Below are 287262 nucleotides of genomic sequence, written 5' to 3'. Positions count from 1 at the left end.
CAGTGTTTTTCACTTGCTTTAGTGAGTTTCTGATCAGATTACTAAACCTTCCACCATTCATCTTTCAGCCTGTTCATAGTTCCCTAGCCTTTAAAATGAAAAACAAAAACCTCTTTCCTTGCCTCTCTGATGACCTTGCCATTCCACAGATGTCGGAGATAGTAAATTCCACAAGAAATGAATGAAAGCAAATCATTTTCACCCTCTTTTCTAGGAACACTTTTCTTAAATGTACTCTTTACTGCACAGTAAATCACTGCAGAAGGAGCATCTTTCTAAGGCAGTGTCTACTAACATGTTTTGGAAGGTCATCAAAACAAACCAAAGGACACAACATTCAGTGAAATGATATAGTGACACTTTTAACGTTTAGTGTTTATAATGTAATGACTGTCTCTACAGAGACTTTGCATCAGTAAAGAGTTGATGGTGACTACATTGTACGTGCTTCATTTTCTGGGAAAAATATTTGTGACATGAAGCTTTTTAAACTTTGAACTTCTATGCTCTGGTAGTGTCATCTTTGCAGGTGATACAGAAAAATTGAAAACTGAGAGTTTCTTTAATAGACTTTGACCAAAATTGGCATATGAAATCAGGGATTTTTGTAAAATGTCATGAGTAGATTACACCAGTTGCATTTTAATTAATGTCTGAGAAACAGCATCAAAAACCAGTGTTATTAGCAAGCAGTTTTTATTTAGGGTTCTGAGACATTCTGTGTCATGTTTTAAAACTTCACTTTCCTTATTTTAGTAAATCAGAGAGCAAAATTTAGACTTTTTGATTAATTCTTCATTATATCATCAGTCACAAATGAATTCTGACAACTTTTTATTGCCTAGGCCTCCAAAAGCATTTAGAAACTTAAAGATCAATGAGTTAGATTCCTTAATTAATTTAAAAATAGGAGTGGTATATATTATGCATGTCAGTGTAAAGGTTATTTGATAGAATTTCACTATATAATTCTCACTTATCTAGGAATGGTAAATGCAGTAATATTTCATTACCGTCAAAGGCATGTGGAGACATATAGCTGTGGAACCCTAGAAATCTATTAATGCTTCAGAATCAATGTGTTTCAGGGAAACTCTGTTACTCAGTGGAATTCCTGTTGCAGAAGGAATTTTCCTATAGGAAAAAAATTGTGGACTGAAAAGATGAGTCAGCTGAAAAATGTTGTCTTCACATATTAATTCTGTTTTCTCGACTATATTCCAGATTCTGTGTAACACATCCATTTCTAGAATTCTCTGGTAATGTTATGAAAATAGCCCTTCTTTCTGTTTTCTGATTAATGCAACTATTAGCAAAAGTTTCATAGAATCACTTTTAGGAAACTTCGTTATATTCATTTAGTCCATCTTTCTGTATATCACAGGCTTTAAATTTCATACAGTTATCTTCCTACTGAGCCCAAAGTGTTATATTTGGCCACAGCTGAAGCTATGGCGGTTCTGTTTTCCAGAACAGTTATCCTCACTTGATCAATGTCACTAAGAGATGGACAGTCAACTGCTGGCTTGATGAAGCTCACATACGGAGTTTTGTTTCAAAACCAAATAAAATTAGACAGTATCACTTTTTTTTTTTCCCCTGAACAGAGGCTGTAGGGCATCTTTTGAGCAAAAGAGCTTTTAGGTCAAAAATACTTGATAATTAATAGTGAATGTTCTAGAAGGCAAATCCTATCCCTTCCCCATATTCCAGGATGGCATCTTGTCAAGGAAGCCTGTACTGTTGATTGCAGAATCAGCAACTTTCCTCACCATCCTTGATGACGTGCTCTGAGGGCAAAGTAAGGAACGTTAGTCTCAAGAGACTCAAAGGAATGAATTATTGTTATAAGAACAGAACACTACAGGGCCTCCTGAGAAGAGAAGGAAAGCCCAAACTAAAAAACTTTCCTTCACTAGAGTATATATAGAACCAGAGGGGAACAGCCCCTTGACAATGAATTTCAGAAATGTATGACAGAAGCTACAGGATCTGTTTTATTTCTTGGAGATTTTAGAAAAGAGACGTTAAGTTTACTGGGGGTCTGGAACAGACTACTTTCAAACCAGTTGTACTAGATGTCAATAAAATTAACCATTTGGTCCAGTTCCTGTTCTCCTCCTTCCTTTCAAATACTTAAGGGGTCCCTCTCTCGTGATGATGTTAAGAAGGGAAAGAGATACCTTTTTGCCATGAGATATCCTTTTGCCAATACCATGTCTGCCAAAGAATAGTGATGGACATGTTTTCTTTGAGAAGAGGAATTCACTTGGACTTTGAGCTTGAGATTCTGTTTTAGCAAAGGTGCTGAGGGAGTTTGTGGTCACCAGTCCCTTTTTTAAAGAGAGAGACGTATTCCAGACTGCAGCAGATTCTTTAATAAAAACGTCTGAACTAGCACATGGACAGAAGAACTGAGATGCAAGTGGGAGGCACATCATAAACCAGTTAGTTAGTTATGGAGAAAATCAGTAATGTGCATTATTAACATAGTACTAAACTATACAGCATATATTTAAATACAAATATATGCATCTATTTAATTACTTACATATATATACATATACTCAGATATATATTTTAATATAATACCATTCAGATCATTTGGTTAAAATTGCCTTATACATTGTTTCATGCTGAGTGACGAGTGTTAAAATCTAACAGAAAGAGTAAATATCACAAGAGAAAATTTATTCAGACCCTCTTAATTTCTCTATTTTTGAGAGATTATTTAAATGCTTGCAAGCATAAATATCAATTAATATGAGACTTATTTTTCGGTCTATTTTTATTTTAGGCTAAAGAAATAATCCTGGCTAAGCAAAAAGTATCAACTTCAGTTAAACGTTCCAACTGCAATACACCGCAAAAAAATGCAAGAAGGTAATTCCTTTTTTTCTTTTGCATTAGTTTTATTTTTTGTCTGTGTGTTATTCACATGCCAGGATATACACTTCTTATTATGTTATTGTTGAAAGTATGAAAATATTGATTTGAATAGAATAAAAATATGGCCAAAAGCTTTAAACTAATGGCCTGTCTGGTGCTGTTTATAAAGTGATCAGCTCCAACAGCAGAGCCAAAAAAGCACTTATTTCTTCTGATCAGTTTTTTTTTCCATCAGCTCATTCAGATTATTAAACTGATATATATACTAAACCTAAATCACCTACCAAGAATTGCCTCTGCAAAGCTCCTTGTTGCGTAACTCAAGTCTGAAAACCATTTAGAAAGCAATGATTTTAAATCCCTCTCATGAATGTATTTGCTCACTGGTATACAGGTTGAGCTACTGCAATAATAACTGGGTTCAAAAAGCAATTCTGCAATGTTTTCTAACACAGATCCATCCTATTAAATGTCATGTAAACTCCAGCTCTTGAAATCTTGCAGGTAATGACTGCCAGAAGCAAGCAAATATCAGTGATGCGCAATTTTTTGTTTTAACTCTTAGCAAGTGTTAATAGCCATTGCTGTAGATAGACACTAGGGTTGATGGGCACTTAGCCTAAGTAGAAATACTATCATATATCTTTTAATCTTTCCTTTTCCTCTTGCTATAGGCAATGACATTCATACCAGAATAAGATATAGTAACAACAAAGTCTGTTAAGCCATTTATCTGTTTATATTTGAAGTGTTGCATTTGTTTCCTTGTTTGATTTCATTCTGGTGCCTGTTGATAGAAAGCCTAAACAGTTATTGAAAAATAGCATTATGGGTCATGGGTATTCTTCTTGGTCGCAATATTTAGGAGACTGGCAAAATGGCTCTGCAAGAGTCGGTTGTCATTAATTCTGCTTTTTACTTCTTATTTTTAATAAGGATGAGTCATGACTTCTTTTCTTGAATGACCTGCATGATGACAAAATGATAGGGGGACTGCAAGTATTTTTTGAGATTCCTAATGAGCCAGAAACACTGCACCCTTTCCTTAGGCACCAGTGATTACAAGTGCACCATCTTCATTACTGAGTACTTAAAATATTTTTAAAAGCTCCAAGCCAAATGGTGGATACTTAATCTCCATGATATTTGGAAAGTCATGGCAGTCAGGTGAAGTCCCTGGTCACTGCAAAAAGGGAAACATTGCACACATTTTTAAATAGGATACAAAGAAGGACCCTGGGATGTGTCAGCCTCACCTCTGTGCCCAGGAAGATCATGGAACAGATCCTCCTAGAAGAGCCACCTAGAAGCCTCCTAGAAGATACACCTAGAAGCCTCCTAGAAGATACACCTAGAACCCTCCTAGAAGCACATGGAGAACAGGAAGGCGACTCAAGACAGCCAGCATAGCTTCACCAAGGGCTAGTCCTGCCTGACCAACCTCGGGGCCTTCTATGATGGAGTGACTACATCAGTGGACCAAGGAAGAGCAATGGATATCATCTACCAGGACTTCTGTAAGGCCTTTGACACAATCCCCCACAACATCCTTCTCTCTACATTGGAGAGAGATGGATTTGATGGGTGGACTGTTTGGTGGATGAGGAATTGGTTGGATGGTCGCATCCAGAGGGTAGTGGTCAACGGCTCGATGTCCAGATGGAGATCAGTGGCAAGTGATGTCCCTCAGGGGTCCATATTGAGACCATTACTGTTCAATATCTTTATCAATGACATGGTCAGTGGGATCAAGTGCACCCTCAGCAAGTTTGGGGATGACACCAAGCTGAGTGGTGTGTTTGACACACCTGAGGGATGGGATGCCATCCAGAGGGACCTGGACAGGCTCAAGAAGTGGGCCCATGTGAACCTCATGATGTTCAAGAAGGCCACGTGCAAGGTTCTGCGCAGCGGGACACAAGCTGGCAATATGCGCTTGCAGCGCAGAAGGCCAACCATATCCTAGGCTGCATCACAAGAAGCGTGGCCAGCAGGTCGAGAGAGGTGGTTCTGCCCCTCTGCTCCGCTCTGGTGAGATCCCCACCTGGAGTCCTGTGTCCAGCTCTGGAGCCCTCAGCACAGGAAAGACATGGACCTGTTGGAGCAGGTTCAGAGCAGGCCACAAAAATGCTGAGAGGGCTGGAGCACCTCTGCTATGAGGACAGGCTGAGAGTTGGGGTTCTTCAGCCTGGAGAAGAGTAGGCTTCAGGGAGACCTTATTGTGGCTTTCCAATGCTTAAAGGGGACTCATAAGAAACATGGATACAGACTTTTAGCAGGTCCTGTTGCAATAGGGCCAGGGGTAATGGTTTTTAACTAAAAGAGGGGAGATTTAGACTAGATACAAGGAAGAAATTTTTTCAGTAATGGTGGTGAAACACTGGCCCAGGTTGCCCAGAGAGGTGATAGACCACCATGCCTGGAAACATTCGAGGTCGTGTTGGTCAGGGCTCTGATCTGGCCAACAGATCTGAACAGATCAGTTCTCTCTGATCTGAAGATGTCCCTGCTTATTGCAGGAGGGGCGGACTAGGTGACCTTTAAATGTCCCTTCCAATCCAATGTGTTCTATGATTCTGTTCTATAATTCTACTTTACAAAAGGAATGGCACTTTCCCACAGAAAAACAGTTAAAACTTTATACACAGTAAAAGAAATCAGTTTAAAGAAATATCTTAGCTTTTTTTCTAGGAGAAAAATAGATCTTCCTTCGTTAGATAACTGACGTTATCTCTCTTCCAAGTGGATTCTGACAAACAGAAAAGAGTTGGCAGCTTGTCAGTTAGGAATTTACATTTCCTTAGAACCCTCTGTGTGCCTTTACTTTTGGCTACACAATAAATGTTTAAATAGAAATAATAATGGGAACATGGAAGTAATGGAAGTAATAATGTGAAATTGTCCCCTTTCCTGCTAGCTGATGAACTAAAGATACTCCATGGCATAGTGAAACTCCAGGAATTTGTGTTTGATTTCAATGCAGTTTTAAGTAATTATGAATATGCTTACTGTAGATTTTGAAGAAAAAATAAGAATTTTACTGTTAAAATATTACAGGAATAAGTATCACAAAATTAGAAGTAGGAAAAAAGTCTTTTGAATTACAATTCTTACTAAGAATAGTAAGTTTTGACCTCTTTAGTTGAAAAGTCGCTGACTAGCCAGATGTTAAAAATCTGCTGAATAGTTGTCTCTTAGATTACAGAAGAACATTCATTACAGTGATTACACTTGACAGCTACAGATGTCTTAGCTAAATGCTGTCAGACATATAATCTGCTAAGCTATAATGTAGTGCTTTAAATTTCTTTAACTCTTGTTAGCTAGATTACATGATGATACTGTCATTACTTCTGCCACGTAGAAGAACAAAACTGTATTTCAGACCTTCAAAGAGACAAGTTTCTACGGGAGGAATTTGACTGATTTATTATCCTTGTAAAGCCTCTATTAATATAGCTGCTGAGTATGCCAGTCGTTACTGTAACTGGCCTCGCAATTCATCTGAGAGGTACAGAAGTTGAGTTCCCCACAGCTGCAGAAGTGAAATTCAAGTGTGGGTAGGAACTTAATTTTCTGAAGCCATAGTGGAAATTTTAAGTGTAACAGTTACATGAAGTCAATAATCTTGTCTCACACCCTCAGCTTTAGACTATTCTTCCTTTAACATGTTGTAAAAAACCCCAAAATGAAATAAAACTCAAAATGTCTCTAAATGTAAATATGCACACAGTTGAATTCCTCCAGTTAAGAAAGATACATAGGAATACATGAGAGAGATCTTTTTGGATGAGTTTTTTTGTTTTGGTTTTGTTTGTTTGTTTGTTTGTTTTGTTTTATTTTTTTTTTTTAGTATGGATCTTTATAGAGAGAGTCTGAGAAATAAAGACAGCGAATGGATAAATTTAAATAGGCAAAGGAAGAGAGCAGCAATTTCTAGGGTACTTCACAAGGCAGACTTAAAAATAAATCAGCTAGTTGTAGTCTATACACAGGTTTTTTAATGAAATAAGGAGTGTAAGGTAGAGTTGGTTTCTATCTAAGTAGTTCAAGCATTGCAAATCCGACTGCTGCAAGTGCCATTCTCCTCTTGGCTAAGTAACGTTGCACTGGTTGACTAAGCCAGCAGGTGCTATAGAAAATACTGTGTAATGCATTAGAGTAGAAATCTGACTTACATTCTATTGGAATCAGTTCTTACTGGCAGTATGTAATTTCTGGCTTTTTGGAAGTTGGTGGGGTTTTGGGGTTTTTTTTTATTGTTGTTTTTTTTTTCATACAGTTTTTTAAGGGGAAAACAAAAGAAAAACATATGCTGCTGGAATGTCCACCGCTGTCTGCTGGTACACCCATAAAAGCTTTTGAACTGGTTATCCAGTTTCAGACAGATTTCACTAGTTGGGAGAGAAATATACAAAAATGCCTGTAAGTTACATTGAACTTGAGGCCAAGAAAACTTGGATGTTTTTAATACTGTGTTGGATTTTAATTCCAACCTTTTTCTAGCAAACATGTCATCATAGGACTCATTAACAGAACTCCTTTTATGGTTTACAATTTCACAGTAACGAACAAGCATTAATTTACTTTCCTTGGAGAACTTTTTATTTTCAGTTGCGCTTTTTTCCATTTATTAACAAGCAAAGAAAAAAAGACAGATTATTTAAAAAACTCTACAGTTGTCTCACTTGAGATTTAACAATGTTGCTGAAGATGAGATCAGAAAGAAGCTCTGATTTACTGGATGACCCTAATTTAGCTTGGTTCATTTTGGTGGAGAAGTGCAAAGAACAAATTTGTGGGAGAAATTTGTAGATGTAAGGGTAAGAATCTTTCTTTGGGAGTGAGAAGTCCTAATTAGGATCCTTGAAACAATCCTTGTGAAGTGTGGGAATACTCCCTCCCTTTCCACAGACTTAATGGCTGAAGATCTCTCCCAGTCTTACATTTCTACAATTCACAGAGAGGGACAGAGGTGTGACAAATTGGAAATACGAGAATTTCATGTTGCAAAGAGAAATACAGTAGAATAAGATGAATAATTTCCTCAAGACTAGGAATGTGAGGTAAGATGAGGTCAGAAATTGAATGGAAAAACTAACGTGAAAGAACTGCAAGAGGATTTATGTGACCTTTCAAAACCTGAATTCACCTTCACTTCTATGCCTAAACCAAGCACAAATATTTTAACTTGAAGAAAGCTTAGCACATCTGAAGCGTGCCTGCATGAAAGATAAATAAATGTGTGGAAAGATCACAAATGGCAAATCAGTTATCAATTCTACTGAGATGTCATGTTTGCCTTCTATAAATACCTGGGAGTAGATCATAAACCTTGAGAGTTGAATAGATTTGCAGAAATAATATTTGCAGGCTACATAGTTTGTTAGCTGTTATGAAGACACTGAGAATTTTTACAATGCAAGTTACATTTTCTGGGAAAGGAGGAGCCATAGGAGTTTTAATTCAGTTGACTTCTTAAAAAGAAAGTGGAGTAAGTTATGACTAAGCAACATATTGAAAAGCCTTTTTACTCAAGTCAATCTTAAAGTATAGATTCATTTGCATTCTCATGGAGGCCTGAGGCTAATCAGAGTAGAGGGTATACATCTCTATCATTTCACTAATGAGGCGAACAAAAGGTGGGTTGCCTAAGAAGTGATTTGAAAATTAATTTGCACACACAGGCGTCTGGTAATCCATAACTGTAATAAGGGTGAGGAGACTTCAGAAACTTGCCCTCCTGGAGAACAGCAATCTCAAGAATAGTGTTCAGTAAACTCTTGATCACTACAATCTAAATTCATCTCCAGCTGTCCATATGCGACAAGGACAAAAGACTGAGGGCAGAGACGTACTTTAAAGTGCCTTTGTAACACTCCATAACTTTGTAAACAGAAAGTCTTAACACCTTGTTAGTGTTTTCAGTGTAAGCTTCCCTAATGGTTAAACATTAGGGACTCCACATTAACTGACAAATTTAACAGTGATTTTTGCTTTTCTGGGTTAATCGAGGAGTGAAAATAAGGTGGTATTAGAGCCAAACCTAGAAATTGAGGATCATTTTGCGTACTGCAGGTGTTGGAACATATTTCTTGCTAACAGACAAGGTCAGTTTGAAATTGGGTATCTTGAGATGATTGTGCAAAAGAGGGTAAGGGGTGGAGCAGTGAAGTTGAAAATGTCATAGTGACTATGATTTTCTGTCTAACTTTTAGAAACTTGGATGCTAGTGTTATATACGTTCTTAAACTGATGAATCCTATCTGTGAGGTGTATTTATCTTTTAGAGCAGAATGACCTAGATATCATCAGCATTTATTTATCAGAACTTTTAACCAGTGATTTATTAGTTCTTCTTGATTGTAGTTTAATCCTTGAAAAATAAATTTGATTCTGCCAGCCGTTGTTTATTCATATCTTCCCAATGATCCACTGATTCTGAAGACTTCAGTAATAGCTTCTGTTCAGATTACACCTATATAGAGAGATTTGAAAGACCTCTCATGAAAGAGACCTTCTTATGAAAGAAGTATTAATATTCCAAGTATTTATAAAACCATGACTATTTGCTTAGATGACCTAGTAGATTTTTCTAAGCCTGTATTTCCAAAAGCTGAGACCAGAGTATGGCATGTGTTAGACATTCACCATCAGTTTTTAAAACACATACATAAAGATTTGTCTTTCTCAAAGCTTTCAAATAAGATATAATTCCACATACTGAAATCACTTTATTTTCTTATTCAAGAAAAGGATTTATTAATACTTTTTCTTAGATGATAATAACTTTTGTGCTGTTTCATTCACAGTGTTAAAAGACTGGAAAAAGTGCTTCTCCAAAGCTGTTGGTTGTGACTTGTAAATATCTTTGGAAATCCTGGTGCCAAAATGAAACTTTCAAACAAATGTCAAAACCCATGTATTCCGGATGAAACATATGATAAATCTTTAGCAATCTAAATTTTATTCAAATTCAGAAGTTGAAACAAGGGAATGTAACTGTCAAATCATTAAAATATCAAATATGGGGATTAAGGACTGTGTGAACAAAAGTGTAAATTATCAAAAAATATCAAATTATCAGATATGTGCTCTGTCACACACCAGATTGTTCAGCAGCCTGCTATAGTTATGCAAAATGGAAGGACTTTGTGAAGTCTTTTAATTTTCTTTTTTAAAAGCATTGTTGATCTATGCTCGGATGGAAAGAGCCTTTCTAAGGGAAAAAAAAAATACCAGGAAAAAAGAAAGGATTTAATTCAGTATTATTTAGTTTGTATGGTGCTCTAATCTTTAGACCATCATTTTGCCTTGAGTAGAGAACACTCATCAGCAGGTACCAGTGCCAAAAACTGTGAACTACTTTTTTTTTTTTTTAACTGAAATTGAAATAATTTGCAAACATTGAGATTTCCAGACACGTGCTATAGCTGGTCCTGCATGAAGTATTATTGTTTTCATCACTCTTGTCTTACTGTTGCTCATGGAAGAGCTTCATCAACAAGATTACTTTTACTCTGCTAGGTAGAATCACATGGCAAAAATGTTTAGACGACCTAAAACTCATTCTTTCTTCCAAAAATTTTCAGGTGTTTAGTCTTGACATCATCAATACCCAGCCACTTTTTGCATAGATTACATGATGAGAGGAGCAGATTCTCAGTAGATGTGTGTGTCGTAGCTGCACTGCCTTCCACATAACCGAGTCTTGTCGTCAGACAAATCCTTGTGTCATGGTAGTTGAGATAGCACTATGAAGTTTTACTAAACAAGTGTAGAATATTTGATCATGTGACTATAAGGACATAAAAATCCACTTCCTTTCTGGAAGAAAAAAAATAATAATCACCTGTGCTTGATTCTGCCTTTCCTATTGTCTGTTGCTAATAGATACTTTTAGATAGCGTGTGCTAAATTTTGGGAATGACTGATGCGTATAATCCTTTCCCAGCTTGTTGGTGTGGACTGTTACTTATAATGCTCACCATTAATTAATTTCTGGTGTACTGAAGTTTACTCTGCTACTAAGCAATAAGCTATTCAAACTCCATAGAGTTTACTGTATTTTCATGATAACAAATTTGTGTAATTTTAGAACAGTTGAACAAATGTAAAATACCACTACTAATTAAAACACTACAAATCAAGGAAAATCTTTTCTACTATGTGAGGGTAGCACAGGCTGAGGCTAATTAATTTTCATGTTTGTGCTTTTTCAGCTTTTTCTAAAGTGCTTCAGATTAGGGATTAGATTAAGATTCTGGTGTGCTCTTTTTCGAATCTCCCCAACAGCTACTGATAAAGTGATTCCAGGCCACAGCGTGTTTCATAAATTACACAGAAAACAAAAATGTCTTTTACCTCGAGGATGAGTATTTTCTAGACTGCTGCCACAAAGTGAATCCACTTCTATTTCAATTAACTGTGTAGTATAAGAAAAAAATCTAACATTATAAAGTGAAGAATATTTAGGGTAAAGAAATAAGAGTTTTCTTGTACCTGTCTTCATTACCCATAAAATTGTCCTCTAGTTTTTGTTTGTTTGTGTCACTTTTTGGAAAAGGCTGTCTAGACTATTAAAGCAGGGTGCTTCTCTGGTCATTTTCCGCTCAGCAAAATGAGCAAATAATTCCCATAGCCCAAGAAAAATCTAGTGACATAAGGCTGAAAGAGGTGGCTAGGCCGATTACTACCCCTTCTGTTAGTGATGCTTTCCTCAGCATAGCTTAGGAAGAGAGGAGGAAAACTCCCACGAATCCCTCTGTATCTCTCCTCCATTGGAACAGAGATCCTGCACACAGACGTGGGCTGGGACTTCTGTTCAGATCTCACAGAGCCTTGATGGAGAAGCACTGGTAGAATTTGGAAGCTCCTTGGCAAAGCTCTCTCTTTGTTGTAACAACTAAAGATGGCGTGTTTTCAGTCAAAAATCTTTTAATATACTTTATTTACATATTTTCATTACCTGTATTGTCATCAAAGAAATGCGCTCTTTCATCCAGTGACTTTGCTACTTTTTTGTTTGCTCTGGTGCTAATGAGGCTTTCTGATCTCCTGGGTAAACGTAGTTTTCTCACATCTTTGAAGAGTGACGCGCTGTCTTTTGTAATACTGAGCTTGGAACTTTGACCCAAAGTAGCACTCGGTATAAAACGAAAATTAGTATGAAGAAGTACAAATTGTGTTGGAATTTGCAGAAATTAGAACATCATTCTACAATTAAATTTCCATTTTGCCATTTTCCCTGTGAACAGTTATAAATTACTTGAAAACAGGCTAGATTTTTCCATTTAATTGTTGAGCTCCTCTATTAGAAAAGAATAGTGGCTTTAGAGCTGCAAGACAGAAAGTATAAGAATATTTCAAATCTTTGATCATTATGTGATGTGGATAGGTTCCCTTAATGAGTAGACGGTAGACATTTCTAAGTGTGATCTGAAACAATATCCTTAATAGCAATAGACTGGAAAATCTGTTATAACTCTGACCTTTCTTATACTTTCACTTAATTTTTTTTTCATAACGCAAATGTGGTGAGGATCTATAATGCCAAAATATAAGAATTAACTGATAAAAGTAGATAAATTAGTATAGTTACATTTTCTCTCTAAATAAAAGTCTTTCTGCTTTCCAAAGATGAATCTGTCACATAGAAATTAGTAGACAGCTACAGTGAAGGAATTGTGCTAAAAATGAACAGAAAGAAAAAAGAATGAAAAAACCAATTATGCTAAAAAACCCCTGTCTTACATCAAAAGCCAACCATTTGCAATGTGATACCAGCAATCACCGTGTTCTGATACAAAGCAAATTATAGATGTCAAAAATGTAACTTTTGAGGTTTGTAGGCTAAGGATTCTTTCGTACAAAATCTTAGAGATTTTGTAGTACTTTTCTGTGTTTACAGTGTGTTTTTTATAACAATCAAATTTCGAGTAATGAGAACTCTTGATCGTGATTTAATTGGACTCCGTAACATCTCTCACACTTAACTCAACAGGTTTATAATCAGGTTCCCAAAATAGTTCTGTTACCTTTGTCACTGAATTTAAGTTTTTTCCATCTGTTTTCCTCTTGTTTCAGGAGCACACAGGTTGAGAAATTAGAAGTGGATCCCAGTAAATATTCATTCCCTGATGTAACAAAGATAATCCAAGAAAAAGAACGAATCGGACAGGGACCTATTAGGCTACAACCAGAGAAGATTGCAGAGACTAAGAAGAGTTATGTTGATTTTGAAAATAACGAGGATGTTCCTCCCTTAATTTGAAAGTTTCTTAAATAGTCCCTCTATGTGTGGCATTTATGCTTGAGTTGTTTTTATGACCCCGTGTGTAAAGCAAGTATAATATAGCTGAAGTTGGAAATATTATTACAGTTCTTATCATAAACTTTGTTATGCCTGAGTTTTCTGTTGCATTTCCTGTTAGTATATTGCTATATACATTCTTTTTTCTAGATTGTTTACTTAGTAAGCCTCAAATCAGAATGGGAGTAATATAAGTCAGACATTGTCATTTCTTCAAAGAATTTACTGTCTAACTTGAAAGATGGAGTATTACTGTAGAAAAAGAGAAGGAAGGAAGAAAGCACTTGTAACAGGATTTATTATTATTCTAACTAAACTGAAGATAGCAAAAAACTCTATGTATTCTTTCAGTGTTTTTCACGAAGGACAACAGTAAAAGAAAACAATGTATTCTGGGAGTGAGAGACATTGCTGCAGTGAATAATAATAATAATAATAATAATAATAATAATAATAATAATAATAAAAAATTCTGGGAGAGAGTAATGCTGAACACAGTATCTCAGGTGTGGCTGCATGGGGAAGCTGGAAAAATCAGCCAGACTGTTCTTGTTCCTCTTCATGCAGCTACCCTGATGTGTTCCATCTTTTTCAGGATACCCTAAAAATATCAAGGCTAATTTTAAGCTGTTGGATGAAATAAAGTTGAGCAGCTGTAATGGAATGAGCTTCTTCTTCCCTACCCTCCGGGCCTTTTTTAGCAACCAGAGACTCCATTATCATATTTTTTCTCCACAGCTTCTAGGTTGCCCCATGAGTGAAACAGGACAGCATGAAAGAAAAAATGTACACTGGGTTACATTACAAAATTACTACATTATTGCAATTTAGCAAGACCAAATCTGTTCTGTTTTTATTTTTCTTTTTTTTTTTCCCTGGTTTCCTGAGAAATTAAGGCTCATGTCACTCTTAGCTCTACTTTTGAATGCCGTTTCTATTACTTTCACCCCATTTGACAGAACAGAAAGGTCAAAGAAATACTCAGCTCCTCTAAATTTAATGAAAAACATCACTGAGTAGTGAAAAGGGATTCTCTTGATGCAGCTGCTGTTTGAAAGAGAGAATTCAGCTGTTACCTATTCTAGCAGTAGTCACTCAGCTCATCGACATGTTGGTAACAGAACTCTTTGTGCGTGTTAGCATTCTTACCTAGGTGGTAGTTAAACAAAGTAGGAGTCATGATGGTAGAGCTCTGGGAACCTGGTAGAAAGCTGAGGAGAGTGGGGGAAGTATTGAGGAAATATGGTTAGACCTTGAGTTACTGCAGAAACAAAAGGTGGATATTGAGAAGACAGTGGAATTTTGCAGAGGGAGGGTCACAAAAAATGTTTCTGGTTTGGGTGGCTGTTGAAATGAGGAATATGTAGGGGACATACAACATAAAACCATAGGAAATCATGCCTCGTTAGCTCTGTTGTCTACAAAACAGCTGATGTAAGGATATAGATGTGCTGAACATCTCTTTTGGCCTTTCAGTTGGGCAATTAGCATTCAATTCTATAGTAAAAAAAGATACCTTTGGGTTTTTTTATCAATTTTAAGGCCACCTTTATTTCAAAAAACAAAGAGAAACTCCAAGAAAAAACAAGTTGAGTGATCTACCTTACCGTGCTAATGAATTTGAAACTGTTTCTCTGTAAAGCAGGACTTCATATGGTCCTCCAGAAAGCAAATGCTTCTGATTCAAACCAGCTTTTGCTTTTAGCCAAACAGGATAGAGCAAGCAAATTCAGTTCAGGAAGAATCAAAGAGCATTTTGTGGTTACATCTTGTTTTCATCCTGAAGATAGAAAATTAATAAGCTGCACTTATAACTGAACCACTAAAACTCCACTTAAAATATGTTAAGTAGCAATCTGTGTTCAGATAGTGCCCATAATATGCCTCAGCACATAGCAAGTTCATGGTAGATTCTTCGGAAGTGCTGTTTCCCTAATTGTGAAAAACATCATGCAAAAAACTCAGCAGTTAGCTAGAAAGAAAACATCGCTATTGAATTCTGGGATATTTTTAGCCACTCTAAAGTGTTTTATGATTCTCCACAGATGTTTAATATGAGATAAAGATAAATAGTCTACCTTAAAATGCACTGAAGAGAAGCAAAATATATCCATCCATGTAGGCTGATGGGTTGAACTGATGCATTTTCTTTGGCTGCAATTTGAAATGGATATAGGATAGAAAAATGAAGTCTCATACTAATGCTGTATATATTGAGAGCTGAAAAGAAAGTGTATATATCACAAAGACTTAAACTAAAGATGAATGTGGGCATAATCTGATCTATTGTAGTATCAACTTGGATTTTTCCTTTCCCATTTTGTGCATTGACTTGATTTTTCCAATTCTGGAATAAATTATTCCATGATATAAGCCTCTCAGCCCTGAAATCTACTTAATCAGCTCTACTCTGGTAAATGGAGTATAAAAACATCAACTTCTTCTGCAATATATCCCCGTTCACTATAAATTCCTAATCATGCTGGCTAACTATGAAAAAGACTGTATTATGTTTTAGCTCTTGATGTCACCAAATAGTTATAGGCCCATAAGGATGACTATGGATTGTTTTCTGGATTGCACACCAGAACATCTACATCTGAGATTGTACAGGGAGTCCATGTCCATATCTGAAAACGCCCAGGTCCAGGTCCATGTCCATGGAGCTGCCGGGCGGCCTGTGTGTGGCGCGGCCGGGGCTGCCCCGCGCCGGACACAGCCGGTCCCAGCCGGTCCCAGCCGGCTCCAAGGGCCCCAGCGCAGGACACAGCTGAGCCCCTCAGCCAAGCTGGGGGCGCCGGGGGGAAAAGAGGTTTGCGAAAGGGCCGAAGGCGGCCCAGGCAGAGGAGGAGGAAGGCAAGGAGGGAGCAGCAGCAGAGGGAGCCCCAGGGCGGAGGAGGAGGAGGGCAGGAGGTGCTGCAGGCCCGGAGCAGGGATCCCCTGCAGCCCTGCAGAGACCCCGCTGGAGCAGAGACCCCCCCTGCAGGCCGGGGAGGGCCCAGGGTCCTAAAGGTTGGTGCTCTTTTATGTAACTGTGTAGCCCTAGTAGGAAAATAGGCAACAGATACTGTAACTTTTAGCAGTCAGATGGGCAATTTATGTTTAGATTCTTTTCAAGTCTGCTTCCTTTTTTGTGTGTGGAAGTATGAATTTTTCTGACCTTGGGATAGGTGACTATGAAATGCTCCAAAAAATTGTTTCCTGCAGTTTTACTGGTTGCTGCAGGGATTTTCTGATGTTTCAGAGAGGTGAACACATTGAAAGCTTTCCTCTTTTTCTTCACTGCTTATTTCTGAAAACCTTGTAGGCACAATCCACCTTTCAGACCTTCAGCCAATTTGGATGAACCTGTGAAGAGTTTCAGAAGGTTGTGGAAAACAGGCTTCCATAAAGCCTGGTCATATAAGATTATTTCATTTTTTCCTAAGCAGAGAGCTATAAAATTTGACTTCTGCTATCAAACCAAAGGATAATACAATTAGATCTTTCCCTGCTCCAAGTCATTTCTCTTTTTCATCTGGTTTGTAGTGAATAGATAATGCTCTGGTTTGGGAAGAGAAAACTTCATTGAGCTAGTTAACTTCTCATGGCAAAATGAATAGAAGGTACCAAAACACACTTGAAGAAAGAGTTGTTTCACATGGTGCCATAATCTTGGGATCCAGTCTGAAAAAGGGGTATATTCTGAGAGTCAGCTTCAATAAAATTCTCAATGTGTGTATGGGCCATGGAGATTACAAGAAGAGGTTGACTGTAGAGGAACGAAGCCTACAAGATGACGCCAGTGGCCCACAAGAGCATAAACACATATCGCAAAGTATCAATTATTGATCACTAAGGTAATCCAACCTTGAGGGAAGAAGACGTAAGAAGGACAAAGAATATAAAGCCAACATAGATAAAATATCTCCTGTATAGTGAAAATGCAAAGATAACAAAAGGAATTAAAAGAGCCACAGCCACCACAAGAAAAAGGAAGAATAAGGAAGGAATAACATCACCAGCATTTTGTCCGCCAGTTAAGGACATCACAGCTGATCAAAGCCATGGTACATCTGCAGGAGGCTGCTCCAACCTACAGCAGAAAAAAAAAGTGCTGCTTTTTGATTTGCCACTTGCCTCATTCTGCCACCGCAGACTCAGCAACTGTATGTACAGCATTATCTCTTACTACGTAATTGTGTTGCAGATTAAAATTTCAGAGAGCATTGTGCGTGCGTGTGTATGTGCGTATTACAATATTTCACCTCTAACTATATGACTGGGTGAATTTAAGCAGTATGCAGTGGATGGATCTATTCATTGTCCCTTAGGGAGGAGATGGATGGGGCTAATGAAAAATTCTAGCAATACTGAGAGGAAAGAGTATGTACAATTGTTCAGAAAGGCCCTTGGATTTGCCACAAAATCATCCCCTTGCTCTAAAAACCAGGTAATGGGATGTAAATTTTGGATTTGCACAGTCAGAAGAAGAGAATTTTGTTGTTGATGCACAAGACAGAAGGAGTCCAGTTCCTTCCAGAGCTAAGTTGATTCAGCTGGGTCAAAAAAACGCCAAAAGCAGAAGAGAATCTGTTATACTGTTACAGCGTAAAGCTATACTGCATTTACAATTACAGCTGTATTGCAGAACAACGTGCACTAAAACAGCAAAGCTTGATTCAAAACTGCCTTTTGTCTTACAGTCTCAGATGCTCAGTGTGGATATCTGAATATACCCACAATGGGTAACAGTATCGGACATGCAAAATGTGCTTTCCTACTGCATGTTTCAAATGATAATTCCCATTACGGCAAGCTAGCGAGTAGCAAATACATTTCTTAGTGGTTAATGAATAGTGAAAGAAAGCTTGAGGATTATTCTTTTTCTGAACAGTTGCTAAAGACCAGGTGTTAGCTGTCAAAGCTAGACTGTGTTAGTAATTGTAGCTTCACCCAAACAAAATCACAGACTCACAGAATTGTTGAGGTTGGAAAAGACCTGTGGAGGTCATCTGGTCCAACCGCCCTACTCAAGCTGGGCCACCTACAGCTGGTTGCCTAGGACAATGTCCAGGTGGCTTTTGAATATCTCCGGGGATTGGAGACTCTGCAACATCTCTGGGCAAACTGTGCCAGTGTTTCCCCACTCTAACTGTAAAAAATTTCTTCCTTATATCTACTCTAAATCTTCCCTCTTTCAGTTTAAGAGGATAACCTCTTGTCCTATCGCAACAGGCCCTGATAAAAAGTTTGTCCCTGTCTTTCCTGTGGACCCCCTTTAAGTACTGAATCACAGAATCACAGAATGGTTCGGGTTGGAAGGGACCTTAAAAATCATCTAGTTCCAACCCCCTGCCATGGGCAGGGACACCTCCCACTAGACCAGGCTGCTCAAAGCCTCACCCACCCTGGCCTTGAACACTTCCAGGGATGGGGCATTGTCAACTTCTCTGGGCAACCTGTTCTAGTGCCTCACAACACTTACTGTAAAGAATTTCTTCCTGATACCCAATCTAAATCTACCCTTCTTCAGTTTGAGGCCATTACCCCGTGTCCTATCACTCCACTCCCTGATAAAGAGTCCCTCCCCATCCTTCCTGTAGGCCCCCTTTAGGTACTGGAAGGTACTGAAATGATGCAGAGCCTTCTCTTCTCCAGGCTGAACAACCCCAACTCTCTCAGCCTATCCTCATAGCAGAGATGCTCCAGCCCTCTGACCTTTTTTGTAGCCCTCCTCTGGACCTGCTCCAACAGGTCTATGTCTTTCCTGTGCTGAGGGCTCCAGAGCTGGACACAGGACTCCAGGTGGGGGTCTAACCAGAGCGGAGCGGAGGGGCAGAACCACCCCTCTCGACCTGCTGGCCACGCTTCTTGTGATGCAGCCCAGGGTATGGTTGGCCTTCTGTGCTGCAAGAGCATATTGCCAGTTTGTGTCCTGCTTTTCATGCACCAGTTACCCCCAAGTCCTTCTCGGCAGGGCTGCTCTCAATCCTTTTATGCCACAGCCTGTATTGATACCAGGGGTTGCCCCAGCCCAGATGCAGAACCTTGCACTTCGCCTTCTTGAACCTCTTAAAGTTCACATGGGCCCACTTCTTGAGCCTGTCCAGGTCCCTCTGGATGGCATCCCATCCCTCAGGTGTGTCAAACACACCACTCAGCTTGGTGTCATCCCCAAACTTGCTGAGGGTGCACTTGATCCCACTGTCCATGTCATTGATAAAGATATTGAACAGTAATGGTCTCAATATGGACCCCTGAGGGACATCACTTGCCACTGATCTCCATCTGGACATCGAGCCGTTGACCACTACCCTCTGGATGCGACCATCCAACCAATTCCTCATCCACCAAACAGTCCACCCATCAAATCCATCTCTCTCCAATGTAGAGAGAAGGATGTTGTGGGGGACTGTGTCAAAGGCCTTACAGAAGTCCTGGTAGATGATATCCATTGCTCTTCCTTGGTCCACTGATGTAGTCACTCCATCATAGAAGGCCCCGAGGTTGGTCAGGCAGGATTTGCTGGCTGTCTTGAATCACCTTCCTGTTTTCCATGTGCCTTAGTATAGCTTCTAGGAGGATCTGTTCCATGATCTTCCCAGGCACAGAGGTGAGGCTGACAGGTTGGTATTTCTCCTATTTGATAACAGCTTTTCTGGCATGAATCATAGAAAAAGCATAATAACCAACTGCACTAATTGGAGTTATACTGGAAATACAACTTTCAGTGTAGTTCAGCCTTAGAGGCCGGGGAAAAAAAATCTCTGAACAGTTATAGCATGCATTAAATGAACAGAAGCACTCAAAAGCTCCATGGCTCCAAACCGTAAGAAACTTTCTTTTCAGAAACTTCACAGAAAACATGTGCGTAGAAGAGGAGACTGGTGAACATTTGGTTAGAAAGATGTGAGCTGTGGCTATGCTTTGACCCTTGTTTTTGTGCTCTCAAAGCTAACCATCTGCAAGTCTACCGGCAGCATAATTATGCCTGTTTTACAGTGTACATAAATTAGTGTTGGCTCTTCTGGTTTTGCAACCAGTCAGGCAGCCATCTGACTTTTTAATTAAGGATTTCACTGTGATTGATAATAAAGTTCCAATATGCTTCCATATTTAAATGAAAGTGCATCAGCGGTATAAAATTTTCAAAGGGAAAACATCCACAGAAATTTATCAGTCACCTATGAAGTATAGATGAAGTGAAGCATGACATCAGCTATGGAAGAAATCCAAGCTGTCTGATTTTCCTGCACAGAGCTCCATTCTGCAGTTGAAATCCTCTACGGGAATCAAGTCCATTTTTTTCACCCATTTTATTTTAATTTCCATGAACCTGAGACTTTGTATTGGACTTGTGAACATATAAAGATGCTGATATCCTGCATCATTTTCAGAACTTCCTGTGTTCTTATCCTCAGCATCCAGTTACATCTTCGATAAACGCTTTAAAAAAAAAAATCACTCTCCCTTATGTCTATAGGAAAAGCTATATTAATCTCACTAAAATGATTTTTCATTTTTCTAGATAAAAATATATGTCTATTTAAAGTTATGCTTACAGTTTAGCTCAATTTGGCAATTCTTGCAGGAAATTCAGTCACTGTCAAGCATTCTTAAAACTTTTCCAAGTGTGTCTCCAGTACAAGTCTATAGATCTTTTAGATCAATCAATTAAACTTCTTCAGTTTCCTTCCCATGAATCTTGAGATTCGGTCTGAACATTCTCAAAGTGGTAGTGAGGTATCAGAGGCTCCTGAGACATGTTAACGTGTACCTTATAGATGTGAAGCTCTGTGGCACAGTCGACGTGCTGGAGGGAAGGGATGCCTGTGGCGGAGAGAAAAAGACCTCACTGAGAGGTTTAAATTAACAATTTATTTGGACTCCACTCACAGGTCTGATATGCCACTATTGCAAGTTTTTATGGATACAATGGAAGAATGCACTATTGCAATTTAAGGAAAAAACCAAAAACAATTAACAGAATACACTATTACCACCTAACAAGTGATCCCTAAAAGTAACAACACAAACCACCATCACGCTAGACATGAATACCTTAAACGAGTGCACAAAACACGATCTTAGAGCATGCTAGACATCATACGTATGTGATCAAATCACTTACCCTCTCTCTCAGGTAAGGCCACTCAATCCCAGGAAGTGACCTTGCACAGCGTCCTGGGCAAGGGGGGAAGAATCTCCTACAGGCCAGCTGTATCTTTGGAAGACTCCTCATTTTGTTCCCCAAAACTTTGGACTTAAATATCCAGTTTCAATGACTGGGCAGGATTGTGCCTGAATGGATTGCACTAGCTGGGATGGTTATCTCTGGTGGTTTGATGGCCCCTTAGGTAGCAATGTTTATTTTGTGATGTCTGGTCTCACACTCACTGAATAGTGGTGGGATGTGACTCAGGGCATTTTGTTTGTTAAAGGCACCGTTCGGTTTCGATTCTTATTGTAATGCTGTGTTGAGATCACCCCGGGCTGAGCCATTTCCACAGCTCCCCCCAAGTTATCTCTGCATAGATAGGGATCAATAAGCATCTGCCTAGGTGAGACGGAGCTGAGTTGAATGACAACTCCCTGCATCTCACCTTTTGTGTTCTGAAACCTATTTGGCCGGGTAATCCCATTCAATGCCATCCAGAGGGACCTCAACAGGTTTGAGAGGTGGGCCCGTGTGAAGCTAATGAAGTTCAACCAGGCCAATTGCAAGGTCCTGCACCTGGGTCATGGCAATCCCAAAGCGGAGATTTAGGTTAGATATTAGGAATAAATTCTTTACTCTGAGGGTGGTGAGAACCTGGAAGATGTTGCCCTGGGAAGCTGTGGATGCCCCATCCCTGGAAGTGTTCAAGGCCAGGCTGGATGGGGCTTTGAGCAACCTGGTCTAGGGGGAGGTGTCCCTGCCCGTGGCAGGGGCATTGAAACTACATGATCATTAAGGTCCCTTCCAACCTGAACCATTCTATGATTCTATGTAGTCAGATTACTTTGTGCTAACCGTGCTGGGGTGATTTCTATGGGGCTGAGGTAATTTCTCACACTTTATCAGCTGTGATGAGACACATAATTACATGCCTGCGATCTGTAAAGCAAATTCTCCGTCTTTATCAGTGTTTGACAGTGGATGCTTAACAACCTGGTTAATCAAAACCAGATTATACTGCTAGAATTAATGAGGCATTGAAAGGGTTTAATGACTAACGGAAGCTTTTTAAAGCTTGTTCCAAAGGGATTACTTTAACATTTGCTCCTAAGTAGTAGAGAAATCTTTGGCATGGAAGTCACAGTTATTCAGTCATGTGAATTTCCCTGGGTCAATTCAAGCCTGATATCTCATCACTGAAAATCTTAGATCTAGTTCATGTTCTTTCGATAGACAAAATCCCTCTTTTTTCTTTCCCATTGTATTACTTCAGGATTCAGTGTAGGACACTACAAGGACAGCTGGCAAATATGACTATTTAAATCAGCTTGGGTCTGAAGTAGAAGAGACTTCATTATTGAGAATAAACTGGATGTAATAATCATCTGAATCACAAGATTAAAGCAAATTATTACATGTAGCTAGACACAGAGAAGTCTGCCTAGTATAAGAGGTACTGAATTAGTTTCAGCACCTGCTAGATCTTGAGATATCAGACCTTAAATTTATCACTAGGCCCTTGAATCAGGTAAAAAATGTGTATTTTGGTCAGACAGACTGAGATTATAAATTTCCCTCCTTGGCTGTAAAGACTTTGCATGGCATTCTTAGACCTGGAGCCTTCCTCCAATAGGGAAAGAGGTTCTAAAATATTGTTCAGGCTATCCAAGGAACGAACACCTGTGTGTGAAGACAAGTATAAATGTCCCCACTGCCTGCGCTGCAAAATGGTCTCACTGCTTCTAAACTTCCTTGGGTAAATTGAGGCATGACAATGGGACTTTTCAGGTGGTTCTGGGAATCTATTGCCTGACATTGCAAACAAGAGCACAGCAAATGGAGACAAGCAGGAAACCCACGTCAAAATTATCATCCAGTTCTGAACTAAAACAGAACTCCACCAGTGCATTTCCAGCCTACTGCTGCTTATGAATGTGGTGCTGTTTTGTATCTTCCATGCTGATTTTACCGTTCTTGTTTTATGTCCATAGGAACTTGCCATTTGCTTTTGCCAAAGGAATTTGAGTAAACAGCCCAATGTGCAAAGTAAACTCTTAAATTCTGCATATAGCATGGCTTATAGTCAAGATCAGAGTCACTTAGTAAAATGCCTTTGCAATAAGAAACCCCCCCAGTCAGATCCACAGATCCTTTGCTCCAGGACCTCATACGTCAGAGCCTGCTGATTCCCCAAAAGGTCTGAGCTTTACTGTTTTATCTAGTCTCTGTCAGCTTCCTGAGGAGGCCTGGAAGCTTCCCACACATAGCTCAGCTTCATTGACATTGAAATTATTAATGAACCAAGAGTGAAAAGTGGGAAAGATATCCTCATCTTATGGGTGAGAACACAAAGAATATTTCATAAAGTAATATACCTCAGACACTTGATCCAACAGTGACAGAGCTGAGGATATAATTCAGAAGCCTGTCACTTGAGGACAAGAGGCATGAATACACTGATAAATTTATTATGCTGTTGCCCACAGCAGTAGGTGTAAGGAAGGCCAGATGAAGCCAAATCAGAGTCCATTTAGCCGAAGATGTGGCTCAACACCAAGCATGACATTTTTAGGCTGGCAAAATGTGTTGAGTGGCAACATGCCAACTGCTCCGGAGGGCTGTGTGTGACTGCCCCTCTGTGCCTGCTAACCTTCTAGGGGAGGCAGGACTGAGAGTGAGATTCTCTTGCACACTCCAGCCTAGCCCAGTCCCTTCCCCCTCAGTCTGGGGGAGGCAAAATTCAGTTTTTACATAGCCTGCTGGGACGTATTGACCCTGTTTCTGTATAAGAAATCTTGAAAACAGTGATCCTCCCCTGATACAATCTCAGACAGTCAGCAGCTGTAGGATATCCTGACCTAGTGGCTAACATGTAATTATCTTTGATGGCAAAGGCAGGGACTGGGAGAATGAAGAACTGCCCGCTGTAGGACAATATCAGGCTCGAGACCATCTGAGGAACCTGAAGCTGCACAAGTCCATGGGACCTGATAAGATGCATCTGTGGTCCTGAGGGAACTGGTGGATGAAGTTGCTACGCCACTATCCAGCATATTTGAGAAGTCGTGGCAGTCTGGTGAAGTTCCCACTAACTGGAAATGGTGAAACATAACCCCCATTTTTAAAAAGGGAAAAAAGGAAGAGACGGGGAACTACAGGCCAGTCACTCTCACTGCTGTGCCCAGCAAGATCATGGAGCAGATGCTAAGGCACATGGAAAATAAGGAGGTGATTGGTGACAGCCAACATGGCTTCACTAAGGGCAAATCATGCCTGACAAATTTGGTGGCCTTCTGCGATGGGGTTACAGCATTGGTGGATAAGGGGAGAGCAACTGACATCATCTACCTGGACTTGTGCGAAGCATTTGATGCTGTCCTTGTCTCTAAGTTGAAGAGACATAGATTTGACAGATGGGCCACTTGGTGGATAAAGAATTGGCTGGATGGCTGCACTCAAAGAGTTGCGGTCAACAGCTCAATGTCCAAGTGGCGACCAGTGGCAAGTAGCGTTCCTCAGGGGTTGGTATTGCGACTGGTGCTGTTAAAAATCTTTGTCAGTGACATGGACAGTGGGATTGAATGCACCCTCAGCAAGTTTGCTGATGACATCAAGCTGTGTGGTGTGGTTGACATGCTGGAGGGAAGGGATGCCATCCAGAGGGAGTTGGACAGGCTTAAGAGGTGCGTTCGTGTGAAACTCATGAAGTTCAATAAAGCCAAGTGCAAGGTCCTGCACATGGGTCGGGGCAATACCAAGCACAAACACAGGCTGGGCAGAGAACGGATTGAGAGTAGCCCTGAGGAGAAGGACTTGGAGGTGTTGATGGATGAGAAGCTCAACATGAGCCGTCAATGTGTGTTCGCAGCCCAGAAAGCCAACCCCATCCTGGGCTGCATCAAAAGAAGCATGGCCAGCAAGTTGAGGGAAGTGATTCTGCCCCTCTGTTCTGCTCTGGTGAGACCCCACCTGGAGTCTTGAGTCCAGCTCTGGGGCCCCCAACATAAGAAGGACAGAAGTTGGGGAGGGACCTTTATCAGGGAGTGTAGTGACAGGATGAGGGGTAATGGTTAAACTGAAAGAGGGGAGATTTAGGTTAGATATTAGGAATAAATTCTTTACTCTGAGGGTGGTGAGAAACTGGAAGAGTTTCCCCAGAGTTGTGGATGCCCCATCCCTGGAAGTGTTCAAGGCCAGGCTGGATGGGGCTTTAAGCAACCTGGTCTAGTGGGAGGTGTCTGCCCACGGCAGGGGGGTACTAGGTGATCTTTAAGGTCCCTTCCAACCTAAACCATTCTATGATTCTATGAACACTCCTTTGTGAATCTGTGTAGTCATTGTTTCACACTAACTACGCTTATAAACCTCCGTTCTGTATCCTGTAGCTACAAGCTTCATGCTTTAATTATGCATCTTGTAAATATTTGCCTTTGTTTGTTTTAAGCCTATCAACATTTCCTTGTGGATTCCTAGTTCCTTTGATTCTTCCTGTCACCTTTCTCAGAATCTTTTCTACTTCTATGACACCCAGGAATGAACAGGACAATATATAAGTGAGTGCTCTATGGCTTTACGTAGCAACATGTTATCTCTCACTTTCCTGCAGATTCTTAATGGTCTCTTATCTTTTGAATACTGTCAAGCACTGAGCCCATGTATTTGTAAAACTATCTACATGGTGCAAACATTTTATTTCCTGAGTTTCAATAGCTATACAAAAACCTACCGCTATGTACTGACAGATGAAGCTGGTTTAGGTAGAGTTATTTTCCCCTTTGTATTTAGAGACTTTGAACTATTTTTTCATTCAATCATCTGACCACTTGGGATTTTCAGAATTTTTTTCACTCGGGCAGTTTGTGATATGATTACTGCAAGTCATTTTATCACCCCAAAATTTATTTCAGTGAATGCTACCATCTCATTATTCATCTTTTTTTCTGGACTGTTTGAGAAGATGTTGAGCAGCTCCACTTTGAGCACAGGTCTCTCTGGGGATCCACAGATAATCCTCTTCCATTGTGAAAACTGACCATTTATTCTTACTGTTCCCCGTCTTTAAGAAATTCTTAATCTTTGAGGTGACCTTCCTTCTTACGCTGCGACAGCTTAGTTCCCTTCCTAGTCTCTCAACCTTGTCAAAAGCTTTTTGAAAAACTGGGTACATTGTATCAACTAGAACATCCTTTTCCACAAGCTCACTAAAAATATTTCTATTTGAGTTGAAATATTGACAGTAAGACTTTCAAGCGACTAGTGATTTCAGTTGCTTCCATTTTTAGTATCTAATCTGAGATGCCTTCAGAGTGCAGTGATTTTTCACTTTTTCAATAAGTGCTGAGACCCTACCTTTTGTCATTCCCTTGGAGGAGTTTAAACTTGAACATACGAGATCATCAGCTCCTACCTAAAAGCTTGGTTTGCCTGTGTGGAAATACACAAACAGCAAGTAGAATATAGTGGCATTTCTGATTATGCTGAGGAAAGAAGCTGGTAAGGAATTTCAAAGGCACAAAATGGACACTTCTTATTTCCCATCCAGCTTTGGTCAACTTAGATAAGTTAAGCGTGCAAGAGTTTTTTCCCATGCAGGCAGATAGGACGAAAAAAGATGCTGCCACTTGCGGAGAAAGCAGATGAAAGAGCTAGAGTCCTCCCTGCTTCTGGACTGGAGTTGAGGAGGAGGCAGAACATGTTGAGACGCCAAAGCGCAAAAACCCTTCAAGCACTTTTGCCCATGTCGCTTCCTGACAGTAAATAGCTGAGACCTTTGCAGGCAGGTGCCAGACAAGACACCTGCCATCTTCAATTCCTTGGCAATCTATGTAAAATGTTTTTCAAAAATGTCATTTTCAATTGGAAGGTCATTCCAGCAGAAAAGATCTCCAACAGCTAGCAGGGCAAATTTTTACTTTTACCTTTAGAAACTCATCTCCAAATTGCTTTTAAAATTTTTTTCAAAGGTAATGAACTCTTATTCTACACTGGAGCTGGAAAGAGCTGAATGTTCTCTTATTCTCTTTAGACTTGAAAGAACATATCATTTGCATGTCAATAGCCTTTAGTAGAACTACTTTGTACATCATTTGCATGCCTTTGACCATATGACAATTAACAAATTAATATCTGCATATGATGTATCTTTTTGGGAAATGGTAAGAGGCCGATGAGAAGCTTTACCATATTCATCATATTCATTGGCATTTTGGGGAGAAGCAATTACAGTGGCTCCACTAAATTTATTACTGCGCTCTGTCAGGGGATTCGGACCTTGACAGTTTACCCTTGGATATTCTGATAGTGTAATATAGAAATACGGAGGACCATAAAAAATGCCAGTTTAGACCTTACTCAAGAAACTCATTGTGAATTCCATTGTAAAGAATTTTGGAGTGAAGCATGACTTGTGGGTCTAAATATAGCCTTTCACATGGCAGCAGCAAATACATCAATGAACTTGAGAAAATCAATCAGGAGAAAGAGTTGTGGTCTGAAAACAGGATTTGCAAACAGGTGCTAATCCTTCTTCCACTAAATCCTTATGAACTTGTGTAGTTTTTATTGGTCTCCTTCATTTTGGCATTTCAAGACAGGAAAGGCTATGTAGTCAAGAATCCAACTGCATCTCCATGCATAGGTGTTGAAATCGTTGAAACAAGGTCTAATATGAATTCTTGCAGCACCTACACTGCATATAAATCCACTCATGTGCCACTAACTGGTGCTAAGTGTGTGTGTTTCGAACCCCACATATGTGGGACAAGAATAGACTAGACTAGACTAGAATAGAATAGATCCATTGGAAGGGACCTGCGATGATCATCTAGTCCAACTGCCTGACCACTTCAAGTCTGACCAAAATATAAAGCATGTTATTAAGGGCATTGTCTAAATGCCCCTTAAACACTGACAGGCCTGGGGCATTGACCGCCTCTCTAAGAAGCCTGTTCCAGTGTTCGACCACTCTCTCGGTAAATAAATATTTCCTAATATCAAGTCTGAACCTCCCGTGACACAGCTTTAAACCTGTCCCACCTGTCCTATCACTGGAGACCAGGGAGCAGAGCTCAGCACCTCCCTCTCCACTTCCCCTCCTCAGGAAACTGCAGAGAGCAATGAGGTTGCCCCTCAGCCTCCTTTCTCCAAACTAGACATACCCAGAGTCCTTGACCACTCCTCATAGGACGTTCCTTCCAGCCCTTTCAGCAGCTTTATTGCCCTCCTCTGGATGAAAAAGAAGAGAATCTTCATTCTCTTTCCCAGATTTACTTAGAGTTTAATTGAGGACAGCAGCTTTACTCTGTCCAGTTTAGAGAAACAGAGTCCAGCCTGAGGAAGAGAATTCAACTCTTCTACTAGGTTGATGGGGCTCTGCCTTCTTGGCCCGTGTTTGCTGTCATATCTCAAAAGTTGCACAATCCAACAGAGGTAACGCCAGCTAGTCTCCCTCCTCTGGTCTTCACATGTAGTCCTTCCCATCCATGACTTGGTGACAAATCCATTTTTCTCCGCCATGCTTCAAACAAACAACTCCCTAATGATAGGTATCACTGTGACTATCTGGTGTGTCAGTTCTAGTTCCTCAGTCCCCGCATTGCCCATCAAGTGATTAATTTAAGCCTTAATATGGCCTAGGAAGAAGAGGATTGATGACTTTTCTTTCTCCTATAGGACACTCTCTCCTTCTCCTGCCCTGTCTGCCCAATCAGTAGTGCTGCTGGAGGCCCTGCTTCTGCCACCATCATTCTGTAGGGACCTTTCAGGTCTGTGCAAGGTGGTGCTGTTTGCAGAGCTCCAGGCATTGCTCAGGAAGGTACTCATGCAGAGCTGACAGCAGGATGGGGACTCAGCCCTTTGCCTTACAGCTGCTCCAGCCTGATTCTGGTGTTGTTTTCACACTCAGACAACGTGGCCTTGCTCTAATCCTCACAGGATGGATAGATTTACTTGGTCATGGTCCTCACTCCCTCTGCTTCCTGTTTCAAAGTGGGAAGTTGTGGGCTGTCAGGCAGCAAAATTCCTGCCTGCAGTGGTGATAGTAGAGAGCACTGTGGTACCCATAACATGGCTGTCTGACAAATATGTGGTTCCCACTGGAAAGTTTTCCCAGTTTACTTTTGGTCAAAATTTAGTCCCGGAAACTGCATTTGCAAAATTACTGAGAAGCAGAAGGGTTTGCATGGAATGAAAATTGTGTCAACAGTTTAACAGACTGCTTCTGAAAACGTGGCTTTGCATTTATTTGCCCTCTAAGTCCATATTTCTGGTATAAATACAACTGTCTTCTGATTATGAGCTTGCTCTGCTTTTTCCTAGTTGTAGTATTTTATGTTTCATTGGCAGAAAGACCTTGTTTTGTTCATTTATTTTCTTTGGTATTTTTTTGCTGTTTCTGGGATGAAACTCATGCTCTTTAGAGGCAGTGGTGAGTCTGGGATCAAGACAAGGTGTTGTATGTGCTGAGATAGATTTGATACCAAATGTGTCAGTAGAGTGCCAAAGCACATAAAAGTAATGGTCCAGGAAGTGCTGGCTCCAACCCTGGGGATCTTAAACCTGAAGACTGGGTTACTTGGGAAAAGTGACTGTAATCTGTGACATGTAATCTGTGAATTGATGTCATCCTTGTTAGTCCAAGCAAAATGTCATCCAGAGAGCTGAATACAGGCTATGTCTGAGACACATTGCTTGGAGAGCAGAGAGTAGTTACTGAACTCACTTCATAAATTACTGGGAATTAACTTTTTTTATAAGGAAGGCAGAGAAAAAGGTATCTAAAAAATAAAATGTAGTCACAATGTCACTTTCTTAAAAGGGTCAGCATCAGTCAGCATCAATGCCTGTCCCATGTCCAGCTTCAGAGCAAATCATGGGTCTTTCTAAAGCAAACAAGTGCCATTTATCTCACCTAAATTTAAGTGATGAGACTAGGTTCCCTCATAGTAAATGGAAAGACAATGGAATTTCCAGAAATTTTCTCTGTAGGACGAGTAGACTCCTAGCCTAGACACTTTGATGGGAATATATGCCTAACTTCTGCCTAACTTCTCATGCAGACAAACCCAAATGTTGTGTAATTGATTTTTTTCTGATATCTGCACACCATCTTTCCCAACATACAAAGTTTGCTATGAAAAATATCTGGAGATCTCCATGCTGCACCCTGTGGCCAAAGATAAAAGAATTTCAAAGGAAACAAATCTTCCAAAATCTTGTTACAACTACAAAATGAACAGAAACGCATCAACTTTCTGCATTTCCTTCTGACATTTCCATGTTTAGCAAGGTGAGTTCTAATGCAGAAAAATGCTGATTATTATTCTTCCCCATCCATGATCTCATAACCTTGCACCAGGAGGAAAGATGAGCCAATACTGGAACATGACTTAGAAAATATTTACTTGTATTTATTGGTCCAGCAAAGGGAAGTTTTATATAAAGCACAAAGGTGTTTCTCTGCATCCAGCCATTTTCCCTCTACACTAAAAAATACATTTCCAGGCTAACCTTTACTACAAGAACTTTGCTGTTTGAAATGTAGCCGAGCGGTTTAAGGGTCTGAAACATAAAAAGAGAGACCTCCATGCCCTGTTTGGTTATGATACTGGCTTTGTTTTGGGATTATGAGTTTGGAGAACAGACTATACCTCATTGGAAGGACTGGATTTGGTCATCCTTAGGGGAAAAAAAAATCTTCTACAAGAGTGCAGAGAAGAAAATTAAGGGAGAATGGAAGATCTTGCTAGAGATGATCCTGAGAGCCTGGAGGACAGCTGGAGCAATCGTACAAAACACCCCTTTAGACATGCAGAGGATGAGGATGCACAGAAAGGTTGAAGGTAAGTAGGAGAAGTGGACTTGTGGGGAGTTGGGTGTGTGAAGAGCCTCCAATTGGCTTATGCTGGGATAAGTAGGATACAATTTTGATCAAACATTCATGGTTTCTCCCAAGCCTCCCACTGCAGCATCTAGAGCATCTCACTCCAATGATGACAGCTGCCCTTCTGGTTTGGGGCTTGAATGAGTGTTCATACAGGAAAGGTGAAGAAAGTCTGCAGCATCCTGGACACCTGTTGGAAGATTTTTGGCTGGTAGCAATGGAGGGAGCCTGACAGCAAGTGCCTCGTCCTGAGCTCTTTAGGCAGTGGGAGTCAGCTGGCGAGTGACACCGGAAGGCTGAAGGCAAGTGATCCACAGCACGCAGTACTCAGGCATACTTAGCAACTCTTGCTCTTTGATAAGAAGGGAGGATTTGCAGGACTTTGGTGAAATTAGCTCATCGGAAACAAGCATTTGCTTGTTAAATGCATGACACATTGGTTGTTTGTACATGCATCTAATTAGCACGGGATTTGAAGACATCTCTGGAGGGAGCCAGAGGGTAGAGGAGGCATCACATTCTGCTTGTTTGTCACTTTTTCTTTGTCAAAACCATGTCATTTATGTTAAATGCCGTATTAGCCAGAGCCTGACTTTCTGACATGCAAAAATATATCCCTTTGAAACTAAGCTGTCCGGATTATGTAATACCCAAGACACATTTCTTCCAGCCTTGCAATGGATTAGTCTCTGTTACCAGCTCAGTGAACACTGACATCTTTTTTGTTTGATAGCTCTGCATATTTAGTTGCTGAACAAACTGAGATCCCATATTTTTTGCCCTCTGGGTGCAGTGCCAGGGTGCAGTGCCAACGTGCAGTCAAGCAACAAAACATTTCAGTCAGGTATTTTATGGAAGAATTTGAATTTGGTTATGTCTTCCATGTATTCAGCCCTATTCACCCTTGTTAGTTTAAAATCCTAAGCAGTCTTTAAATAGGACGTGTGCAAGCACTCTGTTTTGATTGAGGACCTATATTTTTGAAGTGTCTCTTCCTACCTCAGCCAAATTTTACTCACATGAAAAGTACTCTCTACAATCAGCTCTTTGCATAGGCTGCAGCGCATCCTAAGAGCTCTCTTGAAGCATTGCCATGCACAATGCAGTCTCATGTCATGCCTATGCATGACCTACACAAGGTCGCTTCACCAGTTTGCCCATCCTGTGTCCCCATGTCTCAGTATTTTCAAACGATGAGCTGTCTGATATGTGCATTCCGATAACTAACAGTCTTACAGAAGTAAAAAGTTTTGCAATCTCTTTTCTGCTGGGAAACTGGAAAGGGAGTTCACTGCCATTGAGAACAGGCATTGCAAGTCCCACTAATAGCTGTATTTGCACAGGAGCCAGGGAAGGACTCTACAGAGGAGCTAGATCGGGAGTGTGGAAAAGGGCACTTCAAAATGTCAGTCATCTTTGAGAACACAGGCCCACAGAGATGAAGGTCATCCAGGAAACTGAGAGGTGAATATGTACTGTGAAAAAACCTCATCAAATAGACCCAGACATGCTGTCCTGGTTTCACCTAGGAGAGAGTTAATTTTCTTTCTTGTAGCTGCTGTGTATTGGATTTGGTATGAGAAGAATGTTGAGGAATGTTGATAACACATATTGTTTTAGTTGTTGCTAGGTAATGTTTATATTAGTCAAGGACTTTTTCAGCTTCCCATAGAAGTAGAGAGGGAACATAGACAGGACAAGCTGACAAGGGGGATATTTCATACTATAGAGGTCATGCACAGTACATAGTTGGCCAGGGGGCAGGGATCCATGATCATTGCTTGGGATGGGCTGGGAAATGGATCATTGGGTGGTGAGAATGACTTCTATTGTATCCTTTTTATTGTCTATATCCTTTTACCGCTATTATTATTTTCCTCTTCTGTTACTGTTCTATTTAACTGCCTTTATCTCAACCTAGGAGTTTTCTTTCTTTCCCCTTTTTTTCTCCTTCTTCCTCCTACCCTAGTGGAGGAGGGGGGAGTGAGGGAGTGGCTGCGTGGTCCTAGTTGCTGCCTGGGGTTAAACCACGACGCGTGCTTGCAGAAGTTCTTTGTAGAGCTGTTGTAGTCAGAGAGGCCATTACATATACAGGATGGGCACTTTGCAAACAGGACATACGAAGAGATCCCACAATCAGCATATCACTGGTAACATACTTGCCAGCAGCCTCCATCCATGGATCTGCAGGTGCCGTCAAATACCTTTAATTTAACCTCAGACTCTCTAGAAGTAAGGCTGATTTACTTCACTCCTGTCCACATACCTATTCTGGTGCAAAGTGGGGCAGAATATCTCCATGACTGTGAGGCTTTACTTCCTTTGGATCAGGGTCAGAAGATGGTGGGAAGTAAACCAGCAAAAACCAGCAAGCCTAAAGAAGCTCAGGAGGAGCATAGTTATGGTTGATACCATGTAGAGTGGGTACAGTTTTTGGGTGATGTGAAAGGCAGAGGTGGCATTTCACCTACTGATATCAGTAAAAATTTTCAATTACTCCAATGATCCTCCAGCTCACTGCAAATATTGTGCTGGCTCCAGATGTCTGGTTAGCACCAAATTGATGAGCAAACAAAAAGCCACAAAATACAAAGAGAAATGAATGGAATATTGAGACTCCAGGGACAAGGAATACCAAAAGACATGGTCTCTTCAGAAAATCAGCTCTTCTCCGGTGTACACACCTGTCAGTCTTTATTCAGTCTTTCTTGTCTTTATATAGAAAGAGAGAATGAATATATGTATAATTAAAAGATAGGGCTGAATTTGCACTGAAATGAACCATCATAACAGTAAGAATCCCTGATTTTTTTATGTGCCTAAAATATCTTCTTTGAATAATACTTGTGTTAATCTTATTTTTATTTTCAATTTATTTAATTCCGAAAAATTATTTAAGCTCCAGAGATGCCTTGAAAGAAGTCACAGACAATTATATGCTCCAGTTTAATATTCAGAAGAAAGAGAAAAGAAGCTGTTAAAACTATCCATGGTCTGTGCCAGAGCTCCAAATGTCTTCTCTGAAAACTAATTACATCTTGGCATATGGAGTCCTGGCAAAAGTGTTGCAATAAAAATAGAGGACAAGAAAAGAACTAATTCTCTCAATTTAAAAAATAATTCATAGAGCAAAACTCCTTGGTCTCCTGCTGCTTGCAAGCTGTTAATATAGAGCAGAGAGGAACGTTTCCTAATTTAGTATGGACTTTCTTCTAAGAACTGCCAATTCTTCAGATGCTGGGGGAGGACTAGAGTAGCAGAGCTGTCCAGAATATCAGATTTATAGTTGTTTTTTTCAGTCTCTGCTGCCTATCAGCAGAGATACTGGCAAGTAGTCCAATTAAAACAGGCATCTCTTATTTGTAGACTTGAACCCTAATACAGAAATCCAGGTTCAATGAAGAAAATGAGAGTTTGTAATCAACTTCATCAAAACTAGGGTTAAAAGAATTGGTCTTGGTCTTAGAAATCATGGATGGGAAAGGAAGATATTTGAACTAAAACTAAACTATTGACTAAGTCCCATTGACTTTAAATTGGGACATCATGTTGGAAGTGTAACTGTCAGATGCTCCAAGGAGATTCATCTCATCTACCTTTAGATTTCTACCATGTAGATGTCTGTCTCCTAGTCACTCTTCACACTTCCATAGTCATGGAGAGAAATAAGCAGCCTAAAGATGTGAGTAATCCACTTTGGTGTTTATGACAAAGTGCCTATTTCTCCAGAATAGCTAGGAAAGGACTCTTGGGCTACATCTGTGCTGTTAAGAGTGTTGATTCTCCACACAGGTTGTGAAAACTGTTCCTGGTTCATTTTCTGCCTGCAGCCAACTAACAGGTTCCCAAGTAGTTCCCAAACACAGCTGAGGAGCTACCACAAGCCAGGGTCATTCCCCACGGGTGCTATGGATGCAGCTGTTCTATTCCACAGGCAAAAGAACTTGTTCAGATAGCAGAGATGTAGACATAACCTAAGACACTTTGTCCAGTTTACAGGTTAGCTTTTTAGATGCCTGTATTCAGCCACATGAATGCCACTTTTACGTCTGAGAGTAGCTTAAATTTTTTTTTTTCTTCCTCATAAAAAATATTTTACAGCACAAAATTAAGTTCTAACATGGCAAGGGCAAACATGGCAATCAAACAAGTAGCATCGTGTTGTAACTCAAGATTAAAAAGAAAGTACTATCAGCAGCGACAGAACTGAATTTCCTGGCAGTTTTGATGCAGCCGTCATCCCCTCTGAGCCTGGCCCAGCAGACAGGAACCTAGAAAGTCTAGAAAACAAGTTGAACATGGTGCAGTTACTGTGCAACCCTTGGTCTGCATTGCTTAGAGCAAATGGGAACCCAACTGTGTGCTCGATGCATGTCTGTATGAGAACTTTCAGTGTTTATCTTACTACGTCTGGCTTTTATACTATAGCAATATAATTAGTATTCTGACATTCACATAGAAGGAAGGAGAGTTAAAGCTAAACAGATACTGAGCTGTCACATGGTGACAGCACATTCCTGAACATTCCTCATATTTCATACACTTTGTGCCTTTGAATGCTAGAGTATTTTTCTTCCAAGATTTATTTAGACGAAAGCTAATCTTGAAACACTTGTGACTTTGGGTATGCGTTTGTGAAATTCAATTTGACATAGAATAGAGATATATTAATGTACCTAAGGCCATGGAGAAGGTCAGCTTCAGCCATGTCATCCCCAGATCAGTTTAGAAAAGTGTGATCTTTCTAGAGTCTGAGTAGATATGCTATATAAAGGACAACGAGAACATTTTGACCATTCAATTTTATGTGAGATATTTTCAGAATCAGCCAAGAGATTGTAAGCCCAGTGCCAATTAAATAAAAAATGACAGGACTTCAAATCACCAGGAATATTTGATAATTTGAATTAGATTGCATATTAATACTTTTTACCTGTGTCACTTTTCACCAGGAGTCAGTTGGGAAAGATAATGCTACGTCTTTAAACTATTTTCATGATGAATAATGGAAGTATATAATGCAAGTATGTTACTTTTCATTTTAACGCAAAACAAAACATACATTTCAGTAGGCTCTTATTGACTGCGCTCTTGGTCATCAGACAAAGGTCTGTTAATTCTTGTTACATTTGCTAGTTTAGCTTTTGATCTACCACAGAGAATTATTGCATAAGGTTCTGTATTCATTTAGACTAAATGAAGAGGTAGAGTCATACCTGTTATCCTTGAAATTAAGGAGGTGTGTACTTTATTTAGCTTAATGTCTTCTGCATTAATGAGAATGGCATGATATGTAGGAACACTGCCCCGGGGAAAACACCAAGAAACTAGTCCCTTGTATTGATTACACACACACACACACATAAAATTATTCAAATTTACTACAATTTTATCAAGATCATATTATTTCTACAGCTTCACCTTGTATTTCATTACCAAGGACAATTGTAGCAAACAATCAAAACATTCTCATTTATGCTAATGCTTTCTTTTTATTTTGTTTTTCATTCAGCAAACAGGGTTGTACTAATCTTCCTCAGCAACAGGAACACTTCAGGCTATTAATAGAACTAGATGTTCAGTGTTCAGCTATCAAATCATGTTAAGCATAATTCTTATTCCAGAATTAAACAGTAATAAAAAGGAATAGGGGGTAAAACTTAATAAAAAAAATTCAATTTGCACTAACACAATGACTGAAAATGATAAGATTTGTGAACATTTCATAAATACCTAGTGGTTTCTCCCACGTTTGCAAATAGTTAGATAATAGGGCACCAATCACAGTCAGAGAATGAAAAGCATGCATTAGATTCACAAGTCAATGAATTGGGTTTTAATGAGAGCTGCATATGGTCATTCAGGGAATGGAAGGGTGGCCGGCGATGCTACTGTAAGAGCCAGCAGCACAGCCTGAGCGCGGTTTGAGCTCTGAAAATCACATGCTGCAATGAGAGCCCTAGACCCAACCTACACGTGGGGAGCCCACAGGCTTTGCTGAAACACTCCCTGACAGCCTGTAAGCTGCTCCTTAAAGAGGTGACAGACAACCACAGGGTCTCTGACCCAGTGGTAAAAAGTGCGTGGAAACCCAGTGACTATAAATTGAAACTGCCAGGAATGGAAAAATCAAGCTAATGTTTAACTAACCATCACAACTTCCTGATAAATCAGATAAAGTCTTCATCATTTCAGACCTTAAAACCATGGCTAAATGCCTTCCACTATAAAAATTGTAGGTCAACCCTAAGTTAAGTTATGGTACGTGCTGTATCTTGATATTAAAAACAGAATTATTGTCCATTTCCCTAGGTACACATTGAGGTACTTGCTTCATTTTTTGAGGGAGATGATTTAAGGTTCACTATAATCTGAATTTTATCCTTTGCCCTGTGTCCTGGTTTCAGCTAGGAGAGAGTTAATTTTCTTTCTTGTAGCTGCTGTGTGTTAGATTTGGTATGAGAAGAATGTTAAAAAATTTTGATAACACATATTTTTTTAGTTGTTGCTGCTTGCTAATGTCTATAGTAGTCAAGGACTTTTTCAGCTTCCCATAAAAGCTGAGATGGAGCATAGACAGGACAAGCTGACAGGAGGATATTCCAGACCATCGACATCATGCTCAGTATATAAATGGGCGTTGGCCAGGGGGCAGTGATTTGCGATCACTGCTTGGGATGGGCTGGGCAGCTGATCATCGCATGGTGAGAGTGGCTGGTCTTGTATCCTTTTTATTTTGTATATCTTTTTACTATTTTTATTTATTTTTATTTTTATTTTCCTCTTTTGTTACTGTTCTATTAAACTGTCTTTATGTCTATCCAGAAGCAAGTTTTTTTTCTTTCCTCTCCTTTTCTCCTTCTTCTCCCTACCCTACTTGAGGGGCAGGAGGGGACTGAAAGAGCAGCTGCATGGTCCTAGTTACTGCCTGGCGTTAAACCACGACACCCTGCTACCCTGCTTCCTTACCAATGATTCCTCTTGAGGACCACCATGAACTTTACTGTCAGGTGGTGCAGACAAGCCCCACTGCTCTTCTGCATCTGTTGCAGATGTCCCCTCCATAGGCAGACCCAGAGAGGAAATCACTTCCATTCAAACCAGGACAACTGGGTCTGTGGATGGAGGTCAGGTCAGTCATGTTTTGGTTCTCTGAGAGCCATCGAGTCTTCTTGCCATGGTTATCTTGGATTATTTAATCTAAAGACCAAGAGAGAGATGTGGCGTGCAAAACAAACGGGATCAGTACTGAGTGGTGTGATCACAGGCCAGGGCTTTGTGTCACTTGTGAGTTAAAACTTAGATTGTCAGTAAATCTCAAAGGCATCTCATCTCATTGAGAGCAAAATTAGGGTTGTTGTGCAGGGTGTTCAGAAATAGCACAGTATGTAAATGCAATTAAAACAGCATCATTGATGACTCTGAGAGACTACGCCAGCAGAATAAGTCCCAGCAAAGCTGTGGCTGGCTCTGAGGCCCTCCTTCTACTTCCCTTGTGCAGCTGCTACTCCCAAGGGAACAAGACATGAACAGCCATAAAGACTACGGTCTTTGCCCTTCATTACCAACGTGGCTTTTGGGCTGCATCCTAGTGTGGCCCCTCTGCCAACTCCTTTCTGTACTCACCCACACAACATCAGATCAGCCCCGCGTCTGGTTCCCAGCACCACTGAGGGATCCCCCAGGGCCATGGGAGCACGTAGAGACTTTTTCAGTTCCTCAAGGTCAGACCAGTCATACACAAATTTTTCTCAGATATTTGCCTAATGTGCCTTCAAAAGCAGTGTCTACTGTCATATTTTTTTCTTGCTGTGGGTTGAGGTATGTGTTTTGCCCCCAGTGACAGATAATACTGCTTATCCCTTCCCTCCTAAAAGGCTCAGCCACACTTTCCCACTGCTTCACAGTTGATGCTTTGTCCGAAACACTGCCCTTCTTTGGACATCTTGGTCTAGCTACTCTTTCTCTTTCCAAAAGTTGGAACTAAACCTGTATGAATTTGAATATGAGATATTATTTTTCCTAAGGGCTGTGCAAATGTTTGTGGAAGGTAATGTCACCTCAGCAGCTGAACTCAGCTATGAGAACCCACCTGCGATTTTCTTCTGCTTAGCACTAAGCCTTCTTTTGAAACGGTACCATGAAGATAAATAAAGACAAAAACCAAAGAGTAGGGTAGTTTTTTATTATTGTGTTGTGGTTTAACTCCAGCCAGCAACTAGGACTACGCAACCGCTCACTCCCCCACAGCGGGATGGGGAAGAGAATCAGAAGAGTAAAAGTGAGAAAACTCATGGGTTGAGATAGAGTTTAATAAGTAAAGCAAAAGCCGTGCATATGAGCAAAGCAAAACAAGGAATTCATTCACTGCTTCCCATTGGCAGGCAGGTGTTCAGCCATCTCCAGGAAAGCGGGGCTCCATCACGCCTAACAGTTACTTGGGAAGACAAACGTCATAACTCTGAATATTCCCTCCCTTCCTTCTTCTCCTCCCAGTTTTATCTACTGAGCAGACACAATATGGTATGGAATAGACCTTTGGTCAGTTGGGGTCAGCTGTCTCAGCTGTGTCTCCTCCCAACTTCTTGTGAACTCCCAGCCCTCACTGGTGGGGTGGTGTGAGGAGCAGAAAAGGCCTTGAGAACCTAGCAACAACCAAAACCACCAGTGTGCTATCAACACCATTTCTCATCCCAAATCCAAAACATAGAAATATTCAGCTGTTAGTAAAAAAGTTAACTCCATCCCAGCCGAAACCATGACACCACTATTCAATCACTGTGTGGGAAACAGGGATTTCCAAACCCACAGGATTAAAGAGGATTCTATAGACATCCCAACTACCTGACAGCCAGTACAAGGGCATCATGTGAAGGCAGTGATATTTTAATAGTCAACCTTACTAAAGATAAAGATTGAGACTGAAAAGAACTGTCCTACTTTGGAAATGTCTTTTTAGTACACAGGAAGAATATAACAAAAAGGGTTTCAATTAGGATACTCTACTTTTGTTGCATTCAGTTTGGGAAATGCACTGATATAGCAACTGCAAGTACTGATGAGATAACAGGGAAAACTGGAGAATACGGAGGCATTTAGGGCCTTGAGCCCAGTAATGACAGCGGATGAGCGTACAATAGGCACAAAGGACAGACCCTTTGCTGGTTAAAGTGCTCTTAAAAGATAACAATAAGAGCAGGAAATAACAAAATGGGACCCGTTGATAATGTAAGTGCATATATGTGGGAAGAAAGAAATCAGCTGAAACACTGAATAGGACAAAGACAGCGAGAAAGCAATAATGATGGAGGAGGTATAAGGGAACCACAAGAAGTGAACTAGACATGAGCCTGCAAAGCAGTGGGAATAAAACTTACAGTTCTTTAAAGAAGCCAGTAAAATTTTGGACTGGAGTCCCAGGTTTCTCCTACTGCAGATTGCGCGGGAAGTAGTTGCAAAGTAGCGGCTCCTGACTTCCAGTATTTGCAAACTTTGCTCTCTGTAATGTGCTCCTCCTTCCATTTACCCATCTCAGGACTCATGAGCCTATTTGCATCATCAAATATAAGTTTGCATCCCCCTGGTATCTATCATATAGCTAATGGTATATTGATTTCACTTTAGTTTCAGGTTTCTTTAAGCATTTTTATTCAAATCTCTTCAAAGATAAGGACAAAGGGCCTTTTTGAATGTTCTGCTAGCATGCAAGCCAAATTCTTACGAAGCCTATTTAATCTAGTTCATATTTAGAACCTTTAGCTGAAGTCTGAAGGACTTCGGTGTTCACAAACCATTTTCAAAACACTCAGAAAGTTTCTTGTCTTTGGTGCCAGCCCTAATGGAGTTCTCGTGGGTGTACTGGCAGGGAATGAGTGTAATTGTGGACTGAGCTTGATCTAGTTTGACTTTCGCAGTGTGCAACACACTGAGGATGGATAACATTACATTGTCTTCCTCAGTGTTTGTGCTCTTGTATTGCTTTAATTCTCAAACTGAACTGCATCCAGTTAAACTTCAGAAATTTTAGGCAAGTTGGAAACAAGTAATAACATAATGCTAGAAAGCTTTTGGCAGAGAGAAGTGCATTTTGGAGGAGAAAGCAATCACAGTGGGAATAGATTGAAGTTGGTGACTTAAAGGCAAAAAATATGAAGTAATCAGGCAAAGCCTAAATTACTCTAGTCAGTCCTTACCCCTGCAGAAATACCTCCAGTGATCTCACAGGCAGCTGTTTTAATGATGGACACTTAGAAGCATTTAGAAAATTAGTTTGCTTTGATTTCAGTAGCATCAGACACCTAAATTTCTTTTAGGAAGCTGGTTTTAAGAAAACATGTCAGCTTCTAGTTCCACATTAGTGTATGTGGGAGATGATTCTCTACAAAAAGCCTTTAGCTTGAGGAGTGCTGTCCCAGATGGATGTAAAGGGATGCAGTCCAGAAGCATCACCTTATTGTAGTCTGTTTTGAAGGGATGAAAAGAATGTGACATAACTATTTTCATCCAAGGTTGAGTGGTAAAAACAAAATAATAAACCCAAGTGATGTGACAAATCAAAACCTAAGGCTGGCAACAGGATTTGTCCAGATCGAGGTGTTCTCTCTGGATGTTTAACAGTTATTCTGCATCATATGAACAATCAAGTAAATATAAGCTCATATACATATATATAAGCATATAAATGTATACATACATATGGACTTCCAGTGGGCAGACTTTAGCCTGTTCAGAACCCTGGTTGGGAGAGTCCCGTGGGAGGTAGTCCTGAGAGACAAAGGAGCCCAGGAAGGCTGGACGCTCTTCAAGAGGGAAATCCTAAAGGCCCAGGAGCAGGCTGTCCCCATGAGGCGCACAATTAAAGGGCGGGGAAAATGGCCGGCCTGGATGAACAAAGAGCTCTTGATGGGACTTAAGGAAAAAAGGAAGGTTTACCACCTTTGGAAGAGGGGACAGGCAACTCAGGAGGAGTACAGAGATTGTGTTAGGTCATACAGAGAAAAAATCAGGAAGGCAAAAGCCCAGCTGGAACTCAACCTGGCAATTAATATAAGGGACAACAAAAAAAGTTTCTATAAGTACATCAACAAAAAGAGAGTGACAGAGAATGTCCATCCCTTACTGGATGCGGGGGGAAACCTTGCAACCAAGGACGAGGAGAAGGCTGAGATACTTAATGCCTTCTTTGCCTCTGTCTTTAATAGTCAGACCAGCCACCCCCAGGGTGTTCAGCTTCTTGGGCTGGAAGATAAGAATGGAGAACGGAACAACTCCCCTGTAATCCAGGAGGAAGTAGTTAATGATTTGCTTATGCACCTGGCCATGCATAAGTCTATGGGGCCGGATGGGATTCACCCAAAGGTTCTCAGGGAGCTGGCAGGAGAGCTCACCAAGCCTCTCTCCATTATCTATCAACAATCCTGGTCAACAGGAGAGGTGCCGGATGACTGGAGGGTGGCCAATGTGACACCTATCTACAGGAAGGGCAGGAAGGAGGATCCCGGAAACTACAGGCCTGTCAGCCTGACCTCTGTACCGGGAAAGATCATGGAGAGGATCATCTTGAGTGAGCTCTCACGGCAAGTGCAGGGCAGCCAAGGGATCAGGGCCAGCCAGCATGTGTTTATGAAAGGGAGGTCCTGCCTGACCAACTTGATCTCTTTCTATGACCATGTGACCCGCTTTCTCGATGAGGGGAAGGCTGTGGATGTTGTCTACCTGGACTTTGGTAAGGCCTTCGACACCGTCCCCCACGGCATTCTCCTGGAGAAACTGGAGAATCATGGCATAGACAAGTGTACCCTCCGCTGGATAAAAAACTGGCTGGATGGCTGTGCCCAGCGAGTTGTGATTAATGGAGCAAAATCTGGTTGGCGGCCAGTCATCAGTGGTGTCCCTCAGGGCTCAGTTTTGGGGCCAGTTTTGTTTAATATCTTTATTGATGATCTAGACAAGGGGACTGAGTGCACCCTCAGTAAGTTTGCAGACGACACCAAACTAGGTGGGAGTGTTGATCTGCTTGAGGGTAGGAAGGCTCTACAGAGGGACCTGGACAGGCTGGATCGATGGGCCAAGGCCAATGGGATGAGGTTTAATAAGGCCAAGTGCCGAGTCCTGCATTTTGGTCACAACAACCCCGGGCAGCGCTACAGGCTTGGGGCTGAGTGGCTGGAAAGCTGCCCGGCAGAAAAGGACCTGGGAGTGTTAGTGGACAGCCGGCTTAACATGAGCCAGCAGTGTGCCCAGGTGGCCAAGAAGGCCAATAGCATTCTGGCTTGTATCAGGAATAGCGTGGCCAGCAGGAGTAGGGAAGTGATCGTGCCTCTGTACTTGGTACTGGTGAGGCCTCACCTCGAGTGCTGTGTTCAGTTTTGGGCCCCTCACTACAGGAAAGACATTGAAGTGCTGGAGCGTGTCCAGAGGAGAGCCACCAAGCTGGTGAGGGGTCTGGAGAACAAGTCATATGAGGAGAGGCTGAGGGAACTGGGCATGTTTAGTTTTGAGAAGAGGAGGCTGAGGGGAGACCTCATTGCCCTCTACAACTACCTGAAAGGAAACTGTAGAGAGGCAGGGGTTGGCCTCTTCTCCCAAGGGAATAATGACAGGACCAGAGGAAATGGTATGAAGCTGTGGCAAGGGAGATTTAGATTAGATATTAGGAAGAATTACTTTACTGAATGAGTGGTCAGGCACTGGAACAGCCTGCCCAGGGAGGTGGTGGAGTCACCATCCCTGGAGGTATTCAAGAAACGTGTAGACATGGCTCTTCAGGGCATGCTCTAGTGCCCAAGATTATTGGTTTGTGGTGGGGTGTTGTGGGTGGGGTTGTGGGTGTGGAGTTTAGTAGGTGGGTGCTTTTTTTTTGTTTTTGTGTGTGTGTGTTTTTTGTTGTTGTTGTTGTTTTTTTTTATGTGGTTGGACTCGATGATCTCAGAGGTCCCTTCCAACCGCTAAGATTCTGTGACATAAATGTGTTCTAAATCACCAACATGTCTGCCAATATAACTTACCAAATATAAGCGGCATTATGTATTTCTTCCGCAGGCAGCCCAAAACACCTCCTCTCAATGATGTCTGCACCTGCCACTCATTATTATCCTTGTTGATAGCAGCCGCACTATTTTTCTCCATTAGGGTATCTATGATACGACCTGCTGTCATTCACTGTGCCTTCAGACACGGGGCAAAAACGTGGTCCCTGAGCTAAAGAGCATTGAAGGAGTTTATGTGTAATCATAGACACGTGCTTCCTGTTTGAGGCCTGGAGCTGACTAATAATAGTAAAGCATAATGTCAGCTCTAGAAGATTATATTCCAACTGTAACCATTCTATGATATTAATGAAAGAAATCTCAGCTACCGATTGCACTGCCAAGTGGTGCAGACAGGGAGACTGTCTCTGCAAAGTGGGGCAAAAAAAAGAAAGAGGCAAGGGAACCCAAGTCAGATTGCAAAGGAGGAAACAGTAGGATGATGTGCTGCAGAGGATATTCTCCATCGCAGCGAGTGGAATATGTTAGAAATCACAAAGATATTTTCAGAGTTTACTCACTACAGGAATGTTTTATTCTGTCCTTTATCTCTGTGCAGATTTCTACTTGACGTCAGTGGGAGATCTTCTTGCTGTCTTTTTCAGCAACAGGACCACCAAAGTGGCTTTGCCAGTCACTGCCCTGTGTCAGTCACTATCCAAATCAGCATCACTGTGTTTAGAAATTGTACCCTTTCCATCTGTCCACTTTTTCCCCCTTATTGATATATCACATTGATGATAGCAAACGTTGCCAGACCAGCCTTGAAGGCTCCAGCTCTTCTCTTTTAGATCAGAGAGACCATGGGTGACAGTGTTGCAGCTTGTCTCTGGTCTTCTGCTACTATACCTCATTCCCCAGTGCAAGGGACCTGCAGGGAGCAGAAGGAATTGAATTTCTGCCTTTCCTGTATTTATGTTGCTAATGAAAGAGGCTCATGGACACATTCATTCTGTGACACGGACACCTATTTTTTGAGAAATGGGACTGAAAACGCAGCTCACTTCGTCAGGGTAACTCATCAGCGAGGACATCCACACCTATGATCGAACGTCCTGGCTGCTTGCAGCCTTCAACTGGGGGTTTACTGGGAGGGAGGGTAAGCTATGTGACAACATTAACTAATGCAAAAGCCTGTGCATAACTCCCAGTCTAGGAAGGGGACCAGGTCTAACCGGTAGGTGCTGAGGCCGATGAGCATGCACTGCAGAGTTAACCAGCTTATGTACACTGTACCAGTACATACCATACAGCTAGTGGCCTTTCGTTGGGGTCTTTTGGTAATAAAGTGGCCAAGTTAGATGGTTTCCATTCCCACACCAGTGTGCTGCATCAGCCGTGCTAATGGGAGGGCACAGGGAGACAGGCTAAACCCTCTGAAACCCACTTCTCCTCCATGCTAGGTAAATGCTTGCTTGGGTCCTTCTTTGGGCCCATGAGCTTTACTTTTGCCTCCCTTCATCACCGTGGTCCTGATGTAAGTCTCCGTCTCAGCTGCATATTGGGAAAGCCAAAATCTACAATGCTCACCAAGGGCTTTGTGTTTATGTCGTGGTGGGTGCTTATAAAGACTCTTCTTAACAGCATAGGGAAATCCGTGACTGTGAACAAAACATGCAATTAATTCTATTTTCTATGAAGAATATAAAGAAGAAAATTTCCATGGAGACATTCCTCAAACCTTTTTCCTTCCATCTCCTACAAATCATGAGAAATTCTGCTAAGAAATGCATGTGTCAAAAATGTATATGGAAAATAAATCACTACTTAGTATGCGCATGACTGGAGTGGAGGAGTGCTGTCCTTTGCTGGAAATCTGAAGATGATATTGTCCCCAACATGGCAAAGCAGGCTTCTGTGAGCAGCCTCTTCCAACAGCATCTAAGAGCAGTCCCTTTGGAAAACTGCTGGAAACACATACCTGTGATAACCTAACCAGCCACTGAGTGTCATCTTTGCTCCACAAACCCATCTGAAATAGTACTTATGACAGAAAGGCGAGAGGATGCTTGACCCTTAAGAAGAGCTCAGGTGTAACAACTGTTAGGAGATAGACACAAACCTTGTTCTAAACTGGAGAGCTTTAATTCACTCACTTGCTTTAATAGCACAGCTCTCATCCTCTCTGATCCGCAGTTTCTCTCTGATGTAAAGTATGTATTTGGACTTAAAGATCACAGCATGTTTCTAGAGAAGGGAAAGACTAAATTTCTTTCTGCTGTTGACTCCACTGATACCAGCCATGTCAAACCAGGGATGGATTGGACCCAGTGACTCATAGGGCTTTGCTAATGGGAACGAAAGCAATGCTTTTGTATCTTCCTTTTCATAGTTAGTGGCTGGATCTCACAATGCAGCGGCTGTTCTGTTTCCTTCCTCATTAGTTAATTGCAGCATATTGTTCTCCTGATTTGGTTTGCAACTCTTTTGTATTGCAATAGATAGCCGGACACTTATATTTTCCACTGAACATTGGTCAAGGTTTTCTGTCCAGGGACCAAGCGCTACATCATTTGAACCAAGACTCTCTACTCAATGAACATAAATCTCATAATGGACTCAGCCTCCTCCTCAGCTCTTGCTGGATGAGCTTCTGTGGGTCTCCAGGACTGTTCCCTGTGAGGCCAGAGAATGCTGCCGAGACCTCAGGGATCTACAACACATTTCATGGCTTGCCAGGAGACAAGCTGTGCCAGTTCAAGTTACTCCCAGATGACCCGCGACTCTGGGCAACATCTAGCATGTCTCTCAGACTCTGTAGTTACGGTTCTACATGGGCAAGGCCATGCTCAAAGCCATTTCCAACTGCTCTGAGATGTTCAAAGTAATTTTCATCTACCATTAGTCTGCTGACACACCTTTGCCTCTGCTTAGCCACAGGACTCTTAGCACCTTGGTTGTCACTTCCTAATCCCTCTCCTTTACCATCTCAAGATGATCCCAGGCAGCACCTACTCTTTGTTGCTGTATCAAGAGGTACAGCTGAGCACCACTGCAGTAATCAAAATGTATTTATTGGTTTCTTGTTACTATATATAAGCTGTGAGGAAGTTTGAATCCCTGCTGGGGCCTATCAGGAAATCATTAGGCTGAAGTAGAAGAAAATTAAATTCTAGAGGATACTGTTCTTAAACTGTACCATAAGGACAGAAAAATATGGAGATTCATGCAAGAGGAAATTCTCCCCCAAGAATTTCTGATGGAAGGAGAAACAGAAGCATAGCAGTTTCCGTGGGTATATTTGCCATTTCAGTTTGGTCTGTGTATCTTCTGTGCTGACATATAGTTACTGTGTTGAGACAGCAAATGAACAGTATCTGGTTTCCCCAGCAATTTATCTTGGCAAATTAAAACTGTAAACTCAGAACATCCAATGGGACTGCTGTTCTGCAAGAGGACAAATCTTGCTCAAACCTGAACAATGGCACCCGAAGATACCTGAGTTATGAGGCTTTTATTTAATCCCACTGGACAATAGGCTAATCACAAGAACATATACCAGTGTTAGATATATTGGTCCAATCTCATAGGTGGAGCTCTGACCTTAAACTTGAAGGCCGACTTTAATTTCTAGGTCAGCTATTGACCCATTGTCTCTCTTGTCTTGCCCACCATTCCAGTAAAACTGATGAAAAGTCACATGTTTAAGAATTAAGTAATGTTATTATGTGCACTAAAGATTTGAGCATTGCAGATCTGTAGTACGAGTCCTCAGGCCTTAGCTGGGATGAAGGCAGTGACCTTGAAGTGTGACTAAAGATAATATTTTATTATTGAAGCCCTGAGAAAAACCCTCCTGTCACCCCTTCTTTTATATGTCTTCAGAAGGTAAGTTATACAGTGGCTGACTTTCAACCAAAGAATATGTGAATGCCTTTTTGCATCCAGTCACCAGGCAGGTTGGGCTGTCTGTATTTCACAAAATCACAAGGATTGCTCCAGTATGTCCATGTCTCTCTTGTACTGGGGAGCTCAGCACCGGACACAGCACACAAATGTGTCTCACCAGTGCTGAGTAGAGCTGCAAGGACACATTTCTATGTCATGGTCAACTTGGTATCCATTAGAACCCCCCAGGTCCCTTTCTGCAAAGCTGTTTTCCAGCTAGTGGGCGCCCCGCATATACTGGTGAATGGGGCTGATCCTTGTAGGATTTTCCATTATTCGAATTTCATGAGGTTCCTGTCAGTCCATTTCTCCAGCCTGTTGAGGTCCCTCTGAATGGCAGCATGATCCTCTGGCATATCAATCATTCCTTCTAGTTTTGTATCACCTGAACACCTTTTGAGGGTACACAGTCCAATCATCTAGGTCAGTAATGTAGATGTTAAACAATATTTGCCCCAAGATCAACCCTGAGGTACGCCACTTGTGACTGGCCTCTGGCTACACTGCTGATGATAACAGACCTTTGAGCCTGGCAGTGGATTGTTTGTGACCTGCTGTGTTGCCCCTCCAGAAGACACCAGGATGATTCATGTCCCCCATGTGGACCAGAATCTGTGAACATGAGACTTCTTCCAGTTTGAAGAAGACATCATCTACTGCTTCTTCTACCCATGACATATGGCGCAACTTGCTTGCCTTTCCAACCTGTCTTTCCTGAAGAGCCATCATCCATCCACTGTAGCACTTGAGTCATCGGAGCTATCCCACCACAGCTCTGTGATCCCAATGAGACTGTTTGAAAAGCTTTCTACTAAAAATAGAGTATTTTTGTTGCATTGAAGTTAAATGGTCAGGGTTAGAAGCCTTCAAATGCATATCTCCATGTTCATATCAAAGCTTTATGAATAACCCCAACAAAAAAAATCAAGCAACATGGGAAAGATGAAGAGATAGTAGCTCAAAAAACTAATATTCTTCAATAAAACATTAATAGAGTGGGAAAGACTGTGGTCTAGTGAAATCTAGGCCTCATTTAAGCCAGTGGGATCTCAAATGCCCTTTCAGGGCAGAATAAAGGGTGTATCGGGAAATAGAGGCAGAGGAAGACCGTTGGCACCTGAGGAGACAGTCCACATGTCAGGGAAATAGGAAATGTTTGTCTGCTGTGGTGTTCACCAGCAGATGGGGGGGTTTTGTCTTGCTAGGAGAGCTACTTCTGCACCAGAGATTGGCTTGTAAAAACTACACCAAATAGAGCTACGTGGATATTATTATTTTTTCGTGTTCTTGGTCAGTGTAGCCAACTGGTGAAACTTCTGCCTAGATAAAGTTGTTTCCTTGGTACGGTGCTCATCTGTAGACCTTGCCACAATTATTTCTTTTGCCAGTACTGAGGCAGTAGAAAGAAGCTCACATGCCATGATGTTTTGCAGTTGTCTCATGTTGTTTGTCTTTCTGCTTTATAGCCATGCATCTGTTCTTCTATAAATTGTAATGCACCTCCTTCTCCTTTATCCTTCTCTCCATATTTTCACATTTTCCCTATGCAGCTTGATGAACATTCTTTTGGTTTGAAACAGTGGTAATTAGTGTAGGTTTATATTAATCATGTTTGTGTCAGTTTGTACCCAGGAACCAAAGAAGAATGAGTCCTTTTTCTATGCATCCAAAGCAGTTCCTCTGCTAAAAATCTTCAACAGAAGAGATCCCTCAGGTAGAGAGAGTATATGACATATTAGACAATGCGATGACCACACATGGTATGTTGACCTTCCCTCTGCTTTCCATTTCCCTGCAAAAATCATGTCCCAAGTCCAGGAACGCAGTTCAGAGAAGATCAGCTAATACAAGATGAGACCTTGAAGAAAAGGAGTGAAGGAAAGAGACAAAGTGCTAAAACTGCCACAGCAGCAAGTAAAGAGTGAAGCTGAGGTGAAGGGAAGAAGGTTGAAGCGAGTCATAGTGAGAAGAAAGCAGTGTCAAACCAGAGCTTTACAAGGAGCCAGACATCTCCACTTTGGATGCTCTGGGATGGGAAGTGCTCCTATCCGGTGGGCCTCCTCAGGCCTGTACAGCAAGGATTTAAGGTATAAGTATTATTTTATCTGGGATGAGGGAGGACGTGATGTTCCCTTGAGTTGGAGCTGAAGAAATATCCTGTTAATAAACCTGTAGTTATCTTGTCCATCTGCTTGGAGATGAGAATCCAGTGTGCAGCCATGACCTCTGGTTTTATCCAAGGTCTCTGGATATTTGTCACTTGTGATTTTTGCATTCCTCCTAAACCTGGACACAGCGCTCAGTGCTATAGGAGGAGAGAGAGCCAACAGGATGCAACATGCAGGCCTGCTTCCACTTTGCACTTATAGTTTCCTCTCACATCAAGCAATTCTTGGAAATATTCATCGTCTATATGAATCCTTCTTTCATAAAGGTTTGGGGCCTGATGAAGCATAATTAGATCATTTTTTAAGGCAAGACCCAGAGTCATGTCACTGATTCCACAGCTACAAGACAGAACAGTCTCGTGTGGACTTAAACACCACTTGCCTCTACACCCAAGCTGTTTCCTCTGGAGCATTTTTTCATTATCTCTGATTACTTAGTCATGAAGATTTAAGGATTAAGGACAAAAATCCTGTCTTCTTGGTTTGCCTTAAAATTGGTACAGAGCTTGCAATGCCGATATTAATAAAGGGTTGCAACAGTTCAGCTATTAATAAATTTTCTCTGGCAGAGCTTAGCAGAATATGATGAATTCTGGGTAGAGTATGTTATGCTAATTAGCATAAATATAGGAAAGACCTTTTCCCATCTATAGATGAATAATATAAGAATATTCGAAATGAATACTGCAGCTAACATATGCACACAGGAACATAAGATTATCTGTATCACTGGCAACATCATCTTATTAGCTACAAACATATGTTTTGTACAAAGAGAGGCTCTGCTTGTTAAAGGAAGGGCAGAATACTGTCAGATGAGGTGAGGAGAAAGAAGTAAGAGATGGAGCTCTGAGGATACAGTTCACAGAGACAACCTTGGAGACTTCTTAGACCAAAACCTGCCCGTTTCTATACAGTATATAGCACAGTGTCTTCAGGGCCACTTGCCCTCTCCTCCCCATCACATTCATATCAGTTAATTAATGAGGACTACCTTTTTCCCCCTTGTAATGAGAGCTATCCTGGAAAGAAAAAGGGGAAAGACCAAACCACCAAAAGATATCTTTCCTCCCAATATTCCAAGTATTCACTTCTGTGGAAATGAACTGCCTCGTCTGAAATGTCTCCCTGTATCATTCCCAAGGATGTAATAACAACTCCATAGGAATAAATAGTTGTGGGTTGTGTTTTATTTTTTCTTTTCCTTTAAATACTGTCTGGACATAAGAAATGCAGAAACTTCCAAAGCTTTTGTAATCAATTGACAGAATTGGATATTGTGTATGAAATATTTCTTTTGGAGAGATAACCAGAACTGTGTCACAGCAGGAGCTACAGTAGGATAATGAAGCACAATCCTAATTACAAGACCAAAGCAAAACAAAATGCTAATGTTTCTCAAATCGCATGTAGTGCACAGACATAGTAGATGTTGTTAAAGTGGAGGTCTTTATATCTTCCCCCTTGCCTTCAGCGTGCCTTTAAGCCAACAAGAAGTTCTCTGCTATTGTGGTTGGTCACATAAAGCAGAGTTTGGCTCATGTTTATTGACAGCGCTGATACAAAGTGATTTAACCACTTGAACCAAAAGTAGGGATTTAATGAGCAGTGAGAGTTTTGGATTTGAAGGCATGGGTGGCATAAAGTTGGGCATAAGGGTATCTTACAAAAGTCTGAGGGTCTCTGCCACGCACTGCTAAAATATGCTCCTGTTGACACCGCACTGAGTTTACTGTAGGTTTCAGTGAAACTTTTGTCAGGCATCTGATGGAAAAGTCCACTAGGAATGGTGGATTTATTAGGTGGCCTTTGGATCAGGCCTGACGAAGAGATCTTTCTAGTTACTTGAGATTGAATTCTAATTGTAGTTTCCCTGAACGCTAATGAGCACTTTTATATATGAGAGTAACAAGAGGAAGTAGAAACAAATGGACAGCAGAAGTTCCTTTCATTTTTCATTCAGAAATTGCCAGAAAAATCTGCTTTCTTCATCTCAAGACTAGAAAATGGCATCAGATGCCATATTTGAAGGACTCTGAGCACATAAGGATATAAGTAGCCTGACCTAGCAAAGTTCCCCACTGACTTCCTAGAGATTTACATGTTGTTTTTTTAAGACTGAATGTTTCTATTTGACCCGTATTGTGGTGCTGCATCATAAAAAATTAAGGTGATACACAATATCTTCTATTATTCAGTATTACTCTGAAGATGCATAAAACAGAGCATGTTTTCCAAACACAGGATGGTCCGTCTGCCGTTACTTATGTTGCAGTAAAGTCTCTGAGGGATACATTATATGACTCAGAATCAGTTTGAAATAACACAGTCCCTCTTGGTTCCTGGTAATCACATTGGAGGTGCACTTTGCACCATGCTATGCACAGAACGTGTTGTCTTATTCAGATCCATCTTTTTAGCCTCTGCTTTCTTTCAAGTACAAAAAACACAGGGATAGGACAACAAAAGTTCAGTTTTCAGTGAGATGATAGCATTTGTGATTATGGTTCTAGCCTGTGTGTTTGTTTATAGTAAAAGGAATATATGTGTATATATAGCCACACTATAAGCTTGACTGCTCCTCATCCTTTCTTTTCCAGGGTGAAGGTGGAAGGAAAGGGAAGGCAGAACAGAACCCAGCCATTCAGCTACAAAATGCTAGAATTTTTTTTTTTTGCATTAAATCTTAGATATCTTTATTTACAAAACTCCTCTATCATCTATTCTTGATCCAATCAGTACAGACTTTTACATTTGATACGATATAAGTGTGATAAGGGCAAAAATAATCTTCAAATCATTGTGTGGATTAAATATCTGCTTGTTAACAGAAATGCAATAGCAACAATTTGCAAAAGGCTTTGGCTATTAAGACAGATACCGCAGAGAACAAGTATTTCTCATTCTGTCCCAGCAACAATTTATTGAAGGTCTCTACTTAGAAACAAAGATAGTGAATGTCTTGAAGAGGACCACACAACTACAGCGGCTCCAATAATTTTCTGTATAATTTTGATTATCAGGATCCAAGCATAGGACCTGCAGTGCATGGATGCAGTTTTTTGAGCTTCAGGGTGGACTCCTGCAGTCCTAAAATTAAGTGGTCTAAGCTGCCTAACCATTCTTTAAATTTAATTGCTCAGAAGGACGTGAATTTTTTTTACATGTTATAGAGATATTCTGAATATTGTGCTTATTTTTCCTTCACTCATGTTCTCTATTAACCAGATAGAGTTAAGATTTCCTCTATCTCACTGGTGCACTGTAAATATTGGTTAAGTGAAGAGCTGGAAGTATTTAATTATTGTGATAATATGAGGCCATTATATCCCATTGATTGTAGGTAGCTGGCTCTAGGGAATGCACTGTACAAGCATCTGAAGTGCTTTCCAGATCCTAATTATTGCTACAAGACTGTTGTTCCCATTTGAAGGTAGGGAAATTAAGGCATGGATCAGTAAGCACTGGGGCTTTCAAACACGACAAATCCCAGTCTAGACACTGAAATCCATACTGAAAATTTCCAACTAACTGCAGGGTTTTATTCTTTCCAAGGCTGATGGAAACCTGTCAGGGAATTAGAGAGGTATTCAAAAGATCTGAATGAGGCCTTTTGGTTTGGCTAAGTCATCCTTCCCCTTAGCTTTTGATCAATTCTGTTAATGCAGAACTTACGGTGGTTAATACAGCTTGTGTCTAGGTGATTTAAGGGCAGACGTTGGAAACAGCGGGCCAAGCAGCTTGCTCCCTGCCGTGCTGTGAGCTGCTGGGGTGAGACCTGGGAATTCCAGATTCAGCCTCCCAGACTTCCTTCCCTTCCAGCTTTCCATCTTCAGTAGCAGCAAGTCACACTTCTGGTCTATGCCACAGACGGAAATGCCAAAAGGCAGCTGAGGTAGTGAGGAGGAACGTGGGCTCCTCTCCAACGTGCGCAAATATGTAATGTCTCGCTAATGCATTTAAATTAATGCTCTAGTAGTTTCCTGGTAAGAACAAAAATATCTTGTGGCGCAGGCACTTTCCCTTTTAGTGAAGAGTGATGCCTCCAAAGAATGAGGTCTTAACAGTCTGAAAGAATTAAGTCTCTTTTCAAGCAGAAAGGTCAGCTACAGGCGAAGGAGCTGCAATGAGAATACCTTCAAACTGCTCTGTCACTTACCTCCACGATGAATTGCTGGGAGCTCTCTCTTCAAGGCTAGATATATTTAGACTTTCGTTGATAGGTCATTCTTTTAAGGGCAGATTGATTGGGCCAAGGTATGAGCGGACCAGCTGGAATTTAGCCAAAAAGTAGGTAGCGATCTGGCAAAATGGATCCTCATCTGCAACTCTACCCCTTAGATCGTTTTCCTGTAGTAAATCTGCCTTTGTTCACTAACTGCCCTCTGTGCTGAATTTGGCTACGTTCAGAAGTGCCAGCAGGAACAAGGAACAAGGAAATGCCCAGGAAGACATTTAAATACATCTAAATCTCTTAAAGTGGTGGCATTCAAACATCAGCTGCAAGATTCTGCTGAACGGGAGGGTGCAGCATGCTCCTCTGCAAGCAACAGCAAAGTCTTGAGATGGGCGCTGGTCCTTGTATTGTCCAATGCCTCTGTCCTGCAAGGCACTGTGGTTTTCAAGACCTCACTTTGCAGCATTAAGAGAAAGTGGTCCTTTCCAAAGCAACCTGGAAGTAAATGGATCAAACCTATTTTTTTTTTAACCTGCTTCTTTTTTTTTTTTTCTTCCCCATGAGATTGGAAAAGTGTGTTTGAAGTGCTCTTCTGAAACTGCAGAGAGGTGTCTGGCCCCTGCTCCAGGGAAGTGTCCCCACTGGGATCACACATCTGGAGTGGTAAATCCCCATCACAGAAAAGAAAGGCAATCGGATCCCCCATGCTCTCGTCTTGCGTGTTTTGCAACCAAAAAAGGACATCTTTCCACCTTGGTAGAGCAATGACTAGCTTTGGTAGCCAAAAGCTATGGCTACAGCAGAGCCAGATGTCATTTCCCTGTCGGTAGAATTTAGCTTGTTTGTGCACTAAGGAGGAAACCACGGCACCCTGAACTCCAGCTGCTCGAGCAATGCCCCTCCATTATCAGCAGTCTTTGGGGGGACGGTGTGGTTTTGGGTACCTGAGGCTGTTAAGATGATACAACTACACTGATGGATTGTGTTACAAACACAGGGAGAAAGAGATGCCACATTGGAAAGGAAGAAAAACTGGGCCCCAGGTGCTGCCGGGTTGCTGAATGCAGAGCAACGCTGTGAAAAACCAAATGCAAATTCAACTCCATTAAAAAAACTCATGCAACTTCAACAGTACTGCACGCAGCCTCAAGGCTGGGAAAGGACAGTGGGAGCAATTTCTTTCTGTCTGTTCAAAACGCCGCGTTCTGTCTGGCCAGATTTCTAATTTTATTACTACTTGTTTGAACCTCTAAAATAGAACTGTGAAATGGTAAAGCAAACACTTCAAACAAACCTTAAAATGAGAAACACTGACTCTGTCTGAACTCCTGCAAAATAGGCAAAACACCCCTCCACACAAGTTCATCCTTATAACTGTTTTCCTGTTAATTTGTTTTGAGTTTTACCAAAAAAAAAAATGTTTCCTCCCAGCTCAGCTTGAAGCCTCATCATCATCTCAAGAGACAGAAGCTTTTGTTCTTATAGCTTTCTAGAAACATCTATCAAAAACTTCAGTGTGAGGGTTCGTAGTGAACCTGGATATCACAAATGATCTTCTGCCTAACACAGAAGATCAAGATGGGATTAAGTTTGAGTGGTCTTCAGTTTGGCTTCTCCTGCTGTGAAAATGAGATGGGACAGCTAGAAGAACAGACAAGCATGCAAGGAAGAAAGATTTTGTTTTTCATCAAAAGGCCAGAGAATAAAACTGATGTCTTGCTTGGGAGCTCCGGAGGTTATGACAGCCTCTTTAAAGGTGAAACTTTACAACACTGAGTGCGATTTCAGGCTGGCTGAAGATTCAGACAGACATGGAGATGGATATGTGGCCTTGCTACTGAACCTTAGTTAAAAATGCATCAAATCTTCCCAGTTTACAGGGTCCACAGATCAGCAAACAGACATTTGACTGACCGGGAACAGCCCGTTCGGTCCCCGCTGCTCAGTGATGCTGCCCTGGCCAGCCATGGATGTCCTCAGTGTCCACCCCAAGGAGAAAAGCAGTGCCTTGCTTTAAACCTCCCTGAAGCTCAGAGCGGGAGGAGCTGCTCAGACATTGAAACTTTGAATTATTGTTTGCTCAGCTTTTTAACAACTTCTTACCAAACCTATCCATCTTGTTTTTATTTTTTAAACTGAAGAGGAATCAACTTTCAGTCTATTTTTAGTGAACAAAAAGTGATTTCCCTTCTTCTCCCAAAACTTGTTTACAAGAATGAATAGTAATTAAAAAAAGAGATTAATTTATCACATGATAAAAAAGAAAAATCTTTTTTAATCAGTTCATACCAATTCAAAAGAAACTCTGAGAGAGTCTTTAACTTACTGCTGAAGAATTTCCGCGGATTTATGTTCCTAGCAAAGTTTTCAGGTGTCAGACCACTACTCTCCTACCTGGGAAGTGTCCACTCCTCAGCAAGCCCTGAACTAAATTACCGATGAAATAAATTACAGTAACTTCAGGCACTGAAAGAAACCATCTGGTGGAGATGAGACGAACAGATGTGCTTTCACTGCCGGTACCTCAATCCACATACTTAAGAACAGCACTGCTATATACCCCCTCGTTCACCTGCTTATTAGTAATGTAGCATTTCTGTTCTTGCGGCACTGAGGGATCCCATTCATCATGCCAGGCCCTGCGTAGTGCCAGAGCTTGTAGTCTCCAAGCACTAAAGCCCTAATGCTCCAGTGAACTCGGTGCACTGGCCTTGGAAGAAAATGAAGCACGGGACAAAGTCTTAAAGAACCAAGACAAACAACTGCTTAAAGAACCAAGACAAACAACTGCTCCCTGAACGGGACATGGAGTGACATTGATCACAGCCACACAGGGAATAAGTAACAGTAGGAAGAGAAAGCAAGATCCTGTAAGTGCTACACCTACGTATTAATTGCCAAATCAACTCTCCTCCTGAGCAGATGACAGCAAATCTTATTCCTTCCTGCTGTGTCTTCTAGACATATTGTCTCTGATCACAGTTTCTTTCGATATGCCATTCTGAAATCAAGCTAAGCAATAATATGATTTTAGAAGCACATCCATATCGTGGCTGGACAGGTACCCTGGACTCAACCAGACCCACATTTGCAATGTTCCAGCAAGTGCAACCTGCTGGGTAAGGCAGAGGGTTGTTCCAAAGCAAAGCCTTGCGACCTTGTTCCTACAGCTACTTCCTAAGCAACTCTTCCTAAGAACAGCAAAGATATCGGTAGTAGAAACAGGGCGCTCTGACAGTGCAGGGTCCCACATCACTCAATGTGGGCGGTGTGGACATTTGCTGTCCGGAAAAGTGGAATAAATTGTAGGAATGTGTCTGAGAGAAAATGGTCACGTGAGCCAGCCTCCCTACTATGAGAGATTAGATTAAGAGCAAAACAGGTGGTAGAAGATGGAATTAGTACATGGGAAAAATGGGAACTGAGAAGGTAGAAAACATGTTGTGCTAATGACTAAGTAATTTACTATGTGAATTCTTGTAACCAACCTGATCTGTGAATGAACTGCATGGACAGCGCGTGAACAGAGACTGTAAGCCAATCCTATAGCTGCCGCTAGCGCGTGCTCTTATTGCCTGTCTATATATACTCTGTGAAAACTTGAATAAGGGGAGAACGATCATACTCATATTGAGACTCCATTGTTACTCCGGGTCCGTCTCCCACTCCAACAATAAATATTCAATTTAGCAGATTCCTAGTGCATTCCTTGCTCTCTAAGCTACAAGCATGATGCTATAGCTGGGAGCTGCCCGAGACTATAGCCACGCCATAGCTTTGTGCCTGAAGGTGACTTCGGTCCTGTGCAGGATGATCAATATTTACCTCTGTGCATTGAAGCACAGTTGTCTATAGTCGATGATAATCCACTTCTTCTGAAAAATAGCACACAGAAGGTGCAAATTATGAAACAGAAAGCCAACATTTGTCAACAACAGAAACTGTAGATTTGGGAGCATCATTCAAAGGGGATGTGTGTATTAGGGTGGGTCTTTTCAGCTGCAAACCAGGTAGAAAAAAGTTTCTCAGCTCCTAGCATTGTGTAGCTCGCTGTTGTTTTCAGCATGAAGAGACGGCATGGGCAGGAGATCTGTGTCTGCATGTGCAGAACAATGTCTGCACTGAGAGAAGCCTTCTGAAAACGGAGGTATGTATGCGGTGTTCACTTGAAGGCTTTTGCTGATCCTTCAGAGCTGTAGTGTTCAGAGAGCCCTTAAGGAGGTGCTTATCAGAGATTGCTTCTGATGAGAGGGGAAAGTTGGCGATGGTTTTTGTGTCATCTCAGAGACACAAGGAAAGAGAGGCTGGAAATAGATTTTCACTTTTACAGTTGCGAAGACAGAAGCTAACACAGGGCAATTTCTTCCTGTACTTGGGGAAGGTGATAAGTGGCATCCTTGGAAGACTGGAGTGAAATCTTGCTGCTACCAAAGACAATGGACAGAAACTTTGCCCTTAGAATCATTGCCAGCCCACAGGCTCCTTAAAAGATGTTCTCCTCTCAAGGACTGAATGTGAAATAGAGATGGCTTTGCAAACCAGAGTTGGGTTCCATATTCGAAGGGCTGATAGCTGTGAATCATAGTGCAGTTCTTGGTTAAATTCATTGAAAGTAAAGCATATGTCAGGTACTTCAATTGATCCTTTGTGTTGCTGGGTGTTCGGAAGTCAGAAATGAGGTAATACTTAATTGTGGAGTCTCCAGCCTTGGATACATTCAAAGGAGACCTGGGCAACCGGCTCTAGGTGGTCCTGCTAGAGCAGGGTGATTGTACCAGGTGACCTCCAGAGGTCCTTTCCAGCCTCAAATCATTCTGTGATTCTGTGAATATCTGAAAACTGCTTCCTATCCATCAGAGAGAGCTCCAACCAAAGTTATTAAGACTGTACTGGAATAGGACTATTGAGTGTTGTAAAGCAGACGGTACCATGATGGCTTGACAGCCAACATCACCATTTCGGTTTGTGTGATTCTTTGTATAACCAGTTATGGTCCTACCCAGAACCGGTGGTGATGTTGTACTAGTATTTAATCATCCTCATATTTTACCAACAGTGATGGAGCCCATGTCATGGAGAAACATAATTCCGACACCCAAGACATTCAAAGCAAAGGCCTCTCTTTTATCTATCTCCACTAGAAGGGACTTGACTGAGGAATTTGCAATGGGTCAGTTTATAGCAAATATAAACTGATATGCAAAGGTTTCTCTCACGTGTGACCACCCTTCCCCCCTCTTCTACCTCAAATCATGCCTTGTGGCCACTCCTGTTCAGCATAAATTTAGAAGTATTGGATAAATATCCCCAGAAAATACCCGAAAGAGATACTGGTTTGCTAAGCCAGGCTGCTTCCTTGTTTAAAAGTAGACAGCGTAAAGGAAACCAGTGGGTAGGTTCCCTGAACACATGCTTGCAAACATGACTTCAAGTCTGAAGGGAAAGAAGGAATTTCCTGGGAGCCCTTTGTAAAAGCAGTCACAGGCTGCACCTCCAAGTAACCCTAGAGTGACCTCATTTGTTGTTGAATCCATAGCACGATCAAATTTCCAGTACTGACATTTCAATGCATTATTCTAATGTTAGGGAAAATATCAGATTGATAGACTCACTTTAACATGGAGAGACTATATTATATTAGGCACAATCTGTAAACGTAAAAATTATCTGAAAAGAAATGGAAAAATAATTTCATTCAGTAGTGATTCCCCTACATATTCCTGAGAGTTGCCAGCTGTAGTGATGGGAGTTCAAAGGTCAGGATTTCGGGCTGATCCCGTGATGTCCCAGCACCTGGATGTGCGACTCTCACCTTACTTTCATTCTCTTACAGTCAGGAGGGGAAGTGAGAAATATCAAGTGGCTCAGAAAAAGTTGTAAAACATGAGATTAGATGAGGGAAGGTGAAAGACCCATGAAGACCCATCTTTTTTTTTTTGTTTTCCTTCCCTGAAGAACCACGCTATTTTCTGAGGCATCCCTTTGACATTTAATGTTTTTCCTCAAACCAGGACAATGCTACAGTGCTGCCATGCCTCGTGTGCTAAAGGGGGATGCCTGGAAAAGAATCATAGTAAGGCAGATCCAAAAGCCTGAAAAGGTTAAGCGTGCTCTGCTTGGTGAATTGAGGAACAAAAAAGTTTAGGACGAGTATTTTTTTCAAGAAAGTAAAGGACTAGGATGGTCAGGGCTCAGGAGAGCAAGGAAGGATCCAGGAGTCCAAGGTTTGGAGCTGCTGCTGGACAAGGGCCAGCAAAGCCTGTAAACCTTGCTGGCTGAAATCCCTCCTCCCGTCTCAAAGACAAGGACTGTGCAAAATGATGGGACAAGATTATGGATGCACACCTGCTTTCTGTGCTACGCCGTGGATTCGGTAAGGTGAGCATGAGTGAATTATGGATGCTCTTTTGATTGGTTTGCAACGATCTTTTAATGGCATTGAGACAGTGTGAAGTTACAGTGTATTGATTTTCTTTTGTCCATGCAGTAATTTGTAGTGGTGGAGATTTATTCTCTTCTTTATGTTTTCCGTGAAGGTAGTAGGCAGCGAGGCCAATGACAGCTGGCAGTTGATCTCCCATTTCTATGGATGGCACAGGCAGCCACCTCTTGTGCTCAGGGCATCGTTGTGTGCCAGGGGACTAGCTTAGGGAGAACAGAGTTGGCACAGGTGATTTCTGTGGACTCATTTCCACTGCTGACAGGCAGTAATATTGTCTGCTAGGTTGAAGCTGCTGCAGTAGCAATCCAGGGAACATTTACCTGCCAGCTCTCAGACCAGGGGACCTGTCCTGATAAGCCTTTCCCTCAAGTAAGCACTGTTTCTATGAAGGTATTTTACAGTTGGTGTTTTATTTTGGTGCTTTTTGTGTTGTGTTTTTTTTTTTTTTTCTTCTAATGAGTTTTGCACAGTTGGGGACCAGCAGCACCAGCCCCATGGTTATTCCGACTCTGAATGGGAGCTAATGTAGACTCTGGTTTCCAGCTGCACCTTGTCGCTGCAGAGAAAAGGAAAACAGCTTGAGGCAGCAGCCACTTTTCATCAGGCTCATCTGCAGTCTGGGGAGGGAAGAGCTGGCTGGCATAGCTATCTTCTATATTTCTGCACAGCTTTGAGATTTCATGGACGTCTTCAGCCCTCTTCAATCAGCAGATTCAAGGAGCAGACACTGATTTCAGTCTCCTCAACAAGACTTTGGTCTGCTTTGCGGCCTGGCCCGGTTTTGTGGAGTTCATGCAAAGATCTGGAAGCCAGAAAGCGACATTTCGATCGCTTTGACCATCTGCAAATCACAGGCGGTAACTTCAAGTTAAACTAGGCTGCAACTTTTACAAATAAAGATCAAACCTACAACTCTGACTTAAGAGTGAGTCTGGGAGTGCTTCATGCTTGGCTAGGCTGTTCCACTGCTTGACTGACAGGTTCATTTTGTGTGAGTTCAGCAGGCAGGAGCAGCAGCCACAGCTTAGATTCCCTCAATGCTAAACCCTAAGAAACAAGCCCTAAAAAAAAGTGCTTGATGTGTAACTCTAAGGAAGAAGGAGGATATGGATGGAAAAAGAGGAGAGAGGAAACACTTGAGCTGCTGAACACTGAAGTCAGAGTAGACAAGGCAGGTTGGGCCTTTGAACAACATAGCTGTGTCAGCAAAGTGCTGTGTCTGCAAGAGCAATCCCCGAAATCAGCACCCACGGGGCTTCAGGTCTCTTTTATGGCTAGACTGCTCCTATCAACTGGGTTATCAGTGCTGCACTTTGTACTTACACTGCCTCATTTGGCATTCACCAGTAGGCGCTTCCAGCTGGGCGTAGGCTCGTTGGTAGATTTTCTGGGCATCCCAGTAGTGAGTTTTAACAGAATGGTTGAAAAGGATCGTGAAGTAGGTTTGTGCATGGGTGGAGTCCTCCTCAAAACCTTTGGAGGACAGTGCATGAGGGTGCTTGATGGAGCTTCTAAGAAAGGTTGAGTGGAGGTTGGTGTTAGAGAGCAGCTAAAAATGGGATGAGATCTTCTCACCCTAAATGAGAAACAAGAAGCCTTGAAGGACTGCAAAATTTTCACTTGATAAGATAGAGGAGCCAGCAGAAGGAAAGAAAGAGAAAGGCAAAAAAATCCACCACCACTTGTGTGCTTACAGTGAAACCGAGATCCCACTTACCCTATGGTTACATAGCTTCACCCTCCATGTGCTGGGTCTTGTTATTGCCAAGACTGGTAGGTCAAGAGGTCCTTGAGCTTCAAATCTTTCATCCCAGAAACCGATCCCTGTGGTTCTGCTCTTCAGCACCTTTCTCAAAGCGTGTCCTACTGAAATAGTACGTGACATTTTAACGACAGTTTCTCTCATGCTATAGACAGCGTTGCTTTCTGCTCCCAGTTCCTATATATCCCCCTGCCCATTTTTTCAAGTGCCAGGTCTTTGCGCCTGTGTCACTGAAGCTCATGATCAGCTGTTGCCCCTTTGCCCCTGAAGTCTTTCGCAGAGTAACTGGTTTTCTGTTTGAAGCTTTCCTTCTTGTAAACACGATCCAGATCTTCCAGCTGAATGTGCATGTGGCTCAACTAAAACACACTCTGTGTGTTTGTGTGTGGTTTACCAAGCAGTCCTGTGCTTTGTCATTCACAAGAACCCAGCTGATCTGATATCTTATGAATAAGCCAAGATAACGCCACATTATCTTGACCCACAGATATAATCCCTTCCTGTTTTTCTCCGATTTTAGGCTACAATCTCTACGATGAACCAGTTTTCTGTTTGACAAGGGCCAGCACAACCTACTGGGAGATGCTTATTGCAGGTCCCTCTGCACACTCCCAACAGAGCCTCTTGCGGCCTCCTGGCTGCAAACTCCAGCTCGGCAGAAGCACTTGCTTTTGATTACAGACATCTCCAGTGTCAGCCAAGGAGGTGGATATCAAACCTGTGCACACCGGGTGCTGCCAGCAACACATCATAAATAATAGTAATGGAGCGTAATTGCTCATCAAGCCAAATCATAGCCTGGAGTGCTCCATCTGGCCAAACTCCCTTTGATGTCAGCGGGAGCTTTGCCAGCAGGTGGGCAATAGCACTGAGGTCCCAAACAGCAGTTCCGCCAAAGAGGTACCGCAGCACCAGTACCAGGGTCTGATCCAGATCCCCTTGATGGTGCTGGGTGTCTTTGCTCTGATTTAGAAGGCTTTAGCTAACTCCCCTTGCGTTAACACTGCTCCCCGGCCAGTACGACTATGTCTGCGCAATAGTTATCCCAGATGGAGGAGTATGGAGGAGGAGAATTCCCGACACTAAGTAATGGGATTTTAAATTTGGAGAGGAGATGGAAACTCTTTCCTGTTGGGTCTCAAAAGGTGGTTTGTATGGGGGTGATTTGGAACTTGAAAACGTCTGAGCGGCTGTCTTTCGGAGGATGCAACTGAAAAAACCCCAAATGTAGGTGGTACTGAAAAGTGTTTTGTCCCTGATGTAATGGTTGTAAAAGCCAAACAAGCTGATGTGCCTGCCTATCAATCGCCTATTGCTATTTGACATTGGTACAACCCTTTGCAGGTGAAAATAATTTACTGCCCCCCACGCCCCCCCCCCGTGAAAATTATTTACCATCCCCTTTTCAGTTTGAACATTTACTGTTGCGGTTCAAAACTGTGATGAACTGGTTAGCTATAAATTTTCTTTCGTTCCCCCTTCTCCTCCCACCTCTTCCTATGTAATGCTGGGATGAAGTCAAGGCATGGGGTGTTCTCTGAAGTAAGTGCTCTATTCTCAGTGCCCCATACATCCTCACTAATGCTTATAGCTCCCCTGTGGTATTGGGAAGTATCATCGCTATTGTACTGAGGTAGAACAGGAGCTGGAGAGAGATAAATGGCCCAGTTATCAAAACTTCCTAGCCTCCCACAGCCCTCCTTGGGAATACAGCTATAAATGACATTCAAATGATGCTGATAGATGTCAGCCGAGCGGGGAGCGGAATGCGTGCCTTCCCGGTGCCGCGCTCGGGCCAGCCACTTCTTGCTGATAGTGTCATGGAGATCTCAGCAAACCCGACGCTGGCTGCTGACGCGGTGGCCGTGGGGGTGAGACACCGTGCTGTCTGCTCGCATCTGCTTGTGGACAAATCCCTTGAGGTTGCAAAGGTTCAAAATCAGATGGAGCCTGAGACATATTAATGCTGGAGCTTGCAGAGCTGAAAGCAGATGTGTTAGCTATGAACTGGGAGGGGAACAGTAGCAGGGGGAGCTCCAGGCTGTGAGAGCCATTTTTTCTTCTTTGGCACTGAATCTGCTCAGTCTGGACCCTCAGAAGGTCCAAATATCAGAGGGGAAACAGTCCTTCTTCCACCCAGCAATGGGATGGCAGAAGTGTAATTTTGGTGTGACCTGGGACATCTCCAGTAGTGGCCTATAGTCTGGTCCAAGGTAATATGGCCCCTGCAGCACTGTGGTAGGTCCAAAAATCACTTCCAGGAGCTCCCTGTCCATCTACTGTCCTTCCTGGTGTGTGAAACAGGAGGGCTGCTCAGCTCACAAATCCCCTGGGGAATGGAGCAGGAGCAGTTAGAGTAGGTGGCAAATCTGCTTCTCTTATAAGTCTGGAAGGGCTCTTGGGTGTCTTGGCATCTCTTCAGGAGATACCAGGAAAACTCCCCCATCTGGAGGAGGAGGAGGACCTCTCATGAAAATAACCAGCAATCTGTAAGGCTTTGTCTTTTTGTCTTTTTAAAAATTATTTATTTATTTTTTATTATTATTCTTATCAGGCGAGAAAGAAAGGCTGTGTTAGACCCTTTTGTATCCTCCCAAGGTGTAGCTATGCGAATGCTCAGCCCTGCAGTCAGGTTTTTACTCAAGAGCAGCTCTGCCAGGAGAGGGCTACGATGTTCCTGGTGTGTTCTGGCAGAAATCCCAGGGCACCAAAGGTGCAGGGCACACAAAAGCTGTCTCTTCCCACCTTCTTCACGGCCAAAATCACATCCCTTCAAGGATTTAGGGCCGAGACTGGACCGGGATGCTAAAGCGGGGGGGTGGGGGGTAGCTATTAGTCCGACGGTCAGGGCGGACCCCCCCGGGGCTGCAGCCGGGCTTGGCCCCCCGCCGCTGCTCCCTCGGGGAGCGCCCCGGGCTGGGGACCGCAGCCCGGGCTGGGGCAGGAGCAGCATCTCCCACAAGAGACCCGTGCAAAAAGCAGCTCCGCGATGGGGCCGGGGGCTGCCCGGCCGTGCTGTCCCCCACCCCCAATCCCCGCTCCGCGGGCGGAGGCTCCGGCTGGGCTCGGAACGAGCCGCATCGTCAGGCAGCGCCTCCAGCCGCCCACCCGCCGCCTCTCCCGGCATCCTTCATCCCCATCCTCCGCTCCTTCCTGCTCCGGCGGTGAAAGCAACCCCCCGCCGGGGGCCGGGGATGCCCTCCCCCTCCCCTCCCCTCCTCTCCCTCCCCTCCAGCCGCAGCGGGGGAGGGGGGCTGTGATGCTGCAGGGGGATCCCCGGGTGTCGAGCGGGGTCTCCCCTTCCGCCGGCTGCCGGGATCTCCCCGCTCGGCTCCGGCGGCCCCAGCGGCGGCTGTCGGGGGCTGGCAAGCGGGGCCGGGGGGGGGGGGGGGGGGGCGGCCCCGTGGCGGAGAGCCGGCGCCGGTGCCCCACGCAGCGTGGATGACTAGACACCCGGGGCTGGGGGAGCGGGGGGCGGGCGCCCGGCTATTTGCTGGCTGCATACAATGGGCCACTCCCTAACGTGAGGGCTTGGGGGGGGGGGGGGGGGGGCGGGGGGGGGAAGGCAGGAGCTGGGAGGAGGAGGAAGAGGAGGCGGGAGGGGGGGAGGGTGGGGGGGGAGGAAGGGGCTCGGGCATCGGGCTGGTAAATAAACTCCGCGATGATTTCCCTCCCTTGCGCCGGCCCAGGTGCCCGCCGCGCTCCTGCCGGCGAGGATGACCTGACGGGGATGTGAGCGGGGATGTGACTGCCTCCCCCATCCCACCTTTATTTTTTTACCCCCTTCCCTCCCTATATACATATATATATATATGCATCCATGTATATATATATACATCGATAAAGAAATCATTTTTTGGGGGGGAGGGGCGGGGAGCTCGGATCATGGCCTTGGGGCTCCCGGGGCTGCCGCCGCCGATCTGCAGCTCGCCTCCGGGGCCCGGCGGCGACCATGGGGCTGAAGGCTCGGCGCGGCGCGGCGGGCGGTAGCCCGGCCGGCGGGGCGGCGGCGGCGGCGGCGGCGGCGGGGCGGCGAGCGGCGGCGGGCGGCGTTGGCGACCCCGAGCAGGGCTCGCTAGCCCTGGGCACCGGCGCCGACCGCGACGGGACGCTGCTGCTGGAGGGCGGCGGGAAGGAGGAGGGCGGCAAGCGGAGCCCGCCGGGGCTGGGGCTGCTGGCGAAGACCCCCCTGAGCCGCCCGGTGAAGCGGAACCACGCCAAGTACCGCCGCATCCAAACTTTGATCTACGACGCCCTGGAGCGACCCCGCGGCTGGGCGCTGCTCTATCACGCCTTCGTGTGAGTAACGCGGGCGCGCTGCCCTCCGCGGAGAGCGGAGCGGGGCGGGGGCGGGGGGGGATGCCCCGGGGGTTGCCCCCGGGAGATGCGCCCCGGGGGCCACCGTTTTGCTTTATCATTCTGGGCGTCAGGCGCTCCGGGGGGGCTCTCTCCAGCACCGAGGTGGGGGTACAGCAAGGGTCTTATTACGGGGTGTGCTGGTTGGTTGGTTTATTTATTTATTTATTATCTGTCGTCGGGTTTTCCAAAATGAGCAAGCCGCTTTTAAGTCTGTGTCTCTCCCCTGCGCGTACACCCGCCTGGCCTTGGAGCGGCATGTCCCAGCCCCTGTGGCTTAGACCCTGGAAAAGGGGCGCCAGAAAGACCCGAGTGCTGAGCAGTTTGAAGGCTCAAAAGTGCGTAAGGGGGAACGCTGCCGGCTCCAGTTCAGCCTAGAGCATCGCGTGCGGTTAAACTGGCTGGTATAAACCCCGAGTGAGACGACTTTCAGTAGTTGAAAGTGTCAAATGAAAACCGTTGGCTTTTGGTCGAGTCACCGTCACCCCGCAGTGCATGAGAACCGAGCCTTGCAGTGCTGTCAGCCAGAAACTTAAACTGGCCACAAGCGAACTGAGACGAAACAAACTCGTTTTGTGGCCCAAAGGTGACAAGCCAAATAAATGACCACTGTTTTGCATTCCTAAAAATTCTGTTCCTTTAAGTTTTCATAGGGAATGTAGAAAAAATAAATCTGTTTACATCCCAGAATGGAGTTGTCAGGGTTCTATTAAAATAAATGTGGGCTTTAGTGTTGTGAATGTGTTTGAAAACGCAAGGGATTATCAGTGATCATGGTGTTACTGTTTTTCTTTAATGCTATAGCGTCTACGGAGCTCTCTGTGATCGAGGATTTAAGCAATGATTTCTGAAATTGGTTTATTTGCCAAAGTCAAACAAAGTGCTCTCGGCTGCATGGGCTGTGAGCCTGGAGCTGGATCTTGGGAAGTCCTGACCATCCGTGTAGTCTTTGCACTTGCCAATAAACACCTTGAGTGCAGGGCTGTGATTTTACCTTCAGGCAAATTTCTCATTGATGTTTGCAGGGATTTAGCCCTGGGTGAGGAGTAAACGGCAGCGTTCGCTACTGAAGTGCTGCTTGTGCCACTCACTCATTTCTGCTCCCCTCTTGTCAGTGTTTTCGTAAAGTCCATCATGGGACACAGGTTCCTGCTTTCCAGCTTCATTTCTGTGAAAATGCGGACGCTGGATGCCGTGACACTTTTTCAGTTCTTTCGCCCCTTTTTTTGCTGTAGGAAACCCTGCGCTAGCAGGCAGGCGGTGACAGCATTTGGGGTGGGTTGTGCTGGGAAGAGTCTTTGGTCCGGAGCTTGCTGTTCGATCGTGCTCAGTGTTGTGTAACGCTGTTTCTTGTTGGGGAGAGCCACGTCTAGACAGAGGGGCTCCCTGTTTATCCTGCCTTAATTAACACCCCCCCCCCCCCAATTGCATAAGTGGGGCTTTATGAGCAGTTTGGCATCTCTCTGTGGCCCAGCTGTGGCATCTGGGTTAAATCCATGCCCAGGCTCATGTCTGGCTATACGTAACAGGACGGTGGATGAGTCTAGAAAGGCTGAGACGAGGTGAGAGATTCACGTTTATTTGCAATGGTCTAAGAATTTCCAAGTCTCAACATTCATTTTAGATAGCTCTCCAGATGTGTGGTAAACCTTAAGATCCTTATGCAACATGGATCATAGAACGGGAAAAAAATCAGCATGTTTGTAAGGTTTGATCCTTCTTGGTTGTGGACCTGATGCACTATGTGGCCAGCTTGTCTTTGGTGGCTGCTCAAAACTGAGATGTGGGTCTGACCTGCTCTCATAGAAGTCAATAGCAGTCTTGTTAAGACAATCAGTGCCAAATTCAACTTTAATTAAAAAAACCCCACTTTTTGGAGTCCTTATCCTTATAGGAAGTAAAATACACAAGTCCCGCTCCCCAGCACAGACATCCCATCCTTTCCCAGGACACCCTGGGGGGCTCAGTAGTCCAAGGCTACCCTTAGCCACACTGTGTTTCTGTTCAGTCTCAGCTCCTCCTGAACTCAGTGAAAGTTGTGGGCTCTTTACCTCACTGTAGGATCGAACTCTACAAAAGAAATCTGCCGAAAGCGATGGAAGAGTGTGCTGAGATCTCGCTGACAGGCTTCAGAGCTTGTTCCTGCGACTGGAGAACGATGACTTGCTGGAGAGCAGGAGCAGTGCCGTGGGGAAGCAGCACCTAAGCTGATGGATCCAGACTCTTTGTTCTTGCTTTCAAATGAATTGTCTTTTAACATTTTTTTTTCTTTCTGAAAAGGAGTCTCTCTCATGTTGGAGGTGCTGCTGTGACCCTGCGTAGTGCCATCCCAGCAGTCCCCCAGTGCTTCTTTTCACACTAGAACTGTTCACACTTTCCCTTGGGTAGGTGAGAGATTGCCAGCCTTTCCATAAAAAAAAATACAAATTTGATGCTGTTTTAATTTTCAGGAAGAGTCCCATTTATCTTAATGACACGTTACACTTTGTCTCAATCTTCTGAGTAACTTTGCGATAAATAACATGCAGCCAAAATTAAGAGTAAGAAGGTTGCTTTCGGATACGAAAAAGCCGAGAGAATACGCAGCCGAGGGCCAAAAGGGTTTGCAGCATGGGTGGATGTGATGAGCTCCTTACAGACCCAAGCATTCAGAGGCGTTTAATGAAGAGATGATGCAAAGGACTCCTGTGCTCTGTATATCCCAGGGTTTAGGAGGTGGGAAGCTCCTGATGGAAAAAGGTTGTGACTTCCAGGACACGCCGAGGGTGTTGGGTGGGGACAGGAAGGGGCTTTGCGAGGCCTTTGCAAAAGCTTTGGGTGCCAGAACTTTTACAAGGGTGGTACAGATGGGATCTCGTTAAGTCGTACAGTGATACCCATATGGCTGCAAAGGGGTCATGATCCTGTGTGTATCTCACTGCTATAATGTGCACATAAATATGGTTTGACGCAGTGCCTGTTGTAAACACTCACTTTGGTTTAGGTGGGGTTAGATCTACTGAAATGATTCAATGTATTGAGATAATTCAATGAGAATGCATAAACGTGATCGGGGACTACCAAGCCCTGGAGACAAAGATGCAGGGGAGAAAGGGGTAAATTCCTGATGGCAATTTTAGTGTTCTGCTTTCACTGGCAGTGATTTATGGAAAGCGACATGAGATATTTTCCTTGCGATTCTTCCTCCTTCTTTGTTCTGCACAAGTGAGTTTGTCCAAGCCTATCCTTATAGCGAAGAGAAAGGTGATTTGGTCCCAAAGACGCTGATTCTGTTTCCTTCACCATCTGAAAACGTTTATTCTCTGGCAGCTCTGCTAGGCATGAGATTTACCTCACACCCATGAAGTTCCCCTCTGCTAGGACACCAGGGTTCACAGACTTCTTGGCAATATGGCAATATCTTAATGGCATAGTTGGGAAGAGAAAATTGATTTTCCCATGAAAAAAATTTCGCCTCTGTAAAGCTAAACTCCTGCAGAACATTTTCAGTAAAAAATTAAAATAAATAAAATCTGGTTTAAGCTTTGAGGTTTTTAATTTGGAAACGTCTCTTGGGGGTTGTGGGTCGGGCTACAATCTATCGCTGCTCTTTTCTGAGCTGGTGCCCCTGTAGGGATAACTGCTGTTCCTGCGGGGTGTTTCCCTTTGTGTTGTGCAGCACAATATATTGCAGGAAACCCCTGCGGTTGTGCCTCGTGGGATGCGTGCTTTGGCCAGGGAGACCAACTGGAGACCTGTTGGCCTCCACGAGCCATCCAAACACTTTATGCACAGAAGCATAAAGGAATCAAATGGAAAATTGAAAACAGGTAAGATTTTTATTTTCCAGTTTCTTTTTAATTGTAAGCACTAAATCTTTGGTGGATAATGGACAGAGTCCAGAAAGGTAACAAAATTCAGATCAATTTGTGGAAAATTTTCAACCTGACTTAAAGAAAAGAGAGGCTGAAGGAGAAGTAGCTAGGAGATACTCTTATTTTCATACCATCCTCTTAGACAGCTACAGACTTTACTTTCATGGGAAAATAAGACTAGGAAAAGGCTTGGGATCAGGTTTTCTTTTTTGTGAAAGCGTGCAATAGTGGCTGCCCTCTGCTGATGTGGTTCACCACGGCATACCTGCCGATGGGAGAGGGAAGCCATGGGGAACACTTGAAAACCCTTCCCTATTTGCCATGCCATCTTATTTCAATACCTTTTAATGCCTGGAATAAAAAGACGAGGCAGAGTCACGCGATCCATCAAACCGTCAGTGTTTCTGGGAAGCACCAGCGAGCACCTCTTGCATGACTGATTGTGGGTGGGTTGTTTGCGGAAAAGAGTGTTGAGGGACTCGGAGAACAGGTTGAAGGTCTGGGGACTTTCCATTATACTCCTCTTTGCCCTTCGGGAGGTGCTCCGTAAGATGTGTTGATCCGTCAGCCTGTGTCAGCCATCTGGGCTGAGATGGGAACATGGTCGGGGTAAGAAGGACAAATATGAATCCTTCCTTGTCCTGTTTGGCACAGACTTGTGTGTCTAAGTGGGTCCCCAGAGCAGCAGAGCAAGCCTGGTCCATTAGCAATTGCCCTTTGCTCATGTGCTCGCCAATACGAGTTCTGTTTTAATTATTTATGCTAATCCATTGTAATGCATGGATAAATATTCTGCAGTATACTTTGTAAAAAATAATGAAGTCTTAGTCATTGGAGACCTCACCGCACACCTCTGCTATCGCATCTCCATCGAGGCTTACGGAGTGTGCCCTGGGTCTGTGTGCGGTTTAGTGAGATGCGACCGTATCATCTCAGCTGCTGGGACCAGCTGGCATGGCAGGCTGTGCTCACCAGCTGCTGACACCTGGGGTTTGCTGGTGGGAGCGAGAAGGGTCAGCAGAACCTGGGGGAGCCACAGAATGTATAATCTGAGCAGTTTGCCAGCCACAACCATAGCTTCAGAATTGATTCAGCAGCTCGTAGATGCCCAACGCTTGTTTCAGCTCCAGAGCTGAAATGATAGACCTGACACTTTGGTGGGAATAGGTGTGTTTTCACCTACAGTCTCATAACTCTTTGCTAGGGTGTTGGTGCTGACAGCGAGACCCACTCCCATAGTGGGTACCCATGGGTCGGGTCGGTCAGCTTGTGCCCTTGGTGTTGCCATGGCTACGCTGCTAACTTGCTGAGTTTTGGTGCTGCTTCATGCCTGTTTGATGGGCTCGCCGGAGCTGCAGGCTCAAGGCTGCCTGGAGCACAGGCATGCAGCTCAGTGTCCCCCCGAAATCCCTGGGGATGCAGGTCCCTGAGTGCCCTTCTGCAAGTGCAATCCGCTGTGCACACCACATGGTGCAGCCTCATCTGGATGGGTGTTGAGATCCACCGTGGCCGGTGATGCATGAGGGAAGGTGTGATGTGTGGGCGAGCATCGGTGATGACAGCGACAGCAAACACTCAGCAGCCAGTCTTTCGATGCCGCCAGCTCAGCCGAGGAATGAGACCCTCAGAAAATAGTCATAGCCCCTGGTGTAATTTCTGTGAAACTGAGCAGTCCCAAATTTCATCATTTTGACCAGAGGTGATACAGCAAAACCATTCCAACAGCCAGCAAATGGTGTTTTTCTTCTCTTTTGAGAAACTTGGTAGTGAAGAGTAGCATCATCTCAGTGCTGCCCCAGCAGTCCTGGAATCAAGTCATAGAATCAAGTCATAGAATCATAGAATCTGTTGGGTTGGAAGGGACCTTCAAAGATCGTCTAGTCCGATAGTCCTTTAATGATAAAGCCCAGGACTAGAGTTATTGCAATATCTGCAGCGCAGCAGCTAGGGGTGGTAGGTAGTCTGGTTGGAGGTACCACTCGGCTTGTAAAAGCCATCTCAGTTTCTTCTCGTGCCTCTCTTTGCTCCTCACAGCAAACATCATCAGATCATCACCGGGCACAGCAGGGTCTGGGCACCTCTGGGTCGGCTGCCAGGGGGAGAGGTCACATGAGTTTTACTTCTTGTTTTAAGCTGAGGTGGAGATTGGGGAAACGTTTCAAAAATGAGCAGGGAGAGACCTTCCACACCCATTTCTCTCGTTTTGGTGCAGAATGTAGAAACATTCAAAACAAACCTAATGGAAATAATAGTAACTAAGGACTATGCATATTAACAGCTGGCTTAAAAAATCCTCACATACATATAATGCCAGTTATATACCACTGTGTGCTTGAGTGAACATGAAGGTGCCCCAGCAGTTCCTACTTCTCCCAAACATGACCCCAAAGGCATTTACTCACCGGGCATCTTTCTGTTCTTTCTTTGGGGCTCCTTGTCTTCAAACTTTTCTTGATTAAATAATCTTTATTGATAGCTTTGCCAACATACAAACCTGTGCATGTATGTAGAGCACAGTTCTGTACTTCTTGGTCCTTTCCAGCATTGAGATATATGTGCAAGGTCAGGTGATGGCTTGTATATTCAAGGACAAGGTCTGAATTTGAATACTTTGGATCTAATTTAACAACCGTAAGAAACTTTCTAAACAAAATCAGTCAAGTGAGTGTGAAGATCAGTTATATCTTATTTAGAAACATAATAGATTGGTGACCTTTGATATAGCCAGGCAGCTGGGTGGTTGGGTACTACTATGATCAGCCTTGCATGGTATAAATAAATGATAATGTTTATTCTTGTATTTAATAACGTTACATTCCCTTCTTGTGCATGGAATTTTACAGAAGGAATGAAGGCACGGAGACATTGCATCTGCTATTGCTTCTGGCAGATACTCTGTTAAATGGGATAACTTAAATATTAATAGCTTTACAAGGAATATGGTCCACAGGAGCCGTTAAGTATATGCTGCCTTCTGTCTTAAGATGATAGTTGGGAAATTTAGCATTTTCTGTGGAGAGAGGGACATGCCCAGGGATATTTAGGTTCCTGGTAACCTACTTTGGAAAAGGGCACTGTGGGAGAACTTTCAGGCTGGAAATCTATAAATTACCTTCTCCAGCCTTAAGTGAGCAAACTACTTAAGAGCATGTTTAACTTGGAGCAAGTGAAAGGTCCCACTGACGTCAGGAGGAACCTATCCAAGGTGACGCAGCCAAAGCAGAAGGGCGTGACTGAGATTTGGTGGAAAGTAGCACTAGGTATCATCATCTTCCTCTGCACAACCAACCTGCTGCTCTACTTGGGCTGTGTGTGATCCTCCTAAGCTACTGTTCTCCACAGGACCCATCACAGGTCTTCATCCCTCCCCTACCTTAATAGCCACCTCTGGTTATAGTCACCAGGATAACACCTTGCCCTCCTTACAGGTGCTGCCTTTTGCTCGTTTGTGTGGCTTTTAAAAACCATGCTGAAGTGGGGTTGACTATCTCCATCACTGCTAAATCTCAGTTTGGAGAGATGCTGAGACCCTGACATCCGAAGCGTCCAGTGTCTCTCTTGAGGTGGCATACGCTCTCACTCCCTTCTCCTAAATGCATTAATCTTGCTATAGTTTTTCCTGCTTTTTCTAGGTTGCTGGTACGTGGTGGTGGAGCATTACAGGTCCATTGTATGGCAGTGACGGGAGGAATCATAATCCTGCCTGGGTTGGCTGTTGTCTGTCTTCCTTTGACTTTACAGGCTTTATTTCATGCTATGAATGCTTGCACCTTGCTTGTCCTCCCTGTGTTCAGAATTCTTTCTGAGAGCTGTATGGATGCGTTTTGCATTCCTTCGCTGAGCTGTATTAGTTTGTGATTGTCATGTTGACTTTCCAGCGGTGTTGTCTAATCCCAGATGCTTTTCATATTTACTTTCTTCTGTCCTCACTGGTGTTTTGATCACCTTCCAGATTAGTACCTCGTAATTTTGTTAACATTTAATTTCATTCTTTTTGTAGATCATTAAGGAAGCACTTAATAAGACCAGAACTAAGAAAATCCATTCAGCATTTCACTAAATAACAACTTCCCCCTTCCTGCTTAGTACGGTGTCATTTGTTATGGGTTTATTTATAGCTCTGAAGCCAGTTTTTCATTTCATGTAGTTTCTCCCGGTCATGTGAATTAATACCAGAACTAAGATTTTATGAGACATTGCACGTATGTCAAAACAGCAAATATTTCCTCATTTCTTTTTGGTAAAACCTGAATGCTGGGATATGTTTATCCATTTAGTTCAGTGATATGCATTTAATTGTTATCTTCCCATCTCAGATTTTCCATGCTTTTGACATGGTAAGTGTTTATCTCCTGTAACAAAATAATTCAATGTTCGTAGTGCCGTCCGCCGCTAGAGTAGATCTAAAGCAACGCTGAAGGCTTAAATGCCCCGATCCACCCAAGTCCTAGTTCTTGTATATTTTATGGGAGCCATTAGATTTGGGTTATACCTAATTTCAGGTGAAGGACAGAGATGTTAATCCTTAACCAGAAGATTTTTTACAGGGCATTCCCCCCTGACTGTAAATAGAGAGTCTAAAATTTTCTGTTTTCAGTAGGGATGGAGGAGAAGCAAGTACAGCTGTTGAGGGACTGATAGTGAAATCCCTGAAGCGCACGGTGGGGAGCTGCCCACCAGGCTCTCAGCAGTGCAGCATCAGCTCTGCTTATCTTTGTTCCCCTCATGCCTCTCCATGCACTGCTCAGAGTGTTTATGAGGAGGGATTACACCCTGAGGAGGGAATGTCAAGAGCAGCTGATTGAAATTGCAGGGGAATTAATTTAGGAAGGTAATTACAAGAACTGGAATTTGCTCTTCTACCTTTGCTAACACTGCTGCTCTTGTGAGACATGCTGGAAGAATTTCAATGCACGCAACTGGTTGAAGCTCCCTGATCAGACCACACACATCATCTGTGCAGTGACACCAGATGGACAGGGTCACTGCTCAGGACCATCCTCGCACTGCAGATATGGCAGCAGTTTTTCTCATGCCTAGAGTAGTCATTAACTGTCTCTAGACTAATTGGCAGAGCCATGCTGGGGATGTTCCCGAGTAGCGGCACGCACTGGCCAGTAACACAACATTGCTGGATGACCTCTGCCATGGTTTTAGTCTCAGACAGCTGAGTGACTGGGCACAGACCAGGTGTTGCCACAGACCTGGGACCACTCCCCGTAGGAGTCTGCATGTGGCTCCCTGCTTTGGAGGCAAGTGAGGTCAGTGGTATGGGCACTGGTCACACCAGCTGCCCTCGCGGACAGAGAGCAGGACCGAGCATCTTTGGATGACATAGACATAATTGTTATACGTGAGATCTTGCCACTTTGAGGATATCCTCCTGCGTCTATGCAAAAAAGGCACTTTGCTTTGGGATAAGGCCTTTGACTTAGATAAAACCCCAAGAAATTTTGTCCCATTGAAATAATATGTTTCACCCTATGTGTGCATCCAATAACACACTTTATTTTCTATACCCTTTCCTTTTCTGTTCATGGGACTTTACCAAGGCTTCTGCCTTCTCTGTTCCAACATTCCTTGTGCGGATCAAACTCCTGTGGAAGTTCAAATACTTCACCCCCACATCTTGACATATTAACAAAAAAATGGTTTTTGTGGTACTAAGCCAGGAGGAAGAGCCCACTGATCCTTCATTACCAAATTTCTTATAATTTTTGTAATACACACAAGAAGATATTGCTAGTTGCGTTGTTGCTGATATTTGGACATTTCTCCTGATTTTGTCTCACTTGTTACTGTAGATGTTGCTCCATTACCATGTCAGGTCCTGGGTGCAATGACACTGCACAGAGGTGGGGTCTAGCAGATGCATACTCGTAGCAGTTTCAGAATATGGCATTATTGCATAGTACATTCTAAAATACGCTATTCTCTTCAGTGCTAAATTACTTAAAGCAACTGTATTTGTTTCCCTGCTTTTCATCAGGGCTTGAGAGGCTGTCTCTCAACCTTCACAATGAGATCCATCCATCTAGCGCCTTATCTGAGGTAGCTGTCTGGACTCCTTTTATAGCTGCTGAAAAAAACCAGGAAGTAGAAATTTCTGGAGTGCAATTAATCTCATCCTAAAGGTGATTCTAAAATAGGTGAGATTAATCACCTTTTGCAGTGCCTGAAAATTTCCACTGACTACAAAGGAGAACTCGGGTGACTAACTTGGATTTGGATATTTACACTGAAAACTCTTGAGGGATGGGAAACTTTTTGCCTGAGAGGCAGGACTCAAAGCCACATTAAGGTAACGAAATTTAGATGTATTAATGTATGGGTCTATGCATGCAATAGGTATTTAAGTTCTCTTTATAGTCAGTAGAGATCTAGTCAATACAGTCAATAGATTTTACGGTGCAATTCATCCAACCAGATGTAGGGGTCTGATTTACATGGAAATAAATCACAGCTTCAGCTCCACTGAGCAACCCTCCGTTGTCTGTAGCAGGACCGAGGTGACCTGATCTCTGGTAAATGACTGCAGTACAAGCCATTTTCAGAGAGTCGAGTATTTCCTCTAAAGGCGAGAGGAATACGAGTCTTACTGTTACATCGGCTCTTATTGATATTAGGCTCAACATAAAATTTTACTTCCCTTTCCTCAAGAGCTGTACATATGTGGCTGCCTATTAGCACAGGCTGTGACAGGCCTACAGTCATCCCTGACATTAGGCCAAAGAAAAATATGGTGGTGTAGTTGATGTCCTCAGTTTTGTCATCCTATTTATGCTGCTGATCTCAGTAGCTTTAAGAGTTTTCCCTCGTTGGGAGTCTTGAGCTTACCTTTCCACCTTTCCTTGGTTCTCAGGTCTGTCTCCCTGAGCCCACCCATAAATGTCCTCTTGATTTATAATCATAGTTGAAGTTGATCTTGAGGTCATACTCAAACTCAGACATAACTACATCTTGTACTGAGCTTCACATCTAAAAACTGTGATTGACTCGGTTCTCCCTGCGTCTTCTTGTGGCCATTCGTGATTTCCCTGGGCACAGGAGTTACTGTAGTGGGAGTTTGCCGGCAGCAGTCGTGCTTCTTCCTATTCCTGAATTTCTGTCCATTTACATTGCTCCCCTTGTCTCCACCACTCAAAATTATCTCCCCAAATCAACAAACAGACAGCACAGCTTTCTACAAGGTGTCTTTTAAAGACCAGAAACCACTTTGTGAGTGGCTTGGACATTGTCCTTTTGAAGCCTGTAACAAATGTAGAAGGTCAATTTGAATGGCCTGGGTTGAATGAAGGTGATTGTGGGGGACATTCAGCTTAGGCTGTTTTCATGTACTATAGTTTTCTCTGTAAAGCTGGAGACTTTGTAGATATGTATGCACCGTTCAGTATTTTAGAGGACATATTCACTTCCGCGCACCAGCTGAATCAGGAAACTAGCATAATTGAACCTAATACTGAAATCATCAGAGAGCTGTACAAAATTTGAACGCGTGAAAATGCCCTGTCATAAGGAAGTGGTTTTGGGTGGTGGCTTATTCCTTTAACAGCTGCTAGTTTGTGTTTTGCTTGTTTTTGCAGAAATACTGAGCCAGCAACCTCTTTTAGCCATGTCAGTGCAAATGTAAAGTAAATCTATTAAAGTTAGAACAATTGGATTTGGCTTCTGCACCACAAGCTCGCTCTGGACCCACTACAAAATCTTTTAGTTTTTCTACTGATATTCTGCTACTGCCAGAGGCCAAAGTCAAGGTCCTGCACCTCTGGTGAGATACTTCCCTGCCACCACAAACATGCCCTCCCAGTAAGGTAAGACACCTTGAGGAATGGGGGAAATAGGAGAGATGGAGATCCCCTGGCAAGACAGCAAGTGAGCACCAGCCCGTCCCAGAGGTGCCAGTGCTCACACCATGGTGCTTGTGGATTGTTTCCTTCACTTTGGGAGCTGGCTTGTACAGGCACGGGGTCTTTCCTCCTCTCCTTGCTCTCCAAAGTGGAGAGCGGTTTTTTTCCTCCCTCATAAATGCAGTTATTTAGTTAACAAATACAGTGCAGATCAGCTGGGGAAGTTGCGCAAGCAAAGCATGGTCTGCCCACTTCTTGGTGTGGGTCCTCTCTGCTGTTGGGGCTGCAGGAGGGAGTTGACAATTGCAATCATAAAACTGTTTAGTTTGGAAGGGTTTAGAGGTCTCCAGTCCAATCTGCAGAGCAGGGCTAACTTCAAAGTCAAATCAGGTTGTTCAGGGCTGTGTCCAGTTCAGTTTTGTGCATCTCCAAGGTTTGAACTACTTTATATTGTGAGGCGTGATAGATTTTGTTGCACTTCACGGAATATGTTGTTTATACATTTTTCATAATGGGCAGACTTCTGGGCCTGGAGTCATGGAGACTCTTCTTCCTCCCCACTCCGTTCAATCCTGGATATACATGGACAGAAACGAGATGTAACATCTGGACAGAGATGTTGGGCAGGTGAGCCCACAGTGGAGGAAACAAGGCTCATATTAACCACAAAGCAAGCTGCTTGACAAAAGGCTAACTAGCACCAGTGTTGCCTGTGTTTGGAGTACGGACACTGGGAAATGCTAGGGATAATCTTTAGTGTAGTCAGTAGAGTTCATTGAAAATAGGAAACCTTTCCCAATGACTTCTCAATTTTTTACTGATGTTGTAATTTGACATTTCCACCAATTTTTCAACATTCAGAAGAACCATTCAGTGTCCAGTAATTTATCCCTGCTCTGCAACTCCTCCTGACTTTCCCATCTCTGGATCCCAGCACTGGATCATCCAGCTCTGCTTTGTGGGCGACCCCTCAGCCTTTCATACTTCATGTCACTATGACAGTCATTCAGCGCGATTTAAATTCAGTTGGCCTAAGCACTGATAGCAGGTTGATGGAGCAAACATGACAATTTGTTTCTTACCCAGATATAGCTGTATTTACTTTTTGGTCTTTTTTATCCTTTTTTTTTAAACTTCCTGGACTTTGGCATTGAGTTCACACCTCTGTCAGGATTAAAATTGTGCCTCTAATTCTCTCAGAGTAGGGATTCAATAGGAATCACTTTGTCCATATGGTGTTAGGTAGTTTAGGTGCAGGAATTATCTCTGACTCACCTTGTGTTTCATCACCATTAGTGTTTCTTTTTTGGTTGCACAGCTCCTGATGTTGAATTTGGCATCCGGTGGTAAGGTGCTCCCGCTGGACCAGCCTGTGGCTTTGGGCACGGTCCGAAGTTAGAGTCCCTGCGCAAACAGTGTCGCTGTAGGAGAAGCTCTTAGAGTTGTTGTGATTCAGACCCACGCACTTCTGAGTCACTGCTCCCGATCACTCTTTGCTCTAGGGGTGATGGTGGTGTTAGGGAAAGAGTGATTTATTGATGACCTGCGTAGGTGACAGTTTTCTTGCGGTGACTCAGCTGTTCTCTCCAGAAAGAAGGAACATGAAGTGGAGGTGGACACCCATCTCTCTTCCCAGAAAGGGTAGAAACTAAGCCCCTTAAGTTTATCCAAATTCCTGGGTTTAGTGGTAGGAGGAAGATGTTTGGGAGCACCACAGACAGGCAACTCCAAGATCTGCATGCTGCTTCATACACAGCCTGAACCATACCTGCAGCTGTTGCTGCTGGAGTCGAGATGATAATACGAGGTCCTGGTTTGCAGCTCCATTTGCTGCCAGTGATGTTAACCAAGAAAAATAAAGGATGTGAGCTCCTGGTGCAACAACAAATGGACAGCAGCTTTCTCTAGTGAGCGAGCAGGTGGGCAGGACTGAACGCTGTGTCTTACTGCCTGAATCACCACCTTCCCCAGGAAATGCGGTGAGAACACAACATTGCTGTCGGAGACCAAAGCAGGACATTATCACCTCCAAAGCAACATTTTGCTGGAGGCCATCGAAAAACTCTTCTGTTGTAGAGCAATGTCTTACAGTTTTCTGGAAACAGTAACTCTAAAGAAAACATTATTAGGATGAGTGAAGAAAAGAGATTTTGGGCAGATGGAAATGTGTCAGTGCTCGTCTTCATTGGCAGTGCTTGTTTTCACTTATTCTACCATGAGTTAATTTCCAAGCAACTTGAAGTAGATAATGTGTTTATAAGCGTTAATCTCAGTGCTCCATCAGTGTTTGTTCCAGGCTATGAAGACTCGGAGTTTCTGTTATAGTAGAGGGCTTTTTAATTGCATAAATGATGATATAGCAATGGTTGGAAGACACTGCAAGATAAATTCAGGCTATAGATAAGGTATTCCAGATATCTGCTGGAAGAATTTGCACAAGAAATTATCAATTTTCCGCTTGTCATTTTTAAACCAAACTTGGAGAATTTTGCAAAAGGCAGCCGCAGGCTGTAGCTTAGCTGCAAAATATGGGCTTAAATCAATAATTCTGTGTATTCTTGGCTGGTGATTAAGCAGGACTTCAACTTATAACCAGGAATATGTTGGGTTTGTGGTTTGTTTTTTATTTAAATTTAGCAACAGATAAGCAAACAAGAGATGAAGTAACTCAGGAAAAAGAGATTCAATTGTTTCTTAACTGGATTGTTAATGTCATAATGTTATATGCATTATTATTATAATAATAACATAAGTATTAGCAGTAACAGTAATTGGGCTGGGATTCTTAGGACTAAATGTAGGTGCTTTCCCTGTAAATGTCGAAATATGGCCAAGTCATTTCAATCTCCTCAGTAGCCAGTATAGACAACTGCTATAGGAGTATTGGTAACTGTTCAACTCATCCTGAAGTTAAGTGGTGACACTAATAAATCACATCCTGATTACCGGAGATGATACCAAAAAAAAAAAAGATATCCCTTGACTATAATGGGATCTTCAATACATGGCTTAGATGTAGACACCTACATTACAAACACTAACTTTAAGTGAGATGAATCTTATCCTAATTGCATTGTTGAAGGCCTTGCGGGGATAATAACTTTACAAAGTACTCTGGACAGGAGGTTAAAACAGAGCCATCCTTTTTGGCCTTGAGATAACTGCCCCGAATATTAAAATCTCATGCTGTCTTAAGTCTGGAGCACCTTTCACAGAGCAGGTAAATACATGAATGAAGATCACCAAATTTTTGCAGTGTTGGATTCTGATTCAGTCTTGTTGCTAAATCTTGTTGTGGTGCCTCTTAGGTTCACCTTGTGCTCCTGTGGGACTCTGCTGATGTCCCCCAGGCTCCCTGTGGATGCAGAAACAAAAGCTCATGTAGCATAGCTTTGCAGGACTGGGGTCAGAAATTGTTGCTGGTTCCTCTGGACAACATAGTCCCTACATTGGTAGCCAAATGATAAGTGCCAAAATTTAGGTTTTGGGGTTTGTTTTGTTTTGTTTTGTTTTTTGTCTGGAAAGCTCCCCAAGTCAATGTTATCCTCTCCAGAGCACAAATATCTAGCTGTATCTCTGAGTTATTTAAAAACGTAATTACAATATGGTCATTTCTTCAGAGCTGTCAGCTCTGTTGAAGAGTGGGATGTAATTTTTGGGTGTCCATGCAGTCTCTTTGTCACTGATCCTGCAAGGAGAACAGATGGACCTGTCTGGTTTCTGCCTTGTCCAGAGGGAAAAAAGAATGGTTTTCAGCCCACTTAGTTAAAAAAAAAAAAGAAAGGGAGGTGGGAAATAAGCCATAAAGCCAATTTTTTTTTAGAGTAAGGTAAGAGTAGCAATGGTGCACGGAAGAAGCCAGCAGCTGTGAATGCAGTGCCAGTGCCAGTGATAAACCAGCAGCCAAGCTGGAGAAGGAGGCAAGGGAGATGTTGGAAATAAAGCTGCGAAAGGGAGAAGGAAGAGGAGTAACTGTGCTGTGAAAGGTAAAACAGAAGGAAGAGAGGAATTATGGCTACTCTTGTAGGTGAACATATTAGGAGCTACTTGATGAAGGTGCTGCTTGTATGAAGAAAACAACTTAATTGCCCTCCTGGCGCTTTGGCGCCTGTTTCAGGCAAGTTGCCTGTTTTCCTCTAATTGCAAAGTGTCTTCAGTGTAAAACCTGTTGTTGCTGTTGGCCTACATGAGAGACCCTGTGTGCTCTGGGTGGACTGAGGACAAGCCCAAGACCTGGTCAGTGGTGAGGCATCTTAGCCAGGTAGTAGTGGAAAATAGCTGTTTGATGCTTGAGCTGTTCCTGCTCTGAAGGCAGCCAGGGGACCGTGATTTCTGAGGTGTATCCATCTTCTTCGTACATGTCACCGTTGTCATCTGCACGTGGCAGCACAGAGCTATGAGTTACATGTTGGCACCTGAACAGCAGGAGAGGAAGTTAAACTTCATTATTTTAGTGCAGGGCTCAGCCCTTAGAGCTGAAATCCATCGACAATGTGCTTTGTGGCAATTTGGGGCTGATCCTGGGGCAGTGAACATCCTGCTGTCTCCTACACCCTCATGTCTTAGCTGCAAAACCTGAAGAGGGTCTAAAGAATAAAGAGGGAGACTAAAGGAGCAACATATTCAAGGCATGTTAAATGTAACTTAAGTGGAAAAAAAGAGGAATAGCTTTGTCTGCTCTTGAGCTATAGAATCATAGAATTGTCTAGGTTGGAAAGGACCTTTCAGATCATCAAGTCCAACCATCAACCTAACTCTGACAAAACCACCAGTGAACCACGTCCCTCAGCACCACGTCTACCCATCTTTGAAATACCTCCAGGGATGGGGACTCAACCACTTCCCTGGGCAGCCTGTTCCAATGCTTGATATCTCTTTCTGTGAAGAAATTTTTCCTAATATCCATCCTAAACCTTCCCTGACACAACTTGAGGCTGTTTCCTCTCATCGTATCTCTTGTTACGTGGGAGAAGAGACCAACCCCCACCTCTGCACCCTCCTTTCAGGTAGTTGTAGAGAGCGAGAAGGTCTCCCCTCAGCCTCCTTTTCTCCAGGCTGAACAACCCCAGCTCCCTCAGCTGCTCCTCATAAGACTTGTTCTCTAGATCCCTCACCAGCTTTGTTGCCCTTCTCTGGACCCACTCCAGCACCTCAGTGTCTTTCTTGTAGTGAGTGGCCCAAAACTGGACACAGGACTTGAGGTGGTGCCTCACTGGTGCAAAGTACAGGGGGACGATCACTTCCCTAGTCCTGCTGGTCACCCTATTACTGATACAGGCCAGGATGCTGTTGGCCTTCTTGGCCACCTGGGCACACTGCTGGCTCATACTCATCCGGCAGTCAACCAACGCCCCCAGGTCCAGTGAGACTTGAGGCAGTTTAAACTGCTTAAACACTCTTAGAGGCAGTCTCTCTGTTACCTCAGATAACAACCACGCAGGAGTAGCTATAAAGAGAAAGGAAGTTTGGAGCTTTAACCCCCTTCTCCCTGATGCTGGAGCCCTGGGCTTCAGTGGTGCAGCCCTGGAGAGACAGTGTCTGCTGCCGTTCCTGCGTGGGAAAGAAGCCCCATGCCGAACCAGGGCTGAACACGTGTCTGCTGTAGACATTGCTGGTTGAAATGCCTACCTTTGAGGGGGTTTCCTTTGCCAGCTGGATTGTGGTTCTTCAGGCTGGTACTTTGTGGTCAGGTTTTCCAGATTTTCTTTGTAACAATGAAGCAAAAATTCTACTGTTTTCTTTCTTTTTGTTTGTTTGTTTGTTTGCTTGTTTGTTTGTTTAATAAATGGAAGCTGTGTCTGCCATGATGCCTCCTGGCTCCACAAGCTGGGGATTAAGAGAAACGACAATAAACCTAAGAGTTTGCAGCCCTGTGAATAGCACGTAAGTGAGGTGATGATTTTAGCCGTTCTCTCTGTTCTCGTGGCCTGACAGCACCTCTCTTCAATAAGTTCCTTCGCTTCGGTGACTCATGTAATGCCTTACCCTGCAACATGGTATCAAGGTGCAAGACCTTTTGTAATTCTCTGTTTATGGTTTTATATCATCTACAGGACGTTCTCTGCGGGTTGGTGGTTTGTTTCTTTTTGTTTTGTTTTTTTTTGTTCTTTTTTTTTTTTTTTTTTTTTTAGGATTAGGCAAAGGATAGTCACTGGCCCGATTCTTAGTCAGAAAATCTAGCATAAAATCAGTTGGAGATTCTTTTAGTTGCAAGATTAATCTTCCTGTCATGGCACCCTTTTTAAGCCCCCAAATCATTTTTAGTGGAGATGAGATAAGGTAATTATTAGCAGTGTGCAGTCATGTGATAAGCTGAAATGAGGTGAATGTGAGGGCAAAGGCCATGGCTGACACACGTATGAACGTGTGTTTGAAATGACATAGGGCCACACAGTCACTGCAGCTCATATTCTTATTTGGATGCAGTAAGTGCCTTTGTACTAACTCAGTAATTATTTATAATGTATTTATACATTCTATAGAAGCACCTTCAGGGAGAAGCAGAGATGAAAGCTCTTTGGGCTATGCATCCTTCTACCTCCCAGAGTACCCCGGGTTCCTTCCAGCACTTTTAGGTCCCATCACATTCCATCCATAAAACCTCCAACCTTTTCCTGAGAAGCTGATGAGATGCGGACACACCGGAGCTCCTCAGCGAGATGCAGCCTACCCTGCCCAGCTGTGACTTTTGTGCTGCGCACTGCCCGTACATAGCAAAGAGGATCCTTGCCCCAAGATGTGTCCAAGTTTGTACACAGGACAAAGAAAATGAATCATAGAATCACAGAATGTTTAGAGTTAGAAGGGATCTTAAAGACCATCCAGTTCCACCCCCCCTGCCATGGGCAGGGACACCTCCCACTAGACCAGGTTGCTCAAAGCCCCATCCAGCCTGGCCTTGAACACTTCCAGGGATGGGACATCCACAACTTGTCTGGGGAAACTGTTCCAGTGTCTCACCACCCTCACAGTAAAGAATTTCTTCCTAATATCTATTCTAAATCTACCCTCTTCCAGTTTAAAACCTTTACCCCTTGTTGTACCACTACACTCCCTGACAAAGAGTCCCTCCCCATCTTTCCTGTAGGTCTCCTTTAAGTACTGAAAGGCTGCCATAAGGACTACCCAGAGCCTTCTCTTCTCCAGCCTGTCCTCATAGCAGAGGTGTTCCAGCCCTCTGATCATCTTCATGGCCTCCTCTGGACCCATTCCAACATGTCCTTGTCCTTCTTATGTTGGGGGCCCCAGAGCTGGACACGGTACTCCAGGTGGGGTCTCACCAGAGCAGAGCAGAGGGGCAGAATCACCTCCCTTGACCTGCTGGCCACGCTTCTTTTGATACAGCCCACAATACGGTTGGCTTTCTGGGTCATGAATGCACATTGCCAGCTCATGTTGAGCTTCTCTTCAACCAATACCCCCAAGTCCTTCTCCTCAGGGCTGCTCTCAATCCATTCTCCACCCAGCCTGTATTTGTGCTTGGAATTGCCCTGACCCACGTGCAGGAGCTTGCATTTGGCCTTGTTAAGGCTTGTTATGACTACAGTTACCAGCTGGGGCAGGTATAACTTAAGAAGAAAACAGTTATGATTACTGTAATAATCAGTAGTCTCAGTGCTCCAGAATTATTAGTGTTTTGCATGCGTGGCACAGAGACAAGCCTCTTGCAAGGGAAGACTGGAAGGAGCGTAGTGCTGGATTTGCTGATTCTCACAGACTGCTCCTTGCTTGCGCAGGGGCCAGAGAGTGAAAAGGAGAGCGTGAAAAAAGTAGGCTAGTAAGTAGGAGAAGTCGGTGTCGCTGGTGGAGAAGAGTGTTGTCACTCCAGGAATAGCAATGGTTCAACAGTAGTAAATGTTCTCTGAAAACTGGTGTTTCAGCCCTTCATGGTGTGTTCTGGGAAGACATTGGGAATTAAAGGACCACAGGAGAGACTGTTTCCTCTAACTGACCTTGAAATGATATGCAAAAGCCATCCCCAAAGCTGACATCCTCACTGGCGGCGTCTTTGGTTATGCCACAGATTAAATTGCTTGCTTAGGCTACCTCTGCTTTGTCCCAGGTCCTGAGAGGGTGGACTCCAAGCCCAGGTGGGGCTCATGGTAGCAAAAGGTGTAGAAAGATAAACTGTTGCTGATCGTGCTATTTTCACTCCCAGGCAGAGAAGACAAACCAACTAAAGGCTGTCATGTTTCAGGGTTGCTAGTTCAGCTTCTTTTATTATCAATTCAGCTCACCAGCGATGAAGGAGCTACTGGCTTCCGGACTTGGAGATTATTTTTCTCATAATGCTGGAGAGAGTGAAGTTAAAGGGATGGTACATATTCAAAAACATATATTGGTTTATGGCTGGTGTCTTATATGTGGTCATGGCACTGGCTTCTCCTACACAGCTGCTGATACACAGCACGTGATGGGATGGAGTATTTGCACCTAATACACCTGTTTGCCAGGGACAGTTGGGTTTGTGTTTCTGACTGGTCTGGAGGTCCCATCCATCTGCATTCTCCAGCCATGCTTTTCAGCCACATCTCGCTCACATTCATATGCAAGTTCCAGGTGGATTAATCAGATTTGTTTAATTCACTTAACTGAAGTCTGCTGTTCCCTTGTGTTTCCCTGGGTGTACTGACATGAGGAGACTGGAGAATTTAAGAAATGCAGCCGATGTGCATCCACTGCCCCTGCCTGTGCTCTGTTTCATCTCTGCCCTTCCTGAATTGCAGTGGCTCATCTTTGATGGAAGTGCAGAGGATTTAGGAAGTAGAGAATCATGTAACATGATTCTTCCTTTTCTGGGCCACCGTGAGCTGATGAGCATTTCATGGCAGCTGCTGCCGCATGTTGGGAGATGTATGGGCTAAATCCTATGCACAAATCTCAAGATGGGCTGTGATCCTTCTGATGGCAAGTCCTCAGCTCATGTACGTTGTTTGTGTTGTTGATTCATGCAGTTGAGGCTGCGGTTGGCTTTGTTTCTGGCAACTCTGGAAAGCAAAGCCTGTTTTTGTATGTCTGGGTCCCGTATGTGGTGGTGCTGCATGCAGGCGGTGTGGGCAGTATGTGCACAGGTGCTGGATCGCACCTGCCTGTCTCGCTCCCGCAGGCAGCAGTCCTCATCTTCGCAGCAAGCGGGTCTTGTTGGGAGGTGTCTGCTGTAACTGGGGAGGAAGCCTACAGTGAGGAGGGGTGGGCCAGAAGGGCTGGCAAGGGAAGGCAGTGGATTGGTTTTGTAATTTCAATGGCCAAAACTTGTTACAGTGGAATGACACTGATAATTGGGGTATGGAAGGTCAATGGCTGAACTTTGCTAATTTATCAGTAATTAGGGGAGTGGGAGCAAGCAAGGAAAATGAAAATCCAGTTCATCAGAAGTGGGACTTTAATTAAAAATGTTTGTGTTGCAGCAGCAGCAAGAACCTAGTTACAGTCTGTGATCTCACTGGGCTTAAAGCTGTTCAAACTCCGAGTAACAAACAGGTCTTTGCTCAAAAGACCTTTCAATTTCAGTGTAATAGAGGAATTAAAGGCGCATCCAGAGGAAGAGGGGTGAAACAAGAACCGCTGGCAGTACTCCCGGTTTGCCCTCAGTATAAGCTGTTAATAATGTTCTATATGCCACAGGAATGGATAATTTGAAGAAAGGCTATTAGAAAAGTCAGCAAGGTGGCTTCATGCATCTTTGCATCTTCCAGCTTGTGCCAGAGCAACTAATGCACTTGGGGTGTGTGCAATAAAAATCCGACACGTGATCAGTAAAAGCTGGCACAGATCTGGGAGAAATTGCTATTCCCAGAAAAAGGCAAGAGAACGCGCAGGAGGAGTCATGACTCAGAGGTACGTTTCTCAGTCAAGGTGGTCTCCTACCATTTGGGCCGTGCTCCAGCATCAGCGTTGAAGCCCAGCCCTTAATGGCAGAGCTTTCCTAAGGGCAGCGTGCTCTGCTTTGCAAAACATAGTGGGGCACCTCTGCTCAGCGTCTGCTCCTCAGTCTTAGCCGTGAAATACAGGGAGATCCTGGATGACCCTTGCTTGCTTCAATAGCGTACAAATTAGTGCTTTCTGCTGTAAGATGTTTGTTGTGTCTCGGGGCGGGGGGGGGGGGGAAGAAAAAAAAAGTCCCAGTACCTCTCTCGATTCAGCTGCAGATGGTTTTTCCAGAAGGATCCTTGTCTAGTCTGTTAACGCATTGGAGGTTATCATTGACACCATGAATGGAAGGAAAAATGAGTTAGCAGCTCTAAATAGCATGTTGAAGGGGTCTCAGAAGAAACAGTGGTGTTTCTATGTATCATAAGCTGAGCTGGGAGTTGGCTGGATCTTCTGGTGAAGATGAAGTGAGCTAAGAAATGAAGTTGCTGTGGAGGCCTGTACTGCATAGGTGCCAAAACCATGTTTCTGGCAAAGCCATAAGACATTCTGCCTGTCAGCATCTGTCAGTGCTGTGTCCTTTGGCTTTGCAGTCTGACTGCCACAGGGAGGAGCAGAGGCTGGAGATCAGAATTATCAGTGTGCAACTGATTTTAGAAATGCCAATATGGCACATCACTGCTTACAAGTTTATTTAAATCTCTGGCTAGAAGCTTGCTGGTTGTGGAGGAATGAATAAAGAGAACTTGTTCTGGAGACAACAGTTGAAAAACATTAAAAGTGAGCTGGATAAAATGTCTTTTGGATTTCCATCATTTCTTGTAGTAGTTAGCTATTAAAAAACCCCAAACAACTCGCTCCAAAAAAACCCCAAAAGGCTTCCAAGGTACAGAAAGCTTTTATGCCACACTTCTGACTTGGCAAACTGAAAAGGTACCAGGAGAACCTGCTCAGTGTATCTACATATGGCTTTAGTTTGGAAGTGTAACCATTTTAAATCACAGAATCATAGAATTGCTTAGGTTGGAAGGGACCTTTCAGATCGAGTCCAACCACCAACCTAACTCTGACAAAACCATCACTAAACCATATCTCTGAGCACTATGTCTAGCCGTCTTTTAAATGTCACCATTGATTTCACAAATCACGCTGTTGGCGCTGAACAATGTGGCTGAATAACACACATATTATAAAAAAGAAAAATATGGTTGGTTTTTTTTTGGTTTTGTTTCATTTTGGTGTGTTAAGGCAATGCCATTAAAGCAGCCATTATCCTCCACTACTAAACACAATGTAGGTAAAAGTTTCCAGGACTATAGTACAATGCTAATATCACAAAATCACAGAATGGTAGCCGTGGAAGGGACCTCTGGAGATCATCTAGTCCAACCCCCCTGCCAGAGCAGGGTCACCCAGAGCAGGTTGCACAGGAACGCGTCCAGGTGGGTTTTGAATGTCTCCATAGACGGAGACTCCACCACCCCTCTGGGCAGCCTGTTCCAGTGCTCTGCCACCCTCAAAGGAAAGAAGTTCCTCCTCATGTTGAGGTGGAACTTCCTAGGCTCAAGTTTGTGCCCGTTACCTCTTGTCCTGTTGCCGGGAACCACTGGAAAGAGCCTGGCCCCATCCTCCTGACGCCCACTCTTTAAGTATTTATAAGTGCTGATGAGATCCCCCCTCAGCCATCTTCTTTCCAGACTGAAGAGACCCAAATCCCTCAGTCTTTCTTCATAAGAGAGGTGTTCCAGTCCCCTAATCATCTTGGTAGCCCTGCATCACCATGGTTCGTAACTCAAACTTATTCCCTGGTGTGCAATGAAGTTGTACCGGCACTGCCAGTGACAGAAACAGGGGCACCCCTGTAAACTCACAGACCTGCAAGGCACAGACTCAGCCCTGTCCATCTCAGACGGGAGAAGTGTTTGCAGGTTGTCATCTCCCCTTAGACGCGTCTTTTAATCACCTCCAGCTGTTCATATGACCTTATTCCGGTCACCTCTCGGGCCCCTATCTGACTGTGGTGTGGGTGCAGGAGATACGATGGCTGAGCCAAAGCAGGGGCATGGTCGCCCTGGGCAGTGCTACAGCCATGGACCACCTGGCTGTGGCTCCTGTGCCCGCAACCCCACCTGCCCACCGCGGGCCTCTGCTGCAACCCCAGGTACTGCTTCCTCACAAGCTTCTTCTGTTTGACAGGATGGTTAATTTAATGACATTGTTGCCATGGCACGAAGAGCTGAATGAGTGGTTAAGAGAACAGTGAGGATTTGCTAGCTGTTGCCACTGTAGGTGATGTAAGCCTCCAATGCAAAGAATATTTTACCCAGAATTTTTATTTTCTGCTTAAAGCTGTCAGTGCTTTTTCAAACATATTGTTTTCTATCTATCGTTTTTTTCTGGATATAAAGTGTTCTTGGGCATGAGGTATTTCCTTTGGGGGGGGATCTTTCCTTGTTGTTGTAGACGGCATAAATCCTTTGATAGATGAGCACCTAAATTCAGTGTAAGGTAGAATATCGTTAGCAAAAGAGGTTGATAATCCAAATTTGCTAAACTACCTGGGGAACAGCAGTGAGTAAAAAATGTGGTTACCAGAAAGAGGGAGAGGAGAGCACGTAATGGAGCACATATCCTTCACTGTTGTGAACTGAGTGATTACAAGGCAGGTAGAGGCTGGAAACAATTGACTGTAATTGGCCTGTTGGGATTTTAATAAAACCTTCAAAGCAATTAAAATGCTTTTATTGAAAACAGGTTTGGGCATCTTTTCTAAGGAGGTCTTGACTGTAACTGCTATTTTAAATGCTAATTATGGTTTTGTGAAAAGTCTCTTCGCAGCAAGCGATATCGGTGTGGTGTCTCTGCAGCCCGGGCTGGATCCGCGGCAGAGGGGCGATCTGGTGGAGTCGGCCCCGTGCCTGTGAGATGGCTGCCCTTTGCAGCACATGGTTCCTCTGGGGTTTCTTCTTGTCCATGCCCGTGTCCACGTCCATGTTCTTCTTGAAATTCGGACAGCCCAGGAACGATTTGTAAGCCCCTCCTGCAGACTCCTTGGGGTACCCACAGCGTGCGGAGATGCAAGGGATCCGTGGGTATGCCGTGTCATGTGAGGGAGGACTATTTATAGCCAGGAAAGCTGAAAAGGTAGGTATTGAAAATAAGCAGATTATATAAAGATCAGTCAAATATTCCAGTTTTCCTCCGTGTTATAAAACAGCCTTCGTTAAAATAGAAAAACACGGTCTTGAAAATATATCCATATTGTGCTGGTGGTGTCTGTATTTTAGTATTTGGAGAAAGCACAGGGATTAGTTTCATAACACAACAAATTAGTTTCATAGCTGTTGTTGCTAGCGCCGATTTAGGAGTTAGAAGTTGCAAAGCCATTTCCAAACAAATTTTTCTTTTGTATGTGCTCCTGATTAGAAAAAAAAAAAAATCCCTTTAGACCTATAGTGTCTCTATTTTATCACCATTAGGCATACGCACTTTAAAAGGAATTTCAACACGTTTACTGAATTTTGAATTACAGTTGACCTGTCTGTCTTTTAAAAAATGTCTCTTAGTGGTGCTGACTCCCAGTTTTAGTACAGATCCCAGGGTACTTGCAGTGTTTCTTGCAGTCCGAACCACAAGGGCCCTTTTGTGATAATTATAGCAGCTTTTTACATATATGCTAATCTTCTTTATTTATTCTTTTTGCCTTTGAAAGGTTTACATTTCCAAGCAGTCACAGAGATGTATGTATAAGCTTTCTAAGACACAAACCTGGGAAACGAATACGTCCAGCTCTCTCAAATATGTATTTTTTTTAAAAAAAGAAACTTTGATAAAAAAGAAATCATAATCTTCTCATTCCTCCTGGGGACTCAATTCTGATTTTGCCTGTGAAGGGCTGCTGCTATTGTATCTTTCCAGAAGAGCAAAAGTGCAGGAGTTTTCTGAAACAGAACAGGTTCATAGTCTAAAAAAAATGGTGTGGGTGAGATGATGAGGGCAGAAGGAGAAATAGCTGATGGAGTTAAGTGGAAAAAGTGACAAGTCTGTTCAGCAGATACTGTGTAAGACAGTATCCCGTTTACTTGTGTGATATTACAGGAGCACCTGGCAGGCGTCCTGGCGAGTGAGGGCTGCAGTGGGCTGCGCCTTGCACAGCCACGGGGTAAAACTGGATCCTTCCCTCACGCCCTCAGAAAGCTCTGCCTTCATGTGGACATCAGGAGAGACTTTGTAGCTCTCAGACTCCCTTGGCAAGCTAATGACAAAGATATTGGGATGCAGGAGATTTTAATTTGTTTCTCTGAAAAGAAGCAGCCAGCAACGTAAGAATCCAGGACAGGAAGGAAATCTTTGCCGGGCTTGAGTTCTGTCCTCTGCTATCTGAGGCAGGAACATAATGTGATCTTTTCCTTAAATGAATAAAGTCTTTGTGAAAGCTAATTAGAGGCTGTCCGTACCGGACTCGGAACAGGACTGCAGTGCAGTACTGGACTGGCACTAGTTTTGAATGATGAGCTCAGGTGTCAGTAGCAGCTGAGAATGGAGCTCTACAGGGGCTGCAAAGGAGGCTGAGACGGAAGCAAAAAGGCTGAAATACTCAGCAAATTAACCTGAACTGAGGTCCGTGCTTCTGTAGCCAGGCAGTTCCCAAGAGCGAACAGTGTACAGAGAGCCTGGGCACATCTGCACATCACTGCCGGGTACACGGATCCCGCTGGTTTGCTCCCACGGCTGCTATTTGAAGGCTGTTCAAGGCTTTTGCTATTTTAGTGGCTCAAAACCTTTCAATTCCATATCTATATTTATGCACAGTCTGTGTATATTCATTTCTGTCTTTTGCCAATGCTGGTTTTCAGTTCAAACAGCTCTTCTGCTTCCCCCATTCCTCACTTTCCCAGCGTAATTAAAGGGAGCAGTCATCTTCTATCTTAACAGCTTACTGAAAAGATAACATTTGTGGATCTAAGAGGAAAAGACCCCAAATCCAACCTTGTGACTTTCTTTGGACCTCTCTGCAATTTTTGCCACCTTGTTCTATAATATATGAACCAAAAGTTAACTCAGACAGACTCTTACTGTCTTTTGATTTATTGACATCAGTGTTTTTAAGTCCTCGATGAGGACCAAGCTTCTAATTTTCCCAGGCACTGCATAGGCACACAGCATAAGAACTCTCCTCCCACCTGCCCAGTCTATGATTCTAACAAATGAGAGAGAAAACAGAAATATGGGGCATGAAAGACCTTGTTAATGGATGTACTCGCTCCTCATAAAGGTTTCTTGAAAACGGTTAGTTAAATTTAAACTTGGGTTCTTTTTTTTTTTCCCCATATGATTTATTATAGGAAAAGTAATATAGGCAGGAAGAGTGCCTAAAAATATACAGATTGCTTTTTTTCCTTACTTTATACCTTAGGATATTGGAAATGTCAGAGCTAATCTTTGCTCCTCTGGAGGAGGCTCTGCCATGTGTTGGAGCCCAACTGCCGGAAACTCCATCCAGCTCTGTTAACCGAGTTCTGGGAAGCAGAGCCAGTGGCAATAAAGTGACACCTCACCTGCATCTCCAGTAAAGCCTACAGGTCTTGGTTCACCTGCTTTACAAAAGCAGACTACAACGCTCATGACCTCCCTCTCCCTTGAGGTGGTGGCAGTGAGTGCCTCTCTGATTAGCAGTTCCCTATGAACTCCTTATGAATTCCCATAATTTCTCCTATGAATTCCCATAATTGCCATTATGAACACCTTCAAACTGTTTGAAGATGCTCCAGGTATAATTCTGGTGATGTTTTGCACTTTGCTTAATGAATTTCTTCTAACGTCTCCTCTTTAGATACTTCTATCCTTGATTCATAGAATCATAGAATGTGTTGGGTTGGAAGGGGCCATTAAAGGTCATCTAGTCCAACCCCCCTGCAGTAAGCAGGGACATCTTTAACTAGATCAGGTTGCTCAGAGCCTCATCAAGCCTGGCCTTGAATGTCTCCAGGGATGGGGCCTCCACCACTTCTCTGGGCGACTTGTTCCAGTGTCTCACCACCCTCATTCCATCTTTTCCATTTTACTTAGAACAGATTATTATTTCCTTTAAGTGATAACCTTAATGGAACAAGTTCACTTTTTAAAAAATTTAACTTCCCATCTGAAGGATTCAATGGATGGTGTTGTTCAGTGAAGCTAAACCCCAGCTTTAGGAAGGGATCAGTCAAACAGATTATCTTTGTACAGATGTCAGATTTATAGTCTGCCTTTACCGTAAACTGCGGAATTAATCCCAGACATGGGGTAAGGTGTGACTGAGATTCACTGATGATTCATGGCCAGAGCAATCCATGTTTGTAACTGTGCTGCTCTGTCAGCAGAAGCAAAGTTGTTGTATGTTTGTGACAAGGCCGGGCACTGATTTTACAGCATTAATTTTAGACAGTGGAAATGCATTAATTCCTCTTGTTATCACAAGGCAGTTGCAGAGGTGGGGAAGATGCATAAATCATTTTGCAGGAGTGCTGAAGACTCCCATCAAAGATTTAACAAGAGAAGCGCGACAGGTGATGAGCGCAATGCACAAAGGGGAAGCATCTGACGCTGCCACGTACAGCTTTTGTTTTTAAAGCTGTGCAGATAAATGATGACAAAGAGATCAGATAAAAATGACTGTGATTGACTAGCCCCTTTGTGTTAAGTTTGGGGCCAATGATTTGATGGAGAAAGAGGAGGAAGAAACCCCAAGTAACTAATAGGCATCCAGGATATTTTAATCCTTTTTTTTTTTTTTTTTTAATAGCTTCTAAAATTTCATTAGAATCCAGTGGATGATTATCCTGTGTTATTAACTAGCTTCACTAGACATCATGTGGAGTTTAGGAACATCAAAAAGCCACTGTAGTGAGGTAGGGCTGAGAAAAACATGTGAAAAATAACCTTTTCTCTCCTCTGGAGTCGAGTTTTATTAAACCAGCTAGGAGGGTAATTTTTCCACTTTGGAAGGAAATGGGCTTTGGGAGGAAAGCTGTGTGAAACCCCTGATTATTTTACCTTTTTATAGCACTTTCTTGAACTCCTCCTAATCTTTTAATATTCTGAACACCAGGAGAAGATGTATTCTAGAGAATACAGACAGTCTTCCCTATACTCAGTATGACCTCAAAATGTAAGATTGGGTGGGAGCTTAGCTGGGCGTCTACTCCACCCCTAAACCAGAAACCAATGCACACCAACATATCTGTGTCATTTCTGAAAGGTATTTGTCCAACCTCATCTTAAAAATCTGAAATCACGTTGAGTGAATAATGCCTGAGACCATCTACCTCCATTTCATTACCTTTCCTGTTGGAAAGTTTTCCTCCGTGCCTATTTGAAACCCATTTCTTCTTAACTGGTCTCTATATGTTCTTACTTCTGTTTGCTATCCTTCTTCTTATAAATCACACATCCTTTGCTCCTTTTTATTACTGCAGCAAGAGCTCGTGTTGTGACGATAATCCATGAAGAATTTCCATTGGAATCACCTTATCTGGGTTCATGGTTGGTTTTGTAGCTGTGGCAGTTATGTGTTTTGTAGTAGTGACTTGTTCTCCTTACTTTCTACCTACTGATCTGTGTATCACTGCAGACTTTACTGCTAAAGGCAATCTATCAGTGACTGATAAAAATAAACACAGTGCTAGACCAAGAACCAGATATTGGGAACTTCTAAAAAAATATCTCCCATTAACATCTATCTTTTGAGATCTGCCAGTAAGCCAATTGTAACCCATTTATTGTATGTTACTGCAAGTTTTTAAAGTCAAAATGCTGTATGGTACTAAGTCACATGCTTTTAAATACAAGCACTGTAATTAGTTGATCAATTGTTCTTTAATCCAAAAAAGGGATAGTTTGAAAACTGCACTTGCCATGAGATCATGCTGAAAGGTTTAATTACATTTTTGCTTCATTTTTTTTGTTGATACAGTCCAGAAATCAGCATTATATAAATAACCCAGGATCAGCATCAACATGGTTGGTTTGCAATTCCCTAATTCATGCCTTTTATACTTTTCAATATTCAGATGATGTTGGTAGTCCTGCAGTCATTTGAAATTTTCTTTGTTTCCCAAGATTTTTGGAATTAACTTTACTGAGAGTTCCTCATCCCTTAAAGGCTCTTGGTGCAAGATGTGTGTCTGTTGTTTTTAAAAAATGTTTAATTTTAGCAAATGCTACCTCACATTCCCTTTTCATCACAGATGGCAATCTTTCTGTTCCACCCTCGGTATAAAATTCCTGCTCAGTTTGAAATACAGGCAAAAATATCCATCCTTTGAAAATTTCTGCTTTTTCTACTTGCCTGAGAACAGTTCTGCTGTGTGCCTCTAGCAATAACTCACATTGAAAAATATGCTATAATTATTTCTAGCTGTATTGGTCATTTCATTGTTCCCTTCATTTCCCCATTACCAGTCATGTGTTTTGTAATTTATATTAATTGCCATTTCCTTTCCATTTTCCACCTGACTCTACAAATTCGAAAGAAATTAATGCCTTACTGTCACTTCCAGATCCCCGTTCAATATTTAAGAATATTTTTTTTTTTTCCAGCAGAGCACTGCCATGACTGGGGGACTCTGGCTTTTGGAGCCTCCAGTAGGAAATTTGAGAACAATTCATACTACAGTCTTCTCTTAGGATTTCTTGCTTTAAATTTGTGTTCCTGCCAGTGATGCTGACAATCTCACTAGGTTCGCAAAAATTAGCCCTTTCAAAAATTCTTATACTCCTGGTCACTGGTGTGTTCTGTTTTCACACAATAAATGTAATCAGATCACCATTATAATCATCAGTATCTAAGCAACCGCTCATTTTTAGGTCATCAATTGATTTTCCTTTGTCCATCAAAATGAGGTCTAGTATTAAGTTCTACTACACTAGGTGGAAGATTTCCTCTTTCAAGAATTTTTTTTTTTTTTAGAGTATCTGAGGAAGTTTTATTACTGATTGCACTCACCCAAAAAAGGGATCTCAAGTGAGGTCACCTATAACAAATATGATGCCTATGGATCAGGTCATTTAATTCTCCAGCGAGATTTAGAAATTGATAACAGGTAGTACCTAGTTCTCCTTCTTCATGTGGAAGTATGAGCCAAAGGGGTGAAGTGTCTTGTTTGTTATCACTCAGTGAGCTGGTGGCAGATTTAGGAGAGCTTATTCCTGCCCTGTTACTGTGCTACAGCTGGGAAATACCAGAGCACTAAAGCCAGAGGTTGTGGGTGCCTCTGGCTTCAGTGGGTAACCCTCACACATGTTCCTGGTTGGGGCTCATCAGGCTGGAAGACTTTACCCCAGGTTACAAAGGATTTCAGGTGCCCATTTCTCATTCCAGCACTTAGCTCTTCAGCTCTTTCTCCATGCCTGGAAGGAAGAGGAAATCCTGAGAAAGTGAACCCCATAAGCTTCCAATCTGAAAGTCTTTTCGTCCTCCTGAACACCAAATACCTCTTTTCAGGCAGCACAGAAGTATTGTGGCAGTGCTTGTTTTCTTTGCAGAGTGCTTCTGCAGCAGCAAATTAGAGCTACTGCAGGCTCTTGAAGGTCTGCTGAGCTATTTCACTCTCAGTAGCTTGGGTGACTCTTCACATTTGATGCAATTTCTCATATGTTAGGTAAATATTCACCTAGGATGTGATTTAGAAGAAGACACTCTTCCTTGTAAGGCAACAACAAGCCACAAAAGTATTGTACACCATGAGCTTTGGAGGCCTGAAGTCCAAATATAAGAGACTATATCCATAGTAAAAGCTGGCACATGACATGAGATAAAGCTCCAGAGCTGTCTTCTGATACATCTTGAGACTGTGTTTGAGGAAAACAGAAAAGATGGAGCCCCAGACTTTGTTTCAGGTTGATGGCATCAGGAGCACCTCCAGGGAGTGACATTGGCACCTGAAAGGAGCAACTCATCATGTGCATGAAATGCTGGGTTGGATTCTGCTGCTGAAGCATCAGCCTCTCTGTTGACAACCAAGGCACCCTGGCTGGTTTACTCGTGCAACCCTTTTGCTTTTGGGGGCTGCAGCTTAGTGTTGTCTGATGCGTCCCAACCTATAGGTTGTGAGATGTCCAAGGTCACCCAGAAATTCACCGCAGAGCTGCTAGTTAAACCTGTGTCTCTTGGTCCAGATTAACACGATATAAGCCTGGAGTCTCTCTTCTCTTGTCTGCCTTTTTCTTTGCCCCGTCTGTGGTACCTGGCTCACACAATTGTACTTGTGCGTGTACTTGGATATGCCACTCTATCTTATCCTTGGCACGCTGGGGATGGAAAAACAGGTCTGCTCCTGAAACTCCAAATGAATATTTAAACACACAGTTTTTTATTAGATGCTAATTAATATTATGGATAAGGGATTCTAGGGGATTTTGGGAGGGGAATGGTTTTAAATAGGCAAATTATTTCATTTAGAAGTACATTTACTATACATAATAATGGATAGCATTCTTATGGTGCTTTGCAACTTCAAAGTGCTTTGCAACTATTAATTAATTAACATGCATGCTCTTTTGGAGGTAGGAAACTAATTATTAACAGCCCTGTCTTGCACACAGGGAACTGAATGATAAACATTCATGTTATTTAAACAATTTAGCCATTGTATTGCATGCTTAATTTGTCTCTGCGAGTACCACTTCTTCATACATAATGTGGATTAATGCATATGCAAATGAATAAATTAAATAGCTGCATTCATACAGTGCATGGTGATCGGCATGCATAATTATGTGCCCAGTGCCTTATATCTCGGGACTCCCTTAAAATGACAATCACTCATCCTTCCTTGTGTTCCATGAAAGCCATTTGAGATTGATATTTGTCCCCAAATGGGAGATGAAAGATGACATGAGCCAAGAGGTGTCCGGGGAGGTGGTCCCTGATGCGGTAGGTTCTGGAGCGAATCCCGTAACACAGTGGGGAAACAAGCTTAGACTGTCTGAAGCTAGTGCTGCATATAGTTATATACACTCTTGTGCCAAAAAATCCCAACACAGTCCCAACTAAGACAAAGAGAGAAAGATCAGTGAAAAATTCAGCCTCATTTTGTTGGTGGCAGACCAGAGACACAGTGGCTCGGTCAATGTGCTGTACCTGAGCTCCTATCACCCGCACCTTGTGCCCCTATTTCTGTAGGCAGCCTAAGCCAACCTTTATGTTAGCCTGTGTCCAAATCCAGGCAACCTTGTGGCAGACAAATCTCAGGGTAATTTCAGGGAGTCCTTGTCTCTGCCAAATATCAGTCAGGGGATGATGCTATAAAGCTGGATGGGACAGATGATTCTGCTGGAACAGGAGCTGGGCACCAGGTTTGTGTCCCAGCCAGGAAACCGTGCTCCTGTGGATCACTTGAGGAGGGTGCACTTATATTCCATCCTCCAGGAATACCAGGTGATCACCCAGGAGCATGTGCAAAGTGTGGACAGGCAGCAAACTCAAAGAGTTCCTCAAGGGTCAGCTGGTGACATGGACAGTGGGATTGAATGCACCCTCAGGAAGTTTGCCAATGACACCAAGCTGTGTGGCACGCTTGACATGCTGGAGGGAAGGGATGCCATCCAGAGGGACCTGGACAGGCTGGAGAGGTGCGCCTGTGCGAACCTCATGAAGTTCAACAAGGCCAAGTACAAGGTCCAGGCTGGATGGGGCTTTGAGCAACCTGGTCTAGTGGGAGGTGCCCCTGCCCATGGCAGGGGGCTTGGAACTAGGTGATCTTTAAGGTCCCTTCCAACTCTAACCATTCTATGGTTCAGGTTGCCATTGCAGAGAAGCACGGGCAAAGCTGGAGAAATGAAGTGACCTGCTCAGGGTCCAGCACGTACACACTTTCACATATTATTTAAGGTGGATACCTAATTTTCCCTCCAAACAGCTGTCCACTGGGGGTTTGAGATGCTGGTGATGGGAGGCAATTTGCATCACAGGAGCAGAAGGCAACGTGTATAACTTGTGATGAACTTCCCACCTCTCCGTGACGAGAAGAGAAGCTGCGCTGTGAGATTTAGGTCTCACTGAACAGAACAGAAAGGACATAAGGAAAGCTGAGGAAAGCACCCTTGGGAGGGCACGAAAGGAGCGTGACAGCTGAGGGAGGAAAAGCAACTGCTAAGTAAGCAGAAGTGTTACCAGGCGCAGAGGCTTGGAGAGCTTAAAAAAGGCAACAGGAATGAAGCACCTGGGAGTGTGCGAGAGCCTGTGGGATCTTAACAGAAGCGAATCTGTGCAGGCCCTCCACAGGCTCCCAGGACATCCAGTCTGTGGGCTGGTGAGAAATCACCAACACGTTCTTCTGATCTCTGCATGGCTGTGTGTGTTCCCGTAAGGCTTTCTGTGCTGTGAGGTGAACTGTCCTTATCTCAGTTCCTGACTGTTCGACTAACAGTTTGCTTCAATTTTTCTATTTGCCAGTAATCCCACTTCCTTCCTCATGGTCTTTTCTAACTCAGCATTGCTCCTTTACCCTTTGGGCTCCCCTTTGCCTTCCCATCAATGTTCACTCTCTTTCTGTTTAACCCATGATGCGAAAATTCACAACACTTCAATGACAGCTATCCTTGCAGCTCTCCTGATATCTGCTCTCCCTGCCCTGTATTTTTCTGCCTCTTCTGATGTTCTCAACCCGTTCTTGGTGTACATTGCCCTGTCCTCTATTTATACAGCTCCTGGCACGCTTGTTTCTTATCTGAGCTGATGTCTCTAGGCATTGCCTTCATACTATTAACAGTAACGACCACATAGCTTTTTAATTTCTTGACATGTTTTTAAGAAAACCTATGTTTAGCTCTTAATCCTGGTGTAGACGGTGTGTTCTTATCAATAATTGGCCTATTAAGTTAGGGGTACAGCTGAGTAAATTTCACGCTTATAAAAATGTTTGAGGAGGCAATGCATTTAGCTGACTGCAGACTGGTATTTATGTAGTTCCAGGAGAGTAAATAAAGCCTATTCGGTGGCCATCATTATAGCATTATTTTCTCTCCCTCCTTCCTGCGCTCTCAATTTGATGCAAAAGCCAAACCTCATGCACAGAGTAGTGCTTCCCAGAGGGTATTTAATTTCTTCAGCTGCCCCTGAAATGAATGGCACTGGGGACATTCCTTGCCCTCCAAGACCAGGCTCCAATTCCCAAAGTATAAGCCGGAAAGTTTATGAGGCTGTTTCTAATGTTCATTCCCATTGCTGCTGGTGATGTTCCGTGCAGGGCTGATATTACCTTTGCCTGTCCAGCCCCTTTGGTGGACTGTATTGATGGCACATATTATCTGATTCATAAATTAATATATATATATACCATGTAGGGGAGTGTTTTTGAATGCTGGGTAAAGTTGAGATTCCACATTTTTTTCTTCTAACGTTCATGCTTGGAACAACTTTTCTGATTCTACATTCCTTATCTTGTAACTTATTCACAAAACAGTCTTCTATGGGAAATAATTATTTTGAAGTCATTAAAAAGACAGCTACAGCCCTCCGTAACCCCTAGGACAAGCCTGTATGTTTGTTGATATTAATATTTGAATGCCAGCTCTGTAAAGCACTCAATTTGTGCTTTGCTTTCTTTCAGTTTTAACAGCTTAAGGTGCATGAGTGGACCTCTTCAAAACTTATAGTTAGTATCATGGTTTAGACTGGGCTGGGCACTAAATGAATGACAGATGCTCTGTTTAACCTCTCTCCCTTCCCGGAAGAAGCACTGTTTAAAATTTACATCTCTGTCATCAATGTCTTCTAGCTATGGGTCTCCAAAAAGTCGACCCAGGCAAAAAGTGAGTAAGAGGTGGTTACCAAGAAAAATAAATCTTTCTATCTGTTTAAAAAAAACCCCAACTTTTATTATATGGACTTCGTCTGTCTTGATGCTCAAAATAAGATGGTATAGGCAGAGATGAAAGCATATGCTTGTACTAAAATTCAGTAATGGCACTCAATAGTGTAAGAGACTGACACTGAGCTGTGGAGGGTTTGTGGAGCTAACAGGACCCTGGCAGTGGCTGGAACTTTGGAATGACCCTTTGCAATTTCCCAATGGAAATTAGTAACTTCCTAGCTTATACCAAAGCAGTTGCTCAATTTAGTTTTTACCGAGTACCAAACTGCACACATACCATTTACTTGGACAAATAAACTGAAATTAGGTTATTGTGTCATGTAAGGTGCTTGTAAAAGAGTATGTGGAGCCTGAGGAAAAATGAGTCAATCAATACCTCTGCAAAGAGGAAGACAGCTGGAAGGAGAGTGAGTCTACATAAATAGCCAACAAAACAGATAAATACATGACAGCACGAACAACATCTCTGCTGTAGATTAAATACACTTGATTTTATGGCCCCAGCGTTTCCCAGCCTAGCACATCCTTTTATGAGGATTCCCTTTGCCTGCACCTGGAATACTGTGTTCAGTTTTGGGCCCCTCCTTACAGGAAAGACACTGAAGTGCTGGAGCGTGTCCAGAGAAGGGCAATGAAGCTGGTGAGGGATCTGGAGCACAAGTCTTATGAGGAGCAGCTGAGGGAGCTGGGGTTGTTCAGCCTGGAGAAAAGGAGGCTGAGGGGAGACCTTCTCGCTCTCTACAACTACCTGAAAGGAGGGTGTAGCCAGGGGGGGTCGGTCTCTTCTCCCACGTAACAAGAGATAGGATGAGAGGAAACAGCCTCAAGTTGCGCCAGGGAAGGTTTAGGATGGATATTAGGAAAAATTTCTTCACAGAAAGAGATATCAAGCATTGGAACAGGCTGCCCAGGGAAGTGGTTGAGTCCCCATCCCTGGAGGTATTTCAAAGACGGGTAGACGTGGTGCTGAGGGACATGGTTCACTGGTGGTTTTGTCAGAGTTAGGCTGATGGTTGGACTTGATGATCTGAAAGGTCCTTTCCAACCTAGACAATTTTATGATTCTATGATTATACCGCGTTGCACCAGAAGTGCAGCAATGATACTAACTGACTTAAAACTTTTTGGCTTCCATCCGTGCCCAAATGTTGTTTTCCTTTGCATTTTTTTTTTTGCTTGAAGTTTTTCTTCTGTCTTTCCACAGCTAGTGTGTCATCTCCACCAGTAAGTGGAGAAGTACTGTGCTGCAGTAAAACTAGAATAGAAGTGGGGAGTGAGGCCCTTGTGCACAGGAACAGGGAAAGTCATGTCAGCACGGTTTGAACTGAAGGAAAGGTCTATGTATTTATGGTGTGAGTGATTAACTGCTAGGACAGATTAACTGAGAAGGTGCATTCAAATGCTGTCTGCCAGCAAGTCTTTTCACCAAGAATAGCTCTTTTTCTATTTTGCTTAACGAAAAACAACTGAATGGATTCCAGAAAAATTGTGTGTTAATTTCTGCATTACGCCATGAAATCAGGGCAGATGATCCTAATCATCCCTCAGAGATCTTCCTGCGTTCCCCCCATTACGATCAATTAGTCTGACCTCCCACGTCACGTGGATCAGGGATTTCACTGTGGAGATTTTCCAGCATCAACCCAGTCCCTTCGGATCTCCAGATCGATGCCTCTGACTCTCCCAGGCTGACACACGGAGACAGTTGGTGCTTGGAACAGAGGAATCCAGATCTCCCCACTCCCACACCCCTGCTGTGGTGCCGCATTCGCCATCCCTCATATAGAGCAGAGCTATAGGCAGCAGAGCAAACGCACAGATCCGCTCTTCTGGCTCCAGGGAGCTGGTGGTTCCTCTTTGGCTGCACGGGCTTAGAAAAGCCAGGGTGAATTTTTCACAATGAATAATTTAAAGTGAGCCTTTTTGACCTCATTTTCTGTATGCATCTCCTAGCAGAAAGTTGAAGCTGAAGTCATTTGTCACGGCTGAGCGTAAATCCAAGGGGAGCAGATGGGGGTTTCCCTGCCGTGTAGCTCTGCAGACGTTCTGCATGAAAATGGACTGCCTGGGACGAGGCAGGCAAAGCCGCCACAAAGGAAGAAGGTAGCCACAGCTAAATTTTTCAAAATCAACCCCCCCCAGTTTACTGGTGGGCCTTTGTTCTCCTGTGAACCTAGTCTAGGTTTGAGGTAGCTAGGAGGCAATGTCTTCATCAATTAATTCAACCTGTTTATTTATTTTTTTCGCTTTGAATGTTTACTGCTGTCCATTAAACCGTTTTTCTTTCTGTGATCTGCTGGTAATAGCTTTGCAGCACACCGTGGAAAGGGCTGGGGACACTGCCCAGGTTTTTATTAACCAGAAGGTACTTATCATTCCCCCCATATTTACATCACTAAAAGATGCTGAAGAGATCTGGGTGGTTTTTAAGAGGGTAGAGGCTGCAGTGCCACATGCGGAATTGCTGGCCACATTTGAATGCTGTGTTAGAAACAGGACCAAGGTGAAGAACATCTTTCTTCTGTCATCATGTGTTCTTTGTGACCTTCAGAAGTCACTTCTTTGACTCCGAACTTGGTCGTTTGTGAAATGGGTGCAATGCAGCTGGTCTGGCTGGAAGTGTCTGGGGCTTAGTACGCGCGTGAAAGATTCTCCGTCATCTGAAATCCTTGCATCCAGTCTAGTGTCTTCTCATAGGATATGTTGTAGCTCCGTTTACGGACTCAATGAAGAAATTATTATCATATCGTTAACGATCCTTTACCAGTGGGGTCCTAATGGTGATAGAATAGCTTTCTGTTTTCCTGGGAAGCCCCAGTTATCTTCTTTTAGCTTTCATTACTGTGCATAACTGCCTCGCCTGCCAAAGCGCAGTATCGATTCCAGCGTATCGAGCAGATCAGGGCGTTGTTTGTTGTGCAAATAGCAAAACAGCAGCAGCAGCACTGCAGACGGTAGGAGCAAAATGAGACAACGCTCTGTCTCAGGCGTTTGAATTTATTCATTATGCCTGGTGTTCGCCGTGCAGTATGACGAGCTGCCTTCGTCTCGATGCGCGTTTTCAATACAAGCTTGAGGCTGCTTGATGCGCCGTGGGGACTCCTGGCTGTCAGCTGCAGGAGGCGGCTCTTGCTGGAGCCTGCCCTTGGAAAGGCTGACACGAGCTCTTAAAGATGAATTATTTAGACAGCCTCACGAGCATCCTCCAGCCAAAGCTAAAGATACATCTGCTTGTCATGGGCAGCCATAAATCTGTGACGAGAGCAGAGGGGTTTCCCCGTGACACAACCCAGCCTGTTGCTCGCTGCTGCAGGAACAGGAACGGTGAGAAAGGGAAGGCTCTCCCCATCCAAGGGATTTGCTTTGGATCACTCGGTTACAAGAGGTTATATCACAACACGAGCTGCAGCTGAATCAACATCTCACCCAATTAGCGCAGGATTTTGCTGAGAATCTGGCTGATCAAGCATGGGGCTGAGGTCTGGTGGGGGTCTGAGCGAAAGGTGCTGGTACTGGGAGCTGCCACACCTCTGAGGCGGCGTGCACATACGGACGATGTCTTTTAATCTGAAAATAGACTCTAGCGGGGTTTGCAGCAGTTTAAGCCCTGCCCTGAGCCAGTGCAGACGGCTGCATTACGGATTTTCCACTGATGCGGTCACACTGTAGGGAGTTTCCTTGATACAAACATGGCCCTCATGCATTAGGCAAATCATTTCGCATCCCTGTCTCCTTTAGCTGTCAGATCCACCTGTCTGCCTCGGGTGAGGAACAATGCCTCATCATTTCAGCTTTAGCTTCCAAATAACATGAGGTTAGAAAGAGAATTTCCTTGAGGTTAGATTCCTCTGTTCTGGGTAGCTGCGAGATTTCTTGCACCTTCCTCTGAACTCTCCTGTGGGAGATGAGGTGCTGTAACTGCGGAGACCTAAGGGCTGATCTGAACTGGCAGTTCCTCCTCTCCTGCCGGTGTGGGAATTAATTAATGTTTTTTGTGCTATGTGCAATCATGAAACGGTAAAGCAAAATGTGACAGTCAGGTGTTTCATCACTGAGCTTGTTTTAAAGATATTTCTTGGTCTAAAAGCTCTTTTTGACTGCTCAGTGCTGTATTGTGCAGTGCTACCAAGCCTGTCTGGAGGACTTCTAGCAGTAATAATAATAATAATGATAATAATAATTTCTAGCTCTTATATAACCCTCCTTTGCAAGGTTTCCCAAAGCGCTTTTCATAGGAGGTTAGTGTGTAACAGAAAGAGAAAATTATTTTCCTTGGGTCCCTCCAAGCTCGTGTGATGCAGGTAGGAGTGGAAGTGAATTTTTCAAGCTCTGCATCCTGGCAGGCACCACCTCTCAGGACACCAGCTGATGTAGGTAAACTCTAGAAATTGAGACTAGGTTTCTGAATCGCCTGTACAGTGGGTTTGGGCAGTTTGTGTAGCCTACAGTTTTGTCCGGGACTGTGGCTTTGGGAAAAGAGTCTGTCATATATCCCTTTGCACATCGCAGTCTCTGTGCCCCAGTTTCCTTCCTTATTGCACGGGTACCTCCATAGCTTGAGTCATTAGCATCCCGGGTGGGAGGCATTAAGTAGAGCAATAACGACTCTGATGGCTGACTCAGTTTGATATTGGGTGTCAGGAAATGGTGTATTTCTATTGAGAAATAATGTATTCTTAGTCAAAGTTAGTCTTAGTTAGGATTAACTGTCAGACCACGTCCCCACCAGTACAAGGACAGGGCAGAGCAGGCAGAGGGCTCAGCCCTGCCAGTGCCCCTCGGCGGAACAGGCCGGTACGTTTCAGGAATATTTGCAGACTAAAAAGATATCAGAGGAGGGATCAGGGCTAATCCTCATCTCAGGGATAAAAGCTCTGTCCCAGACACAAAGTACCTTCAAAGCAGAGACCATGAGTGAAAGAACTCCATTCCTCGAGGTCCGAAAAAGGGGCTTTGCGCAGAACTGTTGGGAGCCTTGAAACCACAACTCTGAGTGAGGTTACAAAGTTCCCTATATCATCTCTAGAGATGCCCCCTCCCAAGGGCTTGGATGCTCAACTTTGAGCTGCCAAAATGCACCCCGTTTTGCTTTAATTTAAAAAGCAGACAAATCATCAGTCTTTTTTTGGGGAGATGATGTTTTTTCATTCATCATGGCCCAACAAGGGTAGATTGCTGGTGTGGGTTACAGGAAAAGAAGGATCCTTGTAGGTGAGAAGAGTGACAGCAGACAAGGGAAGAGGGGGCACATATGGACAAGCCTGCGAGGAGCACTTGGACCCAGACTTGTCGTCCATACCTCACTTGGATGGTTACAATACCCTAGTGTTTCGCCCAAAGGAGGGATACTTGAGCTGATAACTCTTTAGAGGAGAATCAGGACCTTCTGGGCATGATCAAAGTTAAGCAGGAGTTTAATTTCTTGGAGTAATGTATTCCTGAAAAGAAATGGGGCTGAATTCCCTGTGCTTGGAGTGACGTACTGAAATTCTTTGAGGGCATTTTACTCTGGGTACATTTTGACAAGAACATCTGAATTAAACTTTCAGTCGGATCTTCCATTTTTCCCTTTTATTCAATACACATGTTGGTACTTTGAACGTTGCATATTAAATGCCTTGTACCTGGCTTGTAAATACACCATGAGTCAGCGTTACCAATAGATATGTTGGAGAATTCATGTGGAGCTCATTGGTTTTTTAGGAGCTGTTGCTTCTTCCTCAAGTAGCACATTCTGGTGAGATACATTTCCTGGCTGTTCACAGAGGAAAGGAAGAGGTGTAGATTTGAGAATTCTAATTTATTGGGAAGATAAACAGTTTACGGCGAGTATCTTACAGTTTCTTTCCCCATTCAAAAACAAAACACATATGCCAGCTCTTGCTGTTTAGAACAAAAGATGAAATGTTTTTTGCGAAGATTGAATATATTATTTTAAAAACCATTTGGTTTTGATCTTTTAAGGAACAGGGAATGTACATTTGAGTAGGGTTTAATTTTCTTAAAGAATATTTTTGTTTGTTTGATCTTGCTTTTTTGTATTAGGATATTGCCAATCCCTTGTTACACATTATTAACACAGATAATGAGAGAATTCTTGCTCTAGGGAATATTCGGTCCTCACAACCGAAGACTTTACAGCCAAAGAAACTGCAATTAACAAGATAGACAAATGGTGGAAGGAAGGAAGACATTATTGTCTCCGGTCTCGAGGTGGGGAGCGAGTTACAAGGAGATTAAAGCTTTAGTTTAGCAAAACTCTTAAATGTGTGTAACGTGTGCCTAGATCCAGCCCACAGAGGAAATGAAGATGTCTTTAAGTCCTGCTGACCTTGGGTGGTTTCTTAAAAGGGACATAGAATCCAAATAGCACAAACAGTCAGAGATGCAATCGTTACTTAAAGAGGTGCTTTTAGACTTAGCTATTAGAACTTTAATGCTTTAATATTAAGCCCATGTTTAAACACTCGCTTGAGCTGTGACTGGATTGTTTCAAAGACATTTGGGCAGGGATTAGATGGAAGTCGATGGGAGATTTCAAGTTCTGGTGCTGCTTCAGATAGTGACCTTGTGAGTGCTTCTGCTGGTACCTCTTGTTTTCCAGGCTCATCTGCCAATAAACCTGAGAAGCGTCCATCTCATTAATGTTTTTATCCTGATCTAACACTTCCAGTTACTCCTTTGTCCATGGAATGATGAAGTTTCATAATTTTGAGATTGGGTTCGCCATGACATTAAAATCTCTACCAATGCAGGTAGTCTGAGATCCCTTTCTCAGGCATGCAAAAGGTATTGCTGTCCACATCAAAAGGTCTGCTTTTCAGAATGATCTCATCACTTGCAGTCTCTTCTCCAAGCACCCAACGTGTAGGTCCAGCTTATTGATCTTTTCAGTTTGTCAGTCCTGGATATGCATTGTGTCTATTCGCCTCTTCCAAAGCCTTTAAATCTCTCTGAAAAAGGCTCTAAAAAGAGCGGATTATTGGGTTTTTATGTCCATCAAATGAAAAAAATTTCCTTTGGATCCTTTCTGCTATTGCAGTCAGAGTCTGCTTCGGATTTTGCCTTTGTCGTTGGATCTGTAGTCTTTTCTCCTAAGCTTTTATCTTCTATGTAAAGGATATATCAGCTGCACGGCCTCTGCTGTGGGACTGACTGAGTCATTCCTGCATTCACAAATAGTCTCAGACCTGCTGTGCATTGATAATATCTGTGTTCATTGATGACCATAGCTGGAGCCCCTGTATCTCTCTCCTACCGGTGTTGTCCCTCTTCCCTTTCAGACACTGCACGATATGTCCGAATTTTCCTCTCCCTATGCACTTTGGGGTCTGACCTCTGAAGGATTTTCTTCTTCCAGGGATGGGACTGCAGTGGTCCCTCTGTGGGACCCATGCCTAGTCAGATGATGGGGGAGTGGTGACAGCGCTAAGCTGTCACTGGGAGGTGACATTGAAGTGGGGGAAGTGGTCCACCTATGAGACATCTTCTGAACATGAGGTCTTGTTATGTGTCCTGCTCCTCTCCTGACACAAACACCACTTCTCTTGAGGTCTTTTCCCTTACATGCTGGGGACAAATGGCATGCAAAAAGTACTTTTGGTTATTCTGTGGTACCTGCGGACAGAAGAGAGGTCATACCATGCCTTGCAAGGGTGTAAGGTACAGCCATTGGTTGGAGAGGAGGAAGCAGTTGTGTGAGCCCTGTGCTCAGTGTCCCACCTGTAATGGGTCTGGGGGTGCTGTGGGACAAAATCTTTCATTTTCTGCTTGGCTTCTCAGACCTGAGGCATAAAGTGAACAATTCAAGGAGACCTGCTCCAGCATGGCAGCGCTCTGCTGCTGATGTACCACTCACAGTCCCTTTCAGGGCTCAGTTTGAGAAATGCAACTCCTGCTTGAGATTCGTTCTGATGCTCCCCTTGCTGTTGCTACCTCTGCTGCTCTGAGTTAAGCTCCCGCTGCCAGTCACAGTTCCCAAATTCCCTTGTTAGCCCAGAGGAACCTGCTCCTCAGCATATCCCCTAAGATATTGCCTCAGGAGCGATGGTTCAGCAACCTTTCTAGCTTTGCCATTTGTATAGCTACCCTTCGCCTTGGTTTTTTACGCTGTCATGCAACTTGAGACCTTCCATCATAGTATGTGACTTGGGCTTGTGGCCGCTCTGTTAAGATCTTCTGTAGTTTTCACATGCTTTTATCTCCTGCCTTCTAGAGTTGCAATTAATTCCTAACGATGGAGTAAGTAAGTGAAGAAAGTTAATTTCAGTGTGTCCTTCCCAATAACCTCATTTGCAAGAAAATAGCTCAAATATTGTCATTAATCATTCTTTTACGCAGTCAGTTAGCCAGCTAACTTTCTTCTGTTTTCCTGGTCAACAATTTGATAACAGGACTGCTGAGTTCACCGAAGAGCTGTTTTACCACAGACTGAAGGGCCACAAAGATGCTCAGAGGGCTGGAGCACCTCTGCTATGAGGACAGGCTGGGAGAGTTGGGGTTCTTCAGCCTGGAGAAGAGAAGGCTCCGGGAAGGCCTTATAGCAGCCTTCCAGTACCTAAAGGGGGCCTACAGGAAGGATGGGGAGGGACTCTTTATCAGGGAGCATAATGGTAGGACACGGGGTAACGGCCTCAAACTGAAATATGGGAGATATAGATTGGATATCAGGAAGAAATTCTTTACTGTGGGGGTGGTGAGACACTGGCACAGGTTGCCCAGAGAAGTTGTGGCTGCCCCATCCCTGGGGGTGTTCAAGGCCAGGCTGGATGGGGCTTTGAGCAGCCTGGTCTAGTGGGAGGTGTCCCTGCCCATGGCAGGGGGTTGGAACGAGATGATCTTTAAGGTGCCTTCCAACCCAAACCATTCTGCGATTCTGTGATTCTGTACAGTCTGGGTGGTGGGTACAGGAGTAAGTTGTCCTGATGACCAAAGAATGAGGTGGTGGAGCGGGTGGTAAAGGACCAGAGTCAAGCTCCATCCTGTAACACTCCAGTGAATTCTGTTCACTTGATGATGAGCATTTCCTACATGCAGATCAGGCACCTGAGGAAGTATTTGGTAATCAGTCACGGAGGATTTGCCTCTCCAGCTGGAGTGACACCATTGCAATTATTGATATTAAGCTTGGGTAAACTGATTGTAAAGTGTGAAGGGAGCTGGGCCAGCAGCAGTCCTTGCACAGAGCATCTGGGGCCAGGGGAACTGGCAGTGAATAGGCATCTTTGTGTTATTTTCCCAAGTGCAAGAACAGAGGTTCGTTTCCTCTCATTATTTACGTAATTCCAGCACGTATTTTCAGAATATCTTTCCTTCTTCCCATCGTTTTAATTAGCTTCTTGGTGGGCAATGCAGAAGATTTCCCAATATGTTGTCATATGACGTAAGAAAGGGATAACCTCTGTATCTCAGTTTTTCTCTTCGCGTTTGAAGCTGTTTGCTCGTTTCCATTCATCCACAGATACAATTAATTCTTAGCATCTGGCTGTAAATAGTGTTATGTCTGGCTGCGGCAGGGGACAGGGAGCCCAATTAACACAGCCTTGACTATCGGCTAGTTGGCTTTCCAGACCCATTTCTATTTTGTGTTAGAGGGCTTAAAGCACAGAGGAAAAAGAGGAGCAAAAGAAATTTTAGACGTGATCTTGTCTCATTTAATATTAATTTGGTGAAAACAGTATGATAAATACTCTTGAATTCATAAAATGACTCTTTCCCTTCTCAGTAATATGATGATGGTAATTCCAAGTGTAGAACGGAGTAAAATAGGACTTCCTCCCATGAATTACTTTCAAAGTCATTTGCTGGGGATTCTTAATCAATAGATAAGAGGCAGAATAGGATCCTGACTATAGGAGTAGGAGACTATCAAAGAGGCAGCTTAATTTGGTGGACACTGTACTGTGTCCAACCTTAACAGAGGTTGTTGAAAAAAAAAAAAGAAAGGTTTTGGCAAAGTGTAACAAGACATGTCTGAGGTTTTGAGAATGTCCTTTTGAGAAAGAGATGTAAGAAGATGGAAATATTTACTTTACACAGGGAAAGGTTCTCTTAAGCTCTGAAGTTCATTTAAGAGGAGTTTGTAGAAAACTACATGGGGAAGACTTTGCTGAGAATAGGTGGCTGTACCAGAAAAAGCAAAAAAAAGAGCCAGTGGGTAGAAACTGAGGCAATTGCTGTTGAAAAATACACAGAAAAACTATTTTGGCACTGAAACAACTTAGTGGATGTGATACTGGTAGGTTCTCCACTTGTTTTAAAGTCGGTTTAAAAGTATTCGTCTTCCACAATGGTATGCAAATGTCCAACAGATTTTGTGTGCTTAAAGCAATCTCCCCGGGGAGGACCTATGGCCTATGTGACGCAGGAGGTCAGAATACCCTACATGACCGTAAGTGTTCCCTCAAGGCTTAAAAACAAGATTTTGTTTCTCCCAGAATTTGGGTTGCAACACAAGGCAGCATTTTCAGTCATGGTGCCCTCAGGAGACCATCTGTGGAAATAGAAACTTCCTTCTTTTCCCTTTTTATGTATTTTAATGAATGAATCACACAAGTTTTGGATTATAGTATCTCCCCTTCAACCACTTAAAACCCACCATTCTGTGAGAAAAAAGGACATTCTGCGTAGCACACTTGTTTTGGACTATTTAAGTTGCATTTCCTCCTGTTTTCCAAGACTGATGCACAAACATAAGGATCAAAAAATAAGGATGGGATTCAGTTTAAAATTAAGACAGTTACCTGGAGATGCCTACTAGTCTCAGCGCCCATTTTAGTCAGTGGTTGTCTGGGGCTTGATTCTGTGTCTGTATGTGGGCATCTCAGTGTGTGAGAGATCCCAATGAAGTGGGGAGGTGCAGGTTTTGGGATGTGAAGGAAACCCAAAGCCTTCTGGACTGGCAGCTGGAAGTCAGGTGGGATGCCGGAGCAGCTCAAAAGGCACTGAACGATTAGGCGTGAGCACAGCATAGTCAATAAAGTCCAGAGCATGACTCAGCTCACCCGGCAGCAGAAGCCTACTGACCTCGAGAAAGGGCAGGGGGTGGGTTTGCTCAGCCTGAGACTGTGCTTCTGTGTGATCAAATGATTCATGGATTTGCATCATTCATACTGATGTGGATGGAGGGACTTTAAACCTGGGGTTGATGGGTCCAAGGAGGAGCGGGTGATAGAGCCAGGAAACTTACTGGGATCCCTTTCAGCTGCGGGTCAGCATCAAAAAGCCTGCGGTTGGGAAGGGCATTTAGTGACTCTCATTTTGCTTCCCAGCCCCAAAACTTTTCAGGGCCTGTGACAGGAGAACACAGGCAAATGTTGTCTACCTTTCAGCCTTTCTCAAACAGAATCATAGAATGGTTTAGGTTGGAAGGGACCTTAAACACCATCTAGTTCCAGCCCCTCTGCCATGGGGGTTGCAGGGACACCTCCCACTCGACCAGGTTGCTCAAAGCCCCATCCAGCCTGGCCTTGAACACCCCCAGGGATGGGGCAGCCACATCTTTTCTGGGAAGCCTGTTCCAGTGCCTCACCACTCTCATAGTGAAACATTTCTTCCCAGTATCTAATCTAAATCTCCCCTCGTCCAGTTTGAAGCCATTACTCCTCATCCTATCACTACATGGCCCTGTGAAAAGTCCTCTTCCGCTTTCTTGTAGGCCCCCTTCAGACACTGGAAGGCTGCTGTAATAAGATTTGGCAAATGTTCAAATACATCCAAATACCGTAAACAAGGCTGTAATTCCAACAGTCCCGTTGACTCTCCTGAGGAGGATTTTCAGGATCTGGATTCAAAGGGCTCTAAAAATGAGCCCTTCAAAATGACGTCTCAGCACAGTAAAAAGTTTCAGGACCATCATAAGGGCTCAGAAGGAACCCCTCAGGCTTGAGAAGTCAGGTCCCAAGTGCACAAACATCACAAGGCTTCCAAAATTCAGGACATAACAAAATGTGTTGCTATTCTCTTCCAGTATTTGGAAGAGGCTTTGAGCAGCCTGGTCTAGTGGGAGGTGTCCCAGCCAAGGAAGGTGGGGTTGGAACTAGATGATCGTTAAGGTTCCTTCCAACCCAAACCATTGTATGATTCTATAATTCTATGACTCTATTTGAGCCATTAGGCAGCACGGGCTTCCTGTTTTCTGCAAGCTGTGACATTAGCAGCACAGGGCAGATTAATCTCAGAGCAAGGTTCAACCCCATATATTTTCCTTGCAATCAGAAATTATAAAATGTAATGGAAGGTGCTAATGTCACCTCTTTGGCATAGTTAAGAAACTGTCTGTGCTGCAGGATCAGACTCTTCAACTGCAATTTTCAGTCGCAGAGACATTTTTTCCATTTTGGACCTGTATTGCATTTACAGCGTGACCCTGAGTACTCTCTGTTAAGTTTTGTGACACTGATAGACCTAGTGGGGATGTTTCTGAAATGAGCAATTTTCATGCAGCAGAAGGAATGTTTCATGGAGCATTTCGTATTGAAGGTCATTCTAGGAACCAAATCTGTTTTGATCCTTTCCCAGCTGTAGGTGGAAACAGCAGCTTTCTGCAAGTTGGTTGCGCAGAAGTGGTCTGTGCAGGAATAAAATAGTCTTACTGAAACATCTGCCCCGTTTCCCCTTCACTGTTTGAAAGCTTCTCACTAAAGAGCGGGAGCCGATTCTTTTCTAGGTGACATTTGTTGGGAGAGGGGGTAAATGCATCCTTAATCACAACTGAGTGTCAGCAGTAGTATTATGAGAAAAATAAAATAATTTGAAAGTACAAGTTGTTTCGTATGTTCTGAGATTGTTAAATTCTTCATCATCATCTTCTCTGCCAATTGTTAATTCTTCTTCTAGGCTTGTTCACTATTCCTCAGTCAATTAATAAATTTCATTTACCTGAGCAAGAAAAGTGCATAATCCTTACTGGTTTTATATCAGATGATATCAGCAGCTGAGCTGAAAAAAAAAACAAAAAACAACTCATGGAAAACTTGTTCACCATGACAGGTTTCAATGTTTTTGTGTATTTGTCTGTAACTGGAACTCAATTTTTTTTTCTTCATTTTATTTTTTCATTTTAGAAAGTGTTCAGGAACATTTTGAATGGGAAACATAAAAGCAAGAAGTATCTTGGACCAAACTCATCACTGAGCATTTCAGACATGGCTTTGAGAATGATTTTTAGCTGAAACTGACATTCCTGAATTTGAATTTCTTGGGATAACTTGAGGGAAGAGCATTTGAGGGAAGAATAAACTGCTGTCATATCAATCTTATTGTGCTTGTGTCAGTGTTCCCAAAGCAAAGGTTGTGTCTTAAATTTCCTCTTAAGACCTTAAAAACAGGTCATGCAGAGTCTCACCAGTACCCAGCTGGGACGTCCCAAAGTTACCCAAACCGCAGCTGAAGTTAAAGGTGCCAACTGATACATCACCACTGATATTGGGTTTCAAGCTGTGGTCAGGAGCTCTAAAATCTGATCTTTGGCTGAAAAAGCAAATCACAGAAAATAACTGAAATACCTTGGTTGTGTCGTTTTGCTGGCAGGAGGGAAACTTTCCTAGTGTGAACCGGTTCACTGATGTTGTATTATTTCCATGTGGCTTGAGGGAGTCCGACAGAGACGTGTAGGGTGGAATGACTGTATTTATGTCTGAGTTTTTACTCGCATACGCTGTCATATCGATTGCCTGTGTCAACAAATATAATATACAGCATTTAATATCTCATTTTGGCATCCCCAGCTGACTGCAGCTGAGAGAGCAGTACTGAATATTTCTTTCCTGAGTGAAGAAGGAGCCCACAGACAGGATGTAGAAGTTCTGCTCTGGAGAAGCAAAGCTCAGAAATCTCAGAGACCAAAGCTGAGCCAACCTTAAGGGCTACATCTACCCTGCTGTTCCAGGTGGCGGTCACCTGGGCATGAAGCACGGTACTGAGCTGCCTGACAATATAAATGTACTGAAAGCAGCAAACAGAATAAGAAGGTTGAATTTTCTGGAAGTACAAGCTGCTTTTTGCACATCAGTTGGGTAAAAGTAATACCCACCTCCCTCCTCACCCATTGCCTGCCTTCCTGCTCCATTCAGCCATGAATAGGACATTGTGCAAATGCAAACAACTGCCTACACACACATCCTGTTCAAGGTTTACAGTATAAAGCATTAACATATTTTAATAAATCAGCAGATTAGACTTTTCTTCCCACTCTTCTCAATGACTGACTCTGAGATCTAGCATTTAGCTCTGAGGTGATGGAGATAAAAACCTTAGTGTAGGAAATGAAGGACTAAGTCTGGGATGTTACGGGCACATTTTTTTCCCTTTCTGTTTGGGTACCCTGCTCTCTTCGCTGCCTGGGAAAATCCCCAAATCTTAAAACAAATAGAGTTGAGAAGAGTAAACCGAAGGTTCTTGCTGATATCAGCCAGAGTACAGTGGAGGCACAGTGAAATCAAATAAAACCAAGCCACTCTACTTTAAATGAGCCTCTCCACCATATTATTTATCCCTCAGTATCTAGGGAATGTTGTTTCCCTGAATATTTCTCCCATCTTTTGCTAGAGCTGCCCAATGCCGCCTGCCTCCCCATGTAAAAGATGGACACACAAATGGAGAGGCAAACCTTTGAAACATTAACATGGGGCAAGTTATAGTGCAAAGGGATGCACGTGGGACTTTTAATTCATGAGAGGTGAGAAGGATATGCTTTGAAGGCTGAGCACCAAAGAACACTGCAAAAATTTGGCAGAGGTTCATTTTTACTGAGACATCCTGTTCAACTGAATGTTGACGTTTAAGTACTCATACGGAGTAACCCTTAATCCAAACCCAGAGGTCTTCGGGCACACATTAACAAAAAAAACACAGTTAAAAAATATTGCCAGCCAAGCACTGTGGCTGTACAGCACAGTTCAGTACTCTTGACTCCAGGCTGGAAGAACAGCTTTCAATGTTCAGCTTTGCCACTGCCCTGCTGGCTCTCCCAGAGCATGTCTTGGCTTCACCAGCGTAGGTGGGATATTGAGCCTTCCTTTCCTGAACGTTTCAGATGTGTTGATGAAAAAAGCAGTGTGAGAGCCCACAGAGGAAGCCTTGGCCCACTGCAGGAAGGTGGGAGTTGTTTGCTCAGCACAAGCTGTCTGTGCATCAGCCCCCGTTAATGCACCCATCTCAGCGGGCTTCTTTGCTCAGGTTTGGTGCTGTGCTAGCTGCTGCTGGCTACTGCTAGTCAGCTTCTGCTGGCCTCAGGGTGAGCAGAATAATGTTGTACCTAACTGGGAAAACTCTTGGCAAACCCATACTTGCTTTGTCTCACAGACCTCTCCATATTACCTTTGCCTGTAATATTATGAATGCACAGCATCCTGCAAACCATCAAATGCAAGCTTTGTCCAGACCCTCAGAACAGATAACTTCGCTCCTGGGTAACTCAGACCGACAACCAGATATGCTGCCGTGACAGTATTTTTCATGTATGTTAGTCAGCTCCTTTACGGTCCCCTTTTCTCCTAGTTTTAATGTGTTTGAGGGGATGCCCTTCCTGACCCCAGCCCTCCTTCCTTGCACAACCCAGGAGAGAGTTGCCTTTGACTGAAGTGGCAGCTGGAAGCAAAGCTGCAACCGTTAATTAACGAGCTGAGTTTTGGCTGCCTGAAAAAAAGGTCGCACGTTGTATTTTAGGGGGATTGGATCAGCACGAGCAGTAAGAGTGCACAGAGTCTGGCTGCAGCAAGGCAGGAGCAAGTGGTGGGAATATGGGGCTCACATGGCCCTTTCAGTATGATTCTATGAAAATCCCCCTTAAGTCCCTGGTACCTCAAATCTCAAATGTTCTCCTGCCTCATAAAAGTTAGGTAGTAAGAGAAACAAGAGACTCAATGAACACAGGAACCTATCATAGAATGGTTTAGATTGGAAGGGACCTTAAAGATCATCCCCTGCCATGGGCAGGGACACCTCCCACTAGACCAGGCTGCTCAAAGCCCCATCCAGCCTGGCCTTGAACACCCCCAGGGATGGGGCAGCCACAGCTTCCCTGGGCAACCTGTTCCAGTGCCTCACCACCCTCAGAGTGAAAAACTTCTTCCTGATATCTAATCTGAATCTGCCCTCTTCCAGTTTGAACCCATTACCCCTCGTCCTGTCACTACATGCCCTTGTAAAAAGTTCCTCTCCAGCTTTCCTGTAGGCCCTCTTCAGGTACTGGAAGGCCGCTATAAGGTGTCCCTGGAGACATCTCTTCTCCAGGCTGAGCAACCCCAACTCTCTCAGCCTGTCCTCATGGAAGAGGTGCTCCAGCCCCTCTCATCATCTTTGTGGCTCTGTTTTTTTTTTCCCCAAATTGCTGCACTCCTGTATCGCCTAGTGACAGTAAGTAGGCAGGTCCTTTTGTATCAGAAATAGGCAGGACTGGTACTGATATCTGTCATTAATACTAATCAGACAGTACTGTCAAAATTTTGACCATTGACCCCAGCTGAAGGTCTGCCACCAGACCGTTATAAATTTTCAACAAAAACAATAAGCCACTTCAGAAAATGATATTAGGAAATATTTACTCTGCATGTTAAAAAAGGATGATACATAGGAATTTATAGTATCTTTATGAATGTTAGTTCAGTATTGCTAAGAAATGCTGCCTTTATGTCTGGGATATTCCACTTGCTGTTACCGTGGAAGTGTCCATATATGGAGAAATTATGAGTTTTGGAAAATTCTAGTCTCTCACAAGAAACTCATTGAAATTTGGCAGCTGCCTTCTTCCCAGATTCTGACAGCTCTGATTCTGCTTGAGCTGGAGGGTCTCAGCTGGACTTGCCTGGAGACATTTTCATCCCAGGGAGCGGCCGGCGGCTGGAAGAGGAAAGCAGGCTGACTTTCCTCCTTGCCACCCCAGGGAGGAGGAGGAGGAGGGGGAGGAGGAGGAGGACTGGGTGTGTGCGTGGGAGGAAATGGGACAGCACATCTAACTTGCAGAAATGCTCATGGCTCCTAGCTGCAGCCAAAGTCAGTGAGAGCTGTGCTGTGCGCTGATAAAAACTCTGGGAATAGAGAAATGAATAGTGACGCCCTTATTCTGAGACGTCAAAAATTAAATTGTTCTTTTGATCCAGTCCTCCGGGCCTCAGTTCCCCCCTCAATAAAATAAATCTGGGACCGCTCGGATGTCACAGCAGATTTATGAAAAAAAATTTGTGCATGTCTGTGAAGCTTGCAGGGGTGAGGAAACTAATAGTCTTATTTTCCTAGCAGGGTTTTGAAGTGTGCAGCAAGGTTATACACAGTGCAGATACAGGGTGCAGATAGAAGGAAATACTATTTAGAGGTTTGCCTGGTGTGCCCCATTGTCTGCGCATTGAGTGAGTTGTGAAACCTGTAACAATAATAATAATATATGTTCAGTTGTAATTAAAGGCTTCATCATAATGCATGAGCACAGGGGAGGCAAATGAAGGTTTGTGCATGTGCAATTATTAAATAACTTTCTAAATTACAGCATCTCGCTAAAGCAGCTCGAGGATCAGGCTAATTTAGTGAGGGATGGAAAAGGTCTGTGCAGAAGTATCCTTACTCCCTACAATATGGTTTTCTTTTCTTTCCCAAGTCTTGGTGTATTTACTTCATTTTTTGTTTTCTGGATTCAAGAAAGGGAACGTGAAAGTAATTCTTAGTTTTTTCTTCAGGGCAGAGACCACTTGCTGCCTTGCATTTGTACATTACTCAGCACCAGGAGCCTTATTGGTGGCCATTTGTTCCTACCCTATCAAACATAATAAATAATGTTCTGAGCTCCAGATTGCAGTGTGATTGTATGTTTATACATATATACCAGCCCGTGTGTTTTAAAGAGCCCTATACTACAATTTATTCTGTTAGGCTTGGCCACAGTTCAATGAAAAATATCCTTATTTTTTTCTATGGAAATTTCTAACAAGCCTTTTCTCAGCATGTGTGTATAAAATTTAATAGTGAGGCCTTTCTAAAATCGCAGAAGCTGAAAATATTTATTTACATCAAATAAGAACCATTCGGATTTAATTCCTACTTTTGCATGAAGACATAGTATTGGAGAAAAGAAATAGAGGTGAAATCGTGACTCCACATAAATTGAATTTCTCCATAGCTTTCAATGAAATTGGAATTTTGCCTTAAGTGTAGGAAAGAGCATTTAGCTGTAAACATTATGCCTTTGCCTGCTACATTTCATTCTCTTGAGAAGGTTCATAGAGATATTTCTAGCCTTACCTGTATATTCTTATCTGCGGCTTCTGAAATTGGTACCATTATGCAAAAGCAGTACCTGCCTTCCACTTTTCATGCACAGAAACCTCTATAAGGCTGAGATATGCCTGAAAGGATAAATTAAATAAGAAAGTGCATCCAAACACAGTGGAGGGAACTGGGCACTTAATTTCCTCTAACTCTTTATAATCCCCATCCATACAGAGCACACCATAAAATCAGTTACTGCATTCCCGTAGTCTCAGCGGACATTGTGGAAGTCAGTCTGTACTCCCAATAGGAGTATGAAACACTCCTGTTTTTCTGGACCATTTAAGAGCCCTGGGCTAGGTTATGTCAGCATAAATAGTTCTGTGCTTGCCTGCAGTGACCTTTCCTGGGCTCTGAGAGGAAATCTCTGTGCTGGTCTCCAGGTCAGTGAAGGTGACTTGGGTGCAAATGCCCTTACCTCAAAGAAATTTCTCTTCACTGCTGCAGCAGCCCAAGTTGAACTTGGACAACTTTCCACAGTGCTTTTAGTCTCCAGCACCCACCTGTCAAGTTCTTTTCCAAAACATCTGAGAAAGAAACCTGAGAAAACTCTGCTGGGCAAGGGCAGTCATATGGGCAAGTTCTGGTGCACCATGCAGGCAGTTTGCAGTTCTCAGTATGGGCACGAAGCCCACGTACAAGAATATGGAAATTTGGGATCATCTTTCCTTAGCGCTTGTAAGACATGTAAGATGTTTCATGCAGGCAATTGTATTTCATTCCCCTCTGTTCCTATTTTCAAATTAGAGACAGGAAGAGCAGCATATGGCGAGGAGGAAAATAACCTTTAGATGCCTGGCAATGATGCTTAGATTCATTGCAGTAGTGTCTAGTAACCTTTCTCAAGGATAAAGACCTCATCTACTGGGCACTGTGCAAACAGCGCAAAATATATAACAGAGTCTCTGCCTCGGGGATCTCACAAGCCAAACATGACCAACAGGCCAAGCAAGTACCTGGAAGCTGAAAAGAACACAAGAAATTAAGTTAAGCAGAACTTTTCTCTGACTGCTATCCTAGCTTATGGAGGCAGGCAGTTCAGTAAAGGTAATTTTAAGTCTTTATGTTATATCGTTGGATTCTAGTTTTTTTTCTTAGGTGCAGGACATGTCAAAACATTGACTTAAATTCGTTCCAAAGTATTCCTTTGCTTGGCGCAATAAACCATTAGAAAGATAAGAAATGTAATAATAACATAATTTTATTTTTTTGAGTTCCAGAGGCCCCAAATCTAATAAGAGAGGAACACTGCGTTGCATTTTATTTATTTATGTCAGGACTTTGATCCAAAGGAAGTCCAATAAATAAGATCAGTTCACAGCAGAATAGACAGACCAGCATAAAAGAAGAAGAAACATCCTGCAGGAAAACAAATTCCTGATCTGGGCACAAATCACATTTATTAGAATTATTAGGGTTATGGACTTTGAGAAAATACAGTATCAAAAGCAAGTTGTCAGTATATGCAGCTGTGGATGGTGGACTCATTAGGGAGAGCCTGTTCCTAAATCATGCTGATGGGCTTGCTGCAGAGAAGACTACTTTTTTTTAAAAGCTAATTAAAAGTATTCATGTTCTAACCATGAGATTATAATATAATGAAAATTTGGACAGCGGAAACTTCAAAAGTCCACGCATTCATAGCGCTGCTACATTTATTAGGTGATCACCCAGCAGATGATTAGGACATAAGTAATTACATATTCTCACTCTAATAAAGAGGGCGCTGAACTGGAATCAAGAAACCTGGTTTCTGCCATTGAATCTTTCATTGATTTGTTGAGTATTATAACTTATTCGTTTTCTCTTTGGGCCCCAGTTGGGATGTGGAGACTAATGAGAGTAGCTGTGGTCCAGACAACCTCCTGAGTGGAGTGGCTCAGACCACTCTGCACTGTATGGGCACCAGCACAAGAGTGACTTTTACCAACCAAAAGAAGCATTTTCTTCCAAACCTGAAAATTATTTAGCCTCAAAGTGCTGGAAATTGAGAGGAAAGAGCTCTTTGCAAGACTTGAGTTTTCAGATGAAAAATCAGATTTTTCTCAAATCTGGTTTGCTTGGTTGAGAACCCAATTTGACATCAAAACGAAGTGTTGACAGAGAACTTTCTACCAGCTGTACCTCAGTCGTGTTGGAAGAGACAGGTAGTTCCTGTGAACAGATGTAAAGGCAGAAAACAGTAGCGAGGAGACAATCATCTGTGGACTTCATGTGCTGTGCTGCCTCAACGAATTCCTGCCAGCTCTGTCCTCCTCGCCTCCTGGCTAGCAGGAGTATCCAGAGGCACGTACATGCACACTGAGACCAGAAAGATAAATTACCTCTGCAGTATCAGACTTTTGCAAATTCCATTGAGCTTTTAAAAGAAAAGATTTGATGAAATTGAAGCATTATTTGTATTATGATATTATTCTTACTCTAATTCATTAATAAATTCAAGGAGATCTCAGGTTGTGTGCGTGGTTGAGAATGTTTTATTGGTTGTTTTATTTCTATGAATAAGATCCACTTTAATGGGAGCAGAATATTTATTTTCTCACGGAGGGATTAATATGGCATAATATAGTACAGGTTTTGTCACATAGCTATATTCAATGCCACTATAACCCGATTTGGGATAAAATATAGAAGTACATCAGGGAACATCTGATTTTATAGCTTTTAAATTCAGTAAAACATAAACTCAGCTCTCTCACTGAGAATTAAAGTCGTTGCAGGACAGAAATTTTTTGAACAAAGAACAAATCCATTATTCAAAATGCAGAGTTCCAGACACTGTGTTTTTCGTTAGATTCATTGCCTCCGTGTAATGCTGCCTTTGAGGAAGTTTGGTATTTTTCCATAATATGAAAATTATTTCTCTTCAGTGGTGTTTTTATCTGCTTTTTTTAACTCCAGGACCACCTAAATGTTTTAAAGAGATTTATTGACCACGTAATGTGATACTGAGAAGTCAGAAGAAGGAACAGTAGATCTGAGTCGCAAACTCTTTGCACGTTTGAGACAAATCTCATGTTATGGATGGCACTATAACCTACACAATAAATATTAATAACGGGCAAATTAACTTGTTCCCAAAAGAAGTGGATGCCAAACACATTTTAAGTCTGGTTAGAGACCAATTTTTGAAAACACATCAGGAGAACAAAACATTTAGGAGTCACTACTAAATGCACTACAGCAAACAACTACACTCCTGTTTGTGGGACCGAGACTATGGAGCTCAATGAAAGAGGTGGACACCGTTTCTGGAAACTTCACCATACACTAGGTACAAAATGCTTCTGCACGTCAAGTGCTTGGTTTCCTGTCAAAACCTCAATTAAATAATTTTGATAATTGTGGTCCCAATTTTGGTTTTCCCTCTGGACCAAGGCCATGCTAGACCCCAAAGAGAAGCTGTGGGCCTTGTTCTCCACTCTTTAGCCTAATGGTAGCCCTCTTTTCAGCCAACAGATGTTAATTTCTCCTCCACCTAACGTAAACTTATATCCTAACCACTTGCTTTTAAATAGAACACAGTGTTTTCCAGTCTGCCTCATTGTCCCTTGTGTTAAAAAGGGAAAAATAACATCTCTGAGGAGAAATCTTAGTGAGAGAATGTTACGTTAAAAGTTTTTATGAATTAACAAATAGCCAACAACTTCCTTTATGTTTTTATTTCTGGGCTTGCACTAGTTCCTAATGTGGATGTAGCCTCAGAGTTTGTTTTGCTGTTTGCTGGTACTCCTACATTCATTCTATATTAGGGTCCTTGTGCATATAGGTCCTTTCATATTTCAGTATATGTTAAGATGTTTTCCTATTTTAAGTGAATAACGAAGCGCGTAGTGGCCTCTCGTCACATACATTTGTAGAGAGGCTGAAAACAGAGACCAAGGTTTGAGACCCCAGGTTCTGTTCTCGGAGGTTGCTGAGAAACCGCAGGATGTGTCACCAGGTCCTTCACCTCTGTCACGCCCATGTTGCTTTAGATCACGGAGCAGACATTTTGCAATATGCAACGCAATGTGCACTTCAATATTAAGACATGGCAGTATGGAAGCATGCTTGGAGAAGAAGAGGCTGAGGGGAGACCTCATTGCCCTCTACAACTACCTGAAAGGAGGTTGTAGAGAGGTGGGTGTTGGCCTCTTCTCCCAGGTGAATAATGACAGGACCAGAGGAAATGGTCTGAAGTTGCGCCAGGGGAGGTTTAGATTAGATATTAGGAAGAATGACTTTACTGAAAGAGTGGTCAGGCACTGGAACAGCCTGCCCAGGGAGGGGGTTGAGTGACCATCCCTAGAGGTGTTTAAGAAACATCTAGATGTGGCACTTCAGGGCATGCTCTAGTGACAGAGATTGTAGGGGGGGTTTCGTTTTGGTTTTGTTTTTTGTTTTGTTTTTTGTGTGTGTGTATGGTTGGACTTGATGATCTCAAAGGTCCTTTCCAACCATGAAGATTCTATGATTCTATGCATGTACCAAACTAGAAGAAAAGAGTTTGCAATGAGGGCATGAATGTACTGTCTTTGGATTCCTGCACAGTGTGATTGTCACTATTTTAAGACTTGTCAGTTGGTGGAAAACTTGCTCAATGGTTTGACATTTTTTTTTTTTTGCAGTCATTATTATGTACTTTTAGACGAGTACAGATGTAGCTTACTGCTACATCTGTGGCATACCCAAGGACGTGTTTTTCCTTGCAGATACCAAAGGGAGGGAGAGAAATCATGGTACTAGACTGGAAGGAGCAGCCTGATACAGCTCATCGCACTGCGCAGTCAGGAGTGCTCTGTGGACCAGTGGCAGACAACTTATAAATGACATCTGTGCTGCTATGAATGTGAAGCTCATTATTTGGGAACTACCTATCTAATGGCCAGTCCCCATCTGGTTTGTTGTGATATCCATAAAAAATAGTAGTAACATAAAGGGCTTCTATAGCAAATGGTGGAGCTGCCTTTGACACTGGAAATCACATTGGGGTGGCTGGTGCAGATCAGCTTCTCTGAATGTTGATTAATTGAGTCTGAAAGTAGCTGCAAATTTGTTAAAAAAAAATTCCTTTCACAAACCAAGCAGACAACTGAAACCATTGCTGTTCAGTGGGCTCTGGAAAGAAACTTTTGTTGTTGTGATTGATCTGAACAGTTTAGAAAAGCATTTGCTTTCCACAGTTTTCTCCCTCAATTTTTTCGGGGGCTCTATGTTTTCTCCTGTGATCCCACCTTCTGTTTCGTCTTCTTTTTGGTTCCATTTCATCACTGAAAAATAAAGGACGAGACAAAGAGAAAAGACATGAAGGGGAAAAAGAGATGGTATTAATTTTACATTTTGTTGGAAACCTTTTCATTTCTAGGGAGGGGGGTTATTTGGCACCCAAAGGAAATAGTTCATTTTTAACAACCTGCAGTGCACAGACTGTTGCTTCCAACTTTCCTGTGGAAAAATAAGTGAAGTGAAGCTAAGGTACCTCCTTAATATGCAAATGAAAATAGCTAAATTCACAGTGCTGAAGAATAAAAGATGAAGGGACCCAAACCTCCCAAACAGCAAACCACTGGATAGCTCTGCAACTGGCCTCAACGCTGACTCCGCTGACCAAAACGCTCAGGGCAGTATTCAGCTTTCTGAGCCACCAGAGCTGCCTTGGGGTCTCCAGCCCAGCCTCCAGCTGCCCATCCGGACGGATGTGGCTCGCTCAAAGGTCCTCAGACACTTCAGAGCATCTAGATGGCACTAGCAGCCTATATTTAGGCACCTGAACTGAGCCCCAGGGGTATGATTCAGCTTCAGATTCAGACGCTTGGATGTCTACAGTGTGCTCAAGGTGTCTGCACTCTCATACTGAATAGAGACCCAGGTCTGAATTTGTCTAGACACAAACACCTAATGTTATGTGAAATGCCCTTGGATATCAATCAGAAGCGTCTCTGTGGGGCTGGCAGATACTAGTGTGGGGGAGCAGAATCGCTTCATAAACTCCCTCAGCTGCGATGGGTTTCCGCACGTTGCTCCCAGACAGACACCTCCCCTGTAGATGTTCCCATTGAGGCGTCTCAATCTGGAGCTGGCAGCCTCCCGGGTGGCATCCGTGCTCTCACACCCTCATGCTCAGCCAGGAACAGATGGGGAAAGTACTCACGGTGCAACTCACGGCGCACTTGCTGCAAACCAGACCCTCGCTGCCCAAGTGGCGACTCGATAAAATGACAGTCTTGTCCTCTCCTTTCTCCTTTCTTGAGAAATCATGAAGGAAGAGAGCCAGGATAGCACAGTGATGGTCTCGCTGTGTTGCAAGGAAGGAACATCACCATTCCCTTTAACCCGATGGCTAGTAACAGCCATGGCCAGGTGGCTCCCGCTAGCTCTGACTACCATTTAGCACTGCTGCTGCTCCGAGTTTGGCTGGCAACCAGTTCATAGCATTGATTTATAAGGGAAGAGGTCACAGGAAATCCTTCCTATACAACACAGTTGGGCTTGTATATAATTAGAACGCCAGGGCAAATTTTTGGCACTTGCTCCCAGCCTACTTTTTGGAACGGTGAGTGGGTAAATCAGCATTATTCTCTGGATTGCGCTGACGGAAGCCTGCACTAAGCAATGATCTACTTCAAGGGAAGTGCTAGAACTACTTACCTGCATCCCTGAACTGTATCAAGGCTACTAGTTTCAGGATCACTTTTCCTAGGTATAAGAAGCCCTTTAGGTGAAAAGCGGAGAAAAGTTGACCTTTAAGTATCTCAGAAGCATTTGTCCTAGGAAACAAAGTTATTATATTTGTAAGGAGAAAAAAAAAAATAGTCTCCTGGACATCCGTGTCTGACAGAAAACCTTGAGAAGCTGTGTAATCCAACCCTAGATCACAGTTATTTTCTATGTTTTCTCATGCAATGGGTAGGGGAAAATGAGGTATGGTACAATCACAGGTTTTCTCTGGAGGGAAAGAGATGCTGATGTGAGCCTCACACATACATCTGAACCCCAGTCTGTTCTGTCCAGGAGTCAGGTTGGAGCGGGGGTGTGCTAGGACAGTATTCTCAAGTAAACCCCGAAATGCACCAGGAGAATGTGTGCAGTCAATTACTGAATCTCAGTTTAAACTTCTCCAACTAAATCTCCTTAGTGAGAATGCAGGAGCCCTCCAGATTAGGAGCCCTAATGAAAGAAAATGTGTTCCTTTACTCAGTGAGTGAACGAAGTGGGCACTAGCTCTCCTCTCCACTAGAATCTTGACGAGGAAGAATAAAAAGCAACCTCAGGACTACTCTAAGTTTCCAACTGTGAAATATTGCACATTTACTATTTTTATAACATTGTAACCCTCCCACACAGGGGAGGAATAGATTATGACCCTCTTTTCCACACTGTTCCTGATTTATACCCATCTGAGAGGTATTATGATTAGAGGCTGTAGACGTTCGTCATAAAAGTGCTGACCCAGCCACTTACGGGTCTGTGATAAATATTGCATGAGATATCCATATATGCAGAAATCTTTTATGGAACATTAATCACTGCTAACTTAATGCTGTGGGATGTTTTACTATTTTGTAAGTACTAAATGATTCATTAAAAAAGCCGATTTACTCTGAACTTTGACCCAAACTTTTTGGTAGGGTGAGAATGCAGAGATGCCCGAACAGCAGAACTTCACATTGAACGTGGGCTCTTTCAGGAGAGGGAGTGGGCAGAGATCACCTTTCCTCTCTTTTTTCTTGACCCTTTTCTTTCCCATAAACTTTCTCTGGAGTTCCCAACCTGAAGAAGGGCTCATGTACCATTTAGAGCTACAGAGTATGAACACTCACCCCTTTAATTTATAATGCTGGACCTCAGACACTCCAGCAGCACTTACTCATTTCCACTTAGTTGCAAATCTTTACTCTTCCTGGTACTTTTTTTTTTTCTTTTTCTTGCCCCAGGCTTAGACCAAGCCTTAGGCAATATTCACCTGAGTGAATGCAAAGGCGTGATTCATCTCAGGAAAGGCAAGCATCTACTGTGACATGTATGACACTCCAAACCTGCTGGCTATACGTCAAGCCTTTCTTCAACTAGAAGGGACCTAGAGCTGAGCCTTCACCTTTTGTAGCCACCAGTGGCAAACAATGCTCAGGTGATGTTACATGCTTGCAATTTAGATATCCCACCTCTAGTCAGGCCATCCCACATCTGAACTTCCTATCTAATCAATGAAGAGAAACAGGTCTTCTGGGGAAGAATTCTCTCACCCTAAAATAGGGCAGAGAAGCTGTGAAAGCTGTGATCTAAATGCACCTGTTCATCTTCACAGTCTGTAAAAAAAGCCAAGGAAATTTGCTCAGATACGGACATTTACAGATAGATGAGGTGATCGCATCCATTAGTATCAGGTTGAGCCATATGGACCATGTGAGATGCCATAGGGCGTCGCGGCTGCCCACAGTTGCCCCCTCAGGAAGGCTGCAATCCTGTTCCATATCAGCCAGTCCTGCAGGTATCTCAAGGCCCTTGGACATCCCCAGTGGCACCAGACACCCACGCATGGGGAAGTGCATTGAGTCCTTGGCGTCATTCATCTGTACTCCTCCCCACACCTTGCAGGGTTTCTATTTGAAAAAGGAAAACAATCCCTCTTGTCAACATTTTAAGAGAGAAAGAACTTATTTTTACAAGACCCTGCTGCAAATACTGGAAATTAGAGTCAAAGCTGAACTTCTGAACCATGGTCTCAAAAAAATGAGTCTTCTTTTTCCTGTTGCTGGCAAGCAGATCAGCAGCTCGTGCAATCCAGCTGCAGACCAGTGACATTTAAGCTAGAAGGGTTTTGGCTGCTTGTTGCATGCTGGGCTTGTGATTGTGCAGATCACAGACATTTTCAGCATGCTGTGGATCATGGATGACCTTCATGTGCTTGCTTCCTTCCTTGGCTGACTCGGTTTATTTGCGTCCCGCAGTTTGATTTCCTTGGGAAGTGTGGAAACTTTCTCCTCCCTTTTACTACTGCCACAGTGGGCAACATCTGATGAGCTGTGTGCATCCACCAGCTGGAGCTGCTGGCACACATCTCTGCTGGGCAGGTGTTCTTCATTGCACTTTCATGTAACAGCTGAACACCTGTGTGGCGTAAGACATTCAAGGATTTATGGAAAGCAGGCCTATATTTGTCTGGAAAAATGCCTCTGTTTTCAGACTACTTCTCAAAAGTTAGTTTTAATTTTTGATGGGAGATGCTGAAACAGAGAATGTGAGTGTTTCATGTAGAGTCTGTTTTTCAGCAGGGCTTTTCTTTTGTTCCAGAACACCCTTAATAGCAAACTGCTTGCATAACTCAAACAACTGGAGTTTGTGACTGCACCAGGTTAGGAAACTCCCAGACCAGTACGATGAACAGCTGGTGGAATTTCTTGTTTCTTTTTATAAAGTGGTCAGTATATGTCACAATTTAGACTTGATTCTCCATGCAGAGTGTAACTTGACCACAGACAACTTATAACATAGAACAGAATGCACCAATGTCCTTTTATTTGATGCTGGAGAAACAAAATTTAATGACAGCAATCAAGCCAGCCAATTGAGAGATAAAAATACAGAAAACTTATGCTGCATTTTAGCAATACTGGAAATTCTTTTTATTGCTTTTGTTATGTCATCCATTTCCCTGTCAATATCTGTATTTTTTAATTCTCTAAATATGTAACTGCATAGAAAAACCTCATACTTTAGGCTGGCTTAAAAGAAAAGTAACCTTGTAAACATCTTGCTGGAGGTTTTAAATGTTAATGAGCCAGAGTGAAGTTCTTGCTGTGGGCAACCCACGCATCTCCGAAAACTGTAAACAGCAAGGAGGAAGGGGAATTAAGAGGATGGTACAAGGTGGTATAATTATCTGTAACGGGCTGGAATTACTGAAGGGAAGATGTAGGCAGGTTGTAGGAGAGTGACTGTGAGCATTGGTAGGATGAAGCTCTGGAGCAGTCCCCTGGTTTGCTTGGGCGAGTGTTGCTGCAACAGACAAGTAATTGTTAAGAAAAGTTGTGCAGCAACAAAGTACTATGTTTATACAGTGGGTCTATACATCTAGCCTTCTTTGTTTGTTCCCGTCCCTGACATGTGATAGGTGTATATCTGGCAACCTGGAAAAAGAGGAGTGAGGAGCTGGTTACCACCACTGGAACAGTTCATTTCCCCTGCTGCTCTCAGCCTCACCCCAAAATACTCTGAAGAACGAGGTTTAACCATTCATTTTTGCTCCTGAGCTCGAAACAGGACTACTGTTGCATATGCAATGCAAACAGCATCCATTGGATGTCCAGTGAATTCAGGTCTTCTAGGCAACTTCAGATTTACTTAACAGATTCACTGTGTTGTCCACACACCAGAGATCCATTAGAGAAGGATCTATAGCTTAGAGCCTTTTCATCCGAATGCAACTTGATAAGCAACCCTTTCCAGCCAAAAAGTGAACCATCATTGGTCAACACTAGATTTTTTTAAAAGTAAGTCCTTGTTCCTTGAGAAGTTTTGCTGTCATGAGGAGAAATTAAGAAACCATATGATTTTCATGTAAATTTGTTAAATAAAGAGAAATTGTAATGGCTACTGCTAGAGTTGTGCTCAAAGTTATAAAATACTGGAAAGGACATCTAGAATGTGAAATCAAACTACACTGGAATCTAGTTGCTAATGTTGATCTAGAAGAAACGAAAGCTGTTACAGAAGTGATTTCTCACTTGGGAAAGTCGGTGGGCAGCCAGACTCTCATCAGAACTAACAAAGCTTTTCAGAGAGGGAGCCTTCTCAGGGGATGCGATAATGATAGGAGAGGGGGCCTGAAATTCTGCTTCCTTCTCTGTTTGGTTCAAATCATGGACGTGACCTTCAAGCTGTAATTTCTTAGCTAAAACTACGGAACCACAAAAGCAGGGTGAAAATAACCCTAACCTAAACGTGGGAATCGTGGAACTACGTCACAGGTGGTGGGCATGTGTGACAGTACCTGGTGTTGATGAGGAATAAAAGAGGCCGTGGTAGTAAATGCTCAGCATCTCTCTCTCTCTTCTTTGGGCTGGCAGTGGTTATGTATGCAAAGTGGAGCAATCCCCACAGGAAGCTGGAGAGACTGAGGAGAGCCTGGCTGGTGAAGGGGCTTGTAGGCCAATCTCTTTGTGCTGTGTCTCTCTGCCTTCTTCATTTTAATCGCATGTTTTGTTCCTGTTGAAATTGGTACAGGCACCCCTTAAAAATGGCTCCATTGTGAATGATTCTCATTTTCCTGCCAAAAGTCATTTTAGTGGGAAATGCTGGAAAATCCTTTTGTTTGCTGGCAAGCCCTCCTAGCGGAAGACCAGCTGCTCGTTTCTGTTAACAGAGCAGGTCTTGATTCCTCAAGGGAAATACACTGTACTGGCAAAGCCTGTCCAGATGCAAGTGCGAAAGCGTAGGAAGGCCATTGGGGAAGAAGACAAAGATTCAAAGACAAAGATGATTTTTGTCTGCAAGAGTGTCTGGCTTTGCTTAGGGAATGATTCACCACCTTGTGACAGCGCGTGCAGCAATGCTTACTGTGGTTAAGAGCATCTTTGGCCACACTGGGCCCCATCACATCAACCTGTGCTGATTCTTTGGGCTTTGGTCTTTCTCCTCCAAGTTAGGAGCTTCTGACTGACACCCTGTTTTCCCATTTCTCTAGAAGGGGCTGTGGGAAACGCACCTGGGCAGACCGGCGTTATGGGAAGAGACAGAGATGGTTGATGCTGTCTGTCAGGAAGTCGGTCAGTAATACACTGCGAGCACTGCAGACTTATTGGCAGAAGTTTTAGATACAGGCATCACACAGGCACCGATAAGCCCATGACACCTAATGAGGTGATTTTCTCATCGGGGGCCATTTCATTCCTTTTGTCTAGTGGCTGTATTCCTGTCTGCCCTTCGCTTTCCTCTTCCTTCCCCTCTTTTTAGTCAAAATAACCGGAATTAATTTCTTTACTTTAATGGAGGTGTTGCTTGTCTTGGGGAAAACCTATTTCATCTGTCACGGTAATGAACCCTCCGTTAAGAGCTATGGTATTTTTAGGAGCTGCTTGCATATATAATCATGCTTTGCATTGCCAGGTATTTTATAGCACACCAGATTTTCCAACGTTGTCAGACTCTCTTTATTTCTTTACTGACAAATAGGCATATATCTCGTTCCCAGTGATGATAAGCTTAGCTGCAGGAGCTACAAGAGTGGAAATCGGAGACCAAACATGGCTTTTTCGGTACCAGCAATCCTATTCTGCTAATGCTGGTAGAGAAGCTCTAGATTTACACAGGGGAATTTGCAGATTTTAGATTCCTGGGAATCTAAAAGGTGTCACAGACAGAGCCAGCAGCTACCCTACACTTAAATCGGTGAATGCTGGACTGCTTTGTTTCTTAGAGGAATTAGCTGTCTGCCCCTACAAAAATAAAGTCTAATATGCAATTAAAATGAAAGATTTTCCTTCTGAGGGTGTGGGGAGCTGTTAGATAAAATTATAGGAGGACCAGATGCAAAAAGTACTGTTGTTTCACATATTTAAAAATGAGGATAATTAAAAGAAGTGAAACATATAGAGTCTGTCTTTAAAGGGGGAATGCATTTGTAAGCCCCCATGCTAGTATCTGTATCATTAGGGAGAATGTAAGGACTAGTTACGGTATGTGGCAGATAGAAGACTAATTACAGAATACACACTTGGTTTTCCTTAATATAATAATGAGAGTTCATTAAACAGCGGCAGGGAACAGCAAGATCAGTGCTGCATTCTTCTTATTATTTATTTCCATTATAGTGCTGCATGTAGGAATCAAATGAAATGGGAACCCCTGTTGTGCTAGGTGCTGCATAAGCACAAATTAGGTGATTGACTCCTGCAGTTTAAACACCGCTCTCTGTAGCCACTTCCTCTGGGGATCAGGGTCCAGCTCTGACCCTGTTGAAAAAAGTAGCGTTTTCACTTGAACCTGTGGGAATTAATTTTCCACTAAATATGTCAAAGTTTTGCCCAGTTGAGCACTAGCAGGGGGATCATCTGGGGCTGAGGATGTACACGAAGGGGCAGACGTGGAAGTAGCCACGTAGTCCGGTAAGCAGGATAGTGGCATGGGCATACAAATTGAAGTATTCGTAATCCCTGGGTGAAGAGGTTGGATTGTTGCAAGAACTGCTTATTTCAGAAGAAAAAAGGGAAATAGATCAATTCAAATTTCCTAGAGCTTCCTATGTGTCCCAGAGACTATGAAATACCCAGCATAGTGTCTGCATGGTGTAACCAGTTCCGAATCCTCTCCCATTTGTAGAAATAGGATTTGTTTGGCTTTCTGGAAAAGAAAGGGATTCAAATGAAATGAGCCACGGACCAGCCAAATCCCAGGTGTTGGGCAGGAGACTCACATGATTTTTCCCCGGCCCTGTCCTCTGCCTTGGCAGTACAATGCCATGTTCTCCCTGGTCTGCTGAAAGCCCTGCAGCAGGCTGGCTGGTCAAGACAGGTCAGAGGAGTCCCGCACGTTCTCAGCTGCACTCATGTGCTGTAATCCTTCTATCGTCATCTACACCTACAAAATAAGCCAACATGTAAAATCTCACCTGTGGGGTCAGAAAATATCAAGAAGTTTGTCTACAACTGAGACATCTATCAAGGGGGAGGGGGGGGAGATCAATGTGGATGGTATTTCCTTGCACTAAAATGTCTTACGTAGTTTGTGGTCTTACAATATTTGCACCCTATGATGTAGATAACCTGGAATGAAAAAGAAGAAAGGAAATCAAGACACATTTAGGTAATTTTTGCCATCGGTATTTCTTTCTTCCCAGTGAGCACTTGCAGCATTTATTACACAGGCATTTTGATAATGTAAGTCTTCATTATCAGAAAAGATCTACCACCTCAAGATCCTCTTCCCAATATTTATCTGAACTAGATGGAAAGAAAGAGGTTAAGACTAGGATAACCATATCCTGATATTTCCCAAGGATACTTTCCCAGTTTCCTGAGACTTCTGGTTCAGAAATTTCTGGAGGTAAAGGTGCCTCCTGGATTCTTTTCTTTGTAATGCCCATCTGGTTTCTCTTCCATTAAAGTCGAGTTAAGTTTTGAAATCATATAATGGCTTCTATCTACAGCTGCCTGTGAATATGGTATGTAATGAATTATCTCATTTTTTCTTTTCTTTTTTTCGTCCGTTCCCCCCCCCCCCTCCGGTACTTGCTATTTTTGTTATTCCTTCAGTATGGTTGGAAAAGCTATCTGGCAGATGTCCACCCTTTCACTGTCTCTGTGCTACCCATGACATCAGAGACCTTTTTGATATCAGTTGTTTCATTTCCAGAGAAAGAAATGAAGTAGTTCCTCAAATGGAGAACATAACTGTACTTTGGGAGATACAAACCTATTCTAGAATGAACCATGTTTGTTGGGGATGTTATGGATTGTCAGTAATTGAAGTATGTACATAATTGTTTTTACTTTGAAAAAAATTGTCTGCAGTAATCAATTCCTTTGGCCAGGAACCAATATTGGTTTTCCAAAAGTCTTGAGTTACCAGCATTGCCTGAAGATGCAGTGCTGTTTGATGGAAACGATTCAGTTGCGTAAACTTAAGTGTCTAGTATGAGAAGTTCTAGGTTATCCAAGATAACTACCTAGGGTAGCGGGAATGAGATGGGATCTGAAGGGGACCTAAACTTTCTGGAATCTGTTCTGGACGTTCTCAAGGCCAGATCAGATAACCCAGGACATGTCAGGTCCTATTTACTGCCTCCTTTTAGCCAAGTGATTCTTCTCTACAGCACTGAAAGTTAACCCTTCTTTATGAAGGCACTTGCATAAGGAATTTAGGGCTGGCTTTCAGGTATTTCAGTTTAATAAAATTTTCGCCATGATTTTCACTTACACACAATGATAATTTTTATCCTAATCTATATGAATAAAAAGGGAGCTCCAGCTGTGGTGTAAGCAACTGTTTCATGAATCCACATTTGGTTAGCATTACTGTCATTTCTCTGGATGTTCTTGTGTGGCTTTATTTGTATGTTCTAATTAAAAGAACTCAGAAGCTCTTGGATGTCTTCTTTATTTATGCTTTTTTTAATTAGAAAATTCAATAGTTAAGAATTGGGGCATGTGAAGATACAGCCATTTCATCTCCTGCTGTGATCTTGTTATATGTCCCAAATTAATTGATATCAAGCCAAGTTAGAAGTTGGATAAAAATGCCTTTAGGGATTAATCCTGGGTGTATTCGCAGGTCAAGTTGATGATTTAATATGTGTCAGCAGCACAAGATTGCTGAGTCTTGCATTTGTTCTTGTCATGTGGTGCCAGGCATCCTTGTCCTGGAGATATACTATCACTAAAGATCCCGTGATGCATTTTCCAATAAAAAGGAGGTTTTGGTCTGGATGGTCCGGTCCATTTCCAAAGGCCTTGTAACCTCCAGAGTTACAGTCATACCTGTGTCAGTGGGGCACACTCTCATGCTTCACTTACAAGGCCAAATCCTCTGGGTCCAAGGGAACTCTTCCAGCTGAAATGGACACACAACCACCCAGTCTAGTTGGGTTCTACAGATCGCTTCACAGGGGCCATATGCAACTCCCTACAACTAAATAATCATAATAAAAGAACCTGCTTTTAAAAAGCATGCATATGATGTCATTTTCTTATGGAAGACCCTGTACTCCTATTTTTGTGGTTGTAGGAATGAGAAGATGCTTACAGCAGTGATCTGGACACTTTTATTTTTCTGTTGCCATGGATGAGTGAACCTTATGAACAGTTCTCTCAGCTGCTACTGTTTAGCTGGAAAGAACAAAGATGTGGACAAAAGACTTGCCTGGTTGAGTACCCGTTTACTACTGGAAGAGTAAAGAGGGGCAAAGGGCTGGGGACTCCCACAGGTTCCCAACCTTTTCAGTTTTTCAGTCTCTTCTTTCACTTGCAGCCTGCGAAAAGGAAACACACTGATAAGTATCATGAAAGACAGCATAACTTCACAGCAGTGTTCCTATAGAGAGCTGAAATGAAATTTTTTATCTTTTCTCTCGTGCTACCTCTGAATACAAGGACAAAAGACCTGTTGTTTTTGGCGAAGCCAAGATTTTCACCTTCATTCTCCTGACAGTGATTCTGTGTAGCGCAAATAAGAAGTTATGCAAGAAGAATGCCTTGATACTCTGCTAGGTATGTGTATGCAGTGCAAAATGAATAAGCAGCTATACGTAGATTATTATCATGTGTCATCACTAAAGAACTGATAGAAGTAAATGACACCCTTGCTCACAGACACAATGCAGAGGCAAAGGCTTGAACATGCCAAAAAAGCGGGCTTCTCATTTTGCCACAGGGAGAGGAGGCTCAGAGTAAAGTCCAAGGAGGCAAACCTTGCATCATCATTACTACTGCTGTATCTGTTATAGAACTGTGTAGTTATGCGGAGGAGGACTTGATTGCAAATATTATTTACTGTCAGATCCTTTTCCCTGGTATAATTCTGCTCAGCGTATTCTTCTGAGTTCTGCCTTGGGTCAGCTCTTCATGCCATTAAATAAACAGTAAATCCAAGTAACCTCTCTCTGCTCTCATGCAAATACATGTAAAAATTACTACTGAAATTACTACTGAAATTTATCAGAAATCCATGGTCAGGTTCTCAGCTGAGAGAACCATGCCACCAGTTTGCACTAGCTGAGAATCTGACCCTAGCACTGTTTTTTTTTGTCACCTCAATTTGATTAGAAATCCCTTTCTTAAAGCCTTTGTACACATGTGTTCTTTAATTCTATTTTGAATTCTCGGTGGAAGAAGAATGTGTCTAATTTACCCCTGCAGAACGTGGCTAGAAGAATGCTCTTCAATGCTGAAGCACTTTAAAGAGCATCTTCAAAACAGTTTATGGAGACACTAATGGAATTTTCCTCCTTTCTACCCAGCATTCCCGTTTCTAAAACTTCCAAAATATACCAGCAAGCATAATGCAGAACCTGAATTGCTTAAATTCAGGCGTCTTTCCTCTCCTTCCCTTCCCCCATGTAAAGCAATTTTCTTTTTAAATGTTTCAAAATTTGCAGCTGTGCTACTGTAACAGGATGTTCTTAGCTATGGGAAACATATGAGCATCTGTATGCTTTCTGACTCAAATTATTTTAATTCAATTTTGGTGTACGGTTGATGTGATGAATTCAAGTCGTGTAACTATTGAATAAGCATTGGTGAAGATGGATTGAGATGGGGAAAAGTAATGTGTCATCAAATGACACATTTTCTTCCACCCTATCGCAGTGCCAAGGACACAAAAGAAAGGGGATGAATTAGTTTGAACAAATATACTTAGAGACTCGTATTCTGGTATCTATTGCCTTGCTCCCAGTTTGAATTCAGACTGTCAGGGAAGCATTTGGGTACTCAGCTGAAGATTTACAGGGAAGAGGTAGCAGCACTAGGGGAGGAGGTATGAAAAATGGAGGTCTTGGTGACCTCTCTGTAATGTTTTATACTCATTGGAGTTGCCAGTGTTGCCGCTGTCCAGGTTTCCTTTGAGACGGGTACAAACAAAGGACGATGCTGCGATGGGAATGCTTTCACTGGCCAGGGAACTCCCACAGCCCGTTTATTTTTCTGCCACAAAATTTCCATATGATCTTGGGCTAACCACACAGCAGGGCTTGAGGCATGGTCACAGGAGAGGTGGGGAGTGAATTAGTGCAGCTTAATGAGAGCTGCGATGGCCTGGTGATGGCCGGTCGTGCTTGCGCTTTTGGCTGCCCCCAGCACGAACGTGTTAACTCCAGCCCCCGGGAAGCGGTGGGCAGAAGGAAAGCGCGTGTTTTGTGCACTGTCACCACTGAGCAGTCATCTGTGATACTGTGGTGAACAATAGCTGTGAATAATACAACAATACAGATTATAATATATTGTCAAAATAGTTATCAGATGGCTTTAAAATGAAACCGACAGAAATATAGTTAAATTCATCCTGATTTCTTAATGACTCAACAGCACACTTCAGTTCCAGTAAGTGAAGAGGCAGACAACCACATATTTCATCCTTTGAGGGACTGGGGTCTAAATTCTGGTTCAAGGAAGCCTGGTTATTTAATATTCCTCTATAGTACCTAGTGCTGCTATAAATCCTTCCTATGTTGGTTAGTTAAATGGTATTTTATATTCCTGATATATTGATTAAGAGAGTAAATTAAATAGCTTCTGTTAGATTAGCATTTTCTTCTGGGAGCAGTTGAGCAGTGAAGGTTGTATGACCTCTTCTGGAGATCTTGGGGACCTTGGGATCTCGGTCTGCAAAAGTAGACTTGGGATATGCAGTGAATGGAAGAGCCTGCCGTGAGTACCTCAAAGTCAAAGTTTATACGGAAAAGCTTCACAGGAGGTAAAACATGGTAGGGTAACACAGTTTCTGTTTTCAGAGGGTTCAGGAAATCAGTCATGATATAGCAGAGAACTACTGACTGATGGTAATGTATCACTGTCAAGAAACATCATCTCTCAACAGCTTTTTCCTCTATGAATTGCACTGATTGCCTTTCTGAATATGATGAGGCTTCATCTGTGTTTTGCAAAATGCTTTGCAGTCCTTCTCTGAGATGTATTAAATGCCTGATATTTGCAGGACATGCTGCTGCTTAGTAAAGATTTGTCCTTTTGCTAACAACAGCTTTCACTCATGGCCTCTATTCATGGACAGCAGAAGTGGCCTGATTCGAATGTGTGCTTGGCTCAGATCATGCTTTCACAGTGATTTTTTGCTGCCCCAGGTCCAGCGATTGTTTTGAGCGAAGACTCCTCATGCCCTTCTGAATCTGTTGGGCTTTTTGGTTTGTTCTGTTTTGTTTTATTAACAGTGAGTGACGGGAGTTTCGAACAAAGCTGTTCACAGCAAACATTTCAAGTTTTCCTTTGCCGGCTGCGGTTCCTCAACGTACAGCCAGGAGACATTGACGATCTCTGCCAAGATGCACGTGTACAGGCAAACAATATCCAACTAAAGAGGTGCCCCAAACAGCCTTTCAATGTAGCTTCCGAGAAACTTATTTTAATGCATGTGAATTGAGATATTACCTGGACTGAACACGTCACAAATTTCCCCTCCCTTTGTCTATACCTCAAGCTGTATCTCATAAGCCAAATTTATCACTCCGCATAGTTCTTTTAAAGACATTTCCATAGGCGAAGCCAAAACCAATTGCTCCCTGTCCAAAACTAATTGTTGTCCTTTGAAAAAAGATAAATATCTCAGTATATCCTGTGTTTTAAGCAGATAAGCAGAGTTATAAGAAAATCTGATGCAGAAGAAAATTGCAGCCTAGTAACAGTGAAAAACCACAGTCCTGACCCAAACAAAAGACTAAATAGAAAAAAAAAAAATGCCTAGATCTCCAAAGTGAAACCAGGATTTGAGATATATATACACTGTATTCAATGGACATGTATCTGAATCTTTGAGATCACTTTGGAAATTTTGTCCTCAAAATGCCTGCTGCGCCTCTTACCTTGTTATGCAGCAGGCTCTCTTTCAGGGAGAGCCATGTCTCAGGTACTGCATGTTGTTGAAATATTTAATGACTACGTAAGGATAGAAGAAAACAGATATAAATCATTGCAAAGGAAGAGACCACGCTAGAAATATGATGCTTTTCTAGCCAATGATGTGGTCACACACTTTGTGATCTGCTTTGCCTTAAACTACAGCCCTTGGCAACTCTCTTTGTGCCTTGGGTCTAAGATAAGGATGGAAAATAGCTCCCTCAGCACAAATTATGATACAGCAGAGAGCTCTTCTAGAAGATTTGCATTAAGATGCAAATCCATAGGCAAGAGGGCTTTGTTAGGTCCTTACAATTTTTGTGATCTGCTAAGTAAAAACTAGGGACAAAACACACTCAAGGAGAACTTGCATTAGTTGAAAGCCACGTTTTGTCAAGTCAAAATGACTTAAACTTTTTAAATTATTTCCCCCCCCCCCCAGTGTCTGGAAGGTAAAGACTGAAAAATGTCACGTTCTCATCCAAGAAAACCTTACACTCTGCAAAAGCTTCATTTAACAGCTTATGAAGTGATAACTTCTCTCTTTCTCTCTCTCTGGGCTTGTTATGCCATCAGATACCTTTCTATACCTCCCATCATGGTGTCAACATCTCTTCCACAGGGTAGCGGTTTTGTCAAGATGAAATATATGACACCTTAGCAGCACCATTGCGCTCTAAAGAAGTTCATAACACTGTCTTGGTTTCTCCCCACCACCCACTGCTTTAGCAGCAGCTGTGAACTATACTGGATGGAATTGCTGCTGTGGGGGGAACGGCTCAAGCACGCAGCTGGGCTTGCCTCCTTGCTGAGGAAAGAGCGAGGTCCCGTTCCCCCGCCTCAGCCTCCCCCCAGCCTTTCACACCCAGGCGCCTGCTCTTGCAGCTTCCCCTAGCACCCCCCAGGCCTCTGCCTGTCCCCCATTTAACTCACTGCACCTGCAAAAACGTATTTCCTTTTTTTGCTGAGGTTCACTTTTCGTGCGGGTGGCTTGGTGTTTATAGATGTCTCCACTGGGGTCAGGTGCACTGAGGGATTCCCTCTGTTGCCTCATTATAATTTTCTGAGTTGGGAGAGGTAATAATTCAAAGTCTGCATTTTAGTATTTTTTTCCTGTGTTATTCTAAGGACTTTCCCCAAAACGTTTGAGAAGGCAATTTACCTCAGGGCACTTTTTCTCATGACCAATTGCCCCGTGTGTTTCTTGTCAGCTGTTATGCCAGATCAACTCCCCGAGGACTTTGCTGTTCCTGTTAGTGGCAAATGCTGAAAAGTTACCTCAGTGACATAACTTGATTTGCTGAGGAAGCTGGTAGGAATTGGAGTCATGTCTATTACCGAGACCATCCATCCTCTTTAATTTTATGAGGCAGTAGCATTTTGTTGTTAGCCTGTTTCATAAAAGTGTGCATGCCAGAGATGCTGGCTTGGTATAGGCTACAATAGCTGATTTAAATACCTCTTGACTTTTGTGAAAATAGAAAACAGACTTCTGGGAAGGCATATAGCTTCACGTGAGATCTGGGGACTGCAGAGGTTTTAGCCTTTTCTGCTTGCAAGAAGGTTTTGTTGTTTTTCTGCTAAGTAGCAGTGAAGTCAACTGTAAAGAATGCCAGGAAATGATGGGAAAACTTGCTTTCATGCAACAGCTCTAATAGGCACGAAAGTCCATCCCCACAATGAGATAAAACTTCCTCCCAGGGTGAAGTTTTAATTCCTAATGGTAACAAAATTCTAAATAAATTGGAGAGCAGCATCTGAGGCTGAACTGATCGGTGGAGAGGACACGAACAGTCACAACAAAGTGCTTACCAGGTAAAATGCTTTAAAGATCTGGGGCTTGTTCCCACTCTGTTTGTAAGGACCTTGATTTTCAGAGTTATGGTTCACCTGTAGCTTTTGGCACCTGCCACCAGTCTGATGTCTAGGTACCATCAGACTTGAGCGTTTTGGCTCCTTGATCTTAAAACTGTCATGAAGATTTTGTGCTGGTGGCAAATATTGAACAATTACTCAACCAAATCAATCCAGTGGAACAAAATGTCCAAATTTCTGGAGTATGAGTTTGTCTTTTCACAGGAGCCCTCACTCTCTGATCCTGGTAGTGCCCACAGATACTAGGACTTCCAACCTAGACACACATTTCAGCTCACCTCCCAGCTTTCCTCATGGCTGGCCAGGCAAGTGGCAGCTGATGTGGCAGGCATGCCCTCCGTACGGACATGGTGGGCACTGGCTGGTTGGCTTGTATCGTGTGCTGCATGGCCAGCTGGTGGGTACATGCTCGTGCAACGCCATTTCGGCAGATGAATTCCCACTGCAGCTTTTCCTCACTGGAGGTTCGCATTCATTCAGTTCTCCTTCCCCTTTCTGGACACCGGCTCTCAGGAAGCTTGTATGAGTTTCTTGTCTTTAAGATTTCTCTCTCCCATCTTTAAAACTGTTGGAAATTCAGAGAGGCTTGAAATACGTCGGGAGAAAAGGGTGGAGGAGTTTCTGGGAGACAGGTCATATAATCTTTGGTTTCACAGGAAACCAGGCTAAGACATGGGGATGTGCTAATGAGAACAAAGACGCTGATTTCATTGTACAAAATCTAAATATGGTTAAAAAGAAAACATAAAATAAAAAAATAAAATTGTCTAAGCAATGGTATTTATTTCTTTTCAGTCTTGTATATACTTGCAATCATCACATAATTTTTATATTTATTTTTCTTTCTTGTTGCATTGTTCCTTGCCTCTAGTCCATTTTCTTTCTAAGACGAACAAGTTCATGGTGTCTCAGCTCTGCAGCAGCTTTTCCTTTATTTTAGTAGAAAACAGACACACAAGTGCACGAGATGCTTCAGATGGGCAGCACTGGACTTTGCCGTAGACATGAGTACTGCTGCCTCACCGGTCAGAAACTATAAGTCTGACTTGCAAATACTGCAGGAGGATGCAATGTGAAAGGAACTGGTGAAAAAAACCCTGCAATCATAAAAAGCATCAATACCAAACTCTCCTTTCATGCCTTGAGTACCAAAGTTAAGAGCATTAACGTGCTCCAGCCCATGGCTTTGCGGCTACACCAGAGAACCCTCTCTACTCTCTGGGTGAAAGTAAAGCTGAATGTCACCTTCTGATTTCTCTTTCCTCTCTCCCTCGATAGCTCTCCTTTCAGTGCAGGCCTAACCCAATTCTGCTTAGTTTGTAAAGCTTGACAAGATCACCACTCAAGGTACTAAGTTTTTAAGGTGCATTCATTTTTCATTTCAAATTCTGCCTCTCAAGCTATCTATAGCTCAGCATTTAGCCTGCAAATAAAGCTGTAGCTGGTGAGCTGAGCAGAAAAAAGAGAAGATGATAAATGAGTTAATACTGAGTTTGTCACAAGGCCATTTGCTGCATGAATTAAAACACAAATTGCCCTGTGGGTTTAGGGTTTACCAGCCCTGCTACAAAATATGTTAGTGTAGAAATCTGGTGATAGTGTGTTTGAAGGTCTATTTTTCTTAAAGCTAGGCAACTTGGCTGTCCTCTCTCCCACTCTGGCACAAAGTCAAGTGAATAGAGGAGAACACTGTGCTCGTATGAGTGATGCTTTAAAAGGGGAGTGTCATACATGCATTAAATTCATCTCTTTGGGTCAGGGGAGCTGACTGCTTAGCAGCGTCTGTCTGTAAAGTATTATGTACTTGTGGTCCCATTTCCTGAGATATAATTTATTTTTATGTTAAATGGTGCTCTTAGCTGGCCTTCTCTCCTTTTGGTAGTCACAGCTACCATTGTTGTTAATTAAAGTAATACCTGACTCCATGCTGGAGAGCAGGACCACATGCCAGCAGAAGAGGACATTCCTACAACTTAAGACGGCTCCTATCATGAAAAACTGAGGACAACCCAGACCTGTAGGAGAAAAGATTTAACATGGGAAAAGAGGAGGTCACGTACTAGATGTTACATTAACCTCTATTTTTATTTTAATTTGATGTGGTGTGTGTATAGTTACCCTTGGCTAAGAGGGCAGCCTACCTTTCACTCCCTCTCTTACAGCCTGCAGACATCAGATCCGAGTCCGAGAGTTTTGTGCTCCATCACAGCGTCCCTCCCTCTCAGAGTCTACGTCTCTGTAGGGCTGCACTTCTCAGCCATGGTCTGTCTTCACTTGATGACTAAAAGTCCTTTTCTTCCTTTTGCAGCCTCTTCAGGACAAATCATTACCTTTTCACCCATGGCAAACTGAATAACGAGGAAAGGAGCACAGGACTGTGTGCATATTTGGCTAATGCAAACCATAAATGTCCTGATAAAGTCTTACAAATCCCAGTCATTCAAGCAACCTCTATCTCAATGAAGAAGACAGTATGTAGTGACACATTCTTACTTCTTCTTCTGCATTTTCCCTGGGCTCCGTGTGCCTTCACAGCATCCACCACTAAAGCCTTTCACCGCAGGGCAGCTGTGGGAAAGCATTCCCTACGATCCCTGCTGTAAGCATGGGAAGACCAAACTGTGAAGGGCAGCAAGTACTTTTCTATGAACTACGTCACCCCCTTATTTCACAGGGAATTCATGGTTGTTCATTTGACTTTGCCATGTTGCATTTCTTTTATTTTGATTTAAATTTACCCAGCCACCTTGGGCAGTATGCATGCAGGTAATTAAAGTGTTTGAAGTACTGATAAAAATAGCATGCAGAACTTCCCCAGTCTCCGGGCTGCCTGTTGAGTTGTGGAGCAAGTTACCAGTCATGCTTCATTTATCTTCCTTACCCTGCCGTAAGGTCAGGGAATACTGACTCTGTCTTACAGATGGGAAACTGAAACAGAGTGGGTAGAACCTTGATCTTCCAAGGTATGTAGGTGAAATGGGATCCAGAGGAAAGCAGGCATTTAAACTGTAAGCAGATTCTTAAATAACTTTGAAGCTCTGCGCCTATGGGAGTTCTCAAAGTCATGCAAGGCAGGCTGGGGATGAGCAGGGAGCTGAGCCCAGATTTCTGTATGCTTAGACAAACACTTCGTAACGATCCCAGATTTCACTACATCCAGTTATGCATAGGCAAAGGTAAGTAGCTATTCAAGTGCTAAATGTTATTTTCTCCTGAGTGAGCTTGTGAGGAGCTTTGCCCTTGTCAGCTGCACATGTGAAGATTAAGCCCACAGAAAGAGGTGGTACTTTTTTATATGTCACCCTGAGAAGTTTCTTAAGAAGTAGATCAGAGAAAGAGTCTCTTCTGCCTTGAAAGGTAGGTTTCAGCTGTGGTTTTTACCTCCTGTTTGGGTGTTTCATCTCCGTGAAAAATCGCCCAAATCTGTCAAAGATCTGAGCCTTTACTTTCTGTGGTCCTCCTGGAGACTGTGGAAATGAATCCTCTCTCAGTTCTGACTATGCTAAACTTACTCCATCCTCTGCATCTTCTGCTGTGTTGTAGCGCATTGCATTCAGCCCATTCCCCATGCTACTGAACAACTGCCAAACCAGAGGTCCAGAAATATTTGTCCCATTGGTTCCTGATCCTTGACACTAGGGCTTGTTTGCAAACACTCAAAATCAGAAAGACAACTGCTAGTGTTCTCAGAGCCTCTCATTTTTGTACCAAGACAGTGTAGAAAAAGGGAAGGAGCTCTGTCTCACCCCTGGAAAGGCTGGATATTAGGGCTGTGAATCCCTAGTTGTATAATGAATAAGGCAGGGGACAAGAAGATTACATGGTTAACCAGAGGAACACCCATGCACGCACCTGATTCTGATGCAGCCTTACATCACACCTTCATTTAAGACTGATCAATTGTACCTTGCCCAAAGTGGTCTTAGCCTAACCCTAACCCTAAGAAGCGCTGGTATCTTCAGCTGAAATCTACGGTAACTCGTGACAAGATTTACAGAGCTGAAGTTACTTGTGAGTTAAATGTATGAAAATAAAATTATTTAGTTACAATCGTGGTGTCGCTGGACTGTGCCTGTGTGGGCACATCCGCTGTGCTTAAGGCATTAATTCCTTGAGCAGTCCAGGAACTTGTTGGCTAGTTGTTTGTGAAGATGAGATAATGAACTGGTTTAAGACAATGGACTGACTTGAAACTAGGTGTTAACTGAGCCTTCATGATTAAGTATTGACTGATGGCTGCAGGAGCCATCCTGGTGAGGATTTTGGACAGTTATAAAGAACTCTCCTGGCAGCTCCTGCTGTGCTTAAATGTGTTGCTTAACATCCTGTTTGGAATGACCAGGCAGGAGATTCACAGAAGTGATTAAATTGTGCTCAGATAAGACACTTGTAAATAGTAAATAGAAATTATTCCTGCAGGTGCAGAATTGGTTATATGGGACAATCTTCTTAGTGTAGTTATTTGTGAGGTGTTTTATATGTAGTTTTGATATAACAGCAGCGATAAATTATGTTTCCTGGGGGGTTCACACGGGACCACAGGCCAGCTGGAATATAGGAACTGAGCAGAAGAGCCATACCCAAGTCAGCCGACGGTGTCGCTGGAAAGATATTCACAGCAGAGATTCCCATTATCAGTGGCAACAAGCAGCTGCCCCTGTTTGAGAGATGTGATTCCTCACATGAACACTATCCTATGCAAGATCCCAATAAGCTAGTTCTCCTTCTTGACAAACACTCAATCCATGAGTGTCTGTGCAACAAACTGTGGACAGAAGTGCTACAAAAATGTCAACTATTCAGAAAGAGCAATCCATAGGCATAACAAACCAGGCTCTCACAGTGCATCTAACCCCAGTTTGTCATATTTATAATGGGTATATTAATATTCTTGAAGTCTTATGAAGATAAGTCCCTCCTGAAGCACATAATGACAATCATGATGCACTCAGAAAAAAGCAAATAATGAATTCATACTATGCAGAGTTTGAATAAGTAGTGACAAAAATGGTACAGTTACTATTAAACAGTGGCATTACATTGGTGTTTTGAGTAGGTACCTGGTCAGTGAACATCGTTTCTTATATGCAGTGAATGAGGTGGGGGTCCAGTGGGAAACCTAGTCTGTGGCTGGGTAGTTAAAGACTATCATGGTACCCATGAAGAACGAATACAGAATAAAAAGGAATGGACGGTTAAATGGCTGTTCCATTTTTGGTATTTTCTTGACTGTTGAATGCTTTGACCTAAGACTTCCTGTTGTGTCACATACATATCTGGACATGAGTGGTAATAAAAATCAATTCATTAGGGCTAAAAAGCTCATTTACAATATCCCCTTAGAGCTTCTTGATGGAATAGTTTGTATCCCATGAGAACGGCTTTATAAGAAGTGGAACATTTCTTTTTCTTTTCATAAAGCTTTACCATGACACATGCAATAACAAACACTGCACTACACCAGTAAGTGTTTGTATTTACTCTGCTTGAGATTCCCCATCAGCCCCCACCACTGTTAATAATTCTGTCATCAAAGTTGAGATTGCCATGGGAAGCATATAGACAAAGTTAAACAAACAAAGTGAAGGACTAAGGAAAAATAAGCAACTTGCATCATGGAAATCTGTGTCCCAGCAGTGTGCTAACAGCATACCAGCATATGGAAGAATTGCCAAGAAAGGAATTAGGGAACTTCAGAGTTCCTTAGAGAGGAACCCAGGCAGACAAACCTCACTAAAATGGAGATTTTCTTTTCTTGTGGATCCAGATTGTTCCTTTCTCTGAACTCATTTCTAGCTGTCTTCATTCAATGTGACTCTTCTCAGTCTTGATGTATTTCCATTTGGGCTGCTCCATGCTTCTAGAGTTACTTTGGCAGGATTTTATCGGAGCTGGTATCTCTGCAATAGCACAAAACAAACCCCAAAACAAAAAGTGGTGTTAATGTCAAGCTTGATTTTAGAATCAAGGGGAGACATCTATCTCGAGCAGGCAAAAATCAGGCCCATAGTTTGTAGGTTGCTGTTACAGTGAGAAAAAGAAGAAACATCCCAGATACGTTAATGACCATCATGGCATTGCACAGCTCAGGATTAACAATGAGATATTTGTAGGTATCACTGGATTATTCATGAGTTACAGCTTACCTGTGTTTTACAATTAATCCTGAAAGACAGGAAGGGATGTATTGTCATTGCTGTGTAATTATGCTGTGGAGGTCCTTTCATTAAACTCTATGATGTCAGCTGAGTACTCTTCATCATGCAGTAGATGCTATGTAAAAACAGCAGTGAACTTGGAAAAAAGTAAAGAGTGGACCAGCAGGAATGTGCATTCCTGCATGTGCAGAAAGCAGAAGTGAAGAACATGAAGAAAGTTTTAAAAAATCTTAAAATTTTAAAGTCCTCAGCACAAGAAGGACATGGACCTGTTGGAATGGGTCCAGCAGAGGGCCACGAAGATGATCAGAGGGCTGGAGCATCTCTTCTATGAAGACAGGCTGAGAGAGTTGGGTTTGTTCAGCCTGGAGAAGAGAAGGCTCCGGGGAGGCCTTATAGCAGCCTTCCAGTATCTAAAGGGGGCTACAGGAAAGATGGGGAGGGACTCTTTATCAGGGAGTGGAGCGATAGGACATGGGGTAACGGCCTCAAACTGAAAGACGGGAGATTTAGATTGGATATTAAAAAGAAATTCTTTACTGTGAGGGTGGTGAGACACTGGAACAGGTTGCCCAGGGAAGCTGTGGATGCCCCATCCCTGGGGGTGTTCAAGGCCAGGCTGGATGGGGCTTTGAGCAACCTGGTCTAGTGGGAGGTGTCCCTGCCCATGGCAGGGGGGTTGGAACAGGATGATCTTTAAGGTGCCTTCCAACCCAAAACATTCTGTGATTCTGTAACATCTCAGAGAGAGACACTTCTTTACTTCAGGCTGTTTTTGACTCTGGTTTGTTCTCTGGTTTACCCCAGAGAAGTGGGCTACAGAGAAAATAAAGAAGCTCAGATGTGTTACAAGTGATGTGTCCTTGCCCATGACTAGTCAAGTCACATAATGGGAGCAAGAGCTTGCTGGGCACTCACCTGCCGTGTTTAGACCCAGTAGCTGGGTGTGTTGCATGTGCAGAGTCATATTGGCTTCCAGAGATGCCTGGCTAGAGGCATCTCACCTTTTAAACTCACCTTTTTTAAACTCACCTTTTAAAGCATCATGGCATTGGCTTGATAGAGGCAGTTTTCTGAGATTTACGCTGAAATGCCAGTCAACACATCTAAATACGTGGCCCTGAGGCAAGTGACCCTTGGTCTTTACCACTGTCCACTGAGAACACCAGTCGTTCACATCACCTAATATAAACTGATTTGCACTTATTCGAACTAGGCTTGCTTGTGAGGATGAGTGCTGAGGAACGGGAGGGCCGTGTGCTAGATGAGAAGTGAAAGACTGGGCAGCTACAGACTTTTGACCCTTCTTTGCAGGTTGGCTCCTGGTGAGCGCAAGAAAAGGAACAAAGCCAAAGAAAGCGAGCTCTCTGACATTACGTTTTCCCATCATCCTTTATCTGAGCAGGCTGGAGCCTGCCAGTTATAGCCAGAAGTCAGAACAAGCTGTGCATTTTAATTAGCTGCTGGGCACTTGGTGGCTGAGCAGTGACATAAAGCAGTTTTCTTAGTTGCATTTTAAAAAGGTGATGCTTTACAGGGAGGAATCTCCCATTTGAGTCATTTTCTTTCAGCGCAGGTGCAGACTGTCTTTAGGTAAATATTTCTAAAAACAGGAGCATTCAATTTTGTATGTGCCAGATCTTGAGATGCTGCATGCCCATACAGCTCAGTTGAAGCCATGAATTGTTCTGATTTATCTCAGCAGCAGACATGTAGTAGCTCAGGAAAAGGAGAAAAAAAATAAATAGAGAGAACAGGAAAAGTTCAAAATAAAGGTCAAACTCTGGCAGTTTTTTGCTTTAATTAACTTCAATTTTTGATCCACAGGACGTTATTTTGGCCCCATTTACACTGGCGTGGCTGGACTGTGCTAGCTTACAGGCGGTTATTAAAAAATCTTTGGCTGATGGAAAGGCTTGCGTATTTTAAGTGAGCCTGACAGTAGACATCACGGGGTGGTTTCTAAGAAATACAGACCCTTATGAATATTTTCCTCCCGCTGTGCAAGGGGGATGTCTCAGGGCTGTTGTTGCCTTTGTTCCATCCCGACGCTCCTCTGCCAGCCTCGGTGCTGTCAGAGCCTTCTTGCAGGAGAGGATTCCAGCTCCAGCAAGTGATTCCCGTTTCTTTTATTTTTAGCATCAAGATGTCTTTTATTCTGGCTGAAGGACAAAATCCCTTTTCACAGGGGCTGCTTGAACAGCAGAAATGAGTGGCTATTAAAAGAAGGCTTACTGTAAAATAGGATAATAACCTAGTTATTTTGCATTTCTAAGTCATTCTTGCATTGATATTTCCTTCCCTATGATGCACACCAATTAAAAGCCACTGAGCAATAAAAAAAAAGCAGTCTGTGCAATAATCTGACAAAGAATCATGAGCTGTGAAATGAAAGAATTATTTTGTTGCCTTAATGTGAAGATCCATAGCAAATTCTTATAAAACAGACTTTGTCCTGGACTGTCCTTTAAGTCTCTGAAATGTCTTGTATATTTTAATGCTTTTCATGTACAAATAAGCATAGGTGATGCATCAGGTTTCAAGGACAGCTACTCTTGCCTGTCCTCTGAATGCTCCTTCAATGTCCTCCATATTTCCACTTGTGCACGGTACAAGGGCTGTGCAAGGCTCTCTTATCCCTGATGCATTAGATCGGATTATTGACAATATATGAATATTTCTCCAGAGAGGTAGGAGTTGTTGTCTGGAGGGCAGGACATTGACTGCGAATGAGGGTAACAGGATATTCTCTTTCAGTGCCTAATAGTTACAGAATGGTGCATTTTGGTGCCCCTGAGGTTAATGGGGAGGTTGGGACAACCCTCAGTCAAGCTGCTTAGCAAATATCATCAAAAACCAGCCGTAGCTGCACTGCAGATTTGGATGCGAGAATGGAAGAGGACAGATGAAGCTTGTAAACAGAGAAGGCGCTCATTATGCTAACTTGATTGTAGCTAATTAAAAAGGGATATTAGCTGATTGGATTACAGGGGATGGAGCAGAATGACCCTTTGTTCATGCCTGTGCTTGCATCAGTAGGATTCTCTGGTCTGTCCAAGAGCGTTCCCGCATTATCCTCATTCTTGGTTCTTCTCTTCTGCTTTCAGGGGCAGATGCTCCCACGCAGCCCGGTCGCCAGAGCAGCACGCCAAGCGCCCCGAGAGCGGTTGTGCCAGGCTTGCTAGCGCTCCTGTCGCTCGGCTGTCAGGCCGTGGTAGGGAGAAGCTGCCACAGCGCGCTGTTGGGCTCTCTGGCTGTTCTCAGCGGGTGTGCAGGCTGTTGGCTGCTCTCGTCGGAGCTCAGACTAGAGAATCAAGAAACCGTACCCAGCACCTATCAACATCATGCTAAGCCAGGCCCTTCATATTTGTTCCATGTTGTTTGGCATCCTCAGTGTCCGTAAACAGAACCTCTGCAAGTTTCTTGTTCAAACTTCAAAGAATAACTGGATAGAATTATTGTGTGCCTACCAGATGTGGGACAATACGTACACTTACAGTCATTCAAGTAACAAAAATAGAATTATTGCGATATGCATTTGAGAACTAAACCTGACAAAGGCTGAAACAAAGCCTCATATTCCTTCATATAAAACAACAGGATGCCATTGCATAGTCTTTTTAGTGCTTGACCTGTGAAAGCGCAGCTCTTAGAAATCCATTCTTAGGTGGGTAATAATTCTTTTGCCTTTGGTGGGACTGAGGTTGTTATGGCTTGTCATGGTTGCCTCACGTTTTAAATTCAGAGCGGAGTGGCAGACAGACAAGACTTCGAGAGCAGGCAGCAATATTAGGAAGCCTGAAAAGGGAGTTGCATATGTGCTGGGCAAGGAGAGAGGAGTGTGAAGTCTTTTTCTGTGAAGAGATAAGCCAAGTGAGTCTATTTCCAGATTTTCTAGCTGGCCATGCCCCTCTCATTCTGTTAAGCAGGCAGACATCGACTCTCAGTGTTGACACTAGAAGCTGTTCCGTTCAAGTGTCATTTGAAAATAAGGTGACCACCAGACTTTCAAAGAAGGAAAGACGAATGCTATGAAAAAAACCTACGTCATGGCTTATTTATTGAGGACCCATCTCACAGCATTTCATGAAGTAGGAACCACACTAAGGCAGATCCACTGTGCACAGTCATTTGGTAAAAGCATTATTTTTACCCAATTTGGTGTCCCTGCCCACTAAGGCCACAGAACGTAAGTGCAGCTCTCATCTCACCCAGCTTCAGCTCTTTGATATGTAGGTTCCCAACCTGCAGTACTCATCTAGGCTCACGGTATAGACATGCTTTTGGAAAGCTGAGATCTCAGGACAGGTGTCTAACACAGCTGAACATATTGCCTTACGGAAATGCCTTTCTCTTTTAGACACCCAGGTAAAATTCACCTGAAAAAATCTTTAAGTATCTGTGATGTGAGCTTCTGCTTCTATGATTTAATTGAGGCTTTCATTATAGTCAATACAGGTAAGGTGTGTAATTCATCTGATCCCTGCTTGAGGTCATGTCAGCATGTATGAAGAGTATTCATATAACTCATAGATTATATGAATAATTAGAATAATTTAAGATTAATCTCACCCTAAATTCGATTGAACATCCCGGTTAGATCTCTGTTGACTACAAGGAAGCCTTTGGCAACTTGCTCAGATACAGACATCTGCAATTATAGATCTGCCCATGGAGTAAGACGAATCCAACATTGCCAATCAAACAGAAATTCCCTGTAAAACAAACTGTTGATCACCCTGTAGGGAAAGAGGTTGTGTTACCATTTTCCCATTGATAGGCAGAATGTTTGTAAGAGAGCCTGCAAAAATCAAGCCTTGAGTAAGTAAAACCATGATTTTTCATCTTTAGATCACAAATACAAAATTCATTACCTCTTGATTTTAAAGCTACTGGTTATCTAAATCTGACTAGGAAGTTTACTTTTATGCAGGTGTCTGGAAATGCAGAAGAAAAAAAAAGTATCCCTTTTAATCACATAGGATCAGGAGCTGCTACTGAAGGAAAACCTTTGATATATTAAGAATTCAAGTATGGTCCCAAAACTGTTAAGGGAATCTCAGTCAGTCTCCAGAGATGCTACTGGGATTGCAGTCAGAAGTGCAAGATGGTTAATAACATTACTCCTTTGAGTTATGGTAGATTGATAACAGCATAACCTGTTATCACAAAGTAGGGCAGACACAGTAGGAGCTGGGACTGTTTAGCAGTAGATTTTTGGCTGCCCTAGGACAAGTGAATAGCAGCAGATTTTGTAGTCAGAAAATAGGGCACTCTTACTGCGGGGAGTCACATGGCCTACCAACAGCCATTTTGTCTGAAAGGGGATATGGCCATTGATGTTGATCCAAACAGCAATGCAGACAAGTGAGACTATGGAAATTTGGACTGAAAATAAGGAGATTTATTTTAAAAGTGTTTTTTCCTTTCTCTCCGCTTTTTTATTTGTTGGGTTTTGAAGACGATATCCTCAACCTTTCTGTTTTGTGTGTATTGGTGCCCATTTCAGGTTAAAAATACCATTTAGTTTCAAACCCAATGAAAGAATGCTCATTGCTTTGGGGCCTGGAGAGTATTTTGTCTCATCTGCAAGGTCATATTGAAAATTATTCCAGAAGTATCTGTCTTTCCCTTCAGTGGGAAAGCGAAGATTGTGATGAAAGGATTAATATACAAAGCCTTGCTGCACTGTTTTCTATTCTGCTTGATCTCTCATGGTCAGTAGTGCCAATAATGCTGCATGCTTTGGTTTCTGTTAGGTCTTCTCCAAGTTTGCTATTGTTTAGAGATTTTACAGTCTGTCTAAAAGTACATCAGGTTAATGCCCTCTGTTCTGAAATGAGTAGAAATGAACATGTGAAAACATTTCACTAAGAAGTTTTAAATTCAGTAAATGTGTTGATTTTATATTTCAAAGTTCAGCTGAAGGCAAGGACATTGGGAGGATTGCATTAGAAAAATAAAATGGTCTAGCATGAGCAGAATATTAAGGGATTCAGTTGCAAACCCTAATTCCTTAGGAAAGATTACTCTTTCACTTGCCTACATTTTGCCAAGAAGCTGACACATCCAAATAAGATATTTTACTTGTGAATGCTGTAATTGGAAGAACTTTAGATAAGAGTGGATTTTGGTGCGTGAGTGTACACTAGATGACCTCTCAAAGACCCTTCCAGTCCTATTTTTTATGATTCTCCCTGTAGAATGCATTGGAAAGTATGTAAGCAATTTGACTGAAGACTCTCATAAAAACCCCAGCTTTCTGAAGTTCCATTTCCTGACTCTGTCCAGAAACATAAATTTGGACTGAGTCTAGAACCAGATTCCCCTGAAGCTGGGAATGAGCTAGAATGGACACAGACCAGTTTAGCTACCTAAATTCCATCCAATGTCTGTTTTCCACAGCTATAAAAGTTATCAAGTATGTGCCCTATGTTACCCCTGTCAAACTTGAAAAAAGTTTCCACTGAGGAGTGGAAAGCAATAATGGATGCCATTACTTAGTAATATTCCGCCTGAGATTCTTTGGTTTACTCTTTCTGTTGTTGTTGGGGGCTTTTTGTTGGGCTTTTTTTTTTTTTTTGGTAAGATTTTTTCTTTAGTTGAAATAGGTAAAATTACTTTGTACATTCTATCCTCCTGGCTATGCCAAGCAACCTGTCCGTCCTTACTACCTCCCATCCAAACCTTGTGGCTTATTGCTTTTGAAAAATAGTCAATGGTTTTTCCTGGGAGTGAAGTTATTGCCAAATTAAACTGAGAAGTCAGACATTTGACAGCTCTCAGAATTTAGTCCCTGGGGTGCTATGGCCTATGAATATGTGCAAGAAGCATCTTTTTTGGTAGTACAATTAACAATTGCAGGAAGAACTACAGCCTTCTCCACCTTCCCTGCAGACATTGTCTCACAGAGGGGTCAATCCTGTATTTTCATAAAATGTGAATTATGTACCATGCTTCAAATGACAGAAAAAAATTGCCCCCAATGTCTGCAGCCATGAATCAAGCATAGCTTCTCTACGTTAATGGATTACTGTCTAAAAGACCCTAGAGTTGCTGTATGATTTGTTTTGCCATTCTTGTGAACGCTGAGCTCTAGTGTGTCGGTTGACCTATATACTAACCTGGGAAATTGCTCTACGAAAGACATTCAAAGTCAGATTTTGCCTAGTTTATGTTAACAGATTTCCCTGTAGATTTTTATCATGCAGTTGATTAATTTATTATTAGAACACATTATAGGCAGCACTGAGATAATTCTTTTAATTTACTTCTTGTGACCCATTTTGTCCTCCTTTTATTTCAATACATTTTTTTCTCTGCCTCTTATTAGTAGCGTCAGCTTAGATTCATAGAACCTGCATTGGAAAAATACGTATTAGGTCATCTAGGACAATTTTTGTCATTACTAAACTTTCTGTGTAGGTAATAGATGGAGGCATCACCGTAGGCGTTTCTGTAGCAAGGATATGTTGGAGCATTCAGCAGTGAATTTGCATAACAGAGCAAGGTAAATTAGACAGTTGTCCATCTTCTGCGCTTTGCTAGGTGCCTCTGTTTTGAATCAGTCACAGGGTGAAAATTCATGTGAGTCTCTGATTTGACCCATATTGCCTTTCTGAACTATCTTGTAGTGGGTTTGAACACAAAGCATACAAAAACTGGCTGCAAAAATAAAAGAAGAACACAGGGATCTGAGTAAAAATAGTATGTAGTGAGTCATTAGATCTGGCTTTTCTGTGTGATTCAGGCATGTTTCTTGTCTGCCACACACTGAATCTGACTTTCACAGAGTGAACATGTCTCTAGATAAGGAAGATGATGATATTCTGCTTCATGCATTACTACCAAAAAAACCCCTTAAATCAGCTAAATTCTGATCACAAATATCTTTATTCCTGGTGAAGGGGAAGGAGGCAGAAAGGTCACAATTTGACTTTCAGATCTCCAATTACATCTGCAAGGCTGGAACTTGGTGCATGTTTGTGGGGATGATTTCACTTGCAAATTGAGCATATTTATTGTCGGGTTCTCCTTATGTCTGCCTCTCTCATGCATCTTCTTGTCCATCTCATTCAGACATTCTCAGAATAAGGACTAGGTTTATGGACTGGAGGAGCCTAAGAGAGTTATGCAAGACCCATTCCAGTGCTACCATTTTATACAACCCCCTACTTGAAGATATCAAGCTCAATCTGAAAAGATTTTAGTTATTTCACCCTCACAACTCCAAAAAAAAATGTTAGTTTTAGAGCTTCACTATATGATGCTTAATAACCTTTTTCTATTACTCTTTTATTCCCCTATCTTTCGCCAGTGTTGGTTTATGGTTTGAATGCTTCATCCCTTCCCTACTATTTACTCTCCTGAAGAATCCAAAAAACCTTCATTTAGCTAAAATGACCAGATTATTACCTGGCCCTCTCTTAGATGGGCCTCCATTTTCTTCTATGTGTCATTGATCTTTGACTCTCTTTATTATGGACCCCTTTTTCTCGAACATCAGTGACCCAACTTAGATATAGTATTTCAGAGGCAACCATACGGTTACGTGTCAATTAGTTTGCAATCAGAACAATAATTGAGAACTAGTGCCTAATATAATATATTGAAACAGCTCTACTCTTGAAGGAAAAAAAAACAACCAAACCAAACCAAACCAAAGAACAAAACAAAACAAAACAAAACGCCAAATCAAACTAAAAACAGAGAGAGAGACAGTGAAATTTTAGTAGTTTGGGGTGTTACCAATGCATGAATAGAATTTAGCGGTAATACTGATGTGCCTTGGCACTTCTACCTTCAATAACCTTTCCTAGCATTATCTAGTTGCTCCTCACTGCACACCTGAAAAGTAAATATAGTTGATTTCTTAACAGAGACACCCTAACTATAACCTAAATGAGAAATCTTCTAATTAGGCTATTTAAAATAGATAAATTTCAGAAAAATCAGTAGTGACAGAACATGAAAGAAAATGCTATGCTGAACAAATACATCCCAAAATAAGAAGAATAATGAGCCCCTTCCCTGAATTTTTAATTCTTTTCTAAGACATTATTAGGAAAAAAGAAAAACCTAAAGAGTCATGAGATTTATTTTTTTTTGCATGACAAAACATAATTTTTCTCCTTAACATTGGTGAAATGCACCAATATTGAAGCAATATGGATTATGAGAGTATGACCCCGATGTACGGGGAACCTGCACTTGATCCCAGTGCCCCTTTTGACTCACCACCATGTCTTTAGTCAGGAAGGAGTTTCATCCATACCGTGCCTGAATATGGGTCCTTCCATCCTCTTCATGCTGGTCATGGATTTTATTGATCATCTCACACCAGAGGCCAGGCATGCTGGGGATAGAGAACTTTATTCCTGAGGGCTGGCATCAGTCGGTGGCTAACATCTGTGGGGTGCTTAGGAGCAGCTTCCAGAACAAAAAGGTGTTGTATTTCACTTCCCACTTCAAAAGACCCAGCTCACCTCACCAACCTTGGACCTGAGGATTCTCGTGAAGGGCAAGTTCCTGTTAGGTAGGAGAATTAAACAAAAAAATATTTAAAGGTCAAACCTTGGCCCCAGCTTGGGTTTGAGGTATGATCTGGATCCAAGTGTCCTCATTCATGATTATGGTTTGCAAACAGTTACCTAGGATGATAATCTCAGAACAGCAAGGAACAAGGAGGAATGCTGAGTTCACTGGGTCAAATGAGTTTTGCTAGTGGGCTTTTTCAGGGATAGCACTAAAATACCAAACTGGTCTAACTCAAGGAGATCCTGAGGACCCACATCCAGATTGTAAACCACCTGCTCCTTGATAAGAACAGATACTTCTGAAGAGATTTCAGCATGTTCTTCGTATCACTTCCCTGCTCACTGGCAGGATTCCTTGAGCAGGTGGGACTTTCGTATATAGCCCAGTTTTTCATCTAGGAAATGAAACCACAGGGTTCAGATGGTTTCCCAGACCATAGAGGAAGTTAGAGCAAACAACAGAATGTTTCTGTAGAGGTCTAGACTTTACATCATCCAAAGTAATTAAAGCCCGATTCAGATTGATACCAAGGATTGTTCATATAAGTCAGCAAGAGCTAAAGATAGATTAGCTTTATCCAAATAAAGGGTCTATGGATACCAGTCAAGGACAGTGCTGAGATCACGTTTGGTAAACAAGAGAAGTGTAGGGCTGGAAATCAATGTACTAAAATTGGTAGGGTGGGAAGTAGGACTAACTGTCAAAGAAGAAAATGAGCCAATGAAACGTATGTCCTTTTCAGGCTCATTTGTTTGAAATTATAGGAGTGGTGACTGGAGAGGAGGCATATAGAGCAGAAAGGAGCAGCGTCATTATTCCCTCCAACTACTGGACTCCAATAACCATCCTGATGTTGTTGAACTTTCACATATCCACTTTAAGAGATGACTGGGCAAGTTAGATGTGAAGAAATGAGTTTAGCTCTTTTTTTTCTTCGTCAATTGGAGTAGGGATTATACTGTCTCACTTTATCTTATGTTTCCTTTCCCTTTCTACTCCTACTTTTTCTGTTTCCCATCTCTTCTTGCCATGTGCTTAAAAAAGGGATCATTCTCAGAGAACACTTGGCTGTGAACTCATCACCAAGAAGGCAGCTAAATAGCAATGCTCTAAAGAGTACCACAATGACATAAGTTTGCCAGGTCTCCAGGTGGCCCGAAAGTATGTTGTGTCTGTCTTTCTCCTACAGTGAGCATATTTACAAGAGTCAGCTCCAAAATCAGAAATGGCAGGTTTTATCTTTGCTGTTCTTTTCTCTCCCCTATGTGTATTCTGTTGTTACTCTGTCCAAGGAAACTCCTTAGGATCCAAGGAAGAGCAACAGACCTCATTCCCATCTTCTCTTACTTTTTCTTCCCTAAAGGCAGTTGTATTCAGTGTCAAAGACACTTTGTAGGAATTACCTGCAGGAGAAGGAAATGAGGGATGTTGTTTTTTCAAGAAATTTCAAGATCTGGCAATATTTCACTATCAAATATTTGCATTGCTTTCCCTCTCCTTTTCCTCCCCATCTTTCTCTTTCTCCTGAGAGCCAACATAGCTCTGACCCAAACTATCAGCCCCATGAAAGGGCATGTTGTCAAATCAAGCCATCTGATGGGCACATACCTTGTCTGGTGACAAGAGAGAGAGTCTGAGGCTGTGGTATGGGGAGGAGTGGTCATTTCTGTGAAGCTCCCTTTCCCATTGCAGCCCCAAAGGCACTGTGGGCTCCAGCCAATGTGAAACTTCTCTTCTGATTTTCATCCCTCCAGGCCAGCACCAGGAAATCAGCTGATCACAGTTGTGACCCACCAGCTGCATGTGGCATAGGTATTTTTGGAGTCTGTAATGTTAACTATTGCCTCTCTCCTGTTCTCTTGTACTTGACCAAGAGAAGTAGTGGCATAGGAGTCAAGAACCTCCCAAAAAAGATTTAGTTTTGGGGCTAAGTGCGTTGTCTGCTCGCCATCTCAGCTCTTGTTTAGTTCTTCGTCTTGCTGATGCTCTTGTCTTCCAGATCCATTGAAATAGACCTTCCCAAACTTGAGATTTTCCAGCTTCAGTCACCAGATCTCAAAAAGAAAACCTGGTGTACACAGAATCCAAACACATGAGTCTGGAGAAAAGAAGGCTCTGAGGAGACCATATAGTGGCCTACCAGTACCTTAAGGGGGCCTACAAGAAAGCTGGTGAGGGACTTTTTAGGATGTCAGGTAATGGTAGGACTAGAGGGAATGGATTAAAACTAGAGATGGGTCGATTCAGACTGGACTTTAGGAAGTTGTTCACCATGAGGGTGGTGAGACACTGGAACAGGTTGCCCAGAGAGGGGGGTGGAAGTTTTTAAGGCCAGGCTGGATGGGGCTCTGAGCAACCTGGTCTAGTGGGAGGTGTCCCTGCCCATGGCAGGGGGGTTGGAACTAGGTGATCTTTGAGGTGCCTTCCAACCCGAACAATTCTGTGATGCTGTGATTCTGTGAATAAACATGAGAGATTCACAATGTGAAAGGCTGCTGCCGCCTTATGAGTTACAAGATTTCAGACCTTCTGTGCTATCCCCTCCTTTTTGTGCCAATGGAGATGTTAATGTTTGTGACTAATGTGTCACTGCCCAAGGCTTGCATGTCCTAGTTGGACTGTATACAAGGGTGACTCTGTGTCCCAGTTTCTGGGGTGTAAACACAATTTCAGATTGAAAAAACGTGTTCAACTACCTCTAAAAAAAGAAAGGTAAAAGCAAGATGTTTTGCATCTCGAGATAACCACCTGTGCAGGCTCTTCTCTCCCCTTGCAATTTTGAGTTTCGCAGACCTGATCCAGTGCTACAGGAAGGAAAGAAAAGCCTGTCACTGACTTCACTGTGCTGTGCGTCAGGGTCTGTGTAGGTCAGATGTAAATGGCTTCTGACATCACATACATCCACAACCTCCGTCTGGCTGGTATCTTCTGGGGAAGATCAAAATGAAGGAACAACCATAAAACATAAACCCAGAAAGGGGCACAAAGATGTGTAAAAACGAGGGGATTTTATGGCATTATTTTCAAAATGTAGATTTACCTATTGCATAAATCTGAGAGGCACAATGTGCTGGTTGTTCCCGAGTGGTGAATCGTGGTGGTTCTTGAGGAGCAGCGTGGGCCAGATGCACCTGTCTGCTCACTCCTCTCTGACTCAAAGTGGGAATAAAAACCTGATCTGACATCGGAGCTGAGGTTGGAGCATTTCCCCTGGTTAAGCTAGAAGGAACCTCTTTTCTATTGCTTTCTCTCGTCTTTTTATGACACGTTGTATATTTTGATTGTCTTGAGCATTTTTCGCAAGCGTGTGCTGGGAACCTGATCTTCTGACATGAATAAGCCCTTAGTAAATTGACTTCAGCCCATCGTATTGACTCTGTCATTCTCACTCTCTATTGTTTTCAAGTTCTTGAATGTAGTCCCTCATCTCATTAGCTGCGTATGGCCATTCGATGTTCCCTCTGCCCTTACCAAATGCAAGTACAATATAAAACTCCTGTTCTCTATTTACACACATGCTCTGAGCCTGGATGGCTATTCCCTGATTACATATTAAATGAAGAACTTGCTTGGCAACATCAGCCTGACAGAAGCTGTCAGCACTTGTGTGCTTGACAGTCGACCTTCATGAAAATGGCTGTTATTCCGGATACACTCAGTGCATCAGCACCATTTACAGCAAGGGGAATTTTCAGGAAGAAGCTGTTTCCAGATGAGCCATCGCAGATCTGAGAAACATCCCCTCAAGGGATGTGAGATCTCTCTCTCTTGCACACACACTTCTTGTCTCACCTCAAGTACTTATTGGTAATGTTCATATTTTTACTAACAGTGTTGCGAGCAGACAGAGGGCCAATGAATCCCGGATAGGCAGGAATATATTCTACTGTTCTGATTAATTTTATTCCAGAGCAACAGAGAAATAAGTTTCACAACTTCACTGACACACAGGATGAAGTTTTCAAATACTGATGTGTCAGTTCAGCCCCCCCTATCCTTGCAGGATATTTCTTTTGAAATGGAAATACAAGGGTGCATTTCACAGTTATCTGCTGTATTCATTTGCACATCCCATCGTTACTTTTTGTGAGCATATCCACATGCAGAATTATGTATTATGCAGGAAATATAAGGGTATGTAGACATATTTCAAGCTCACGGTATGTAACCATTTCTCCACTTTCAGTAGACTGTTTTTTAAGTAGAAGTGTGTTTAAATCTTATCCTGGATATTAAGTCTGGAGAAACTCGCCCTAAATGGTTTAAGCTGGAATCAGTGGTTACATCTGCACTAATAAACTAAGGAGGGCTAAGGCACGGGTGTAAGAACTGTCCTAACTGTCCAGACTGTGCAATTGTTAGCCTGCTCCTTGGCTGTCTGTAACCAGGGCAAGTTCCTCAAAGGTGAGGTCTTGGGGAACAGTACAGGTAAGGATGGTTCCCAGAAAGGAGCAGGGATGAGGCCAGCCTGTGCTGGGGGAAAGAGAGCTGGCCACATGGGCATGAGCCTAACCATGCCATGTTACGCCAAGGGACAACTAATGAGTCCTGGTCCTTTCATTTATTAGTATAAATGTAGCCTGTGGATCCTTGGGAATTGTCTGGAGAAAGTAGATGTCTGATGGCAGCAGCAGCTCTGAACCTCTATTAATGGAAGCCCTGAGAGAGCATCAAAAGGACAAAATGGAGAGGGCAGCCAAAGCATAGAGCACAGAGCTGTGTAAGTGGCTCCTGCAGAGCCGGAGACACTAATTAATGTCTCCTGTGTCTTAGAGGGGCTCTTCTCTGTGACTGGCAGACAGAAGAGGATTTCCAAACCCCGCAACTTTGCTGCTTTATTCCCTTGAGCAGCAAGGAATGGTTGTTTTGTCGGCTGTTCTTATGGACCCTGTCTTGTTTTAGAGCAGCTTTGCCACCCCCTGCTAGCATTAAGAGGAGGTGAGGTGACTTTGAGCCCATGACTGAGGAGCCAAGAGGCTCAGTCATCTGCTGATGTCCCAGCAAGGGCTGGCAGAGGGCATGGCACCCTGCACTGCTAACTTGGTGGAGGGCTTCAAAAGTCTTGCTGCTACCTGTGGGCAGCGTAGATGCGAGAGGTGTTTCAAATATTGCAGTGACTGGTGGTTGGCAAGCTGGACTATGCTCAAACCGATACCCCTTGAAGAGGTGCTGAGTAGCAGAAACAAGTGCTCAGATGAGTCCCAGGTGCTGGAGATCTGGGGGAGTTCAGGCTGTCATTGCTCAGAGGCAAGAATCGAGGGAGTTTTTTCTCTGCAAGGAGATTTCTGGCTACATCTACACATTAAACTGTTTCTGCTGGACCAGCCACATAACTCTGTGATGGCAGATTTTTGTGGTGTGGATGTCTCAGACTGTCTTTTGCTCTCCTTCACTTGCCAAAGTTTTAGAAGTGCTGATTATGTTTCCAGTTGCAATCGTTGAGCTAATCTCATGCTCCCTGGAGTGGTGAAATCAGATGCTGGATACATTTCTGATCAAATATAGCTTATGGCTTAAGCAAGAGTGGACGCCTAAAACAAATTAAAAAATAAAAAAAATCTGGACCTGGAAGGCCTCGTGGGCAGTAGGCTCAGCAAGCATCAGCAGTGTGCCCTGGCGGGAGGGAAGGTTGCAGCATACAGGGCTGTGTTAACAGAAGCATATCAGATAGATCGAGGGGAATTATTATTCCCCTTCACCTGGCAGGCGTTAGATCCTGTCTGTTGTACTGTGGCAGCTGCCTGGGTTTGGGACCCCGTACAAGAAAGATGCTGGAAGAAGCCCCATGGAGAGTTACCAAGATGACAGAGGTTTGGAGAACTTGCCTTGTGAGGAGAGCCTGAGAGAACTTATCCTTGCTTAGCCTTGAGAAGGGTTGTCTTTGAGGAGCGCTATTAGCTATTAGTAAGTTAGAGGAGGTTATCAAGGAGATGAGACAAAGCTCTTTACTGGGGCGGGCAGTAGGAGAAAGACAGACAGTGGTCACAAATTGGAACAAGTTAAGTTCAGACTGAATAAATGGATTTTATTTCTTTTTTCTATGCAGATAATTAAGCACTGGAAGAGGTTGTACAGAAAGACTGTGTGATCTCTGTGCTCGGAGGTTTCCAAGACTCAACGGTACAATGTACCTGCTCTGATTCCACTGCTTTGAGCAGGAATTTGATCTAGAGCACTCCTGAGGTCTCCTCCAGCCAGACTAGTTCCATAACACTACGGTTCTGCTTAGGTCACCATTTTAACTTGTGATTTAACCAGGTCAGGTGGCTGTTTCCTATGTTACTCCTCTAGTGCCATCTACATTCCCCAGGTTTCCCGTTGTCTATTTTTGCCTGTAACTGCAGGTGTAAGAAAAAGTAATTTTTAAAAAAGGGTTAATTGGTTAGAAGCATATAAAATACATGTTTCCCTCTCTGACATACCTCTGCGTTCCCTCATTCCCAGTTTGTCCAAGTTTTTCTGGCTATGTATATAATCACAAGCATACATGCACGCCCGCTCCCCCCGCACATTGCTCCCGTCAGAGGCAGCGCAACGAAGAAGTGTTACCTTCCTATCGCCTCCCACTGTCCTGTGGGCTCAGGACTGACCCAGCCTGATCCCTCTGTCCTTCCCTCTGCCAGTCCCCGAATGGAGCCTGGGACCTGACAGCACCAGGAAAACAAGACAGGGTGTGACGGAGCACCCCTAACCAAAGAGAAGAGGGATCAGCATTTCCTAATTCACCATGACCTCTTCTTCCCTTTCTGGGAATTGAAACAGCATGAGACAAGGCAATTAAAGAAGTTTAAAACGTTGGGGTTTCCATCCATTTGCAGTGTAAGTAAGCTCCACCGTGGAGCCTGGCTGCAGGTCACTGTTTGGTCGCTCTGCAGCGTGGTTTGGTGCACTACCCACAGAGGCGTTTTCATTTTAGTGTGCTGCTCTCAAAGATAACCAGCCTTATTCTCCCCTCAGCTAGACTGGTAATAAGGACTAAGTGGCATTAGTCTCCTTATTTTTTCCATAGGTTGTCTCTTTGTTTTCCATCTTGACGTTAACAGCTCTGATATTCTCAAGGACACCAAGTGGGTATGCTTTAGGGACCTTACTTTAGGGAAAGGTGCTATGTATACGTCAGCTGCGTGCTCTGACACAGTATTCTTGTTGAGAGCATTTGGATGACAAGGTGTCTGTCGTCCTGAGCGGCGGGTGAGGCTCTGGTGTCCATTTTGCTGTGGAGGTGACATGTCGTACCGTCTGGGCAGAGAGGCTGAACTGACCTAGAGAAAAACAATGTCCAGCCAGTATTGAGCAGTGCACAAGAAAGACAAGGAAACAAAATAAGATGAAGAATACACTTCAAATATCTTTTTTCTGGCTTAGCTTTCCTTCCTTCCTCAACTCAGGCTGTTCTTGGGCACACATGTGTGCACTGGAGATCTCAAAAGTAACCCCATTTCAAATGTGAGCAATTTTAGGATTTTTTTCTGTCCAGGCTTTATTGAATTTGGCAGTAGGTAGTAGCACACTGGTCCAAGCTCTTGGCTTAGGACTTGATTTGCATTTCTAGTACACAGGCATTAATTTTTAGCCATCATTGTATCCCTCAGGAACCTCTTCTTTTCGTATTTATTCAGAAAATGCAAACCACGAGCACTTCCCCAGTACAAACGTAACCAATTCTAAATCTATCCTAATTCCACAAGACACCAGTTTTACTAATTGCAACCTTGATTAATTAAAGTGGAAATAATTTAAGATGCTGTTTGCTTCCGACTAGGAAGGTCATTTTAATTTGTTTTTTAACTGAATTTGAAATATAAAACTTGGTCAGTCTCTTTCTATTGATCACGGTCATGTTGGATATTGTCAGTTTCCTTTCCTGGTTAACTTTTCAACAGGATCATATGGTTGTGTTTGTGATTTCAGCAATGATGGGGACTGTTACCTCAGGCCCATTCTCCTTTCTAAAGGACTCATCAAACGGAAATTATTATTCTGCCACCTATTAGTGTAGGCTTTCAAAAGATTCTCATCTCTTCAGCCCCCAGTTCAGCTCCAACGTGTACAGCTCTTTTTAAATAGATTATCTAAAATAAGGGTTTACTCAGGGAGACAAGGAGGACTGTCGCCATCACATTGCTTGTGTACAGATACATTCAGTGATAGGATCAACAATTTAGGAGTCTTTTGCAGCTCGTCTATCCTGTAACTCAGGTCTGAAAAGTGCTGGTACAGCTCGACACCGTTGCCGATACGTTCTGACTGCCCTGGACATGTGTGTATGCACATCAACATGCTTAATAGTCAAGAGTAATCTGTACTTATCTATGGGACTAGTCACATATACCCTACTTACACAAATTTAAAATAAATGGTCCAATCGGGCCATTAGCAATCTGATCCAAAGCCCCTTAATATCAACTGGTCAGACTTCCGCTGATATTTGTGGGGTTTGGGGTCTCACCAGTGTTTTTTATCACGAGAGGCTGGTGTTTTAAAGAGGAAAGTGCTTCAGTAGTCTCTCCAGTGGTGCACTATGAGAGCATTAGGGTAGCATCAGCGTTTTGACAGCAACAGCGGCTCTGTTGAAGCATCTCTTATGTACTTTGATCGCAGTGCTCAAAGAATATGCTGGCTTTGGTCTTATCTCTTACTCTCTTTCACATAGGCCTTAAGTGAAGGGTTTAAAGCAGCCACCAGCGTCTGTTTAACAGGAATATTTTCTGAACTGACTTTTACAGGATTTTAAAAATTATTATTAAACACTGGGAATATCTTATTTGACAGGTCAACAGATTATTGGGTTTGGGCTTAAATATCAAAAGCCACAATCCTTGGCACATTTCAGCACGCTGGGGAAATGCTTGAAATTCACAGCAAATAAAATATTTAAAAGCTGATTGCCTAATGTTCTGCAGGGAAAACGATGGGGAGGCATGTTTATAATCCAGCACTGGTTTAGCTGGATTTGTAACTTCTCACTTACTGATCCACTTTTATGGAGTGTCTGTGGAAATATTCCAGCAATGTCTTGGAGGCTTCAGCAAACATCAGGGCATGTTAGACCCCTCTATCTCTCCATCCTGCTGCTTCCATGGACATGTGCTCTGATGAGGAAAGTGTGCAGAGACTGGTCCACCAGGCTCTGCCTGTCTCACTCTTCCCATAGTCCAACAGGCCATCACTGTAGTCTCTGCCAGCAGCCTCCTCTTAGAAAACATCTGAGTCAACTGAAAAAACAATGAAATAAGTGGGTCAATTCCCTGCTAGTTTCAATTGTTCAAGGTTCACTGACTTCTACAAGCCTGGGACAATTTACTTCAGCTGAGGATCTGCCTCAACATTAGATTTTAAGAATAAATCATCTCTTGAAGCCTGTTCCACTGATCTTTATGGGAAGTTTGCCATTGCCTCTAGTCCTTGGCAGCTGGACTGGAGTTCAGGCACATTGGCCAAGATCCACAAAAGCACTCTTGTTCTGGACTCCTGTTAATTTCAGTGGGACTCAGGCAGTGAAATGCCTTTATGGATCCGGGCCTTCATTCCAAAAATCTTGAAAATTCGATGAATTTTATTTAGCACACACTATCCTCAGAGACTGTGAGTTGTTCCGTTTGTTTGTCAAATTCTAGTATAGGAATTAATGGAATTAATGGGCATATTCTTGCTGATATCAGTCAAAAGGGTCTTTAGCTACGATTGCTGACTTTTTTCTTAAAAGCACAGAACTTGGGTCTTGGCATAAAAGATGGGTCAAGCCTCAGGAACAGAAGGGCAAAGCAAGGCAAGGTGGCAGATGAAGTGCCATCCCTGCAGGAGATCTAGTTGGAAATGCCAACAACACATGTACTTCTGCTGTACCGTGGAGAGGAGGGTCTTTAGGTTTGATGTGTTTCTCAGACACACATTCCTGTTAAATGTGATTATTTCTGCTGATTCATGATATATACAGAAGGTTTCTCTGTACAGCTGTCCCCACTGTGTAATGAAGCAAGACCAATACATAGCGGGGATGCATCCAAAGGGATCAAAGAAGGAAAGTGGGCTTCTGGGTAAACTGCTGGGCTAGGAGTCTGGGACCTGACTAACTCAGGGCTTTATCCCAGGCTTGTTACAGCCATTTTAACAGGGAGAGTTGTGAACAGAGTGGAGATCCCTGTTCATTATGTTCATCACTGCATCAGCTCTTCCTGGCTTTGTATCCCCGAGTCAATGTGGGAATGTCACATATACCCTAGAGAAGGACTATAAAAAATAGTTTTCTTTTCCTTGTTCAGCTAGCCCAGCTTAGGTCCTTCACACTAAAGGAAGAGTGGAGAGCTTTTACCTTTCTAGGAATACCATACAGAGATACGATGCCTTCGCTTACTGCTTTATAAGGCATCCCAAGGAGAAGCAAATGGAAGATACCCTGCATCAAAGAATCATAGAATCACAGAGTGTGCTGGGTTGGAAGGGACTTTTAAAGGTCATCTAGTCCAACCCCCTGCAGTAAGCAGGGACATCTTCAACTAGATCATCTCAAGTGGCACTGGGTAACGGCCCACGCAGGCAATTGAAATGATCCCATTGTGTCTAAGGATCCCATTGTGGTTCATGTCAGTAAAGTCAATGCACCCCAGACAGTAATTCAGCTTACCCTGGAGTGGACAGCTAGTGTCTGGATGTCTGAATCACTCCCCAGGCCCCATTGGCTGTATTGACTGAATGTTTTGGGTGCAAAAAGAGCTTAAGATACGCAGCACTCATGCAGACACCTGTGTGGATTTATATGTTTCTTTACTCTTGAACTTATTCCCACACAGGCAACATTATTTTTTTTCCCAGAGTAGCAAGTTGAGTTCAAACCACAGGCAGAATTTCAGCTATGGCTCCAAGTCAAAAGCAATCCATGCCAAGAACTTACCTTTCTTTGCAGAACAGGTATCTATAGTGTAGCATCCTACATGCATCATCTATGGTGTAGCTGATGAGCAGTCTAGGAACTGGTATTGTTTAGCCTGGAGAAAAGGAGGCTTAGGGAAGACCTTCTCGCTCTCTACAACTACCTGAAAGGAGCGTGTAGTGAGATGGGGGTCGATGTCTTCTCCCAAGTAGCAAGTCATATGACAAGAGGAAATGGCCTCAAGTTGCACCAGGGGAGGTTTAGGATAGATAACAGTTAGACTCGATGATCTCAAAGGTCTCTTCCAACCGAAATTATTCTATTATTTTATAATATATTGTAATATAAAAAAGAACAAAATTTCCCTCAATCAACACATTTTTGTGCTAGGTTTTCATTTGATTTTAGTGCAAACGCTCTATTTGGCTGCACAATTTCTCTTTTGGAAGTGTTAAGTCAAAGAATAAGGACTTTCTGGTAGACTAGCGGAGACAGTAGCAACAACCAAAAGATGCACTCAAAGGACTTCACAGCCCACATTAAAGACAAACAGCAGAAGGCAAGGAACGATGGTGTTGAGGAGAGGGTCTGGCAAAACAGGAAACTAGAGGTAGTATGTCAAGAAGGATCCAGGCAGGGGATGAAGAAATAAGAGAGCCTTAGATGAACCTGTAAGGAAAGAAATGTTAAAGTTTTGGTTTTCAAGACAAGGCAAACACCTCTCTTAACCTACTGGTACAACAATATAAGGCAACATCTAGAGATGCCTGGTGTGAGTAAAACTGCTTGAACACATGTGCATAATAGCCTAGAAAATCATACAAAGATTTGTTTATTATGAATTAAGGTCTGTACTGAGTGAGAGTAGAGACCTGTCTGGCCTGTCTGACCTATTATTATTTTCACTCATACCCTAGATGGCGGAATAGGAAACCTGCTTGGGCAGTTTGCAGGTGCCACCAAGCAGCAACTGACCAAACACACTGGTGGGTGGGAATCACATTCAAAAGAAGTTATCTGGGAACTTTAAGAGAAAAATAGTCAAATTACAGCATGGCAAATATTGCAGATACCACCCTTAGGCAGACAGACTCAACTACACAAATAAAGGTGGGGGAAAACACATCTGCAGAAGTAGTTCTGGAAATTACAGTGGGTGAGAAGCTGACCTTGACTAAGTAAACAATGCTCTTACAACAAAGGCAGACACAAGAGGACAGTGGTTCAGTATTAGTATGATCTCAGTCTGAAGTTCTATGAGCACCACATGTCAACAAAATTTGGGCTAGCTGGAGAAAGCCCAGGGGAGAGCCATGAGATCAGAGACATTGCACTAATGCCCTACATCGGAAGATGGTCAGGACTGGGGTTTCTCAGTCTGGGGAAGACTGACAGGTGTCAAGTAACAGTGTTCAATATATAAGATTGCTGCAATGACAGTCCATTCTCCATGTTCATTCCACACGGGACGTGATGCAGTGCAGGAATATCTCAGAGAATCTCTGTTTAGAAATCAGGAAAATGTTTTTAGCAGTGAGTCTAGCTAAATAAGCAAAGAGAATGTGAGGGGCTGGGAAATGTCTCTTCCAGGAGGTGCTGAGTTTGACAGGTATCTGTCCAAAAGAGATGATTCCAGCCTGGGATTGCCAGCTGCGTGCCCCCTCCAGCCCCATTTCACTCTGATTCTACACGGCTGTGACAGAGGGATGACAGAACAGCTCAATGCATGTTCATCAGTAGAACCTGACAGCCCGCTATATCACAGGTTGACCAAGGATTTGTCTGTACACAGGAAATACAGCAGGTAACTGTGTAAAGAACATGAATCTTTAAGAAACTCACAATTGTTTTCCTTTAAAATTCACTTTATATTTTCTTTTGGTTGGTCTATTTCTAAGCACAGTGCTCCACATGGACCAATTCTGTTGTGGCCCACAGGCTGGTTTCCCACTCGTGAATTGCCTCTTGGTTGGTTATGACTGTCATTTCAGCCCTTTCCAGGGGGGTTGAAGGTAGACAGCTATAGGTATTGCTTGCAATTCGCCTTGACTGAGGAGGACTTTGTCATCTGCAAGGGCAGCACAGGGACTGGATGAGGCTGTCTTAGGGAACCAATTTGTACTAGCCTTTTCTTTGTCTCATACAGGGTTAGCTCTGCTGGCCATTGCAGTGGGATGGCTAAAAGCAGTCGTCCGGCATCCACTCCCCAGCCACTCTTTGCCAGTCTGCACATGGGAGAGAACAGTGAGTTTCTCTGAGGGCTTCCTCCACCATACTGTGACCCATGATATGAGGACAGTACACTGAAGTGTATGTATTATATCTTCACCTTGGGGCACTATAGTCTTGTTTGTGGCTATGAAATGACAGTGAGTGTTGGGATTGGTACCTATTTCCTTCACAAGCCAGATGGCCCTCTGGAGAGGAGAATTTGAGCTAATGAACTGCTTGGCTTTGGTTGGGGCTGGATTTCCTTTCTCTCATGCAGTGAAGTTCTGTTTCCTTAAAGCATGCAAGACAGTATTCTGTCCTGCAGCCACCGTGATGTTTAGGGGAAGCACAAGTGCACCTGTGCTGAACTCATTTTCACTTCCCACCTGTTATCTCTTGGCTTCTGGAGGTAGGTGTTGCTAGCACCTGGGTATCTGGATGCCATTTTTGCACGTGTTTGCTTCTTTTACTTCAAAATAGAAAACACTGATGGAGATCACCTGCTTTTTACCCTTTTCTAATGGGCAGTTCCCTGAAGTAAAGATTGCCTTTACGCTTGATGCCAGTTAGCAACCTTACAGCCTGTGCCAAAAGAGACCAGGGCTGGCTTGGACGTGCTGAAGACGTCCTCTTTTCATTCAGAAAGCTTGCCTTTGAAGGTCATGCAGGAGTATAGCCAGGAAATAACGTAAGCAAATACAGAATTGTGCCTGAGCTTTATCAGCTGTGTGGATAGACAGCTTTGCTCCCAGATGTCATTCCAGCATCTTTTGTATCTTTCATGTTCTTTGTGTCATCAAAAATAACTACAGGTGCTCAGTGCTGCATAAAATAAAGTCAATTAACAGCGGTACTTAACTAAACTTTAGTGTCTAAATTCATACTTAGCAAATTGATAGGTGTTTTAAGCATATATGTAGCAAATGAGCAACTAAATCTGCCTCATACAGGGTGTGCTAAGTTAGGCAGTACAAAGGGATTTTAGAATCCATTCAGCATGTAAGAGAATAAAGTATCTTTTGATTTTGCTTAAATATAGTCTGAAACACCCAAGTTTTCGTGTCTAGCTTTAAAATCTTAGACTGTTAAAAAGAAAGTATTTTAATTTTTTTTTTTGGTCTTTTTATTTGGTTGGCTTACCTCTCTGTGCCTGTGTGAGGAGAAGAAAGCCAGTGCAAACAGAACTCCACCATTTGAGAAGTACTTGTTTACAATTTTTTCAATGACACGATAATGATTTTCTCTAGCTCTTACTTTATATTTCATTCTCCCCAATATATGCCATTTTAAAATCAGATTTTTACCTAGTGTAAGGTGTCAAGTGTCAGCATGAACATTTAAAGACAGACTTAAGGTAACTAAGTAACTACACAAGGAGAGAGCTGAAGGATAAGAAAGAGTTAAAAAATGGAGATATGGATGCTATGGACAACAGAGCCCTTTGGTCCAAAAATTGATTAATCTTTAGAGGAACCCACCGTTCTTTTGTGCTAGGCATTTTTTGTTGTGCACATCTTGTTAATGGTTGAATTTTCGGAAATGCAGTTATTATGGAATCCAACATCAGCGTAAGGAAATATAATTTGACAGATGAAGAATACAAGCCAACAGCATGATGGAAGAACAAAACAAAGGACTTAACAGAAAAAAAGACCTGGCAATTCAGAGTACAGCACTCATTAGCTCGGTAGGATTTCATAAAGTGACTGCATGCAGTGGAACTAATCCTAAAGGAATGTGTGCTCTCTGAAATGAAAGGTAGGGTAAGGACCGTTAAGGAATACCTTGTGCATGATTTGAGGGGCCTTTATGATTTACCTAAAACTAACAAACTAACAAGTTTGAGTATTGGCCAATTTAACAACCTCAGAAGCATAAATTGTTTCTGTTTTAGCTCAAGTACAGCGTGGAATTTAATTGTTTTGCTATCTCTTGTGAATCCGGCAGTTTCATTAGAAGCTGTGTACATGGATCTGCCTTTGATTCACTTCCTAATGAGATAAGACAGAAAGGCTGAAAAAACAAATAAGTACCCAAAACTGAAATAACATGAATAATTTCCCCAGATCACCTAGATCCTCAATTTTAACTGTGTTGAACAGAAACAGACCCTGACTGGCAAGGATAATACGTCCATAATCAAGTTCAGGCCCGTAATAGAGGCCAATAATAGAGATTTTTAATAATAAAGCTTTGGTGAGTTTGTTTCCATCTGGTGTTTCCATTACCTTCCAGGTGTCCTTGCCTGGGCCACATTCAGCTCTCATCGTTTAAAAAGCACTGGGTGGTCAAGGTTGTCACAGGTCAGGAACTGAATGTGGGCAGGTTTCCATGAGCTCCTGCCACATGAGTTAAACCTAAATCACCCCACTTAAAGCACTATGGAGATATTGGTGAGTCCACCTATGTTTTCTCTGTGGTTTTCCCCAGAGCAGGAACGGTGCTCTTTGTACTAAAACCACACCAAATTGATGCTACAGGCATATAAGGGAGCCTAAAGTGACAATATGCTTAATTCTGACACTGTAGATTAATGCTGAAAGCTACCCAGGTTGCGTCTTGGCCCAGGTCTGTTCACTTCCTAATGTACTGGCATGAGCCTTTCTTTCTCCGGAGCAGCTGTGTCCTGCAGTGTCCACCTACGCTCAGGCTAGGAGCCACTCAGGTTTTCTGGATGTCAGTACAGACCAAGTGGGATCCCAAGTCATCCCAAGTGGGATCCTCAGGGAAATCAAGTTCTTGAGGGGGAACTGAGGACATCAGACAGATTTTCCCCCCGGTAGGTAGATGGAGGCAGAGGCAGTGAATGTCCAAACCTTCTCAACAATATCCTGGGAGAAGGGAAGCACCTTACCTCAAAGGAAGACTTTTCTTCTGTGGGATAGAAAAGCTGCTTCCCACATCCATGCAGAGAGAAGCGTTATTGAAATCTGGATTGCAGTAAGACAGATTCTTGCTCTCCCGCCTATGGGCACGAAAAACTGTAGACACGAACATATAGATATTTTTATCTTAGTCTCAATTTTAACTTTGGGCTTTCCTGTACACAGCAGATAGCACCAGAGTTTCTAGCAGGCAGTACATTTCTTGTGCACCACATATGGGGAAGCATGCACAAGAATATGAAATGATTACATTTCCTGACTTATGGTCAGTCATTTGTGCAATTTTCATCCCAACACAATAGCACGGGGCCTTTAACAAAGCACGATAGGTCAGTCGCCTCAATTTGTCAGAAAATGGTTTGGAAAATCTGTCAGGTCTTGTCTGTGACCTGCAAGAGTCAAAGAAACAGACTATGTTGTGTTTTAAAATTGGCATAGCTGGTAATTCAGCCAGCGGCAAAATAAAATTCACTTCTGTCCCAGTCTTGCAGGACTGTCAGTGCATTTACCAGGGAAAATTTGGAGCCACCCCATAAAGCTTATGCAGCTTTTATGCAGTGACTAACGGTGGAGAGAATAACACACCCTTATTGTTAGGCATTTAAGGAAAAGGGTTTGCAACTTCATGATTTGCTGATTGACTTTTGCCGATCAGTATGTTTCCTCCTGTGTAAAAAATTGAATCTTACTAACAATAGCTCATCTTTTCTCAATTAGTTTTTGTTACAATAAGCAGCCCGGTTGCAGAAAAAAAATACTGTGAAAAATCTTTTCTTCATTAGTTAGAGGGCTGTGTAGGTATAAGACACTTATGAAACCATTCCCCAGTGTGGAGCTCACAAAATGGCAGCATTTTCTACAGCAGAGGGAGATTAAACCCCAGAAGTCAACACAGCCCTTCTAAGCAGGCTGAACTGGCGGTGGGAAATCTCTTTTCCCGTCCATTGACGGTTAATAAGAGTGAAATTCGCTTGGGTAATGTGGTTATCTACAACAGACACCCATATCTGAACAAATATCCCTGCCGCCCTGCTATATTCAGGAGAAGGGCTGGCCAGTAAAATCAGCGGAGCTCAGGGTGCAATTTGCTGAGCCTCCTACATTTGGTCCCCATTGACTCTATTGATTTGGGCTTTGATTCGTCAGTGGAGGTTTGGACAATAGCTCAGGTGTGACAAAGCTGGGACACCTAAGTTATGTCAGCTGTATCTGTATTTCCCAATAGCGTGGTAATAGGTATTTTGAATATATTATGTAGGGAGCTGGCATCTGCATCTACCTGTCCTCAGAAACAAACCTGGCATTGTCAGCCTGTGCTTGAATGGTCTCAGGTTTGGGAAGGAGCTTTGGTGTGTGTCAGCTCCACTGTACAGTGACCCCCAAGATCTCCTCTACGTGCAAAGGCATTTCAGACATAATTAGAAAGTCCTGCAATGGGCTAAGGTGGGTTTATTTCCCTTCACACAAAGAGTTTATTGGCTTCAGGGTGAGCTGTGGGTGGAATTCTGAAAAGGTCAGCAGCGTAGCAGGGAGAGTGAATCACTTTTATAGCCAAATAAAGACTGACAGTGACCATAGAATGATGCTTCCCATCCGTGAAGGAGGGTAGTAGCCCTAGATGTGTTTCTTTGGTAGGGGTTGATGCTGTGATTCTGTGAATCCATCTTTGCAATAGTGGAGGGTAGCTGTGGCTTTGCAGTGCAACCTAGGAAGGTAGAATGTCTCTGGAGACATTCAAAACCCACCTGGACACATTCCTGTGCAATGTGCTCTAGGTGACCCTGCTCTGGCAGGGGGGTTGGACTAGATGATCTCCAGAGGTCCCTTCCAACCCCTACCATTCTGTGATTCTGTGTAATATGCAGGGAGAAGAAGGTGGACTATAGCAAGGACCATAATGCTGCAGAGGCAGGTAGAAATCTCTCTTGGGGGGACCACTGATGTCAATAGGTAGATGTAAACTGAAAAAGTTGTCAGAGAATAAATAACCAGTGTCTGCTTCAGCTGCCCTTCTCCCTGACACCAGACCAGTAGGGTTGCTGACCTTGTCTCTGGCTTCTAGACTTTATGGCTAAAAGGGAATGGCAGGAGTTCAAAATCATTGTACCTTTACAGTAGATCCAACAGGATCCGTTCTTTTTTTTTTAAATTAATATTCAGTCAATCTTTATAAATACCTAAAAAAGGTGAAATAAAAATAAAGAGGTGTTAAAAGCACATTGCTAACAGCAGTAACATGTGCTTTATACACAGTTCAATCCCATCACATTAGCAAATCTGTCGACCCCTCAGACTCTTAACTGTCATAACCACTGACCAACCATTTATTGATAGTCATTAATCATTTATTATCTCTGCCTGAATTGTTTCTAAATGTTCCAGTAATATAAATTGTTCTTTCTTTCAAAATTCAATAACGCAGTTGAGCTTTACCTGCAGTGCTGTCTTTGCCCAGCATTTAATATGTTTAAAATTCCCTCTGAGTAAAAATTTCTGTAGAAAGTCATCAGAAGGAGTGTTCTTTACCACAACAATCCCCCATGAATTTATCTCTGTTAATTGAGCTACTTTTCTAGACAATGCAGTAATTATAGTTCATTCAAGAGCATCGAAGAATTTCACTGTTATTTTACCCTGACATTTTCTCAATCAGTGTGCGGTCTCACCGGAGTAATAGGGAGCTTCTCCCTTGTATCACAGGGCACAGGGATAAACTGGGTTGTTGTGTCAGTGCTGGGAATAAACATTTTTTCAATAGGATAATTTCACACGATCCCTTGCCTCTGCGCAGGCACAGCCCAGACAGACCACGCAGAGCAATGTGATGGCCACAGCCGGGAGCCTGCTCTATTTTAATGTTCTGCTTTTCCAGATATGAGACTTGTAACTGTATTTACAGGCTGGGACCTGTTACGTTGTGAGGCTGAGTGTATGCTTTGGGTTTGCTTCTCATGTAAGACAAATCCAGTCAGCATGGCTTTGTTTCTGTGTAAGGCAGCGTTCGGACCTCTGTCATTTTGAGTGGTGACTGGGCAGGGCAGCAGATTTAGCAAGTGCGGCATGTACGGCTTCCTGAGCTTGGAGGTGTTGTCTTCCGTCGTTCAAAGATATCACAGATGAACATGAGCAAAACACGAAAATCGGCTTAGTTGGAGTGCAGAAACAGGGTATGTGAACAAGAGTTTACGTTATGAGCTTTCTCAAATGTTGAACGAGTGAGTGGGCTTTTGCAGTGATTATTTTTCCAGGTCTGATAATTTATTTGGTCATTAAAGCTGCTTCTCTTCCTGAGTTATGCAATTCTGGATATAACTCCTGGAGAAAAGCCATCTGTTTGTTTATGAATAAATAGTCACCTCCTAACCTATCAACAGTGAATTCTTCTCGACACACTTATTTGAGCAATGTACATGCATGGAGGGAGGTTTACCAAGTGTATAATGGATGAGAGTTTTGAGGGAGAGAATAGATAAATTCAAGTAGTAACAAAATAATTTTCAAAGTGAATTTGTTAGGGGCCCACAAAAGTCATTGCTATTTGCATCACTTCAAAACACATCCCCAGTATCTGAGGCTTTTCTCACTAACACAAAGGAACGGCTCCAAAGAGAAACTCTAAACTCTAAGTGGGAGCTGAAGCCTGACTAAGGACAGTGATGGCTGAAGGTTATTGATTCCTAATGGACTATGTGATAGATGCTGAGCTGGATCCAAAATGCTAAGATTAAGCATGTGGCACAGTTGGCAGTGTTGGTGACCCATAACTACAGACGCAAGTCAGGAGGGATGTTTGAATCTGGATGTTGGGTTGGGCCACTGCGGATGCTGGAAGAGCTCTCTGTAACCTGTCGATCCCCTCAGCAAAGGGACTGAGCGAGCTCTCCATTAGTGCTGATCCTTCTAAAACCAGGATTATCCTTAGTATAAGGAAGCTGTGATTTGGTTTCTATTGCTCCCGACATACCCTGTGAGCACTCATCCTGCGCCTTTCACTGACGTTTGCCTTGGCAGCATTAACTGCCGATTCCTTGTCCTCAGAGAAATGCTGCGATTTCTCAGAGGAGAACAAGGCAGAGACACAGCTGGGCCCCCGATCCTGCGGACCCTCAACGAGTTGTCCTGTGATCGAGTGGGGAAGCTATTTGCTTGCAAAGGAAGCTGGAGAACCTTGCAGAGCTATCATCCTGCCAGATGGGCTAGATCTCACACAGCTGCTATTGCTTTGTAAGCTGGGAGCTTTCAGCCCCATGGTAATTATATATTGCTTGAAATTACTTTGGAGTGGCTCTCAAGATGTTGCCATCAAGGTTGTCATCTTAACAGACAAGCTCACACACAAGAGAAATGAGCTAAAGTGAATCAGGCAATGGTGGAGGCTGAGCTCATTTCACGAGCTTTTATAGTCACCCTGACCTCTGTACAAGTTCTCTATTTCGACTTCTGAACGCTGAGGAAAAAGCTATAGCCTTCCCCTTTTGAACTTGTTTAAGTGGAGGGAAAGTTGGAGAGGCTCTTTTTTTTTTTCTTTAGCCAGAAACAAGCCGAGCCCATCAGTGCTTTGACAATAAAATCACACTTAGCAGTTTTTTGTTGTTGTTACCTGCCAGGTCGTGAATCAAATCTCTGCTTGCCACTCATTTCATCACTGACAGCAAAGCTGACAACTTTTACCCACTCCACTGTTACTCCTGTGAAGGGCAGTGTAAAGACGTGAAATTTAGTGCTGAAATTTTTAAGGTGAAAGAAGATATGATTTAATTAATTGCTCTGGCTACTGTCCTTTTAAGCTACATCTTGGACAGGATGCTGTTGAGATAACCCTTCTGGATCCCACTTTGTAGCTCTTTACCTTTCACCTCTAAACAGTAACATGCTTATAAGTGAGATCTGTCAGGAAAGTTGTAATAGTGAATAGCAATTTTAAGCAGGTTTTAAAAACATATTTTCTAATCAGATACTAAGCAAAGGAACAAAAATAGTACTCTGAATCTGTGATGGTTTTGTAATTGTAATGTTTTAGCTTAGAAATGGGAAAGAAGCAACTCTAATGAAATCATTTTCCTTCATTATACTTGGTAATTTGGCCTTTGCAATTAAAAAAAAATGCGGAGTAGTGTGTTTTGTACCTTTCTAGTATGAAAGATGAAAGTCTTCATGAACATGTCTGTATGTTGTGTTATAGCGAGTTTCAGCTGATGAGCATCTTCCCATGTTCAATCTGACAACTGAAAATGTAATGGGCTCTGAAGCTGCCGTTATGTTCCATCATGTCAATGATCCATAGATTAAGAACTGGCACAAGCACGCTGAAGAGCCCTAAAGGAGCTGTAATAGCCTATCTTGTCAGCAGTCAGATGCTGTGGATTAAAGTGGGAGAGCGCTGAACCGCGTACACTCCCTTCCAGTCCTGTGCTCTTTCACCTTTTTTAAGCTGGGAGGCTTGTCAGCTTTTGGAAATATGATGCTCAGCAACTGTTGGTAAAAACCGGACGTCCCTGTGTCATAACAACTTCTTCGGTGGGGCAGCTTGGGAGAAAACTGTTGCTGAGTGTGGTGGTGGTTTCTCCATTGCAAATGTGTTTGGCTGTGATCACTAAATCATTCCGTTGCCGTAACGTGGCCAACTCACCCTTCCTTGGTCAGATCACTGGGCTGCTGACTAATGGGGTTGGCGATGCCCGTCCCTGCTTGCTGGGTCCATCAGTCAGCCTTCCCAAGTGCAGCCATGCTCCTGGTGGGGTCTGCTGGAGGCACCTGCATATGTAATGAAGCAGAAGATGATCTCCAGTGCTTGATCCGAGGTCGGTCTGTATAGAGCCAGTTCAGGTGTTTCTGTGTGGAGCTGCTGCAATGAAAGCCCTGGCAAGTGCTGAGGAGCAGTGATCCTCCTAAAGGTAACCTCTCTGCACTGCGTTCCCAGTGTTTTCTCTGGGAAAGTTAGCAGCAGGACACTGCGAGGGAAGAGGCTCTGTACATTTGTATGGTGGTGCACGTTCACCTTCACGGTCCTTTGGGACTGCGGGAGACTGGAATGGTCAGTGGCTCTACAGGAGCTGATCCAAACCCTGCAAAGCTGGAACTGAAAGCTAATGAGCCCTGCTTGGACCCAGACCAGCTCCATACAGAGCCAGATGGATGTCTTTACAACTTGCATCCATATCACCAGTTCTTTCTGTTTACCCAGTTGTCTGAACCACCATTATCCTGGATAACTAAGAGTTGGTCTGTAAGCTAATAACCTCTATGCTATTGCATTTGCAAGCCAGTTTTGGACGTAACATAAGAAATGAGGTGAAAGAGCAATTGCTCATTTAAAGTTTTTAATGGGAACCGCTTTAGGCTTTTGTAATGAGATGACATTTACCTTTGGCTGCTACTGACCTGGAGCAGACCCAGCCCAATGACCTACGTGGGAAAGGATCTATATCTGTTGCTGAGTATCTGAGCCAGACATTCCCTAGTGAGATGGATTTACAGTCCTTAATCCTACAAATAAATCCAGAAAAGCAGTTTTATGACCAGGCTGATGCTTGTTGAAGTTTGTGTGTTTACGCATGTCAGGTAAATTCAGCATACCGCAGAACACTGTATGACCCAGATCTCAGGGTTTTCAGGCAGGGCTACGCATTGCAGTGTCAAAGTTTGACCTTAGCTATTCATGTGTTGGTAAAAGCTTAAATCGGTCCTGTCTGGCCTAGTTCACAAGCTAATTTTGATTTCTAATCACATCTTCTACTTGCTCCATATGCTCTTCTGGATGAGGTAACTGAGCCACTATCTCCTCCTCTCCTCTCCTCTCCTCTCCTCTCCTCTCCTCTCCTCTCCTCTCCTCTCCTCTCCTCTCCTCTCCTCTCCTCTCCTCTCCAGTTCAGAGGGAAAATAATTTCTTTCCAGATTCACAGCAGTTATATTTGTAATCTCTTTTTTTTAAAGTTTCTAATTGATAAGGCACTATCAAATTAATGCTACTTTATTATTTTAACTAAGAGTCATTCTATCATTACTATATTTTTCCTCAGATGATAGACATGAACCTCAAGCCCTGAAAGAATCCTCCAAAGCCTATTACAGAGGGAGAAAGAGACATCTTTCTGCAGTGGGAAATCCAGTCCACCTATCTTAGTGATCTGTGCCACTCCTTCATGTTAAGATATTCGCATATTATTTCCAGTCAAAACTTTCTGACCAGCTTTAGATCTCCTTTTGCATTTTTCTGGTAGATTAACATTTCCTGTTTCTTTTTCTTTTCTTTCTGATGGCCCTCAGTTAGATCCAGTATGCCTTAGAAACCAACACACATTTACTCCCCTTCACTTCTCTCAGTCAAAATCATGTAGGAATTGCATAAGAGAGGTAACTATGGTTATAAAAAGAGTCCTTCACTCTGAAAGAAGGAATCTTACACAGTTTTCAGTACAATAAGATTGAAAAAGACCTTTTTTTTTTATCCAGTCATTTGCTGCTACACTTTCTGGACTCAATCATAATCATGCTATGTGTTTTTGTCTCCGTTGCCCCTTCTGTAAGACAGTGCCAATTTTGTAGCCTAAAATTTTCATGGCCAATATTTACTTTTTTTAAATCGTTGGGACAGGATGCTCTCTTGACCTAAGCTTCTTTTTCTTCTCGGTGTTTCTACCTGAATCATTATTTTCTTCTCTCTTGTTCAGGTGGATTGATGGTTTCTTGTATCAAATAATGCAGGTTCTGTCATGTTGATGTTTATAACTTTCTACGCTAAGACAGGTATGTATGAAATGCCGGGATTGCAGTGTCAACGCAAGGAAATGGTTCTGAAATTCTGTGGAATCTGTATTAGGTACACAACCCTGTCTCTGCGCAGTCTAAAAATTCAACGTATTTAACATATTCATCCCTGCACAACCCCCATGTCCCCACAATAGGTGACGAAGTGCGTTGTCCACACTTTGCGGACAGGAAAGCAAGGTGAAGTCACAAGCCACAGAGGGAGTCTCCAACGGACCAGGCAGGCTCGGCACACAAAGGCCCTAGCTGCTGGAATATCCTCCCTGACTTCTGAAGTTTTCATGGTTGCTTAAGGGATTTGATTCTCAGTCTTCATTAAATTAAATGGGATGAGGGCATCCAGAGATCTGAAGTTGCTCTGAAAATCTCAGCTGTAAAAGACAGCTTATTAGGCCATTTCCCCCAGATCTTACAAGCAGAAAAAGAAGATCCATTGTGAGTGAAAGAGAGAGACCAGTACATCATAATAAATAAGAGGAATGGCTACTACTTTGTAATTCAATTGTAACTTCGTATTAAATTTAATAATGCATACACTTTAACTTCATTTTGCTCTTATTAAGAGAAAAGAAAATGGCCCAGGCAAGCAAGCAAATAATTAAATAGAAATATTAAAAAATGCATGAACAGTATGGAGCTTAAAAGTGTATCACTTTTATAGCGGCAGACATGATTTAGAAGCTGAGTCCCTAAAAATGAAGCATTCTTCAAGCTTTTGAAAGCTCTCTAGGAATTCTAGCATCAGAAATGAGTTTTCACAGTGCCAGTATCTCTAGAGACACAAGGTTGCTTATTATTTCATGGTCCCCAGCATGGGCTGTATTAAACACAGGAACACCGAGGGGAAGTCTATGCTAAGTGATAGAAAAGGCTACAGCATAGCACTGGAAAAACTTGAGCTGCCTTTAAATTAGCTACCTGGGGTATAAGCACCCCACTTCTTGGCAGGCTGAGGGAATACATGCTGTTTTCCAACAAGTAGGGGTAGCTGAAGTAGCAGCTTGAAAAGACAACAAAAATCACTACAGTGCCCTGCAGTGATTGCCCAATGGACCAGCCCTACCCAAGCAGATGAGGACCAACATTTAGGTTCTGAAAATAGAGATGTCACGAAAACCACTGAGCCAAATTCCAGGGCTCTCTAAGGGCCTCCACGCTACGAGAAATTTGCCTAAAGAGCTTGAAGTGAAGCCAATGGAGCTGATTTCAGCCAGTTTTGTCTTTATAAATACATCCGAACCTGACCTCTTTGAGGCCTCCTCACATTCACTGCCCAAAGATTTTCCAAACTCCACAGATCTCTTTTTCCACAGAGATATTCCTTCTTCAGCTAGAATTTTTTCGGTCCCCACACTGGATGAAGAGAACAGACAAGAAAAGGACAGGGCACATTTAAATACACAGAGAGAAATACCTACTTAATTTCACTGACCTCTCACTAATATGCCTGTTTAAAGCTTTCTTATTCTTTCAACAAAATCTTTTTGCGGTGGATAAACATTATCTGGATGTTCCAGATCAAATCACTGCAAAAAAATATAAGTCTTGACATTGAAATGGCCAGAATTATCCTATTAAGGAGACCTGAACGTTGTTTCTTTAATAGGCCGAAGTCATCTTTTATTTTTAGAGCACAAAAAGTGCTATTGCAAGGCCAGGCAGACGGGGAAGCTACAGGAGAGGGAACCTTTGTTTCTTCAGTGTTATCTCTCCAAAAACTGTTCACCTTGATGGCTGAAATAGGTTTTACAGTATCAGTGTTCCTCTCTATTTCCTTTCCTCTGCTGGGGAACATTGCATTACATACCCGTTCTACCTGCTGATTTCAAGTCCATGTGGGAAAGGACATACTTTTGAAACTTCCCTAAAAGCTATGACCCTTTCTGCTTTAGAATAACTTCAGTTCTGCTGTCAGTGACCCCGCATGGTACACAAGTGCTTGGGCTTAGCTATGTAGGCTTCGCCTTTGAGTCTTGTTTTCCTAAGCATCATTATTTGTAGACATGTCCATGCTCATTTGTATCTGGAGGCATTCCTTTGCAACACAGAAGGGCTAGGAGGTTTTATGTTAAATGCCAGGAAACAGGAGCATCAGAAATGAGTAACTACGACTGTCTTGTAGTGTTGCTACTAAGTTGGGTAAGATGGAGTGATCAAAGGCAGCCAATACAAACACCAAAGGCAGGTCAGGCAAAACAAACATGCAAAAAAGACAACCGTGCTTGGTGCTTTTAGGGAATCTCCACAGCAGATAAGGAAGAGTGAAAGTATTGATCAAACTAAATGCTACACAAAGGAGAAGAAAAACAGCATGAGGTCAGAGCATTGAAACTGAAACATGTGGCTGTGTGAAAGACTTGCTCAGCAAGCGGAGTGAGAGGGCTACCAAAGGTGCGGAGGTCTTTTAACAAGGAGGGACCTGAGAAGCTGCAGTGCTGCACAGGCTGATGCCAGAGCCAGGCTGTACTGTACATTTTACTGTACAGCTGGAAGATGGATTTGGTTTCAAAAGAAAACACGTGTCATATTTGCTAATGATAACGACAAGCAGCAGGCTAACCACTGGCCAAGGGGTGAGTCTAGTTTTGAAGTGTCAAAGCAGAAGTGACAGCATGGGCCAGACAAATGATCTGTGAAATTGTTGTTGTAACTATGGGTGAAGTTAAAAGACTTCTCACCCCTTTGTTCTGCTGGGTAGGATGTTATTTCCCTTAGCGACATTGTGCTTTATTGCTGTAGGATGCCTAAATTTGACTGGCTATTTGCTACCGAGCGCAAAGGTTCTGGGAATAAAACATAATCCTTGATTTAGTGCCAGTCTCTACAGATTGCTTCATATTTCCAAAGAGGTGAACGTTATCCATGGCAGTACGCGGCCTGAGCCTGAAATAAAGCATGACATGACTTCATTTCTGACTCAGTCTTGCAGTGGGGACAAACCATATGAGAATGACACAATGGAAGGCGAAAGAACAAAAACATAAAGCCCTGGCTCCTGCATTTCACAGCCCAGGAAGCAGAACACAGGGAAATCCTTTTTAGCAATCACAGCAGGGACAATATTTTCCTGTGCTTTATCACTCCAGTGAGAAAAATCAGGGCAACCACCTTCCATTGGCAGCACGCCTTGCCACCACCTCGGCCTGTGGTTGGCTCAAAAAGTCAGAATGTTTGAAGTGTTCTGCATAAAAGCCAATATTTAAATGGACATACGCTCAGATTCAAACCTCCCTGGAACAAACGGGACTCTTACTATTTATCTAAATGGGGTTTGGATTAAGGCAAAGGGAGCTGTTTTATCCCAGTGCCTTTGCAAACCTCCATTCAGAGGTTTATGGAGGTTCATTGGTAAAAAGGACCTGGAGAACAGGAATGCTGCTTCTGAAGGGGTGCTTCTCTGTCACTGACAAGAGGACTTGAGTCTTCAGCTGTTGCTGACCCATGTTGTTATTTTGGTGCTGTACCTAACTTCTGGAATTTCTTAAAAGTAGCTTTTTGTGGCCAATATGAACAGTATGTGCTTTTCCAAATGTCCATAGCCATTCAAACTGCTTCTAACAGGGCCCTACATCAACAATTTTTGGGAATCCAGGTGCTTTGCTTTCAAAGGGAAGCAGATGGGAATGAGGTAGTTATGGAAACCTCTATAGTTAGCAGAAGTCAGCTAGGTGCTTATAAACACGAGGAGCTAAAACTGTATGACTGAAATGTTTCCCATTTTTAAAGTCTCATCACTACAGATCCAAAGCCATTGCAACTGAGTAATGTGTGCCTGGTCTGTGGATTGACTATACTTCTTTATGTACTGTGAGGCTGTGAGTAGAACAAAGTGTCAGGTCTGGTCTTTTGAGCCTACATGCAGGTATTTATTTACTTAAGAAACTGTCCGTTTTACTATTAAGGATTACTTTTTTTTTTTTCTGTAGTTTGTGTCATTATGAATCCAACCTTTTCCCTGAATGTTGCAATATGCATTTTTAAATAGGGAAATATTTGAAAAGATTACAATTTATTAGCATTAAATAATATATTATCAAGAGACAAATACAGATGTCTTCATGGGAGAATTAATGTTATCATCATATACCATTTTTTGCTGTGCATTCTGGAGTTAGAATGAAGGACAGAAAGATTCTGGTTTCACCTACAAAACTCATACATCAGCATGCAAGTTACTGTGCCTTGAAAAATGCACTCAGATTTAAAAATGCACTGGAAAAAAAAGTTCCGATTTTGGGCTGGGGCATTTGTTTTACTTTTAATAAGAGCAACTTACCGAAATGGAAAGTTTCTAAGACAAAAGTATCAACAATCATCTCAGAGGGCTTTAAAAAAAAGACATTTCCTTTCCGCGATGCAGAGAGAAGCCTGTGATGACGTCTGTTGCCTCTGCAGCTCTGGAAGCAGCAAGACCTGAAGTCAGTATGTCTGGTGGCTATGCCAGTGCATAGTGACACAAATCAGAAGCTTGCTGAAGTCCAAATGGTGTATTGTTTAACCATTTCTATGCTCTTTGCAAATTTATTCCTTACCAGATTTTAGCTGATCTAGACTAACTTCACCTGTTCTGAATGTACTGGTGAAATACAAGTCTACTTCACAGCCCAGCAGATATTGTTTCAGGATGTTTCAGGACTGACTTTTATTCAGTATTTTTTCTCTCTTAGATATTGTTTCCTGTGGCTTTTCATTGACTTTCCTTTCTGTTTGTTTTCACTGGTAACAAGAAGACAGATACACTTTTGTAAGGTGCAGCTTTATACTTAAATCCTGTCTGGATTTACACTGGATTTCGCCAGCACAAGCCTGGAGCAGGACTGGGAATCTGACCTACACAGAGATTTAACACTTTTTTCCCACTGAGTCCTTGCCCCACTGGGGTAAGACAGTAAACAAGTGCTTTTTAACAGCGAGCTCCGATCCTCCTCCTCTTGTCCTTCAGTTTGTGCTTATCCAACAGCTACAGACTCTGATTTCCCAAGTGAAATGGTGGGGGCAGCCCTCGTCATCCCCACAAACATGTGGGACTGTCATAGTCCTGTTCCTGCTTCTCAACAACGAATGCTGCAAGTGGTCGTGTTAGTCAGTTTTTTCTTTTCAGCTATTTTAGTAATTTCCTTGATTTAAGATCTATTTTATGCTGGGTCTAACAGAAGAGCCGGATCTGGAGGTCTCAGGTTGTGCTATAACTTGCCTCCCTCTTCCCATAAGAAGGGGTGGAAAAAGACAGCCGTGCAGATAGCAGAGTCCTTAAATAGCACAAAGAATTATAATTTCTGATCTAGAAGTTAAAGGGAAATAGCATCATGGAACTAACTGTGATTCTGAAATAACAACTCGGTTTAGCAGTTAATGAAAGACTGAGATTGCAGCATCTACACTTGTGATTTCAGATAAACACCCTATCTTCCTCCTCACACATAGCTGGATCCACAGCCCTTTTCACACCCATAATACTGTGTAAGCTTTATTAATTCTCATCATTGCTTCCAAATAAGACTCCAGTAGAAGATACCTGGCATTTTAGTATTTAGGAAAAACAATCCAAGATTTGATCCTATAGCAAATTATCTGTATTAATAGTATTTTAAATGAAGGATTTTGTAAGGAAAATTTGACAATCGTAGAAATCCCAAATTTTGCTTGCAGAAATAATTTAATCTTTCCTTGCTTTGCTCTATTCAAGGTACATTAAGTCAAGGAATTATACTAAATATGAGGAGCTGGATACTGCCTCCTCCTTTCTATCAGAGTGGGGATACCTAGACAAAGCAGCACAGAGGGGGATCAGCAATGAGGAGTATTAGCACCTGTGCAGTTTTAGGGAGGTGAAAAGTACTTCAGGTCCAAACGTAAGTGAGGTAGAGGAGGAGGGGGCTGATCTAAAAATTGTAAATGTCAGTGTTATATTCTTTGTCTTCTGTAAAACAGGAAAAAAAACCACACTGAGAAACGTTTTTGCATTCAACTGAATTAAATACGTTACAACACTTTGAACTGTTGACAGCTGAAGTTCAAATGGAATGTAGTTTAGATTAAAAAGGAAATGTTTGAGAGGTTCATTCCAGTACTTGGATGTACAGTGATCGGTCGCTTGTGCCATACTCATTCCTTTGCCTGGGGTGTGGTTTGGAAGAAATATTCTACACAGAATGCAATAGAAACTGGAAATATCTGCTTTAAACTGGTAAAGGAAATAAGGTGTGGACACTGTCATCCAAAAGCCAGCCATTTGCAGGCTGTGGGAGTTATATTTCGGGATGACAGGGAGGGCAGCTTTCTGGGATTTCAGTTCTGTTATATGGTTGTGTGTTGCTGTGGGAACTGGAGTACGTATGTATCCTGCATGGACCTCTCGCCTTATATTCAGACCAGTGAGCACTCAAATCCTACATCCCTTGAGAAAAAGATTGGAAGCCCGAAATACCAGTGGATTACAGTGGATTTTATCAGGGATGTAAGATCTGCTCAGAGTATTTTTCACTGCTTAACTACGCAGCCCTGAGCAATTAAAGCAAAATGTCAATTTAAATAAGCCATTTTATAGGTTTTTGGAGGAGATTTGGGCTGCAAATGAACACACAAGCAAACACAAAAAACCTCACAGTGATAGTTGCAAAAATCGACCCCTGCACCAAACAATGACCCCAATGGAAATCAAGGCACTTTGTGTAACCAATAGAGACTTTTACAGTGATTTGATGGAAAATCCCAGCTGCTCACGGGAAGAGCTTTCTAAGATACATGTTACAGTTCTGATTTAACAGGTGTTTCTGGAGTTCACCAGTTGAAAGACAACTGATTTGTGCTTTAAAAACCTATTAGCTTGAGCTAACTTAGAAGTAAAAAACATTTTCTTTGAAATATATCTATTATGCAAAAGAAAAGAATACAGAAAGAAATGACAGTGGAGACCCTACGCAATTGCATAAATATATTTCAATAGGTAGTATACTTAGGGTGAAACCGTACAGTCTTCTATCTATAATTTCAATGAGCTCACTGTCAAATAGGCATCCTGCCAATTTACTTCCGAAAGTAAAATATCAAAGTGGATATTAGGTAAAAGAATATGAATCATTAGTCATTACCTCATGGATTTATTTATAATTGTAATCAGTTTTCTAAAACTGTCGCAAATAATTGTTATTACCCCAAAAGGCCTCACCATTTGGACATCCAAAGCGAGCACTTTTCTTCTGTTTCTCAGTTTGCTTCTGCTTTCAGATGCTTTTGGTATAAATGTCTTTCCACCTGGAAAGTGCTAACTGTAGGTTTGTAATCTCGAACTCCACAGCAAGGATGTGTTTTTTTTTTTTAAGGTGGAGCAACAGTTGAATATAAATTGCTCACAGTCCCTAGAGTTAATAGCCTTATTCATCCTGTAAACATTTTGGCTGTGGCTATCGGGGACATTACAGTATGATGCATAACATTCAGTATGCAATACTAATGGGCACCAATATATTGCCCAAGTAATATTTGTCTTTTGCAGCAGCGTTAATAAAGCAACGGTGGAAGCTGTAAACTGCAAGGGTGGAAGTTACAACTGTACAATGTTCCAGGGAGGAATTTGAAATGACCCTTAGAGTTCCATCAGTCATTTCTATAATCAGGAAAAAAATATAATATACAAATCATGATGATAAAAAAACCCAACTGTTAGTCTTGGGAGTGACTGTTGGCCTTTAAATTACTGGTAATATGTCTACCTGGTGAGTTTATCTACCTGGTGAGGCAGAAGACTGAGAAAAACAGATTTCTAGGTAAAAGTTTTAACATATTTTGAATGCTCACTGCTTTATAGACAGAAGGTTCCTGCTTTTCTAGGGCTGAGAGAGAGAGACAAGGCTGAAGTTCAGGTTGTGTGTGAGAGGCTGCCGAGCCCTGGCTGGTGCTGGCTCATCCCTGTGAGTTCGCATCCGGATAACCGTCAGCTCCTGCCTTGCTCTGCAGTAGTGTTGCTAGGCAGTTGCTAAGGCTGCTTTTGCTCCAAGAGAGGAGATGATCTATGTTTTCTGCTCTAAACTGTGGGATTTAGGGATGGATTATTCTCCCCAGCCTGAGTAGTTAGACCTGGCTCCTCCTTGCTGACGTGCGGAAGGATACAAGGGCTGGAGCACCTCTGCTGTGATTCCAGGCTGAGGGACTTGGGATTGTTCAGCCTGGGAAGAGAAGGCTCCGGGGACACCTTATAGCAGCCTTCCAGTACCTAAAGGGGGCTACAGGAAAGATAGGGAGGGACTCTTTATCAGGGAGTGGAGTGATAGGACGAGGGGTAACAGTTTTAAATTGAAAGAGGGGAGATTTAGATTAGATATTAGGAAGAAATTATTTACTGTGAGGGTGGTGAGACACTGGCACAGGTTGCCCAGGGAAGCTGTGGATGCCCCATCCCTGGAGGTGTTCAAGGCCAGGCTGGATGGGGCTTTGAGCAGCCTGGTCTAGTGGGAGGTGTCCCTGCCCATGGCAGGGGGGTTGGAACTAGATGATCTTTAAGGTCCCTTCCAACCTAAACCATTCTGTGATTCTATACCTCATTGCTGTGCCCCGATAAAGGTCTGCACAACTCTAACGTCTCAGATGGCAGCTTGGGTTAGGGCCACATGGCAGCAGGAGACTCCCAGGGCCACAAGGAGGGATTTTCCCTGGGGATTTAACTTGTCAGCATAAAGACTGAGACTTCTTCCTCTGAGAGTAGCTGTCAGAAGTCAGCATCCAAGGTTAGCATCCTGGGGGTTATGGGTGATTTTCTTGCTTTAATGATTTATCTAGTTTTTTCTAGTTATGCCCAAAGTAGTTTTCTCTTAAGTAAAAAGAAAATTCTTTTATGATGCAGATGGTAGCTAATATTCCTTTAGCGATTAACAGCTTTTTCTGCAAAGAATTTAAAGCTGGCCCAGGGTGGTCAAATCTCCCATGTTCAGCCACTGATGACAGCGCTCACTTTTTCTGTTGCCAAGACATAGCCCTGAATTGGCTTCTGCCTTATACAGGGACAAATGAAATGTGCAGAACACATACACATAGGTAGTATACTTAAGGTGAAATCAGTAACAGTTTTGATAAAATTTAATCTGGTAAATTGGATTCAGGAGATTGGGGATTAATTCTCAGTTCAGCTGTTGCCAGTTCTTTTGCTGGATATCTATCAAATGAGCCTATCGTGCAACAGTTCTGTGCACTCTCAGGAAGCTCACTTAATCCACTTTATGGTTTGGTTCCTCCTCAGCAAAATAAGGCTAATACCTTATTACCTACCTTAGCAGAGGAGCCAAAAACCATTACTGAATATGAACTATTCAGATGTTTGGAGAGCTGTGATATAGAGACGAGTGTATCTGTATTTTTTTCCTTATTGAGTACAGTGATATTTTCTAAGGGAGTGTTCAGTTATCAAATTTTATTCCAGAAGAAATATTTCACATGGCCAAATCATTCGAGTTGGAACAAGCTGTTCCATCATCTTTCCAGGGATGGAGGTCAGCCTCACCTCCATCCCTGGAAAGATGACGGAACAGCTTGTTCTGGGCATCATCTCAAGGCATGTGGAGGAAAAGAAAGCTATCAGAAATACTCAACATGGATTCACCAAGGGGAAATCATGTCTGACTAATCTGATAGCCTTCTATGATGGCATGACTAGATGGATAGATGAGGGGAGGGCGGTAGATGTGGTCTACCTTGACTTCAGCAAGGTGTTCGACACGATCTCCCACAGCATCCTTACAGGGAGGCTTAGGAAGAGTGGGCTTGATGAATGGACAGTGGGGTGGATAGAAAACTGGTTGAAAGACAGAGCTCAGAGGGTAGTGATTAGGGGCACAGAGTCTAGTTGCAGGTCAGTGACGAGTGGTGTTCCCCAGGGGTCAGTACTGGGTCCAGCCCTCTTCAATATATTCATCAATGACCTGGATGAGGGGACAGAGTGCACCCTCAGCAAGTTCGCTGATGACACAAAGCTGGGGAGGGTGGCTGACACACCGGAAGGCTGTGCCACCATCCAGAGAGACCTGGACAGGCTGGAGAGCTGGACGGAGAGAAACCTTATGAAATTCAACAAGGGCAAGTGTAGGGTGCTGCACGTGGGGAGGAATAACCCCATGCACCAGTACAGGTTGGGGGCTGACCTGCTGGAGAGCAGCTCAGCTGAAAGAGACCTGGGAGTCCTGGTGGACAACAGGATGACCATGAGCCAGCAATGTGCCCTTGTGGCCAAGAAGGCCAATGGCATCCTGGGGTGCATCAAGAAGAGTGTGGCCAGCAGGTGGAGGGAGGTCATCCTCCCCCTCTACTCTGCCCTGGTGAGGCCGCACCTGGAGTGCTGTGTCCAGTTCTGGGCTCCCCGGTTCAAGAAGGACAGGGAACTGCTGGAGAGGGTACAGCAAAGGGCTACAAAGATGATTAGGGGACTGGAACACCTCTCTTATGAAGAAAGGCTGAGGGATTTGGGTCTTCTTACTCTAGAAAAAAGACGGCTGAGGGGGAATCTTATCAATGCTTATAAATACTTAAAGGGTGGGTGTCAGGAGGATGGGGCCAGGCTCTTTTCAGTGGTGCCCAGCAATAGGACAAGAGGTAACGGGCACAAACTTGAGCCTAGGAAGTTCCACCTAAACATGAGGAGGAACTTCTTTACCCTGAGGGTGGCAGAGCACTGGCACAGGCTGCCCAGCAAGGTGGTGGAGTCTCTGTCTCTGGAGACATTCGAAACCTGCCTGGACGCGTTCCTGTGCAACTTGCTCTAGGTGACCCTGCTCTGGCAGGGGGGTTGGACTAGGTGATCTCCAGAGGTTCCTTCCAACCCTACCATTCTGTGATTCTCTGTGATTCTGTGATTCTTTACCACATCAGTTCTTTATAGGCCCTGCCTAGGAAGTCTTATTTTACAGAGTTCTCTCTGGTCCATCTCTTAATGTAGTTGATGGGTGCTTCAACACTTCTCCCCACTCCAAGTTTTCAGAATGGCTTTCATTTCTCTCATGAATTATCATGATCTCTGGTGGTAGTTGAGAAGATGCAACAACGCTGAGATGCTTCCTCAGTATCACCAGCCACAAATTTGCATTTTATCCTTTCTCTGTGATTGCTACTAAAGTTGATTCACTTAAAGTGCACAGAAAGATCAAGCACCTGTGTGAAAGGAAGTGAAATGAGGTGTCACAAAATTCATGCAGGGGCTTTTGACAGACATACGTAGACTCTTTGTATCTGGTCATTGTCTATTTCTGTTTCAAAATGTTTCCTTTACTAAAGTCATTGCAGTTAATTTACAGAGCTTCTGTAGGCTTGTGAAAAGAGATGGCTGGCAGAGCTCCAGCTTGCAGCTTCCTATGTCCAAAACAGGTATAAGACCATCCCAGAAGGGACCTAGAGGGGTTGCCTTGACAGTATCTTGCATGAAGGAAAGCTTAGCATCGTGGAAACTATTTTTGACTGGTCCTTAAAAGCTTCCAGTGATGGAGATGGTCACTGCCTGTGAAAGAGATCACTCCTAGTGTATTCCTGGTATTGGACATCCCTGGTGATGTGCAGATGTTGTTTGCTGTCATTCTCTGTCATAACACCATCCATGTATCTCCACCAAAATAATTTCTCCTTTAGTGTTATGCAGGCAAGAAATGAGAAGACAGATCTGGGTACCAGAGCAGTGACTTATATGCTGTGACCGCTATGAATAACATTTATTAGATCCAGTGAGGACAGCATTAGCATTAACTTAGAGGACCATTAGCCAGTAACAGCATTTTAGCACTTGCTATTGCAAGATAAATTTATAATCAAGTACTCAAAAAGGAAACATCAAAGGGGCATGCTTTGGGGAGCTCTTGTATTGCTGGATACGTACCAGCATTAGGTGAACCTAATGTAGAACTGCTGCTTCCGTTGGACCCTGGATCACCAGATATAACAGAAGAATAATTCCTTTCCTCATGGCTTACAGGTGGGAGCTGTTCCTTCTGTCGAAACTCTTTCTTCTCAAATATTCCCCATAGACCTTAAAAAGCTTTTTCTCAAGTGGAAGTTTTCTGTTCCCTGTTTTGTCTCCCCATTCCAGTCACATCTCTCTTTGAAAGTATATCATGCGTAACTGTACCAGATTCCATGCTTACCCTACAGACGCAATCTTTGCTAAGTTGTTTTAGGGGGGTTGTGTCTTTGGAGTAAACTCCTTGCATTGGGATTGCTTTGGAAAGTATAGGCTTATTACAGAAATTCATCTGAAAAAGAGGTTCTGTCTTAGTTGCGAAATTATGGGTAAATGAGGAGAAAGCTATGAAAATATACATATTCGTAGGTAAAGATTGAAGAAAAGGAGTGATTTGGGAGGTGGAAGAGGGGGGAAATTAGGAAGTAATCAAGTGCCACTGAAAAATGAGGAATTTAAACTGACTGTTGATTACACCAGAGTAGTTCAACAACAGAAGCGACAGAAAGTCTGCTAATCACAAGCAGCTCGGATCTGACAAAATGGGTGCTAGTGAATAACTTTATCTCCTTGGATGTTCAGCCAGAATTTATTCTGTCTAAATTAAAGCATATAAGGTGTGTATGGCAAGAACTATTTTGCTTTAAGCTCCTTATATTAGTCAGGGGAGAGATGCAGGTCCCTCTAGAGTTTGCAAGAATGGGCAAAAAGCGGGTGGGTTTCTCAATAAATGGGTAGAATATCCCCCCACAGGGTGCTTCCCTCTCTTCATTCACTGTTAGAAGAGCCTAAGAAATACTAGTCGTTTTGGAAGCAAACTCATGAAATAGGGCCAGTTTACTAGTATGCCCCGGTACTGTTCTATCTCAAATCCTTACATATCAAATGTGCCTTTTCCTCACGAGTAAGGAAAATTTTATTGAAGCTCCTTTCCAGCAAGGTGCTTTGTGCGTGTTAAGGATGATTCAGCAAAGCACTTAATTACCTATCTCAGCCTATCTCTAATTAGCAGAGATTGTAAATTCTTCTACAATACTAAGCATATCCTTGAAGTTAACCCAGGCACATGCTTAAACTAATAAGTATGCCTAGTGGAAAGCAGGTAAGTTAAGCAAGTGCTTCAATAGCAGGCCATGTAACGTGCCAAAAGATACACACGATATCTCTGGTAAATCCAACAGCTGAACCTACAGCTGCAGAATTTCTTCTTTATTCTGTAATCGCAAAACTACCTTTCCTATGTAAGTAAGTACACTCAACCCCTTCCCTCTTCTACTTACACTTCAACCCCTTCCCTCTTCTACTGCATGGCTGTGAGTTTTCTCCATTTGCCTGATACTGGAGCATTGTTCTCTGCGTATTACTGGGTGTTTTGCAATAAACAGTGGTATGAAATGTTGAAGCTTGAAATATCTTTGGGTATCTGTTTCTTTTCACTGAACTTTATTGAACTGGACTGCCTTGTGTTTCGCTCTGAGAACGGCGGACTCTCTTTTTCCCAGGCTTTTGGAGTTCACTTTTTGAGTGTGGAGAGGTCAGTATCATTGGCTTTTTTCCACCTCTGAGTTTCTGCAGGAGAGAACACAAATTGTTAACAGTGGAAATTGCTCAATATCCTCTGGTGTTCTGATGGATGGCAGTATCCTTGCTCCGTGTCTCTTGGTAGAGCAAAACACTTCAGCTGAAGAGGCTTTAAAAATCTATTTTGTCTACTTGAATACACAGGTTTTGTAATAATGAACAGCCTTCATACCAAGGTCAAATCAGAATAATTGTAACTAAGCGGATTTGATAGTGAAAACAGGGCTGTATTATCCTGCGCTCTTCCTAGTTTTGGTCTTTACTGAAAACTTGTAAGAAACTTGGATGAATTTCCTGAGGGAGATTTACCCATCCTTCTTCTTTTGCCCTTCACATTGACCCATGTAGGGGGCACGGTCTGGATCTCGTAATGGCAGAAGTCCTGCCATCACCATTACCCAGACATACATGCTGGGTAGCTGGATCCAGCCCAGTGCTATGAATAGTCTTCAGTCAGCTGAGTCTCGATCAGCTTTTATTTTATTTGTGACATTTATTTTGTTCCAAACCCGTACACTGGCTGGTTGCCTGTAACAGGTAGTAAGGATACACTCCACCCTTGGCCTCCCAAACCTGGCACATCACTTGGTTTCATAGAATAAAAGTGATTGTCACCTCTTTGATATACAGCAAAAATTGACTGTGATAAGAGATGGGATCATGTCCAGAACACACTGGTGTTCCTACAGGTGCTAGATGTCTTGTTCCAGAGTTTTATTCTTGCAGCCTGGGTTAAACCGACTATCAGATATATGGTTTGGAGAAAATCTTCTCCATTTTGTATGATCAAAAGCTGGGGTTTTTTTCCTTATTTGTTACTTCTATAATTTGGCGTATAATCCACTACCCAGGAAGAATAGGGTATTTTCACCTGAATGCTTTTGCGACTGAAGGACCGAAGTCCTCGACCTCTCCTATTCTCTTCTGCTATATTGTGTAGTTCTGGTGACTTTTGATCCTTTGTACTTTTACATTGTTACAGTGTGTAAAGATGACTTGTGCAGTGGAGGTTTTGTGGGTACTTTTAGATGAAATGTCTCCATAGTTACCTGCAATTGCAAAGACTGAGTAGAGGCCCAGCTGGTCTCACGCATCCTGTGTTCCTGATATACCGATATATATACCCCTACAAGCAAAGAAGCATATAGTTATTTTCAGAAATTCCCGTGAACATACTTGCTTAAACTCTGCCAATCCAGCCTCAACCTTCTCTGACTGGAGATGTCATTCTTGCATCCTGTTTTATATAACTGTAGCATTGCTGCCATTGTCCTTCATGATGTGTTGCATAAGAGAATTCCTTATAGACTTTTAAACAGTACGACCCATTGACCTGGGCAGAAAAACGAGTGGGTAAAATCTTAACATCATACAAGATAATCCTTGGAGTATTTGTAGTAAGTCACTACGTAGTGCTAGGTGTCACTTACAGCATTAGTTGCCCATTGTGGGTATTTTAACCCCAAGGCGGGTTATTTTAATAACAGGGTTTCAAGGACAGAGATGTTTCCCAAATAATTTTATTATAATGCTTGATGAAATGAAACAATCTGCTAGGAAAACAAACGGCACCACTCCACCGCTCCCGAGATCTGTGTAGCATGAGTGAGTTTGCATTTGAAATAGATCCTAATCGCCTGGCATGACTAGAAAATGTTTATAACTCTGGTTTTCAGGGTAATCGGTGTGCTAGACACTTTTTAGTAACTTCGCAGTCTGCTCCCTCTTTTTGACCCATATGGCTAGATTCTTTTCTGAGTCCTGCGGGCAGTGCTGCAGGAGAGGCCCAAGACTGGTCAGAGGCTGTCCACTGGGACATGGCTCCTCATGGCTGACACGGTGAGGCTCCACGTGTTGGCACCTGTGTGCAAATCTAATGCAGTGCAACACACTGGTGATAACCTCCGTTAGTTTCTTTCCTTGAACCGTAGTGAGGCCCACCATAAGCAAAGCGACCTCAATATACTTTTGTCTTTGCTGCCTTTCCTCCTGGTTGTGAAGGTGATTTTTATGCAGGGAAGGATGTCCACCTTGCAGAAACCTGTGCTGTTCTTCTGCCCTTTTGATTTTCTCCTTTTTGTTTGCTTGATTTTTTTAGTAAAGATAATTCCTAATTGATTCAAAGCAGACCCAAACTCATAGGAGTGGGGTAGGGGAACAATCAGAATTTATCCACAGTGAAAGATGGTGAATGGATTTCAGTGTCTGCCTCAAATGAAGTAAATGAACCTCAGAAATACTATGAAATTAAATTACTATAAAATTCCTTCAGGCTTAATCATTAAATTTCTAATTAAAAGAACATTATTTGGCAGTATATTGCTCCACTACCTTGTAAAATATATTAGGCTGGGGCCTAACTGAGGCTTCTTTAACCTCAATGTCTACCTTCCTTCCTTCCTTCCTTCCTTCCTTCCTTCCTTCCTTCCTTCCTTCCTTCCTTCCTTCCTTCCTTCCTCCCTCCCTCCGTCCCTTCTCTCCTTCCCTTCTCTCCTTCCCTTCTCCTCTCCTCCCTTTCTCCTTCCCTCTCTCATTCCCTCCCTTGGTCTTGCTCCACAAAAAAATAAAAAAAAAATTGCTTTATTTTGTATACAGAACTGTAGTTTCCAACCTGGGGTCTGCAGAGTGGGGTCTGCAGGGATGCTTGTCAGAAGCAAAAAGTATGAAAAGGAACTAGGAAAAACAAACTGAGGTACTAAATCCCTGCATGATAGTTATGCCTCTGAAAATAAAATTGGACCTTCACAAAGCACAAAATTTAGAAGCTACTGGGAAAGAAGGAATTATAACAAGAAAAAACATCAGGAGGTCTGGAAGGTCTTTATGGGCAAATATATAGAGGAGGTAAGCTTCAGAGGAAATCTGTTCAGTGTTAATATGATTTTAGATCAAAGGAATAATGTACTACCTGAGATGTAGACAGTTGGTGGCATTAAACTTTTGAACCTCTTTAAGATTTTTCTGACACTTTCTATAGCCATTAAAAAAAAAATACTGTCCAAGTTCCTTGCTGGAGTAAATTGACAGAAGTCCATTAATGAATTTGAACTTGAACATTAAGGCTCAAAACCACCATATCTTAGCGTAAGTAGGACCTTTCATTCTAGTGGATCTCAGAATGATTTATAGACATGCATTTCGCAGGGCACAGGTGGCATCAGAAGCCACTTTTCGTACAGCTGTATCTGGCACTGCCATAAATAACGTAGCAAAAACATTTAGGTTGATGTTTTTAAGAGCTTTACAAACAAGTGAGAGATTTGTTTACAAAACACAGCCAAACTGCATCTCTACGACAGGTCTGGAAGTGAAGAATTCTCCATCAGATAAAGGCACAAGGATGCGGAATAAAATTATTTGTAATTCAAACACTTAAGCATTATGTTGTTAAAGCACACAGATTTAAGTCAGGAGAATCTTTATATGCTTGTGCATGCAAAGCTGTCCACCACTTCTTGAATCAGGCCACAAATGTCTGAATTGTTTGTCTAAGGCACTGTGATTTGACAGCATCTCGAGAAAAAGTCTCAGATTCCTTGCATAGACAGGTTGAAAGGACCACCCTTCTCTTCCCAGCAAGAACAAACACCCCCCACACCCACCCCCCCACCGAAACAAAACCCCAGATTGTTTCAGTACAAATTTTGGATAAACCAGGAGATGGCAGAATTGTTGTTTACTGCCTTTGTGCCCTTACCCTTAGCAGAGTGTTAAGTACTGGCTAGCTTTAGGAGTACATGTTCTAAATCCTGTTGGATTTGGAGCATATCAAAAGCATACTCCTTACTCAGGTGTATCAGGAGGGCAACAAATCTGGTGAGGGGTCCGGAGAGCAAGTCCCGTGAGGAGCGGCTGAGGGAGCTGGGGGTGTTCAACCTGGAGAAGAGGAGGCTGAGGGGAGACCTCGCTCTCTACAACTACCTGAAAGGAGGGTGCAGTGAGGTGGGGGTCAACCTCTTCTCCCACGTAACAAGTGATAGAACAAGAAGAAATGGCCTGAAGTTGTGCCAGGGGAGGTTTACATTGGCTCTGGGGAAAAATTTCTTCACCGAAAGGGTTATCAAGCATTGGAACAGGCTGCCCAGGGAAGTGGTGGAATCGCCATCCATGAAGATATTTCAAAGACGGGTAGACGTGGTGCTGAGGGACATGGTTTAGTGGTGGACTTGGCAGTGTGTGGTTAATGGTTGGAGTTGATGTTCTTAAAGGCCCCTTCCAACCTAGACAATTCTATGATTCTATGAAATCTTATCTGGTATCATTCTGGTGTCAGTTAACCTTGTTCCCACGCCAGTGAACGTTGCTGCTACTTCTCATTGTAATCGAACCTGTGTTCTTAAAATGAAGGACACTGTGACAGAACTCATAGACAGTTTTAACTATAGTTAAGCTAGAAAAGTCTCCAACAAGCTTTTAGTCTTAGAAGTGCCACCTCTGGGACTCTTAGGAAGTGGAGTTAAATACCGGGCAGGAGTGTTAGGAAGATGAGGAGGAGCTGAGCAGTGCTTTCCTAGTGCCCAGGAGCCACAGGAGTGGGCTGCTCTGCAAGGAAAGAGGTGTTGGGAGCATGCGGGAATGGTGATCGTGGAGACAAGTACAACTACATTCCTCCATTTTCTCATGCATGGTGGGGAGCTATTCCAATTTCTTCGTGATTTGCAGCCTGTTAGGGTCCCCAGTGTTCCCAGGGCAAATGTTACGCCTTGTGCAATTGTTGTGAGTTACTCAGCCATGACACAAGCCATGGCTTTTGGAGTGCATCATTCTCATGAGCAAAATGCCAAGCACGGAGCTGCTCCGGGCTTGCAGGCATGCCTCAGTGTTCTCTTTCACAGAGGTAAAGATGCCTTTGGATTTGGTCTTTTGTTTAGGCAAGAACATTTTATGGCCCTTATGGTCTTCAGTTTTTGGGGTGTAGTGTGGAGATCTGCTTTATTCCTGTTATTTAGTTTCTCCCGAACAATATTGATATATAAGAGGATATGTTTTTTTCATGGACACTGCAGTGTGAACAACTATCATCTGCTTAGATTCCTGCCATTATTTGTCCACTACCTCAGTGGTGTTAATGAGGTGATGAGTATGGTCCTCAAAAAAAGAAAACAATAACATTAAAAATTCTAAAATTTAAAACCAAAGAAAGTTACTAGTTTTCTGAAGTTGGACCTTTCATGTCTGATACTGTCAGACTTTTTTGTGTAGCTGTCACATCAACAGGGTTTTTTTTTTCCTTTATTTTGCCAAACCCAGAAATTCTTGTGCAGTCATAAAACTCAAGGAGCTGGGGCTTAAAAAAAGATGTCGAATATTATGTTATATTGCTGAAATTTGTCAGAAGACTTGCTTCTCTGAGAAATTGAGATCTACAGGGAGGTTCAGCTTAGATTATCCAGAATAAATCCTCCCTAGACTGAGCATCCAAAAAGAATAGTTCTATGATTATTATTTTGGGACAACCTCAAAGTAGGGTTTTCCTCCCTTTGCCCTTGCCTCCTCCGTGCAGCAAGCACTCGGCTCTATCCAGCAACCAGTTCATTTCTTTACAGGGATTCCCCCCTGCCATGAACTGGAGCTCACAGCTCCCAGGGGCTGCATATGCTTGATTTCCTGAAGCAATTGAAACGTGAGCAATAAAATAAGTATTGCGTTTTCTGCAGCAGATTTTCAGTAGGTGTACAGACCGATCAGCACCTTTGGCTGTTTTCTATACCCTCAATATCTGTGTTAGGCAGAGCCTAAATTTGGAACCGGGAGCAGTTGCAGGGGGGTGTGTTGTAGCCACACCTCCAACGCTGCGGTGGCCCGTGCCACCACATTACACCGGACCATTTCCACTCTATGTTAACGATCTTTTATTCCGCCAGAGCAGCTGAAAAGCCCTTCGTGTAATGGAGAATCAGGCTCCTTTCATGCACTTCCAGCACTGTTTCCAGCTGCACAGCCCAAGACTTCTCCCACCCTCCCCACGCAGATCCCCAGTGACGACTCAGAGAGGGCCCAGGGGGTCCCTACTGCCAAAATGGGGAGCCTTGTAAATCTGCAGACACGGATTTAATTGCCTGCCAGGGCCTCTGTGTTTCCAAAGGGGTAGGGTTTAGGATCCAAAGAGAGCTCATATCACTGCAGTGTGGAGCCAAGACTTGTCAAATTGGTTGCCAGCTGCCGATGATTCACTAGATGCCCAAGACAAGCAGCTTAACTTTCTTTTTCCTCTGTTTCTATTTTCAAAGAAACCTCTTCTCGGCTGCACACCAGGGGGCTGTTGTGAGTTTGAATTAATTCGAGACTTCCAAATTAAAATTGCTGCAATACAGCAATTCATTTCACCCTGTGAGGAATATCTAAGATCCGCTGACTCTTCCTGTGGAGGCACCTGTTTCTCTCCAAAGCCGAGCTCAGCCAACTAGCTTAGACTTTCCACCAAATTAGGCTCTGACTCTGACGAGCTCTATCCAAGTGTTAACTCTTCCGTTTGGAGGTCTTGGGAGCCCACCGGCAGAAAATAGCACCCTAACTTGTGTCACAGGGGAATTTAACTGAATATTGTGAACATATCCTATTTCCAGCAAGCACGGGCATGCTGCTGTTATATTTATGCTCTGGCTAAAAAACATTCATTTGAGGATGTCATTAGGGGGTTAATTGAAGCATTGTACTTAGAAAGTCTCTCTGTAAGCTAGGCTAGCCTCTTTACCTTACTGTGCGATCAAATTCATTATTTTCCAGCTCCTGCTGTGATTGCCAACAATCAGATTTGAACAAATGAGCTGAGGATGTATTTATATCAGGACAATAACATGAGGGGGTTTGCAGAATAGCATGCTATGACAAGCTCAAGAAATAATGTAATTAAATTATTGTTTACAGAAAGAAGTCTGGCACTTCATCTGGGTAGATGATATTTTTAAGCATTCTTGAAAAGAAACTGGAGTCTGGAACATCCTTTACAAACAGAAATTAGAGGTCAAACACTGGATGAGGAAGTAAGACTAGAGGAAATTCAACTCCAGAACTTCCATAACCACACGCACACGTGCACACACACACAAGGGTATGATTACAGCTCCTGCTCGTGCAAATCTTAGGCAGAATCAGAGCATCTATACTATCAAGGCATCACTCAGTTAAGGTTGTGTGAGCAACTGCTAAACTTACATTTTCACAGCTTTCAGGAAATTGAGTGTGCCTGAACTTGACATTAAAAATGGGTGAAAGATGCCAACATGCAGCCTTTACCCTATGAATGAAGGAATGTATTGGTCAAGGGTTTGTTTTGTTTTGTTTTTCTTTCATTTTGGGTGGGGAGGAGGGGGAAAATAAAGTTATAATTTTGGACTCAGTTTGTTGTCTGTATACAGGCATCTAGTGCCATCTAAGATGTCCCAAAGCATCAGTAAGAGTCAGTAAGTGGGACAAAGAGAAAATCCCCCATGGCAGCTCAAAAGATGACCCTGAGGGTGGTGAGACACTGGAACAGGTTGCCCAGAGAGGTGGTGAAGGCCCCATCCCTGGAGACATTCAAGGCCAGGCTTGATGAGGCTCTGAGCAACCTGATCTAGTTGAAGATGTCCCTGCTTACTGCAGGGCGGTTGGACTAGATGACCTTTAAAGGTCTCTTCCAAGCTAACAGATTCTATGATGATTCTATGTCTGTGCAAATAAACCAAGCCCTAGATCTCTAGTAATGATAATTGGAAATGTAGACACCTAGCCTGCCTGTGGATTGAGCACGTACGTGTTGACACCTGTGCTTAGTCTCAGAATTAACCCTGCCCTAATGCTTTTATTGTGTTTGGGATTATTATTTCAGAGAAAGAGTGATCTTTTTCATACTTGCAACTCTCATTACAGCTGGGTTACTACTGTGACCAGGTAAATAGTGCTGAGTGACTTTCATGGGTACCTCCTCACTGCCAACTCTTCTGTTGTAGTGCTGTCATGACACTGGAGAGGTGTGCTGTGATCAGATATGAACATTATGCAACTGTTCTATTTTACTAATTTAGCTTGTGTACAACATCATAGACAATCTCCCAAACCTTGCTTACCAACTGCCAAAAGCTTGACAGATTTAGCTGATGGCATTTAGATTGACTTGAAACACATGCAAAGCTTTGTCTGTCTCCAGAGACAGAGAGCCACTTCCACAACCACACCCTGTTTGCATCTTCTTCCTATTTCAGGAGAAACTTGGATGCCACAAAAATACGTTGTCTGCCACGCAATCACTGTGCTATAGCTTATGCAGTCCAGATCCTTCAGCCCTGCTGTGTCTGTAGGAGCTGGGATCTCAAGACCTTGTTTCTTCTTCCATCAGACTTCATCAGGACAATGGCCCAAAACATGAGTCTCTACTAAAGGTCAACTCCTGTCTCCCTTGGCATTATGACATCCCCCTTACTATCTATTGACCTTTCTGTCTTCTCAACAAACATTTGGATGTGCCACTTTTTTTTTCCCAATCTCAATTTGATCACCCTTTCAGTTTTCATTCTCAGGTTGCATTTTACTTATATATAATAAAGTCTTCCTTGACTAAGCTAGCAAGATAAACTTTTTGGAAGGATTCCTTATTAGAGTTGGATTTTAGATGGATGCTATCAGAATGGAGATCCACCACAATACAGCAGTTGTGTATGTTGGAAAAATGCAGGGAGTAGGCTGGGAAACGTGTTACACTCTTAGTATTGCTCCTACATAGTATATCCTATGCAATTTCTGGAAACAGGACACCTGGATAGACCACTGGTCTAAGCCAGCAGGACGTTTCTTTGATATCTCTTTTCCAGACAGCTATGTATTCATGTTGGCCATGCAGGTCACCTGAAAAATGTTAAGGGAGAAAATTTTTGGCCTCTCAAATTGTAGACAGCATGCCTCATAAAGCGATATATCAGAGAAACAGGTTACTGGCTTTTCACCCACCTCAACTGAATTCTCACCTCCCACCTCAACCTGGAAATTACCACCCTCTCAGGTCTGCTAGAAAAGATGTGGTACGAGCTCTTCCTATCCTTTTTCTATCAAAATGACCCACAATAGAAAAGATATTCCAGTTATCCTGAGCAATCTAATGCCTTTCACCTTTCCTTCCCAAAAGGCAACTAGATGTCATCAATTGAATAAATGGCTGTGATCAAGAATACTGTGATTTGATCCTCAAATGCACACAAAAGTCTGTTACCATTAAGGAAAGAGGTGGGAGGCAGGCTGTGATGTGAAAATGGAAGAACCTCCTTATTAAATGCTCCTACCTGTGGAAGGCTTGCACACTGCATTTCAAAGAAATGTCCACAAGTACAAAGCACGTTGGTTAAACAGAGAGCCATTTCATTCTTAAACTAGAACGGAGCTCATGTCCTTTATGTACTACAGAAGATGTGTAAAAATCAGCTCTCAGATTTAGAATATTTTGCTCTTTTTGGACACTATGAAGGAGGTTTCACAGAGTGCTACCGAATATGCCAAAATGGAGTAAGGGCTACGAAGATGAATAGGGGATTGGAACAACTCTCTTATGATGAAAGGCTGAGGGATTTGGGTCTCTTCAGTCTGGAAAAAAGAAGACTGAGGGGGGATCTTATCAATGCTTATAAATACTTAAAGGGTGGGTGTCAGGAGGATGGGGCCAGGCTCTTTTCAGTGGTTCCCGGGGACAGGACAAGAGGTACTGGGCACAAACTTGAGCATAGGAAGTTCCACCTAAACATGAGAAGGAACTTCTTTCCTTTGAGGGTGGCAGAGCACTGGCACAGGCTGCCCAGAGAGGTGGTGGAGTCTCGGTCTCTGGAGCCATTCCAAACCCACCTGAACGCGTTCCTGTGCAACCTGCTCTGGGTGACCCCGCTCTGGCAGGGGGGTTGGTCTAGAGGTCCCTTCCAACCCCTACCATTCTGTGATTCTGTTATTCTGTGATTCTGTGGTTCTGTGAGTAGTGTATTACATTTGTTGTTTACCCTTCAAATGGAAACGCAAACATTCTCATACTTTAATTCCTTCATTTTTGAGTTAAGAGTTACAATGACAATCTTACAATGACAATGAGGCTCACAATGTCATCCCGTATCCATGAAAGGACTCTATGAATTTTGTTTGTTCAGAGCATCTTTTTCAAAAGGAAAGCAGATTTTATTTTTTTTCCAAAATTCTGGAAGGAAAATCCAGCATAGTACTCTCAGTATAAAAGAAGTATTAAAAAAAAAAAAGTATAAAGCAGTTAATAATCTGAAAACTTTAGATAATTTATTGTACTTCTAAATTGACAGTTTGGCCTCAGTACGTTTTCAGAGAACGCTTGATTCACTGTCAGGAACTGGAACAGAGTCCACAAGTCCTGACTCTCAACCCCATATTAAATCCAAGGGAACCAGAACTGTCCCTGAGGAAAATTTAAATTACAAATAATTTCTAATGCACTCTAAAGGCCACAGTCTTGTGGCTCTCTTCATCACTGGTTTGTTACTGATGATCTGTTCCAATTTGGAACAGAGACAAAATGACAATTATGCTTCCTAACACATCTTGAAATAACCTGCCAGCTTTGAGGTGCTACAAGAAAATTCTGTTTCAAAATACTATTATTGGCTGGGACCCTCAGGGTCCAGTCCCATTTCTCTGCAGATATCCCTTTGTGCCAAACTCTGATTTCTTACATAACTAATTTGTGAGCACAGAGAGACAAACCCAGAAACTTAAGCAGTGTTAGAATATGCTCTTCAACACCCACCAGACCAGCTGAATTCCCAGCTTGGGTGAGGCCCTGTGACCACTGTGTGGTATGTGAAGAGAGTTAGGTACCCAAGAGTAAGGTCTGTCACTGCAAGCAGATGAACACGTGAAAGAGTCAAGAAAAAGCAAAGAGAAGATGAGCAAAGGCTAAATTCTGACATGCTCGTGGAGCTGCCTGCTGAGCACTGGATTAGAGATGCTGCCTTCATTTGCAACTCAGCTATGAATCCTGGGCTCGGAAGAGGTAAAATCAGTCCTACTTTTTCCATAACACAGGATGCTTCCCATGACCTCTGCTCCCTTCACTTAGAAGCCCTTGGTTAGAGTTCACACTTGGATCTGGAAGAGTTAAGTCAAATCCATCAGGTCCTTTAAAAAGTGACTATTGAATAACTCAGAGGTCTGTAAACCTGTTTGGTCTGAGTTAATCCTGAACATGAAGTGGTACCTGAAGTGTAATGAAATAAGACAACACTATGAAAGAAAGGGTGGAACAGTTGAAAAACACATTGAAACTCCATGGAAATACAGATTAACAGAGGAAAAGTTTTTAAGCAACAACTCAGCTACAAACCAGCAATTGAGGCTGGGGGAAATACTGAAGCAAGCTATTTTCTGCATGTGTAGCTGACATATTCTTTACTAAATCATCACTGAACCAGCAGAAGTTAATGACACTGTAGATTTTATTTTATAATCAGTGTGGTCACTATTGAAGGCTGGGGGGGGTTGTTTTGTTTGTTTGTTTGTTGTTTGGTTGTGTGGTTGGTTTTTTTTAAATCCTATCAAATCAAGTGACTTGCAATGATTAAGTTTAGAGTAAATGAAAATAAATCTGTTGCTACTGATTTTCCTTGAGAAAAGAGGGTGTCTAACTACTGAAGCCATTGGGAATGGAGACCTCAGTGAACTGAATGTGGTATAAACTTCACATTTCTTTTGCCAAGGGTATAAATTGATATCAAGAATTTGAACCACAAGAAAGTAAAAATCTCAACAAAAAAGAGAAAAAAATCAAAGCCATTTAGACTATCCATGTTAAAAATACCTATTAAGAGTAAGGGGAGAAATGAATTGAGCAAGAAAAACAGCGTCCTTACAGAAAGTGAGGACATAATATGCTAATTGCAAAACCAACTGATGTAAACCTTGTGAAAGAAATTGAAAGCAAGGACAGAAGGTTATCTATCAGTGTTAATAGAAAGAGAGTAAGGACAGAAATGCAGGGGAAGTGAGGCCAAGAGCAAAGTTTATTTAAGTACAAGCCAAAAAATACAAAGTAAATGTATAATAAAGGAAGTTATCACATCCAATATGGAAACAAATCCCAAAGAAAATAAGGCTTTCACAGTGGAAGAGCATCACACTCTTTGTCCCAGAATCCTGAAAAACTGGCATATTGATTCTCATGTGAGTGTTTTTAGTAAATCTTTCAAACTGAGTGACAGCATGTGCCTGAGAACAGTCAGCACGTTACCTGTAGTCAAATGCTGAGAGGGTGAGCTGTGCAGATACCAGCTGGCAGTCTGGCCTCAGTACCACACAGGGCCGGAAGAGTTTCTTTCTTTTAAAACAGAGGGAAACAAAAAGTGTAGTGTGACTCTGAAAGGACAAATGCACTTTTAGGATTCATCGGAAGTTTTTGCAGCTGGAGAGGGGGAAATATTGAAGCAAGCTGTTGCTAAGATACTGTGATCTAAAATGCTGCAAGTCTGTGTTTTGGTTTGGGGTTTGGTTTTTTTTGAGGTCCATGGACTACTTGTAGGGACTGAAAAAAAAAGGCAGACCAGAAAATCAGCTTTGTTTTCCAGAGGCCTTCAGTCACTTGGAAGGGATTCCCATCTCCATTCAAAAAGATTCTGGAAGGCCAGAGACTGAGAAAGCTACAGCCCATATCTATACACAATTCTGGCTGTCCGTATTCGGAGCAGAGCGGTTCAAACGAGGTCAGATGCAGAGGTGGGCCACAGGATAATGAGGCAAACAGGGAGATTATTTTCTTATGAGGAGAGACAAACTGAGTCAGCTTGTTTAACTTCAGCAAAGTGGGGGCCGCAAAAATATATGCTGTCTGTCAATACCTCAGTGTGTGATCACTGGAGAGGCAAAAACCATTATTAAGCAGATAGGACGGTGTTGGCAGAACCAAATATGAATATATTGCTTATGAATATTTTAGGCTGAAAACGAGAAGGGTTATGACTAGTTGAGGAGTGAGATTCAGTGCTACTCTCCCATTAGAAGCACCAGAGGAGAGGCAAACGCAGCAATGGAGGTGGAATCTGACATGCTTTTGCACAGGATTAAGTGATGTCTCATGATAGCAGGGATGTAATGGCCCAAGGGATCAATTTGCCTCAGATGTTTTATATTCCTGTAATTTGCCTCACTGCACACTGGTCTTTTAATCCCATAACCTGTCAGATTGAAAAATCCTAGTACTGTCAAGGTTAAGGCAGATGTTTTGCTACTACAGGATACGAAAATGTTCCCTGTGTGTTTGACTTTAAGTTTCATGCAAAGCTTCAAAGGCTTCTTTTATATCTCCACAAAACACTGCACTTCCCTGAGGTCCAAGAGAATAAAGTTCAACCGGTGCAGTTGGTTGGGTGCTAGTAGTTATGATAATGGCTTACTAACTTTACATGGCATCGTCCGGCCGAAAGGATTTCATAGGGTTTTGAAAATTTATGGCCTGATAAATCTATTCATAATGAGTTGTGGTTTAGTCCATGACTAGACCTATGGAGTAAATGAGATCAACTGAGAAGTAAATGTGTTAGAATTCAGTTCTCAACAAAAGAGTGTGTAGGCACCATCCATACATGTGAATCCAATTTATCAGCTCCAAAATGTGAGTGTGTGGGGAACACAATATGCCAAGACTACACTGTGGCTTGGGAAGACAGAAGATTAAGGCAGGCCATCTATTATGTGGTTCACGGTAAGACACCAGAATGAGCAAACTCTGTTCTTCCTGGCTGCCTACTGATCATAGCTGATGAGGAGTCCTGCTCCTTTGCAAAATGCAACATGTACATCCCAAAACTTTACTGGGAAGTTGTTTCATAGCCATGTTAGAGACACGAAGACAGAGCTAATCCATGCCACTACAGAATGCCTTGGACGTTGGCAGGTGTCACAGGCTGCGTAGCTGAGACCTCTCAACCCCATTAGACCTGTTGTACATTCAGACATCCAGAAATCCTGAAAAGATGTAGTTATTCAGCCAGACCCTCCAGACCTGCCTTCCCAACCCAGAAAAGAAGATATACTTGGTGCAGGGCGGAGAACAAATAGCAGACGAGATGGTGGCCAGTTCACCAGCCTCCTTCCAAGTATTTCTTTGTATTGATGACAACGTCATGGCTCCACTGTTAAGGGTACAGCACAATCGCAATATAAAAGCTAATTCCTACACTGAGTTTTTATTATTGAGATGGGACAACAACCTAATGTCAGAAAGATAACAGCAACAGTAACAGAAAATATGATTTAGTCAAATACATGCTTTTTAGAGCCTTTGTAGCATCCATTCACTTGAAAAATTAGTTAAAGCTGTCAAATTTTAAAACATTAGTGAAAATCAGCAAGAATTTTACAAGCTTGCAGGAGACAAACAACAGGCTTTTCTGTGCCACATTTTGACCTGGTCTGTTAATGAACCAAAAAGTGTTGCTGTGTGGCTCCTTGTAACAAATGAAGGATGATGCTGCAGTCCCTCACACTCCTCTTCTGTGTGGGGTGTTTGTTTTTAGGGCTCTGATTTGCAGTACAGTTACACGGTGACGTATCACTTTGTTTATAAAATACATTTCCTACTTATTACCATAAATCATACTTTTCTGGGATAAAAATAAAGATTTGTCTTGCTTTACTGTTTCTCTAGTCTCATATTTGCAGAGGCAGGTAACTGTGGGTGAATACCCTGCCGTTTTCCCATTTCTCAAGATCAGCAGTAGAATTTATAACCGGTTTTTAATTTGAAGCCATTCATTATTTCATCTCTCTTTTTCAATTGACTCTTCTCACACTTTGTTACCTTGCCCTTTCCTAATGCAGCCTAACATCATCCTTCTGGTTTTGCCCAGCACAGAGCACCGAACAGATGTTTTCTTTGAGCTGTGCTCAGTCATATCTAGGCCCTTTCCCTCAGTAATTACAGTTAATTTTAGGAATCCTCAGTGAATATTAATAGTGGAAATTGTTCCATCAAATATACATAACATTATGCTGAATGCTCTTTGACAATGCACTGCTCAATTACGCAGATGCATTACATCATCCTGAAGTTGCATGTAATTTTCTTTATGCTTAATTAGATTGAAAGAGAGTGCCAGGAGGAGTGGGGGAATTGACAATGGGTTCCTATAAATCCCTAAAACCCATTACGCCCTACACTCAGAAATGTCTCTCTCCCTAATGTTCCCCTCTAATTTTGGGTAGTTTCTACATGTTTTATCATCTAGCATGATGGAAAGGAAAGTTGCCTTAAAAATAATAATAAAGATTTTCCCTCCCCTCCCCTGCTCAGTTTCTCCTCATTGACCCTGCAGTAAAAAACACAGATTTGCCATAGTTATAGTCAGACCAAAACACTGCCTGTAACTATGTCATTGACTGTCATCATCACAAATTTAGCCTGTGACTTCATCCTGGGGCCAGACAGGGGAGGGGAATGGACAGCAAAGGAGAATGGCTGTGATTAAGTACAAATCACCAGAGCAATTAGAGAACGTGACGAGACTGTAAAAAGCAAGGGAGATGTCTCTCAGCCCAATGGATTCACAGGGTTTTTTTCCTGGTTACAAAAACTTGGTTTTGTTGTTTGCCATCTTCTTTGCTCCTACTCTATTTAGGGAAGGTTGGCTAGGCACAAAGAAGAGCTACAGAGGCAAATAGCCTGGTCTTTGTAGACAGGCCATGTACCTAGCAGCTGCAGCACTGCAACCCATGGTGGAGGACAGAGAGGCAATTCTCCAAGGCGTATGATGCTCCCTGAAGCCAACAGGAGCGTATATTTCCCTCTGCCCTCTAATTTGGGCAAGGAACTCTTGCTTACAGCTCTCTCTTTATTGACTAATTTGTTGAAAGAAATCTCTGTCTTGTTTCGTTTGATTTCAGTTACTGAATCAGGCTCTCGAGGAGACGCGGTTCTCTTGCAGTCATGCCGAAATTTGGTCTATAAAGCTGGAATCATAATGTACATCAATTAGCCCTCTAGGTAACTCATTCCACACCATGCAGTCAGTCATTAAGCAGATCTGAATTCCACACAGTTGTATGAAAACAGAACTCTGTTTAACATGATAAAAGTTAGACTAGCGGTGCTTCAGATCAAAGAGAGAAAAACTAAAGAATTATATAGTGCAGGGGTGTCCTGCGAAACAGATCAAGACAAACCATCTGACCATCGTGTACTTCAAGGGTCTGTGTCCTAAGAGTGAGCCACAGACCATACAAATTGTCCTAGCAAGGCAATCCCTGATGTTGTCATTCCCAAGAGCTACAGACTACATGACTAGAAGCTAAGATACCAGCCAACCTCAGGTCCGATGTTCCCTGTCATATAAATGCAATCAAATGTGCTGTCAAGTGATAGGAGTAACCTTATGTATTGGGAGACATGCTAGTTGCTTCAAAGTCATATTTTGTAACAACAAGTTCTCACTATATGACAGACGATGCTTACAGGGGGGTCATGGACCAGATAAAAGACTATCACATCAATGGATATCTATCCGTATGTAACCAACCTGCAGGTACCTTCTTAGGATGTTATCACATGACAGGTTCTATCAGCTTTCTGGATGTGTATGAACATATATGATCTGACAGTGGAGGGCTTCAGGCTTAAGGTCTACCAGGTGCCTCTGCAACATGTTGCATACATCAGTTTGGGCAACGTTCGGTGTACCATGGGTATCAAGGTCATTATTTCTTTTTGTGAAACATGCAACTGGTGCTACATATAGGCCTTGTTAAATGATATAACCATTCAAGGATGCTGTTGCAATCATAGAATCGCAGAATGGTTTGGGTTGGAAGGGACCTTAAAGATCATCTAGTTCCAACCCCCCTGCCACAGGCAGGGGTACCTCCCACTAGACCACGTTGCTCAAAGTCCCATCCAACCTGGTCTTGAACACCTCCAGGGATGAGGAATCCACAGTTTCTCTGGGCAACCTGGGCCAGTCCCTCACCACCCTCAGAGTGAAGAATTTCTTACTAATATCTAACCTAAATCTGCCCTCTTCCAGTTTGAAGCCATTACCCCTTGTCCTATCACTACATGCCCTTGTAAAAAAGTCCCTCTACAGCTTTCTTGTAGGCACCTTTCAGATATTGGAAAGCTGCTATAAGGTCTCCCTAGAGCTTTCTCTTCTCCAGGCTGAACAACCCCGACTGTCTCAGCCTGTCTTCATAGGGGAGGTGCCCCAGCCCTCTGATCATCTTCGTGGCCCTCCTCTGGACCTGCTCCAACAGGTCCATGTCCTTCTTATTTTGGGGGCTCCAGAGCAGAATAGAGGGGCAAAATCACCTCCCTCGACTTTCTGGCCATGCTTCTTTTGATGCAGCCCAGGATACAGTTGGCCTTCTGGGCTGCAAACGGGCTGCAAACGGACATTGTGGGCTCATGTCCATCATGCTCATCGGAAACGTGAAGAGAAATAAGTCCTGTGGCCCAACGCTGTAAAACTCTCGCCAGCAAAGAGTTTGGCCGCATTCAACTTGTGTGCGTTATGTTATAGATGTTGCTTTCTCATAAATATTAATAATGATCATTTAGCACCTTTCATCTAAGGATCCCAAAGCAGTTGACAAGTATAAATTGCCAACACCCAGAAGGCGATGCTAAGTGCTGCATCTTTTTAACACTTAGGTGTAAAATGGCAAAAGGAGGTTAACTGACTTGTCCAGGGTCAGGCAGTGAGTCAGAATGGGAGCTGGAAAGTGGTACCCAGGAGTTGTCATTCTGCTGCTGCTGCTGCTGAACATACACAAGAACAGGCAGCCGGGGAGATGCCTAAACAATGTTTGCTACAGCTGGTGCTGAGTCTCACAGCCCCTTATCTCTGTGCACAGTGTCCTCAAGAGCTGAAGCACACACTCTCAGCCCATATGCTCAGGTTCTGGGAACATCCCAGAGACCTTCCACAGGTGCTGTGGAGAGGATTTCTCTGGGCTGATGAATGTAGAGAATTATTTTAAACAGTGTGTGAGTTCAGCATCAAAGGGGAATAGGCACTGTTGGACGCCTTTTTCTGCATTTCCAGCAACTTTCTTTAGAGTTTCTTGGTTGCAATGGTTCTTCCAAGTAGGAAGAGGTGTTAGGATTTTTATGGAGATACCCTGCATCAGTAACAACAATAATAACATTTTAATATTCCTTGATTTCATCTTAAGTAATTGGAATTGCAAACATTTCATTGGTCTGTAATGTGAATAAATCATAGGGTTTCCATTTCACAGGTGAGTAAACTGAGACTAAGGAATCGCATCTGTAGCAGAACTAAGAAGATAAAATCCTTCAATGACACTGAACAGCTTTCCTTTAGTGGATACAGGGAAGTTTTATATACGTCTATGACAAAAATCTAAAATACTCTTCATTGATCCATCCAGAAAATGCTCATCACCATGCTGCTTCCCTAGATTATGAGCGATTATAAATGAAACTGCTGAGACATTACCCTGGAGACTGACACTAAAGTCACTGCCTAAAAAGCAGCACAATAAAGATCATTACCACGACTAACAGCCTAGCCAAAGCTATTACTAAAGCCAAAGCTATGGCAGAAATCATTGATGGTTCCACGGTTCAGAAGTTGTGCTCTAAGCTAATGTGTTTTTTTCACAGCGGTAGAGGCTACTGATACATGCATAGCCAGTTATCATGCCCAGCTGATAGTCATTAACCTGTTATACAATGATGCATTGATTGCTTTGGCTTAAGGGCTCGCTTAGACTTCTGGCCTGAATTTTGGCTATGTTGAAATATCCTTCATCTATCTTTTTTTTTTTTTTCCTCACTGTGAGTGGAGTTTATTCATGTCCTGTGTATGCACTAGGCAGTGGCTGCTTTCCTCCACCTGTCACATGGGCACTGGGAATGGCTCTTCCACTCTGTGTGTCATCCCAAAATAAATTCTGCCTGAGTCAGCCATAAATCAGTGTACGATCTCTGTGGCACAGTGGCTCCATGTTGCTCACCCTACGCTGATACAGTGTAGGGCACAGTGCCACAATCCAGCTGTTAAGATATGAATAAACTACCAAGAATAATTTACAGAGAAATTTAAATACTGCTGACTTAAGGGAAATAAAATCACTGAAGCGCCGAACATCGCTGGCAGGCTTGAAGCCAAAATCACATTTGCTTTTGTTCTGCTCTGACATGGGGTGTAATTGGGTTACAGCTACAACTTTGAAATAATCTTTTTTTCTTTCTTTTTTTAAGGCAAAGAACACAAAAACATTTATGATAGTGTCCAGTAGAGTGTGAACAACACTAATTGTTCATCAAGAATCAGATACTTTCCAGACACTCAGATAGGCAGAGGTCATTACTCCAGAAAGATATTAATTAAAAATATATATATATTCTTCTAGAATGAGTGTCCAAATTATATTTTTTTTTTTTAATTTTGGATTAAGTAATAAAATATTAAAACATCCAGAACATATAAACTGTTGTTTGGTCCACTCAGGGTAATGGGATCCACCAGTGATGGTAGCCTCAAACTTTCAGAGGGACACACGGACTGGAAGCACTTTCCCCCCGACAGCGGGGGGCGCAGGGCTGGGGATGGGGGTGTGGGTCCGTCCGTGCCAGCCCCTCGGGGCCGCTCCTCCCTCCTCACCCCTCTCCCTGCTCCAGCGCGGGCCCTGCCCCGGGCTGCAGTCCTTCAGGGACAACCTGCTCCCGCCGGGGCTCTCCACGGCCGCAGCTCCTGCAGGAAATATCCCCCCGCTGCGGCCTGGGGCCCTCCCCGGCCTGCAGGGGGGGTCTCTGCTCCAGCGGGGTCTCTGCAGGGCTGCAGGGGATCCCTGCTCCGGGCCTGCAGCACCTCCTGCCCTCCTCCTCCTCCGCCCTGGGGCTCCCTCTGCTGCTGCTCCCTCCTTGCCTTCCTCCTCCTCTGCCTGGGCCGCCTTCGGCCCTTTCGCAAACCTCTTTTCCCCCCGGCGCCCCCAGCTTGGCTGAGGGGCTCAGCTGTGTCCTGCGCTGGGGCCCTTGGAGCCGGCTGGGACCGGCTGTGTCCGGCGCGGGGCAGCCCCGGCCGCCCCTCACAGAGGCGGCCCTGAGGCAGCCCGTCCCCGCGGCCGCTGTCCCCGTAGCAGAGCCGAGGTGTCCCATGCACGGCGCTGGCAGCTGGCACGGTTCGTGAGAGCCGAACCCTCCCTGAGGTGAGCGGGGGAGCAACAGGTGGCTGAAACAAACAATAGAGGTGAGTCTGGGAAACGAAATTCTGCATTTAAAAGCCCTTGGCCTTTGCAGTTTTAGAAATGGATTTTGAGCACAGTTGCCAATGTATTTTGGGTTGTCTGGTCTGGGGACTCTTGGTTTTGCCAAGTATCGCGTATCACTATGCACTGTCTGAAGGGGCCAAGCCAGGTCCGGCTGTGTCACCTCTTGGAGCCTGTCCATCACTGCGAGTGACAGCTTCAGAGGATTTCACTTTGACGTTTACTTGGCTCCTACTGTTTTACCATTAACATACTTCTGGTGCCTCCCTGAGAGAAAGACAGGGCACTGAAAATGCCTTTAAATCACCTGTTTCAGCCATAAAATTTTATTAACGAAGAATAAATTTCCGTCATCGGGGAACACTAGTTGTTTCTTGGCGGCTACGCTGTGCCCTTGGTCCTCCAGTGTGATAGACTGAGCGGCGCATCGTGGGCTGCCTGGTGGCACTTCTGTTAACCTTGCAAGCACTCGCAAAAGGTGTTGAATTCCTACCTTCCCCGGCACGGCTATTATTTATTAATGTATTAGACCTTCGCTCACTATGTATTCTTGGATTTAGCTTGAAATGAGATATACAGACGTTCAGCCTATTCACCCAGCCACTGAAAGTCGATAAAATACCGTAACCTGAAGAGGGGGAGAAATTGCACGTTATAGGGTCTGAATCTTAGTCCAACTGAGACTGCAGATGGTGTATCTTTACTAGTAGGACCAGAATGGCGATTATCCAAAGAGAACTGCTAGGTGAGGGTAGACTTCATCCTTTTAAGTGTTTAATATCTCAAAGCCAGAAAGCTGTGCTTTAAAATGAAAGGTAAATGGGTAAATATTTAAAGCAGACCAGGAAGGATTTATTTTGACGCTTTGAAGGTGGTAGCACTGTTTTGCTAAGGTGAGAAAGGAGTTGCTATGAGAAGTATCTTAGCTTTTTTTCCCCAGTAAAAACGTTTTGTTTTCTTTTTCTTTCTTTTTTTTTTTTCTAGGACAAACTTTGTATATCTTTGTAGTGTAAAGAACGGTGTGTCCTCAGGGTGGGAAGGAGTAATCAACAAGATGGAAAAAAAAATAGCAGTGGGCAGTTACAAGATAAATTTCAAAATCTTTTGGCACTGGCAAGCCTTAGAGGCAAAACCCACTAAATTGGTTTTTGTGTAAATCCCAGGAGAACATTTTCTCCTTTGGTGTGTTGAATCTGTGCGTTTGCTCATATAATAAAATTGCTGCTTGGTCTGCAGTGTAAAGATAACATAAAATGAATCCTAAATACCAGACACAGGTTTACAGCCTGAGACGCTCTCTGGAGCTGTCATCACTTCTGGGTTGTGGTTGTGATGGGATGTAATGTTTCATGCTCTGCAGCTTCTGGACAAAGCCACAGCTAAAGGGATTTAGAGAAGCTGACCAACAGATGTAGGATACTGCTGGAAAAACACACAGCAAACAATGAGGAATTGCCACGGAAGAGAAAAACAGCGCAGAGGGACAAATTTAAAAATGTGGGTTATCACCTTGCAGAGTCTGTCCTGCCTTGCTGCATCAAAAGCTTAGCTTGAGACTGGGACTTGCAGATACCTGGGGACCGACATCAGCAGGTCCCAGGCTGTGATGGAGAAGATGAGGGCGAGCAAGTCACAGCTCTTGGGCAGACAGAAACTGTTCTCATTCATTCCTTCACCAACGTCACAGCAGCCACTGTGCGCTAGATGAAGTTGCTTTTACCTCTGTATTTGTAGTGCCAAAATGACTTGCTCACTTCAGTGGGGTGGAGAGTGGTAAGACTCAAAAGAGGATGGCATCCAAGGGTGGCTATCTTTGATATGGTCCTGGATAATCAAGAGTAACTCCTCTTTCCTTGAGATGATATTACCTGTGAGTTTTTTGACAGTATCCCCCTTTACTTACCCACAGTCTGGGAGCTCAAAACACTGATGAAATTAACTTCTGCCCAAGCGGAGCCCTCTGCCTGGTCTGACGTGCCATGTTGCATGTACCAGAGATGGTTTTTACCCCGTTCCTCAGGAAGATCAGCGCTCCTGGAAGCGGGACGGGTGTGTTGACAGCGCTCTGGTCATCAAAACGTGGCAGACACCACATGGGCCATGTGGCATTCGGGAAGGGAGCAGGGAGGGAGAGGGGTCCTTGCTCTCACTATAGGTACGCCTCCTCCTTATGCTGTGAGCCAGTGGCTGTTTTATTGCAGGGTTTCATTTGTGATTAATGAGTTATTATCAGCACCATTAGAAAATCCACCGTAGTTGTTTGTTGCCAGATAACATTCATCTCCTACTCAATTCCTGCTTTTGGCTGTCAAGTTTTGGCTGAAATCAGACACTGAGTTGATAAGCACTGGAAAGCAATTTCCATTTAGGCTGTATAAAGAGACCAGTTACACTTTAAAAGCACCTGTGTGTGTTGGGTATTGATAGGGTTAGTGCAAGGTAATTCATATTCTGAGACTGTAACCTGTGTCCAGATTAAATAATATGTCCTACAAAGGAAATTACCAAGACATTGTGTGTTAATAACACTGAACACACATTTGTTTTTTTTTTAATTATTATTAATTTTGAGTACCAGCCTCACACTTCAGGACTGTCTCGACAAGCTATCACGCTTCCCTTAATTAAAGTTTTGTTAGAGCACTAGCTCCTTGAAATTTCCAGGAGATATTGGCCCTGTATCCTGTGTAAATTTGTATTTCCTGAAGGCTGTCTTTCAGCTGAACTCTGCATTTGTGCTGCATGCTGGGGTTACCTGTGTAACTCAGGGAAAGCAGCATTAGGTATGGTCTGGCATCAACCAGGAGAATTTTGAAGACATCAGAATGAATTTCTTGGGTCATTATTAACTCAGTTCCAATAGAAACCTCCTGATAGAAATATTCGCCTTAAGGGAAGCTTAGGCGTTGCTCCTCTCTGCTGTTTTGGGTCCTGCCTCCATGGAGTGTTTCAAAATTATGAGAATCACAAGAACTCTGCAAGACTGCACTGAGAGGCTGTACGTCATGTTACGTCTCATCTCCCTGTCTGTAAAAATAAATTACTGAGACCTAGTGCTTTGAGAATCCTTACAGACAGACATCAGACCAATACCAGAAAGTAAAACACCCATAATTTTAAGAAATGTGATTAGAGTCAAGCAGATTCTTTGAGTTATCTTGTCTTGAATTCTGTGGACAATCTCTCTTACTCATAAGACAGGAAAGTGTAACTGTGAAGCTTCTGGCATGTGTTTGTGTGGGATGACACTTGCCTACAATTTCAGCTCCTCCTTTAGGTTTTTCCCTTGTCATCAACAGGCAAACTTTATAACATTGGGCAGGTTAGTTAACCTTCTGTCTCATACTTGTCTTGCTGTGGAAAGCAGCAGGCCATGCACCATACAGAGGTTTGGTACGTCTTCAGCAGCAGTAGGGTTTAAAATGGTTTGAACGTGGACATATAGAATAAATGCAATTGTTTCATTTTGGCACCGGGCTATATAGAAACCAGTGGCTCATTCTGAGTGTTAGATGTCTGCTCGCTGTACATCACTCTTCTGTATTGTTCTTCCTTCCTTCCATCATTACAGGCAAGACTGTAGAGATCTTACTCAATTTAGGTGATACCTCTCACCATAAATATTTGCATTAAAGTTAATAGGATTACAGAGACACCATAACACTAAGTGTGCATAAAGATGCCTCCACTTTCTGGCTTTAAATAGTTTTCAGGTCCCCTTAGCAACTGGGTTTTGCATGTGCAACAAAGTGCTTTTAATGAGTGATAATCATCAGACATTGATGTCCATGATGAAGAGTTAACATTAATGCCCTCTTCATGCTGCAGCTGTTATTCAGAGATTTGCTCACATTGTATAATTAGATTGAATGATCCTCTTACATGTTTCTCTTTAAGATTTCCTTGAGGGTGAGTGGAAGGATTTACTTAGGAAAATAATGTGTTATTTATTTTTCCCTCAGACTGGTTTAGCTTTGAAAACAGCAACAGTTTCAAATCAGTGCCAATATTGACAGAAAAATTTACCCTGTTAGTTTGCAGTGGTGTGTTATCCCACAAATCCATGAAATTATCCCCATTTTTCTTGTTTATTGAATCACTGCATTCTAAATTGAAACAAAGCCTTTTCCAGTAGCTTTTTTCCAGCAGCCAGTGGCCTCATTTATTCTCAAGTCATGATAAAGACCTCCATTCTGTTGCCAGCCAATTTGATCCAGAGTTTGATTTAGCCAAAAATATCCACAAACCTCCCATTTTCCTAACACTTTTCTTCCTCCAGTTTAAAGTAAAACATTCTTCCTAGTCTTTAACTGTCAGTTGCTTCCTAGAATATGAACTGCAGTTTTTTTTTTAAGAAATAGTTAATGATGGCAGGGAGGAAAGAGAGGGATGCAATTTTGTATTCTCCTACCAAGGGGCAATGAAGCATCTGAGGTTTTTAACCTTGACTTTGAAATGGCTTTGTAATTATGCCTTCTTAAGACAGTGTGTTTGAAAGTCTGCTCATCACTGGCTGAGTGGGAGAAGGAATCTTGTCATTCATGATGGCTGATAACTCGTTTGCCAGATCAAAATTAAGAATAACCTTTCACCACCAGCTGTAGCACAGCCATCATCCTTTCTGCCTTCTCAGTGGGTACCAATGAGATTACAGTCAGTTTGCACATGACAAACCAAAAATAACCCCAGCAGTCTGTTAAAATTTAACTCCCCCAAAGGATTACATCCTAACAAGCTCTGCAGCCTGGCACTGTTCAGCTGATCAATGGGAGGTGTATCATATGCTTTATTTTTTTCAAAGTTTTCAAAAATCTCAATCAGAAAAGAATTGTGTTGTGAAAAGAGAATGATGTCTGGTGGTGTAATATCCAGCACAGATTGCATGGTAAAGTCTTTGCAAGATTAAAGCCCCAGGCCTTCCAACTGCCATGATAAAATTCAAAACTAATTCTTTCTGCTAATAAAACCTTAGCTAAATCCTGTCTGCTTCCAGGCCTTTCATTGCTTTAGCAGGTTTCTCCTATTCTGTACATATCTGTCTGTTGGAAAGCACATGAAACTACAGCATTAGCTAAAGGGCATCTCAATTTGCCATCTGTATTTCAAGCTATTACAATGTAAAGGTTTTCTTTACAGCTGTAAGATCTCTTTAAATTGCTCTTTAAGGCTTCTCTCATTCACCAGAGACATGGGTACTCAGAACTGGTCAGCTCATTCCTGAGCTGATAGCAGATAGAGGGGGGGGGGGGGAAAAAAGGAAAAAGATAAAACATCAAAGAAAAATAATCAGCAGTTTTGAATGTCTTGAGTTCAGTGAATAGTGACTGTATATTTGGGGCCATCTTCCCCAAAGAGGGAAATTACCAGACGTCAGAAGTGCGTAGGTCGTTGAAGCGTGGAGCTTTTTACATGAAAGTGTTTGGATATGTGCTTTTTACATGAAAGTGTTTGGATATGTGCTTTGCTGTCACCATTTCTCTGTGCCCACTGTCTTTCATCACAGACCTGTTCCTTCTCTTCCTCTCTTGGGCTTATGGTTTCAGCTGTGATCTTTCACTATTAAAGCCACTGAGAGTTTTGACAGTAATTTCTGTAAGCATAAGATCATGCTCTTACCTTCCTTTCATAGTCTTTCATAAGTTTCCCAAATGTTTCTCTCTAGGCTTCATTCCCCAAAGCACAGGTGTTCTTTCAGTTTCTCTTTTTTTTCTTTTTTTTTTTCTTTTTTTTTCTTTTTTTTTTGGCTAAAGAGTAGAAACACATTAGAAAAGCAGTGAATAATTTGATTTGTCAGATATCTTCAAGCATTTTGGGAAATCGTTTTTAGGATATGGGTGATGATCAAGCTAGTTCAGATTTTCCAGCTCTCCTAGAAGTAGCAAACTGATGTCTGTAGGATGCTTAGTTGCCAGAAAATAAATTCAGATCTAGAGTGAGCACATGCTCACTCCCATGTACAAACCTGCTTGTATGTAACCATGTATTCATGTTAAAAGTAATTAAATAATTTCTGGTTGCTTACATCTAAGCTCTGTGAACAATTCATACAGTTAAAGTTATTAAATTAAATCCTCCTGACTCCATAATGCTGGTATACCAAGCAGATGTACTCTGGAGTACTACCCACTGGCATGCTATCTGCTGACTAGCTGCATTTAAAGAGAGAAGAACACTCATGTAACACTGTCTATAAATATAGCAACCAACATAGCACTCTGGAGATGTTGTAAGGGCTCCAAAGTTAAGTTTACTTTGAGATTTTGAGCTTAAATCAGAACTAAAACTGCTGTGAAAGATGTTATGATGATTGAATATACTTTCTAGATTTAACATCTTCACAGCCCTATTTAATTTCCTGTAATATTTTTAGTTCACATAAAAAGATGTTCTCCCTATTCATCAAAAGATATTTTAATCCTGACGGGGAGAAAATGAAGCTACTGATGTCTGCTTCCTTTATTTAGTACTTTTCGTGTGACACCCTGTGCTCCCACATCGGCTTCTTACCACTGTTCTGGGAACCAGGGAGAAGAGCTGGGTCAGTCAAAGTGTAGGAAGTGTAGGAAGATTGAGTAAGGAGACAGATGTGCATCTTTCTGGGTTCATTTCAGTGGCCTATCTGCTGCATGTGTTGGAGTTACGACCCCTCTTGCACCTCTGTGCTGGAGGAGTCAGGCTCCTGACTATGAAGATGGGGTCCTCCGTTTCATTAGAAAAGGCTGCAAGGACCAACAGCTTCAGTTGTGTGCAGCCACAGAAAATTAGGTGTTTTCCTCAGGTGATATCAGAGACTATCTACTTACGCACTTGTGGTTTAGGTCAAATCGGCCAATGACGAGACAGATGCTATCCCCCACCTCTCGCTCCAAGGAGAGGAAGAGGAGGGATAAAGAGATTTATGAGTTTAGAAGGAACTAAACTACTTTATGAAACATTAACAATAAAATAAAAAGGAAATAATGACATAGATACAATATATACAAAACCGTATCAAGCTCCCAGGGAAGTCCCAGACTGGACTCGGTGACGGGTGGGAACTGGATTCCAGAGCTGGAGTCAGGAACCAACAGATTGGGATCAAAGGCAAACAAACAGACAGGGTCCTCCTCGGACGTTGGCCATTGAAGAAAGAAAGCTGACCCTTTGATCCCCCAGCTTTTGTACTGAGCATGGGGCAGATGGGATGGAATACCCCTGTTGGTCAGTTTTGGGTCACCTGTCCTGTCTGCTCCTCCCCACAGGTGTGACCCCTCTACGCTTTTCCATTTCTGACCCTCCAGCGGGGCAATTAACAAAATTAGCTGGCCTTGGTTGTTACAGCAATAAGTGTAAGCAAGAGCCTCTCTGCATACCATTCCTTGGCATAATCAGGTCTTATCACTCTGAGAACAAACAGTTTTCTGCACAACATGCTGTTAATTTCAGAGAGTTAAAAGAGGCTTAGCTAAGAAGAAAAATTACTGAACAAAAAGTTGGTTCTGTTCTACCTCAAACCAGGACAGCACTGCATTCACCAGAGCAATGACAAAGTTCTCTCTATAATGAGCCTGAAGAGTTTAAAGAAACCCCAAAAACCTAGTAATGTACATGAAGAAGAGTGAGTCTGTAATCATTTCCTGCTATAGCAAAATAATAAGCCTAAGAAATGGGCAATGCCTTACATTCCAGGGAAGGGAATAGAAAATACCCAGGCCTAAGCCTATACCCAATGCCGGAGTGATGTGAAGATATATCCCTTGCTGATGCCAAATCTAGTGCTTGGCTTAACTCACCTACTTGAGTTACTTGAGTTAACTCACTTAACTTACTGTGGAAGTAAGAGACACACAGTGTGTCATCCTGTGCATCAAAGACTTTCTGGATTTTATGACACTTCTGTTCAAGCTGAAATTACTTTCCTTAAATGGTGGCGTTTGTATACGTACTGCATTTAAGAAACAAAAAATATGGCTATGGGAAAGGTTTCAGTGGGATGTAAAAATACCTGAGCTAGCTTTAACCAGGGTACGATGATAATGGAAGCAGATTAACTGTGACAGCACAGGACTTTCTGCTGCCAGATTAATTCATTGCACCAATTAATTGGTTCTCAGCAAGGAAAATTAACCCATTCTACTTCAGTTACATTTGCCATTTTACTCTAGTTAGCTTGATTAATCCTAACGTTTTCATACTAGAACATCATACAATTAAGTCAGAGGTACTAACAAGTAATAGTAATAGCATGGCTTGCTATTTGTCTAGGTCTGGATCACCAGTTTCAGGTTAAGGTTGTAAGGCTGTGCATATAGAAAAATGCCCTCAGGGATCACAGATAATCTTTTTTTTTTACTAATCTGGATTGAAATCCCATTGCAGAACAAAAAACGTAAAGTGAAGTCAATAGAAATTTGTAGTGCTTAGTGGAGACTGGGAATCAAATTTACTTGGCATGAACTCCCCCTAAAGCCAGTATTTTCTATTACCAAGGTGCCAAGATCCAGCCTAAAGGGCTGAGAACAGGTTAAAATTAAGGTGGATGAAAAACTGGATTTGGGCTAGCAATGTACACTTACAGCCCAGAAAGCCAACCATGTTCTGGGCTACATCAAAAGAAACGTGGCCAGCACTGCCACTCTACTCCGCTCTGGTGAGAACCCACTTGGAGTGCTATGTCCAGCTCTGGGGCCCTCAGCACAGGAAAGGCACGGACCTGTTGGAGTGGGTCCAGAGGAGGCCACAAAAAAGATCAGAGGGCTGGGGCACCTCTTTGATGAAAACAGGCTGAGAGAGTTGGGGTTGTTCAGCCTGGAGAAGAGAAGGCTCTGGAGACAACTTAGTGCAGCCTTTCAATACTTAAAGAGGGCTTATAAGAAAGATGGGGACAAACTTTCTAGCAGGGCCTGTTGCAATAGGCCAAGGGATAATGGTTTTAAGCTAAAAGGGGAAGATTCAGACTAGGTATAAGGAAGAAATTTTTTAGACTGAGGGTGGTGAAACACTGTCACAGGTTGGCCAGGGAGAAGGTAGATGCACCAAGCCTGGAAACATTCAAGGTCAAGTTGGATGGAGCACTGAGCAACCTGATGTAGTTGAAGATGTCCCTGCTCATTGCAGGGTGGTTGGAAGACCTTTAAAGGTCCCTTCCAACCCAAACCATTCTATGATTCTATGATTTTATGAATCTGTCTAAGGATATCCACGTTCTTCTTTAGTTGAAATATCGCTGAGAGGAGCAGTGCTAACCTGTAACAACAGTAGACAAAGAGTTAACCCAGCATAACTTGGTCCTAATCTTTCATTTAATGCTACTTCTCCTGAATGCTGTTAGCTTGACTGCCACAAGCTGGAGTCTTGCCATCTGTCTGGTGTTATCTATCCTGTCTTATGCAATGCTGCTCAAGTGATCATTCAGCTTCCTCAGCCAAGAAACTTCTGCATCAGCCTTTTAGTTTTATCCTGACTATAGAGGCCGTGAGGCACTGAAGTTCACCAAATAGCACATAGGATTTGAGAGATTATCTGCTCTTCTTCCATTTGGAGTTTCCTCACCACACAAGCAAGCTGTGCATGGCATGGAGGATGCCATCTTGTAGGTGGAGTGGACTAATAGGAGAGGAGGACCTGAGTGGGCAAGTGTGGTGGTTTGACCTTGGCTGGACCCAGGTACCCACCAAGCCACTCTGTCAATCCCCCTCCTCATCTGGACAGGGGAGGGAAAATATAACAAAAGGTTTGTGGGTCAAGATAAGGATGGGGAGATCAGTCACCAGTTGCTGTCATGGGCAAAACAGACTTGACTTGGGGAAATTAATTTAATTTATTACCAATCAAATCAGAGTAGGGTAATCACTGGGTTAAAAAGTGGCTGGATGTCCGTGCCCAGAGAGTTGTGATTAATGGGGTGAAATCCTCTTGGCGGCTGATCACCAGTGGTGTCCCTCAGGGCTCAGTTTTAGGTCCGGTTTTGTTTAATATCTTTATTGATGATCTGGATGAGGGGATTGAGTGCACCCTCAGTAAGTTTGCAGACAACACCAAACTAGGTGGGAGTGTTGATCTGCTTGAGGGTAGGAAGGCTCTACAGAGGGACCTGGACAGGCTGGATGGATGGGCCAAGGCCAACTGTATGAGGTTTAATAAGGCCAAGTGCCGGGTCCTGCATTTCGGTCACAACAACCCCAAGCAACGCTACAGGCTTGGGGAAGAGTGGCTGGAAAGCTGCCCAGCAGAAAAGGACCTGGGGGTGCTGGTGGATGGCCAGCTTAACATGAGCCAGCAGTGTGCCCAGGTGGCCAAGAAGGCCAACAGCATTCTGGCTTGTATCAGGAATAGCGTGGCCAGCAGGAGCAGGGAAGTGATCGTGCCTCTGTACTTGGCACTGGTGAGGCCTCACCTCAAGTGCTGTGTTCAGTTTTGGGCTCCTCTGTACAAGAGGGACGTTGAAGTGCTGGAGCGGGTCCAGAGGAGAGCTACCAGGCTGGTGAGGGGTCTGGAGACCAGGGCATGTGAGGAGAGGCTGAGGGAGCTGGGCATGTTTAGCTTGGAGGCTGAGGGGAGACCTCATTGCCCTCTACAACTACCTGAAAGGAGGTTGGAGAGAGGTGGGTGTTGGCCTCTTCTCCCAAGTGAATAATGACAGGACCAGAGGAAATGGTCTGAAGTTGTGGCAGGGGAGGTTTAGATTAGATATTAGGAAGAATGACTTTACTGAAAGAGTGGTCAGGCACTGGAACAGCCTGCCCAGGGAGGTGGTTGAGTCACCATCCTTAGAGGTATTTAAGAAACGTGTAGATTTGGCACTTCAGGGCATGCTCTAGTGGCAGAGATTGTAGGGGTTTTTTTGGGGTTTTTTTTGTTTATTTGGTTTTTCTGTTTTGTTGTTGTTTTTGTGTGCGTGTGTGTGTATGGTTGGACTCAATGATCTCAAAGGTCCTTTGCAACCATGAAGATTCTATGATTCTATGAGAAATAAAACCAAATTTTAAAACACCTTCCCCTCATGTCTCCCTTCTTCCTGGGGTCAACTTCACTCCCAATTTCTTTACCTCCTCCCCACCCGAGTGGCACAGGGGGATGGGGAATGAGGTTGTGGTCAGTTCATCACACCTTGCTTCTGCTGCTCCTTCCTCCGCATACTCTTCCCCTGCTCCAGCATGAGGTTCCTCCCGTGGGAGACAGTCCTCCATGAACTTCTCCAACGTGGGTCGTTCTCTTAGGGTGGAGTCCTTCACGAACTGCTCCAGCGTAGTTCCCCCAGTTGATCAAAAGTCCTGACAGCAAACCTGCTCCAGCGTGAGCTCCTCTCCATGGGGCCACAGGTCCTGCCAGAAGCCTGCTTCAGCACGGGCTTCCCACAAGGCCACAGCCTCCTTCAGGCATCCACCTGCTCCATCATGGGGTCTTCTGTGGGCTGCAGGTGGATATCTGCTCCACCATTAACCTTCACGGGCTGCAGGGGGAAAGCCTCCCTCACCATGGTCTTCACCATGGGCTGCAGGGGAATCTCTACTCCAACACCTGCAGCACTTCCTCCCCCTCCTTCTTCACTGACCTTGGTGTCTGCAGAGTCGTTTCTCTTACATATTCGCAGTCCTCTCCTCTGGCTGCTGTTGTGCAGCATTTTTTTTCCCCTTCTTAACTATGTTATCCCAGAGGTGCTACCACCATCTCTGATGGGATCAGCTTTGGCCAGTGGTGGGTCTGTTTTGGAGCTGGCTGACATTGGCTCTGTTGGATATGGGGGAAGTTTCTAGCAGCTTCTAACAGAAGCCACCCCTGTAGCCCCCACCCCACTACCAAATCCAAATCAGCAGGCAGAAGCATACACACCATGCTGATGGATGTTAACTCTAAAAGGTGATTAAGAACTGGTCAGTCACAAAAGGTTTTAGGCTATATAATTGGGAAATAAAATGTGGTCTGGATTTTACATGTGCAAATCCTAGATAATATATTTATACTTGATTTGTTCCTAGCTGGAAGTGGGGAATAAAGGAAACTCATGCACGCAAAAAATGTCTGACCTGTTGCATTGATATCTTATCAATTAAGAACATGAGCTGAAGGAATTGTTAGTGTGAGCCCAATCTATCTAGCTTGCTGTGCCATGAAAGCACATGGAGAGGAACCAATAACCCCTGAATTCAGTCTCATTTTAGCTGATGCCTCTTGTTTCTTCTTTTATCATCTATCTCATGAAGTTTGGGTCTGTGGCACATCAACTGATAGGGATTGCTGCTAAATCAGCCTATGAAGTCATTGCTGGATATGGTGCCTGCAATATAAACCCTGCTTTTGAGCTGATAATGGAAAGGTTAATGCTGTAATAAAGGATGAATAGACAGACATGTGCAATTTACTCCCTGCTCTTTAAACTAGGGAACTAATAAAACCTGTGCTAGAAATAAAATAAAATAAAAAAAAAATGGAACAAAAAAACCCCAACCAACTTTCACATTTCCTCATATTAAGAAATGACAGAAAAAATAAAGCTGATGTGAGTTTAAGCACTGGAGCAAGGGAGAAAGGTGCAACTGAATGTACAGGATGACTGCTGCATTATTAACTTCTGCTGTCCAGGTCCAAGGGAAAAACTGCTCCTGCTTCTGTGCATGGTGTGGCGTATCTTGTATAAGGAGAATGATTCAAAATTCATGGCCAAAAAATATTTAGGTTTGAAAGATTTCACATGCTTTTGTATCCTTTTGTCCTGTGAAGGAAAGAACACAGTGATCCATGCTGGAGGAAGGAGTGCAAGTTCCCTCAAGAGTCTAAAGCATGAAATACTTCTTAGCCTGCCCATAACTCCAATAATGGTGTGTGCAGAACTTAATTACATGCTTTCTATTATGGGAATGTTGATTCATTTGTGTTAGATAAACAACATCCATAGCTGCATTACAGCTGTTTAGCATACACTTGAAGTGGGCACCTTGAGATACATCTAATAACCTTACAAGCAAGCTGAGTGTAAACATGTGCTTATTTTGAAAATGTCACAACGACTGAAATAGTGCTAGTAATTTACTGTGAAGTATTCACCATGAAAACCTTTCAAATTTTGTTCTTGTAAGTAATTAACTTTAACATCAGACTTACCAAAGCACCCTCAGAATTCAAATAACTTGGAAACTCCTAGTTACCAGGTCTGATAATTTTACTGGGTGAGGTGGGATTGCAATACCTGTGTTCTTCAACTTTGCTCCAAATATAACATTACCTTCATAGGAGAAATTAAGCTTTTGTTCTTTAGAAGCCATTATGTTAATAGTTGTCTTGCTGTGGAGGAACACTAGAATGCATGCACCCTCAAGGGTAAAAATGGTGGGGGATTTCTAAGAACATCTTATTATTAATTTTGGCTTCATCTCACGTTTTTTCAATATTCAGTTTGGCAAATATGTGAGTGTCAAACATGATATGTGCAAGACAGAGTAAGAAAACACAACCCGTTTTTTCCCTGTTGTTAAAGGTTGTATTTAGACATTTGTGCCCTGGGGCCCAGTGGAAAGCTTTCTTCCTTTTTACTTCTTTTTTTTTTTGTCATTCCCAACATTGCAAGACAACGTTAGGTTTGATTCATGGCTTGTTCTCTGACATTGTAAGTGAGATTCATCTGACCTAGTCACCTGGGGCTCTTTTTTCCGGTTGGAGAAGTAGGCACTTCTAATACATAGTTCCTCCTAAAGTAGATACCTAAAATAGAGCAGATGAATCATGCTTTTAAGGCTCCCCAGTTTTCCCCATTGCTTTAAAGAAAGCCAGCCACGCTGAGATGCAGACACTGGCAGTGTCTGCAATCAGTTGAGGTGAAGCCCAGACTATATTTCACGTGCATCTGGCCTAATTTTTATTTAATCAAAATGCAGGCAGAAACCTTATGTGTCAGATGGGTAAAGCTGAGCTCCAGTGCTCATTGAAGCCAATGAAAATGTTCTCATTGATTTAAAGGCACTTTGAATTAGTCCCTAAGAAAAAATTAAGAAGGAAGGGATGTTGGAGGAGCAATCTTGTCCCTCTCCTTAATTTCCTGTTTAAAAAAAAAAATGGACCACTCTGAGTATAGACCAGACTTCTGAGCATTCATAGGACTACTGTTGCTGGTAAGCAATGGAAAAAATCAGTGTACAATCGGTTTTGCACATCTTGATCAAGACTCCTCATAACTCATTGTAACATCATTGGAATAGTTAGAACCTGACCTAAATAATTAATCAATGTGGAGAACAGCTCCAAGCCATGCTATACCAAATACAAATGTAAAGGCAATACTGTAGATAGCCAGGGCTAATAGCCTTATATATTCTGAGCACTGAGATACTGGAGAGATTGTCTGATTCATTCAGTACGACTTTCACCCAGAAAAGAGTTTCTACCTGGTATTCACTGACTAATATTATTTTCTCTAGTCACATGGTAATTGTGCCACCCCATCCCAGGAGCCGTCCTGGTGAGATGTGTAAGGAAAAAAATCTGAGTTTCCACGCACTTTAGATGCCTTTGTCAACCATCACAGTTGTCTGGAATGTCAATTAAAACCCCCAAACCTGACACTCATCCCTGTGCAGCATTCCTAATTTTACAGGAAAAGACAAAAGCCCTGCATGTCTGATGCTAAGCTTCCCCATCATCCCAGTATTCGGGACTGGCAGAGGCACTGCAAGCTGTGAGCACAGCATGAGTGTTGTTGCTTTCTGCTCCAAGATTTCTGCTTTTCTTCACTTACATGAGATTAAGAAATTCAGTACAGGCATCCAAATACCTGTGTGCATAGTACGAGTTAAGTACCTACTATCCCACTAATCTAGTCGGTACAGTCCGTGGCGCTCAGAGAGCAGTTCAGCTCACTGAATGAGCTTTATTGGCTGGTCACATCTGTCAGGCCACACCTGACAATGGGTTTAACTCTCCACTCCTACAGATTCGTTATTACATTGAAATTCCAGCCACTCTCTGCAACGATGCCACAACAGAAGTAAGGTGACAAAGCTTGAATTAGGAACGGGAATTCCTGTTCCCATGGATGTCAAATAAGAATAGGAAACTTACATGTCCCACTGTGCCCAGTACTTTGTTATAGAGGACCTTCCTTCAGTAAAACCAGCTGCTACATTTAGAAGTGAACCGAAGATACATATTCTTTGAGGATAGAAACATGTGAGTCCCCACAGAGCTGCTTAGCCCAGACTTAACTGCTTTGCTAGATTGTATTCTGCATGCAGAACTTCTCATTACTGCAAATTGGGTTTTATTTTTCTATATGTACTTACATATGCTGAATTCTGTGCCATTTCAAATTACTTACTCGACTAAATAGGGGTCTTTCTTCAAAGAAAAACAAAAGTATTGCCTTCCATATTGCCTTTTTTTCCTGCAGGTTTGATAGAATTGTCTTTGTTTGAAACTGTCAGGTTAAACAGGGATAACGTAATCTGAGATATTAAGGAGTCAGTTGAGCAGAAGAGCCATCATACATTGAGTTGAGAGGCATTGTTGCAGATGCTGGTGAAACACTTCAGGAATAAAATTGGGCAGGTCTGGAAAAGGCTGATAACCTCCTCAAAAGACTTCAACTTCAGGCTTCAAATGAAATATCACATGCTTACAGATGATCGTTCTGAATTTTGAATGCTTATTAATTGCTTATGGTAATGCAAAGCAGCAGAAATACTTTAAAAAAGCATCAAATTTACATAGGTACAAATACCATGTGCTACTGTTATTGTTTACTTGTGTAAATCAGAGTTCTGATGATACAATGACCTCTACAGAGCTTATTCAAAGTTCACCTTCAAGGAGGACGTGATTCATTTGCCATGCTAACGCAACTCATAATTTACTAATGAATGTGAACTGGAGGTGAAGAAGGAGCACATATACCCTATCAGTATTACATGCCTCAGCTGTTCCTATGTTGGCCTTAGCAGCTGTGTTATCACCATGGGTCTGCAGCCCACTGGGACTTGCAGACCCTTCAACGCTCTTTCCAGTGGAGGTGCAGATCCTATAGCAATTCCACATGACACAGCCTCTGTAAGCACCTTCACTGAATCACTTCAAAGTAGTTGACATACTTGTTATTGACGTGTCCCTCCTCTCTCTTCCTAATAAAGTGTCCAAAAAATCATCAAAGTTCGTATAGAACTATGAGAGAAGAGAAGTCCTCAAATATATTTTGAAATGCAGGTATTAAAGGGCATAAGACAGTGGCTTGATTGGGGTGCAGCTGAATGACAGGGACTGGTTTCAATTCTGCACTGTGAGAAGGGGCATGGCAGTGAGCATTTGGCCAGCTGGGGAAGGTGTGATTCAGAGACCAAGCTGGTCAGGTTGAAATCCAAAAGGCATTTTCATCCACATGACACTGCGTTCAGCACCAGGACCCTGGTGATACTCTCAGCGGATATAACGGAGCCATCTCCTCCAAAAAGGCAAAGAACTGGGGCTTGAATCATGTGCACCTAATGCACTATGAGACGCCATGGAGGACCTTAAGTATCCATAAGGGGCTGGCAAATATGTAACAGAACCTATGGGACATCTGTGCCCCTATGAAGCGGCAGCTAGAGAGTGAAGTTGCACCAGGATGTCCATCATTATCTGATAAAAGCCCATACCTTGGGTGACATTCTGACTGAGATAAGAACCTTACATTGACATGTTTAAAAATGGCTATTTTCATGTGATCTCTGAGGTAACCTAAAGCCTCTAAGACATCCCCGGTTCTTTTGTAGAAAGAGATATTCAAGAATATTCTGCATTCAGCCCTCAGTGGCCTTCCCCTGGCATCCAGCTAATGCCATTTTATGGGGTGCTGGCAATGGGCCAGAGCTGTGGAGCCTTGTTGCCTGGCTGATCACCAATGACAAACTACAGCCTGCTTATATATGGAGCATGAAGGAAAAATTAAGAGTCTGATGTACAAAAAGGTTTATAGGAACAGCATCAGTCAAACTGGACTCAAAATGTGGTTTAATTTGTAGGGAAGTTTGGTCTGTCTATTAACACAGCCTGCGTTAATTTCTGTATTCCAAGAAAAAGCATTCCTCCGCACCTTCGCTGTTCGTTTGATCCACTGCTGCTGTAATGGGAGTTTAGCCCTTGCATCTTTTATCACAGATCCCTTCTCCTCTCCTGTCCCTGTGAGTTAAGTGAGTGCAGCTCATCTGCTTTGTATTCTACACAGTAAGAAATCCTTTCCTGTCTGACTGATGTGAGCTTGTTCTGCAGCACCGCTGGATTGGATTTGTGAATGGGTTATAGGCTACAGACCACTTTGTTAAGGAAAAATGTTGTGCAGTGTTGTCACATAGAGTAAGATGCAGTGATGACTCTGCACTCCTCACTTATATAAAATTTAGAAAAACTTCAAAAAATCCTCCTGGGTTAAAAAAACCTTTGTCTGTTTTTCTCCAGTGTAGGCATTCTTGCTGTAGTACTTTTAGCTGGAAAAGTCCTGAGTCAAGTGCCCTGTATCACAGCCAAAACTGCGACCATCTCAAGTGCAAATCGGTAGAGCTCTCTGTGGAGTTAATGCCAGAAAATTCAGGAAGGGGTTCTTACAGCGATAATATTTATCTCCTGTAATCCATAGATCCCAGTCAGTCTGCCAGAACTAAGCCATACATCTGGATCCCCAGGAGCTACATTATCAGCACTCCCTTCATTACCCATAATGGAAAATCCTTGAAACTGTTACCTGAACCTGGAGTGTACTGGCAGTGTTCTTGTGAGGTGCAGGTCCTGTGTAGACGTGCACCTTTTCCTTAGACAGTTGTAAGTCTTTGACCATGCAAAATGTCCATTGGAAATGGCACCATGCAAGTTTTCTTCTGAATGTCCCACTCCGTGTGAAAACTGAGATCATTGCGTAAAGTGCTCATGTTCACACAGAAAGGTGAGCGTGTGATGGAGCTTGAGATGGCACAGGCAAAGAAGATACAGTCCAAATTGGAAATTACTTTTTCAGTTGACGATCCCACCTGTCTGAAAATGCTAGATTAGGTTGGAAGTATTGGCATTGTTTAAAAAAGTATGCTCTTTTGCAACGTAGGGTCAAAAGTAGAAAAAATGCCCCAACTGTCAAAACTCCCAAATGGGTCAAAGTCTTGGGTAAAGAGTAAAGATTCTCTTTCCAGTTCACTGTAAGAATCTGCCCGGCCACTGAATGAATGTAATCACTGCCCGACCTGGAAACCCTGTATTAGAGACTACAGAGATTATTTCTGGGCAGTGCTGTCTTCCTCATATTAGAAATTCACTTTCAGCTATATCACCTTCAGAGGACCTAATGTATTAGGAGGATTAAGGAGAAACTCCATCCTTTATTGGATGCGGGGGAAACATAGTGACCAAAGATGAGGAAAAGGCTGAAGTACTTAATGCCTTCTTTGCGTCAGTCGTTAATAGTAAGACCAGTTCTATGGGTACCCAGGCCCCTGAGCTGGATGACAAGGATGGGGAACAGAATGAACCCCCCATAATCCAAGAGAAAATTATTAGTGAGCTACTACACCACTTAGATGCACACAAGTCTATGGGGCATGATGGGATCCATCCAAGGGTACTGAGGAGCTGGTGGAAGTGCTCACCAAGCCACCTTCCATCATTTATCAGCAGTCCTCACTGACCAGGGAGGTCCCAGCTGACTGGAAGATAGCAAATGTAGTGCCCATCTGAAAGAAGGGCTGCAAGGAGAATCTGGGGAACTACAGGCCTGTCACTCTGACCTCAGTGCCAGGCAAGGTTATGGAGCAGGTCATCTTGAGTGACATCATGCAGCACATAAGGACAACCAGGCGATCAGGCCCAGTCAGCATGGGTTTATGAAAGGCAGGTGCTGCTTGACAAACCTATGACAAGGTGACCCACTTAACGGAAGAGGGAAAGGCTGTGGATATTGTCTACCTGGGCATTAGTAAAGCTTTTGACACCATTTCCCACAGCATTCTCCTGGAGAAACTGGCTGCTCATGGCTTGGATGGGTATATGCTTCACTGGGTAAAAAACTGGCTGGAGGGCCAGGCCCCAAAGAGTTGTGAATGGAGTTAAATCCAGTTGGCGGCTGGTCACGAGTGGTGTTCCCCAGGGCTCGGTATTGGGGCCTGTTCTCTTTCATATGTTTATCAAGGATCTAGACGAGGGGATCGAGTGCACCCTTGGTAAGTTTGCAGATGGCACCAAGTTGGGCGGAAGTGTTGATCTGCTTGAGGGTAGAAAGGCTCTACAGAGGGATCTGGACAGGATGGATTGATGGACCGAGGCCAATGGTATGAGGTTCGACAAGGCTCAGTGCCAGATCCTGCACTTGGGTCACAACAACCCCATGCAGTGATAGAGGCTTGAGGAAGAGTGGGTGGAGAGCTTCCCGGGGAAAAAGGACCTGGGTGTGTTGGTTGACAGCTGGCTGAATATGAGCCAGCAGTGTGCCCAGGTGGTGGCCAAGAAGGCCAACGGCATCCTGGCTTGTATTAGAAAGTGTGGCCAGCAGGACTAGGGAAGTGGTTGTACCTCTGTACTCGGCACTGGTGAAGTCACACCTTGAATACTGTGTTCAGTTTTGGGCCCCTCACTACAAGAAAGACATTGAGGTGCTGGAGGGGGTCCAGAGAAGAGCAACAAAGCTGGTGAGGGATCTAGAGAACAAGTCTTATGAGGAGCAGCTGAGGGAGCTGGGGTTGTTCAGCCTGGAGAGAAGGCGGCTGAGGGGAGACGTTATTGCTCTCTACAACTACCTGAAAGGAGGATGTAGCCAGGTGGGGGTCGGTCTCTTCTCCCAAGTAACAAGTGATAGGACAAGAGGAAATGGCCTCAAGTTGCCCCAGGGGAGGTTTAGACTGGATATTAGGAAAAATTTCTTCATGGAAAGGGTTATCAAGCATTGTAACAGGCTGCCCAGGGAAATGGTTGAGTCACCACCCCTGGAGGTGTCTAAAAAATGTGTAGATGTAGTGCTGAGGGACATGGTTTAGTGGTGGACTTGGCAGTGCCAGGCTAACGGTTGGACTTGATGATCCCAAAGGTCTCTTCCAACCGAAACGATTCTATGGTTCTGTTCTATGAATTGATGTGAGTGCCTGTCAGAAAAGGGAATTTGGTCAGGTGGAAGAAAGGGTGGGTGAGCTGTTTCACTGGGGTTTGTTTGGTTTTGGTTGTTTTTTTTTCTTCTCCCCTACAGTGTTTTGATTTCAATTGATTTCAAGTAGGAACATAGAAAATATCAAAACAGTGTGTTCAGTCAAGGCAAAAGGCATGACAGTGGATTTAGAAGTTTCTCTCATTTGCATTCGTTGGAGGTCCCTAAAAATTCATTCAGAGGATGTAACACATTCCTCTCCTCCTTTCTAAAGGAGTGGGAAGGGATTGTGGGGAGATCAGTGCATGTCTGTGTGAGAGATCCTGATTCTTGGGTATCCTTGAGATATTGTCATATCTGGAAGTGGACTCCTTGATCTGTGATCTCTCTGGACACAACAGTGTTGATGGTGCTTAGAAAGGTACATTCCTGGAAATTCCTACTCAGGATGTTTAAGCATTGACATGAATGAGTAATGCTCTTACCATAGGCTCTTTGTATACTGTAAATTCACTTTACTTCTTTACAGGGTTTACTGGAGGCTGGACACTTGACTGCTGAATTACTGGCTGACTTTCAAATGCCCTACACTTTTATATCACAAAATTTAGTAGAAACCACTGTATGAATCTTAAAGTTTGCCTTGAAATGGCTTTGCAGAAATTTGTTAATGTTCTTTGGAGAAAGTCCCGTTAGAGGCATTTCTGAAACTCATTTGATCTGGGGTTACTGCAGCTGGGGCTGCTGGGCAGTGCGGTTTGGCTCTCTGCTGTTCCTGCTTTGCAGCGCTGCATGGCCCACCGTGTTTCATAGCCTGTGTGTCCCAACTCAATTAGCAGTGTGCTGCCAGCCAGAGATAAGCCCATGGACAAGCATACTAGTCATGGCAGATAAAAGCCCCAAACAATAGTTCAGTCCAATGTCATTCACTTAATATAAAAATAGAATTTAAAGCCACTAACAGAGCAACTCAGAATATTTAGTTGCAACAATCAGGAGCTTTTCTAACCTTGTGCAAGCCCCGGGAGGATAGGAGACATCTAACTCCTGTGTAGCTAATGCTGTTACTGACTCTCCTTCACTTCCGCGGTCTGTCCCGCAGTCACCCTTGTGATAAGATGTCTAGGCTGCTTCTTGTAACCTACGTATGCTAGGCCTTTCAGAGCATCTTTAAAACTTGTCTCGGAGACAAGATGGAAATGGAGTCTTAGTGGATGGCTCCTGTCTTCCAAACTGGGAAAAATCAGGCAGGGAAATGCAGTGCACTGAGCTTTCTATTTTGTACTCTTATGCCAACAAACCTGGGAAATGTGTCAGGCCATTCTTCTGAAAGGTCCCCTACAGCAGAAAATCCAGGCTGATGCTGTTCATGCTGTCTGACACTGCTGACCCAGAATATTTTGTACCATCATGCCAGACTTCCTAAGGAAGCTGACAACAGCGGTACGCAGGGCACTGAAGCAAAGTTCTTAGGAGCAGACCTGAAGAAAAAGCAAAAGGAAGAGGAGGCCTTAACCAGGCTCTTGGTTTGTATGTGGAGGGGTAAGTGCAGGAGAGAGAAACTAACTGATTTTAAAGGTGTTCTTTTGCACCTTAAATGCCCTGCACAGTTTTCCTCTCCCAGATCTTGTTTTTTGTAAGTTTTCCAAACTTAGGGAAACAACAGTGAAGCTGTTCAGAGGAACTCCTACCAATGAGAACCCGAGGTCATAAAAAACCTGGCATGAATAAACGTTTAGGCTTTTCTGGCTCAGCTTCCTACTGGACTCTCACGTTTGTCACCAACAGACTAGTGTCATTCTGGGCTGCCACTTCATCACCTGCCAGATGGTATGCCAGTGTGACTAGGGATCTTTTGGGGATCTTTTTTTACTTCCTAGGGTTTCCTCCAGCATCTTATGAAGGATCTCTGTCTCTGCCATTGCAGCAGAGCAAGAGTGCAATTCAGCTTACTGAGCATGGCATTCCATACCCTGCCCTTGCTGTGTGATGGGATTGGGCCAGGGGCTCCTGCATGGAGCTGTGGATGTGTGTGTACTTGGTGGAATCTGTGGATGCAGAGAAAGAGGAACCTGTGAACATCCCTACCTGAAGCACTTGCCGCTTTGTTCCTCCTCCTTCAGGACCTACAATGAGTTTCTCAGTGCACTTCCCCATACCCCTCTGCACAGTGCACATTTGTGGCCCCACAAAGCTTTTGGATTTTTCCCGTCACCCCAATCTCAGTACCAATCTCTGTAAGAGTAACTGTCCTATTCCTTGGAATAGCAGAGATGCAAGAATCTAAATATCAAGCAGTGAGTATTCCCAAGTCTGTGGAAATCAGGCATGCATTCCCTTCTCTCTGAAGGGCTGTTCTCAAATATTTGGTAATGTCATTTTTACAGTGTTAAAAATCCCAACTCAAGCCTCTCATTAGCAACCATAAAATGATCAGTGCAAGATACTGCAGATGTTCTGTGAAAACTGAAGTTTGGATGCAGAGAAAAAGATGGTGGGTAGGAATATAGAGCAACTGAAAGAACTGTGAGAAAAGATTCATTTTTAATCCTTATGGGTAAAAGCCAATAGTTGAAGAAAATAAGGTTGTTCCAGTTGAAATCTGGGAAGGCGTGTGGGAACCATGGTTTTAGGACCATATTGCATTGGGAACCATAAACCAAAAACTGAGCAAAACTCTGCCAGATTTTCCTAATATAATCTTACAGAATTCCATTAGCATTTACCAGGTGGCAGAACATAATGAAAGTAGAACACAAGTTTTAAGGGAAAACAAGAAAGGACCAAATGGAGGAAAGCAGAAAAATCTCAGATTTATACGAACATTTGGAGACAAAGGAAATTCCAATGGCTTGCAAGACATGGTATTGAAGATGGGAGAGCAAACAGAAGTCTATGCCCTGCTGCAGTGGAGGGGATTTCTTATTCGTAACTATTCAAGAGGTTTTCCTGCGCACAGATTGGATTATTATTTTATAGGCAGGATCCTCGACCGCATGTAGATGTGATACCGAAATTTACAGTAAGGGATTTCAGGGAAACCTGGTCATGTAAGAAGTGGGTTGGTATCGCTGGTAGGCTAATTCTTTCAGTAGTAAAAATATATAAACATTATTAAAAGGCATTGTATGTAATTATATCCAAAACAGGGCTGAACAGAAGAGGTGGCATTCAGCTAATTTACACAGTAAACATCCCCATGGGAGCTACTCACTGGAGTCTTTCCTTACAGTTATAGAGAAGAAATTGTTTCTGTAGATGCTTCTGACCAGCTTGAGCTGTCTACTTTAAAACAAAATGAGCTGTACACGAGAAGCACGTGTTCCTCTGTATTAACTGTAAGCCTAATTGAAATGTAACATTTTGCCACACAGCACAAAAATTTGCCAAAATGACGCCAGATATAAGTATGGTTTGACCTGCCTGTGATGTATCTAGTCCTCATGACAGCTTCAGAAGAACGCAATGTTTTGGAATAGATTGTAGGCAGATTACTATATGAACTGCTCCTAAAGTGAATCACATAAATCCTAATCCTAAAATTCGATTACTCTAAAATTTTGAAGGAAGAGATGGTGAACATCTCTTTTTTCAACAACTTTTATATTTTTTCCATATGTACACGATAAGCGTCTATATATGGAAAAAATATAAAAGTTCTCAGCTAGATCTGCATTATATTGGCTTCAAATGAAAGCAGATATAGAAGAAAACCTCAAAGAATGTTAAGTATTAGAAGAAATTTATCAAACAAAACAGTCTGTGGTGTTCATCCAAGAAACATTAGATTCGTGGTCTAGCACAGTCATTTCTTCATCTTTCCTGGAAAAAATATGTATTGTTTTTGGAATACTGTCTTTAATACACTAAAATGGTACAATTGGAAAATACGAATGTTAAACATGTGATTTCCAATAACAAGATCATCTATTTACTAGAATAGTACATTTGTTGTGACAGTGACAGAAGAGCACTGCCGTTTGGTAGTCCCGAACTTGTACATAGAACAAACTAATCAGGATTTTATGTATAACACTGCGAATAGGTACAATGTAATGGGCAGTGCAAAATCATGTAAAATGATAGCAAGGATGATTCTAAAAACTGAAGAACCAAATTCAGATCTTCATTTGGCATATCCAGTCTTGAAGTCTGGACTGCCACCTGCTGAAACACTGTTCGATAGGAAGCTTAGGCTTAAGAGAATTCAATCTTCATTACTAAACCTTGACTTTTACCCTATTTCTTTCTTCTAACCCTTGGTGTTCTATGTCCCATGGATAGTATCGTTACGACTGTGAGTAAATTTGAGACTTTGTCCCTCTCTGCCCCTTGATTCCCCAGGTCAGTGTTAGTCTCCCCTCTGCTCATCCTCTGTGAATCCAGCAGTTTCTTTCCCTGCAATTTGCCTGTTAGGATTTTGCAGTCAGGTTCAACCACTGGACCCACACTGCTGCCTCTTGTCCCTCCACGACACCTCTAAAAGATGAAATTAAACAATATAGACTCATCTATACTGTCCTATTGCCATAGGACAGTATAGACTCGGCAACTGTCAAGCAAATTAAGAGTCTTTATGTTCACAAAACCACAATATGAGCATAGGTGGTACATATGTCCACAATATAGGTATAAGCAGCAAGGTGAAGATGAACCATGACACCTGTGTAGCAGCTTCCATAAAAAGAGAAAACAAGAAGGCTTGCAGGCTTCGTAAACACCAAGATCGGAAAGAGAAGAGGCTGCAGGGAAATGGGTGGGTTGCATAGCATCAATGGAGATTAAAATTCATGAAGTGCCTTGAACACGGTTGTCATTTCAGATGCTAAGGGAGGATTGCTGCGATGTGATTTGATTAACTTGCAGTGGGTGTTTATCTTTTGGAAACAGTGCGGTACAAGGATAGCTGACCCTTCCAAGATGGATTGCGGTTATGTATCCCAACACAAGCCTTTCATCTTGCTGTGAGGCGGAGCAGGAGCCTGGCTCTGTGGGCTGTGTGATTTTTGGGACTTGTCTGGGCTGCATTCATGCAATTCCTGCAATGGGGAGGTTCAGGCCACATTCACTGCTCAGTTTTGCCCTCAAAATTATTCATGATGACTTCTGATCTCCAGTCTCACCCTCCCACCCTATTTCTACTTTTTTTTGTGTCTTGCATGATCTGTTGTTTTCATGGGTGGGCTCTCACTTTGAGCAGTGGGACTCGCAGCACAGGCTGTGGCACATAGAGCAGTTGAACTAGCAGCACCCCTTGTCCGTTAATGCCAACATTTGGGGCTTTTAGTGACCAAGGAAAATCCTTTTCACCGCTGTGATACTCCTTTTCTTGCACATCAAATACATGGGTGTGATCACCTGAACTTCACCTGCATTGAGTTTCATAGGGAAGGAAAATAGGAGCGAGAGACGTTATCCCTTTGCTCTATGGAGCACCGATACCCTCTAGTGGTAAAACCGCAGGCATTTTTAGGCAAAAGATGATTTCATTACTGATTTATCTTCTGTCTTCCTCTTGGACAAAAAGCTGCACATTATCTTTAATAGACAGTACTGTTCTGTTGAATGATATCATACATTCATGCCTGTAGTTTAAGTAGCTGATGATGTAATTTCCTTGGTCTGTTTTTAGTGTGTTTCATCTTTCATTAAATCATTTAAATGATAATTGTGAGCTGATGGGTGACCGAATTTTCACATAGTATGAAGAAATGGCTGTAATGAAAAGCATCAAGTAGCAAAAGCTCAAGGCTTTAAATGGAGAATTAGTGATGGCACCACTGTAATGGCTGCAATGTGGCAGATCATAGGTGGTTCATAGCTAATCGAAGGAATCATGTTGTCTTGGTTGAGTTCTCACCAGTTTGCTCGTGGAGGCACAAGGTAGCTGGATCATGGGTCTTGGGAGGCCAGTGAGCCAGTGGCTTTGTAACTTCAAGGTGGGGACAGCAAGGTATGGTGTGACAAAGCAAGCCTGAGGGCATGGTAGGAGCATGGCAGAATTGCTAAGTTAACAGACGAATGCCTTGAGCAGCAGGAGTGTGGTTGTAGGTAGATGGCAAAGGACACATTCTGGACCCAAAGGCTATTTCCTGCCAATCACATAACCCTTGCTCTAAAGCATGGCTGGTGAGTGGGAGAAGATGGAACTTCTCAAAGAAATCCAGAGTTATTTAGCATGAACAAACCCATTTATTTCTGTTCTAACCTTGCTTGAAATGGCTGATCTAAAATTTTCCTGACATAGGAATCTTCAGTCTGAATAGGTAATTTTAGGAAAGCCACAGCAAAGTCATCCTTCAGGATTTGCTGTGAAATGTTTCACTGTTGCCTGGTCATTGCGTGGAGGGTGCTAGTTGATGCTGTTTGGGGAAAATTTCCCCCCGCAAAAGGCAGCAGGAGCTGTCTGGAGCTCTCCTCTCTCCTATTACTCCAGCTGCAAAAATTTTGCAAATCCTCAGAACACGCTCCCTTAGCCCTAGGTTTCCCCGTATGTGAAGGAAACAAAACCCCAAGACTGGTTAGAGGACATGGGTCTCTGAGCTGAGCCCCCTTCCCCATGGTCCCTGCTCGCTGCCTCCACACTGCCGACTGTGGACTCTGCTCATTTCACCCAGGGAAACAAAGTGGAGTTTTATTCAGCAAGAAATGAAATCCCACTTTAGGTATCAGATTGAAATTCAAAACAGGTAGTACACACTAAACACAGTTTGAGTCTTAACAAGCTTTTTTCCCTGGATGATTTCAGTACCTAATGCCTATCATTTCTTTGATGTAGCCTAACTATGAAAGCAAGGGATCCAAGGCTTTCATGGAGACATCCTTCAAATTTATTCACTAAGCTCTGAAATATTTCCATGGCCACCTGCCCCTCTGTTCCTGCAGATCAGGTTTTGGGAGCACATTAAAATGCCCATGATCTGGGTTCATGTAGTACTAGAATACGAGCTTCCCCCAGTCTGCTTCACAGTAATCGCTTACGAGACTCCCTTGATTTTTCTTACCTCTTTATGTATAAAAGATTTTCAATAGCTTGAACCTGGGAGTAATTTTACAAAGCAGATCAACGTGACTTTAGATTGGACTGAATTGGATTTACCAGCAGTGGGAGTTAAATTTTCTGTCAAGTCTCTGTGTTCTGGAGCCTCACAAACAGGCAATAGCACAGGGGCAGTGATTTATCATGCACTGTGTTTACTGGAGAGCAGAACTTTACCCTCTCTATTGTTTCTCTTTCAAACCTTTTTATCTTTTCTTCTGCATAGAAATGAGTGCAAAAAGGGAAGGAAAGAAAGAAATGCAGTGCAGTTTTCAAGGGAGGGTTTGTGCTGGTGCTGCATTGTATTGAAGCGTTTACTGTTTCTGCAGCCTCAGGATGTGCCAAGTAGATTTATTCCCCTGTAACTGCAGTGCCATTTTGTGAAGCACAAAGCACATCAGCTTGGAATAGACCTCCTGAGCTTTACAGTCTTCTGCCATACCATACAATCCCGTCCCAAAATAAAGTATCATCCATTTGCTTCCTGAAGAATTCAATCAGGTGAATTAATGCATGTCTGTCCCAGTACTGTTCTGATTTAGGATCTTGCCATGATTTCTTGGCTGTCAGTTCCCCCCTGTCCAGGTTGAGAACCCTTGATCTTCATGAGATCCCACCTCACGGCTCACTGATGGGAAGTAGCCATCCTTTGAAGGTCTCCACTCGGGCTTTTATACGTAATATCTCTAATGCAAATACAGTGAGGGGTAACAATGCTGTGTTTTTTTCCTTTTTTTTCATTCCAGATTTTTGATTGTCTTGGGGTGTTTGATCTTAGCTGTGCTGACAACTTTCAAGGAGTATGAAACTGTTTCGGGAGACTGGCTCCTCTTGCTGGTAAGTAGACTGGCTGCTGCATCACCCTGGTAATGTCCTTGAATTGAAATCAGCCCCATCAGCAGTGGTGGAAACTGACTCCAAGCTCTGCATGCAATAATATTTCTTCTGTAGGTCCTGTAGCAGTGACCGTACACTTACATATAATTGGAGAGTTCCCGGTTCGTTGTCAACAGTGAATGAATAAAAGGAAAGTAAGAAGAGAGGAAAAATACTAGCCTGAGACTTTTAAATAATGGCTTTTCAGCATTTGCCTAACAGTTCTCCCATCGAAGGATCAATATATTTCCTATTGACCGTGCCAGACCTGAGCATTTGTGGGGGGTTCTACCAATCCCAGCATTTCTTTCAAGGGAGGTGATCAGAATTGGACTCACACTTGTGCCCAGTAGCAGGATAACTGAAACTGTTGCAAGTAGTGCCTCCAATGACTGTCTATGAGAGGAAATGTATTTGCAGCAAGTACATTCTTTTCTCTGTGTTTCCAGCATGCTTGTTATATAAATTCTGGAGCTCTTGCTCAAGACAGTGTTTCTGTAGGCCTCTGATTTGGCAGAAGAAGAAAAAAATAGAAAAAAACCCCATCACTAATTATAAACATGATATATTCATCATTTTATGAAAACATCCCTAACAAAGAACTTTGTCTGCTCCCATAGCTGTCATGAAATAGTGCAATGTCTCACTTAACCTGGCCTTGTAGAAAAGCATCCCTAGGGAAATTGCACAGCAGGAGTAGTTCAGGATCTCAATTTCCATTTCCCCTTGTACCCCCAGAGACGTGTAGATCCAAGCTGGAACTAAATGCCAAAAGGAATGAAAGGTGAATTCCCTTTGCATGTTCCTTCTCAAAAAGCGCCTGTATGAAAACACCCTCATCCCCTAGGGAATGTGAAACTTGCTTTTGGTCCCTGTTGCCCTGCTTAGACCTATCTTTTCACATTTGAAAAAGCCTGAGGTTATTTTTCCTTCTGTGCTTTCTTTTATGTGGCGCTCAGCGGTTTTCACAAGTGCCTAGCAGCTGTGGGCATGGGCATCAGGAAAAAAAACCCCTTTCCTCCTTGTCAGCTGTTGAGAGAGAGGATAAGTAACTGCGTGCCCCATGCTGCCCTTGGCCCATCTCTGCTGAGCACCTCAGAGAAGCTCTTTCCTCTCCATTCCCTCCCCATGCTTAGAAGAGTTATTGCGCAAGGTAGAAAATCCCATTCTTCAGTGCACCAGAAGTTTAAGGGAATAATACATGCCTCAAACTTGTCTTATATATGCCTTGGTCATTGCCTTAAATGTATGAGCATATGAATATACTGTATACTGTCCCTGTCTCTATAGATATGTCTGCATGAATGAGCTGCTGGTGGGGAACCCTGGGTGTGGGTATACAGTGCACTGGGGACTTTGCAGTCACCGCTCACGTATGTCTTCTTCTTTCGCGTGAAACAGGAGGTCTTTTTGTGAAGTAATTGCCCTTCCATCAAGGCAGGGCAAGCACTTCACATTTACCCAACAGCAGAGGCACATCCTTTCTGCAGAGCACTTAGCAGGCTGTAAAGTTTTGTCCTGCTTTGCCTTGCCTCTTTCATCAACCTAGATTCTCCTCCCAACTTTTTCCCTCTCTCTCACACTCTCGTACCCCAACAGTTGCACCTCATCCGTTTCCTTCAGCTATCTCTATGTGTCCAGAATTACTGCAAAACTTGTTACAAGTCTAACAACATAGTTTGTGTCTTTGATGCAGGAAACTTTTGCCATTTTCATCTTTGGAGCAGAGTTTGCCTTAAGAATCTGGGCTGCTGGGTGTTGCTGTCGCTACAAAGGATGGCGGGGGAGACTCAAATTTGCCAGGAAGCCTTTGTGCATGCTGGGTAAGCACATGCTCTCTACTGCTGTTTTCCTCATTACGTTCTTTTCCTTCTAAGCCAGTTTGGGGGGATGTCCAAGAAGCAGCGAATGGCGGTGCAAAGGACACTGAAATCAGATCTGCCCTTTGTGCTAGGGGCTGTGTCCTGCTTGGCGTAGTTACTTGAAGTGATTGTGAATAACGATTCATTCAAGACACTCTTGGGTGGCTGGTCAGTGACAAAAAAAAATGGATCCTTCTATAGCAAACACATTTTTCTTGTCCTGAGTCCCACTGCATTTTTCTTAAGCTCATCAGAAAATATACTCTGTCTGCCGTTGGTTTCAAGCCACTGCAGATCCCCACACTGTGCCATCTTCTCTATTGTTCATATTCAAATGTTGTGTTTTACCTTTGTAATGTTGATCTGCATTTGCAAACAAGTATCTTTGTGATTTCACCCATGTTATCTTTCAGGCTTGGAAGGTACTGCCGTACAACTGTCATAAAACTACTCATTTTTCATGTTTGAATCCCTCCTAAAACTCCTCATTATGCCCACAAACCAAACCAGCCAACATTTAGGAGCTCACTCTGCCCTGAACGCCTGTTGTGCACATCCACATTCGTTCGCCGTTTCCAGGATTCCCTCATTTATTTTGATGCTTTTCAGGCCAAACACTAGGTTTGTGTTTGTTTGTTTGCCAAACACTATTTGTACAGCACGTAGCACTCTGGGGAGGCGTGGTGCTGCGGTTATGTGAGTACATGCTACCCTCTTCCCTCTCCCTCCTTTTGTTCATCTTGTGGGTCTAAATGGCAAACAAAATCGGAAAAATTTTCTTCGTGCATCTATGCTACCTTCAATTTAGTAGTGCTCCTTTGGGTGCTACTGTTGTATAAATGCTTCTCATAGCGTTGTGAAGGCAGTAGAGCACGGTGTGTGCAAGTGGGATTGCAACTGTCTCATGCCTTCTTGGTAAACGCGTCATCTCACTTCTGAGAATGAATCTTCATTGGTGTCTGGGGAAAGAACAGAAATCCCACTGGATTTATTAATATCATCACTTGGTTGTCATTGGCACAGGTTTGTTTTGAGAATAGTTGAAAATGAGTAAATCTGAAATCCATCCGGTGCCACTCTTTTTGGCTGGAAATACAATGTGAAGGCAATTGAAAGACTGAGTGCCCGGAGAATGTTTGAAGCCTTTTGGTACCACTTTTTTCTCATATATCTATAGGATCAAAAAGCAGGGGGGAAACAAGGAAAAGAAAGAGAAAGAAATAAAACAAGAAGTAGTGATGTGATTTGCATTTCAGACCTCTTCAGTTGATCAGCAAATTGGCCATGTGAGTGCTTACAAAATACAGTATTACTGACTTTGATATTTTAAAGGGAAAACTCAGTCAAAAGAACAAATCACTAGATGCACTATCAAAACCTGAATTTCTTACCTACTGACCTGTTCACTAAGGTGTTCCTGTGGGACAGATGAATTTAAGGTTGTTTTTCTGCCAGCATTCAGACACTGTTTCATCCCTAAGCTAGTTCAGGCAGCGTCTCAAGTCCAGCGTGTCGGTCTGTAAATAGATTACGAGGCTTTCTGGTGGGTTCTGTGTGTGACGCCGACTGTCTGGCAGGTGCAGATATCTGTTTAATTGGCAAGAGAAAGCATTTTCAGGCAACCTTAAAATTTGCCCAGGGAAATCTGCAGCACAACCAGATGGGATTAAGAAGCAGGTGATAGGGCCACTTTTGTTGGCAGGCTTTGTTCTTTTTGCCTTGCAGATATCTTTGTGCTGATTGCTTCAGTGCCAGTGGTTGCTGTTGGGAACCAGGGCAATGTTCTGGCCACATCTCTCAGAAGCCTCCGCTTCCTTCAGATCCTACGGATGCTCCGAATGGACAGGCGGGGCGGTACATGGAAACTCTTGGGATCAGCCATTTGTGCACATAGCAAAGTAAGTGAGGAGTTTGCAGGGCTTAGCTGGGGCTTGGGACAGAGCTGTTGAAGGGAAAGAGAGGGGATACACAGGAACAGCAATGCCTTGGGATTATGTCTAGTAGTTCAAGCAATAGTTTTGTCCTTTCAGCTTTATTCTGTTTCCCGTTCTCTGAACAATTTCTACCCTTTGTTTCACCCTTCTCTACTCAATAGCAGTGCTATTAAGTGACAATAGAGAGTGTTCATTCCCACACTCATTGCAACAGGAATTTTGCCTTTACACTGAATGAGCAGGGACATCCCTTTAATGGTGAAGTATGTTGAAATCTGTGACAGAAAAGCCTCTATATTTGCAACATGTTTGTAGTGGCTTCTCCGACATCAACAGATGGAACAGGACTCTGGAGGGATGGAAAGAGGCTGGTTAGCAGAAATGTGGTTTCAGAGGGAGCTACTGAATAATTTCTCTTTGAAAGCATGGGCCAGGCAATACAAAGATGCACATAGTGTGAACCCAGACAGACAAGATTTCTAAAATCATCTTTGCTCAGTCTAACTTGATGCTAAAGTCAGACACATCCTGTCTCACACCAGACAGATACGTTGTGTTCTTGCATTTTCACCAAACATTATTACACGTTAAAAACTATCTGCATAAAAATCCTCTAGATGAGATTTCTCAACTGCACAGGGTGTAGAAAAATTGTGTATACTCTGTGCTACATACTGCTTTTTCTTATCCATGAATGACATTCCTGACATTTTAGGGGTTCTTGAAAATTAAAATGCCAGCTGGCACAGCATAATTAGATTTTGCTTCTTTGTAGTGGCTGGTAGGGATACCCACCCTGCTTCATTTCATACCAACTTCTGTTTCTTCCCCATAAAAACTTACTACAAGGCAGGTGGCACAAAAACACTTATGTCAAAAATGTTTCTCAGGAAACTGAGATCATGGAAGAAGCCTATGTGCTGAAGACTTTGTTCAGAAATTGTTTAAGGTTTCATTGTGTGGGATTTCATTCAAATGTTCCTTATTTGATTCCCAATGACCACCCCTTGGACCTGAGCTGGCTGCGGGAGATAAGAAGGGGTTGCAAGAACTTTGCTTCACTGGAGACACTAAAGAAACAATTTTGATAACGAGGTTAGCCAACAAATTTCCTTCTGTCATTGCACACCAGAAATCAGCCAAGAAAGTTGACTTATCTCGAGACTCAATTATGAAATTCTCAGCTACAACCTTTTTTCTTTTTTTTTATTTTTCAAATGCAGCTCTCACTAAAAAAAAGGAATATTGATTTTTTACCCACTTGTGAAGACCTTCACCAAAAAAGTTTTTGCTGTGTTTCAGACATTGCTGGGATTTGAACTTGGGTTGCTGCACGTCCCACCTCAGTAGGATTAGCCACACACTCCACTGTAGTCACTCTCTCTAAAACAAGTTCAGGTTTGTTTTCACACAGACGGTATTCAAGGCCTGTTCTTATTGCATCAGTTCATGGTGATATCATACATCAGAACAAGCTTTGATATGCCTAAAGAGGAGAAACTGCATCCTGCTATGGAGGTAGGGAGAGGGCAGAGCTGTTGATTTGCCTGCCAAGAATGAGGGCAGCAGGAATGGGAAGAATCAAGGTCAGGGACAGAACCACCCCTGTGTCATGTGTGTAGCTAAGCCCTTAACCCAGCTTTAAGCAGAACTACAACTGCAGATTGCTCCAAGCTGTTCCCAAGGAAGATGCCATGTAAGGGCTAATTCTTGTAAATCTTTGCATTATTTCCCAGTAAGTGCTGAGATGGGCTGGTCATGAGCTGTTACCAAGCCAGCAGCGACAGCTCTGCTGTTATCCTCAGTCCTTCTCTCTTCTCTTGATGATTACTTTTCCACTGTGGGTATTGAGAGTGTTTTCAGGCCCTCCAATGTCCATCTGTTTATTTTACAGGAACTCATCACTGCTTGGTACATCGGGTTCCTGACACTCATCCTATCCTCATTTCTTGTTTATCTGGTTGAAAAAGATGTTCCTGAAAAGGATGCTAATGGGGTGGAGATGAAGGAAGAGTTTGAAACCTATGCAGACGCACTGTGGTGGGGGCTGGTAAGTGACTCCAAAAATACCTTATCCCCTTCTTAAAAACTTTGTATCCAAGAAGAGATAAAGTATTGATATTAAGGATTACAGTATAAGTGCTGCTAAATTTGGGTAACGTTACCAAAGTAGGGATGCCCCTACAATCATTTAACAGAACTTATACCCCTGTTGATTTTCAGTCAGACAAGGGCCTTTAGGTACTTAGACCTCTTTCAAAATCAGTCTGTGCTCTTGGCTTCTGGGAAACCTCTCTTTTAGAGGAGTGTCTCTTTGGATATAACTGTACTGTCAGAGCCTATGCCTATGGGAGACCCAGCTCTCATGAGAGCGGTGTCCTGCCTGTGAGAGCTACATCCCTCAGAAAACAACAAAAACAGAGCTGGCCAAACTGGGAGGTGCTGTTGACTGAGGCACAAGAGGCCTTGCAGAGGGATGTAAATGGTTTGGAGCATTGGGCAATGAGTAATAAGATGAAATTTAACGAGTCCAAAATTTCTCTGGAAAGGATAACTCAACACTTCTTTCGTGTCTTACATGCATTCCTCAAGAATCAATCAGGGAATGCCATTGGTGGTAGGATACTGAGCAAGAGGGACCTTTGATACATCTGTTCTTGTCTCTTCTGATGATGAGAGGAGTATTGGTCTGTGCCACTGCTCATTTGATCACAAAATATTCCTTCCACCTGGTAGACAGAATTCATGTTGTTTTGTTACCAATAGTTAGGGGAGTCTATATCATGCTGTGACTAAAATTTAGCAGCATATGTTTTTATTTACTGCAGTTATTCATAAATGGCAAGATGCCCCCCACCATTATTAATCAGAAAGTCCTGAGTGTTTCATAGAACACCTGGATATTTTCATATCCTTTCATATCCAGGACATTTAGGGAGAGTCTCACTGATGAGAAAAGGTACACAGCTGGAAATTAGCAGTTGTGCGGGAAAGGAGTAAGTTGTCACAGTCGTCTTTATTTTACAGAGACTGAGACTTCAGGGAGAGGTAGCCCTGATTTTTTGTTAAAGCTCTGCAAGCTGTAAACTGGCGAGTCCCACTCCTAACTGTGCACTGATGGTGGGCAGGAGACTCACTCTGCCTGCAATGTCACATGGAGTTCCCTTTCAGCAAATGCATCCTAGAGAGGCACCTGCTTTAAGACTAAATCTGTTCTCTCTGGTGCAATGCCTCTGGACTATGATGCCATTAAAAAAAAAACAATTGGTTGGCCCATCGTCAAGATCCTATTTTAAGAAGCTGTGCATGCACACCCATAGAGCTAAGTGAGTTATGCAGGTGTCATGGTGACATTTAAAGCAGAGCAGTTGGCTTTGTTTTTCTTATGGGAAGTCCTGGTCATTCTGCCTACAGATCACCCTCGCTACGATTGGGTATGGCGACAAGACCCCCAAAACATGGGAGGGACGGCTGATTGCAGCTACATTCTCTCTCATTGGAGTGTCTTTCTTTGCTCTTCCTGCAGTAAGTACCTTCCCCTTCCTCTGTTAGCCACAGCCCAGCGCTGTGCACTTGAAAAAAGGAAAACTGCCAGTGGAATCAAAACCTCTTTTTAAGAAGTGATTCAGACGCTTGAGCTGGTCTATATCAGTAGATCAAACTCCTTTCTTCCCAGCTTTGCATAGAGCTAATTGGGAATAATATGTCACCCTGATACTCCTCCAACCATGTGTGGGCATTTTCTGAGACAGTGCTCATCGGCACAGGCCAGGTGAATCCTACTCTGGCTGCTTAAGAAATGATCTCTGAATTGCTTTTGAAAGTATATTTGTTCTCTTGTGTTACATAAGCCAAATATTTGCCTTCTCTGCAAAGTCCTCAGGTAAGAACGAGGTAAGATCTAGGTGAGATGGATCAAATACCAACAGAAACCATCCCAAGTCCAGATTTTAGGATATTTTTTCTTTAGATTGAGACTTGGAAAAAATTTCATGGAGGATGAGAGGTCCCACGCACCCAAATCCAGAGTATGGTCAGCATAGCTCTTTTATCACACAAGTACAGTTTCACTGTACCCTGAGTGGAAAGTAATACACCACCTGGACACCTCCCGCTTGGAAAAACAGTAGACATTCAAGAAGCCTGTTGAGGACCTTAAAATGATTTGGGATGGCCTGTGGTTCTTGAGAGGATCATGACAACCTTGAGTGTCCCATGAGCGGAGCAGTGGGAAAGGCATGCTGTACCACACAATGGTTCCATGTAGCCATCTCCATCTCCACCCACAGACCTGTTTCCTCTCATCACTAATCCGTTTTTTCTCAGTAAGAAATGTCTACAATCTTGCATCACTCTATGCTTTCAGGGTATTTTGGGCTCAGGGCTGGCACTGAAGGTCCAGGAGCAACATCGTCAAAAACATTTTGAGAAAAGAAGAAAGCCAGCAGCTGAACTCATTCAGGTTTGCAGTCTCCTCCTTGAAAAAGTGTTGTGTATGAAGACTTCTGTGTCAAGTTAACAAGAGCCACCACTTCCCCCCTGCCCAAATTCTCATTTCCCATTTCAGGAGGCGAGAAACTGTGTTTGTAAAGGAGTCAGGTTTTTTCACATCGAACTAGATAATCCAGAGGTCCTTGCAGTTTTTGAGGAATCTTTCAATTCCTAGAATATCTTGCAGAAGAATAGTGTCTTTAGAAGAAAGGGCCTCATCTGCTAGCTTCTGGAAACCAACCAACCTCTGCATCAGTGCCACAAAATCAAAGAAAACGTTCTGTCGAAAGCATATTCTTTCCAAAATCCAGGTTTTGTCAGTTCCCTTGAGAGAGTGCTTTTATGTTCAAACAAAGTTATGTTGTTATTGATGTGAAAACAGCAATAGAAGTGACTGTTTCAGTCAAGGCAAATGAGATAAACAGTGCGTGTGGTTTGTAAAAACTGAAACAAATCCTGGATCTTCTGTTATGTCACTGGATGATCAGAGGCTTCAATGGGAAGAGACTCCTTACCTCACTTGGATTTCAATTATGGCCTTTGTTAAAAATTCAGAAAATTAAACTTAAAATTACTAGTCTGGGGGCTGACAGATTTGACAGGAGTTACTCTTAGTATGTGTGGAGCACACCCCGATGGCAGTGAAGTAAATGGCAGCATTTCCACAGAGGGACAGAGAAAGCATCTGTGATATCAGATGGAAGCGTTGGAGCTCAGGACTGCTCAGGATCAAACCAGTCCTCAGGAGAAACAGGCTTAATGGTGTATTATGCTGTTCTCATTAAAAACGCTCCTTAGCAAACAGAAGGGACTGCAGGGATACGTTGTGAATTGAATTCACCTTTTAAATTAAAGCATCTCCACTTAGCAGGTAGCTAATTTAGCTACAGTAGTTTTTAGGTATGTGCTTAGAGAATTTTGATTGGAACTAAATACTGAAATAGAAAATTGCTCAGCAAAATTTCCTCTCATGATACATTAGGTAGTAAACTAGCTTAAGCAATTCCAGAAATATTGGAGAAGTCCAGCAGTGCTTGAAGATCTTTCAGACATACCAGACAGGAGAATAAAACCAGTTTAGTCAAATGTAGTGTGTTGTTGACGTTGGTGGTTCTCTCCATGTCCTGTCTCCTATAACAGCCCTCTCAGACCATAGTCCAGGGTCAATAATTTTGTCATACAATGACACTCATTTGGTATGGCTGATTATTAATTAATTTCCCAATAGTCACTCAGGTGCGTTGTTATGTTCTTTGAAACAATCCAATCTCTATCGGACTGGGGAATAGCTTTACCTCACCCTAATTATTTCCTCTCCCTTGTAATTCAGGCTGCCTGGAGATACTATGCTACTAACCCCAACAGGATTGATCTAGTTGCTACCTGGAGATTTTATGAATCAATTGTATCATTTCCATTTTTCAGGTACGTATGTGCATTGTCCACATCTCCATCATCGTTTTCTGTGAAGTAAAGTCAGGACAGGAAACATAGACTTTATATATCTCAATGAGGCTTTTGTACGTAACAGAGAGTTGCCAATTAACTTCCTGGCTGAGACTGAAAAACATGCTTCTTGACTTCTGGATCCATTTCTTCTTCCTTTCCCTGGTGGTATATATTTGAGGCACATGGATAACTCCATCAGTGGCTCTCATGTTGTCATTAAACAAAGGAGAAGACTACCTCACTGACACCTTTTTAAGATTCTGGAGTTTATTGCACTGGAAATATCAATTTCTCCCTCTGTAATTTTGTTCCTGATAAAGCTTTAGCCCTGGATTTCAGAGGTGCCTGTGCTTCTCACACCCTCTGTGTGAGGTTGTGTATTTTAAGATATGGACTATGCTGAAAATTCTTACTTTTCCCTCTTTAACTCAACTAGCCTGAGAATTGTGTTGTTCACAGAGGTGGCCATGGCACGTGAACATATTTAGTGCTTGTTAAATACTTGTCTTTTGGCCATACCAATTGCTCAAGGGGATAATTCAGTGGAGGACAGTCAAAGTATCTTTAAAACTGTCTCCCACTGAAACTATTGACTGAAGGTTCACAAGGAAACTTTTTGGGGGAGTTGGGGTCGTGGTTTTATTTTAACCATCACTTCTGAGTTCAGTGGAAACCATTCCATACATGAAGGCATTCAGACTTATGAATATGTTTGTGGATATGAGTGTGTCTGATCTTCACTTTTCTTGCCTGTCAAACATGCAGCTTCCTCACCTTGAGTTCCTAACATTTTAAAATGTTGCCCCTGTGAAAGCAAAGGCTTTTAGCTATAGACTACCAGCTGCTAATAATGGGCATTACTTACCCAAGTTTGTGCTTTAAACTTTCATTCTGGACTTGCTGTTATGTCTCATTCTGACAACAAATGCCCTTAAACTACAGCTCAGCTCAAGCAGAGGTCTCCACATGTAAGCTGTGCTCACTGTGCTAATACTGCAGCGCCAGCTGTTGCTCAAAACTGACTTGAAGAGACATTTCAGGCCTCTGCCTTTACAAAGGCAAATTACAAATATTAACTCTTTCTTTGATTTATTAACAATATATTTCTTTAGGATTGGTCTCACTTAGGTCAAAAAGGAAATCTCTAAGAAAAAACATGACACGTGTTTAATTAAGGCTCAGTACGTTTCTTTCCCTTTCTTTATCCCTTCTCACTCTCTGTCTGTTCCCACATTATCCATTATAGAGTGATTTCTAGATGGTTTCTTGACCTCAGGTTTTGTTCAGAGAATGATTCTCCAGCTTGCCTGGAGTCTAGACTCATTACCATGACTTCAAGCCTGTTCATTGTATGTAGGCTCTTCTGTGATTCAAATGCGACCTGAAATTTAATAGGTGTTTTGCAAATAAGGTCCTGGGAGAGAGGGCAAGGGAGTTCGCTTCTCACCAAAGACTAGATTGCCAGTTTAAGCAGCTCAGATTGGTTTCAGGAACCTGTATCACTTTCTTTGCTTTATGGCTAGTTGAAAATTTTGCTTTTATTCTGCTGTCAGTGATGGTCACGGAACAAAAGAGATATAAACCATTAGCAATAGATTAGAAATTTCTGCTTGAAAAAATCTGCTGAATTTATTATGTAATTCTTCTCTCCTTACTTTTTTGTAATGCTTCCGCTCTTCTATAAAAGGAAAGAGCAATTGGATGGTACTGCCAGGTACGTAGCTATCCTTATTATAGCCTTGTTTAAGACAGTTATTGGAGGATGTAGGTTAAATGGTACTAACACACGTGCTACTAACACCACAGATAGTCATTAAAAATCATTAACCGGTCCATTTCCTAATTGCTTGCTTTTTTCCCAATTTAACAACACAGCTAAAATACTAATCGTACAACTGCAATGTTGCTTGTTGATTGTTGTTGATTGTCTGTAAACAGCTTTATTGTCCGTTATGATTAATCATGGTCTAGGTTTCTCCTGATGCGTGACATAAAGTCAGGTTGTTCTGGGGTGAATTTAAAGTTCTGTTTCATGTTATTGCTCAACAGTTCTGCACAGAGCAATGTTGCAGTATAAGGAATCAAGTCTGTGGCGATTAATCATGTGCAAAGATTTCTTGATGATAAATACTAAGATGGATGGCTAAGATGGAGCAGAAGGATAGTCAACCTCTCTGGCAGTACTAAAAAAGCTCTGTTAGGTTTGAGGCCTTGTCCCACCCCTGCTGAAACAGATGGGAAGACTCCCAGTCAGTTTGAGGAATTTACAAGCAAAGAGAATGAAGCAGTCATCGATCCTAATACTGGTCAGTCACTGAAGACTGAAGCAGAGCAGTCGTTGTCAGTCAAGCTGTGAGGTCTCAAATGGAAATGATATTATTCTAACCCTTTCCAGCTAAATTCAAAAGCACATAAAATAGTTCAATGTCAAAACGTGAAATACTTAATGCTAAACTACTATCAGCAGATCACCCACAAAGAGTCAATAACAATTAAAGGATAAGTGGTTCCAAAGACTCGTGCTGATGCTATTTCCATTTGCATTTCCATTTACAACACAGAGAAAAAGTGCAAGAATTGTAGCAAAATTTGAAAACTGTTAGTCAGAGGACAGGCCTGGATTCCAGTCCCTGGCCTAATGAAAAGTTATCTTTTTGGGTTTTAAACATTTCATGCAACTCATGGCAGCTTCAAGAAAGGAAACTGAAAAAAACAAATTCACACTTGCTGTTCTCATATGAATTTTTTGGGTTCAAACCTCCTTTAACAGAAAAGAAAAACCGATCCCGAGTTTTCTTGTAATGCGGGCGAGCGCTGTAGTGCTGAATTATTGGGAAAACATGACTTTTCCCTCCTGCCACCATCATCATGAGCTAGCCTGCTTCTCTTCAAAGACTGCCTGGATGGGAGTTACCTAGTTTGTGAACCCTCCTGTACTATAAGGGTACTTATAGTACTGTAAGTACTATACATCCATGTTACTGCCCAAGCTAAGCAGTCATGGGCAAGCTCAGTTGCCTCAATGTAGATGGCTGGAGATTTTAGCCAACTCCAAGTTGGCAACAGCTAAATTTTGGCCTTTAATATGTAGGAGAAAGGTTAGGAGCTGAAATCCTTTTTCAGTACGTAACCCCATACCTTGAGCCGAAATGTGTTCTGAGTCAGATGCAGCAGGAGATTAAAATTAGGCAAGTGAATGATTGCTGAAGTTTGCTCCCCTAGAGAATCTCCTGCACCTGCGGTGACAGAACAGTTTGTGGAGTAACTTCAGAGTTACTGTTCCTTTCAGGCCAGTAGAAGAAATCATTTTATGCCGACACACTGGATTAAAAACTGAAAAGTGTGACTCGCAGCTCAAAATCTTTGAAACTGTAATCCCAAGGCCCCTCTTTCTAGCTGGGTATATCTTGCTTTTATGTTGTTACATGCGTAATAACTTTTAGCAAAATCATCGGTAAACCTGCGCTGGAACCTTCCTGTGTAGCAGGATCGTGTTTATGGAAATAAGCATTCAATAAGAGGGACTGGAAGCCCTCCAGATAAACAGAAAAATGATTGTATTTGTGGGAGCATCCACTGACTTCAGTAGACATGGGAGTGAGCCATAAAATCTGTTGTTTTGACAGTCCTACCTCCCATCTCTCATAAAACTCTCATTTACAGACCAGATAATTAAAAAAAAATAAATACTCTTCCTCCTACGACGATTTAGTATAGAAAGTATTACGCGTACTCCACTGCTGTTTCCATTTAAGGCTGTATTGAAATAAATGAGCAATACAGGAATGTGGTCCTAGTGCAGAGAACAGCCCATAAGTGCACTCACTCTCCAGGTTTTTGCATCAGTTAAGTACTTAATGGGAAACTTGTAGTAATAAACTACATTGTCTGAACAGTGGTTGACAAAGGAGAGAGAAGAATTAGTCTAAAACTTTCCCAGGAGAGTCAGAAAATTTAACTAGTTAATAAACTAAAAATTAGGTCTGGCTATGTGAAAATTTGAGGATGGGTAGCTCTTTAAAGTAGCAAGGTTTCTATTCTGTGGTGCGAAAGCTCTTTAGGAACTCCACAGTTGGAGAGTTGTAGATCCTTCTAGGATCTGTCCTTGGAAGCAGGAGCTGGCATCGTGACAAAGTCACAGCTAAAGACAACAGAGTGGAAGAGTCCATTTCAGAAGTTGGATCCCGAGGCAAGGCTGCAGGGAAGGGCTTGTGAGAGTAGAAAGCCGATTAAAGTTTGGCAGCAGCCCAAGGCTTTATTGAAGCTCTCTTTAAACTAAAACTGTGAAGATGTGAGATATGATGAAGAGCACATTGGACTGCCCTTGAACTAGATAGTAGGCTGGGTCCTGTAAGCACTGAAGTGGTGCATATGATGCTGCTCATTTTCCCTACATGCCCTGTATAGTCTCCCAAGCCAGATGGAACTGGGGCTGTGGCATTCATTGCTCACGGGTGGGGAGTTAACTGACTTTATACCAGAGATGCCACTAGCTTTTTCTTCCTTAATCGATGCCTTAAACGACCAGCACAGGAAATTGCAGCTAGCAATTGCTCTTCTGCGTGTATTGCAAAGCCTTTTCATCTGTTTAGCTCCCAAGAAGGAAGATTTATGAGAAAGATATATTAATGCCCATTTCTGCTGGAGTGCAGCAAATCATTCAGCAAATGCGCTGAATGTAGGTGCTTGACCTACATTTCCCCGCCTTTTGGATGAACCTTTGCTTGAGGGACATATTTTGAACCAACTTTTTACATCTGTGTTTGAGGAAGGAATTGTGGGCCTCATTTTTCAGCGCTGTTGTTAGCAGCTGTTCCACTGATTTCGACTAGTGTAAGAATTTTGAATCACTTGTATGTACAGGTACTTTAGTGAAGGATTTTGAACTTTCTTCTAAGGTCTTTCTCGTAATCAGCATTGTCCAACTGTAAAACTAGACATCAGGAGAGCATGTTCATTTCTAGATCTAATATTATATGATTGCAGAAAAGTAATTTATCCCTGTTTCCTTATCTCAACATGATAAATAATATTTTTCTGACTTTGGAAAGTCGGTTTGGTTTTTTTAAGTGGCAGAATTGGTACTAGTCTTTCCTATTATTTGAGTATGAAAGAATGCATATATTGTGGTGCATTTTTGTATTGCCAGTAGTAACAGCATAATGAAAATAAAGTCATAATTTGCAAGGTGGAAAATTTCACTGTCAGCATTTCTTCTTAATGCAGCTGCCCAAAACAGGAAGGGGTAAAAAGCCACTCTGATTTGCACACTACATTAACTACAAATGAAAGGCTGTTCCCATTCTTTTTCATAGAGCTTTTCATGGGTAATCATTAACGTCTCATCTTAATAACTTTTCTTCGCTTTACAGTAATGTCATGTTTAGTAGGGAGTCATTCTTTGGATCAAGCCTCACAAGAAAACTTAGGTATATACATTCAAGTAACAATTGAGCCTTACTCTTTTCATATTTCTTGCATGCCATTCTCTGCCTGCACTTTCTGTTTTTACTAAAGTAGTTAATCTAACCACGATAAAAAGTAATGGGAGATAAGACTGAAAAGTTATTTAAGCGTAAAAAGAAAGTTGCATGACTTTGCAGATAGTTCATTGTTCTGCTGTTCAGAAAACATGGGATCTAATCCTGGCTCTGCCAATGACCTACTTAAAAACAAGTGCTTTTCTCTGTTTTCATAGAATGGGAATGATACTAACCTACTCTGCAAATCATTTAGAAATTTACTATAAGAAAAATATACTGCAAGAACTAAATACCATTCCTTATGTAGTCCCAACCTTGCCAACACAAATTCATGCAAGTCACTTTGCATTTGAGTTCAGTGGAACAACATCTCTGCATGTATATTTGCAGGTTCTGGTTCAGCAAACGGAAAACAAGTGGATGCTTTTGATCATCTGAATAAAGTTCGTGACACGCTTTAATACCTTGCTGAACTGTGACCTAAGATGTGGGGCGAGAACTTTTATCTTCCTGCAAAGAAACATAAAAATAATTTGTAGTGTTTCAGGAATCTGAAAAACACATAATCAGAAATGCTAATATTTTGGCTAAATTGTCAAGCATTTTTTTCTATCCCACACAAACATCTTGCTATTATTCAACTCATTGTTCTCATTTCCACTTCATTCCACAAACCTGAAATCATCAACACACAACTCAGCTTTCCTAGCCCAAGCTCTTCAACTTTCGGAGAACGGCTAGTGAAGTACTCAATTTCTTCATTGGATGATTGGCCCATGCAAAATAGTCAAGAGGCATTGATTTTGCAGTTTGGTTGGCTTTCTAGTAGTTCATACATGGAGACACATTCTCTGCAAAGTAAAGAGTGGGTCAACATCCATATGGTTTCTATCTGTGTTGCTGACTGCATCAGTTGTTGAAAAATATCCATCCTTTTTTCACAAAGAATTGAACTTTGATTATTCTCCCCATGGATTTGCATGACATTGCTTATTTTTACCCATTTCCAATCACTTTAGAAAGTGTGGATGAGAAGAGGGGCTGAGCAAAGGCCTTTAGTGTGCATAAAGGCTCTTTCCCTTTCTGAAGGGCATCAAAGTTGAGCCAAAGTTAAGACTTGTGTTCATGTTTCTGGGCAAATAATCTGGATGGTAGGTGAGTTTGGATTTAGAGTCATGCCTACAATGAAATACCGATGAGGACATACATCACCAGAGTGTGGAAATTGGTTGGCGAAAAGGGAGTGTTTCCTCCTCAGACATCAGAAACTTGCAAATTTAGACGTCAAGATTCAGAGTGCAAAGTGGCTTTTTAAATGTGAAAACATTAGTTGTCAAGAAGTTAAAGGCAATTATTTTGAGATTGAACTTTTTGGGGAGTTCCTTTCTGTAGAAAAGAATGTTACTCAATTTGCTTAAAAGGGAAAGCTGATTGTCGAAAGTTCAGAAGTACCTCAGAAGTGTGGAATGCTCTTTGTTTTATATTAAGAAAACAAGTGAACTCTCTGAGATCAGCTGCATGTATTCAGTGCAGGATTCATGGCTGTCCTCACAATGTTAATTTCATGCTAATTTCTATTGGGAATAGTTCAAAGGAGAATATTTCTGGAAATCTCATTCAGAATGTTTGATTCTGAAGTACAGCTGATAAGGTAGTAAACTACAGGAGTAAACATGACTGCCTTTTTCTTCCAGTTACTTGAGAACAGCTAAATCTAATGATTAGCTAAACTGCAAAAAATATGAAAAAAATTTCTGATTATTATTACTCCTTGTTAGGTGAAAGTGGTAAATACATGGAAGAGGGCTGTGTTTGATTCACTGTTAGCATTAATTCATTATCTTTCTTCTCATACATATACCATTTGTTTATGAAACTCCAATACTAAGCAAAGCACAGAGAGGAGAGTATCTGGCTTGCATGATGGGATGTAACTGCATTATTTCCGTGCATGACTGTTTCTGCAAAAGTATTTCTAGTTCAGTGGTTCCCACTCGTTATTCTGAGCAAGGGTAAAACATCTGCTGCAGAAGCCAGCCATCTCTTGTATATCCAGCCAACAAATTCATCTCTCAGATGTTCCCAAAATAATTCCCAATGCTCTTGGGGAGCAAGAATCTGAGAGCTGAATTGTTCTCTAGCTAGGAAGCTTTTGAGCCAAATTGTCTGCACTGCTTCTGCCTTCCTCCTTTTATGGTGGTCTGTATCTACCACAGAATTAAGGACTCCACTTCAAAGACAAAGCTTTTGGGAAAATTTTTATTCCACCACAAGGGAGAGGATGCAATAGCATGCAAGACAAGAAATGGCAACATATCCAAGCTAGTCAGAGAAACTACTCTGCCTTTTATCATCATGTTTGGGATGCATTTGAATCCCTCCAATTTCTGGAATTGTGCTGGAAGTCAGGAATCACATTTATTGAATGTAAGGAAGCCAAATGAAGTGGGACCACTGTCCCAAGGGGAGGAAGAGTAGCTATCAGTAGGAGGACTCTTAAAGACAAGCAGCAGTACATGAACCTGTGGGTGGGAACCACTGTCCTAGCCACTCTCATGGAAGATGATGTGATCTGCGCATGCTTCATACTCTGAGACTGAGCCCTGCGCATGCTGTTTTAATGAAGGAGATTGTGTCATGAGAACAAATGTTTTCTAAGTCTTTTTAAAAAGCACAATGAAAACAAAAACCCCAGCAGACCCAGATTTCATCCCTTGGAAATGAGAATAAAGTTCATTTTTTCTCTGATGACAGCTAGTCATTATCTGGAAAGAAGCTTGGGTTTTGTTTCAGTTTTTTTTTTGTGTACAACATACTGTTGTATTTTTTTCATGTGAAGACGATGAATTATTTTCTGATGATTCTACTGCTCTGGCTGCCTGGATATGAACATAATTGTCTGTATTTATTGCATAAACATACTGTTATGAATCTGAATGTTACTTTAAGGGTTAATAAACAGGATTCAATTAATGAGGAAGGCTTCAGCTCAGATAAATTTAGCTTAGACTCAAGTCTGCTTAGACTCTCTCTGCTTAGAGGGAGACTGCTTTTTAACTGACTTATCATCTAGATCTTTCTGTAGATAATAACGAGACAAGTTCCCCCAGATGTAAAATCATTCCAAAGTGAAAGGAAGCTGAACTGCACTCTGTAGGTTGCTGACTTCCCACTGATCATTGAAAGGGGCATGAAGATTAGTCTTAGACAGGACATTTAACTTTTTAAGCAGCTTAAGGAAGATCAGACGAGTTCTAGCTCCTAAACCTAAGATGCTCGAGCAACAGTTTTGGGACAACAGTTTGTTCCTGAACTGACACATCAGTGGGGGAAGTTGTGAAACTCCCTAGAAAGAGAATTTGAGAATGCTTTTGGTGTATATTATTTACCTTAAACCCCCACCCCACAAAAAAGAAAACCAACCCACAAATGTGCAGTGAAAAACATCACTACGAATAAGTAGCCTTTAGTACTGAATGCAGAGGAATGTTTTGATCTATTTTGATCTGAGGAGGATATCAAATCTTGATCAATCTTATTCTTGTATAGCTCCACGGCAGGGATTTCTGCACATATTGCCTGTATTTCTGTCCTATATTGAAAAAATATCTGCAAGATTAATGTTTTGGATACTTTTCCTGCTGGTCTGATCCCTATAGTTCGTTGCAATGCACTTTATACCTCCTTGCCTTTTGATAAGGAAGGCAGTTATTACAGGAGTTTTAAGGGGCAAACTTTGAGACATCTGGAGAGATGAGTTTCCGGAGAGAGAGAGACAGAAGCCATATGTAATGATAGCTCTATTTTTCTAATATAGTATTAAACTGCTATTTATAAACAATTGGAATCTTCTGTCTCACCTATTTTTCTGCTTCTTTGTCTTTCAGGTTCTCTGCCTTAAACATATTCTTCTCTTGAGAACTTCTCTCTAGTGTTACTAAACCAAATCTTGTGGCATTTAACACATTGCTCGAAGCCAGTGTGTAGTATGTGACCACTTCTTGCCCTTGAGGAAATCACATCATCATCTGAAATCATCTGAGTTTCACTGCTAGTTTCATCCTTCTAAGAGCTTCTTTCTCTGCTTTCATTTGAGATTCATCTATCATTGGTGACCTGTTAATCCCCCCACCAGGAAAAGCAGATCTCCACAATTTTTTCAGACCTATGGAAAAATATCTTCATTTTATAATCACTGAATAGATCTACTCATCCTAAAACTGCTGCAGTTTCATCCTTCTTGTAGCTTATTTCACAGTTTCCTTCAGTCTACAAAAATCTCCCCGATGCCAAGCTTGCTTGACTGCTGTCTGTTTTTCTTCACATTGAAGGCCACACAAGCGCACTCCCTCTAACATCTGCAGGCCCATCAGTTTATATTGCCTGGCTGAGTCATTGTTATCACTCAGCTAGGTTTTTGGTGCATTTCTGTGCATTAAAATCCTTTTCAGTGATGTGCCATGATTCCAGACTCTTCTTGACCGTCCTTGAAATAACTTCTTCCTTCAGACTTTGGTTTTATTACTATTGGGACATTAGAATTTCTTTTTCCCTACTTTACCCCTCGAAAAAACACACACAATTCATTCAGTTGAGTTTTACTTCCTCACCTTTACTTTTTATGGCCTTTCAAAACTTGATCACTAACTCTTATCTTCTCCTGTATATATTTTTCCTGTATTTCGTAGCTGAATGCTTGAAGAGCTCAAATTTTACAGAAATGCCATGGAGTTAAGACATCTGTACTGTAAAGCAGTACTTCTCTCAAACATGGTCTCTGAAAGAACAGAGAATTGATAGTGATGTGGAAAAAAGATCACAGGATTCTCCCTGTCTTAGTAGAACACAAACCACATGGGACCCTGCGCTCACCATCAGCCTAACCATTAGAGCACACTGGTGGATCAATCAGATCGAGATTCTAACACAAAAGCAAGCACTATGGAAACCACTTTTTAAACAAGTGCTTAAGACCAAACATGAGACTACACATTCTGTGATGACTAATTTGCCACAGATGTCAACAAGTAACATCTCATATTTTTCTACAGAGAAGGAATTAATCCCTGATTTTTACTCTGCACATTTGTCTGTGCCTTCTTTGTCTTTCCCTCATGCCATGAATTCCTCAGGAAATTACATTAGGGCAAAGTCTGAGTAATATTAATACCATTCACTTCTAATTCTAATTCTTCACTCAAATCCATGCTTTTATCTTCTCACATCATTGACTTCAGTCCTGGCAATGCTGATGTAGCAGGATTGGCAGTGCGTCTCCGTACTCACACAAGTCCTTCTTGGTTGGCACTTCCATACATGCACGCACATCTGCACTTCCTACACGCAGTGACAGGGCAAGTACCTGAATTTACCAGGCTGCAGAAATTACATTCACAAGTATTGTCATGTTGTCAACGAGAAAATTCAGAAGGCATGAAAAAACATCCTACACGAAGTTTAGTGCTTCCATCTTTTGTGACGGGGAAGCCTATATTTCATTACCTTCTGGGTCAAAGATACATTAATCAGAAACAGATAGTAGAGATGAGAGGCCCAGTAATTCATATTAAAAAAAAATTAAAAAAAAAGCAAAACAAACAACAAAAACCTGCAACAGCTGTGATGTTCAAGGCTCAGATCGTGTAAGATTTGTATGCTGTAAACTGCAGTATTTCTACCAGTGTCGACCCTCTTATGAAAGCTGCAAAGTCATCATACATGTCTTTAAATCCATCTCGCCTTTATCATTTTAAGAGGAATGTCCTAAGAACTTCCATTGTTGAGGGATACTGCTACAGAGAGAGCTCCAAGATAGAATAGATCCTTCTTTTGAAGAGGTGCACCGATGGCACCAGAGATTCTAGAACACAGAAATAATCCATCTGAGCAAGACAGCTCCTTAAATAGAGAATAATTACTCTGTGAGTGGGACCCTTCACTTGCAAGGTCTGCACGCAATTCTCCATCTTTGTCGACTATGTCCTTGCATGGTAGACCCTCCCCATGCTTGCCTCTCCTGCCAGCTAGTTTAGTGGCTTCAGCTGAGCGTACTGCATAGATATCTCTTTGCATACCTATGAAATCTCCTTCTTCTGGTCACCCCTGCTGTTTGTCCTTCAGCTCTGCTCCCATCTGTGTCTCTCAGAAACCTGCTAGCTGCAGTGGCTTCTTCTCGCCCCCCCCCCGACTCAACCTGCCTGCCCTTCTCTCCTGCACCTAGGGGCATCGTGACCGTGTGTGCACAATTCACCTCTCCCCAGAGCTGTCCCACACTGCAACATCCAGGAATGGGTTAAAAGGCAGGCTTTCTTCCCATGGCTTAGCCCCGCATTTTTTTTTAACAAATAAGCAACTGACAAATATTTAAGCAGCAAATTGAACAAGCAAGTCAAACAATTACACAATCTTTCAGCTCTGAAGTGTTCAGAGCGTATTTAAGCTGACACACTCACTAGCAGAATTCCTTTTGCGTTGGTCTTTCCAGTGACCTTTAAGGCCATTGCAGTCATCAGGCTGTCAGAAGGGTTACTGGCCGGAAGGGATGCTGGTAAGATGGCAAGTAGACATGATTCGAGCTATATCTTGTCACTGAAGCAAAAATGTCTTTGGTCAGTAAATCCGTGAGAGGACAGTGCAAGGAATCACCAGAGGAACAAAATATGTCACTTTATTACAATTCGTATAGGTCACCTCAATTTCTAGTGTAGTCAGAGATGACTGAAAGTAAATGGTGGAGAGAACTGGGTAGCCTGCCCTGCCATGTACCTAGTAATTGCTTGGCAATGCCTTTCCAGTGTTTTACTGATAATTTGTTTGTTTCACAGCACATCTGACTTATTTTAGTCCTGGCTATGCACATGCGTTATTCATTTAATAGCCTGCCACAGACCCAGTAGTTAAAGAAAGCACTGAACAGGAAAGGCCAAGCATCCTTATCATTAGACAATATAACTGCCTAACTAGCGGTGTTTCTCTTCTTAATAATAAATCTAATGCTTCAGACATGCTACTGGAGCTGAAGCACTGTGATACATCACATAGAGAGGATAGCAAGACCCTCTGGTAACGTTTTCAACACTGACACAAATAATGCTCATAAAAACCAGTTAATTATCTGTGGAGCTTAGCTGTTGCTTACAAAGACATTGATGTATTACGGTAGCCCCAGCAGTGTCCTTGTGTACAAAACATTTATTTAGCCCATTATATAATTAAAGCATCATGAAAACAAGTTAAAAGTGTACAAAGGAGGAAAATGATTACTTTTGCTTATTTTGTAGCCAAAAGCTGGGTCTCTTGGATCGGGTTCGTGGTACCAATACTAAAGGAAAGCTATTTACCCCTCTGAATGTAGATGCCATTGAAGAAAGTCCTTCAAAAGAGCCTAAGAATGTTGTCTTGAATAATAAGGAGCGTTTTCGCACTGCATTCCGAATGAAAGCGTACGCTTTTTGGCAAAGCTCAGAAGGTAGCCCATCTGTGTTGATTTCTTTCTATTCATCCCCTCTTCTCCCCATTTTACTTTGTTCTTCTGCATCTTCTGTTGAAGGTTTGTGACTTTCTGGGCCAAGCATGGCCGGTCCCTGGTTTTACGTGGCACATGGAGAAGTTCCAGAAAATGAATGCTGGAGTCCAGGCAACACAGTGCTTGAAATAAGACAATGGCCCTCCAAAAACCAGCAATCAATGTAGAATATAGCCAGTGGCGTAATCAACCTATTTGACCTGGAACAAGAGGGCACACTGGGCAGTGATGTTATGCTAAGGTAGCTCCCTCCTAGACTGCATCCAGCCCTGCACTAGCCTGTGTCCAGACGTATCAAAGATCGAAGCCTCTTAAAACTTTGTTTATAGAGTCAGTGGCTGCTTCCCTCCCACTCTCCCTAAGACTGCTGCCCCTTAGCAGATTTCCACTGGGTGTCCGTGCAACAGCGTAGGGCATTTTTCCTCTCAGCTTCCCTGGGCACACATTTTTCTCTGATTATGTATAGTATCTAAATGGTGTCTGAATAACAGTTTCTCCTTTATTGTGCCAGCTGGCATCAGTGCACGCTGGGCAGACTACTGTCATGGACGCAGTCTGGGTGTCCACACCTGGAGCCTCATTATCCGTTGCCATAAAGCTACATGAGCTCCAAGTAGTGCAAGTGGAAGGAGAACTTGGCCTGTAGCTTCTACACCTGTTTTAGCCTTACGTAAAATAACTTTGGCAAAGATTTATCATTGTAAAAGCTCCTAAAAATGGGACCTTCTAAATCCATTGGAGAGAAAGAAAAGTTCCCAAGTTTCAGAAATGCTGGAATCTGAGAGGAGAGCCCTCAAGTAATGTGTCTTACAGCTGTCCTGGCAGAATTATAAAATCCCTTTCAAGAGCTGATCAGAGAAAGAGGAACCTGCAAGAGATGTTCCTTTACTAAATTCGACTTACTTTATGTAGTGCTTTGGTTGGCCGGACCTCCCTCTAAACATTGTGTGGTCGGATGTTCACACAGCTTTTTTTGACCTGCTTTGCAGATGCAGGAACTGGGGAACCCATGGCAGAAGAGAGAGGCGACAGCAGCGACTTCCTTATGGAAGATATGATCCCCACGTTCAAGACAGCCATCCGAGCTGTCAGGTAAATGTCTCTGATGCTGCTCAAAGCTTTGCTGTGACTTTGAATGCTTATACTTCAGAAGTCCCATTACCATGTTGCTACGTGTTGATTCATTGTTGCTGTTATTACTTTTTTTTTTTAAATGCAATAAATTAAGTAATTCTAGATACATTGAAAAGACAGACCCTATTTAAAGTCCCCTTTGAAAGTATGCAGAAAGAAAACTTTTCAATAACATTGACCATGCCACTTCTGCAAAATACTCCATAAATATATTTATTATAAAGTAACATTGAATACAGTTCCTTATTAAAATATGCTAGAAATATAGTATCTTGCTCAATTTAGTGATCGTAATATTTATGTAAAACTGGAATTTTTGCTTAACAACAAACTCTGAACTGACTCAACTCTTTTTTTACTCATAATTGTATGAGTGTGCAACATGCTCTTCAGCTGTCATATTTTAATAGATGCTGAGGTCTCCATTTCAGCACTCTTCGTCTTGTGACGTGTCACCTCTATTTTTGTATCACAAGGGATATTCCCTGGGGTTAGAAAACTCCTAGTGATGCTTGATAATGTGTTTAGCACATCAAGCAGACAGAATTCATCACTGGTGCGCTGTTACTCCTTCACTCAGTGTTTTTTACTCTCTTCTCCAGAAAAATGGAAGATACTCTACTTTCTACTTTTACTTACTAAATAGGAAAATACTCTACTTGCATTGCAATTGTTTTTTATTCCAGAAGTTGTTAAGTTTTGGGCCAGGGAATTACTACCTTCCAGGTGAAATACTGCAAGTCTGGAGTGCCCTAAAATTATTTTCTTAGAAAAGCTTCAAGGAAGGTGGTTATAAGTATATAAGCATATACTTATATGTATACAACCATGATATGTATTCTGGTTCTTTTCTGGTTGGGTGCAGGAGAACCAGTCATTAAAAATTCCAAGTTTTCTCAAGCCTGCTGAAATCCATGTCCCACAGGCTTTGTTCGTGTTACCCATAACTGCTTCTCTCACGCTGGAAGTTTCTTCGTCCCTACTTCGTCCATAGTTTTCCCTTTCTTCCCCGATACCTGCTTGCTTTCAAACAAAAACTTTCCATCTGTCCTGCTTCCCAGCCCCACCTCCATCAAACATGCTATTATTACTTTTGCAAAACTTCCTTTCCCCACATCCTGTGCAAATCTAATCGATTCATGCAATTTCCCTTTAAACTCAATCACAAGCCCAACTTTTTTTTTTTTTTTTTCTTTTCTTGTATAGTTTACCCAGACCCTGAATGCTAATGAGAAGTAATTCTTTCAGGCAAAACACTTAATGGGTTTTCAGGGTCACGATCAAGGAGATTTTAAATTGAAATTGCTAACAGTGTGATTCCTATTTTTCCTTTATTTTTTTTAAAAGTATAGTTTTGCTGTTATCATATACAGTTAGGTTATAATAGGCATAGGTATAATTTTGAAATCTTGAAAGATTTATAAGTGACGAAGTTAAAGAATTGAAAACCCTTAAAAACTCAGAATTATCTTTGCTAAATGAAAGTTTATACAGATTTTTAAAAAGTTAAAAAAAAAAACCAAAACACCAGCCTTGAATTAAAAATGGGTCAGAACGTAACAGACGACAGTAATTCCCCAATTCAGAGCAATAAGAACATGGAGACTCTACTGAGAAAGCAGTCTTGTATCCCAAGCCTGAGACAGATAAAGAAATAAAATGCTTTTCATTCTTTACATATGTTTCTTTACATATGTAGTTTAATCTTTCATTCTTTACATATGTTGTTTAATCTACCACAATATAACAATGTAAACTAAAGTATAAACTGTTGAATGAAGAATGGAAACAAGAATGCCAAACAGTTTTCAAGTGCTCTGGCCAGCACTGGTCCTTATTATTAGAATTTTGTTATCAATTACTAGGACATTTTATAATAATAGTAATAATAACATTATTATTATTATTATTATTATTATTATTATTATTATTATTATTATTATTACTACTATTACTATTATTATTATTATTATTACAAGAATAACAATGATAATGTTATACTGCTGTTTTTTCAAGGACACTTCAGGCAGTTCTAACACTTGTTCTTTTCTCCACGACTTGAACTGCTGCTGACTTCTTAACTTCCACATCTATCTAATTAACATTTCCTATCCAAAATTTTCCCAGGTGCAAAATGAAAAAAACAAGCTGAAAATGATTCAGCATTATATACACTATAAATTAGCTTTATAATAGGCTGAAGCGTGGAAAAAGCAGCTGCAGCCTCACAGCTTCAAAATCTCCGGTGACTCGTGTTGTTCAAAATCAAATTCCACATATGATCTTGTAGCTTTGAACCATTTCTAGTTATGATGATAGTGTTGAAAAAGACATTTTGTGTGTATAATTTGTTTTAGGCTATTAATTATGAAAAGCCAACTATTACATATTTACAAATGTGGTATGATATTAGAGATTCTCTACTTATGTTTTATTGCCTTGTTTTGAAATAACGTGATCAATTTCCAAGCATCCAAAGTATTTATCAATTATTCAATACAATGCAAATTATCATTCTGGAATTTCTATGCGAAATTAGTAATTTTTGTGTTTATTATGCAGAATCCTACAGTTTCGTCTCTATAAAAAAAAATTCAAGGAGACTTTGAGGCCTTATGATGTAAAGGATGTGATAGAGCAATACTCAGCAGGGCATCTTGATATGCTTTCCAGAATAAAATATCTTCAGGCAAGGTAAGAATCCTCTGGTAAATGGAAAAATATTTAGCTGACAAAATAAAAGCATAGTTCGCCTATTTGCCTACGAGGCCACCCAGAAGCTATGACTTTGCATAGTGTAGCTGGTCAGTAAGAAAGCCTTTTCTCTGAAGAATAAAGGCAAATGAGCAGCTAGTAGGGGTAACTGCAGCAGAAGAGAGCACTGGCTCATATTTATAAGAAGGAAATTGGAGTAGAGAGTCCTGTGAATTTTCTTGACCGTTGTGTTATTTGATTAGGGTCAAATTTCTCCCCTTCTCCCCTTTTTACAGATGATAAATAAAAGCAATATTTGCTCTATGTAGAGTTTCTCTTTGGGCTGGATTCTGTGCTGACCTGTGCCTGATGAAACACCTCATGCAAGTGCAAAAATACATCAGCACAGAAGGTTTTACATCCCCTTCACTCAGGTGTAAAATGACCTGTATGAAAAAAATTGGAATTTTGGGCCTTTGTGACTGTTCAGGTGCAGTCTGCCCCCACAGTACTTTCCTGACAGAAGTGGTTCATCCTGATGTGCTTCTGAGGCATGGCTACAAAAACGTGTGCCCCTTGCATCCTGATCTGCGGGAGCAGGTCGGAGCTTGAGCTAGTAAGTCTGAGTTTGAGTGCCCGTGAGTGTATATGTGTGTAGCTGGATTAGTTCAGTCTGTCCATATTTCCTGAGCCCTCCCCGCCCCGTCGCTCTGAACAGCAAAATGCCACACAGGGATACTCTTGATTTCTCTCAAGAATGGCCTGAGCGAGTGCAACTCATGCTGCACGTTTGGACCTTATCTAGACTTAACTCAGATGTGTAAGGCTGTTCTGGTCCTTCGGTTGAAGTTCATATTTTTTTTAATTTCAAAGTGCTTTTCATGTACTGGGCTATCTCATTTTCAAGTATGTAACATGTCTTGTTCTTACCTCACTATTATTGCTCTAGAAAAGCTCCTGTCTTCAATTATATACCACAGAACATCATTCTTACTCTATAAAATGATCTCTGCGTTACGTGAGCTTAGGTTTCAATGCAGTAATATCTTTTTGAACTCAGGAAGTTGAGGAGGGCTCATGAAGTTAGAAACCTGCATCTATGGAGAGGTCTACACACCTTATACTGGAGATCCTTCCTTTACTTCAAACTGAGGTGTTGTGTGACTTTGGACAGCAGAGAACCTCGCAGATACTCGCTTGAGTCCTAGCAGCAATAAAGGTGCCTGACATGATTAGGCCCATCTCCCGCAGTGTTTATGACAGAGTTTTGTGGGATGAAGACACATCCCAGGTGATTCAGGGCAGGAGTCACAGCACAGCCTCCGACCTGTGATGTTCAGCTCAGCAACGCCGTTCCCCAGTGTAAAGACTCACTAGTCAGGGAAGACCTTTTTACAGGTCTTTAAGAAAAAGCTTAATCCTGACAAGCCATGCGAGATTCCTCTTATTGTTAATAGAGAGCTGGTCAACATAATTAATAATCCCCCTGAATTTTCTTCACTGTGTTGACTGTATCTCCACTGATTGTAATCAGACAAAACCAGGGGCGTGAGTCCTATGCATTGTGTCTATGAATGGTGAGATGCCATAGGAGTTGGATGAGGCATTGACTGATGGCTCAGCAATGCTTGGGTGCCTAGAAAATATCTAGCTATCTTTGTGAGGTTTGCCTTGAGCGTTTTTAAGTTCCATTTTCAAAACTCCATGGCCACCACGAAGCCATGCAATGTACCTGCAAGGACTGGCTGATAATACAGATAACACTCTGTGGATAGTGCTGACTGGTATCTGGTCAGTTTGGTACGTGGGCTGAATGAACAGAGACTTGCTTGCACCTGAGCGATTGGATATGCCAAATGAAAAAATACAGTGATACAGTAAAAGTGTGTAATTAAACATGCTGGAGCCTCCCAAACAATCTTTTTGGTTTGGTTCCAAATAAAGAGTCAAGTAGGATTCTTTGTGAAACTTCATTTATAGTTATATTTTTCAAACCAAAAGAATAATTATTAAAGACAAAAAAAAAATACTGATAATTAGGCAGAATAACTGCCAGAAAGTCATTGGTTTATTAAGAGTATCAGGAATTGCCATCTTTTACCAAATTCTGATTTTCACTATCCAGCACAAAACTTGATGGATCTCTCCTGGTATTTTTAGAAGCAACTGTTATTGGAGATTTTTTGACAATCGCATTATTTAGTTCCTTTGAAGGAAATGAAGTCGTGTGTTTCAAATGTCAGAGTATGGAAACAGTGAGCTAGATAATTAGTTAATTACCAGGTAATTACAATTCAATGTATTGATTGTGAACCCAGAACAGATCAAACACATCGTGATCCTCAATATATTGTTAAATCAAGACGTGCGTCCTTTTTGAATCTTTGCTACTGTTTTCTGCAGAGATGCATAGCATTTTCTATGTGTTTGCATTTAGAGATGGACTTATGCAATTGCACTTTTCTTTTTTTCAGAGTAGATATGATTTTTACACCTGGACCTCCATCTACTCCCAAACATAAGAAATCCCAAAAGGGAGGAGCTTTTTCTTACCCTTCGCAACAGTCTCCCAGGTGAATTTTTTATGCCTAGTCTTTTGCAGAGACAAAAACGGAAATAAAAAGTTAATTCATACCAGTAAGCATGCCTTTCGTTCATCCAGCCAGTACACTGTTACAGTAATGATGCTGAGAGGATATGTTGCTACAAGAAACGTATGTGTAAATGTTGAGCCACAAAGACACTGGCTTCCCTAAGAACAATGTATGATGGAAATCTAAACTTAATGGCTTCTTAATTGTCTAGCTCAACTTCTCCATGGTTTGGAAATGTGATTTTATATGAAATATGTACATGTGATTGCTGATAAAGCTGAATTTCTAACATTCAACTAGTAAACCCATTTAAAAACTCACTAAAAATGACCAACAGTTTGAAGGTAAACAAGTTGTCTTCCTGAAGTGAAAAAAGTTTGGTTATAGCTCCCACCAAATGGCAAGCACAGAGTTTTAATGGCGTTGCTTTTAAACTGATGATTGGTGAGAATTACTGAAAATAAATTGCAATACCAAGTTTCTGGGTGTGAAAGTTCCAGCATATTATTGTATTGCTGCATTCCTGGTAGCAAGAATTCAATAATAAATGACATTTCTCATGTTATTTACAACTATCAATCTGTCAATAAATACCCATGAAGAACCACACAAGATCATCAACAATCTGTCCCCAAAGCTGCTCAGAACAAAAGTAATCTTACAGGAAATAAATTAACTTGGCTCTGTCTGGTTTATTCCACCCAGTGAAAAATCTAAAAACATGTAAATGTGAAGACAGAGACCTACATATATGGAAGAGGCAATGATCACTTGGGAAACGAAGCAGATTGCAAAATTTGAATGAGAAAATAACATCAGTAACCCAATGTACAAAATCTGACATATTTTAGTTATAGTTTCTGCTTGAGTAGGTTATATTCACAGCTATATTTTGAATTTTGTCAGAAAGAACAACTGAACCTGTTAAACCAAAAGTTTTAGGGTGTATTTGTTCTAAGTCATGTTAAAGATCAAGTGCTTAGAAATTGTTTTACTAGACTTTGACATAGGTTATGGAAAGATGTATGGAAAGATTCCTTCAAGGTTGGTTTGGAAATGTTTTGGTAAAGATTTAACTTGATAATGATCATCCTATATCCCATGAAATTCTAAACCAAAGTTCTTTAGTTAAGCAGAGATCATCTTCTTACCTCCTGAAGTTAGTCCATCTGATGGACAGGTAGTAGGGAATTACGTAGAAGAAAATTTATTCTGGAATCTACTCTAAATCTCCAGGCCAGACTGTCTCTTTACAGCATTTCCAGTCTCTGCCACTTACTATTTGGTTTAATGAAATTGAGAAGAAAAACCCACTCAGCCTTGAAACTCAAATTCAGTCTTCAAAGACACTAATTATAAAAAATTAGATTTAAAACCACATGGCAATCTGTGTACCCACTATCTAGAATATCTCAACATTTTTCGCAAAGCTGAAACTATTCCACCAAGTCTGAGATTAATTTCATTTTGAACTTTCTGTTGGCTTTTTTTTTTCTTAATCTTTATCTTAATTTTGAACAAAAATAATTTTAAATTAAAAATGAGGAATACATTTTTTAAAAATGCCTAGGAATCACATGGAGTAGACTTTTGTTCCTATTTGTGTGATAAATAACTAAATTCAACCTTTTCTTAAAGAGAGGTCCGAGTAGGTGTATGAATATACCACCAAGATAGTAATTCTGTTTTCTGATATAAATTACTTACCGTGATGCAAAGAAAAACTGAACACTAATAAAGTTATTACTTCTTTATAGAAACGATCCATATGTAGCCAAAGCATCTACAGCAGATACTGAAGACCAAAGTATGATGGGCAAATTTGTTAAAGTTGAACGACAGGTATGTAATTTCATGACGATGATGGAGGCTGAGGCGCTTGTGCAGAAATGATAAAGCTGACATAGATTCTGTATGAGTCTTCGGCTGACCCAGGCAGATTGGTACTGTTGGTGATCAAGACTCACTCAGATCTTGTACTAATGATGACAAAACCACGTTGTTAGTTTTTCATGAAAGTGTGCATTTTGAAACATGTTGAATGAATACCATTACATACGGCAGCAAGACCCTAATCATGATGTTTAGGTGGGACTTTTTCATTCTCTTTAACACCACACTCGTCATGTCTGGTGCTTTACTGTGGGCACCACCTTCTTTTGCAGGGTCTGTCACTCAAAAGGATTGCCTCCACAGTTGTTATTTGGCCCTCTTTGTGCATCTTAACCTGTCGCTTAGCAAGTTGAGACACTCTCATTTTTAAATATATAACTAAGATGGAGGCAAGTGGCATTGATTCACCTCATTTTCTTTCATGGAATGTAAATGTTCAGGCACAAAGTACTATCAACAGAGAAAGGAAATTAGTCACGATAGTTAATCCTGATGTTGTGGGACTATTAAGAGTTAGAGAATACATCTGTGTGCAAAGGTAATTCCATCTCTTGTATTTTGGTAATAGCCACTTACCGTATGGTATCAAGACTTTGGTCATAACATTGTAGGCTGCGGTTGGATGCTGGACTGCCAACTATCCAGCAATGCTAAAAATTTTTTTTGGCACAGTTCATAGGGATGGGTCTTCTTAATCTGAGGCGTTAGAGGGTAAAATGGCAGTCTGGCTTATCTAGCAGGACTGCAGTCCAGCTTCCAAGGGAAAATCATGTTTATCCTGTAATTACCTTCATGACCAATAAAGATGGCAGCACACTGCTGGAGGCAGTGCACTTATGGGACCGTTGACTCTTTGATTGAACAACTGACTTGAGACAATATTGTAATATTGGTATTTTTCAGGTTAATGACATGGGGAAGAAACTGGATTTTCTTGTTGATATGCATATGCATCATATGGAACAGCTGCAAATACAAGTCGCTGAGATAAGTCCATTGAAAGAAACTGCTTCTCCTGCAAAGGAGAAGAGAGAAGAAAACAAATATTCTGAATTAAAAACAATAATATATAAATACACTGAGCAGTGTGCTCATGAAACTCCTTACAACTTCCAGCAGGTTCCAGTCAACAAAGTCAGTCCTTATGGTTTCTCAGCACATGGTCATATGACTCATTCACAACCTTTATCAATAGGTGGGCAAAACTCTGGCAAACTGCAAGCCACACCTTCCTCAACTTCATATGCAGAAAGGCCAACAGTTTTGCCTATATTTACGTTAATGGACTCCCAGATTAGCTACCACTCTCAAGGAGACCTACAAAGCCCTTACTCAGATAAGGTGTCACCAAGGCAGAGAAGGAGCTTAACAAGAGACAGTGATACTCCATTATCCCTTCTCTCCGTCAACCACGAGGAACTTGAACGCTCCCCAAGTGGCTTCAGTATCTCCCAAGACAGAGATGACTTCCCGTTTGGCCCCAATGGGGGATCGGCATGGATGAGAGAGAAACGCTACCTAGCAGAGGGGGAAACGGACACAGACACCGACCCTTTTACACCAAGTGGCTCCATGCCTTTGTCTTCTACGGGAGATGGGATTTCAGATTCAATATGGACCCCTTCAAATAAGCCAGTTTAAAAGTGCGTGTGGGGGCAGTCACTGGTTGACTTCTCCATGTAATGTAAGCATACTTTGTATATCTCACTTACTCTACACCCAAAGCTTACTAGTTCAAAACACCAATGGCTGCATAAGATGCATGTGATATTAGTGGTAGTCATTCTGCACCATTTCATACAATTTACTAATGCAGTTTTTTTCATGCTACCAAAACTAAGGAGCTTAGTTTTGAGCATGGTTTGCATGACTTTACCCTATATAAATGGTGAAGCTGATTTCTTCTATGATACATATCTATCTGATACTCTTCAATACAACAATGGCAAATCGATGACATGCGAGATATGGTGGTCCTTGCTACATTTTGTAAACAGAGCAGCAAAGTAAAAATATTTTCAGGAGCAGTATCCCTTTGTGGAAACGTAACATCTGAATCCATTTTCTAATATAAGTAAATCAATCTCTAACCAACCTAGCCAAGACCACATAATGCTCAAAGCAGGGAAAAAGCTGAGTCAAAGTAAATGACCTTACTGAAATGGGTTTGTGCACTAAATGTTTCTCATGTGACCTATTATGCAACTACCCATGAAATAAAATGTCAAAAAGAAATTAGGGGTAGAATTTAAAATTATCAGAGCCACCTCCTGGGATCGGTCATGGGTATTTATTTATTATAAAATGTAAATATAAATCCCTCAAACTGCTTTGAAAATCCCCACTCGTGTTTATAAAATTGCTCGAAGCGTGATTACAATGCTATTTTGTAGAAAATATTTTGCTAAGTCCATTTGCTACTTCTGGAGCCAAATTTTCTTTCTGTTCCAAAAAATTCAGTGTACGGAACTCCAGGTTTATACACTCCACTCTTATTGACTTATGTGCTGCTAAGTAAGCTGCATAATGTAACCCTGCCTCAGTTTCCCAATGTGTTAATTGGGAGTTATACGTCTCTATATATGCACAGGTCGTAAGGCTCAGTTCACTAATATTTGCCAAGCACTTTGAGCTCCTCAGATGTGCAGGGTGTCGCTGGTCTCTTCCCTGGGAGTTCCACAATGTGGGATGCTGCCAGCACAGTCTCTCTCTGTTCACTCTTTCTCTTGGAAATGGACTGCTCCAAATCCATGAATGTGTGCCATATCAATGTACAAATAAATAGACACCATTTTTGTCACCTGTCCCTGAGCAACAGAGAGATAAGTATGCTCCTTAGGCCTTAGCCAAATATTTTTTTATGGGAATTGGAAATAAGTTGAGGGAGAGCAGGAAAACAATCCAACCCACTGGGAACAGGGCAGAAATGAATCAGCTCTCACCACGACAGTGGGAATGTAATATCTCTACCGCTAGTGAAACCAGCCTGTCCAAATATCCTATGCGGGATTCATCTGATGTCAATCCAAGTGTCCGTGAAACAGCATGCATTTGATGTCAAGTTCAATGGCTATGCACTTTTTACAGCTGGTGGAAAACTAATCAGTACAGTCAGTGAGCACAGGGTACAAGAACCGAAGCACACGTCAGCTTTAGGGTGAGACTAATCCCATCTTTAACTCGATTATCTACCATGGCCAAATTTCTACTGACTTCAAAGGGAGCAGGAGGTGACTTGCGGAGACGTCAGGTACACCCACAGTCAGTGGGAAGGCTCTCAGCCCTACCCCACTGATCCAAGGTGCGGCCTCTACCATGGCTCATGCCCACCTGCTGTTGAGAATGACCCCTGTCACAATGACCTCACCACCGCAGCTAGAGCACTGACCAGCACAGACACAAGGATTTGGCCTACGTAAGGTGTTAGAAAGCGGACTTTCTGCAGTGACTGCTTGTATTACACTGCAGCTGCACAACTGAGCATCACTGGCACATCCGATCGGAGCACAAGAAAGAGATGCACTTCACTGGGCTTCCCATGTGTAACCGGGTACTGCACAGGCCCAAATAGAATGCTCCTCAATGGAAGACAACCTGCTGGGTTTTGCCCACTGTAGTAAACTTCATGTTCAATTCCTCAGTATCTTTGACGTCTCTTAACAGTCATTCCATCCAGGGAGCTTCTATTCTCTTCCAGATGTAGGCATTGCCTTCATCTTTGTTGTTTATTCTTTATTTAAACAGACATCTAAAGGATTAGGATCTTCTTACTTCGTCTGCTTCTTCAGCTAAATCATGAGACATCCTTCTGGGACAGATCTCCAGAGAGAACAAATTGCTGTAGTTACTCGAGTAAATAATGCAGACCTTTGCAGGCTGGGCTGAGTCCATGGAGCTGTTCTGAGGCCAGTGACTATGATGATATGAGGCACAATTTTGGTAATTACTTAATTGACAAAATAGCTATTGACCTGAAAGATAATCTGTATTTGGTGCAGTTTCATGGCTAAACTTGAAGAAAATAAAACGCGCTGACAAAAGTGTAATTCATTGTAATTTGGCATATTGAGAAGAATTCTTTGGCCATCAGTAATTCTAGGAAGTACCTGTGTTGCACCTGCTGCAGGCTTTCTGATATGGTAATACATGTCTGTGGCGACTCGTAAGGTTTAACCCTCACATGACAAACGAAAAAGAATGAAAACTGATTTTAACATTGCTTGACTACTGAAATTGGTGTAAGTATACGCTAGACAAATATGCCTCACTTCCCTTATATGTCAAGTGCCTGGCATTCCTACTGATTTAGTTTGAGTTTGGCCCTTCTTAAAATGCTTTCTAGATCTGAGCAATCAAAAATTGAGGCAGCCAAAACCCAAGTGCAATCTGAGAAGTTCGTTTGTGAATGTCTTTTGACAGTGGCCATGCCAGGCAGTTCCCTGCCCGATTCCCCCTCAAATTCTTCAGTTCACTTTTCCCATGCCAGGTTATATAAAGGGAATATTTTCTCAGTATTAAACCTGGCTGAAAATCCATAAATCACCTCATTAAAAAGGTGTGTTCATTCCAAGAGAAAATCCAAGCAAGGGCAGAGATGGAAGAGTCTTCACCTGCACACAGAGTGCAGCCCCAGAGAAAGTGGGACTTGGGCTGCCCTGCGCTGTGTGCACTCAGCAGCTGAACTGCCTTCAAGTCAGCATTTTCTGTGGGCTGTAAGCACCGATTGATTATGTGCAGCTTGAAAAAAAGAGGTCGGGTATTTGTGGCCACATCACAAAGTATTTAATGATGCGCTAACTGGCCAGATGAGGTCTGCCTCTTATTAAAAGGCATTGGTGGTAAGCTCAGCAAGACCCTCTGCGAAGGACATCTTGATCCTCTGGAGGAGATCAAAGAAGAGGGCCAAGGAAGGTCTGATTAGCTTATTTTAATATTTATTTTTTCTAACACTCTTCACTGAAACCAGTCGCCGCTCTGTTCAGAAGGGTGATGTGCTTAGCAGCTCTCTGCCTCCTCCGTCATCCGTATTTAAAATAGGGCGTGCATCAGTTCTGCTGTCTGTGGTGACAACAGACGCGTGTCGAGATGTCACCAGCAAGGCGAGATCTGGAGACCATCCCTGACCTGGGATGTGCACACAGACTTCATCAGACTCCAGTTCAGGTTGAGTCCAGGAGGTGAATCAACCTTAGAACTGCAGTTTATGTCTCTGCCGTAGATACTGGAGAAAACCAATTAAAACAACTGTGATTATTTGCCCTGGCAACATTTAAAAGGTCAGGACCTGTTTTGCGGAGTGGGTTCACCACATACACGGAATCAGTTATTCACAATTTCATTTGAGAGGCACTATTTCTGTGTCAACAGTACTCTGCATACTAGGAGCAGATTAGATTTATCCCTTCTTCCCTTTGTGTGCGGCATTTCAGTTTAACGGCTATCAGCTTTGAGTCAGGCCTTCCCAGCAGATAGACTGACACTGACACGTTGTTTACATATAATTAACATTAAAGAGAATTAACCGTTGGAATCCACTCTTCGCTGACCCTTAACTCATACAAGTGAGCAAGGATTTATTTCAGGCCTTGAGATGTTTTTCATAATCAGAAAGTGTGGGCCTTCCCTCTGCTCTCCTTGAAGCCAGTAAGAAACCTCAAACTGATGCACCCGGAATGGGATTGTGTCCTAATCTGCCTTTATTTATGCATTTCCTTGTGCAAGACAGCACTGATCTGGAGACGTTTTTCTCAGTTACATTTTTATGCTGATTTTCCGTCACTAACAAATGACACGCATCTGGAAGTTTTTGGAAAGGTGAGTCTGTGTTTACATTGTGTACCTCCCTTTGCAGCGTTATTACCGGTCAAGCTTCCTCACTTTAGGTTCAAACTGAGACTATTTCATGAAGGCTGAAGTGAATGTTTAGCTAAAGCGTGCAAGTATAGAAATTTATGCTCCATTTCAGGAGTCGATCCTTTAAAAAAAAATCTAGTCAGGAACATAGCTGCTGTCCTTGCCTTGGCTTTTCCCTGCACTGAATTCATCAGTCTGGCTCCCTTCGAAATAAAAGGGAATTCAGCACGTGGCGAGATTGATTGAAAAGTCCCCAAAACTGACATCGGCTATATTTGCTCTGTTCTTATCTGTAACTTTGCTGCATTGTTACGGTTCAGAGTGGAAATAGTTTTTAAATTTTTCTGCTTCAAATTGTGGCCCAGCAGCGCCGTCAACTAAAGCCCACCCGAAACCCGCGCGTAGTGGGGCTGCTGGCTCGTGGCCTTCAGGCGAGCACCGTGGTCCGACCGGTCTGCGAGATCACAGCCTAAAGCAATCAGAAAATGCAGATTAAGGAGCAAATTCAGCCCTCCTGGGAGCCTGGCAGTTGCAGCGGCGTCAGGTCTGAACTGAATTTGTCCCCCTTAGTGCAGAGCACGTGAGAAAGAGCTGGATCTTGGCTCCTTGCACCCCACAGCCCCTCCACTACACTTGAGGCCACCAAGAGCTGCAAACCTAAATTCTCTACAGCACCTCACGAATTTGGTGTGATACCGCTTTTTCAGGAGTCCAGGTGAATGCGAGTGTTCACTTTTGAAGTGAACTTTTGTGAACTCCTGTTTTGCAGAGGTGCAGAGGAAAAAGGGGCCGTTTTCAAGTGTTTTTAGCTGGGCACTGTGGGAACGAAGATCCTGGGTATCGCTGTTGCTTCTGGTCGTTCAGGCTGTAAGATCCGATCCTTCCCAACTCGGCTTTTGGTAGCTTCCCTCTGAAGTTAAGTGAAGCAAAATACTGGAAGTGGGATCCTATTTCCATCCTCAAGAACACGCTGAGACTGAAGGTTACATGGCCAACTGCATTTTGTTTTCTAGTTATGGCATCTTATTATTACTAGTATTTGTGCCTTGCTCACTGAAATTTTCTCCATGCTACAAAGATGCTTTTCAGATTCTGGCTGACAAGGGAACACAACTTTTATACAAGTGGCCTTTAGTGCTCTTTATAATATTATTTATTGTAATTTTTAAACTGTATGTGTAATTTATATTCTGGCACTGTCCAATATTTGAACAACTTTAATATGTTTATTTCAATATATTATGCAAACAATACTTCTTAACTGATTTTTTATGTTCTGTCTTTAAAAACTGCACCACTTATTAATAAATAGAAATTTCAATTATGACGTGGAGGAATTTCTTTTCGTTTAAATCGTGGTATCTTCACACGTATTAAAACACAATGTCCAATGTACCCCCAGCAAAGACATTGGCAAAGATCCCTTTGAGTTCATCTACGCAGGACTGAACTCATAGCTACTGGTAGGCTTTATCTGGCTTCCACAGCTAGTCCTGTTATAATAAAACGCACAGTAGGTCCCATTATTTGTGACTTCTTTTGATTTAGTAGCCATGTATCTTATACGGCTTTGATCATATATGCGTGGGAAAATGAAAACTAGAGAAAAAATACATTCAGATTTGAGACACTAATGTGCTAAAATATGATGAAGTTGCACACAAAATATATAGAGATCATAGTAATGGCACAAGGCTTCTCTGAATATCCTCTGCAGGGAATTTAACAGCTGGCAAGAGGGTTAGGTTGGGAGGTCACTTGCCTGAATTCTCTCCCTGGTTCTGTTGCTGCATTTCTGTGTGGTCTTGGCCTCGTACCTTCAGCTGTGTTTGTCTTCTGGTTGTGTAAAACCACCGGAAGGCTGCTCGCTTGCCTCCAAAAAACACTGTGGGACAGCGTGAACTATTTAAAATGTCTTGCCCTCATACAAAAACAGGGTGTTACCAAGGAAAAATCCTCCCAGACGTCTTTTCTACGAATGGTTCTGTTTGTAATTTTGGCTGGGGATAGCATTTCAATGGTAATAAAATACATGTATATAGGGTGTGTAGGTTATTTTCTCCTAGCTGATGGTTTGGAAGTTGCCGTGTTTCCTTGGAAAGGGCAGGGAGTGCGCATGCACATGTGCACAGCTAAATTTGCAGGAGGGTTGGTGTGTGTGGAAGGAGAGGGACATCATGCAGCCTGGCTGAGCGGGTTTGATTTCTCTCATAGAATCATAGAATCATAGGGTTGGAAGGGACCTCTGGAGATCATCTAGTCCAACCCCCCTGCCAGAGCAGGGTCACCCAGAGCAGGTTGCACAGGAACGCGTCCAGGTGGGTTTTGAATGTCTCCAGAGACGGAGACTCCACCACCTCTCTGGGCAGCCTGTTCCAGTGCTCTGCCACCCTCAAAGGAAAGAAGTTCCTCCTCATGTTGAGGTGGAACTTCCTAGGCTCAAGTTTGTGCCTGTTACCTCTTGTCCTGTCCCCAGGCACCACTGAAAAGAGCCTGGCCCCATCCTCCTGACACCCACCCTTTAAGTATTTATAAGTGTTGATGAGATCCCCCCTCAGCCGTCTTTTTTCCAGACTGAAGAGACCCAAATCCCTCAGCCTTTCTTCATAAGAGAGGTGTTCCAGTCCCTTTGTCATCTTGGTAGCCCTTTGCTGCACCCTCTCCAGCAGTTCCCTGTCCTTGAACCGGGGAGCCCAGAACTGGAGACAGCACTCCAGGTGTGGCCTCACCAAGGCAGAGTAGAGGGGGAGGATGACCTCCCTCAACCTGCTGGCCACACTCTTCTGGATGCACCCCAGGAGGCCATTAGCCTTCTTGGCCACAAGGGCACATTGCTGGCTCATGGTCATCCTGTTGTCCACCAGGATGGTGGTGTCCACCAGGATGATTACTCTCACTGACAACACTCGCGTAGCACTTCGATGCCAAGTCGAAAATGCCACTTTCTGTTCTTGATAGTCCCCTTTTGCAACGAGTGGGGGAAAATCAGCACTTTTCACAGTCTGGTCCACTCAGTCCTATATCAAACGACCCAGACTGCCTCTGTCTCTAATTGGCATCTTTCTCAACTACGTAGTTGAAGATGGCCAACTTGGACAAAGGCATGTCTTTCAGATTGCTAAACAAGATGAGGTGAATCCCATCCTGCCGGTTCAGAGAGAAGGATGAAGAGCAATTGTCTTGAATGAGACAAGAAGAAAGGATGTGAAACATCACCTCCTCCCAAAAACATCGCTGGACCCAGTGATACATTTTTAAGGCATTCCTTGTGGCTTCAGCATCATGATTGTCACTAAGGAACCAGCTCTGCTCAACAATTGAAATGCAATGCAAAAAAAGGTTTCTTAATTATTTGTGTTAGGTAAAAAAATACTCAGCATTTATTCCAGTTTCTTATCCCACTTCAATATCACTGTAAATTGGGAACAACTTAAAAAGTCCTGTAGTACTACAACATCCATTTGTGGTGATTCTGGGGTTTTTTTGGGTTTTGTTGGTTTGTTCGGGGTTTTTTTTGTGTTTGGGTTTTTTTTTTCGGTTTGTTGGTTTGTTGGTTTGGGGGGGTTTTGTTGTGGTTTTTGGTTTTGTTTTTTTTTTTAATGGATCAATTTAAATAGGATCAGTGCCAGCCACTTATAGCCAACTTTAATAATTTTTTCTAAAGATTGACAGTATTTTATTAAACTAATGCACCTGAATGTGGAATTTCAAATCTCATGAGTTCAGTTTTTCACGCAGCTCTAAAGACTATGTACAACACTAACATTTTCTTTATTCCTTGCATTTTTTTCAAGGCAAACACAAAGGTACTTCAAATGTATTCACATCTTTTTATAGACAATATTACCACGCATTATCATTACTTAGTGGTGAATGTCCCAGTTTGAACTGAACAGCAACTGCACAGCAGAATTCTTTTGCAAAGAAAAGCAGAGAGCCACAGCAACGACATTTAAATGAGTATTTCACAGACACAATAGATGAACCACTCAGCTTTTGTTCACCTGAAATGAAATATATTGCATTAAAATTTCCCCTTGGCTGTCGCCCAAATACATAAGCACGCCAAATCACTGCATCTCACTGGGGCGCTGGGTCTGATCTTTTAAGAAATGTATTCTAAAACGGGAACAAGATGTGATATCTATCCTCAGGCAGAGCCCTGCTTATATCAAGGGAATTTTCCCCTCCTGCAGTGTCTGCTTACATCTGTATGGGGCTGCTGAGGTCGTACATAATTGTTCTCTGCCTCAGCAGGGTAAGCACAAGACTTGATGGTTTCGAAAGGGTGAAATATCGATGCTTCCAATATGGCACAAGCACCAGTGTCAGGAGTGGAAGTTTCTCAGTGTATTCTTTCCCTTTCTTCTCAGGATGCTTATAGGAGAGCTTTGATTTTCAAGACTTTCTAGAGTCGTGAAAACTAGCTCAGATAAAATGCTCTCTTGATTAACATGGAGCATCTTCCTTGGAAAGGAAGGAATCGGGAAAGCCAAGTCCATGACACAGAGCAGCAGGGGAGCTAGACTGCCTTTAAAGAAATTGCCCTCTAAGATGATTTTTTCAGGCATACGGTTCTGATGGCTGGTAGCCCAGTGGGCTTGGGAGAGCAGGAGAGCTGCTCTCCTGCTTCCTTGGGTCAGATGCAGATGGTCAACAGAATATAGACCAGGGATCACGAAAAAGAAAAGATGTAAGATGTGTTATGACTGTTTTGGCAAGTTTGATGAGATCAGTTACGTGTCAGACACGTATTATATCAGAAATAGCAACACTGGATAAATCGTTAAATATTTTCTATGTAAGTTCTGGACTGCCGCCAAGTTCTCTGTATCTAATCAAAGTTTTATGAGTCTCTAGACTTACAAATGCAGAGGGCTTGATCACTAGCAAAAAGTGTACACCCCAAAAGAGCAGTGCACGGGTCTGTAAAAACCTCATGGGATGTATATAACATGCAGAGCAGAAAGCAAAACCATCAGGAGTGCACCAGAGATGAACTGTTTTTGAGAATAGGTGTATTCCCTGCAGTTCCCATTTTGCTTTATAGACAGGAAAACAGAGCTATGCAGTCCCTGTGGCAGCAATTGTGCTCGCTGCTTCGCTGGAGAAACATTCGCAGTGTGGTGAATGTTTGGTGGCCCGGCTCTGCAGAGAGATGACTGCCACGGCTCTGGTCTCTTCAAGACTGTGCAATGAGTATATCTCAGTAAATACTTTTTGTTCTCTCAACCCAGGCGGCTCATCTACCTCTGCTTTAATTTTTCTTGTCACGACATGCCGACAGCATTGTTGAGGAATGGAGTAGCACCCAGCTCCTCGGTTCTTGTGCATCCTCCACGGGGCAAGTGGTGGCAATCTTCAGCTGACGAAATTCTAGTCGTACCTGGTGTGGAAACCTTGGCCCATTTAAACAAGTAGATCAAGGTCTCGTGGCAGAAAACAAGTGTTTCTGAGAAGCATTGTCTTTCTAATTTTCCAGCTGAGGTGAGTTTCTCACAAATAATATGGCAAAAGCAACTCATAGTCCTTTTCCACACCAGCTGTGTGTTGAATTATAACCAGGCTTTTTCAGAAAAAAAATAAATTTACACAGTTGACACTTTTATAAACAACGTTTATTAAACAATTACTCAAAGGTGCTTCCATGGAAGCATTTACTGTAGTATCATAAAGTGTAACTGAAGACAAAATTTCAATCCTCTCGAGCAAGCTTGGATTAAGTTTGCTTGTGTGTTCTTTTTTTTTTTTAAAAAAAGGGCTTCATTCTCTATTGCAGGTTAGCATCTGATGAGAGAGAGATGCAGCTGGATACGTGTTTTCCTACTAGGTGTATGAGACAGGCAGGTTTGCCAGATGCTTTAGGTACTACAGTATTCCATGTGCCACAGCTCATCTTTTCAGGCAGAGATGGGTGGTGGGTAGCCAGGGCGGTGCGCTGCCGAACCTGAGGACGGTGGTGGATTGGGACAGAGCGGGCGGGAGGGATGCTGGTTGCTGACGCCGGCTCAGGTCACAAGAACATATGGCCGGAGCCCCTGCGGCCTCTCACGCACACTGTTAGGTAGGAGCATGTGTTTAAAATGTTTAAGAAAAACGCCACAAGGAAGGAGCAGTGCTTTGCTTCCGCACTGGGTTCTCCACCCACAGGGAGATAAAGCACCAACATTCAGGCTTTGCTTTCTCCCTCCTTCCCAGAACTTCATGTCACGCTGTCCTCCCTCTTACAGATAAATCACAGGCATTCGGCTTGAATGTGTGTTTATTCAAATTACGTTAGTGGGGGACTTATCCTGCATAGCCTTCAGCAAATGAATGCATTTACTCAGTAATTTATATGAACGATGCGCCTATACTCTGTTACTAAGCTGCTAAAAATGACTTCTTTTCTCGGTCTGGATTTTGGGATGCTAGCTATGGACACAGTGCTGTCACACAAAGAGACGCTGGAAAAAGGAGGTACGTAAAGACTATACCCCTGAGAAAGCGCCTTGCTCAGAGCGATGCTCGGAGTGAGAACACGGCATTGTCCCCAAGAGTCAAAGTTTGGGCTGAACAATGGCCCCCTCCCCGGTCACCTGAGCATCGCTCTGCAGCTGAGGAAAGTTACAATTACAGAGTCCCAGGGTAAAACGCAGCATGAGGCAAAACCTGCTGAAAGTCAAATTATCCTCATAGCCAAACTTCAAACGGTTGGAATCGATCCCAGCGCACACATTTTCCTGGCTATGCCTGTTTTTGTCAGCTGTTACAGAGAGGACTTTCATCCCAGCCTTCTTGATGAGATATTAAGCAACTGGTAATTAGAGCAGTAAAAGTAAGTCTTGTCAAAGAAAAGGTGTTTCCATATTCCTTCAAGCTGCAGCATTTAGTCACGAGTCCTGAAAATTTTCCTTTTATCACACCAGTGACTTCCATACAGAATTAGATAATTTTAGATGAAATGACATCCCACTGGATAAAGTTTTTTTCATGAAAGGCAGAGTGAAAGAAAACAAAGGGAAGATTGTGCAGGGGTGGGCACGCACATGTGCAAGCATCATATTTACCAGCGATAACTCTGTTAAATGTGGCTGCGGCTGCCTTCCAGCTTCCAAAGTTC

The 287262-nt window shown here is 42.6% G+C and overlaps 2 protein-coding genes across 7 annotated transcripts in view; both read left to right on the top strand.

Moving 5' to 3' along the window:
- The window catches only part of LOC141739827 (dynein axonemal assembly factor 11-like), a 57981-nt gene extending 44453 nt beyond the window's left edge, over window positions 1-13528 (top strand). For 2 of the 5 annotated variants that reach the window (XM_074577857.1, XM_074577858.1), the window contains 2 exons: window positions 2798-2883; window positions 12976-13162. In XM_074577857.1, the coding sequence (XP_074433958.1) occupies window positions 2798-2883; window positions 12976-13162 (273 nt within the window). Of the gene's footprint in view, window positions 1-2797; window positions 2884-12975 lie in introns of all 5 variants that reach the window. The other 3 variants (XM_074577854.1, XM_074577855.1, XM_074577856.1) reach the window with 3 other exon arrangements.
- A 52990-nt stretch (window positions 13529-66518) lies between these two features.
- On the top strand, window positions 66519-278486 carry KCNQ3 (potassium voltage-gated channel subfamily Q member 3). Of its 2 annotated transcripts, XM_074577851.1 has the most exons (16): window positions 66519-66985; window positions 243119-243209; window positions 244945-245071; window positions 246836-247008; window positions 248939-249094; window positions 250459-250569; window positions 251411-251506; window positions 252866-252960; window positions 254672-254698; window positions 258357-258413; window positions 265748-265935; window positions 266982-267084; window positions 269689-269820; window positions 272295-272393; window positions 274172-274256; window positions 275211-278486. In XM_074577851.1, exons 1-16 carry the CDS (start codon window positions 66639-66641, stop codon window positions 275946-275948), a joined length of 2625 nt encoding a protein of 874 aa, XP_074433952.1. In that variant the 5' UTR covers window positions 66519-66638; the 3' UTR covers window positions 275949-278486. The 2 variants fall into 2 exon arrangements, with proteins under 2 accessions (XP_074433952.1, XP_074433954.1); XM_074577853.1 differs by lacking the exon at window positions 258357-258413 and having other exon boundaries at window positions 66520-66985.
- Window positions 278487-287262: the final 8776 nt, after the last annotated feature.

This window comes from Larus michahellis, chromosome 2 (genome assembly GCF_964199755.1).
Source record: "Larus michahellis chromosome 2, bLarMic1.1, whole genome shotgun sequence".
Taxonomy (NCBI): Eukaryota; Metazoa; Chordata; class Aves; order Charadriiformes; family Laridae; genus Larus; species Larus michahellis.
The sequence above is the reverse complement of the archived record's forward strand: the minus strand, read 5'-3'. Positions and strand labels throughout refer to the sequence as shown.

Bases quoted from the DNA above. Each gene is read 5' to 3' on its own strand.
- KCNQ3 (XM_074577851.1), top strand. From the start codon at position 66,639: ATGGGGCTGAAGGCTCGGCGCGGCGCGGCGGGCGGTAGCCCGGCCGGC. The intron at 249,095-250,458 runs GTAAGTGACTCC...TTCTGCCTACAG, and splicing joins ACGCACTGTGGTGGGGGCTG to ATCACCCTCGCTACGATTGG. The intron at 274,257-275,210 runs GTATGTAATTTC...GGTATTTTTCAG, and splicing joins TTGTTAAAGTTGAACGACAG to GTTAATGACATGGGGAAGAA.